We start from the raw sequence: 288358 nt of genomic DNA, 5'->3' as shown, positions 1-288358 counted from the left end.
AAGAACTAATTTTTTTCTGAAAGAAACAAAAGCAACAAAAACACTCATTTGTGCCATTGTGGTCAGCACAATGGCACACCTTTAAGTTGCCACATTTAAAACTCTTTCTAGGGCCCCGAGGAGTGAGGTGATTATGTTTAATATAACCTTCTGGGTTTGGGTTTCATGCAGACCAACAAAGACTATGGAAACATGTAATTCCATACTGTAGCCCGAAGTACAGCTACGGTTCCAGCCTCAATCAAAATGTTTGTTTACTTATCTGTTAATCTCATTATTTTTCTCAATTCACTCTCAGTAAGTGAGAGTTCAGAATCTGAAGTTCAGCCATTTCTGAAATATGACCAAAATGCAAAGTCGGAGAGAGACACTATTCAACTGGGGAAAAGAAATGCATAAATCCCCCAATGAATAACTTGGAGTGTCCGTTAATTTTCTCCTAACAGAAAACCATTTTCTATGGAGAAGGTATGTGGACAAAGGAGTGACTTTTTAGAAATTTACCAGTGATTTTATCGTGGTAAATTGAGCCACAATCCCAATTTGAGTCCGTGCTATTATTGCTAAAAATGCATGGAGCCTGTATTTATTTTCAGAGGGGATTTGGTATCATTTTTATTAGTTGCTCTTCACAAAAAGCAAAACAGAAACCACCCAAACCTCTGAGAGGTAGATCAGATTTTATCTCTTTTATTTTTTTCTTTCCAAATGAGGAAACCACACAGAGTGATTTGCCCTGGGGTCAGCCAACCCATCGGTGGCTGGACTGGGGTTAGATGTTCTGGTCTCTAGATTCCCAACCTGCCAAATTGTCTGTCTCCCAGGGGGACACACCACCGGGGGCTGTGCAACCAGTAACTATGCCGACTGACCAGTCTTCTTCCTAAATACTCTCCAAAGTCTCACCATCCCACAGTGCCTCGGGCTCAGGACCTCCTCAGAGGAGCCCTTCCCTCTGAGGCATTGCTTCTGGTTCCTTTGTAACTAATACCATCTGGATGGCGTCCAAGATCCTCCTTATTCTGAATTCTCTTCTATAGCAACGAAGTCATATTATTGTTACTATGATCTGGCCATGACCCTCGGCTGTTCTGAAGACCCTGCTGGCTGTCTTCCCTGAGGCAGAGTGTTACTCAGACAGAGTGGGTTCCAGGTGTGCCTGTACAGGTGTGGTGGAGGGCTGGGGAGAGTGCTTCCCAAGCCTGGCACAGGGTTGCCAAGTGGGCTGAGCTCCCTCCTGCTCTCAGGAGGGCTAGAGGAGAGTCATCGTCAAGGTGGGCCAACTTCTGCCTGCAGGCCGGTCAAGACCAGCACATGCATTGTTCTAAGGCTCCTCTTCAGGGAAGGGGAGGCTGGGGTAGGGGGGAGCGGGGAGGGGTCTTGGCTTCTAGGGGACAATGCAAGATTAAGGAAACTTCATAGATTCGTGGAATGAGAGCCTGGGCTCTGCACTCAAGTTTCAAAGTTAGCACATTAGCCACATTTCCAGTGACTGGCACCGCAGTGTTTCCCCAAGAGTGTTCTGAGGAACACCAGCTTCAGGAGGCACTTTGCAGAAACAGGGTCCCATTGTCAAATACATGTGAGGAAGACCAGAGGTTATATCTCCCTTTTGTCGAGTCATATTCCCATTGCAAAGGCTGTGAGAAGTCCCACAATGACGAACCCAGTGCTGCGGAAACTCAACTAGTGGGAGAGCTTCCTTTAATGAATGACACTGACTAACGTCCCACAGAACACACTCGGGAGATGGGCGGCAAGGCCATGGGGTCCCAGCCTAAAGTCATTTCTCACCTCCCAGGACTCTCCCTCCTGAAAGCTGGGCTTCTGCTCCCGGTGGCACCAATCCAGGCACTCTCCTTGGCTTTGCCAGTCTTGACCTCAGGTGTCTTCTGTCTTTTTACCATGTTGTTTCATTAGAAAATGCTTCCCAGCTGATATTGAAAGGGAGTGACCAGTGGAAGATTTCTATCACTGCAGATTTCCCCTGGACCTCCTGCCCAGGGAAGTGGAGAGACCATTCTTCCCTGGCTGGCAGACTCCGGAAGCTGTCACCTGCTTGTGCTGATGTGGGCCTGGGTTTGTCCCAACTCAGAGAAGCTCCTGATTCTTCTCTCTCTTTTCCCTCAAAAGGATTTTTTCTCCAATTTCTATTTTAAAGGTCCAGGACTTGTCTAATACAATGGGGGTCCTCAGGAATCCAAAAGGTGCATCTTGAACCAGGTTCTAGTTAAGACACAGGTCTTCTGGTTTCTTCCTTGTGCTCAGCCCTCCACACCTGCGCAACAGGACCTTGTCCCCTTCCCTTCTCTCCTGGCTCCACCTGACCACTAACCAAGGGCTTCTGAAATACTTTACTCAGCCCTCTCCGATCATGTTTAATTGTCCCCCTCTTCCTTGAATATTCACACACACATACACATGCACATACAGAAACATACATGCACACACCTACATGCACACACACGGACACACCTACAGAAACACACACACACACACACACACACACACACCGTCCCCCATCATTCCAATCTGTGACACCGTCCTCCTTCCAACCTTCATCTAGGTGCAGACAGCTTGGCACGGTCTCAGTAGGAAAGCGGGTGAAAAAGGTAGGGATTTCTTTATCTGTCTGTCAGCGCCTCTTCATTACGGACGAGCTCATTTAAAATGGGGGACTTTGCCTCCCACCGGCCGTACCCCAGGAAGATCTTTATTCCCTGCAGATGCTCATGTACTTGCCCACATCACGGTGACAAGAGGCCGTCCCTCCCAGCTGGGCACAGATGGGAAAGTGCCTGGCGGTGCCCTGTGCATCAGGAGTGAGGATGAGAGGTGGAGAAGCAGAGGAGGCCCAGGGCCCCACGAGGAGCCAGAAGCCCCGACAGGGAAAAGACACTGTGAGGATAAAGGAACTCAGACCGAGGAAGACGTGGGTTCTTCCCCATCCCAGGTGAAGAGTGGTTTCCAGGAATCCTTTCACAGGTTCACGGTGAACTCTCCCTTATCAACACTCTCCCTTGACCGTTTCGTTCTCTTTAGTCTTGGCATCATGCACAGCAGGTAAACGGCTGACACTTATTGTCTCTGTCACAAAACACAGCTTCGAATTATTGGTGAGCAACTGGTGGTGCCACAGGAGGGGGAGAGGAAGCCAGAGGAGATCCACTGTGGCGGTTGTGGGGGTTAGGGATTAGATATGGATGGCAGAGCGGGGGTGAGGGGTGGGGAGGGGGTCAGCCTGGGGACCCACCATTCTTGACCACATCTGTTTAAATTCAGTGACGGTAAAACATGAGCCCATGGGAAGACGGTGACCTTCCCTCCCCCTCCCCCCAGCTCCAGGCCCAGCCCAGAACAGGAATCAGATCCATGGAGACAGGAGCCAGAACCAGGCAGTCAGGGTCTCTGGCTGGCTCCCCTGTGCCCCCTGGGTGAGAAGTGGGAGCAGTGTGAGTGCAATGTTTACTGCACACCTGCATCCCCCCATGAGGCTTGATCCAAAGCACTGTGTGGTCACCATAGCCTTTATTCCCTTTGCAGCTTCAATACCCTTGGCTGTGCCACAGGACCGGTCTGAGCCCATTCTGTTAGAAACTTGGAGCTTCGCCGAGCCGCCTCCCCTTGATGTCCGGGGACAGGGAGATGACGATGGGCTCGGGCCCCAAAGTCCCCCTTGCCCTGCTGGCAGAGAGCCGGGCTGTAGGTCCCTCACACCTGAGCCCAGAGGAGCAAAGATCAAGGAACAAAGGGCCATCTGAGCTGGTCATTCCTCTCCACACAGTCCTGGGGCAGTGCCAGCGGTACCCCAGGCAGGGACCCAGAGGAGGAGTGGCCTTGGTGGGAGGGCCGTGCCCGGCCGTCTGGCTCTCCTGGCCTCAGGATCTGGCTGCATTGCAACACGGGCTGCAGCAGCATTGGGTCCAACAAGCCCGGGGCTGAAGTTTGTGCAAACTGCGGGTGGCACCTCCCATACTCCCCTCACCCGTCTTCCCTCTCCTGCTTTCTCTCCGGGTCTCACTCTTTTGTGGGTTGTTTGCCTCTCCTAGTCTTTGACTTTTCCCTTGAGCATTGGTGCCTATCAGTGCAATCGCAGCTGTGGCTTATCCTGCCTTTGTGTTTTAAAAGCCCCCCTGCTGTGGATGGTCCATGGGACACGCAGTTCCTCCCGAGCAAGACTGAAGCACCAGAGGGCCCCCATCGCCCAAGAGTGCGTGGCTGAATTAGCTAATAATCAGGTAAAACCGCGCATTTTCTATCTTCGCTGCCTCCGTGAAGTCTTGCACCTGCTCAGACAGACGGCTGTGATGGGGATGCAGCAAATGAGCAGCCATCGCCTGGGAGGCTGTGCAGATGGTGTGGGAGCACAGGGTGCTGGCCCAGTTCATCAAAGGGAAGGCGACTCGCTCTCCGCTCTGTGGCAGCATGAGGGCCCGATTGGCTGGCGAGCAGCTGGGTGTGAGTTTGGGGATGCAGCTGCCAAAGAGAATGTCCTTCTTGGGCAAGCAGAAGGCTTCGTGATTCCGCTGGCCACGCCGCAGCGCCCAAGTCACTGTTTGCCACATGGCTCAGCTCATCAGCTCATCCCACGTGAGGCCTGAGATCTGGCCCCCGCAGGCACCCAGCCCTGGGCCACAGTGCACAGCAGCCCCGGGCACATCCTGAGGTGGGAAAAGGAGCAGGAGGCCGAGGCAAACACCAGGCCGGAGCTTGAAGGAGGGAAAGGAATATCTCCCGCCACTCTCCCCAACCCCCAAAACCCCACACCCAGCTAAGACCAACTTGAAAACTGAAAACAGGGGCTGGAGGGGAGATGTGGAGAGAACAGCCCTCAAGGAAAGTCGTTTTTGACCAGAGGGGTGGGAAAAGGTCCTCTCTTCCCTCAGTTGGCAAAGTGGTTGATTGTGCAACCTGTGAGCCCAGTGCGGCACCTCTTATCTGCGCCTTCTCGTCCGTTAAACTGACAAAGGGGAACTGTCCCCACATGGGGCCCACAGTTAGCTCCGACTCATGCTGGGGCAGGTCTGGGGTTGGCCCCTTCCAGGTGCTGGCTCTTTGCTCACCAGGGACACCTTCCCGCCCAGCTTTGCTCCCCGAGAGACTGCACAACAGGAGGCCACATGCGTGGAGTGAGGGTGGCATTCAGTCTTGGCTTCCCAGAGAGAATCAAAGCCGGGTTAGTAAGTTAACCATTTACAGGCCACCTGGGACCCTTGAATGATAAGGAGAGCCTTACCCTGGTGAAAACATTGTTCGGGGTCAGAAGTCTCTGGGGAGATGTCTTTGAGTCCTGAGGTGGGAGCAGCCAGGCCCTCCGGGAAGGAGGCACCAGGGCAGGTCTCGAGCATGCACTGGGCCTTGGCGGGCTGTGGTCACATGCGCGGGGGACACCGGCCATGCAGGCTGGCCCTGGACCCTTCTCCTGGGTCTGGGTCCCTCTCAGCCCTGCCTCAAGCCCTGGTTCTTCCCTTACTTTGCCCAGTTTCCTGTGAGCATTGGAGAGATTGTGGTGTCTGCCATCATGCTCCAAATGATTCCAAACCATCAGTTTACAAATTTCGGAGTTCTAATATTCTCATCATTAATAGTAACGCTGCTTCTCCTCCTCATTCTTTTCTTCTTCAAGCATGAAATGATTTCAAAACATTTATTTTATTTGGTGTCTCGAGGATGGGCTTAACTTTGAGTCAGTTCCATTCTGGCTCTTGGCAAACAGTGTCCAGTTGGGACATGTGCCTCTCAGCCACGGGGGCCCCATCCACCCACCAGGACAAATTTACCAGTCCAGTGACGCCCCTGGTCCTGGAACTGCAGCGATGGGCGCCCCTGGTCTCCTTAGATTGAACTCGAGCCAGAAACCGCCAGACCCAGGTACCATTCTAGGCTTCAAACTGACTACAGCATCGCCAAAGTCCTTTCCAACTACTGCAGTCTATGCCTTCGCCACGCAGCCCTTTCATGGTGGCACCTCCATCACCCCTGCCTCCTGCTTCGTTTTTATCTAGAAAGCAGTAAGAGTAGAGAGTGAGAGAAGGCTGAGTAGCAATTCACTCGTGAAATCAGGGGTTCAGATCAAGTTGGGGGCGGGGTGAGCATGATGCCCAGACCTGACATGCTGACCGCTGGGTGAATTATTTTCACTTCTGAAAAAGGCCTCTCATGTTGCTTTGCCCAAAGCCTGCCGCATCTTAAAACCACCGGTGTCACGAGCTGTCTTATGGAAAGTGGAAATGGGCAGGATGTGGTTTGAACTGACAAAAAAAAAAAAAAAAGAAACAAAAAGAAAAAAAGGAGGCAGCTCATTTCTCTTTAGGGAGTTCGAAGTGATGGCAAGGGTCAGAACAGAAACTGACATGGAGCCAACAGGCCAATCAGGTCTGGATCAGCCAAACCAGTTGCCGACCAGACAAAGGTGGTAAAGCAACAACAGAACACATATGCACACAACAACCAAAACACAAAAACAAATCAACTGAACATATTTCTGGTTTCCAGGAGTAAAACTTTGGAATTATATAGCAACTTGCACATGGCAAGAAACACTCGCCTACACCGATGCTCGAGACAGCCGACAGAGAATGCAGAGCTGGGCCGCTGTTCCTGCTTCTGGAGAAGAGCGCTGAAGTCAGGTGTGGTTATGAGGAGGCGAGTTACAAAGAGGGTGCGGGGATCCAGGACTCCTGAGGCCCAATCCAGAGGTATGTTTGGTTCTCCTGAATCCATGTAAACAGAGACCCTTTTCAGAGGAAGAAGCAGGTCCCCAAGGTAGAGACCCCTTGAGTCACCATGCTGCCTTGGCCAGGGAGCCACGTCCCAGCCTGACCGTGCACCCTGGTGCCTGTCACCTTACCGGCCCATTGAGACACTCAGTAAAAAGTCTGTTAACAATTGATTATAAATAATGAAAGCACCCAGAGGCCACTAATTTCCAAAGGTTTAGATTCAGAATTCTCTGAGCTACCAAATGATCTTGTGGTGAGTGTTCCATGCTGCCCTCCTGAATTGGGGAGACAAAGGAAAAGCCCTTCTTAGCTTTCCTGGGAAGGAGAAGAGTGGATATGAAAACAGCAGGAGTGGATGAGTACCTAGAAACCGAAGGTGGCCCATGTTTCTCAGAAAGAGAGAATCACCTGGCTCCATCACTTTCTATCCCAGGTCCATTTCCATCAGACAAGTCCCACCTGCGGGACCTTTCTCCACGTGTCTGTTAACACATGTGTCTTTGATGTGGGGAACTGTGTGGAAGAAGGTAATTATCCCAGCATCTTTGTTGATTGGCTGGTGTAGGTTGTTGTCCTTCTAAATGACTTTGGGGGAAGTGACATGATGTCTCTGGGTGTTCGTTTCCTCATCTCTAAAATCTGGGTGATGATAACAGCACCCACATTGTGGGTGGTCATGAGGATGTAGTGATGTCATCCGTGGAAATGCTCAGAACAGTGCCAGGCATGGAGTGAGCGCCCAGGACATGGCAGGGACTGTCCCCCGCAGGGTGCCCAGGACATGGCAGGGACTGTCCCCCGCAGGGTGCTTGACACAGGGTAATCGTTTTTAAATTATAAAACCTCAGCCTGCATTTTTTTTTTTCCTGCACAGACATTATCCAGAGCAGCAGAGCTGTTTAATGTTGCCCTGGCTTCCTTCCCTCTCTTCTGGGGAGGAAGGGGGGAGGACAGAGGGAAAAGGAAGGACACGCACGTGTGGCAAACACCATCCTGCACACACCTCTGAGACATTCATGCACTCACACACACCGAAATCACACTTTATTTTTAGCACACAAAAGTGCTTAATACATGATAAAGGTTACACTTCACATCCGTGAGGAAAGAAAGGAGGGCTCAATAAACGAAGCTGGAACAATTACTCCTAATTATTTAGGAAAATGAGTCTATTTTTATTCTTTAACCACACACCAATTTTACAGATGGATCAGAAATTAATGCCCTCCCCAAACCAAAGTCAAATTGATGCATTTCAGAATGAAGGATGCCTTACTAAGCATAAAGGGGACAGAACAAGAGGAAAAAAGTACAGATGTGATCACATAAAACACCAAGCCTGTGGAAATCACAAAAGTAATAAAATCAAAGGGGAAATGTCACACCAGATGAAAATAGTTGTCATATATGTGAGAGCCCATTATTCCATTGGGTGACTTATTTTTTTTATTCACCTTTAAGAGCTCTTTGTTTATTAAGGAAGTCAGCACTTGTGTCTCATACGTGTCATGTGCCATTATCCACATGTTTGTGGTAGTGCCTGTCTCCTGAGAATATTTAACCCCTATGCTGTTAAATTTGTAATTCTAACAGAAATTAATTATAAGCTGACTTCATATATATATGTATGGCCACCTCTGATGCCACCTGAGATATGAATTGCCAAGAATAACAGAAGCAGAGCGATAGAACTGTTCGTTGTTAGAGCTTTAGTTGAGAGGGAATACACTGAATTTTAGATCTAGGCTCTTCTGCTGCCTTAAAAAAAATCCCTGGTAACTATTTTTGTTGGAATTTTGACATAAAGCTGCCATTCTTAAAGCCTTAGAGCCCTGTCTGTTTTCAATCCATGCCCTCATTTCTTTGTCTGAAACACCAGCCAAGTCACCAACTTTCACTGAATGTTTTTAGAGGCAGAAGCCAGGAAAATTATCACACCCACGAGTGACTGGCTCTATGTTGAGTGGCAGGCACTGGACGTTCTGTGATGTTATTCTTCATACCTTTCAAAGTCTCCTTGATCTGTGTAGGCTACATAATAATATGCCCAATTCCTTGACTGCTTTCCATTTTATTTTCAAGCTGGGCATGTGGTATTTCCAAACAAGATCTAGAACAGGTAGGCATGAAATCCAACCCTCATGATTTCATTAGGTGTCTTTAAATCTCCATGAAGTTTTTATTAGTTCTGGTAACCAAGAAAGGAAGAAAAACAAAACAAAACAAAAACACAGCAAGTCATTTGTTAAAGTCATAAAGCTGAACTAAATGGATAAGGTCCTCTAATTGACCTCGAGGAAGCTCAGGGACACTGTAGATCAGCTGCTAAATGACTTGTGATGTCTCGATTTAGAGTAGATGTCTGGCTCCCTAGCAGATTTGTCTGCCCATAAATTTCTTGATTAGGCTAAAGGCCTCTGCCAACATAGCCAGATCTTCAATTCAGTATGTCCTTCATTTGAGCTAATATCATGACTGAAAGCACATTCGCTCTGGGTGACACAATATTTAAATTTAAAATTGTGTTCACAGTTCATTTCTAAGACATCAATTTATTAATGTAGGTGGGAGATGGAAACCACCAAGGTTGTAGCTATGATGCTCTAGGAGGTTTATTAATTGAAACTGCTGGCTAAAGGCAGAAGCTCTGTCTGACTTCATACTGCCTGCCAAAGATGCCTGGTTTTCAGTGCATTAGTGCCCCTTGTGGGAAATACTGTTCAACATTTATTTATTTTTTATGGTTCGGTTCAGGCTCCACAAGACATCACTGAAATGTCCAAAGAACATTATACTAATGTTCTTAGTATAAGTCACTGGCATTGAACATAAGCCAAGAGCTTCTTGCTATATCTCACTTGCCTGTTCAAAAGAGAACAACTGGTTAAAGAAGCTGCATGGAATTTTGGACTGATTTACCAACTTTTCTACTTGTCAACTATTGGAAGAAGAGATATATGGGCAACATATTCCATTTTAAATGGTTACATTTTCTCTTTGTTGTCGTTGTTAGCTCCTAATACTCTTTCATATGAAGAAAAACAGGCTAATAATAGGAATGTGAAAATACTGCTTAGGAATGCTAATAAAACAACAACACACACACACCTTAATTTTGGTTTTCTGGAACTTTCTTTTCCCAAGCAAGCAGCCCATTTTCTTGTGGGTAGAAAGTTTCCTCCTAACACATAAAAGTAAAGAGGTCTCTCAAGCAGGAAGAGTCAGGAAGGATAAAAAAAGAATAGGTAAAACTATGGATAATGCCAAACCAGATTGCGTTTGGATAAATTACTTCTTCCGCTGATGGAAACCACCTTAACAACGGTAAAGCAAAGCCATTGACATTGGATTAAATATCCCAAGAATTAATTGAACATTAAAGAAATGAGGCTACTTGTGTTCTACTTTTGTTTTTAAGCAGGAAATGGAATATTCAGACTCTCTCTTCCAGCTTCCTGTGGAACAGAGTTACTCCCAGGGTGGGTGGTGGAAGTAGTGTTCCTAGGTAGCCTACAATTTGCACATCAGTTGATATTTTTATCTTCTTATCTTCTTATTCATTTTCTTCCTATTCCTTGTCCTACCATCAACTTTACAATTCCCTAAATACCAGAAACAAAGGAAAGGCTGGGGCCTCTAGCAGCCAACTCATAGAAGATCTAGAATTTCCTTTCTGAGGGGCAAGCACACCCTATTTCTGCATAGAAAGAGCCAGGACATAGTGGTTCATCTCTCAGGGGTTCTCCCCTGGTATAAATGGGGGAAATCCTTTAAAATCCCCTGAGGTATAGCGATTACTTGTGTAGTGTATATGACACTCATTCCACAAACTCAGATATGTCATAAATAACATATCTTTATTTTATTTAAATCAAATTAAATAAGACTCTAAACCTGCCTTCCACTGGGCTGGTAGAAGATTTAATTTCATTCTTGATTGGCAAGTGGAATTCCCCCTTTTCCTAGGACAGAAGAGTCTAGAGGTCCTTGCCTGAGAATGGAGGGGAACCAAGACTCCAGTTTATCTTGGCCAACACTTCTGTGAGGTCCCAGAGCCAAGGTGATCTCCTGAAGGCAGGTAAACCTATTGCTTTGGGGTCAAGCTTGAGCAGGGATCTCTGACAAGTCTGGGAGCCCCATGGTCCAACACTGAGCCTCATCAGGTAACCCACAAGCCATCTCTTCAGAAGTTCTTCCCCAGCACCAGGCACTGCCAGGGAGCAAGGATTGAGATCTATTTCTCTCTCTCTTGGAGGAGGTTGCCATATTGCCCACATAAGACACACTAAGCTTCCTTCCCTATTTTGGAGTTGCATCCCTCTCCCCACAACTCTCTCTGCATTTCCCATATGGTCTGTCTTTTCAGCATCTCTCCAATCATATCCATCTGGGGATACCTCATAGTTGGGTAGTATTACCTGCTTATGCTCTCCAAAGAAGCAGATCCCCAACGTCCCTCGCCCCCCCCCCCCCCCCCCCCGCAAAAACAACAACAACTGGTCTTTAACTCAGGCCCTTCTAGAAACTCTGGTTTCTCTGAACACTTAGGGTCTGAAGGCAACTTCTGCTTTCCCTTTACACTTGAAATCTCTTAGACAAGGCCTAGTCATTGTTGATGGTCTTTTGTTTCTTCTTTATATTTTAATGCACATTTATTTACTTAAACACATTAAGCACACCAATTTCACATTTGGTCTCTAATCGTTGTATTACCTGCTGTCTTTGTGACTCTTATTCTGTGGTTGTGGTTTCTGTTGACTCTCACTTATGGTGACTTGTTTCCTAGTGTGTTTGCTGATTTCTGTTGGGACTTCATGTTCCCTGGAACTTTACCTGTGGTACATCTGGGTTTGAAGTATGCTCCCTCAGCGTGGTTTCCTGTTTGCTCCTGCCTGCCACCTGGGACACTACCAGCCTGGAACCTTCTTACAAAATTATGGGCTTAGGATTTGGGGGGGCCTCTTGAGAACTATGAATCCTGGCCACAGACCACATGAGTGTAGACTTGTGGTTAGGAACTTTCATGGGAGACATTTTGGGGAGTCTTTTCATGGGAGACTTTGGTTTTTGTTTTTCACTATGCCCAGAGCCAAGATTTAGATAAACAAGTGTTCTTACTGCTCCTGTCTGGTGTTTTTTCTAGTTCGAAAGTGGCACTCATTAACAGGCTGCCTCTGGATAGGTAGCTGTGGTCTGACAGCCCCGCCTGAGTGGCTGTAGGCTCTCTCCACTGCCCCCAGGGACGTGGCTCCTTAGAGCCCAAGGTCTAGGCCACCAATGGAGAATGCCTGTGGGTTGAATGGTGGCTTTGGTCTTCTCTCTCATCATTTCAAGGCTTTAATGATTTCCCTTTCTTTCTCTTTACCTTAGCCAAACATTTGTAAAGTTATATAAGGACTGTTTCTCCAAAGACCTAGGCTGCCATATTGTCCAACATAATTTCCTACCACAGTTTCTCTTTTTCTGTTCTTACGGTAGTTTCTCTCCCCACCCCACCCCTACCTCTTTCTCTTGTTCCTTTAGTCCTTTCAACATTTCTATAACCAAATTTCTGTATTAAATTATCTCTTTTAGAAAAACTTAGTATGATTCTTGACTGGACCTCTGGTAGAGACACAATCCCTCAGTCTGATTCAGCTACCAGCCCTGACCGTCAGGGACCATCCAGCCAAACCTTCTACTGAGCAGATCAGCCTGGCTGAAATGAAAGTCAAATGGGGGTGTGGCTAAAATTACAAAGCTAAAATGAACCTGAGTAACTCACACACATCAATTAATGCAATTACATAAATTTGTATATAGAGGAAAAAAGAGTTTGGGAATCAGTACAGGGTTCAAATTTTTTCTGTACCTGCAAGCAGTGTTACCTTTAGGCAAGAGACTTTGCTTATGTGTTATGGAATGCGTTTTGTTCCCCTAAAGATATGCTGAAGATCTAACCCCCAGTACATCAGAATGTGACCTTATTTGGAAAAAGGGTCATTGAGATGTAATTAGTTATGTTGAGAAAAGGTCTTACTAGAGTAGGGTGGGACCTTAATCCAATGTAACTGGTGTTCTTACAAACAAAGGAGAAGGTCAGACACCAAGACACAGAGAAGGGAGGGTGCCATGGGAGGACAGAGGCAGAGATGGGACTGATGGAGCTGTAAACTAAAGGTCCCGAAGGGTGGACAGCCACCTGATGAGCAGGAAGAGGCAAGGAAGGATCCCTCCAGATTCTCAGAGGGATCATGGGCTGCTGTCACGTTGAATTCAGAACACTCACTTCCAGGACTGTGAGAGAATAAATTTCTGCTGTTTTAAGCCATTATGGCATCCCCTGCAAACGAATACATTAGCTGAGTCTCAGTGTCTTCATCTATAAAAGTGGGGTAGTAGCACTTGATAGACTTGCTTTGAAGATTAAACTAAGGCCCTGTAAGCAAACCATTTGGCTCTTAGAAGACAACCACGACATAGTAACTGTTATCATGATTTTGCAATAGTGAGCTAGCTGGCTGCCAGTATAGTGCCTTTCCTGTCAACAGGGCCGACCTACCCAAACACACACACACACACACACACACACACACACACACACTGTTCTATGTGTAACCTAGTGCTGTTATATAGCCAAGTCTGACGTGCTTTTGCCCCTTTTAAAACTTCCAGGACTTTCATTTCAGCTAGGCTGATCTGTGTAGTAGAAGGTTTGGCTGGATGTGAAGAGATCCGAATCCAGCGATGGCCCTGGAGATAGGACAGCTGGAGAACATCATGTTCTTAGCTCGGCTCCTGCCCCACCTGGAAACATTGCTCCCTGTGACTTTCACATTTGTGGCCTGAACTTACAACCACAAAGAGCTGCCAGTTGTAAACAGCTGAACGGAAAGTGCTTTTGTTTTACATGTGCCAAGGTGTTTGCCCATGATTAATAAAAATGACCACAACTTCTGTTCTTTTGATGTGCCTTCTTTCAAAAAAAAGTTGATTGCTGGTGACACCCCAAAGTCAGATAGAGGGAGACAGCGCAGGTTTGATGTGAATCTATGTGGGGGTCCTAGGAAGAGGGGGGCCTGCAGCACCCCATTCCTTCCCGGGTTCTCAAGGGAGCTGTCTATCATTCTTACTACTATGTAGGGACACTCATAAACAATTTTTCCAAATAAACCAGTCTGAGAAAGACAAGTATCACATGATCTCACTCATATGTGGAATCTAATGAACAAAATAAGCTGATGAACAAAATAGATCCAGAGACATAGAAGCATGGAATGGACTGCAGAATCTTGAGGGAAGGCAGGGAGGGTGGGTAGATGGGAAAAAATCAACCAAAGAATTGTATGCATATATGCATAACCCATGGACACAGACAGTAGGATGATAAAGGCCTGGGGTGGGGGTGGGAAGTAGGGGGCTGAGTGGGTGGGAGTCAGGGGTTGGCTAGAAGAGGCCTATGGGGGGGGGGGGTGAAGGGGGACATATGTAATACTTTCAACAATCAAGATTTAAAAAATAATAATTTTCCAAGGCAGTAGGTAACTTTCCAAAACGTCCACAGTGTGAGTGAGAAACAGCCAGGCTGCAGCCTCCCACGCATGTGCAAGGAGAACCCAGCTGCCAAGAGAACACGGGTGTGCCTGCCTGGGGCGTCCCCTTGCTTCTGGCTACCAGCTGCTCAGAGCTGAAATTGGAGCAGCCACAGACCAAAGTTGCTGCCTGCAAACATGTGCCCTTGACCACTGACAGTGCCAGCGCTGCTCCTCTCCAACTGCTGCACCAATCAGGACTCCAGAAACAAGCCGAACTCAGGACTAACCTGCTCCCAGTCTGAGTCCTCTCACCTTTGAGCCACAGCTGCGCGGGGCGTCAGAGCCATTCCTGGTGCCCCTCTCCCAGGACACAGGACTGCCTGAGGAGAAACTGTCCCTGGGAACTCTAAATAGCAATTAGGCAAATCCTAAATTACAGAGTTCTCACTCCGCAGAGACATGCAAATGATAATTTTGCCTCCTCCAAAAGCCCACAGCCTGATTTTGCTCTCCATCTGCAAACTGCTGCCATCCTGCAAAGCAGGCCCCCAGTGGGGCTTTCCTGGACAAGCCACCAAAAGGGCTCACTCCAGGCTGGGTCAGTGCTCCTCCTGCTGAGATGCAGGAAAGGACAGGAGGGAGGGAGGGAGGGAGAGAGAGAGAGAGAGAGAGAGAGAGAGAGAGAGAGAGAGAGAACCCCTTTGCATTGTTTTTACCAACCACAGATATGTGTTGGGCACTGACTCTGTGCTAAGTATTGTTGGGGATAAAACAAAATATGAGATATAACCCTTATGGCTCAAGTAGTTTCCAATGTAGTCAGAAGTGGGGAAAAACCCACACGACAATTTCTTTAAGCACTTAATTCTATACCAAGGTAACTTACGGCTGTAGGAATTCAGAGAAGGGGGGTGGTGCTGGAAACTGGAGGAGAAAATGCTTCATGCGGGAGATGGAGCCTGGGGTAGACCCTGAAAGATCAGGAGGGACCGGAGAAGAACCAGCCCAGGGCGGAGCGACAGCAAAGTCCCACCTGTGGCCGCCCTCCTCCCTGGACCTGGAGCAGCCCTCTTCAATTCACCGTCATCTCCTGTGTTCCTAAGGATGGTTCGGTGGGCTCTCGCTGTGGGTGGCCACATCAGGAGCCAGAGACCTGTCAGCAGGGAAGCCGACCCTGCCCTGTTCCTCTGTTCCTCTGAGGTGGGGAGGTTCCCTGCCGATTGGATTGTTGGCCCCTGCCTCTTCAGTCCCATCGCAGCTGTTTCTGCAGAATTGGCTCCAGGACCAGTGAGCCCTCTACCGAGCAGGATCTGGGGTTTCCTTCCCCACTCTGCAGGATTTGGAGACACCCCTATGACGTGACTGTGGCTCCACAGAGCCCGGGGGTAACGGTGGGGCGCTGGCTCCTCCTCCAGGTCCCCCCCCCCCCAGGGCCAAGGCCTCAGGGAGCCTGCTCTTCCCCCTCAGGGCTCCCCTCACCTGTTCCTAATGTTCTGGATCCCAGGACTCCCGGGCTGTGGCCTGTGTGGGCCTGCTGCTCTCCACCCAGCCTCTGTCCGGGAGAGGGGCTCCCTGGGCAGCACATCTGAGCTGGGCCTGCTGAGCGAGAACCCCAGCAGGAGCCCTGGGCAGGGAAGGAGGGCCAGGCAGGAGGGTATTGGGAGTTTTCTGGAATGTGTGCATGCAGGGCCTGCTGGGGGAGCGGCAGGTAGGGGTCAATGCGTGGAGGGCCTTGAGCACAGCGTTGAGGATTCTCCCTGTGGGAACAAGGGGCCTTTAATGTTTTCAGCAGAGAAGACACATGGTTAGGCCTGTGTTTGGGAAAGATAACCCCTAGCTTTGATATTTTTAGCTATAAAAGGTTGCCTGGGTTAATGAATCACTTTTTTACAGGTCTTGTCTCATATGGCCTCATCCATCAATACCCATCTCTAATTCATTATCCAGACACAACACCAGGCACTCAGATTTATGGGGATGTGGGAGATAGTGGAGTGAACAGTGGGAGTGGGGGGAGAATTCCGAGCAGGGGCCATGCAGTTCCCTCTGACCCGAGTGAGCCATCACCCCACATCCCGGGTGAAGTCTAATTCCTCTGCAGGTCATTTGGATTTTTAAGATCTCTCCGTTTCATAACAGAGCAGAACTAGGATGCTGTGGACTTGTTCCAACAGGAGAGGATGTGTGTAAGTCATTTGATTACGTTATTGCTGGGTAAATCAAGAGCATCCGCGTGGGTGAGAGCGTCTGGGGTCTGATGCTGGCGATTTGCAGCACTAATAACAATATCTGCACTTGGGCAGCATCACAGAGCCAGGAGGCTTCTACCAGCTTCTGCTCGAGTCCTGTGACCACCAGGGCGTGGGCTCCAGGGTCACACTGCCTGGAGAGACCCCAGCCCTGCCATTTACATGCTGTGCAACCTCGGGTAAAACAGCCTCTCTGTGCTTCAGTGGCCTCATTTATAAAATAGAAATGACAACCGAATCTGCATAATGGGGATGTTGGAAGGACTGGATGAATCAATACATGCAAAGCGTTTAGTTTAGTGTCAGGCACGATGGGAGCAGATTTTAATAGAATATTACCTATTCTCCTTACTATCTCCCTGGCTACTGAGACATGGCCAGAATTGGACTTAAGCTTGTCACTTTCCCATGGTCTCACCATTCATCCTTGACCCTTCCATGTCCAAGGAAAGAGTCCCTAGTGTTCCAGCATCTGTGAAGTTCCCAGAATGCTTGCTCCTTGAAGTGTATCAATCCCCAATCTAATTAGTAATTAACATATGTGTAGGGATTTAGGGTTGGGTACCTGGCAGTGAATTACTCTACATAATTGTCTGGTGTGAATTAAACCAGGGGCATTTGTATTCCAAGTTTCCAGAATATTCTAGGCAATAATGTTTGGTAGGTGAATAAGTGCCATGAAGGGCAACAATAGAAGGAACCATCTGGGCCAGTGTCGATTCATTATTCCATCGTGTACATCACACACTGAGTCAGCCCAGTGCTGTGAGTAGTTATAAAATGATCTCATTTAATTTACTAAGTGTGAGCCTTAAATCATAAAGCTGAACACCTCATGAAATCACATCAATTACTTCTGGTCAACTGACCGGATCCTTTGCTACTTGATAAACTTTAGAAAGCAGTGTTTATTGATTTAGATGAACCCTGATTTAAGAAAACAAAATGTACAGACTTACAAAATTGGCAAATTAGAGATTATGAGACTTCCAAAAGCATTTTTCAACTTTATAGAAAAAGACCCTTTGGAAGGACCTATAAATTTCAAGAGCCCCAGGAGTGTTAAAAATATAATTCTACTTACTGAAAATTTATTTTCTCAGGAATACAGTGAATGTATAAATAAATCCAGCTTTAGGATAGTGCTATTTAATTAAATCAAATGGTCCAAGAGCAGATGTTGGTGCTAATGAGTATATAGAACTTATAAAAGACTAAACTGTAGAAATGTATTAAAGATGAAAAATGGGACAAAGAACCAAGGATGACTAGGAAAGGAAAGGAGGAAGGGGAAGAAGAATGTTAGGAAGGTCTAAAGCCCCAAAGAAATCAAGGCTTGTGGGATATCCCAAAGACAACAAAAAGACTTTGTTTTCGTCCCTCCTTTAGAAGAACAAAGAAAGGCTAGACCTTGCTGGGCAGAAGCACAGTAGTAGAGGTAACAGAGAGAAAGAAACAATCTTCTTAACTCTCCACTGTCAGGAACAGGACCACTGTCTATTCGGGCAGGACATTGATGCTAAAAGGTGAAGCCAGATGCCACAGGACTTTGACTCAAAACCCAGCTGCCACCGCTCATGACATCAACTATCTGTCCTGACCTCAATGCTTGGGCTCTCCTGGATCTTAGCTGGTAAATTGGCTCAACCTTTGATTTTATCTTTGTCTCTCATTTACCTAATATTTTGGCAACTTCAAGATCTGGGGTGTCACGTCTCTGAAGGCTCCCAGACAACACGCACCGTCTTTACTCTTCACCCCTTTGGCTCAGCTCTTAACTTGCTCTCCTCATTTCCTCCTTTGACAGGGCTAACCGATGGCAAGAACAGAAGCATGCTGTGGGCAGAGTGCATCTTGATCATAGTGGAGCCCTTGCTCGAACCTCTCACTTGAATCTCAGTAGAAACGACAGGAAGCTTGCACGCTGCATGATAATAAAATGAAGCCAGCAGTGTTTCCCAAAAGCGTTTTATGGAATTCCACACTCAGACACACAGAACAGAGGGTTCCATGCTCTTCACGATTCACTTAGCACAATAACAGAGACTCTGAGAACATTTTCTTTTAAAGTAAATCTTATCTATATTTAGAGAAACCATTCCTCTACCAGCCACATCCTAAAAAGCCCTGCACTTGGGCTGATTCCCAGTGGGTTGAAGAACTGGACTTAAAGACCACTGTTCAGTGCCCATTTGTGTAGAGATTTCTAGGCCAGATCAAAGCTGTGGGTCTGGTCCTGGTCAGCACTACTTTTTTTTTTTTTTTTAAATCAATGACTTGATGTAAAGATAAAATTCATACCTCTCAATTGGTGGTGGGAAGACAGTTAATATAATGGAAGGCAGGGTCAAAAATCCAAATAATCTAAACAATGACTTTTCATCGTTCCTTTTTTACTTAAACCCTATCCCATCCGCATTTATGTGGAAAGAATCAAGGGCACAAGCATCTCAGGGGAGAGCTGGCTCAGCAACAATTTACATGTGGCCACAGCACACGTAAATCTGGCAACACAGTCATGCTGATACAATCCAAAGCCACATTACTAGAAGCTTATTGTCCAGAAGTTCCTGTCTGGAGTATGCATTCCATTCTAGGAGGGCCACTTGAGGCTAAATAATGTGTGGAAGAGGTTGGATAGGGCAGACAAGTCCTTTATGTTCATGGCTCCAACTGTATCGTAGAATAAGAGGAAACTCTAAGAGGGTGGAACATTGATTTGTTTTCAACATAGAAAGGATTATCGAAAAAAAAAAAGACACTTAGGGAAGAACCAAGATGGCGACATAGGTTAACACCGGAGTTTGCTGCTTTGAACAACTACTTCAAAAGTGAAACCAAAAAACGGAAAGGACATCACCCAGAACCACAGGAACGCTGGCTGAGTGGAAGTCCTACAACTAGGAGGAAAGAGAAATGCATACGGACACTCAGAGGAGGCGCAGTGCTGAAGTCAAATTCTGAGGTGCGGAGTGCGCGCGCGGAGCGGGCTGGCGGCGGAGGGCGCGGTTGGCATTTTCAATCGGGAGGGAGTCGCAGACTCTGAGCTCCAGATACAGGCGAGTCTTTAGGGACCCAGACTCAAATGGGAGAAGCGGGACTGTCTGGCTTCGGTCAGAGCGAGTGCAGCTTTCTCTCCGAGGTTTGCAGCCATTGCTGGGACTCAGAGAGGCGGAGCCCCTGGGGACAGGACTGAGAGCGGCCATAACTGCTCTCTCCGGCCCACCCTGTTGATCCTGTGCGACCTGCCCCGCCCAAGCCCTGCACAGAGGCATTTGCCGGATAGCCTCAGGCAAACGCCAGATTAGCACCTCCCTAGAGGACAGAAGTTCTCTCACTGCTGACACAGCTGATTCTCATAGCCACTTGGCCTGGAGGTCAAACCCTCCCTGGAATTAGGTACAACAATCAAGATTTAACTATAAGACTGCGCACAAAGACCACTAGGGGGTGCACCAAGGAAGCATAACAAAATGCGGAGACAAAGAAACAGGACAAAACTGTCAATGGAGGATATTGAGTTCAGAACCACACTTTTAAGAAATCTAATGAGACCCTCGATGTTATGATAAAGAACCAACTAGAAATTAAGCATACACGGACTGAAATAACGAATACTATACAGACTCCCAACAGCAGACCAGAGGAGCGCAAGAATCAAGGCAAAGATTTGAAATGCGAAGAAGCAAAAAACACCCAACCAGAAAAGCAAATGAAAAAAGAATCTGAAAATACGAAGATAGTGTAAGGAGCCTCTGGGACAGCTTCAAGCGTACCAACATCAGAATTATAGGGGTGCCAGAAGATGAGAGAGAGCAAGATATTGAAAACCTATTTGAAGAAATAATGACAGGAAGCTTCCCCCACCTGGTGAAAGAAATGGACTTACAGGTCCAAGAAGCGCGGAGAACCCCAAACAAAAGGAATCCAAAGAGGACCACACCAAGACACATCATCATTAAAATGCCAAGAGCAAAAGATAAAGAGAGAATCTTAAAAACAGCAAGAGAAAGAAACTCAGTGACCTACAAGGGAATACCCATACGACTGTCAGCTGATTTCTCAACAGAAACTTTGCAGGCCAGAAGGGAGTGGCAAGAAATATTCAAAGTGATGAATACCAAGAACCTACAACCAAGATTACTTTATCCAGCAAAGCTATCGTTCAGAATTGAAGGTCAGATAAAGAGCTTCACAGATAAGGAAAAGCTAAAGGAGTTCATCACCACCAAACCAGGATTATATGAAATGCTGAAAGGTATCCTTTAAGAAGAGGAAGAGGAAGAAAAAGGTAAAGATACAAATTATGAACAACAAATATGCATCTATCAACAAGTGAATCTAAGAATCAAGTGAATAAATAATCTGATGAACAGAATGAACTGTTGATTATAATAGAATCAGGGACATAGAAAGGGAATGGACTGACTATTCTTGTGGGGGAAAGGGGTGTGGGACATGCGGGAAGAGACTGGACAAAAATCGTGCACCTATGGATGAGGACAGTGTGTGGGGAGTGAAGGCGGAGGGTGGGTCGGGAACTGGGAGGAGGGGAGTTATGGGGGGGGAAAAAAGAGGAACAAATGTAATAATCTGAACAATAAAGATTTAATTAAAAAAATAAATAAATAAAGACACTTAAAGAAGACAAAAAAAAAAAAAAAAAAAGAAAGGATTATCGCCTGTATGTTGTGTAAAACTTGCTCTGCGTGTCCAAAGTCTAGAAAGTGAACCAAAGGGTGTAAGTCGGATTTCACTTCAACATAAGACCTTTGTATATTTCATGATGGAATATATTGTCCTTAAAGCAGTAAGTGTCCTGCCATGGGGAGTGTTCAAACAGGTGCTGAATGCCCAAGGATCCAGGCTCAAAGAGGAGGGGTGACATCAAAGGACACTTTCATCTCATATTCTCAGATTTTTCTGGTCAATTTAAATATTGAACTACCTCATTGAGGGGGTAACAATCGCTGGGATAACCTAGCCTGTCCTCTCCACATTTCATAGAATCCTGTCCAAGGCCTCATAGTCTATACAGTGGTTCTCAACCTTCTGGCCCTTTAAATACAGTTCCTCATGTTGTGACCCAACCATAAAATTATTTTCGTTGCTACCTCATAACTGTAATGTTGCTACTGTTATGAATCATAATGTAAATATCTGATATGCAGGATGGTCTTAGGCGACCCCTGTGAAAGGGTTGTTCCACCGCCAAAGGGGTCGCGACCCACAGGTTGAGAACCGCTGCTCTATGACATTTCTGCCTTTCATTCTCAGTTCAGTCTGAAAATGAGAACATTAGGAGTTTAGCCACTGAGGCCCGGAGCTGCCCGGCACTGGCTCCTGGCCGTCCTAAGGCTTGTATCCTGCTCGTCCTTTAATGCTGCAACATGCCTCCATAGCTTTCCAACAAATTCCTCTCTTTTTTCAACCTGGCATGAGTTGATTTCTATTCCTGGAAAATTGAAGAACTTAAACTATGACCCCAGTCTAATACCTTTTACAACATTATCTCAACAGAGGATAGTTCAAGTCCATTTAAGTAAGAATTTTTGTCATAATTTGATAATATAGATATTCCCCACCCCTACACTTTGGGCATTGAACTCCATAAACATTAGAGCAATAGAACAGAGAATCCAATATGCGTCTCATAGTAATTCACCCTCAAGTGGATATGGAATTTCGAAGAACCCAAAGAAAGTGTCTGTGAACAGATTGATTGACATTTTAATTCTTAAAAACTTCATGTCCTGCAATGCACATGTTATTTGGAAAGCAGCTCTTCATTATGCATATACCAATCTCCCTCTGAAATGTCTCACTAATGGTGTAAGTTTTATACTTATCGTTTCTGGCCTGGAACCAAGAAAATGGCATGGCCACTAAAAGTTCACTTGTTACCCAGCTGGCCTGACAGTTAATTAATGGGCTTTATTAGGCTGGAGGGCGGGAGGCCTCCCTGAGCCAAGTTTAGGACCCAGCTGGGTCTCAAAGGTCGGCGAGCCTCGAGTGAAGCTCGAACGTCACGCTGTGAAGTCCCCGAGCTCTTGGCAGAGCACAGCTTTCTGTTCTGAAAGTAATGGCCTCATGTCTCTCGTGAACAAGTCCTGTTAGAGATCAAAGCAACCTTTCAGAACCTGGTTTTGATGAGTTAAGGGAAAATGAACCAGAAACATGAGGATTAAATGTCCCTTAAAACTCCCCTTGGGATGTAAATGCTGAGAAAAATGTGCTGGGCCATACCGGGCATGGGATTTGAGCAGACCCCAACCATGTGGGGAAACAGAGTGAGGCTTCTGACAAATTGACGCCCATCTGGCTCTGCCTCTACCTAATTGGTCTGTATTATGGTCCTTAAGGGGGTCTCATAAAGGAAAGGGCACCTGTGCTCTCCTGGGGGCCTACTCCCACCTATGGGGCTTAATCTCTTCAAATGGACCAATAGTAACCATCCACAGTTTAGGTTGTTACTTTTGCTTTAAATCACTCACTACATGAAGTGATTCTGCACAGGTATAGGTGTCTTCTAGGGCAGTGATGGCGAACCTATGACACGCGTGTCAGAGGTGACACGTGAACTCATTTTTTTGGTTGCTTTTTCTTTGTTAAATGGCATTTAAATATATAAAATAAATATCAAAAATATGTCTTTGTTTTACTATGGTTGCAAATATCAAAAAATTTCTATATGTGACACGGTACCAGAGTTAAGTTAGGGTTTTTCAAAATGCTGACACGCCAAGCTCAAAAGGTTCGCCATCATTGTTCTAGGGCGTCAGATGTACAAGAGAAAATGGTTTTGTTAATTTCTCACTAAAAACATAGCTCTCTCAAAGGGGTTTCTATGACATCAAAGAGGAGTGCTAAGTCAATCTATCTCTTAAATGTGCAACGAATGAATGGAAGACTCTAGAAGGTTCCATTTGTTTGTTTTTATTGAGGTGACATTCACATAACAGAAAATTAACCATTTTAGTAAATAATTCATTGGCATTTAGTACATTCACAGTGTTGTGCAACTAACTCTGCCTATTTGCACATTTTCATTACCCCAAAAGAAAACCCAAACCCATTAAGCAGTTGCTCCTTAATCTTTCCTCTCCTCTCCTCATGGCAACCACAAATCTGGTTTCTGTTTCTGTGGACTTACCTATTCTGGATATGTCATATCAGTGGCACACAACAAATAACCTTTTGTGTCTAGCTTCTTTCACTTAGCATAATATGTTTGAGGTTCATCCACATTGCAACAGTATCAATACTTCATTTCTTTTTATAGCTGAACTAGACCTGGTGCACAAAATTCATGCTGGGGGCAGGGGGGTCCCTCAGCCCAGCCTGCACCCTCTTCAGTCCGGGACCCCACAGGGATCGCGCCTAAACCGGCAGTCGGACATCCCTCTCACAATCTGGGACTGCTGGCTCCTAACCCCTCACCTGCCTGCCTGCCTGATCACCCCTAACTGCCCTGCCCTGCCAGCCTGATCACCCTTAACTGCCCTCCCCTGCTGGCCTGATTGCCCCTAACTGATCTCCCCTGCTGGCCTGATTGTCCCTAACTGCTCTCCCCTGTCAGCCTGATCGCCCCTAACTGCTCTCCCCTGCTGGCCTGATCACCTTTAACTGCTCTCCCCTGCCCCTGCCACCGTGGCTTTGTCTGGAAGGATGTCTGGTCTAATTAGCATATTAATCTTTTATTAATATGTATAGATAATATTCCATTATATGTCCATACCTCATTTATTTACCCATTCACCTATTGATAGAAATTTGGGCTGTTTCCACATTTTGACTATTGTAAATAGTGTAGCTATGAATATGTGTGTACATATGTGTGTGTGTGTGTGTTGTGTGTGTGTGTGTATATTTATCTGAACACCTGTTTTCCATTCTTTGGGGCATAAACATAGGAGAGGAATTGTTAGAAGAGTCATTTGATGCTGGAAAGAGCTTGTACATTTTTCCCAACACCATCATGCACAGGAGTAACAATACTCATAGATTCTCTTGCTTTCCCACCAGTGAACTCATCACCAGTTGCCCTGACTGGAATTAAAACTGCTACTTGGCATTCCAATGTCCTGAGGCCATGAAGGGAATAAGAAAAAGGGAGATCACAGTGATGGCTGGAGGGTTGGTGCTGACTGTCAGGAGAGCTAGGAAACTACTAGTCCATGGGAGCCAGAACAGTGTCCATGGAAGCTGGGGCTTACCCTTGAGGGTGTCTGTTTATACCTCCTGCCCCATAGTCAAGGTTACAAAGGACTACATCAACTCCACATGGGCAGAATCACCAAGGATTCACACTCTTCGAGACTAAAAGTTTGGGTCACCTGATCAAGAAAAAATTCTCAACCAACTGAGACAAGAGAAATGTGGGGTAGTTTGGGTAGTTATTCAACCACCCTTAATCTCATGACCAGCTGCAGAAAACCAGACTGAGATCTCCACCAGTATTTCCCTGTATGTTGCTAGTGTATAACAATTTCCTCCCTTTTTAGTGTTTAAGTAGAAGCTACACCCCTCAGTACATGCCCCCCAAAATGAAAACATATGTCTATAAAACCCTATATGCTTATGTTCATAGCAGCATTGCTCATAATAGCCAAAAATGGAAACAGCCCAAGTATCCTCTACTGATAATTAGATAAATAAACTGTGGCTATCCATACACCAGAATATTATTCAGCAATCAAAATGAATGAAGTACATTAGCAATAGAAAAATACGCTGTATCCCAGATGCTATATAAATGAATAAAATCAATCATAAGGGAACTGCTGCATGATTTTATGTCAATAAATTTTGAAATATAGATGAAATTTCGACTTTTATTGGAAAAATTATAACTTTCTGAAACGGACTGAAGAGGATATAGAAAAGCTGAATAAAACAATTTTAGCACAAAAAAAATTGATTTGACAATCAAATGTCAACATCTCCCAGAAAAGACATTAGTCTTAGATGATTTTAGCAGTGAATTTTACCAAACCTTCAAAGGAAAGATCATCTCTATCTTCTATGAATTTGTAGATAATAGAAAAGAACAGCAGGCCTCTTACTTTGTAAAGCTACTACAGTCTTGATACAAACATGAAATAAGGACTGTATGAGAGGAAAAAAAAACTATAGCATAATCTCACTTATAAATGAAGGATTTTTACTTAAATCAGATGAAGGATTTTTAGCAAAAACCTAGAGCAATCATATCACTTACTTCTGGAATATTCCCATTAAAAGCAGGAACAAGGCAAGGAGGCAACTATTGTGGCCACAATTCAGCATTACACAGGAAATGCTAGCAAATGCATTTAAAAAAAGAAATGGAGAGAAAGAAAAAAATGTGTGAGGTTTGGAAAGAAAATGAAAAAATGTTCTAGGCATAGAAAATGCAGCAATATCAATAGGATTCATCAAGGTTGCTGATTACAAACTCAACACATAAAATTCAATGTATCTGCTTATATGTCAAAAAAAACAATTTAGGAAATAAAAAAGAAAAAATTTAGCCAATTCACAATAGCAGCAAAATCTGTAAAGAACCTAAGAAATACACATCACATAAAAACATTTAAGAGCTTTATGGAAAAATTATAAAACCTTATTAAAGAACATAAACGAAGATCTGATTAATAGGTAAGAAGACTCAAAAGCATACTAATGTCAATTCTGCTTAAATTATCTGTAAGTTTAACTAAATTCCAAACAAAATCCTCACAGAATTTTTTGGGGTTTTAGATATTTGCAGGATCTATAACAAAGAATTTGGTAAATATATGTCTTATCAGATAATTTATATTTAATGGAGAAAGAACATAAATCAATCAATAAACAAATAAAAGAATGGATGCACCCTGATAGAAAAGTGGGGGGAAATGAAAACAGGTAATTTTCAAAAGTAGAAATTCAAATGAATACAGGGATGGGCAAAAGCAGTTTATATTTGTGTGTGCTCAAAACAGAGCAGCATAGCAAGTAGACTATGGGAATGTGTAAAAAGTGAAGACGGCAATTTGAACACTTATGAAATTGTACTTAAGTGCAATTAATAAAGCTATTGTAATAATCATAAACTGCATGTCTTTTCCTATGCAAACTGCAAACCTACTTTGCCTACCCCTGTAGATATATATGTGATATATATATATATATGTGTGTGTATATATATATATATATATATATATATATATACATATATATATGTTTAATTACATAAATAGAATTATGGTATTCTTAGTCTACAAATTTTTTCACTCAAGGTGAGTATTTATGAGAGTCCGATTGCCTCTTGAGTGCAAAAATTAATAGAATATTAACAGCATAATTATATTTTTATATAACATTTCTAAATAAGATAAGTTAATACTATCTATAATAATAAAATCATAATATGTTAATTAGACCAGATGTCCTTCCAGACGTCCTTCCTTCTGGACAAAGCTGCAGCAGGCGGGGGCCCGAGGCAGAGGCAGCAGAGGCCCCCAGCCACGGTGGTGCCAGGAGGGGGTGGGGCCAAGGACCTTGCACGAATTTCATGCATCGGGCCTCTAGTGTTATTCATAAAGATATTAAAAATGAAAATAAAGAGCTAAAAAGCTGAAAACTTTCACAAGAAGCTATCACAGTGATGTCCTTCAAGGTTAGAGAGAAAGGCAAAGAGTACCAAAGATTTAGTTGCATTGTAGAGTTGGCCCTGGCCAGGTGGCTCAGTTGGTTGGAGTGTCGTTCTGAACATAAAAAGTGGTGGGTTCAATTCCCAGTCAGGGTGCCTATGGGAGGTAACCAATTGAGATTTCTCTCTTCTCTCTCTCTTTCTCTCTCCCTCTTTCTCTAAAAATCAATAAAAACATATCCTCAGGGATCTGTGCATTTTTTAATTAAAAAAAAAAAGATTAAAGCCCTAGCTGGCTTGGCTCAGTGGATAGAGCATCAGCCTGTGGACTGAAGGGTCCCAGGTTCGGTTCCGGCCAAGGGCACATGCCTGGGTTGCGGGCTCTATCCCCAGTGTGGGGCGTGCTGGAGGCAGCCGATCAATGATTCTCTCTCATTATTGATGTTTCTATCTCTTTCTCTCCTTCTCCCTTCCTCTCTGAAATCAATAAAGAAATATATTTTAGAAAAAAAGATTAAAGGTTGGCAGCTGTTAATGGTTTGTTATGGATTCTTCTACTCCATTTCCCACACTTCCATAAGAATTACAATTTTAAAATGTTCCCCTCATTTCTCTCTTTCTCTTTTATAAAATATGAGAAAGACAAAACTCACCATTTAATCTATACCTTATGGGATAACATTGTGAGAGAAATAATGGCATTGTCTCTGTATAAAAATACAGAGGGGAAACACCATATTGGATCCCACAAAAATAACTTCCTGCAACTTTATGTTCAACTCACTTGTAAAGGCTACATACACTTCATTAAAAGGACCATGCGGATTCACTGATAATAATTTTAGGTCTTAAAAATATAACGAGTGGTTGCATTTTCGGCTCGCATTGCCACATTCTCCCAACGGTTCTGTGTCTCTGTGTCGCATTGACTCCCAGCACCCCCAGACCATAGTTGTGACACACACCTGTCATTCACAGGCCAAGCCACCGGATGCCACTATTGCATTTGTGCTATAACTGAGTTTACTTGAGCTGAGGTGAATGAAGAAATTAAAAAAACAACAGAAAATCTCTCTTCTATAAACAGAGGCATGACAAGTATTTAAGGTTTATCTTTAATAACCTTAAAACCTTATCTTTCAAGTTCTGACTACTTTTAAAAATCCCTTTAAATTGGATTCTAAACATTGTGTAATGAAGTTATCTGAGTCTTTAATTAATTACATTCCAGAATCAAACCAAAACAAATTATTTAGAACAGTTAAAAAAAATGTGAGCACCCACTAATGCTTAGAACAAAGCCCTCTGACAGTTAAATTCTCAAAAGTGGTTTTGATGCCAGACTCATGGGATCTGGAATGTATTATTGCTATAACTGACAAGTAATATATTCACCAGTATTTAAACCTATTTAAATTTGTTTTTTAATGGGGCCAATGTAGTTTTGAAATCAAAGTGGTGGGTAAATCAAATTATGGTTTTCCTTTGACTTACCCAAAAATACTTTATTTGCATTTCTGATTGAATCACAACTGATAGTTACACTTGGCTCTTTGAAAGTTCTTTCTGACCTTGTCCCAGACTCAAGCAAGGTTTATAAATTAACAGTTACAGGTCCAGAGAAGCTGACTTAAAGGGAAGCATCCCTTATGTGTCATGAGTAAATAAAATGTACAGAAAGGTGTTCCAAAATAGAATATGTCCTATTTAAAGTGACTATAGTTATGAACATCTGGACTATGCATGTAGGAAATAAACTGTAGTCTCTCAAAGACACTGTGGTCGAATTAGGGACACACGACACATCCATGTAAAAGACCAATGCCATTAAGAATATGAAGTGTCAACACATTTTCAAGTGCCCAGTTCAGAAGGGAAGAGCCCCTGAGGACTGGAGCAGCTGGGAAAGGCTTTGGAGGAGGTGAGTCTGCAGGCACAATGTCACCCCCTAGAGAGTTTCACCTGCCCTCTACTTGACCCAGCCCGGCAAGTCCCTTTCCTTGCCAACTCAGTTAGTCCCTGTCTTCTGAAGAATTCCCTAACTCTTGGAACATGTGTTTAGTTATATCTCTCACATATTGCTCATTTACTTATTTGAACAAATACTAGGCACAAAGAATGCAACCAACATGGTCCCTATCCCTGGAACTTATGTTCTAATTGCATTGCAACTATTTGCTCGCTCATCTCTGTCTTCTATGGGACTGTGAGATATGCAGTGTCCCCAGCATGGAGGACAAGATGAATACGTGTTGGCTGAATGAATGGCACACCAGGATGAGGTAGAAGCAGGAAGATCAGAAGTAAGCACAGTTGTCCAGCGAAAGGGTGCTGGGAGCTCCGATCAGAGTGATAGCAAAGCAGGGACAGTTAACGAAGAAGATGGAAGAGCAAAAGGATTTAGTGTTTCCACAAGCAGTGAAGGAGGGGACAAAGCCAAAACCTATCCCAAGGATGGCTTTAGGAGGTAGGTTTGTTTGTCTGCTTGTTTTCTTCACTAACCCTTCACACTGGCTGCCCTCCCATGTCACTGAATTAACCATGGGCCAGCCCAATTATTGTGAATGAAGCTGCCCTGTCCTGCAGTGAGTTTCAATCCTACAATAAAGGGCAGACTCCTTGAAAGATCAGTGTGGAGTGTCCCAGGTCCATTCTCTTTGGAGGATTCAGCAAAATCACTCTGAGCATATGAGTCTGAGCAGGTTACTCTGGGCATATGAGTCATGGTGCATTTGTAACAGCTCTTCACATGCACCCGAGCCACAGGTCTCAGTTAATTTAGAGTTAGAGGCAACTCTTAGGGGGTCAGCATGACTCAGAGGAGTAGGATAAGAGCAAAGCAATGGGCTGAGTGGTTGTAAGGTAATAAATTTTTAAACTTAACTAAAATAGCCCAAGTCTGAATTCAGAATACTGGTTGCCTCAGCAACAGAGAGGTTAAAGCAGCAATAAATTATGGCTGGTCTTATCAAATTTAGCCATTATCATTTTACATGGCACCAGTGCCCTTGATGTGATACTGCCACACACAATTCAGCATGCAAAAATTATCAGCAGGTCCATATCAAAGGAAAACAGAAGACCACGACCAAAGTCAAGGTCCAAGCAGGCTTGTGTCCTCCTCTCAGACAGTTAATCATATCATGTGACCTGTTCCGTGGCTCACCTTGCCTCTGGCGACCTCAGATCACCCTCCTAAAAGGAGAGATGTAAGGCTCCAGGAAACTGAAGTTCATAAAACACTCTAAAAACAGCCCAAGTCTGTAGGAAAATTCTCTGGGGAAAAAAAAAGGTATCTCTTAAAAACTAAAAAAAAATAAAAAATAAAGAGCAACAATAAAACTGTAGTATTTTAATAAGAAATACCTGTCAGCCAGCAATTAGATGTGTGAGGTTACCTGAACAAAAGACCTCGCATCTTCAACAACTGTAAAATATCATTTTATGTTAATGCTCATCCTTGACCTTCAGAGAGCTGGTGTTCTAGGTTAGGTTAGATGTTTTTGGCCAGGTCCTAGGTGGAGACTCACAGTAACATAAGTCCATATAGGCTGCTCTGACTCCTTTTTTTCTCAGAGGCATAGCAAGTCCCGAGTATGGAAGTGGGGATCTTATGTTTTTGCCTGCCCAATATATTTCTCCTTCTTCCAGCAACAGCACTTCAATTTATTTTTGAGAAAGCACCCCTCCCCACCAGAATATGCAATTGACTGAGCTCCTGACCTAAGTTGGAAGCCAATCTGAAGCAATAAAAGTCAGTGCCTGGGATTCCCCTCTGGGATTCTGTCTGCTGCGCTTTATCTTACTCTGCTAGACTCCATACTTAGTGGGATCATCTTACACAGAGAGCATCTGACTAAGAATGAAGCCAGCTCAGTGGGCAATACAGCCACAAGAGATCAAAAGAGACCAAGTCTTCTGTGCAATCGGCCATGCCTGAAGCTAGCTCCACAATTATGTGAGCCATTAAGCTCTTGTCAGCCTATTTCAATTGGGTCCAACAACTTCTGCCCTTCCCAAACCAGGGGTATTTGTCTTCTTTCCCTCACAGCTTCTACTTGTGCTTCTCACTTCCAGCACAAACCCCTCAAAAGAACACAAGCTGGGAAGGGGCTGCATTGAAGGAATTGCCACTTTACCAGCTGCCATGCTGGCTCCTACTTGGAATAGGATGAAGAAAAGTCACAGTGATGATAAACACTAATTAATATCTCAGTATTTCAAACCACCTCATAGATCTCTCCTGCCTCCTTATTATTGATAAATTTTCTCTCTTCCCTTCCAGATCCATTTACTCCTCTTCCCCAACAGTCTCGTTTTTCAGCCAACTTAATGCACAAATCACGTATTCTGGGCCCAATACTGTTCAGAATCATAAAACATGGTCTCTTCCCTGGGAGGGCTCAGACATAATGGAAGAGAATTTGAAGGTAGAAGGGAGGAAGTGAGGGAGCCTGGATTCAGAGGACAACGGGCAAGAAAAGTCAACATTTTGAATTTGAAGAAATTGATAATGTTACTCAGGGAAGAGGAGGGTCAGGTCAACCCATAGGAGGGGTTTAGATGCTGGTGGGTCAATCAGAGGAGAGACCTTTAAGCATCATTCTGAAGGATGAGATTTAAGAGTCCACTAAATTATAGAATGTTTCATTAAATAGGGCCTGAAAGATGAACTGGGCTCCAGCATCCAAAACTTGCGTGGTACATAAGAGAAATAGAGCGCCATTCTGAGCATAATTGTTTCCTCCTGCTCTGATTTGAAGGCTTTCACCTTTAAAACAGTAAAAGGAGCTTGATAGTTTTCAAATGGAAGTAGTCACAGCAGCCAGGGGCCATTATCAAACATCTCCAATGTTGGTCTTGACTCTGACCAGCCTTAACCTGTCTTCATCTTCTGAGACAGGGCCGGTCTCGGTTTAGATGGAGAAATCGCAAGACTGAGCAGCATATTTGTCCATAAAGACACAATTAGGATTCTAATTTCCAAGGCGGGCTCATTCACTCTGGCACCTAAAGTTGCTTAGCTGGTTTGTTAGCATTGCAGCATTAAATTCATGCCCAGGTATGAATCAAACCATCAAGCATTCTTTATCTGTACTGCCAGGACCAAAAGTGAGGACCCAGCCCAGGTGAGTTCCTTGGAATATAATCCATGCTATAAGGAAACCGCAGCCTGCTTTACCTCGTTCGCTGGATAGCATATTCTTTTAATTCCATATAAGATTCCTTTGCTGAGCCATTTGAAAGTAAGTTTTAGACATCATGACACTCACCCTAAGTACTGGGCAAGCATCTAACACCATCTGCCCCTCTGACTCAACCACAACACCATTATCTCACTAAAGCAGTGGTTCTCAACCTTCCTAATGCTGCGACCCTTCAATACAGTTCCTCATGTTGTGGTGACCCCCAATTTCATTGTTACAAATTGAACACAATTAAAGCATAGTGATTAATCACAAAAACAATATGTAATTATATATGTGTTTTCCGATGGTCTTAGGCGACCCCTGTGAAAGGGTCGTTCGACCCCCAAAGGGGTCGCGACCCACAGGTTGAGAATCACTGCACTAAAGCAAATTAGCATTAATAATATCTAATGTAGAGTTCATAACTCAAATTCCACAAGAGACTTTAAATGGCATTTGTAGTTTTAAAATTTTTCATCAGACACTGCCTATGGCTTCCTGTTTCTCTTATTAACTTAGAAGAGTCCCTGCCTTTTTCTAAGTCCACACCAAAGGTCTTGTCAACTCTCCTGCATCCTAGATTGTCTGGTGATTAGCTTCAGATTAACCTTTTGGGCAGAATGCTGTACAACTCATTACATCTTATCAGAAAGCAGGCAATGTTAGGCTGTCTTGATGCCAAGTGTGATCACTTTATTTTAAAAAATAAAGTTAATAACCTGCACAGTGAACAAACTACGTTTTCTAATTGCCTCTGTGTGCCATGCAAACCCGCTGTGTCTTACAAAACAATCTTCATGAGCAGCAGCTTTGTGATTTTTTAATTCCACCATAAGAGACAAGCCTTCTCCGTCACTGGGGTGTTTCAATACCTGTGCACTAATATTAGTTCCCTTTTATAGAATCTGGAATTCCTTCTATCAAGACCAAAACCAAACCAAACCCAGCAATATCATGCAAGCAGGAAAGCCCAAGCTTCACAGGCTGTGAGTTAGTAAGCCGAATTCCAAACAGAGACAGTTTACTAAGGACAGGGAGCAGCAGATGTGGCCTCTGTCCCTTCCGGGATGGATGATCACTGGTTACCTGGCCCAGGCTGCGCAGATTTGGGAAGTCACAGTAACAAACGTCACTCCCCCAGCTGAGGAACGGGCAGCTCTGCCCCAAAGCCAGCGGTGGGCTGGCACGGAGTTTCACTTGCCTAGGCATTCCCGGAGCAGGGCAAATCACCTGGCACAGCTCCAGGGCTTGAGAAGAATTTGTTGTGACTCCTCAATCACCCCAACTTGACCCTTGTCGCTGGTGTGATTTCTGGGGCTGGAAATGGCTCTACAGATCTTTCCTGCCACTGAAATTGCAGAAAACTCTGATTTTGTGCTCCCTCTTCATTGAGAGCCCTGTGACAACGTGGGTGCCCCTGAAAAGCCTTTTACCTGATGCGCTAGGTTATCAGAGCAGCATGTGAGGGCCTTGAGTGGGACTTGGGGCCGTAAGTTTCACGTTGGGCACCCTTCTTGATAGCATCTCCCAGGCTGTTTTGTGGCCCTTGAGCCATCTCCAAGGGCAAGTTAAGCACCTACTATATGCTAGGCACCCTGCTAACCCCAGCACCCTCATATCTGCCAGCAGGAAAGACTGACTGGGCAGGGTATCCTCAGCAGCACCTCTAGGTCCAGTGGCTAGGGACCAGGGCAGGAGCTGTGGTGGCCAGTGTGGTTGGCGTGCACACACTGGGCTGCAGGGCCAGCTGTAGGCACAATGGCAGCTATGAGGGCCCTATCTGTCAGCGTGCCCTCCTGTGGCTGCCACAGGTGTGTGCACAGCAGTGGAGGCTGGTGCTGGCAGCCAGGCCAGAGTGGTGCAGGTACACCGCTGGAGGGTCCAGCCATGCAGACCAGTGATAGAACACAGGTTTGAGCTGGCCCACCAACAGCTGCGGGGACACTGCCTGTTGGCATGTATGCCTGTGGCTGCAGGGTCTTCCCCACGGTGCATGATGGTGGATGCCAGTGACAGGGGTTGGACGAGGGGCATGCAAATGCACAGCTGGGGGGGCTAGCTGCTGGTGAGTCAGTGGTGCAGGCCAGTGACAGGAGACAGGGACAGATCAGGGCCCCCAAGAAGTTGTGGGGACTCTGATGCCATCCTGTGGCTACAGGGTCTTCACACAGTATGTGCAGGGCAGTGGAGGCCAGTGATGGGGCGGCATGGTGCGGTGCAGTGCACAGCTAGAGGGTACACATTATGGTGGGGGCCACACTATGGTGGGGGCCAGCCGCTGGGTCAAGGCTGGTGTCTTGCACACATGCAGCACAGAGGCCCGGGCTGGCTGCTGATGCTGATCCCAAGCTCAGGCAGGGCAAGGTGGGAAGGGGGCAGGGAGGGACTCAGGTATCTGCAAATGCAAATACCTGTGGGACCAAAAGGAGTGACATCTGCAGAGGGTCCTCCATAACTATGTACACATGGTTTCTTCGGTGAAAAAATCTATGGGTCCCTTGATCCTTGCCGTCTCTGTAGTCAGCTCTGCTGGTTCCTGGGTGGCAGAAACTGAAGCAGAACATATATATGCAGTTCCTTGGATGGCGGGGGAGCCTGGTCCCTCACCCACTCCCCCAGCCCCAGCGAGGGGACTCTTTCCAGTGGGGAGTTTCCTCTGGCTCAGAGCACTGGCGGCCCCCGGGGATGGATGACTCAGGCACCAGGAAGAGGTTCTCCCTCCCATCTTGTGTGGTTACTCACTTGCTGAAGTTTCTGAAGTAGAGCCCTGAGCTCCCCCAGACTTGTCCTTGTCCCTGGGGAGGTGTCCTATTGATTATATTTGCGCAGGACAGAGGCTGAGGTCTCCTACCTCACCATCTTGGTCTTGCTGGGGTTTCATCTTTGTATTAGAAAGAATTGGGGGTTAGGGAGGAAAGGAGATTTCAAAAATATACTTTTAAATGACTAGCATCCTTTCCTTGCTGACATTTCAGACTTAAAACACACACAACGATTTTCAGGAAGAGCAGTAATTGTCTTATGATCTGGGGTTTGATCGGAGTTTATCATGATTGACTAGATAGAGGAGATGTTCTCTGTTTGGGCAGCCGTGCCCAGCCTCCCAGCATCTTTTTCTAAACGCAGACCAGTCATGCCACATGTCATGGATATTCCAGTCCACACGGCTTCTGATCGACCCTTCTCATTTGGGGGACATGCTCTGCTGATAGGAAATGGGCTGAACATTCCATCAATAATAGTTACATAGATATTCTCAGGTTGCATAAATAAAACTGCTCTTAAGTGACTATATTTCCAGCTTCTGGCAGCAGCAACTTCAGCAAAAGCTCTTTTGGGAAATGCCCTCAATAAATATATACTTGAAAAGAGTTTGGTGAACTCGGCCAAGAAGTCACAGAAGACAGACCTTATTTAAAACCTGCTTTCAGCTGTCACATCCCTTTTCAAGGTATTAAACTGTCCTAGTCCTCGAACTTGAGATTCATCCTTCAATGGTGAATCAAGTTGCAGAACCAAAGGACAGGATGGGAAAAGGGAAACGTTGAATGGTCATGTTGAAAGTCGGCCGTACTTGGTTCTGTCATTTGTGGGCAAAGGCGCTTCCCATCCTTTGTAGAGAATACACAGGTCTCAGAGTCTCCGGATTGTGGCTAGAGAGGAGGACAGAGGAGACAGGGGGGAGGGGTGGAGGCTGATTATTTTTTAACTGTTTCCCATTTTCTTATACCACATGAGAAAGTGGTCTTCACGTGACAGAATGAATTGAAGAGGCCCAAGTTTATCCCCCTCAGCACTGATGGAGGGAAACTGAATGGAGTGGAGAGAAGTAACTCTCCAATGGGAATCGCCATGCTTTGTTCTACCTCAGGAGTGGCTTGTTGAGTCGACTTCAGATTTACTGAGACAGATGGCAGCCCTGTGTGTAAATCACTTTCTAAACCAGGCAGTTTTTGGCCATTTCTTTAGGTCTCTAGGGTACAGTTGAATACACTAAAGCAATAATTTACTATTCAGTGGGATCCATGGGGTGACGTGTTCCTGGGGAATGGTCTCCTCACTGGGAGATGCCTTCATGATGCGGTGATGAACAAGCTTCCTTATTTTCTGTCTGTTCTTGTCACTTTCTGTTCCAAGTCCAAAAGGGGATGTTCAGGCTCCAGGTTTGGGAGGCAGAGTCGGGACTTGTGTTTCTGGTATGAGGAAGCATTATCCATTCGAGGGACGCCATCTGACTGGACACTGGATCCTCAGGATTTGCCCCATGAAAGCATCCGGGCTTCATTTGTCAATTCCCCCAAGGGCCAGACTAGAACCTGAGCACTCAGGGTCATTATGACGTTGTGAACATCAAACATCATCTCTTGAAGGCCTTTGATTGGCATTTAGGATGTGGCTGTATTTTAAATGTTTTAAATCTTATTTCTGATGTGCAAAAAGAATAATAACCGATTGGTCATTTAACCCTCAACTTCGAAAACAAAGAAATAGAACTGGGGAGGGTAACAGTCACATATTTATAAAGTTGTACATTGAAATGAAGAAGACCCATTTAAGAGTTGGTGGCTTTCGTTTCCTTAAGATGGAATTACTTTCGGCCTTTGTGATTTTGTTGCTCTTTCTGGACCAAGACAAGAATTCCACAAACAATGCCAGTCAGTGGGGCCTAGTATTCAGGAGGGGACTGGATGGTTTAGGATGAAACTGAATCACATGCTCAGGAGATGGCATTGTAAGCCAGCTCTGGGCTGCAGGTCGGACTGTCCAGTTTCTAGCTTCCTTCTGCAGCACCGGTAGCCAGGGTGTCGTTGCCACTCTGGTGACCAATCCCCTGAAAGCTCAGCTCTGTAATGCTCCCCCACCTACGTCTTTCTATTTCATTCTTAAATCAATGGGATTAAGACAACCTTGCCTTTCTCCTGTGCCCTTTTCTCTTCTCATGGCTCTACTATTTTACTTTGGAAATTTAATTTCTCCTTTTCTAACTCACATACACATAGATATTCTATCTTAGGAAGAACTAAATGTAGTTTACATTTAAAACGAAGCATGGAATAACTCTAGACCTATCACTCATGTGCCTGGTAATCTTTTAGATGAGACAGCGGTCTGGGCAGGAAGGCGCCTGCCAGCCCCAGAGCCCTGGTCTCCGGGTGCTGCGAAGAGCCACCGGGTGTTAAGGGCAGTGCAACCCCACTGGGCTCAGACGCAGACCTCCCATCTGACTTTCCTCCCCTCAGTTCTTGGGAGACATGAGAAGATGCTATGACAAAAGTTTGTCCAAAAGCCAGCGAAGCACTGAAAAAGCCCAACCTTGGTGGCTTCTCACAAACGCCGTTGCCTTTAGTATTGCTGTCCCCGGCTCACAGGCTGTAGCAACCACATGGATATGCCTGAAGCCCAAGATGACAATCTCACATGATGGAAATCCTGCCAGGGTTTAGGAAACACAGATGTGGAAGATCAGGAAGTTCCCAACAGCCCTCAGAAGGTCTTCAGCATCTGGGCGATGTGTGAAGGTCAAACCCCACTGCTGGACTCTTCCCCGCAGAGGCACGCTCTTCATATAAGCCCTCATGGATATGCTTGGGGTGCTCCAAATAATCCCAGAAGCGAGTCGATTATATTTCCTTCTGGCTCCGCATGGGTGTGGAACCAGCACCAACAGGGCTTCCGCAGGCTGGACACGCGGTGACATCATTCATCGGTGTCAGCAGAGACTTTAGCTGGAGTCTGCTGGTGTCGCTGCAAATAGAACAGGACTTTCCGACCCAGGGTGAACAGATCCGTGGAAGTCTGAATTGCTTTTAAAGCTTTGCAATAGTGATCGAAAGCCTGGGATTTTTCAAATACCTAATAATACAGTAGTACTTTACATAATTGCCTTCCCTAACATTCGTAGAAAACTATAAATAGTCCTCTTAATATGCACAGAAGTACTTCTACTCCAGATGTTCCCATGGTGAAGGCACCGAGCTGTAATTTCCACCTATTTCAGAAGCGCTGAGACACAGAAACTTGACAAGCACGTTCTTTTTTTCTGCCGCCTACAGATTCCTCATGCCTCCCGCAGCCCCACCTTCAAGACAACCTGGTCGCCTTTGCTGACTCCTGGACAATTCCTGGGCCTTCTTACTGCCTCAGAAATAAACCTCAGGCAAAACCTTTCTGGGGGAAGTGCCCTAACCTTCCCTCTAGGAAAGATGTGTGTGTTGTGGGTCCTTTTTCTCCTTGTTTCTGTTTTTAAAGATGGTTGGAGGGGGACTGAGCCAATGTTACTTCATTGGGGCTCACTTTTCTTGATTAATGAGTTTTCCTGTCTAGTTACAGAACCACTGACTGTGAATCAAGCAAAGAGATTTCCCCCACAATTTGAATTAGAACCTTGACCAGTAATTATTTTGATCTTTTTAAAGGCTGAACAAAATTTGCAGTACTATTTCAGTAGACGCATTGTCTTTTAGATCAGAAGCTACTTGAAATCGTTTGGCTCCAACTTGCGGCCCTCGGTGCATTCTAGTCTGGTCTTCAAAGGCATCACAAACCTGATTGTTCCCAGCCCCGACATGTGGTTGGAGAGGATGCAGGGCCAGAGCCTGGGCCTCATCCAGGAGCATAGTAGGGTGACAGGAGCATAGTAGGATGATAGATGGGCCACTGTCTAATTTTCTGGATGATGTCAGGAACTCTGGTAGGCAGATAAGTATGGGAAAGACTCCCGAGAAAGTTAGGGGCCTGGGATGTACTTCCGTTCACCCAAGTCTTCCTACCATCCCTGGAAGTCTCTGCAGCACTAGACATTTCAGACCTCAGCAAACACAAATATATTCCCAGGTCCCTAACTTCCTCTGGAAGTTGGCTGGCACTGATCTGCCCGGGCACTGATCTGCCCTGGAACTCCTTGCCCTCTGTCATTTACAGAAGAAAAGTGAGCATCCAAGGGTGCCCCTGAATGTAAACCGGAGTGCCAAGCCAAGGGTAATCAGACACACTCGTATTTCATCAGGCATCCTACACTAGTTGTCTCCACATATTTCTTTAAGGGGGAGCATAGCTTCAGAGCTGGGGTTGTTAGCCAAGTTCGCTGTTCAGACTATTTTAACCATCTCTCTCTCTTTTATTCTCTAACTGCTGACAGAGCTCTGGCTTGAGGAGGGAACTTGGGCGGGGGCAGAGGGAGTGTTAGTGGGGGTGGGTTGGGAGGTGCAAAAACCTGGCGGCTTCTTCCCATTGCTCCCTGAGAAGTGAGATGTCCTCCTGGAGACACATCTCAACTTACTCATTTGAATTGAAAAAAGAAGACGGATTCTTTCTAACAGAAAGCCAATTGATTGGATAAATCTGAGGACTGATTTTGTCAGTTCATTTTCTATACATTAGATGTGCTAAATGGTTGCTATGATGTCTTGGATAAAATAGATTGAAAGCCCTTGATAAGGTGAAAGCATTTTATCAAAAACATTCTATTAGGAAGGCATATTGAAATGAACAGTTATTAGAATTTCCTAAATCTTTCTGGCAATATAGGATGACATAAAATGCCAAAGGGATAGATTTTATGTACTTAATTACAATTTGCCAAATCTTAGAGTTCGTTTGGTTATATTTTCCCCCAAATTAAGAAACTAAATGATTCTGGTGACTGAATAACAAATCTTTTTGTAAAGCAAATGGCCCCCCCTCCCCCACTTTTTTGGCTTTTAATATAATTGAAGGAGGACCTAATTGTTAGTCAGCTGACAGATTAATAAAAATAATTTTTGAAGATGGATTAGTATGTGATTTTTGAAATATCCCTTGGAAGGAGTTCAAAGAACTGAGTGCCATTACTGTAACAAATGCCTGCTATTTATTTCTGGGACCAGAGCTTGTGGAGCTTACACACATGTGAATGAGAACTAGGAAGAGAAGCAGAACCCTGTGTTCCTCTAGCAGTCAGCACCGCTCACCTATGATGAATCCATCTCTTTAAGAGAGGCATTCCCAATGACATTTTACTTGCATGTGCAATCACTATATATCAACATTTGAAATATATGTATGTTGATTTGATCAGTTGCAAACAAGTAATAATTGTAGCAATAACTCAATCTGGATTAAAAAGGAATGCTTAGGGTCTTATGGTCACTGAAAATATAAACAATTTTAAAATTTGAATTTCTGTGAGAAACAAATTTCCATTGTTTATAAGCCAAAGTTTGTTTTTTTAAATTTCTATGCACAAATATGTGGCAGGAGGCAGGGTGGTGATAGTTATTATTTTTGAGCATAAAGATATAGCATTAGAATACAATTCTGTGGGAAAAGCAGAATGGAAGTGGGTGTTCAGGAAGAAAAAGGAATGATTTAAATGTTCTGAGAGTTCAACAAGAGTGGTTCCCATCTTTTAAGTGAATAATGGTCATTTCCAACTCTCGTGGTATTTAGACTTCATTATATATATTTCAAAGAATTCTGTAACTGTTTTTTAAATGCTAGTATTTACAGCACATTGGAACATATAATTTTTGTGACTATTGTGACTGACAATGAAAAATTTAAATGTCAACTAAAGAAATGTATGCGGGGGTATCCAGGTTTGTTTTCATTATTATATAAGTTACAACAATAATTTTGAAATCATTGCCCCAGCAAAATCAGGCTTCTGGATATCACACAGGACAGTTTTCCTCTCTCCTTCCCTGTGCTTCTGCGAATGAGCCACGGGGTTGATGAAACACCCCCTTTTCTGCTACCTGGGTGTGTGTAAGTTCGAGCTACTTGGAAACCTTTAAAAGGGAAAATGTTGTGTGGATCCCCATTGCTGGCTTAAATTATTTCTATAGTAATTTTACTTCCAAATTCAAAACTCCATATTTAAACCATATTTATGTTTATAGTCCTTATCATTGAATTATAAAAACAAGTTGACAATTAAAAATAAACCACAAAACCAACATAATTAAAATTTTAGCACAACTACTGGCATTGTTTGCTACAGCTAAATGGCTGCTGTTGTTTGGCAGGATTTGGGGCGCACTGTTTTGTTTCATGTTGACATTCCCATGTTCCCAGGCCACAGAACAACTCACTGACTGGGACAGTCAGCACGGGTGACGTCGCTGGGTGCTGTCACGGTGCTTCACCTGGTGAGAACCCTTCTTGACCACATTCCACTGTTCTTGTCTCAATAGCTCAGGATGATATATGCTCCTCAGTGGCAAAAAAAAGATTGTAAATATGGACACAGTCACCTCACTCACAGAGTGGATTTAATTTTAAAGTGCTTATTAGGTGACCCGGAATTCACTTCCATTAAGGTTTTTAAAAGTTAACAACAAATGAAAATAGGAAATTCTGAACATGTCTACTATAGAAAACCTACAGTGCCCCGGCGCATCTTCTGGCCCTTGGAGTTCATAGATTCCAGCTTGCGACCCCAACACCACAGTCTCAGCTACTACCTACAACTGGAGTGGGCGCAGATCTTACCAGTGTGGGCAAGTTCAAGAAGACACGTTGGAAAGAGATCACGGAAATTTCTTTCCCTTGAATCCACTATAAGAAACTCAGAGCCAAAGCATCTCTGAGTGGCTCGCTGTGCCTGGCACAGTGCCCGGCACTTGTGGTAAGCACGTGATCATTTATTTAAGTGACTTGGATAAAGGATCCAAGTTTTTTTTAAGTCACCCAGGGTGGGCCTCTGATGATGGCCTTTGTTTCTAAATACCCCAAGAACAGGCTACCTGGGCTTATGGTCTTTGTCAATTCCAACTGGATGCTCTACAAGCAGATTGCTTTGGTTCCCAGGTGCCTCCTAGGTATCTATATATGAAAATAAATATAAAATAATAGGAATAGTATATATGAGTTATACAGAACATATGTTACATATTATGCAGTATATAAAGTTATATTAAATATAACTGTAAATATAAAATTAAAATATAGAGAAACATTGGGGAGGGGTGGGGCTCTGGTAAGCTCATTGTGAAGGCTCTAAGCTAGCAGGCACACTTAGATTGTGGTCTGGTTTTGTTTTTTTTAGATTGTGGGTTTCTGTAGTGTGGTTTCAAGAGACCCAGTGGAGATCTGAGCCACCATTCCTAATCCCGGTGGGATTCCAAGCCTTTGGATGTTTTGCACATTATTCCTGCAAGTAACACAGCAGCCATGACCAGGTTTTCCATGGAGAAAGGTGAACCTCTCAGGCCCTTCTCCATCTTTACCCCAAGCCTTTGATTAATATACATTTTTCTTGTTAACTGAGGATTTTCTCTTAGAGATGTATGATGCCATCTAATTGAAGGTAAAATCTAATCAGCACCTTTTTAAGTAAAGTCATGTCTGCCCTACAATTTTTCAGCCCTTAGTAGATTTTAAACCATCAATATTCCAACGCCCTTATTCTTCCAGCTACATTATCAAACTCTAGGTCATGTGCATTAGCAACAAGCTTTCTTCTCTGCCACATGGTCTAAGGATAAACACACGGACCTTAGAACTACATTACCTGGGTTCAAACTCACCCTTGCAACTTATTTACTCTCTGGTTTCCTTGGGAAGGTCACCTAACCTTTCTGAGCCTTAGCCTTCTCTTTTTAAAAATGGTTGTTCAAGGGATTGAGTGAGCTATTGTGTAAGATTTAGCACAATGCCTTGCATAAAAGCAGCACACAATGAATAAGAGTTATATTTTCTACTATAACATAAATTCACTCATGGCTTTGAATGGGATTTCCAAAGCCTTTATACGATGTAATCCCCTTTCTGTAACTTCTTCCTGAGTGCTTCCAGAAGGCAGCATGGTATTACAAACCCACGTGCATAGTCTCCTGAAAGCAGAGTAGCAGGCTCCCCATGCTATATTAATTCACCAAGCAGTCACAGTGGCCCTCAGCTCTGCTCTTAAAAAATAAGAGATGGACACATCACATAATAAGACAGAACATTGTGTTGGATTCAAGAGCTATCCTAGCTCATTAGGGCCTCAGGACTTTCTGATATGCAAAATCTTGAATTCTTTCATGCTTGATTAGTTCTTTTTTCACTTTTAAGTACAGACTTCTAAAAGACTCTGAACTGAAATCTCTGAACCCAGTAGGGACAATAGGGCTATCTTATAGGAAGGAGCAACAAACTCAGGAAACATAAGTGCCTGACTCAACACTGCACTGCCTGGCTATGTCACCATGGGCAGCCCACTGTCCCACTCTGGGACTCAGTTTCCTCTTATATCAAGTGAGAAGAAGGATCTCATAAACCCCAAGGTTTTAAGTTCCCATTCATTCTAAAAGTAATAGGCAAAGTCTACTCATAACTCCCAGGATAAAGTAAGTTGTTAATACAGTTCTACAGTTTACAAAGCTCCATTGGTTCCCATGACATTGTGATGAGGTATTATCACTAGTCCCATTTTACAAATGAGACTTTTGTAATATTGAGAAATAAAGTTAAAACCAAGGCTATGCAGTTACTGAGCTAAGAGACAATCCAGGAATCTTCTGTCTGGGATGTTGGATTTCTAAATTTTCTCTAAACTTGTTGCAATTTGATGAGAGGAGAAATTACTTTATACTTTAAATCAAAAAAAAAATGCTCTTTGTCCTCATGACTACTTTTCTATTCACATGGCTGTGAATTCTACAGGTTATATTGTTCATCCATTCATTAACTCATCTAAGCAGGGTTGATTGCCCAGATCAATACAGCATTATTTAACATGCTATGTGGGATATAAGAGAACACGAGTGTAGTAGTTCACTTATACTTTTCACTACACTGGCATGAACTCTCCAGGTTCCTTTATTCACTGCTACTGGTCCAAGAATTAGAACAGTGTGTGGAGCATGGCATGAAGCAGGGGGTCCCTCGGGGGTGAGGACGATGGGGCCCCAACGCGCTAGGGCGTCTGCATGCACAACTCCGGAGACCAGGTTCGGTGACGCAGATCTGTTTTATTGTGGAACTACACAGGTATATATAGCATGAGGGGACCAATCAGAGGGAGACACGCTGCTACAGGCGACCAATGGCTGAAAGGCTGGGGTACTGTGCATGTGGCTCTAGGAGTTCCTTCAGGCGGGCCGTTGCTACTTCCTGGTGTGCCGAGGAAGCATGTCATGGTGGAGCGTGCTCACACCATTGCATCAGCCGCAGTGTTGAGACATACTTCCCGAGCTCTACGTACAATGGCAGATGAGTGAACAAATGAATGAAACAGGTGGGTTCAAGTCTGGCCTCCCATAAGTGTAACCAACCTCTTCCAGGAAGGTTTCCATCTGATATACCACTCAAGACTCAGAGCATCTTCTGCCTCACACCAGGCCTGTAGCATTTACCACAGTGTGCTTGTTTTCCTTTAGTTTTAATTTTTTATCAAAGTCATAGATACATAGAGTTAAAAATCAAATAGTGCCCAAAGGCTGGTAATAAATCAAGCAGTCCTTGCCCCCTCCCCTACACTCGAGTTTTAATACTTGGAGGCAATCACTTTGAACTCTGAGCTATTGCTTCTAACAACGGCCTTCACATTGCTATGTGATGTGCTTATCTGGCCAGTTCCTGATTTATCTGTTTTCGATGGTATCTAGTATCTGTTATGATGGATCACTATTTTAAATTAAATCATGTAAGTATGACTATGTGAGTATGACTTATTTTGTTTCCAATGCTCCATCAGATCTGCCATGCATCTGTTTTTTATCTTGCCCTAGTGACCTGCCTTCTCTATTCTAGGTATTCCCCCTTTTTTCCAAAACCTTCTCTCACTGGGACCTCTGTCCTCCTGCTCCAGGTCAGCCCCAGGCTCTTCTGTCTCTCTGAAACATCTCTTCACCCATTTCTTGGAACATCACTCTTTCCAGGATCCCAAGTTCTCTCTCTTTCTTGATTTATGCCTTCATCTTTCCAGAGCATAAACTCCACTCGCCTCTTCTGACAATGAATAGAAAGTAGAGATTCTGAGTCCTAGCATGTCTGAAATCGATTTTGCCTCACATTGGAGTGAGCTTATCAGAGAGCTAAGTTCTAGGTTGAAATCATTTTTCTCAGGATTTAGAAGACACTGCTTCCCCATCTTCTGCATCCAATGTTGAGCAGTTGTATGACAAACTTTTTTCCTCTCCTCTGAAAGCTTCTAGGGATAAATTCCATTATGTCTGTTGCCCGCAGCAGTGTAGATAATTTCCTGTTGTTGTGCTGGCTATTTGGGTCCACTGTTCCAATGTGGAGTCCTAGAAAAGGCTCAATGATTTTTTTCTGTCCATTTTTTCTTTTCTCATTTTTGAAACTCCTATTAGTCAGACGTTGGACCTTTAGGGCTAACTTTCCATGTCTCTTTTCTTTTCTTTCATATTTTACATCTTTTTGTCATTTGTATTAATTTATTCAACTTTACTAACCCCCGTGTTAATTTTTTAAAAATTTTGGCTGTTGTGTATGTTTTAAATTATTCTTAATTCCTAATTCCTACCACTTTATAGCACTTTAAAGCTGCAAAGTTTTCTTGCTTTTATTATATTATTTGGGGTTATTTAAACAATTTCTCTCATCCCTGATTAGTTCCATTTCTTCCCGTTTCCTTTTTGCAGCTCTTTACTCAGGGCTTCTTCGTGTTAGAGGTTCTCCTCATGTGTCTGAGGATCCTTGGTTATTCAGTATGAAGAGCCCTGAAAAAGCTGATTGGAACCTCTGTGTACAAGGATGGGATTTGTTGATGGTTCCTCAAAAGAAACAACCCTGCAAGGCCTTGACCTTGAATGCCTAGCCTCAAGAACTGTGAGATAAGAATTTCTGTTGCTTTAAGCCACTCAGTTTGTGATACATTATAAAAACATCCCAAGGAAAATAATATAGTGACTATACATTTTAATTTTAAATATGAATATTCTATTATATAAAATATTCAGAATAAGCAATCCAAGAAGTAGGCTTATATCATAGTCCAGATCCTTTGAATGACCTCATAGCTGACCTTTCTGACCCTTCCCTAAGCTCCTGTTTATTCACTCATTAATGAATACTTCCAGCAGCTTTCTTAAACAATTAATCACAGATATCTGTTGAGCACAAACTATGTGTCAGAAATTGCCTGGCCATGGGATTTAGCTGTGACCAAGAAAGATAGGTTCTTCCCTCTCAAGGGCCTTGGAAAGAGTCACAAATGATTATGTCTAAAAGGCTTCAGTGACTAGATTGTTAAACACATAAGACCATAACTCTGGGTGAAAACAGACATATTCCCTAGGTGTGGTCAACCAGAGCAGCTCATTAAATGTATGATTTTGTGACATTTATTCAGAGATAACTGGCAATCATCGGGGACAAATCCATCTCTGAGTCGCTGTGCTACTAGTGCAAGATGGGAAGCATAGTGGAGCAGAAAGGTCATGAGCTCTGGAGTTCAAAGGACCCAGGGAGAATGGAGGGGCTGACCAATCCCTGGGCCGTGGTCTGTCGCCTAACTTATCTGGGCCTGAGGGTGCTCACTGGTAAAAGGGTGGGAGCAACCCTACCTCCCAGAGAGCCAGGAGGCTCGTGAGGGGCCACTTTCACATGCCATTTTTCTGGGCCACTATTCTTAAGCCAGATATGGGATAAATCCCTGTTATTCAATATTCTATTAGATTTCCTTGATAAAGCTTATTGAAGTCTGAAACCTGTGCTAAGGTTTTAAAAACACAGTCTTGAGAAATGATTTGTCTCATTCCCTTTTTCCATGGAAAACGGTTTCCCACTTACCCTGTGTGTAGCCAGGCCTTGATGACCAAGGTCTGTGCTGTAGTCCCATGAACAACCAGGAGGCTTCCACAAAACTGCTGTCAGTGGCTAGGGGCTTTGTGGTCTAGGCCATGGGTCTCTCACACAGATTATCTAGTACTTGGTATCTTAGAATCATGCATAACTTGCTTACCTTGGGTAAATGGTCTACTTGGATCTAGGTCAAGTTTTATGTTGAGGTGCCACTAATTAGAACTGAGCTGAAGATGGCATGAATGACACCCACTGCTTGTAATGTTGCAGCGAGGTCCTGACCTCTACCCAAGGTCTCCTCCTGCTCCCTCGGCCCTGACAAGCAGCAACAAGAGGAGAGATGCCCAGGGTGGCAGTCACACCAGTGACTGTCATACTTTAGTAAAAAGCTTACACACTTTCTGGGATAGTCAGAACAACCTTCCTTCCTTCCTTCCTTCCTTCCTTCCTTCCTTCCTTCCTTCCTTCCTTCCTTCTTTCCTTCCTTCCTTCTTTCTCTCTCTTTCTCTCTATCTCTTTCTCTCTCTCTCTTTCTCTCTCTCTCTCTTCCTCTCTCTCTTTCTCTTTCTCTCTCTCTCTCTCTCTCTCTCTCTCTCTCTCTCTCTCTCTCTCTCTTTCTTTCTTTGTTTCTACTTGGTTCCAGGTATTTGGGGACAGGTTGTACATACTAATATTTGCCAGGTTGTACATATATGTGCATAAATATCTTTTCCCCTCCAAATGTGAGCTCAAATATTAAAGCTGACAACCCATATTATTGTTAGAAACTGTAAGTTAAAAAAAAACCTCATTTTGTGTACTCAAGCAAAATGACTTAATCAGTTTCTCCTTGACTTACACAAAGGGAATTTGAAGTTAAAGTTCATGCTTTAGAAGGCATTACAGAGGAGACTTTTTTCTCCCATAGTGCACATCAAACTGACTTTTGATTCAACCATGGATGATATTGGGATAACGAAGATAAGCCTCTGAAACATTGCAGAAAGACAAACAGAAATTCCACTTACATAGTTAAAAGAGAAGTTGTTACAGTGTTTATTGTCAATGAATGCATTATGCAATTGCATGTCATCATGTGGTAAATTATTGGTAGACATTATGCCTACATAGCACTTTTCACCCATTTCCCATAATAGAGAGGAAATTGGCTTATCAAAACAGAACAAAACAAAAAAAACAGACGACAGGGGAAAAAAAGGGAGCTTAACTGTGGGTGTTCTCTTTTAGAATTGATGTCCTTTTAGTTGCAACTTATAGTTGTTTTTATGCTTTTTTTTCCTGCTTCTTTAAGGATTATTTCAGGTTTTGACTTGGTTGAATATTAGCTTCACTATATGTGCGTGGCACGGGAAGGATCAGGGAGTTGGGGAGTGAGTGCTGAAAAAAAGATAGCTCAGAGGGCAGAACAGATTCTGTCTAAAAAGACGGTGACATCAGCGTGTAGGATGACAATGTCTTAAGGCTTTGGCTGCTCAAATTTGGACCAGCACATCAACAGCACTTAGGGGGTGCCACCCAGACATACTGAGTCAGAGTCTTCATTTTTATGAAATCCCTGTTAATTTGTGAGAATCACTGCTTTATGGGATATTTGAGATCAGCTCATTTAAGCATTTCATGGGAGAACTTATCCAAAGTCACTGATTCGCAACATGACCACTCACTTGCTTACATCCTCTGGTTATCTGTTGAACCTCTGCAGCAGCTGTACTTAGAATTCCCTTTTAAGTTCCCATTGCTGTTCATTTGTGTTTCTTTTATTTATTTATTTTTTCCCTTATTTAATATTGCTAGATTTTTTCCCCCAGAAGCAAAGCAAAACAAAACAAAACTTTTTGGCTTTATCAATCCTCTTTAATATTTATTTTCTGTTTCACTAATTTCTGCTTTTTCTTTGATTACTTTTCTTCTTTCTTTGGACTTATGCTGCTATTTGTTTTATATTTCTTAAGTTGGCTCTTTAGCTTATGTATTTTTAGATTTAAACACCTAAATCTAAAATTGTTATCTAAGTACCCCTTTAGCTGACAAATTTTGCTACATAATTTTTAGTTACTATTTAGTTTTGAATATTTTCTCATTTTGATTGTGATTTTGTTTTAATATGTGAATAAATTTTAAATGTTTTATATATGTTTCCAAATGCATGGGGTTTTTTAGTTTTCTTTTTTATTTCTAATTTAATTCAATTATGATTAAAGATTATGGTCTATATAATATCAATCTTTTGAAATAGTTACCAAAATAGGTACATTAAAATTTCTCAGGGATGTGGTGAATTTGGCAGTTTCTCCTGTAGAGCTGTCAATTTTCGTTTTATGTATGTTTGAGGTTCTATTATTAGTTGTATTCAAATTTAGAACCATTATATATTTCTGGAAAATTAGACCTTTTAAAATTCATTAAGTCATGACCTTTATCTTTAGTAATGCTTTTTATCTTAAAGTTTACTTAGGCTAATGTTAATATTCCTACTTGATTTCTCTTTTAGTTAGTATTTCCTTAGCATATAATTTTTTCATCCTTTGACTTTTAATCTTATTGTAATCTAATGTTTAAGAAGTATCTCTTTTATGCCCTAGACAGTTTGGTCCAGTGGATAGAGCATCAGCCTGCAGACTAAAGGGTCTTGGGTTCAATTCCAATCAAGGGCACATGTCTGGGTTGCGAGCTCAATCCCCAGTAGGGGGCATACAGGAAGCAGCCGATCAATGATTCTCTCTCATCATTGATGTTTCGATCTCTCTTTCCCTCTCCCTTCCTCTCTGAAATCAATAAAAATATATATATATATATTTATTTTTTTTAATATATTTTATTGATTTTTTTACAGAGAGGAATGGAGAGAGATAGAGAGTTGGAAACATCGATGAGAGAGAAACATCAATCAGCTGCCTCCTGCACATCTCCCACTGGGGATGTGCCCGCAACCCAGGTACATGCCCTTGACCGGAATCGAACCCGGGACCTTTCAGTCCGCAGGCCGACGCTCTATCCACTGAGCCAAACCGGTTTCGGCAAAAATATATATTTTTTTTAAAAAGAAAGAAATGGCAATGATTCTTCAAAAAAAAAAAGTATCCCTTTTAAACAGCATATATTTGGGCCTTATTATATTTTATCCAGTCTGACAATCTTTGTCATTTCATTGAAGTGTTTAGTCCTTTTACATTTATAATAATTACTGATATATTTGGATCATAATATATGCTTTTTATTTTTTCTACTATTTTCTTTTTTGTTGTTATTGTTCTTTCTCTCTTTAAAATGTTTTCTTTTCTTTTCTGTTTTTGGTAATTTCATTTCTCCCCCCTCCACTCATTTGGAAATTATGTGCAATACCCTCTTTTCTTTGTTCAGTGGTTTTTCTAGTGCTGGCATACTTGCTTAACAAAACTCAATCACTTTATGCTCCTGTTGAGAACCTTAGAAAGCTTCAACTCCAGTTATGCCCTTCCCTACTGTGTGCTACGAGGTCTATTATTTAATCCTAATCTTTCCCCCACAAATTAGATGTTACTGTTACTATCAATCACGTGGAATCATTTACCTATGGGTGGGTGGGGATGGGGAGGAGAGAGGGGCAAATGAAGAAACTTGATAGAAAATAGAGATGAAGACCAGTTGAGACTTAAGGGCTTTGGACTTTACCTTAAAATTAGGGAAGCCTGAAGGTTTGCCATTGTTCATGTAGTCACATTTGATTCCAAGAAAGCTTACTCTGGCTGGAATATGAAGAACTGAAAGTGAAGAACTGAAGAAAGTAAACTAAAGTGTTGCTGTCACCTCTGGGATGAGTTAGAGGTCATGGTGACATCTGGGTGGAGAGAAGTGACAGCTTCCAGAAACCCCTGGCTGACAAATCGGTTGGATTTGATGAGTGTCAGGCTCTGGTGGGTGAATGGAAGGGGAATGCAAGGATGGCACGAGATATCTTATTCAAGTGGAGTCATGAACTATGGTGGGAAGATGAAGAGTTAACTGATAATCACCTAATACGTAGAAACTTGTGTGAAGCCCTTTAAAAAATAGTAGCTTCCTTCTGAAGACCTGTACATTCAGAATCCTAAGCCTGAAAGCAAAGCTATGGCTCCTTGCTCAGAGATCCCTTTGCCTTCAAGGTGAGGATCAAGCAGAGCTGGACTCGGGGTTCTGTGTTTACTCCAAGCCGCAGCTTCTGCACACTCTGACCATTGCACGTTTTTCTGTGACTCAGGGCTTTTCCAGAGAAATCGAACACAGCTGGTGGGGCTGTGCCTCCTGCTGTCTGCTCAAGCACTGGGCAGCACTCCAGCCTTGGAGGTGGGGGCTGAGCTGGCCTGGACCAAGGAGCAGGGACAGTGTGCATGGCCTTCCTGCCCCTCCTCAGCCCCCTACACAGCCCCTCCCACCGCACCCTGGCCCTCAGAGCTGCCATGGCACGGTCTGCCAGTGCAATTTTTGTTCATCTTTCTTATGAAAACCCACATCTAGGAAGGAGATGAGACAGTAACAGAACTGAGTTTTATAGAAAAGGTTGCCCTTAGAAGTTTTTAAATACACTGGAAACTCCAAGTACCAGGATATTCATTGAATGGAATTGTCAACATGAAAAGCTTGAAGTAATTCTCAATATCAAATGATAGGGGAATGTGAGAAAGATACGGGCACTACAATGACAACATGATGAGTTGTTTTCAACTCTATTGTGCACAACACCACTTCTGTATAGTAATAAACATTTTGTACTAACCCCCTTTTTATCCCAAAGTTAAATTTATAGATAATATATCTACCCAAGTGCATAATTTTTAAAATTGAGGCATAATTGACACATAACATTAAATTAGTTTCAGGTGTACAACATAATGACCTGATATTTGCATATATTGAGGATGATCACTACAATAAGCCTAGCTAACTATCACCACGCATAGTTACAAAAATTTTTTTCTTGTGATGAGAACTTTTACGATCTACTCCCTTAGCAACTTTCAAATATGTGATACTATACAGCCAATCATTGAATAAAGTACTTTCCTTCAATACCATTGTGCTATATCATTGATGAGATGCCGTAGACACTTATCTCTTGTTTATATCAATTAGCCTGTGGGAAAACTGACTTCATTATACTTCGTTTCACCAAAGTTCCATGAACCTATAGATCAGGGGTCCTCAAACTTTTTAAACAGGGGGCCAGTTCACTGTCCCTCAGACCGTTGGAGGGCCGGGCTATAGTTTAAAAAAAAACTATGAGCAAATTCCTATGCACACTGCACATATCTTATTTTGAAGTAAAAAAACAAAACGGGAACAAATATAATATTTGTATTTGCATGTGGCCCACGGGCCGTAGTTTGAGGACCCCTGCTATAGATGATGTAAAGTGGGAACTTACTATATTATTAACTACTAGTGGCCCGGTGCAAAAAATTCATGCACATTAAAAGGGAATTAGAGGAAATATTTTAATATTGCTATTTGCCCTTTCTCTATAATAGAAGTGTCAGAGATGAAAGAAAATTAGTAAAATGTATATGAAAATCTTCCTCCTGTCAGAGTCTGGGGCACACCGCAGGATCCAGAGTCAAGTTCCTGCCCAGCCATGTGCACCTCGAAATCGCGTGAGACCCAGACCTGGCTGGCCCCACCCCCATTGGGCGAGATCCAGATACAGTCAGCCCCACCCCCGTCAAGCCCCGCTGGGTGGGGGGCACAACCTCAGGTCCCCCGGCGCACCCTCAGGTCCCCTGCCCAGCACTGGGGTGGGGGGTGCGGCCTGAGGTCCTCCGTCAAGTCCTGCCAGGTGGGGGGGGGAGCATGGTGTGAAGTCCCCCAACAAGCCCCACTGGGGGTGGGGGAGGCACAGCCTCAGGTCCCCTGCCCCGACCAGCGCCACGCAGCCTCAGATCCCTGCTGATCGTTCATTATGGCTCATTATGGGAACCCCGCCTCTGCTGTGGACGCAGCCATCTTGTGTTACGGGAACCCTGTCTTCATTGTGGGTGCAGCCATCTTGCGATGGTGTGGTGGTGTGAGGGTCAATTTGCATATTACCTCTTTATTATATAGGATAGTCACTTTGCTGTACATTACATTCCCATGACATATATTTTATAACCAGACGTTTGTACCTTTTGACCCTCCAAATACATATTTTTTTAAAAGGATATAATGCCTTGACTATATAAACAAGTCCAATAGAACAAAATTCTAGCATTTTTTAAAATCCATTCCTTCCTAATCAGGAAAACAAACCACTCTAGGTGTTTCAAACAAAGGTAAGTTAATCTCAGGAATTGGTTAAAAAGGTCTGGGAAGGGCTGAATTAGTAAAAACAGGGAAGCAACAACCTCTAATGTCCAGGCTTCTGCCAATGCCTCCACTCACACCTCACACTGTACACATCACACACTGTGCACACCTCACACTGCACACCTCACACTGTGCATACCTTATACTGTGCCCACGACGCACTGTGCACACCTCACTCTTTGCACCCAACACAACCCAAAGCCAGCAGGAAATGCTGTCTCCCTGACCTCTTCCAACCTCCCCAGGGCCTCCCATTGGCAAACCCTCTGGGAAGTCAAACGGGAAGAAATCTGGAAGCTGTAACTTGGAGGTTTCCAGCCCCAAAGGTGGAGAGCAGGGCTTAGAAGAGGTGTACATAGCTGAGAGATAAGTTTCAATTTGCATATTTGTAGGCACAACTACATTTGAGGAAATACTAAAGAAGCCAGATGCTTGAATCTACTTTTAAATAAATTTGGACTTAATACAAGTAAGACAGTGTTTCACTAAAGGTCTGTAGACACTTTCTGTCTCTGACATTTGGAAACAAACACGTTCCCACGTATGTGCTGTGAGCGCCAAGGCTCCGGCACAGACCATCCAGGTGGCTGGGAGCGGCTGTGCCGTGGCTGAGGAGATTTTCCAAATGGTTGAGCTGACAATTCATAGTCGAGAGTGTAAACAATACAAAACTCATTAGTTGCATTGTTATAAAACTCAGTGTATACTAAAACCATGCCAAAAAGCTTTGTGTTTATGTGTAAAGCCGAGTTGGGTTTTGGGCTAAAATCATTCTAAACAGGTTTTTTTCACTTCCATGAATATCCATCAGGACATTCAAAATCTGAGCTAGACTAAACATTGCAGAACACCTAACTTCCTGGTCCCTTGCCTTTAAATGTCACTTGCTCGCTCCCACCCAGCCTGCCCCACGCCCTGCACCTGACAACCAGAAGCACCTCCGAACCCTTCTGTCTCTCCTGAGCAGCAGCCCCGCTCCCTGAGGCCACTGGGGTGAATGTCCGTTTCTGACCTGGAAATGTTAGGAGATATTGGATGACAAGCAGGTGATAGAATGGCATTCAAGAATGACGGTCTTTCACTATTTAGAAAGTATTTACACATACATATGAGAGAAGGTTCAGTGGTCTATAAACCAAAGCAGTAACAGTGGCTACCTCTGATATTGAGTTTTGAGAAATAACTTTTTTGTTTTGTTTTATTTGTATTTTTAAACGTTTCCACTCAGGAAATTATTTTTTAAGCTTTATTATTTCATTATAGTTTCAGGTGTAAGGACTGCAGATAGATATTCATATAGGTTACAAAGTGTTCCCTCCGATCCACTCAAGAAATGTTTAAAATGCAGTCAAGGAATTCGGAAACAAACAAACAATAGGTCAGCCAGGTAAGCACATAGCAAGGATCCTTCGTGGCTCAAATCAGTTGATAGCGGCCCACCGCTCGGCACAAGAGCCCAATACAAGCATTTGCTCAAATTCTGGATGTACCAGAAATGCCACCGTCCTTCATGCGCACAGACCACTCAGTGGTGCTCACTGCTCCTTGGGGTGGCGGGCAGTGTTCTCTCATCCTTGGGTAGATGCCACTGGTCCAGATGGGTCATGTGGTACTTCCAACACAGCGTTTTCTCTAAGAATAGGAGCCTCCTCTGAGTTAAGCATTTGGTGATGTAGAAATAATACACCCTCATATCTGCACTATAAACCTCAGGTATAAATCCCCAAACTTGGAGACCCAGTCCCAGGTGTGGACAACCATTTCCACTCGAGTGCCAAGCCAAGTGGAGGCATCAGCGAGACGCAGTGACATGCTCGGCTGGATTCTCGAGGCAGGCCTGGCATGGGGGGGAGGCGGGGGGGGGGGGGGGCTGGATGCTCGAGGCAGGCCAGGCACGGGGGCCCTGCTGAGAAACCCAAGGAAGGACCATAGGCAGGGACACAGATGTGCCGTGGTTAGGATCTCACCCACACACTGTCTCCTCACCAGGCCACCAGCCCCAAGACCTCTGCCCCGCACAGGGCCTTGTGTGGGATGGCCAGGCGGGGTGTGGCTGTACCTGACGCACACACATCTCCTGAGCCTGAACGCCTGGGCCAAGACCAGGGATCGTTTCCAGATGTGGGCCTCACATCTGGGCCAGCCATCGGGAGGCTGCTTATTTGAACAAAGACTGCAAGCACTCAAAGAGCCCCAAGGTCCAGAGAAGGCTGCCAAGACCTGGCGAGCAGATGAGTGCAAAACAGACGTAATTTATGCTTCCAGGAGAGGAAGAGAGCCACGCTCTGTGGACCACGTGATCGTGTGGAGGGAGGCATGTCACTCTCACACGAGGCAACGGCTTCGTTCGCAGGACTAAGGTGAGGGCCTTCAACTTCAGGATAAGCAGGGTTCGGGACTGAGGTCTGGCTTCCGTTTCCGTCACCCCATCTCTTGACCCTCCCCCCTTTCCACATCATCTCATAACTTGTATTTCCTGGACATACTTTTGAAATACAGAATTTCACAGCTTTATAGCTCGGCGGGCCCTTTCAGCCCGTCAGCCCCAGCAGACACACACCATCTTTTGCACATGACCACGTGGCTACAGAGTTTTTCCCCACTTGGTAGGAGACGCTGACCTGAACAGGCCCATGGGCAGTCACCTTCACAAGAGGTCAAGGACATGGCTGTGAGTTGGAGGGAAAGCTTATACTCCCAGGTCTGAGGAGACACGTGCTCCTCTGGCTGCGTTGCTGTGGGCTGAACTGTGTCCCGCCCGAATCTATATTTGAAATCCTAACCCCGGTACCTCAGAATAGGACGATATTTGGAAACGGGGTCTCTAAAGAGGAGGTCAAGTTAAAATGAGGTGATTGGGATGGGCCCTGATCTAATCTGACGAGGGTCCTCATAGGAAGAGATCAGGACATGGGCCAAGAAGGAGAGCATGTGGGGCACAGAGAGAAGACGCTGCTGCTGGCCAAGGAGAGGGGCCTTGGGATGGCACTGGCTGTGCTGGCGTCTTGACCCCCGACTTCCAGTCTCTAGGAACATAACAGTCACGTTCCATTTTTGAAGCCACCCAGTCTGCGATGATGTGTTAGGGCAGCTGAGCAAACCGAGTTTGGGGGTTTGGGGTGGGGGGCCTGGAGACTCGGAAGAACTGTTTGACATTTTTTCTCATCTTCCCTTTAAATCATATTTTATCTTCACTAGGTTTAGGTTTGAGGCCTCTCTGTGTACTGGTTAGGAGCAGGTGTCCTGGGTTCAAATCCCTACTCTACCACTTACAAGGGGGTGGTCTCAGGCAAGTTTGTTAAACTCTGTCTGTCTGCTTTCCAGCTGTGAGAAGGGGTGACAGCAGTGTCTACCTGGCGGGTGGTTGGGAGGTAAGTGAGGTGACACATGGCAAGTGCTTGGAGCAGAGCCTGGAACCCAAATGCTGGGGGTGGGCATGCCCTTGTTCACACTCCAGGGCTGAGAGAGCTACCTGAGAGGGAGGCTCTAACGCTAGCATTCAACCTTGCTGAACTCTTAGGACCCTTTTTGCATGTTAATTACAGCCCAGGACTCTTCTGGAAAGTTGCATCAGTGGCGGGGAAAACGGCAAAGATACATGGGAACCGAGCTGCCTGCAGGCCTTTCCTCAGACAGCAATGTCGGAGCATCTCAGCCTCTGCTGGACGTGGTTATAAATGCCGGGGGGCTGGGCGTCATCAGTGCAGTCTGAACACACGGGGAGAGTGCCCCTCTGGCCTCACACCTAATCTAAGCACATCTCTCGCTTAGTGGGGCCGCCCAAGGCACCCACCAGGGGAAACTGGGGGAGACATGCAGAGGCCTGCCTGAACCTCGACCCCCTGACATAGCTCGCTTCTCATTCTGTGCCCTCTGCTCTCTCTAAATGGATCTGGGAGACACTGCTGGCGCTCCTGTGCCCATGAACTGAGGCTAAGGAAAAAGGCAGCCAGCCTGCCATAACCCAAGGAGCTGCCCCGCTCACCTGCGGCTGGGGGCAGGCCGCGGGGTCCTACGGAATGGGGCTCCTCCAGGCCTAGGGTCTGCTCTCTCCTCAACAGTGTCCCTACTCCCACACTTTTGAGCCAATAACTCAAAATCCAGAGGCATAAAAGATGAGACGAGTATATTTTTAAAACCTTTTGCACGGGAAGGAAAAACAACCACCATAGGCTAAGTTTTTAAAAGTGACAAATGGAAAAAAGTGGTTTTGCTATCCATATGACAAAATGGCCTAAATCTTTCTAATTATAAAGAGCTCCTAGAAAGAGAAAATAAAAGAGGGAGGGGGAGAAAAGGAGAGAGGGTAGCATTGTTATTTTACAGATGAAGCACCTAACTGAACCCCTTGCAAATAATGAGTGCTCGAGCTGTTAGAGACCTTTTAAAATGCCAGGCACCTAAAATAAAGTTGTAGACCATAGACATGAACAAAAGAAGAGAAAGAATGAGGTCATTAAAGCCAGTCAGTGGGAGGGGGCAGATCACCCACGCGGGGGCCCTCAAGGCTAAATTGCAGTGTGTTGTGCCCTGGCATTCTCCCTGTCCCTCCAGAAAGCTTTTTATCCCACTTATTTAAGGAGTGGCACAGGGGTGCTTCCAACTCCTCTCTAGCTCTTTTTATAGTACTCAACCCGGGGCAAATACCAGTCCTGCACAAGTGCATCCTCTTCTGTATCAGAGCTCCGCCAGAGGTCAGGCATCCTGGCGACCTGCTCCTTCGGCCGGTGTTCCCAGCACAGGCCTACCTGCCAGGCGATCTGCCAGCAAAGCCACCAGCAAAGCCAGTGGATGAACTGCACACTTGGGCGTGCTTAGGTTCTGTCACGTGATCACGGCGAAAGACTCTAGGCTGCCACAAGCCCTCCCAATGTTTTCGAGAGAACTGGGAGCTGGAGGCTGGGTTCATTTAGAAAATGCCAGTGAGCCACAGGAAGTTCAAAGGGACCTCTGACCTCTGAGGAAGGCAGCCAGTCATGGTCCTGAGTTTGTTGGGGTCTTTTAATTTTCACTCCCCCGCCCCCCAAAAAAGTGCATTCTCCCAAAGGCATTGAATGAAGGTGTTACGGCAGGTGCTGACTGAGCCCTGCCCACATCCTTGTCTTCCCCCTTAGCTGACAGGCTCAGATGCCCACTGCCAGCACCTCATTCCAAGGACATTCTCTTGACCTGAAGCCCCTCTGCCATCTGGACAGCAGGCCAAGGTGCCAGGGACTTGAGCACCTCCCGGCAATGGTGGGCAGGGTTGGTGTGCAAAGACCCCAGCTCCCTGATCCCTTGGGCAGGATAACTCTGAGATGTGTCTTCTACACTCTGTTTTCCAGACAGAGCTAAACTTCGGCTTCCCACAGTGGTAGCTAGCTTGATACCACCGATGCCCCTGCCAGCATCTCCTACGATCATTTCCCAACTCAACTACGCTACCTGGATTCTTTGTCAGAGAGAACCCAAGCAAAGACCAACAGACGCTGTTGCAAGGGAGCAGTTACTGGACACCTGGAAGCTTCCCTCACAGAACTGCAAAGTGTGGCCACCTCTTTTTGTTGTCGTCGTTAATCCTCACCCAAAGATATTTTTTTCCATTGATTTTTAGAGACAGTAGAAGGGGGTGAAGGGTTGGGGGGGGGGAGAGGAAAAGAGAGAGGGAGGAATATCGATGTGAAAGAAACATATCGATTGGTTGCCTCCCCCATGCGCCCTGACCAGGGCTGGGGATTGAGTCTGCAACCAAGGTACATGGCCTTGACCGGGAATGAAACCCACCACTCTTCAGTGCACTGGCTGACACTCTATCCACTGAACCACGCCGGTGTGTGGCCATTTCTATAGCCTAAGCTATGGTATACAGTTTGGGGCGCCCCTGATGAGCTTTGGTGGGGGGTCCCTCTGGCCACCATCTCCTGTTGCAGGAGTGGTAAGCTGATAGGGAAGCCCAGCCAGGGCATTCAGGACACCTGTGTGGGTGGACAGAGATTCATGCAATATCGGACCGTGTTGGAATGGAAGGACCCACTATGTTCTCCCACCATCACTGTCTATGGGCGTCCTCCTCACTGGCCCCTCCTGACTGTGAGGTGGGAGGTGAGAGGCAGCAGAGAGGGGACTCAGAATAGAGAAGATGGACAGGAAAGGCGGTCTCCCTGCACCCCACTCATTCCCTTTAGGTTCAACTTCTTTTCCACCCTCTGATATATATGTTTAAATATTTTTTCCATGAAGGGTCAGCCAGGGGTAAGCTCTTCCTAGTCACTTGACTGAAGCTGCCTTTGCTTTGCCTCGTCCTTGAATGACAGTTTAGCTAGGTCTGAAGTCGACGTTGGAAATCCTCCTCTGTCGGCATGAGCATTGTCTTCTGTTTTCTCTTGTTGAGACTGAGAGGCTTCTGTGGGTCAGCTGCTGCTGTTGTGCAGGTAACCTGTTGTCTGTTGTTGTTTTAATCTCTGGTTTCTTCATCCAGGGGTGTTTAATCCCCTCCCCCTCTCTGGTGGTCTGCAGCCCTATTTTCATCTGTCTTGGTGTGCTTCTATTTTTATTTATATTGCTCGGGATTCCCTGCACCTTGAATCTGAAGAATCATGTCTTCTATTAACTGAAAAAAAAAAAATCTCAACCGTTATCTCTTTGAAGACCATCACCCTCTTATTCTTTCTATTCTCACCTGAAAGCCATTTTTAGTTTGTGCTATACGTTTTCTCTTTTGACTCGAGCGTTTTGTGGTGGGGGAAAGAGGAATTGCCATGGGTCTTAGTGGCTCCAAATAGCTGTCTTCCCCTGCCCCCTAGTGGCCTCATGGCAAATTGTCAGAATCCCATTTCTCCATTTTCCTTGGTGCTTCCACTCTTGCAGTTTTTATTATTATTCATGAAAAAAGATGTTCTTAAACTTGTCACAACCTTAAAGTTCCCCATACTAAAAATGAATAAAGCATACTTTTACTAGAAAATATGTGTGCAGTCAGTGGCATCATCCTACACAAAGAGAAGCTAGAATTTAGGAAGTGAATGCCTCTTTCTCCTATAGGCGCCATCGTGGTCATCCACCCTCTGTGCAGACACTTCCTGGGACAGCCGTCCATCACCTGGGACCCCTTGCTTGACAGCTCCCTCTGACTCAACATGGGAAATGGTCACTGCCTCCCCCGCTGCATTCTGCCACCTAGAGCTTCCCAAATCGGACCTAGGCCTGCCTTCATGTGGCCTGGCCATCCAGTTCCCGGTCTCCTGACCAGACCTGGAACAGCCCCTCCCTCCTATGCCACGGCTCCTAGCCCCCTCCTGAACCTGAGCTCTCGACACAACACAGGTGTGATGGACCCGAGAGAACTGGATCCTAGACTTGAACGTGGTGCTCAGTGTGGTCTGAGACCATGCAAACCACGTCTCTATTTCTGCCACTAAGTCTGCGTCAGTTCCCTCATCAAACACATGGTCGGACTGGCTCCTGCCGAGTTTGCTGCCTCCGGGCACTCCCGGTCATCTTCACGCCTGCAGTGGCCGAGCCAGGTCTCTCTCGTTCAGTCCTCACGGCAGTGGTTTCTTTTCTCGTTAGAGTCATGGGCACTTTATTTCCATCCCTGCTTTTTGCCAGGAGACTGGATCACAATTTGACCGTAAAGAGAAATTCCAACCTGAAGGGCTTTACCACAGAGGAGAGAACTTCCTGGCAGCAAAGAGTAAGGGGCCAACCATCAACAGTCATGACCTTCCCTGGTGCCAGGCTCCTCATCGTGCTGTGGAATTGAGGATTAAAGGAGGGGAAGGGCCCTCCAGGGAGGAGGAAGCCTCCTCTATAACCTTGTAACCTGAGTGGACAACTGAAGGATACTATTCAACGTTAGAAACTTCCTGGAAACCACACTGACCTGCAGGCAGTCAGCTCTCCTGTCACTAGCTAATGGGCACTTCGGTTCACAAATTCTGGTGTGTAAGGAACATTGCATGTGTTACTTTTGTTGTTGTTGCTAATCCTCACCCGAGGATATTTTTCCATTAATTTTTAGGGAGAGTGGAAGAGAAAGAGAATGACAGAGAAATATCGATGTGAGAGAAACACTTCAATTGGTTGCCTCCTGCACAAGCCCCGACCAGGCCCCAGGCCAAGAAGGAGCCTGCAACCAAGGTGTGTGCCCTTGACCAGAATCGAACACGGTACCCTTTGGTCAGCAGGCTGACGCTCTATCCACTGAGCCAAACCGGCTAGGGGCATGTGTTACTTTTAAAAGTCTTACTACTCCTGATCATTTTTCAGGAGAACTTCCACATAGTTCACATCATTTATTTTCCTTCGTTTATTTTTAAGGCTCACACTACCAGTTAGCTACAGGGGATCATCTGACATAAAACTTACCATTTTAACCATTTGTATCCAGTTCAGTGACATTAAGTACATTCTCATTGTTATGCACCCATCAGCATCATCCCCAGAACTTTTTGCATCTTCCCCAACTGAAATCCTGTCACCACTAAAAACTAACTTCCCATTCCCCTCCTCCAGGCCCTAGCGACCTGCATTCTACTTAAGGTTTAATTCTAAGATTTAAAACAAAGTGAATCTCAGTGAGTTAACTTTTTTGGTACCTATTCGTACGCGCTAGCGTTCCTTTGCAGGAATATTTATCATTTTCTATGGGAATTCCAAGAGGGATAATCTGTGCTAATCCTGCTGTGGGTGGGTAGAGTGGGCACCCGTCCCAAAGGGGCATCGTTGCTCCTTCATTTCTGTGGCCAGACGATGGTGGTGTTCAGGGGTATGACACAGCGGAGTGTGGAGATCTGAGGTGAGGGGGTGAGTCGCTCTGCACTGATGAATGGCAAGTGGCAGGGCACAGTTGTGCCTGTAGCCGGGGCATTCATTCGTTGCCTAATTTCCATGGGACTGTTTCCCCAAGAGATATCTCTGCCCAGAGATCTCAAGTCCAAAATATACTGAACACAGACGTCTCTTCCATCAGTGATGCTCGGCTGGGTGAGTGCTGGTTGGAGCTTTTTGTGACTCTGTGCCCTTCCTCCCTGCAAAGATCCATGAGCAGCCACTGAGGACATCACCCTTGGTTAGAGCCCCTGGTGGGAGAGCCGTGCCCCTCAGCATGGTGGGACCACGTGGGTGTTCCCAGTCACTTCCAGAATGCATAGGCATGTGGCTAACCCACGCTCCAGAAGGATTAGCACCCCAGTAAGCCTGCGAGTGGTATCCATGGAACCCACAGATGGACACCCCTCCCGCCAAGGAATTCCCCTGTTGTCCTGGCCAGGACGTGGACTAGGAATGTCTGGCTCCATTCCCAAATGAAGGAATTGGGCTGGAGCAGGGCTGGGTTCCTGCTCCCTGCTGGCACTCCTGACAAGATCTCTGCTGGGTGTGAGCCTTCCGGAACGACGGGACAGTATTGCTCATTCCAAGATGCTAAGTTCAAGACTATTAAACAAAGAATCTGTAGGTTGCCAACATTGTTATTGTCCTACATGTATTTTTCAAAATACTTTATCTCCCCTCATGACATCTTTGGTACTAACTTCTAGGCAAACGACTCTGAAGGGCTACAGAGAGGGCTTCTCACACTCTCACGGGATGTGGAGCGATTGGGGATGTTGTTAAAATGCAGGTTCTGGTTTAGAGGGTGCAGAGCAGGGCCTGAGATTCTGCAGGCAGGACCAGCTACCAATTTACAAGGCTCCGTACAAAATGAAAATGCAAGGCCCCTTGTTTAAACATGATTAAGAATTCTGAGCTGACAAGAGTAGAGCATTGAGACGGTGGGTGATCTTATAAGTACAGAGTCCTGAGCACAGGGACCCGTAGGACTGCTCAGGTCACAGGCCCTCAGAGCTGGCATGGCTCCCAGGTGACACTGGCGCTACCAAGGGGCAAGGCGAGGTGAGACGATAAGTGTGACAGGCCTTGGTAAACCTCAGGGCGGTGCATAAACGTTAGCACCTCTGTCAGGCATCCTGGACGTCCAACGTGGTGAGAGGAACAAGCGTGAATAAGCACACCGGCGCCTTCCTGCTGTCGGTCTCTACATTCAGGCCGGTCCGCCCTTGCAGAGAGCTGACGTTTAACTTAAGGGAACACAAAATCGTGCCTGAAGGGAAGAGCGCAGACAGAAAGGAACCAGCGGGCGAGGAGACCGTGATGAGGGGCCTCGGTGCTTCTTGGAGGCACTGGGATGCAAAAGCCTTGGAGGGGACTAGTATCTTCCCACCCTGAGGCTGAGAGGTGAATGTTTGCCCTGGAAGTAGGAGCCAGGCCTAGGCCTGAGGAGTGCTGGCAGGATGCTCCACCTTCTTACCTCTGAGCAAGAGATGAATAGGGGATCTCTCTTCGTGGGGGTCGATGGGGGTCAGCCCCGCACAGGGCAGAGCTTGGAGAAAGGCTCCTGTTAGACTGCTCACCACATCCTCTGCCTTCACCTCTACGTCACCCCCAAGGGCCCACCCAAGGCATCTCTGTGATGTCCTGCCAGGGCACCTCTGGACCCTGCCCCGGGGCCAATCTGTCCTCCTGCTGGTGACGTGGCTGGGCCACTCTGGGCTGCTATCCTTCCTGCCTGTGGCTCTGACAGACACTCTGAGTCCAGCAACCCGGTCACCAGTGACGTGGCCTCGCCTCCAGGCCAGCTGGCTCAGTGACAGGTGGCCGAGCCAGGACATCCTCTCTCCACAGGAGCTTCCAGAGGTGAACCAACCTGTGGGAACTTGTTCAGTGAGTCGCGAGTGCTCTGGTTTTCAGTTTAGAGTCAAACAGGGAACTTGGGCCCTTCCTCACCCAGAGATGGAAAAAGAATTCCCGGTTTTCTCCTCTTGGCCTTCAACAGCTAGGATTGTCTACCCCGGCTGCACAATAGACCCGCCTAATGTATGCCCACCGAATTCATATGCTCAAGTCCTCACCCTCAGTACTTCAGAATGTGAGCTTACATGGAAGTGGGGTCATTGCAGAGGTAAGTAATTAAGATGAGATCATAGTGAATTAGATGGGTTCTAAATCCAATAGGGCAGGTGTCCTTATAAAAAGAGGGATATTTGGACTCACGGACACAGGCACACAGGGATCGTGCCCTGTGACAGCAGAGGCAGGGAGAGGAGTGATGTGGCTGCAAGGAATGCCACGACTTGCCAGGAGCCGCAGAAGCTAGAAGAGGCAGAAGGGATTCTCCCTTACAGTTTTCACAGAGAGTGTGGCCCTGCCCACATCTGATTTCAGACTTGTAGGCTCCAGAACTATGAGAGAACAAATTCTGTTTCAAGCCGGTTGGTGGTGCTTTGCTATGGCAGCCCTAGGAAAGTGTGAGTGTGAGAGACAGTTTAATAAGCCTTTGGTTGAGTACTATGGACTTTTCCCCTCGAACAGTAATTCTTTAATTCTTTTTCTGATTTATTTCTTGAGCATTGTCACCAAGATCTGTCCAGGGAGGAAGGTAGCTGGAGTCAGAGCATTCCTCAATGTTATTTTACCACAGAGCCATAAAATGGCATATTCCCATGAGGGCAGACACCTGATTTCCCAGCCTTGTGCATGGGTGCCATTGGAGAGAGAACCACAGACTCTTGCTTGAGTTCCCCGCTGGGTACAAAAGGCTCAGACTCCTGGATGCTTAGCTCAAGTCCTATGGGCATGTGCTAAATGATGCCTTTGCAACCCAAGAGTGTGCTGTTTTGAACAGTTACATGTCTATAGGAAATAATAAAGTGATTCATTGTTATGTTGAAAACTTCAATATTCAACAGACAGTCCATCAATATTGCCTTTGGTCCCCAGCTCCTGCCTCTAACGTTTAATTGTAATGTATTGTAGTCGCAACCAGTTGAATCAATTGAGATTGAAAAATGAAATGTTAAAAAAAAAGTGGAGAAACATATCCTTTGTGGTCAATATTAATCTTGCAAAGGAGTTTTGTTTCTTCTTTAAGGAAGCCTGCCAAGAGCGAAGAAGACAATGAGGATAGAAAGTGATTCACTGAATCAGCAGCTTCAGAAAGGTCAGAAGAGACAGACTGGCCCCTGAGAAGAGAGTCAAGAGGTTGGCTGGAGGCCCCTGGAAATGCATCCTGTGTGACCACAGGGTGGTCAGGAGGATGGGGTTGGGCGCCATGCTGCTTAGGGAGTAGCTTCTTATCCCGGACATAACAGTCAAGGTTCCCTTTAAGCCAATAACCTCTCTGAAACCTGACTGTCCTTGACCTTCTATGCTTCTGCTGGGGTTGTCCCAAAGTGACCTCTGTCAGAGCCAGGAAGACGGTGTGGAGCCTCTTCAGCAAGAAGCCTGGATCTTTGGGATCACTCACCTGGGACCCCGGCACTCAGTTCCCCACACTGAGAAAGCTGAGTCTGGAAGATGTTGCCAAACACCATCTCCACACACTTGCTCAGTCACATCCTGGAATTATCCCAAGTGACCATAATTCTCTCCTGCCACCGCTCCCTGACCTTCAAAAAAATCTCAGTAAAGGAGCAGGACGTCATTTATGTATCATTTGACACTTGCTTTTGTCACATGCCTGCTGTAGGCCTGGTCCTATTGGTCATATCAGGGACACTTCATGAAGACAGACAGATTTCTACTCTGACAAAGCTGAAACCTAATGAGGGAATGGCAAACAGAGAAATAAATCAGATCATTTCAGATACTGACAAAGGACATGAAGAAATTAAACTGCAGGGATGTAGTCCCTGGGACTTTGAAGAGCCACTTTAGCTTGGGTGGGCAAGAAGTCCCTTCTGAGGAGGTGACATCTGAGCAGAGACAGAACAGAGAAGGAGGCAGACAAGACATCACCTAAGAAAGTGCATTATGTGGGGCAACAGCTGCTGCAATGGGTCTAAATCAGGATGCACGGGGCTTGCTCTGTGGGAAGGAAGCCAGTGTGATGGGACTAGTGAGTCTCAGTAGTGGTGCATTTGCCCCCTGGGGGGTACTTGGCAATGTCTGGAGACACGTTTGTTGCCCAGGTGTGGGAGGGTGCTAGTGGCAACTAGTGGGTATGGTTAGAGATGACTCTACACGTCCTACAATGTAGAGAACAGCTGCCCATAAGAAAGAATTCTCTGGACCAAAATGTCACAGGTGCTGAGGTTGAGAAGTCTGAACTAGAGGGTGTGCGTGTGGGTGGGAATGGAGAGGCTTTGGGTCAGACCAAACTGGGGAGGTACCCTAAGAAGCTCCCACGGGAGACTTCTCCCAGGAGCCTGGCGGGTCCTCTACATTTTGAAATAACGGTTTTGATGGGAAGCTGATGGGCGGTACCACAGTGGAACCTTGCCAGAAGCCCAACTGAAGGATAATGGTCACCTGGCCAAGCAGGGGAGATGGACTAAGTGATGGTTGGGGCATGTGTTCAGGATGAAGGAGACAGAACAGTTGATGAACTGGCTGTGTGGAGTGGTGAGGGGAAGAGGGATCAAGGATGACTCCTGGCATTTTGGCTGGAGCATTTGGAGGGTCTCTTGTGACATTATGTCATGAGAAAGACTGAGAGATTAGGATTCATTCTGGTAGGAAACCAGAAGTTCTGCTGTGGATGGGATGAGTTTGTCACACATAACAAATACTTACATATAGATACACAGCAGACAGCAGGCTGTCACAGTAGAGATGGTACTTAAAGTAGATGAGAGACACTAAAACCCACCAACAATGTGCCTGTTTATATCAGAGGACTCACACAGCACCAAATTGAACACCATTCTGTTTGCATAGAAAAGGCTGGTTACGCTGAGCTGGCGTGGCTCAGTGGTTGAGCGTGGACCTGTGAGCCAGGAGGTCATGGTTTGATTCCCAGTCAGGGCACATGCCCTGGTTGTGGGCTCAATCCCCAGTGTGGGGTGTGCAGGAGGCAGCCGATCAATGATTCTCTCTCATCATTGTTGTTTCTATCTCTCTCTCCCTCTCTTCCTTCTTCTCTGAAATCTAACAGCTGGTTATGCTCTAATGATCCATGATTTCTAGAAGATCCATTTCTAGAAGATTAATTTCAAAGAGGTAAGGGAACAATTGATCTAAGGAGATATGGACAAATAGAGAACGCTGCAGCAGAAGCAGGGAGTGCCAGAGCTCAGAGAACTTGAACTTCTTGCTGGTGCTCCAACATGACACAGGCGAAGCAATGGCTCCCCTGGCAGGGAGGCTGTTACCCCACTTTTCCATGGGCCAAGCATCCCCTAAGGACCACTGCAGAAAGCACCCCCTGTGACGTCGTCTTTTCTCCTGACCTGGTGGCTGCCCTTTTCTGTGCATTTGAGACCCTTGAAGTTAAGCCCTTCTCACCAGCTAGAGCCTGACGTCACCAAATCCTCTTGTTGAATCTTATGACTGTGGACTGTGAACCCCCCTTTTCAGACCAAGTGACTAACGCACTGGGCGATTAAATTGCCAAGGTCACCCCGCTGATCAGAGGCAGAGCCAGGATCTGAACTCAGGGCTGTCTGCACCGGAACTCCTGCTCCTATTCTTCTTTCAATCACTTTCTCCTCCACTAGCCTGTGAAGACCTTGCGGGACAAGATATGCCAGGCTGGTGAGCGCCACGTGTCGTGGGTTTGTTTGCAGAGCACCACACATCTGGAACTAGTCTTGACATGTAAAAGCTGACCAGGAACTCACAGGTGCTGGATTTCAGTCTCTAGGAATTCAAAACACATGCCGTTGAAATCTGCTGTCAACTGCTAGCCACTTAAAGGAATATTTTGCAGAGAGGAAAAATAAAATCTTCATTTCCTTTCTCAAAGTTGAGATGTTTAACTGTTTAAGAATCAGCCCAAAGTGCTATTAGAATGTTTTCTTTACTGAACTTCTTTTCTTTTTCCAGAAAGAAACAAAACAACAACAGGGTCCTTTTCCCTGTTGTGGCTGAGGCTTTGGGCTTTGACCCTGCCACTCTCCCTCAGGTAGCATGGCCCACCAGGGACCCTTCACCATTGTTACCGGCTGCTTCCTTTTGAAATATTGATTTCAGAGAGGAAAGAAGAGGGAAAGAGAGTTAGAAACATCAATGATGAGAGAGAATCATTGATCATCTGCCTCCTGCACACTTCCTACTAGGAATCGAGCCCACAACCCAGGCATGTGCCCTTGACTGAAATCAAACCCAGGACCCTTCAGTCCGCAGGTTGACGCCCTGTCCACTGAGCCAAACCAGCTAGGGCACCAGCTGCTTCTGCTCAACTTCTGGGAACCAAGGACACACCCTCCCCCATCAATTAGCTCCCTACCTCTTGCTCCAACTGTTCATAAATTTTAATCAATGTATTGATTAAATTAATGTTTGCAATTATGTAATCAATGGTAGCAAAGAATTTCACTGCAGTGTTATTTGCAATAGCAAACAGCTAGAAACCATACCAATGGCAACCATTATTGATCTATTTTTATCACATTATGGTACATTCTCCTGACAGAATATTACCATCTTTTAAAAATGTTTACTAAGAATTTTTAGTAACCAGGGAAGATGCTCAAAACATAATGGGGAAAATGATATTGAATATAGCATAATCCCAATTATGTATTAAAAAGGGTGCTTAGAAAAAAGACTGGAAGGGACTGTTAATGTGTCAATGAGATCATGGGTCATCTTTTTGCTTCATTAATGTTTCTTTGTTTTCCAACTTTTGTGTGTGCATTATTTTATAGTCAGAAAAACAATACTGAGTGTATTTTAGAAAGTGTCGTGGCTTCCGGAGTAAGAGGAGGCTTTCTTCCAGGTCTAGCACCTTTGTGAAGATGGTCAGTCATGTCTAGCGCTAAGTAAGAATGGTACCAACTAAAAAGCCAACAGGATCATGGTGCTTACAAAGTTGGTGCATTCTATAATCTAAAAAATAGGTTGGAAGCTTATCATGTGCCAGGCTCAGGGCTAGCCCCTGAGATGCAACATCACTAAGGCAAAGTCTCTGCTTCAAGGAGCTTACCGAATGAGAGGTGCCCATTTAAAATCTTGAAATAATTCCCTTTACTCCACATCCTCACCAACACTTGTGGTTTGTTGATTTATTGATGATAGCCATTCTGACAGGTGAGAGGTAGTATCTCATTGTGGTTTTAATTTGCATTTCTCTGATGATTAGTGACATTGAGCATCTTTTCATATGTCTTTTGGCCACCATATGTCCTCTTTGGAGAATTGTCTATTCAGGTCTTTTGTCCTTTTTTTTTTTTTTTTAACTGGGTTGTTTGTTTGTTTGGTGTTGAGTTTTATAAGTTCTTTATAAATTTTGGATATTAACCCCTTATCTGATGGATCATTGGCAAATATGTTCTCCCATTCAATGGGTTGTTTTTTCATTTTGTTGATGATTTCCTTTGCTGTGCAAAAACTCTTTAGTTCAATGTAGTCCCATTTGTTTATTTTTTATTTTGTTTTCCTTGCCTGAGGAAATATGTCAGAAAAAATACTGCTATGAGAAATGCCCGAGATTTTGCTGCCAATGTTTGCTTCTAGGATTTTTATGGTTTCCAGTCTAACATTTAAGACTTTAATCCATTTTGAGTTCATTGTTGTCTGCAGTATAAAAAGGTGGTCTTGTTTCATTTTTTTTGCACATGTCTGTCCAATTTTCCCAACACCATTTATTGAATAGACTATCTTTAGTCCATTGTATGTTTTGCTTCCTTTGTCAAATATTAATTTATTATAAAGGCATGGATTTATTTCTGGGCTCTCTATTCTGTTCCATCGATCTATGTGGAATTTAATGAACAAACTGAACTACCAAGCAAAATAGGAACAGATTCATAGACAGAGAGCAGGCAGACAGCTCTGGTGGGGGTTGGGGTGGGGGGATTGAGTAAAAAAGAAAAAAAGAGAGAGAACTCATGGACATGGACAACAGTGTGTTGATTACAGGGGGGTGGAAGGTGGGTGGAGGTTGTATTAACATTTAATATTATAAGATATGACAAAGCTGTGTTATATAGAATAATTCAATCTTACTCTCATTAATCCACTGTTAAAAAATAACTGTAAGGTCTACTTGTGGTTAAAAAATAAAAATTTAAAAACCTAAAAAAATTTTAAAAAATCAAAATCTTGAAATGAGAAAATAATGTGTAAACAAGGGTGGGCCCACACCCTTAAAGATGAATACTTCCCTCTTACCACCATTTTAAATCTTTCTCAGGATTAAACAATCAGCCGATTATAGAAGAGTAAGAACCTAAGTGGGTCCCAACTTTTTGGCAAAGCTGTCCCCTACCTCGGAAGGTCTGGATGCAATCCCCCGTTCCCTCCACGGAAGGTCAGGGAATATGCCAGGACTTTCCCCAAATGGCTTGTGCTGGAGGCTTACCTCGGAGTTAGATTTAACTCCTGTAAAGAAAAGCAGCTCCCTATCCACAGATTGCATGGTATTGGACAGGTCTTTCTCTGCAGCCAGGAGGCCTCCACAGGGCGCTGTAGTCTGATTGTGACACCCAGGCTCCTCCCCAAGTACAGACCGACCCCTACACACTTGTGGTCCTGGGAGGCTCCCCGTCCCTGGACTTCACAGGGGCAGTGAGGCCACAGTCCTGTCACCAGCTCTAGATCCACAGATGCCAAAACAACAGCCACAGAATCCCAAATTGCATCCATCTAGAATGAAAAGGTCCCAAACTCTCTGAAGTGCTGACTTAATCCCTGCAGCACCCTGTGCTGGTGACACAGGCACTTAGATGCCAACTCACCCTAAACTCAAGCTCTGTCTGAGTGGGGATTAGTCAGGGGGGTTATCTCCTACCACGGGGGTGTGCTGAAAGCATGAGAGCTGGAACCTACCCAGGGTCGCTAATTCCTAGGGCTCAAGGGACCCTCAGAGGGCAGGGGACTGGCATTGACCTGCTCCTGTTCTCAGGGAGGGCTCTGTCCCAGGGTCTCAAACCTCTATCCTCAGTGAAAAACAAAGCTGGGATCTGTAGTGTGTGTGCGTGCGTGCGTGCGTGTGTGTGTGTGTGTGTGTGGTGTGTGAATTAATGCATTACACACGTGTTCCACATGTGAAGATTTGAAGATTGTCATCACAGAATGATTAATAAAGGGTGAAAGGGACCTGGAGCCACCCATCTGGGCTCAAATCCCTGCTCTGGCACGCCTGGCAGTGACCTTGGGCTGATCATTGGAACCCTCTGAGCCTCAGCTTTTTCTTGTGTGAATCAGGATGATAAGTCTTTAGCTCCAAGCTACTGTTAAGATTAAGGGACTCACTGCTAGAGGTGAGCATTCAGGGCCTCGTCTGACACTCACTCAAAGCAGTGCGCATATAAATGCTAACTCTTAGAACTTTCAGAATGCAGACAAAAGTAAAGGGAAGTCTGGTGTCCTCCTTCCACGCCCTATGGCTCCTGTGGTGTGGCCTATGGGCTGAACACAGGACCCCAGGAGACCACAGCATTCTCCACTCCTCCCCAGCCAGCAGGGGCCAGCACGGGCCTCCACGTGAGGCTCTGTGAGGTGGCGCCAGCTTTGTCCACTCACCTTCCCCTGGGGTCCTGCAGCAGGTCTTTGTAGAAATTCATGCCATCAGGACACGTCCATTTCATTTGCTGAGAAGAGTCCTCCTGGCAGAGAAAACCCCTGTTCCAATTTGTCTTTGGCTCCGTGACGAATAAGATGAAAGCAGCGAGCTCCCAGAGCCTGGCCACAACAGAGACAACGGCGCAGATTCAGTCAAAGCATAAATCAGCTACTTATCTGGACCGCATTTTCCACCTGTTGGATATTTCTGGGGAGGTTCAGAATGAGTCACCCACAATGTACCTTGTGCTGTGCAGATGATTTTGAGTTAAAGGCAATGGAGACCTCATGGGCTCAAAAGAAACCACCCCCAACCCCCACACAACTACCTAGAAGAACTTGAATTAGGGGTCTTACCTATAATAAGAATCATCAGAGATAACCTTTTTGGACTTAACTCTATGGCAGGGCAAAGTTTTACTTACTAAGCACCTGCTATCATCGTGTGTAACTGAATTTGGCTATAGTCTCTTGTCAATCGGTCTCCTGCAGATGTGATGATGAGACCAGCCAAAGGCACTTTGAAGGTAGAGAAAGGTCTCTTCCTCCCCCACATGAACTTGATACTCATTGATCATGGAGTCCATGAAATGACGGCCTGTCCTGGGGCCCATACCCAATTTTCAAAAAATATGTATTTTTATTGATTTCAGAGAAGAAGAGAGAGAGAACTATCAATGATGAGAAGAAATCATTGATCAGCTGCCTCCTGCACGCCTCACACTGAGGATCAAGACCGCATCCAGGCATGTGCCCTGACTGGGAATCGAACTGTGACCTCCTAGTTCATAGGTCAAGGCTCAACCACTGAGCCATGCCGGCTGGGCCGCATACACGATTTGAAAGAGGGATGCCTGAAGTGCCTAACCACAGTCAAAGTCATTCACAGTCATTAGCATATCCTGGAGTACAAGGTGGGCTAGTTTAATAGGACATTTTCCACAGCTCCAAATAACTACGTTTATTAAGTTGAGGCAGAGGAAATTGTGAATATGCAACCAATTTTTAGTCTACCTAAACAACTGGAAATGACTCAGTCTCCTACCTGTTCCCATGTTGTATGGCGTTCAACAGCAGGACTCAAACAGCAAGGGAAGGTAATTTGTACACAGAGGCAAGGTCGTCTCTGCAGACATATGACACCATAGTTCTCCATGCTGTCTTTCAGCCGCTGCCAATAACTGAATTACAACAAGTCCTATTAATCACTCCAGGGAGGAAAATGATATTTTGTTGAATATGAGACATTTGAAAACGAATAGCTCTGGTTATTACTCTGTCAGAGAGAACTGCACATCAGTTAGCACATGGCTGCCTTAAATTTCTTGTCCTAATCTCGCTGGGAAAACCACTGCAAAATGGAAAGAGGAGAAGGAAATAAATAAATGAGTTCACATGTCAAAAGACTCCCTGAGGAAGCCTTGATTTCAGTCCTGTCTTAAAAACCTTTTTCCCTTGTCCATGTCAGGAAGTGGAAGATGCACACACCTCATAGGATGAGCTGACAATGACTGACACAGGGCATGGCCAATCCATGGTTAGTCTCTTGGAAGGTGTCAATGATAATCTTACCCAGTAAGAACCACTTCCCACCCCTGCTGACAGTCCTTAGTCTTAGGAGCTTGGGGGAGAGTGACTACCTGTACACTAAACACAGGAGTCCATATGCTGCTCAAAAGTCACCTAGCCAGTCCTACCTCAGGCACAGACAATTCCTCCAATCTCTGTCACAGTCATAAACTCCGAATAAAAAAACCTGGACACCAAGTTTGACAAGTGTGAAAGGACTTACGGAGACAGGGTTTCCAAATATTTGAAATCGGGCTGGATTGGTGTTTGCATACATTGTTGGGTAGATATTCATGGTGCATTTATTGTATGATTACAATCAGCCCCACCTCTCACCCCCCAAATGAATGAACAGGACACAGATATCATGGTGAGAGCCACAGAGCTGTGTGTTCAGGGGCTAGGGGACTCAGAGGGGAGAGGAAACATGAAAAACCATTTAGTAAGCACCTGCCTTGCCCCAGCCTGTGCCAGCTGGCCTTGGTCTACATCTGTGGCATCATGTCACACCCTCTTGTCTGGGGTCACTGAGCTCTCACCACACAGACCTCCATGAGCTGGCCAGGCTTGCAGCGGGAGGATCTCCTTCCAGCTGTGGACCCGCCCCGGGGAGAAAAAAGATACACTTGCATAGCCTTGCACCTCCCCTTTCTCTCAGAAACCCATTTTCAGCTGCACCTTCAGGGAGTGCTCTCTGTTCCAGAGCAAGGAGGTCTACCTCAGGCGCTTGCTGCAGGGCGAGTCTGGCTGATGATGGGGTTCAATAATCGGAAGCCCACTTACCATTCTCCACTGTCAGCTTTAAGTAATAAAGGTGACCTTTCGGCCCCTGCTGCTAGTCTCTGTCTTATTTCCTCATTGGCTCAGAGCCGGGGCAAGAGGAGGGATGTCCCCCTCTCCCCCTCCCCCCTCCCCCAAATCCCCTCCCTTGGAGGGGCTGTGCGCTTGCAGGTCCTCTGCTTGAGATTCTCTTCCTCTAGAGCAGGGGTGGGCAAACTTTTTGACTCGAGGGCAACAATGGGTTCTTAAACTGGACCGGAGGGCCGGAACAAAAGCATGGATGGAGTGTTTGTGTGAACTAATATAAATTCAAAGTAAACATCATTACATAAAAGGGTACGGTCTTTTTTTTTTTTTAGTTTTATTCATTTCAAACGGGCTGGATCCGGCCTGCGGGGCCATAGTTTGCCCACGGCTGCTCTAGGGTCTGTCTTCTTAAATATCACTCTTGATCCCATAACCCTCCTTCTATTTTCTGAAGTAATCATGTTCATCTAAAAAATGTTTATTCATTGTCTCTCTCCTCCATTAGGAAGGTTCAGGAAGGAGAACTGACAGGACTTGGTGACAGATGACAGGTTCTGCCAGCGTCAGGCTTGCAGGAGTTCTGGGAGGGAGGTGTCCAGGAGGCAGCGGGGAGTGGTCAACATGGGAGGTGGGAAGCCAGTCTTCATTGGAGGTGGGAAGCCGGTGTTGTCCCTCAGGAAGTCATAGACAGACAAATTTGAAGGCCACTGGGTGACAGGAAGAACTTCACACAACACTGATTCTCAATGACCACACACAGGGCTGGGAGAGAATTCTGAACTTGGGGTTGGCCCATTGGCCATCTCAGGCTGGGTGCAAGTCTACATCCTGAGCCTTCCCCCAGCCCCCTGCATTCTTAGTTATATGTGTCTCCATGGTGGATTGTCATATGTTTTTTTATTCATCTCACTGCACTCCGCCCACCCCAGCACTTCTGCACAGAGTGGATACTCAACTTGTTCATGCAGGTGCTGGGCGGTTTATGAAGGAAGTTAAGGAGCCTCTATTTTTGGAGCTCCAGGAGGAAGAAACAAAAAACCACTCAGCAGAGCGACACAGCTTGGATTCCATAGAAGCAGGCACTCGGTAACCTCTCGAGGTCATTTCCACCCTCTGATGCTCAGCCTAGATTGAGGGGGCAGCAAAGGCAGAGTGCTCCGGTGACACAGGTAGGTTCACTGTTCCGCCCGTTGCCCTCTCTCCCGACACACACCAGCTCATCCCTTCGAGTGATGGAGAAAGCATAGGACAAAACCCAATACAATGCAATTCAAGTAATATCCTAGAGTGTTTGAAGAGTGGAGTCGTCATAGAATGTTGACATAAAAATTATATGCAAATGATATGCAGGCAGCATTGTAATGCATGCCTAATAAAGTTTCTAGGAAAAAACATCCTAATGGGTTTACCTGTGAGAGATGGTGGTTTCAGTGTCTCTGCTCCTGAGGAAAAGGCATGGCTGGTTGTGCTTAGGGAGGCAGGAACGTGACACACATTCCAATGAGCTCTTTTTTACCCACTGACATGTTCTAGGAAAAGGAATATTCAAGTAGTTCTTAAAAAATGTATTATAGATCATAAAACAAAGTATTTCGTGTGCATGATCTATCCCTGGCTTGCAGGGCAATTTCTACTGATTTAAGAACTTCCATATGCTAATTGTGGAACAGTTTTCTTAAGACTCAGAAAAGCAAATGACCTCCAAGTGAGCGCAAGAAAAGTCAACATCTGGAGGTGCAACATTTGGAAAATTTACCTTAGTTGCTATCTCAATGCTTTCAATAGATAAGATTAGTAATTAGGGTAAAGTACAAGTCCATTAGACTAAGATCTAAGAAATCATAATGAGTAGAAAGTACTTGAATTTTCAGTTTGAAACGTTTTACTGCCACGTCTTTAGAGAAAGAGAGGTATGATAATGGAGGAGTTATAGTCATCAGCAGATGGGAGAAAATTCTCCAAGTGTTTTGCTGTTCCCCCCTTTGAACAGGATAGAACATTGTGTTTCTAGTCTGGAATAAAAGGAAGGCACTAATGAACCAGAGCCCAACAAAAGCAGTGTTTGTTTTGGGCACTTCAATTCAGGGCAGGGAAACGGCATTATTTCCTACTTTATGACACAGCCCAGAAGATGGAAGGCAGTCTCGGTGATCCATTGCCCATCTACTCCTGTCAAGGGTTCAACCTTAGTTTTCTAGAAGGCAGGGGACAATATGTAGGGTTCTTCCCCGTCCCCATCACCCTCAAGACCTTTCATTAAGTGATCAGGCAATGTCCTTTCCAAATTAAGGCCTTGGTTGCAACTTTGGTATTTTGGTGGTGGGGAATAAAAAAACTTTAAAGTCATCTTTCAAATGAATGACAATAGTGAAATAGAACAAAGTTCTCAGAGATCCATTTGCACAAAAGCTATGTTGGGGCTGAATTGAAAAATAAAACTCAATGGCAAGAAATGAGAAAAAGCTATTTTCTCTATTATTACTGTATCTCTCTCGCTCATAAGAATTCAATAGCTATTTCTCTAAGAGTTTTTAATTTAAAAAGGTACTTTTGTTGTGTTCCCAGTTATTTTCTTTCTAGCCATCCTTAATGCTTCACTTACAACAATGACAAAAATACTTTCACTTAAGTAAGGCTTTGTTATCCACAGATTACCTCCAAGGCATGACCTGGTTTATCACTGGGGAGGTAGGTAGGGTAGATACCACAACCCCCACACTTCACAAGAATTCTATCTCCTGATGGTTGGGAATAATTCACAATGCCTCCTATGAATGTCTGCATTGGAGTCACATGACCAAATGGGAAATGGTCATTGGGCAGTGCCAGGACATTACAGATTTTTATGTATTTCTCACCCTGGGGCATGGGGAATTGGATGAATGTTGGGGATACTGACTCCCAGGTCAATGCTATGATGCCAGTTACACCTCTTTACATGTTTGCATGTCAATTTCCCATGGGAAAACAGTGTGCATCACAGGAAACAGTGGTCATCCATTGTCCCGCCTAACAAAGCAGACTTCCACAGGTGCAAAAACAATAGTTTAATTGTAATTTTCTACCTCCTGAATAGTGCTGGATTTGCTTTCATGTGTCTAGGAAAGTAAGTAACATAAATGTTTCTTCTGGAAGCCTGGAGGATGAAGAAGGAACAAGCATTAAGGCCATTTCCATCCACAGTCTAACCTCACCAGCAGGTGGTGCTGTGACAAAAGCAATTGAGAGAAACCAGGGGATTGAAGACCAGACTATGGACTTCAGACAGGTTGGGAGTCCTGGCTCCCAGACTGATCCTAGTGCCCTCTTCAAAGTTACAATTCTGTGCACACACGTGGTTGATGTGACACCTAACAACTTCTAGGTTCTTCAATTGGGGCTGAGTCTAGTAGCAAAGCTGCCAACCTCAGAGCTTCTAAAAGCTTCTGCTCCAACCACTTCCTTCTCCCAGCAGGCAGAGATGCCCTTCTGCCTCATATTCACTCTGGAGATTCCTTGGCTTTGGGGACCTTTAAGTAGTAAGCACTTCCCAGTTTATATATATTATCAGATGCCACCGTGATGAGAATTGAAAAGAAACTCTTTGTTAGAAAATGTCTGGGAGGCTCCCAGGCAAGAGCAAGGAGACTATTAGTATGGCTCTGCCTCTTTGGCCATTTAACAGGCTCCTGTGGTCTCTTCATCCACATGCCTATTTACTCCAAGCCCCAAAGGGCAAAGTTTTCCTTTACTCCACAGTACATTACATGTAGTTGTGCTTACTGTGACTTAATAAACAGAAGCAAGCACCGACTGAGCTGGTGCGCTGTGGGAAAAACCAGCACAAGCTGTGCCCAGTCGTCCATGTCAGCCCAGAAGGTAGGAAATGAGGGAGGTCTCCACAGGACACCTGATGGTCGCATTTGCTGCTGCCTCAGTTGAGCACAATCAGGGCAGCAAATGCTGACCCCTCTGGAAGGGGTCACCTAAGGCAACAATGAACCTGGCCCAAGGGGGTTTCAGAACTGTGGATCTCAGACACCAGCCCAGGTCTTCACTGGTATGAAACTCAGCGCCTCCCAAGCCTGCTCCTACCCACCTGGAGCAGGGCAAAGACCGAGGAAGGCAAGGGGCAGGTAACGGCCAGCCTAAGACGGTTTGGCTGACAGTCTAGAGCAAAGAGCTCAGCCTGGGCCTGAACTGTTTACAGTCTAGTCCATTGGTCACTGTCCCTTACTGGGATGAAATTACCTTCTTTCATGGCCTTAGCAGTTTTCAAAGAGCATGACATGCACGTATCCTGACACATAATAAAGTATGGACAGTACCAAGACACGACCAGGTCACAGATCTGACCACCAAGCAAAGGGATAGACAGCCCACCACCAAGTCCACAAGTTGAGAAATACAAATTGTCCTGTTACTAAACTATCCAGGTTTCACTTAAAGGCAGACCTGAAGAAGGAAGAGGAGACAGTCCTCTGGGAAGCTGGTTCACGTGAGACAGAGAAGACCAACACGTGGTCCACAAGGTGCAGGGTCGGGGGCTACAGTCTGTAAATGGGGCCAGTGGTCAGCTAGGAATACTGGATTTCCCACTGGACTCTACTGCACTCAGGTGATTTGTCCTAGTGCTAGAGAGTGAGCCCACCAGCTTCTGATTTTCACTATTCAAATAAAGGTATATTAACCTGTTCTTGTGATTAAGGGCCCCTGAAAGAATTGAAAATGGGTGTGGCTTTGTGGGAGGTTTTCCAGGGATCTCCTCTATGCAACCTCGATCTACTTCCTTTATAACACCTAGCCTTCGTAATAACAAGAAATAGAAGGGCTGCAAGATCAACTATTTCTGTTGTTAGTCACAAGGTCCATGTCCCGTTGGGTGTTTTTCCCTTCCAAAAAACAAACAAAACCCCAAAGGCAGAAATATCTGGTAACTCCAAATCCAAGCTATTATGACTGTCTGCAAGACACATCTGGCTGCTGAGACAAAAGCAGATGAGTGCAATACTTGTAAATTTTGCATTTATTGTAACAAAAATTATGACATGTTCATCTGTGCATTCGGCTTTAATGTAACTGCTGGTATGTCAATGGTCTAACTGGACTCTACAATCATGCTGACTGTGGCAGCAGAAAGGAACACAATTAGAAAGTGCCTGCAAAGTGAAGAGGCTGGGTAGGCAAGAGAGGACGGGAAAGGCTCAGAGGCCCCTGGGTGCAGGCTCCTTTCCAGTGGCCTAAGAGGCACCTTGTTTGAATGGAAATGCTCTTCGTTGCTCAGCCTCATCATCGAATGAACTAATGTGGATTAGGAGGTGAGTGTGGGCGGGAAGGCTCCTCAGAAGGGGAGGGAGGGAAAAGTCAGTTGTTTAGGCTGTGTCCTTATGCCAAAACTACAAAACATCTGAAGCATCACTATACAACACGGAGCTATTTACAATAGAAATTTCTCAATCAACTGTTCTCTCAGAGAAAATTAGTGAATCCCAGTGACTTAAGTCACCTGACAGAGTAAAGCAACTCCTAGGAGTTAGTCTCCATATTCTACAAATGTCTATCATTTTCAAGACAAAAAAAAAAGCCTTTCCCCCCAGAATTACAATATTATTAAATCATTGAGCACTGGCAACCTGCCCTGCCTTCTAAACAAACAAAACAATAAAAAGCCATTTTAAAAAATATTACATTATCATTAACTGTTTCTCTGTAATATATTAAACCTTTTGTTCTTTGTCTTTACACATCTGATATGTTAGGAAAAGAAGTTAACAAATTTAAATCATATTGGTAAAGCATCACTAGAAGAAAAGTGGTAATTATTTTAAAAATCACCAACAGGAAGAACCTACAGACTAGCTGCAAAGACAGGTTGGGAGAGAGTCTGGGAGAAGGGCGTGGAGTAAACCCCTGGTTTAATGCGAGCCTGGGAGACTCTTGCAACTCCGTCTTTCTTGGTTAGTTTATTAAGCGCGCCGGCGGGTCATAGCGGTGTGTCGCAGTAGTCCGGCAGCGGGTCGGCCGGGCACTGCCGCGGCGGCTGCAGGGGGAGCTGCGCGGGCGGCTGCTGCTGCTGGTGGTGCTTCATGATCTCCTTGACCTCCTCCTCCAGCTCGGGCGGTATGATGAACTGATCCTCGGGATCTGGCTGGGCCGGGGCCGCAAAGTAGCCTCCAGGCTTGCGGAGAGGCGCTTCCGTGGCCACTTCGATCACGTTGTGGCTCCTTTCCTGGGGCGCCACGGAGCCGTTAGCCCTCCGGCGCCCAATGGTCCCCATGCTGGCCAAGTCCGCCTTCCTGGGCAGCCCAGGCTCGTCCTCGTTGGCGCTGATGACGATGCCCTCGTCACTGGCCTCGGCTGGCACCTGCAGCAGGTGCTGCTGCTTGTCCCTGTCCTTGGCGCGACCGCAGTGGATGTCCACCTCCACCTCCACCCGGCTGCCGTTGCTGAAGACGCCCTCGATGGGCTCTTCGTCGTCGCTGTCCAGACCATTGTCAGAGAAGGCGCTGGAGAAGGTGGCGCTGGACAGTTGGCGCTGGAAGGCGCTGGACAGGCAGGCGGGGTGCAGCAGGCAGCGCTGCTCGCCGGGGTAGGCGGGGCCGCTCTCGCTCAAGGCCCCAGGCGGGGGCTCGTCCGAGGCTGTGGAGCCCACCTCGCTGCTCATCTCGGAGGTGGACAGCTCACTGCTGATCTCGGAGGCCATGCCGCTGCTGGACGATGGCACGCCCAGCCCGTCCGACGGCCGGTCCTTGATCACCATGCTGACGGAGGGCGGGAAGATGCCCGGGCTGGGCGGTGGGCCGGCTCCGCCCGCGCCCAGGTCGCAGCAGCAGAAGCTGTCCTCGGTGACGCTGAGCTGCACCACCACGGCGCTGAGGCTGTCGCGGCAGCCGTAGCTCTGGGCCAGGGTGCACAGCTTCTTGGCGGCAGCCAGGGCATCGGGCACGTTGCGCACGGCGCCCACGGCCTCCTCGATGGACAGGCTGTCCCACAGCCCCTTGCTGCCCAGGATGAAGAACTCGTCCTGGGGCGTCAGGGCCACGGACTGCACATGGGGCCGCGGCACCACGCTGGGGTGGAGGAAGGTGTAGCCCAGGATGCGCGTGGACTCGGTCACTCCGTTCACCTTGCCGTCCTGGAAGAAGGGTTTCCAAGCAGACATTAACACGGAGCCCATGTGGCAGCTTCCCTGGGTCTCCTGCCTGGAGACCCCAGAGAGAGCACTGTGTGTGCCCAAGGGAAGGACTGCTCTCCCTATGATGAGTGGCCAGTATCCATCTCTCATCAGAAAGCAGGGCAGTGGCCTGGGCAGGGCAGAAACAGGAGGGGCAAGAGGGACCACGTTCACACTGGGTTCTAGCAAACCGCGATCTAGCCTGTCACAGCACCTGTCACGGCACCTTGGGATGCTTCTGTAGCCACAGGAAAGGGCTTTCTGAAACAAGCCAGTCCTGAGCAGACACAGCAAGTCTGGTCAAAATAATGCCCCATGCCTTACATTGCTCTCCAGCAGTCCAGCAACCACAGGGCCCCAGGAGACACTGCTTTACACTTACGAAGGTAAAAGAATAACTGGGGGGAGAATCTCGGTGTGCCTCACTAGGTCAGAGTGCCCACACCGCAGAGAGGCAGATGCCGAGAGAAGGGCCAGTTCCCATCGCTTCCGAGAACTCACTTTGCTGATGGCAAAGGGAGAAGACAAAGTCCCTCGGCTTCAGATCACTTGGGTTCATGCCATTTCAATCATGAGCCAAAGTTTCAGACCATTTGCCGGTTAAAGACCTTTACTCTGAAACTAGAGGGGAGGAAGGGGTGACCCCGGTGCACAACTTAGTTCTTTATTAACGTTTGAGGGTCTCAGGTCCACAACGTGCCTCTCCATGACCCTATTTTTAACTTTGCCAGGGAAGCTTCAGGATGACAAATACAACTTTCAGCTGTGTGTGTGTGTCTAGGACGAGGTAACAGAGATGGTCCCCTAAAGCTGCTGTTTCTTCCAAAGAATGGCCGTTTCCTTCCCAACCCTACCTCCTTCCTTTGTGTGGGATTTTGTGAGGTGTTTGATTGGTGTTCTTGGGGTGCCTTCTGCGACTCCACACAATCCCACCACGATACTCTCATGAGCAGGCAGAGTTCTTAGAAGGAAAATTACCAAAATGAGGCTTCAAGCACAATTTTCAGCTCCCTCGACTCTATTGATATAATTCTTTGCTCCCTGAAGTGTGGAATTGGCCAGAAATTACCCTTGCTGTTCTGCCCAATCCTTTAGATCAGGGGTCCTCAAACTACGGCCCGCAGGCCACATGCAAATACAAATATTGTATTTGTTTCCGTTCTGTTTTTTTTTTTACTTCAAAATAAGATATGTGCAGTGTGCACAGGAATTTGTTCATAGTTTTTTTTTAAACTATAGTCCGGCCCTCCAATGGTCTGAGGGACAGTGAACTGGCCCCCTGTTTAAAAAGTTTGAGGACCCCTGCTTTAGATCTTGCCCCCATCAGGACCAGTCGTCTTGTGTCTGTGTGCACCTGTGTGTGCATGTGTGTGTTTGGTGAGTGTGCCTCAAGGTAGAGAAGTAACAAAATCAGCAATGCAGACAAAAGTGAGGAGGAAATAGGGTGGTGAAGACCCGGGGGTTGGGGGGTGAGTAGGGGCTGGGAGGAGAAGGGTGGGAAAATGGGAGGCATCTGTAATACTATCAACAATAAAAAAATATATGTATCTTTTTTAAAAAGTGAGAAGAGGCAGGGAAACTAAGAGAAAAGTTCTGAAGCACAAACTGCGAGGCATTTATGCAGCAGAAATTGTTAATCTTTGCATGGTGTAATGTTGAGTGTTTAATTCAATTACATCTGTCCCATCTTAGACTGTCTCTGCTGCCTGAGAGTGTGTCTATGATCTACTTTAATTCTCTCTGCTCCCAGACAGGCAGACAGGGAACTAAAACCAACCCACAGACTCATTTCTAGAGTCTCACAGTGGATCCCAAATCTTTTCTATCTTCCTCATGGTTCTTATCAGAGCCTGTCCGGACCCAACAGACTCATCTCTACTAAATTGTCTACCCGGTTAAACGAGGCCTGTGGGTTTTTCAACAATACAGACTGGACACCTTCTGTGGCAGATGGGTATCTGCAGGGTCACGTCTGTATCCCCGTCATATGTCAGGCCCACCAGGTGATAATACTGTTATGATGAGTGGGTGAGTGGGGCTGGGCTGCTAATGCCCATGTGGAAGTTGTGCTGTAACAAATCTTGCTATAATGCAGACTGACTTATGCCAACTTTTCTCAACAGGGGCACTACTGACATGTTGGGCCAAGCAATTCTTTGTTGCAGTGCTGCCCTGTATACTGTAGGATGTTTAGCAGCATCCCTGCCTCTACTTGCCCTAAGCACTCTCTGACTCAGTTGTGACAACAAAAATGTGTCTAGGCATTGCGAAATGTCCCATTGGGAAAAAAAGGTCCCTGGCTGAAAAGCACTCACTGCCTTCCTCAGATGGAACAGGAGGTATGACCCAAAGTACCAGTGAGTTCATTTCCACAGATATAGTAGCCTACAGGACAGATATACTACTGTTCCCACTTTACAGATGAGGAAACTGAGGCTTTGATGAAGGTTTGAAGGTCACCGCCACCAGCCCCAAAGCGAGGACAGGGATACCAACAGTGTGATCTTAGAGGTGGAGCCCTCACCACCAAGCAAACCAGTACCTCCCATGAGGACCAGATGGGACAGCGCCACGGAGCACCTGGCACAGCCCGACACAGAGGCCGACAATAAACGGTTTATTATTCTATACAGGATAATGTCTTCACACAGATCCTACAAAAGAACCTGCTATGTGACACCAGGGTTTCGGAATTGGCTTCTGCAGACCCCGGCCCTGTCTTCCCACCACCCGAGGCAAGTGGCTCTCTCCTCACCTCCGTGATAATGGCCTTGTGCTGCTTAATCCTCCTCAGCTCTTCCTCACAGCTCATGACATATGACCTGGACAGAGGCAGCGGCTTCCCGTTCCGACAGAGGACCGTCTGGCACTTGCCCACATTGGCAGAGGTCAAGGTGAAGGACCCTCCTGGGTCCACAGGGTCATGCTTGATGTGACAAAGGACAGCAGCACCTCCAAGTTTCTGGCCAGCAGTTCCAAGTTTCCTGGAATCCAAAAAGAGGGCGTCAAAACCCAACACAGCCTGTCTGTGTCAATCTTGCTAATTCAGCAGGGCAAGGAGGAAACAGAAGCTGGGGGCTCAAGTCAGGCTCTCACCAAAGCAGGCGCCGCCCAACTCCTCAGAGGAAAAGAGCCTGTGGAATCGACATACACACCCACACAGAGGGGTCTGCTCACAACCGGGGCAAAGCGCCCCTTTGCACTAAAGCCCCAGAGCTAACGTGCAAGTAAAGGGCCCTGGTGTGGCTGTGTCCAGCCTGCTACCCCCATGTCAGCACACTCCAGAGATAGCGGCCAATGACCACTGAAAGCCCTCCCACCCCTCTCTAAACCCCCTCTGCTCACAGGAGGGGAACTCTGCAGGGACCACTTCAATAGGAGCAGGTGCAAACACCACACCCACTGACACAAAAACCTCAAAAGCACCTGACCACCTTCTCCCCCTGCAATACAGATGTTTACTTGGAGGAGCTCTGACATATTGGGCCGTCCATGTTCTTGCCCTAGATGGTGTGGACTTGCTGCCAATTCTAGAACATTCACAGAAAGTACTTTCTAGTAATTAGGCTCCACAGCGCTTTTATTCTTGACCATCAATCCACTGACTTATGCAAAGCATCAAGTCCCAACAATCAAGGGGTCTTGAACTCCTGTTTCGAGCCCCATAGATGGCGGTGCCAACCAGGCCCCACTGATGCTGAGTGTGCAGAAGCACAAGGTGAAGACAAACAGATGCCTGTTTACAAGGGCAGATCCTCAGGTACTACCAACTCCTTCTCCTCTGGGTTAGCAAGTGGCAACACTAGCCACAGAAGCCAGGGCTGCCTACAAGCACGCACTAGCATGTTACACACAAAGAACAACAATTCTCCCAAGAACTGAAAAGGTCACACAGCCCAAATCCTATTAACAAACAGGGAAAATAAGAGGCCTACGAATGACCCTAAAGATGGGCCAGTGGTTTGGGTCTCAAACCCCAAGTCCTGGATATCCATGGCAGATTTGGCACTAGGCCCTGCCAATGCAGCACTACTTTCATACTTTCAAAGGCACATGATTGATCTGAGCAAGGCCAGAAATAGGGTGGCATCTGTGGGAAGTACAGCTGGTAACCCAAGTTCAAGGTTCTTACATTTTTAATTCTTATTCAGTGCTGGAGGGTCTATAACAAGCAGACTCTAAGGGGTGTGCGAACAGTATGTGTGTGTGTGTGTGGGGGGGGGGGTGTTGGTGTGCATGTATGTCTATGTTATCTATTTGCTTTTTTGCAAGAACAAGCTGGGGTAAAAACAGAAAAGTAGATATATGTCCCTGGTAGTTAGAACATTCTCTAGAGTCTTACTGCCCGAGGTTGAATTCTGGCTGCACCCTCTACTAGCTTTTAGAGCAATGCGCTTCACCTCTCTTCCCCTAAGTTCCAGACAGTAAAATAAGAACAGTAATACTACCTATCCCACTGGGTACAATTTATGGCACTGAGGTATTTGGAATAATGACTAGTACAAAGAAAGACTCATTGGTATTAGCTATGAGCAGAATTTAACTGTACATGTCCAATGAAAAATCTGAGAGACAGAGGTGAGTGTAGCAGCAAAGAGCCTCCCTGGGCTACCCCTGCTGAGTTCCTCAAGAGGAAACAATTATTCACGACTTAGGGAAACTCTACAGCCTTCTCCAACCCACTATTCCTCAGCAGATACTTTTTCTACCCCTGTTACAAAGATGCTTCCTCTGGCAGATTACCAAGGGAGAGAAATAATAATCATTGTTCCCATGACCTTTAGAGCACTCTTCACTTCCTGGTCCCACATAGGCAAGTGTTTGAGTACAATAATAATAGATAGGCAATGTCTTTACAATGTACAAAGCCAGTAAAGAATGAGCAATCCTTTGAATGAAGGAATTCTTATACCATTCAACCCTAAGAGTTACAATTATTCTAAAATTTCTATGGTGACCATAAGCTACAGAGTAGGATTCTGCTAGTTAACACTGACTTAAACATTTAATAAGAGGGAAAAACAACATATGAAGAATGATTTAACTTCCGGCCTAAATTTCGAACATCTCATTTACAAAGGACTGCACCGTCTCGAACCAGTCGTAGTATTTCATAAAGGTGAACAACCTGAGACAGGAACAGTCCCTTTCAAAGAGAAGTCCACACATCAAAAGGTCTAAGGAGCCTCTGGAGCTCACGTGACTTGGGGAAAGTGGGAAATGTGTCGTAAGCAAGTGTGAAAACCTGGAATCATGGCATGCCTGTGAGGTCATTCTAAGAGAAACTAAATTCCTGTCATTGATGTGACCTCTTACAAAGTTGTTGAAACATCCGTATGTCTCAGGGGGAGCACAGTCCATTGCTGATGCTTGGGCAAAACCAAAATGCCTGAATGCATCTTTTTAAATATATAGTTTTATTGATTTCAAAGAGGAAGGGAGAGGGAGAAAGAGAAATATCAATGATGAGAGAGAATCATTGATTGGCTGCCTCTTGCACGCCCCCCACAGGGGATTGAGCCTGCAACCCAGGCATGTGCCCTGACTGGGAATCAAACCATGGCCTCCTGGTTTATAGGTCAATGCTCAACCACTGAGAAACACTGGTCGGGCACCTGAATGCATCTTGTACTCCCATATTCAACATCAGTGCTTTGAGGTTACTGGACATGTTTTTTCTAACCTGAGGCTAAACACTCAAAGAACAAGAAAACATACAGTAGAGACTCTTAATTTTACCTTTGCATGACAACGAATGTATTGACCATGTACTCTTCTTCATTTTTTGTTTTCTGCAGCTCTTCCGCCAAAATGTCACTCATAGTACATTGGAGAAGGTAGGGCACCTCCACATTCCGGTCTCCATCAAATACACCATACAGAGCCTCCCGGTTGTCACAGAAGTTATTCACCGACAGGGCTGCCACACACAACCTGCAAGGCAAGAATGCTTTTGTGCTAAGTCCAATCTTTCCTTCTCCATGCCCAACCCGACTCTATAACAAGCAGACTTGTCTATCCCAGTCTCTTTCTTCATGACTCCATACAGATTAAGAATAGGTCAATGAACCCCAGCTAATTTTTATCAACTAATGTCTGTAAGCAAAGAAGAATCATTGATATATGCTCATGCTTCACACATGGCTTCCTGGACCCTTATCTCCTGATGAATTATTTTAAATGGTAGTGAAAAGAGAATAAGAGACATGGGAAAGAACATGATTACAAATCCATATGACCATATTCATTCACATAAAGTTATTAAGAGAAATTCCACATCAGGCAAAAATGGAGTAACAACAAAACACTGAAGAAATAAGAACATAGGAAAAGTACATAAAAATATATGAATGGTCTCAAATTCTGAGACCTTCACTATGAAACTCAGGCCATCCTGACATCAACCATATGAGCACAGGTAGTATTTTTAGTGCCATTTTACAGGTGAGGAAATTAAGCCAAAAAGAGGTTGAGTAACTGCCCAAGGTCATACAGCAAATAAGCACAGAGCCCCGATGCAGGGACTGTAGCCCGACTCTTATCTCAGCACTGTCCGACTCCTGCCTTCATTTATTCAGAAGAGTAAGTCATTCCAAGTAATATGGCAATTGAGGCAAAGTAAAACTCAATAATATATTAAATCATCTTCTAATTCTGTCTTTCCTCTATAAGCTCTCCTTGCTAGTCAAAATGGGGGGGGGGGCAATGAAAACGATGTTTTTAAAAAAGTACAGTAATTTTTCTTTTCTGAAGTTTCCCATTTGTTGTTTAGTTTGAGGAAGAACCTAACTTATCCAACTGAAGCTCCCAGCTTGGGTTTCCTGGAGGATCTGCAGTGACCCAGTAGGGAGAGACAACCACAGTTCTCACCTCTCCTCAAGATAGCAAGCAGCAAGCTCCTTGTTCACATAACCCTCTATCTACAAATCTAAAACAAAACACTTGAGAAGCTTCCACTGGCAAAACCAAAGGTAAAAAGGTGAAGGGACATAAGTGAGGGCCGGGCGACGCGGAACTTCTGAGGTGCTGGTGACCGTCCAGTTGTTGGTCGAGGTGGTCATTTGCAGGTGGGTTCACTTTAGGATGATTCCTAGAGCTGTACACTTATCACTTTTGTACTTTTCTGTACCTACTCTAGTTACACTTTAACATAAAAATTTTCAAAAAAGTAATTGTGGAAGGAGAGATTATGTAAAAAGGAGATTAACTGATCATTGCTTTATTAATATATATGAATGGATAATACATTTTAATATCTAGAGATGTTTAAAAACCAATCTTGGATTTCACATTGGTGTTTGTGAATTCAAAAGCAGTTTCACATATTTGTGTTTGCAAGCAAGACGTAAAGTCTTTTAATCTAAAAAGAAAGATCTCTAAGAAGGAACTTCAAGTGCTCCACAGAATGTATAATTTCTTCCCCTCTTCCCCAAACACAATGACATAAGTGCAAAGCACACAGAAACAATGCACCAGAGCCCAGGCACCACTGTGGGCACATGGAACAGGGTGCTGGAGTCAGAACCCCCTCCTTTTGCCAGCACAATGCCAAAGCACATTCTTAAAGAGGAAAGGACCGTATGTCAGACCCAGAACGTGAGCTGATTCTGTTTTCCATCCCAAAGAAAAGCAGTCAGTAACAACCACAATTCCACCTTTTATTTTCCACAGAAGGTATTCAGCTATATATAATGGTTATCAAACCTGGGTACACATTAGGATCACCTGGGAAATTTTCAAGCATTCTGATTTAATAGGCTGTTGGTTGGAGACTTTTTTTAAAGTTTGTCATCTGACTGATTCTCATGTGCAGCCAGGGTTGACTATTAATGTTAGCTACTATTGGATCATCCTCTACTTCTTTCTTCCAATACTCTCAATATGCTATGTCCTTATACCTCAGCTAATTAAATTGTGACTATTCTAATTTATAGGATTCTTTACTTTTCTAGTACTAGTTATTATATTAGCGCCTCTTAATAAAAAGCAAGCAAACCTGAAGAGCTAGATTACAATTCTCAGGAAAATCAACATTTACATACAAAACAGGGAAGGTTGGTGAGAATAAGGAAGAAAAAGAAATTCAGATGGGCACGTCCTGATAGCAAGATAAGAAGTTGACATTATAGAAAACAGACATCAAACTCCTGCCAAGCTCATTTCAAAGGTAGAAATAGCTCAACAGAACCACTCACTGGTCAATAACATAAATGTTATCAAATGTGGACAATCAAGGGTACTTCTTTAACATGATCCATTGTGCTGGAAAAACAGGCTTCAGAGAAAGAGAAAGGGGATTTTAAAATGCGCAAAGATGCATTTCAATACTTATGCCTTCTCGAAACACTGGAGTCTCACGTAGATATAATGTGTCAGTTACACTGTATCCCAGCAACATCTCTCACAAAGAGAAAGTATGTGATGCTGAGTAGGGCTTAGCTTAATGTTCAAATGTAAGTCAGGAGATGCTCTCCCGCTGGGGAAACATGTTCAGAGAAACCTCACGTGAGGCCAGTGTGTGATGGCACTGGATTTCTTTCTACCGCATGAAAGAAGGAAGGGGAGCAGGAGGGTTTCATTCCTAAGCTTCACCCACTCACTTGTTTTTTACTCCTGAAGCTTCGGTGTAGCCATGGCTCCACACAGCTGGGGCTCCAGATGCATCTCCTGCCGAGGGCTGATCAATCTTGAAACAGCGGATATTACTAACAAGAGAAACAGAAGGGACAGGAACCAGTAAAACCAAACATGTGCTTGTTGCTCCCTTTCTGGAAGAAATGAAAAACACTTGCTAAGCACTCCATACTTACCACTTCTCACTGTGTTTAAAGTGTGTGAAATATATTTTTAAATATTTTATTTATTGATTTTTTTTTTAGATAGAGTGAGAGAGCAAGAGTGAGAGATTGGTTGTTCCTCAGATCTGTATGCTTTCATTGGTTGACTCTTGTATGCGGCCTGAGTGGGGATCAAGTCTGCAATCTTGGCATATCGGAAAGGTGCTCTAAGCAACTGAGCTACCTGGCCAGGGCCTAAAGTGTCTCAAATATTTATCAGCAACAAGAACTAGCTACTATTCATAATAAAAACAAAGGGTTAAATATCCAGAGCATGAAAATTAGTTTTTATCAGCATTTTATGTCAATTATTAGAGAATGTTGCATACACTGCACTAAGTGGCTGTTCCCTCCTGGGAATAAAAAGAACAGCTCTGAACCTTCGCGCGAGAAAAGGAAATTAAACTATCATATTAAACATGAACACCCAGATTTGAAAAGATGGAAACCCAAGTCACAATTATATTGTGTTTGGATGATGTGAGAGAATTCTGCAACATTCATCCTCAACACCAATTTCTGCTCACATCATGCCTTAAAATATTTCACAAAGATTATTGAGGACTTGCCATACCCTGAAACTTCCAATTCTTTCCTCACTAGCACAGCCATCCATACTAAGACTAATATAATAAAACGAGTGGCCCGGCACACGAAATCTGTACACATTAAAAGGGAATTAGAGGAAATATTTTAATATTGCTATTTGCCCTTTCTTTATATAAAATAAAAGTGTCAGAGATGAAAGAAAATTAGTAAAATGTATATGAAAATCTCCCTCCTGTCAGAGTTTGGGGCATGCTGCAGGACTCAGAGTCAAGTCCCTGCCCACCACCCGCATGCACTTCAAAAACGCAGAAGACCCAGACCCGGCCAGTGCCACCCCCATTGGGTGAGACCCAGACCCGGCCAACCCCATCTTGTCAAGCCCCTCTAGGCAGGGGGGTGCAGCCTCAAGTCCCCTGGCCCAGCACCAGGTGGGGATGCAGCCTCAGGTCCCCTGGCCTGGCGCCAGGGTGGAGGGTACAGCCTGAGGTTCCCTGTCAAGCCCTGCCAGGCAGAGCCCGCGGCCTAAGATCCCCCGTCAAGTTCCACCAGGGGAGGGGCACGGCCTGAGATCTCTATCAAGCTCCACTGGGCGGGCTTGTGTGTGGCCTGAGATCCCCCGTCAAACCTTGCTGGGTGAGGGGCGCAGCCTGAGGACCTCCAGCCTGGTGCTGGGGCGGGGGTGCAGCCTGAGGTTCCCCTCAAGCCCTGCCAGGCAGGGGGCACAGCCTGAGGTCCCTCGGCGCCCAGTCCCAGCTAATTTGCATATTCCTCTATTGTTAGTTTAGATTACAAAGTAAATGAGGAGTATTTCAATAAATTAGATGTTAACTACATAATATTTAAATGGGAGACAAGCTGTTCCCTCACCTCCACTCTAATAGGCCATAATTGGTTCAACAGGACTCACACAGAAATACTAAAACTCTCAAGTGGGGTTTATTAATAACCAGCCTACTGAAAGCAGTCAGTGCCCCCAAACAGGAAGTCACACAGATGTGAAGCAGGTTTTTGAAAAGCTGGTTGCCACATGGCAAAATAAATCCTTCCTACTTGTAAATTACCCATCCCCCCTTACTTAAACAGTATGTATAATCTCTTAACTTAAATAGCACCTAAACACTTGACTCCAAAATTTTTAGTTATCTGTTGGCTCTCACTACACCTCTGCTACTTTTCTGAATTCTAGAGGAAAACTGAAGGCTCATTTCTAAAGACATTGTACTTTTTACAGATGGAATACAGAGCTTTCAAAGAAATAATTCCATTTCCTAGCCTGATTATTAAAGAATACATAATCCTTAAACTCCCCCATAATCCTTTCCCGGGGAGCAGTGATTTCTCATTCTCCACCTAGCTGAGCACAGTGTGGCTGAGCAGCTGTCTGAAGTGACCTGAATGTTGACAATCGTAGATCTTTAAGTGAGCGTGAGACTACAGACTAGGAGCTCGAGTGCAGTCATACAGGAGAGTCACCAGAGGCACACTCTGGCTCATGTAGAACAAACACACCAACCCACTAAAAGTGCAAGTAATACATTAGTTATGGAGACTCTCCTAAGTTACTAAAAGGCCACCATCTTCTAGCTGTTAGAGAAGGTAACGTTTTTACATAAGAGTATTATGATTTCATTGTTATTTACTTAATACTAGTGGCCCGGTGCACGAAATTCGTGCACAAGGGGGGGGGCGGGTTCCCTCAGCCCAGCCTGCACCCTTTCCAATTAGGGACCCCTTAGGGAATGTCCGACTGCCAGTTTAGGGATCGGACCTAAACCAGCAGTTGGACATCCCTCTTACAATCTGGGACCACTGGCTCCTAACCGCTCACCTGCCTGCCGGCCTGATCTTCCTAACTGCTCTCCCCTGCCAGCCTGATCATCCTAACTGCTCTCCCCTGCTGGCCTGATCACCCCTAACTGCTCTCCTCTGCTGGCCTGATCACCCCTAACCACCTCTGCCTCAGCCCCGCCACCATGGCTTTGTCCAAAAGGACATCCGGAAAGTTGTCCGGAAGTTGTTCGGTCTAATTAGCATATTACCCTTTTATTAGTATAGATTTTTAAAAGATTATTATTTTGCTTTAACTTAGATGTTTAGAATATTTTAAAAATATATTTTTATTTATTTTGGAGAGGAAGGGAGAGGGAAAAATAGAAACATCAATGATGAGAGAATCATTGATCTGTTGCCTCCTGCACACTCCCCACCAGGGATTGAGCACACAGCCCTGGCATGTGCCCTGACCGGGAATCGAACTGTGACCTACTGGTTCTTAGGTTGACGCTCAACCACTGAGCCATACGGGTCAGGCCCATATTTTATTATTTCTTTATTTTAATATTTTTAAATCTTATAGAGCACACATGTGCTTCCCTACATGGCCCCTCCAGTGACATGCTCATTGTAGAGAACTTTAACAAGTAGGTTTTCTCTCATCCTAATATGTAAAAAGCCAGGGGCCGTCATGACCGAAACAACTGGATGGACAACAGGCTGTGTGGGGTGAAAGGCTGGCTCGGGGTTAGTGAGGGACAACCAAGTGACTGAACAGCAGGCTGTGTGGGGCGACCAGGCCGGCAGGCGGGTTAGTGAGAGATGACTAAATGACTAAACAGCAGGCTGCATGGGGCAACCAGGCCGGCAGGATGGGTGTTGGGGGTGACCAGGCTGATAGTGGTGGGGCAGTGAGGGGCGACCAGGCTGGCAAGCGGGGGCAGTTGGGGATGACCAGGCCGGCCCAGGGGGGCATTTGGGGGCAACTAGGTTGGCAAAGGGGGACAGTTGGGGGCAACCAGGCAGGTGAGCAGTTAGGAGCCAGTGGTCCAGGATTGTGAGAGGGATGTTTGACTGCCAGTTTAGGCCTGATTCCCCCCACCCCCCAAACCAGCAGTCAGACATCCCCTAAGGGGTCCCGGATTGGAGAGGGTGCAGGCTGGGCTGAGGGGGACCCTCTGTCCCCCGTGCACAAATTTCGTGCACCGAGCCTCTAGTCTATATGTATATATAAGCCTAAGTGACTTTTAGGACCAGACGACCGGCCAGTAGCTATGATGCACACTGACCACCAGGGGGCAGAAGCTCAATGCAGGAGCTGCCTCCTGGTGATCAGTGCACTCCCATGGCCAACCTCCCATGGTCCCTCCCTGCAGTCAGCCAGGTGGTTATTGTGCTTCCACAGCCAACCTCCCGCAGCTGGCCAACCTCCTGTGGTCCCGCCCCCTGACCAGCCAGCCAGCCCCTATTGGCCCGATTGGGACTAGGCGAGATGCCCCAATCGACCCCAATCACCAGCCAGGCTGAGGGACCCCACCCGTGCACGAATTCGTGCACCAGACCTCTAGTGTATATATAATAGCATGTCATCTATCTGTCTACCTATCTACCTACCTACCTACCTACCTACATTCCTACCTATCTATAGCTTTGCATCTTTTTTTCTGATTAAATCATGGACATTTTTCATTATTTTACATTGATGATAAATATAATTAGAAATATCTTGATGACTATTCTGCACCCAAAAATAAACCCATTTCTGATTATTTGTTAGAATAATTTTTTTTCCAGATAAAACCTTGGTCTCAGTATGGGAATATTTTGAGAAGCTTGATACACAGGGCCAGTAGATTTTAGGAAAAGTTATATCCATTTATAGTCACAATGAAGCACCAATTAGAGGGAGAAAATCATTATCCTTTAAATATTTAATATTTCCTTGATGTACTAGTAATGTTGAACATGATCTTTTCATGTAACTGTCTGTATTTCTTTTGTTAAACGTTTATGTCCTTCACTTATTTTTTTTAGTGCTTTTCTTACTGACTTATAAGAACATTTTCTATTAAATATTAATTCTTTGCCAATGTCCTTAGTTTGTCATTCCTTTTAGATTTAATCACGATAGCTTTTAGGATAGACATTTAAACCTTTTATGCATAGAAAGTATTATATATAAACTAGAGGCCCAGTGTACGAAAATTCATGCACGGGAGTAGGGGGGAATCCCTCAGCCCGGCCTGCACCCTCTCACAGTCCTGGAGTCCTCAGGGGATGTCCTACTGATGGCAGTCCGGCCTCCCTCTGCGGGAGGCGACCGGGCCTATCGATTAGGAGACGGCACTGCCCCCATCACCCTGCCGCTGTCGCCCAGCCTCCCTCTGCGGGAGGCAACTGGACGGGCCAATCAGGGGATGGTACCAGACCCCCATTGCCCCTCCACTGCTGCTGCTGGTCGCTGCCACCCCACATCGCCGATCCCTCCCTCTGCCAGCTGGCATGCGCCTTGGCTGGCCTGGCGCTGCCTGCTCGCCGGCCCCGCCCCCTGCAGACTGGTTGTTCTGCTGTTTGGTTGATTTGCATATTACGCTTTTATTATATAGGATATACATAACATAAACATAAAATCCAATCTACATATATTATAGATTTCTCTTCCTGTGGTCCCCCTCTCCCCCCTTTTTGGCTAAAAAGTCCTTTTCTGGCTTGTGAATATATTCATATAATTTCTTCTTACTTTAAAAAATTATTTTATTTTATAGGTTTAATTTAGCTGGAATTTATTTTGGTATGAGATAAGAATTCAACTTTTATTTTTCTCCAAACAGCTAGTTGCAGTTATTAGCAAATTTTGATGCAATTATTTTTAATACAAAATACCATATTATACGGACTCTCATCCTGAGACGTCCTTGGAGAGCATGTCGGCCATCCTCCCCCTCCGAGAGGGGAACAGTAAGGTCTGGACAGACGGGGGGTTTGGGCCAAGGCCTCCCATACCGTCTGGTGAACAGCAGAGAGCCGAGGTCTCCGCGGCTTCCTGGGGACCCTACTGAGGCCGTAGTCGTCAATTATATATTGAAATCAATGTGCTCATTCAGGACTTAAAATATCAACAAAGCGGCACTGATTAGGCCAATGCATCTAGGAATCACCTTAAATGCTTTTCAAATTTTAGTTTGCACTAAAGGTTAGGATAGATTAATGGACCAAAATTCTACTTTCAAAATTCTACCCTTTTTTTTTGTTTTTTCCTAAGATAACAGAGGATGACTTTCAGCAACAGATGTTACAACAGGGTTTAAGCATATAAGGCATACATAATGACTGATAGCTGTCACTGTCTAAGACTGTTATTTTAAGATACATAGCAAAAAAGTCCAAAGATTCAGAAAAGTTTAAAGAAGAAAATTAAGACCACCCATAATCCTATTATCCCAAGAATAACACTATTTTAACATTTTTTTCTACCCTTTGAGGCATTTTTCTAGGTGTGCCTGAGCACACACATGACCACCCAATGCACAGAGATTTATTTTTACAAAAAGTGGAATTATATTATACAAACTTCTTCTTTAACTTTCTTTTCCCTTAACATTATACTGTGGAGACCTCGCAAATTAGTAATATAACTGCACATAATTTTCAATGGCTGTATAATATTTAACTGTGGAGCATAATTCATTTAATTCTATTGATATTTAGAGCTCTGAGATAACATTCCTATAAAGACATCTTTTCTAATGAGGTTACCTTTTTAGTATTTTACATAGCAAGCTTGAACCTATGATTCTCCATCAACTTCAAGAATGAGACAGTAGCTATGAACTCTTTCCCAAAACACGAATAGAACGTCACAGGATCTAATTATCCCACACTCCCAGTTTTGTTTAAATAATCTAAATTGTAATTTTTCCACATGATTCCTTTCTCAAAATCCTACAGAAACATCTGCACTACACATCACCCATGTTGTCAGTAACCAAGATGGAAGTTCATGTCTTGGTCATTTGTTGTTCTCACCTTTGTCTTTATTTACCATTTTCTTCTTTGTATTCAGTGTTCTTGTTCCTTTTTGTTTGGGGTGGGATTTGTTTGTTTTTAAATTTCTGGAAGGACACTTGTGTATCCAACTATTAGAATTTTTTGGCCCTCCATTTTGGTGAACTACAGACTTTCAAATGACTTCAAATGAGTGAAGATACCACTAGGATGTGAGTAGATGCTAGACTGATGTTCTTACTCGGGTATAAGCCTGTTGTCAGTGTTTCATGAAACACTTACTTCAGCAGTTCCAGGGTTTTGTGATCGAGAGCCAGCCGGGGGTTTCCAGTCAGGTCTAGTTCTTGCAATTTTGGAGGCAGATTTTCTGGTAAAGTGACTTCGCTTAGCTCGTTACAGCTCAGGTCCACACACTGAAGAAATAAGTGGGAACAAGGAGAGGGTCAGGTGGTTCGGAGCTCCTGTGCCTCCCAGCGGAATCAGCCTAACCATTTGCTACACTCGCAGCTCAAATGCAGAAAAGTTTGGTGGCCACTCTGCCACAGACATTGGAAACAGGTTTTGTTAAATGCAGTTTAAATTTTTACTCTCTTTGAATAATGCAAAAAAATCCATGCTCTTTCTTCTCCCCATCTTTATCCTTCAAAGTTTTCTGTACATTTAAAAATTAAGAGTTAACTGAAATATCCTCAGGATACTTTTTCTTATTGCTGACAAAAATCTCTGCACCTGTTGTGAACATGAGGTAGTTACAACATCAAAATGGAACTTCTTAAAACAAACAAAAACCATGCAAATGGGGAAAAAGCAGGGAACAAATACTCAGAATGATAAGATCTTCAAAAGAAGCTAAGTAAGATATCAGTAAAAGACAGACTAGCACATGGGCCTGTCTACTATATGCAATAGAAAAGGGCAGGAATTAAATATGGATCCTGCCCTTCGGGCACTGAACACCTGGACCCTCCCAGCAACTCCCGCCTAATCTCATCAGAAAACAAGCAGAAGGATCAGCATATTGATTAGAGTAGAAATTCTGTGTTATCTGTGAATGGGAATAAGGCCTCCTTTCTCATAAAGTCAGTGGAAGGCTTAAATGAGGTGAGCCCTAACACCAGGGGGAGCAGAGAACCAGGGCAGAAGGCTCACATGCACAGGCCAGAATGAGAGTAACTGGTAAGTTTTCTGGATAAGAGAATGTGGACCCCAAATTCAGCAGGATGAAGTGGAAAGCATTCAGTTATCTGGCTTGAGCTGGCACCTGACAATAATTTTATTTTTATTTTTAAGTCTTTATTTTAGAAAGTATTACATATGTACCCCATTTCCCCCCATTGACTCCTTCTAGCCGGCCCCCACCCCACGCCTTCCCCACACTATTGTTTTCCTGTGTCCATGGGTTATGCATATATAGTATATCCATACGAGTTCTTTGGTTGATCTCTTCCCAGCCACAACCCACACCTACCTTTTCTCTGAGATTTGTAAGTCTGTTCCATGCTTCTATGTCTCTAGACCTATTTTGTTTATCAGTTTATTTTGTCCATTAGGTTACACATATAAGTGAAATCATGGCATTTGTCTTTCTCTGACAGGATTATTTTGCTTAGCATAATACTCTCCAGGTCCCTCCATGTTATCTTAAAGAGTAAGAGATCCTTCTTTTTCACTGCTGCATAATATTCCCTGGTGTAAATGTACCTCAGCCTATTAAAAAACCTTGATAGTTTGAAAGCAAATTGTATTCAATAATTTTGGAATCCTCAAAAGTGGACAAAATCATCGTTATTTGGAAAAATTCTTAAAAGAACTTAAATCTATAATGGATTGGGGAGAGCTATAGACTAGGTAAAATGAGAACCTATATTTTTGAAAAAATGTGTTTTTAACTGATAATACAATGTTTCACACAAATTGTTTCATACTCTTGCTCCCAAACTGCAGCAATGCTATAAAATTATATTATAATCTTAAGTAATTACTTTTTAATACAAGAGCTTTATGACCCCATTACAAAAGGCTGGACAAACAGAAAAGCTTAGAAAACTTGCCCTTAAATTTACCACCTTAACACTACCAGTGTTAGCATTCTATCTTTTTTCTTATTGGCTTATTATTAATATAAAAAACTTTAAAATATCATAAATGTAGGTATCATTTCATTACATTTCAATTATTCCATATTTTCACTCCCAACACCTTTAACAGCCTTAATAATTTCAGTTAAGTACAATATTTCACATAATCAAAACATTCATAATAGAAAAAATGGTCATCTCCTTTTTGTTTTATTTTCCAACTAGGGGCCCGGTGCACGAAATTCGTGCACTGGGTGTGTGTGGGGGGGGGGGGGGGAGTGTCCCTCAGCCCAGCCTGCCCCCTCTCACATACTGGGAGCCCTCAGGCGTTGACCCCCATCACCCTCCAATCGCAGGATCGGCCCCTTGCCCAGGCCTGACGCCTCTGACAGAGGTGTCAGGCCTGGGCAGGGGACCCTCATTTCCGCCCATCACTGGTTCTGCCCCCAGCCCATGCCTGATGCCTCTGGCCCAGGCGTCAGGCCTGGGCAGGGGACCCCCAGACCCCTCCGATTGCTGGCTCTGCCCCTTGCCCAGGCCTGATGCCTCGGCCAGAGGCGTAGACCCCCATCACCCTCCGATCGCCTGATCGGCCCCTTGCCCAGGCTTCACGCCTCCGCCAGAGGTGTCAGGCTTGGACAGGGGACCCCCATCTCCCCCCGATCACTGGCTCTGGTCCCCGCCCAGGCCTGAGGCCTCTGGCCCAGGAATCGTGCCTGGGCAGGGGACCCCCATCTCCCTTTGATCGCTTGCTCCACCCCCCGCCCAAGCCTGACGCCTCTGACCCAGGCTTCAGGCCTGGGCAGGGGACCCCCAGCCCCCCGCCCAGGCCTGATGCCTCGGCCAGAGGAGTTGACCCTCATCACCCTCCGATCACCAATCACCGGATCGGCCCCTTGACCAGGCCTGAGGCCTCCGGCAGAAGTGTCAGGCCTGGGCAGGGGACCCCCAGCTCCCTGCGGTTGCAGGCTCCGCCCCTGCCCAGGCCTAACGCCTCTGGCCTAGGCGTCTGGCCCGGGCAGCGGGGACCCGCAGTGGCAGCGGCCCCGCAATCGTGGGCTTCGCTTTAGGCCCAGGCAAGGGACCCCTAGCTCCTGGGACTGCCAGCTTCGACCGTGCCCAGCTCCCATCGCTGGCTCCAGCCCTACTTCCTGCTATCACTGGCCAGGGCGGCAAAGGCGCCTGATTCTCCGATCATGGCCGGGGGGCAGGGCAAAGGCGGCCCCAGGGCCGCCTTTGCCCTGCCCCCCAGCTCTTAGCTCCCCCCTGGGTTTCCGATCACTGTCAGTGGCAGGGGGCTTCTTCCTGCTTTCCCTTTGTCCTCCCTGCATTGTGCCTACATATGCAAATTAACCGCCATCTTGCTGGCAGTTAACTGCCAATCTTAGTTGGCAGTTAACTGCCAATCTTAGTTGGCAGTTAACTGCCAATCTTAGTTGGCAGTTAATTTGCATATAGCCCTGATTAGCCAATGAAAAGGGTAGCGCCGTACGCCAATTACCATTTTTCTCTTTTATTAGTGTAGATTATAAATAATGGTTGCATGAATAGTCAACTGGACTTTAATGAAAAATTTATAATACTGGTTAATAATGGTTTATTCTGCCAGTAGAGTCGGAATACATCACAGATAAGACAACAAATGGTATAAATATAATCTGCTGGGTAATTTCGAAACCTGAGCTTAAGGGCTGGCAGGTGTGGGTAGCTCACAACATATGTGGTTGACAGAAATAAATTCAGAGGTCAGGGCATGGATTATGGGAAAAGATTCCCATAATCTAAAAAGGCATTTTAGAACATTACAAATTTTACAAAATTGGTTAGCAATGTTTTATAATGTGATCTAAGGTTTTAAACTTTCAGAGTTCTGTCAATGTAAGATTGCTCATTCTTATATTACCAAATTATAAAATGAGTTCACTAGAGTATTTATTTACAAAGATGATAACTGGCTGTGGAAAGCAGACCTTCTTAGAGATGTTACTTATATAACCCCGCCCAGGCCCATTTGGTCACCAAGTCTTTAATTCACTGCAGCCAGTTCCCTTCTGAGTCCTTCATTATCCTGTCCATCACATTCCCCTGGAGGATTTTGACCCTCCCTAGCTTTGCCTTCAGTTTCCCTTCCCTCTGACCCTCCCCACAATGCTGTCATCAGGGTGATACTCTGATGACATTTATTCCATCTGGTCACACTCCAGTTTCACACTCCTCCTGCCCTTCAATCTGCCACCAAACTCCTCAGGATGTCAAAGAAGGCACACGTCAACCAGGTAAATGTATAAAAACCACTGTCGTAAAAAAATTATGCATGTTATTTATAGTATCTTCAAATGTCTGTTATATCAAGTTTATATTGGGAAGTGCCTGAAAAGTGAGGAATGGCTAAGTAGGACAGCTTTTGTTCCTTATTAGGAGACTAGAACATGCTCCAAAGTCTATAACCACTGAGTTATTTTTTATTAAGCATAAAACTGAGGATAAGCAGAAATTCTAAGATGCAAATGAAAAGCTACATTTTATATCTATAAGGAATTCCTACTTTTGCACCAACGCACATACAAACACATACACACACACACACACACACACACACACACACACAAAAACCTGTTAGATGACTCATCCCAGTGAACAGATTTCACCCCATTAAGTCTACCTGACTCAGGAATCACACCAATTGCTGCCTTCATTTATATATATCAGTTCCTGTTTCAGCACCTCAGTTTCCTAACCTATCAAATGGGAATATCTGTTCTATCCCATTTCATTAAACTGAAATGAATATTTGGTGACCTATTCAGGGAATGATTATGAGTTGGGTGCTGTGGTGGTGAATGCTACTTAATTAGGGGAGTTGGTGGGGAGGGGTACACTGGCACCATTAAGTTTCTCAGACTGCTATCACACCCCATTCAGTCTCTGAGCCTGGAAGTAAGTAGGAAAATAGATTAGGCAGATGGGAAACCTTCAGTGGCTATGTGGCTAGCCTCATGCCATGCAGTTGGTAAGGGCTGGAATACAATTTCCCAATCCCAGTCTAGCGGTTTGGTTTCTGCTTATTTTTCCCTTCTGCTGACTCAATAGTTTAGCTCAGTGGTTAGAAAGGATGGGGCAAAGACAACTGAGTCTCCATGCTGAGGAAGTCAATGGTGCAAATGCCCGAATGAGTGAATGAGAGACACAATTCTCTCTTTGGACACCACAGTAGATGGGCTGAAACCACACACCTTGATTTCTGGGAGCTGCATAACTTCGGGAAAGACCTCGATGCAGTTGGAGTGGGCGATCACGGTGTGCATGCGCCGGCAGTTTGTGATGGTTGTTGGGATGGCTTTCAGTTTGTTCCCACTGATATCAACTTCTTCAAGTTCCTCCAGTTTCGCCATTTTACTAAAACAAGAAAAAATCCATGTACAGGGAGTCATAATTATAGGGCAAGCTAAAAAGAAAATAATACATAATGAAAATCAAAGGTGGAATTTACTATGACTTTAAAGATTCTTTAAAGATTCACTTGTAATAGTCATTTTAACAAATAAGACTATCTTTTCACTATTGTTTTTTGAGTATCAAATTATTTTAACATCTCCTTTCCTACTATAAAACAAAACTACTAACTTAAACTCTTCAAATTAGCAACAAGAAGGAAAATAGATATTCTTTTCCTCTGAAAACTGTGTGTGAATTAAGTTATCCTGACAACAATCACCTTGCTATGCAGTTTAGTCTAAAAGCTAATGAAAATCCTGCTCAAATAGGTCAAAAGTTAGCATTAATCCCATATCAGTACTTTCAAAGAGCGTAGTTGGAGAGTCTGATTTCCTTTGTATCGGCACTGAAAATGCAAGGGGTGCAAGGAAAAAGAGGATTATAACTCCTATGAAAGTATGTTTTCTCCTAAAACCAAACTCCCCAATTCCCGACATCACCCTGAGGACAGGTGCTGGTGAGGTGTGGGTGGGGGGTGGGGGATGCTGAAAGGTCATCTGCATCATCTCTCCACTTGCTGGCAGGACCCAAACTTAAACTGTGCCCCAAAGAAATTTCTCTCAATTCCTCCCAAACACTCACAAAGAAGAACTCTCTCTGATCTTACCTTAATAACGTGTCCTAATGTAATCTAACACTTTTGTTTAACTATATCTTTTATTGTTCAATCTTGATCTATAATTAATCTTAATATTAATCAATAATTACAGTAGCCAAAATAAAGAAAAATTTCTGAGTTTGTAGGTCCTGCATTTTCTGTAAATGAGGAGGAAAAACCCCTCCACCTCCACAGTCTTATGATACACAGGCCACCTGACACTCAGCCATTCCTCCCCTTTTCTACCACTGGTGATGCTGGTTTCCAAGAAGCTCAGGATTCCCAGTGAGTGGAACTCAAATCTGTAATGTGAATCATTTAGTTTACAGCTATTGGTATCTTCTCTGCTTGCTGTGGTTTTATTTGTCACAATAAACCTTTAAAAATTTTAGCAAGAAACCCATTATTACTTTTCTTTCTGTCATCTCTCACATATAAAAATTATCTTATCTGCTTACCTTGAAAAAAAAATACATGCCTAAGATACATAAGAACTAAGTTTTTGTCTACTGAAACCCAATCTTTCAATCTCATCAATACCCAACTGGATATGCTACAAACAACATTACAGATGCAGACTGCGAAGTAATCCATTTACATTAGCCCAAATTTGGAAGACTATTATTTGGATATGCTATCATCATATTTTGAAAAGCAATGTGGAGAAATCAATGGGTAACGGGCATGAAAAATGACTCAAAAGTTAGCAATTGGGCCCAAGAAAGGAGAAGTTACAGAAGTTAACATGGAAAGAAGGTGGTCATGAACGCCTTGACCATGGAGTACGTTCTTCAATTCAGCATCCATCCGTGGAGTCTACCCTAGGCCAGACCTCGTGTGAGACAGGAGGCTCAAGGAGACAAGTAAGTCCCAGTCCTGTCTTGTAGAGCAGCTGCTGTGCCACATCACAAGCCCCAGGGAGACAGAAAGGATGCCAAGGTGCGTTTTGATGGAATGCATAAAAAACTCTCTGTACTCTGGCTGATTACAACTGACATGGTTCCCTGGGGAACACCCGCAGAATCTGAGTTTGATAATCATTTCTCAGGCAGGGCTTGGATATTCACCAACTGAAATAGGACGATAAGCCCTTTCAGATGTATTATCTTATGTGATTACTATGTTTTCATCCCAAAATATCATCTCCTCATTCCACAGTAAAGTACAGAGAAGTTAAAAAAAAATTGAATCATTAACATCAAGTGAAGGTAAAAACTACAGAAATAAATATATACTACAAAAGCAAAACACAGAGCAATACTTAAAGTCCATGCCTATTTGGGCCTTCCTCCTTCAGTAGGGTTTACACAAACAGGTAATCCTGAGGGCAGCAGAGGGAAGTTGTGCCAGTATTTTGCTTTGGCACAGGCTCAGTGGCAGTTAGCAGAATACCAGAGCGGTTAATGTTGGCTCCTTTGATGTGTGGGTATGTGTTCTAAGTCTCAACTTGTGTGATGGATGGATGCCAATGAAGTGGACATGGACGGGGAGTGAATCCCTCAGGGCAGGCTCAGCGTGTGGATTCCCGCAGAGCTAGACACAATGCCATTGCTCATAAAACAGAAATCAACACCAAAATATTAGAAACGGAATCTTCTGAGGGCCAGAGATCCTTCGTAATCTCCCACAGTTTCTATGGTTGCACAAGCCACTACGGCTACCTATACCATAAGCAAAAACACAAAAACTGGTAGCTAATTGATGTCCGAATTACAAACCACCATATTAGGTTAAGTTTTCCAAGATTTGGTTAAAAAGAAGCTAAAGAAAAAAATACATATGCTAAATAACATATCTTATTTCAAAACCATAAGAATGTTCTAGTGATTGGGTCTGTGGATATATTCATATTAGAAAAACCGACACATTTCTCTTTAGGAGAATGCTGATCGTGGCTTATATAAAAGACAACGGTGAAGATGAATCAGGGAGAAACAAGCTTTACGTCATCTGGGAAATGACTGCTTTCGCCTTTCCATCTGTGACTTGATTTTCAGAAACACAGTGAAAAGCATCCCTCGTTGGGCGTCTCTTACCTTGCTGGGAAGCTCTGAAGGCGGTTGTAGGCCATGTGCAGGATCTTCAGGTGGGGGTGTCCTGTTAACAAGGGCACACACTTGTCTGTGAGGTTGTTGTTTGTCAAATACAACTCCTGTAAGATGCTGCTCGTCTCTTCGGAAAACGTGGCTGCAGGAAGGGTTTCCAGTTTGTTGGCAGATGCATTCAGGAATCTCAGGCTACAAGGACAAAATGCAACAAAATCCCAATGATAAGCCAGAGTTCTAGTCTGGAATCCTCAAAAAGCCCAATTTTCTGATGGATACCTCGCATATTAGAAACTGGGTTTAGAAATGGGAATTTAAAGACAGGACCTGGAATTCGCAGGCATCTGGATACCTGACTCCCTGTCTACGATGAACACAACATCCATCTATGTGTCTTAAATACAAAGAGAGAGAAATTGATTCTTATGGGAGCACAAAAGGTGACCGAAGTGACTAATTTTATAGCTGATTGGGGAGTGGGAGAGTGATAAATATTTTGTCTTTAGGAAGAGAAAAATAATTGCCTTTTTAAAAAAGAGTTCTTATAGTAAAAAACAATTGGATATTAGATCACAACCCAACTAAAGCACATAGTGACTAAGCCCTGTCAGTATGTTGTCAAAATCACATTTTACTGACAGGTAGGTTCACAACTGCAGGAGCTGATTTGCTCTGATGAAGGGACACTATAAAGCTGGAGAAATGAAGAACTACAACTTCATGATCAACAGGACAAATCTCGCAAAAGTAATGTGGAGTGAAAGAAGCCAGAGAACAGAGGATACACCGTGCGAGTCCCGAACAACAGGCAGGTATCAGAAGTCAGGGAAAAGGAAGCAGTGTCTAGGAGAAGACTGGTTTTTCCAACAGGATGACGTCTGGTTCTCGATCGGGGTGCTGGTTACAGGAGTGCACTCACTTTGATAAAATTCATCATGTGGTACACTTATGATCTGTCCTCTTTTCTGTAATTATCTTATTATTCAAAAATTTTTACATTAAGAACAAATAAATAATATCTAAATATGCAACTGGTTATCCAAATAACAGAGTGAACAATGGTTACAATATGAAGAATGTTTTTATACCTAAGATAACTAATATTGTCAAACAGTAACCCTAAAGTTATTGTGAGACACAGATAAATGCAAAATGCAAAGCTGCAGAACTGAGACAGAATCCTTGCTGTGACAAGGTTCCAAACCATTTGGCAGGGAAGGGAAGGACAGAGCAGGAAGTATGTGCAGCTCACGAGTCAGACAAACCCTTGCTTCACTTCATAATGGATCTCCATGATGTATGCTCCATGGTGAAGCTGCAGCCACCGGAACATGGAGCGTGTTCAGCCCACAGGACTCACCTGCTATAGTGCAAGGTCAAAGCTGCCCTGCCTCCACGTAGAACTACTGTGTTAGTGAACCTCCATTTTCTCATTTCAAAATCACTTGGGTGTGAAACAGTCAGCACTCAATACAGGACTATTCTACCATATCTTTGGAAAAAAGAATAAAATCTTCCTTAAAATAAAAAAAAGAAAAGAAAAGAAAAATGGAATACCAGGTACAGTTATTTTTAATCTTGGATAAAAAGAAGGCTTTGCATTCAGGAGTCATCACCAGGATTGTCATTCCAAACTCTCAACCCACTAATTTAATACTCCCCAATTTTGCAACCCCCACATGCTTACACACACACACACACACACACACACACACACACACACACAACTCCACTACTTATCTGAGGAAAAGCAGCTTCCCCCAAATAGAACATTTTCCATTAAAGAAACACGTATTCTGTTGACTTTTTTTTTTAAAGGGAAGTTAGAAAAGGGCTGTAGAGACCATAAATAGTCATGGGAAATTATAGTCATGTGTGCTGCAGAGAGGAAAATAAAGGTCATTCATGCCGCTTCTGAAATGGTTTTGAACTAGGAAGGAAACCAGTGTCAGCACCATAGTTCTTTAAAGCATCTATGAGTATCTCTTTTTTATTTTATTTAGTTATTTTTTTAGTATCTCCTTAGGTCCCATTTGTATCACCTGACTTAAATGCCCCGTTAGTAATTTCTTCAGTGCAGAATTAGGAAAAATTAAAATGCACTGCTCTAAAATAACATGGACTGAGGTTGGCCAGGAAACTATCTGACAATCTCACTAAAACACAATTCTCCAGGAAATATGTAGTTATAGATGCAGGCAAAGAAAAGAGAGAAATTAATTCATAAAAATGTTTGCACACATTTAGACCAAAAGAAGAGGGAACATCGTTTGAAAGGAAAAAAATTGACAAGTGAATGCTCATTTAGAAAGCTGCAGAGGGGACTTGGGAAACTGTTCGCGCCATCTGAAAGAAGGCGAGACAGTGATTTCCAAAAACGTGTTCTCTCATCTTGCTGAAATCCGCCTGTACTGAAGGAGCTATATACTCTTTACGGGAAATTAAGGGGGGAGGGAATTAAATCCCACACCCTACCCCTCCAGGAAATAAAACTAAGTTGAAACTACACTGGCCGGTTCCAAAGAATTTCATTTGTGTGAATAAAGCCAGACTGAGTCACCTTGTTAGTCAATGGGCAGAGAGCAAACAATTGGATTAAAAAGATGTCTTATTATAATGGTCTCAGTAAATTAAATTCAGTACCCACCCTCTTAAATATAAAAAACTTGTCCCACAACCTCACAACGTTTTAGGATACAAATTAAATTGGTTTAATGTAGGTGTTGTATTTCCACCAGAATGAGCAACTACTTTAATTTTGCAAAATTTAACAGTTTTACTCAGTAAAGATGGTATATAACCCCACCCCCTGCTTTCTGCTAAATTCCTAAAGCACTGAGTTTGGCCTCAACCTCAATAGGATGTGACAACCTCATCAAGCTTCTTCCTTATAGATTTCTGCATAAGATATTGTTTAATGTGCCAACAGATGTTTCACCCATTCAACCTTCTTTACTATGCAACCCTCCTCTACTAATTAGAAAAAAAGCAGTAACATCACTGCTTTCTTTTCATTTGTAAGGTGCTTTGTAGAGACTACAGCTGGTTCCTATTTTCTATTTCATTCGATTCTCCCATCATCGTAGAGATGCCCCCCTCATATTTCACAGAAGACAGAAACTGAAGCTGAGAAAAGTCAAATTACTTGGCAATGGTTAAACAGTAATTAGTGGCAGAGCCAGAAATAAAACACAGATCTCGTCAATCTTAAGAGTCCACTATTCCCTAACAGATCTCTCTAAATTTCAAAACAAAAATAATAATAATAAAACATTTTTCCTGAGGACATTTTCATAGGCCCTTCTCTCCCAAAAAAGCTGGAGGTCAAGCCGGGCACCTGCTGGGCAGCAGGAAGACCACATGTACACAGCACTTTAAACTGAATGCTTAAAATAACTCAATAACTAGCACAGTACTCAAAAACTTTCCTTAGCAGAAATGCAAAAGTTGTAGGAAAAAGACACCATGTATGGCCCCTACCCTAAAGTATTTGGAAAGCTGCCCACAACAGCAGTGAAATGAGTCCACTTCCTGCTTCTTGAGCAATTGCTATGTTCTTCTTTGGCACATTCTGTCCATCTTTCTGGCTCATCTAATTTTTGCTTTGTTTTGTTTTAAATTGCTTTTCAGTATTTTCCAGCGTACCCTTAAACATTACAGCCAAGCTGTTCTTGAGATAAAGCACAGGATTTGGAATCACAACAGATTTACCTATTTGTAGGCATACCAGACAGTCTGCATTTAAATATTTTTCCTGGATATCAGTACTGGGACTTGTAGTCTAATAAAAATGCAAAAGGTTAAGACTCTAAGCCCAGCAAACCTCTCCTACTTTTAGACAACCCCCTGACTTTTGGCCCCAAAATGTTCCAAAAGTGTTAAACAAAACAATCTATATTCCTTGTCATCTTTACAACACAGTACTTTTGACTATTTCATACATCTTCATAAGGCTGGTAGCTCATAAAGGAAGGGCTTTCAAATTTTTTATGATGGTGACCAAGCGTACAAAATACATTTTACATGACCATCCAGCACAGTACACATGCAAAATACATATGTGTAACTGAAACAAAAGTTTCATGAAGCCATATTTAATCTTACTTTTACACTAATATTTTCTATCCTATTTAATTTTTAAGTGCTGATAGAAATTCACTAAATCAATGTTATACCCCGCTAATCAGTTTGAAAAAAAAAACAACCGCACAATTATTAATTGCCTAGCAACATCACCTAATAGTGGGGATTGCAAGTGAAGGAAAAGTGCATACAAGGCCAATGGAATTCACACACTTATTTTGGAAGGTCTGAAAATCTGCCTGGCTTGGGTAATAAAGATCATAAGCCTCTAACATAAAGGAACAAAAGTTATATAGATATAAAAATTGTTAAAGAACTCGAAACGATTTTTAAAAATTAAATATAATTAATTACTTCACACTGATGCAATACTTTAAATTAATGTACAGACCTTATCCTAATTTCATTAATGATCCCACTGATGTGCTCTATCTGGACCGGGATCCAATCCAGAATCCCACTTGCATTTCATTATCATGCCCTCTTAGTCCCCTCCTCTAATCAACCTTATCTGTCTCAAATGACCTTGACATTTTTGAAGAGTATCAGACAATTATTTTGTAGAATATCTTTCCATTTAGGTTTCTCTTCATTAGTATACAGCGATGCACTTTGGCAAAAGCACACAGAAGTTATATTGTGCCCTCCTATCAGAAGGTACATGATTCTCAACTTCAGACCCCAGATATTCTTAAGTAGGTTAGAGGAAGGCCTCGAAATCTACAGAATTAAAAATTCTGATGAGTGGCCAGTTGAGTCCGTGGAACTGAGATAAGGGCCAGGAACCTGCATGTTTAATAAGTACTTAAGGGGATTCTAAAGACACACTTTGAGAAATACTGTTTTATTTCACTATGGCTCTTAAAACAGAACTTCACAAGACAGTTCTCCTCACTTAAAAAAAAAAGTGTAGGCAACCTAGCTCTTCAAAATGCCAGAAGTATCAGTCTTTGCCAAAAGGCACCAGTTGTCATGGTCAATCGATAGGCCCCTTGATATTTACACATGTTCTGTCTGAGTCACTAAAACTTATGGTCTGTAATGTGACTAATACTCTGGAGATATTTATTAATTACCATGTTCTTCATTTGTACATACACTCCCCCCATTCCTACCCCCGAAAATGCCTTATACTGTTCTAACCAGGGATACAAACAGACCCTAATGTCCACCCACAACAGGAATCTATAACTTGCCTTTAAAGGGTCCATTGTGGCTTTGTTAATTTGAGTGATCTCATCAGGAGCAGCTCTCTGGCTATTAAATGAGTGTGCAGATTCAAGATGGACAGGAAGCCAGGCATGGCAAGATTTCAGGAAGAACAGAAGGATGGCAATACCTCATCCATCCACTCTAGTGACCTATGGGGAGTATCAACCCTCACTTTTGCCCATCTGTTGATGAAAACTATTAGTAATTCTTTCGGGGGTTTCCATCAAGAAAATCCTCAACTCTAAGCAAAAAGAGGTAAGAAGAGAGCTTTACGCCAGTAAAATCCAGATTAGAATATTTACCAGTTCACCCATAAAACTAAAGCCCGATCTATCCTAAGATCAAAATCACCATCAATTTTTGAACAACATATGGTCCATCATATTTCCAATCTATCTATAGTTTTTAAGCTGCCAGTGAAAAGCAAATAAAAATAAACAAAACTCAAAAATGAACATGGAGAGAAAACGTATAAACTGAATTCCTGATTTAATTCATAGGAATTTAAATAAAATTGGTCTAAAGTTTTTGGAGGAGCTAGAGATGTGAGTAAATGTCATCTAATTTAGAGTAGAGTCCCCTTTCTTATTTGGTTACCAAACACCTTCCTGCTACCAGGTAAAGCGCATTAACATACTAGTGTGCCATTCTAAACGTGTAGTATTCAACAAACATGCCATGGAATTAAACCAATATATTAGTGTTAGCAGCCAAGATTTGGAGTAAAGAAAAACTTCCAAGAGTCTTTTGCTGTGTCCAACAATGCATGTTTCTCTGACACTTCTCTTGAGATTTCCAAACATAACTTCTACTTAGAACACAAACGAAAAGACTTGTATTTGGGTCCTTTCTTCAGTTACATAACCCAACAAAATTGGTAATGCTAATTTAGTACCACAAGAAATATATAAAGGTTGCCAATACATTTTAAAGATTAGTATTATGAAGCAAAAGGAATGGAAGAATTGAAGCAGTTGCATTATTGCCTGAAGCTATTTACCAAGCACACAGCTATGCATGATACAAGAAAGTGCTGGTCTTCACACCAGGAGCCAAATTAAAACCACTTGTATCATTCCTTCTCTTTAACCCTCTCAAACCCATCTTGTATTATGGTTTATTGTGTAGTTATTTTAAATTCTATATTAGATTGTAAGCTCCTAGAGGGTAATGCCTATGTTAGTCATTTCAACCCCTACATCACTCAGCACAGTGACTTAAACATACTTGGTCAGTAAGATGCTGGCTGCCCTGAACTCTGTGAACAAAACAAATCATAGCTGAAACCACCTGCAAGAAACTGGCTACAGAGATTCTCTCCTGAAAAATCCTCTTCAATATTTTACACTTCATGGTTCTGGGTGGACCTGCTCCTACAACTGTCAGTACTAGTTTATTCCTTCCCCTAAATTCATCAAACCAAATATACAGCATCTCTACATTTTCCACAATGCAAATTTTTTTTCTCTCTCTCTCTCTCACACTCCATATATATATATATATATATATATATATATATATATATAGAGAGAGAGAGAGAGAGAGAGAGAGAGAGAGAGAGAAACATGCATACTGACCACACCTCTGCTATGCCCAAGCCATGCCCACCAGCCAATCAGAGCGACTATATGCAAATTAGCCCAACCAAGATGGCGGTCAGCAGCCACGGAGCTGGAGCAAGCAGGAGGCTTGGTTGCCCCGGCTATGGAGGAAGCCAAGCTTCCCGCCTGCCCTGGCCGGCTGTGGCCTCCGCTCAAGGCAACAAAATTTCAATTACAGAAGATAAATAAATCTCAGATACCTGCTTCCAGCTGGCTTCCACTGGGAGCTTGGGTGGTTGGGGGCCGTGGCCAGCCTGCAAACAGCCATCAGCCTCTCACCCAGGATGGCCACACCCTCATGGGGTGAGGGTCCCCACTGGGGGGCTTGACCAGCCTGCAAAGAGCCATCAGCCCCTCACCCAGGCTGGCCAGGCACCCCAGCAGGACCCCCCTCCCTGTAGGGGGTGTGGCCATCCTGAAAACGGCCCTCAGCCCTTCACCCAGACTGGCCAGGCACCCCAGTGGGGACCCCCACACTGAAGGGGGTGTGGCCAGTCTGAAAACGGCCCTCAGCCCCTCACCCAGGCTGGCCAGGCACCCCAGTGGGACCCCCACCCTGATCCAGGACACCATTCAGGGCAAACCAGCCAGCCCCCACCCATGCAACAGGCCTCTATCCTATATAATAAAAGGATAATATACAAATTGACCCTAACAGCAGAACGACTGGGAATGACTGGTCACTATGTCACACACTGACCACCAGGGGGCAGATGCTCAATGCAGGAGCTGCCCCCTGGTGGTCAGTGCACTCCCACAGGGGGAGCTCTGCTCAGCCACAAGCCAGGCTGACGGCTGCCAGTACATGGTGGTGGTGGGAGCCTCTCCCGCCTCCTAAGCAGCGCTAAGGATGTCACCTGCAGCTTAGGCCTGCTCCCTGCTGGCAAGTGGAATCCCCCGAGGGCTCCTGGGCTGCCAGAGGGATGTCTAACTGCCAGCTTAGGCCCAATCCCCTGGGGAGCGGGCCTAAGCCCGCAGGTGGTCATCCCCCAAGGGGTCACAGACTGCAAGAGGTCACAAGCCGGGCTGAGGGACCCCCCAGGGTGCACAAATTTTTGTGCAGCGGGCCTCTAGTGTGTACACACACACTAGAGGCCCGGTGCACGAAATTCATGAGGAGGGGGTCCTCTCAGCCCAGCCTGCACCCTCTCCAATCCGGGACCCCTCGGGGACATCCCTCTCACAATCCGGGACCACTGGCTCCTAACTGCTCACCTGCCTGCCTGCGTGATCACCCCTAACTGCCCCCACTGATGGCCTGATTTCCCCTAACTGCCCCTCCTGCCGGCCTGGTCCCCCCACACAGCCTGCTGTTCAGTCGTTTGGTCATCTCTCACTAACACCCCTGCTGGGCTGGTCGCCCCACACAACTCGCTGCTCAGTTGTTTGGTCGTCCCTCACTAACCACCCTGCTGGGCTGGTCACCCCATGCAGCCCACTGCTCAGTCGTTTGGTTGTTCCTCACTAACCCCCCTGCCAGCCTGGTCAACCCACGCAGCCTGCTGTTCAATTGTTTGGTCGCCCCTCACTGCCCCCCCCCCCCCCGCTGGCCTGGTTGCCCCACGTAGCCTGCTGCTCAGTCATTTGGTCGGCCCTCACTAACCTCCCTGCCGGTCTGGATGACCTATGCAGCCTGTTCGGTTGTTTTGGTTGCGACGGTTGCTTAGGCTTTTATATATATACTAGAGGCCCGCTGCACAAAAATTTGTGCTCTCGGGGAGGAGGGGGGTTCCCTCAGACCGGCCTGTGCCCTCTCGCAGTCTGGGACTCCTCGGGAGATAACGCCCTACTGGCTTAGGCCTGCTCCCGGGTGGCAGAGGGCAGGCCCAATCCCTAGGTGCAGCCCCTGGTCGGGCTCAGAGCAGGGCCGATTGGGGAGTTAGGGCACCAACCCCTGTCATGCACAGAGCAGGGCGGATCGGGAGGTTGCGATGCCACCCTCAGTCACACTCAGGGTAGGGCCGATTGGGGGGTTGGGGCACTGCCTCCTGTCACACTCAAGGCAGGGTCGATGGGGAGGTTGCGGCGCCATCCCCTGTCATGCACAGAGCAGGGCCAATCAGGGGTTGTGGCCCCGCCCCCTGTCACACACAGAGCCGCAGGGCGATCAGGGGGTTTGGGCGCTGCCCCCTGTCACACTGATCCCGGTGCCGGGAGGCCTCGCAGCTCCGCTGAAACCGGTGCTGGGAGGCATATTACCCTTTTACTATATAGGATAGAGGCCTGGTGCACGGGTGGGGGCCGGCTGGTTTGCCCTGAAGGGTGTCCTGGATCAGGGTGGGGGTCCCCACTGGGGTGCCTGGCCAGTCTGGATGAGGGGCTGAGGGCTGTTTTCAGGCTGGTGGGTGACTGAAGCTCCCAACTGCTCCTTTTTTTTTCTTTTTTATTCTGGGCCAGCTTTAGCTCTGAGGCTTGGCTCCAGCTCTTAGGCCTCCGCTGCTGAAAGCAGGTATCTGGTTTGTTTGGGTTCTATAATAGAAACACTGTTTCAACTCCAGCTCTGAGATCCCGGGTGGCTGAAAGCAGGTTTCTGGGGTTTTGTTTAGCTTCTATATTTGTAACAATGTTTCAAACTGCAAGCTCAGAGGCCGGCAGCGGCAGGCAGGGAACGTTGGAGTCCTCCGTCACTGAAGCAAGCAAGCCTCATGTTCGCTTCAAGCTGCCTGGCTGCCGGCCGCCATCTTGGCTGGCAGTTAATTTGCATATCGCCCTGATTAGCCAATGGGAAGGGTAGCGGAGGTATGGCTAATTACCATGTTTCTCTTTTATTAGAAAGGATATAGATATTTAGGTAGATAAAATCTCAGTTACTTAGGTTTTGAAAAGGGGATAAGTAGAAGAAGTATTAACCCTTTAAGAAGCCATGAACAGTTTGGTGAGAATCATTATAAAATGTTGTTTATAAAAAGAGCTAATCAGTTTATCCCACCCTCTTCATACCCTATCTGCCTGTTAAGAGAAGCAACCTCTTTAACTTTTCTGAGTCCTGACTGATAAGATCAATTGCTACACTGGGATGGAGATGAGGCTATTATATTGGTTGGAAAGTAAATGCACCACAATGTCTCCTTGAAAAAGTTCCTATTTCAGCCTTTTTTGGGGGGGCGGTGGAGGGGGGTGGGGAGGTGGGCAGGGAAGTCATTTGCTTTATTCTCATAAAATAAAAGCAGGAGGATGCTTGCTTTCTCTAATTACAGACCCCTTACTCCAGAACCTTCTGTACTAGAGAGGCACTTAGCACAGCCAGCCCTCTTCCCAAGACCAACAGAGGCCAGCTAGTTCCCCCCCATTAGCACCTATTTCCAAAACACAGCTGGCTCTGGATAGGCCTGACTATCTAGACTGTGGGAATGTCTGCCTAAATACCTTTAGCTTACACTGCAGCTTAGCTCTTCTGTTCCCCATGACAGCAATGGTCCTCTTCCAGTGGCCAATTCAGGCCCTGGATTTTCCATGTTGCAGTACTAGGACTATTCCAGTTCACACAACCCCCCCTTTGCCAACTTATAGATTCCATTTGGGAACTATGAAATAGGCAATGTGGGAAAACCGAGACTCAGAGTGGCCTACACAGGGTCACAAGTCAGTTCACACAATGGTTTTAAGACCTGGGGAGTCAAAATCACCTGTAGAACAATGTAAATTAGTGTTGCTCCACTCAGTGCCTTGTTTAAACACATCAAACACGAAAACGGTCTCCTTGACTACACTGAGAGCCCTCAAGGTCGTGTTTTCAGACCCGCCCTGGCACTCAAGGCTGCTTACTGACTGCTGCTATAGAATAAAAAATACATAGCATTGTCCTTTTCCAAACAAATCCTCATAAATAAAGACGATTAATATTTATTGGAGAGTTTCAGTGCTGTGTACCTACTCTATTAGCCATGAACTTAGCAGACTTAGCCAGATTCAGAAATGATATTCTCTCACTCAAAGAAACCTAAAACTTGAATCCATTACCTACTTGCTTCTACAGATTGAGTGTATTTTCATTAAGCTGCACCCAAAGTTTGCCTAAGTTAAAGTTAAGAAAATACAAGGTGAGAACGTAATTTAGATTTCTGCACAGGGAAGACATCAAATCCTACAGTATTCATAACAACAAAAAGCTCATGTCTAGAGCTACCTGCACATTGTACTTGATATAAATGCAAAAGCAGGAACAATTCGCTAAATGATCTTGAAACACTGTTCTTTTTGTCAGAGAAATGATATACCACTGGTCAATTACCATATAAAAATCCCACTTTCTCACAATTCCATTATTTCTCTATAATTATTCCAGCAAAAATCATTATAACTTATTAAGTGCAGAGAATAAATGCTTTTAAAAGTGAGAAAGGGGAAGAAAAGGGAAAGGAGTATCAGAAATGTTCTCCATCCTGACCAGGGTGGTGGTGACAGGGCATTTAGAATATGTGTAAAAATTCATTCAGCAGTATGCTTAGGAGTTGTACACTCCCCCACTCCCCGAAAATGGTCTCAGATCATGAGACAAGAATGCTAAGGAGGGGGCATTTTACAACTCAGATGAATAACCGAAACAATCACGCCGTGTTACCTGTCGGCCTTCATCAGCAGGTTGGGTGGCAGCTCCAGGAGCTGGTTGTGCTGCACATCTAAGACCTCCACTGAGGTTCTTTCTAGCCGTTCAGGTAGACTCGTCAGCTGGTTGTGTCCCGCCAGCAGCTTCCGGAGACTGCTGTTACAGAATAAGCTGTGCAACAAGGGACAGAGACAGAAGGAAACTTACTTAGAGCTAACGTGGGATAAATACGAAAAAGTGAACAGGAGTGGGAGAATACTTAAAACGATCTCTCCAAAAAACAAATTCACTCAGAGCAACTGTAAATTCACTTTAACAGAAGCTCAAACTTGGAGCTGTTAATATTTCTTTATTTTCCATACTTTCAAAAAAAGAGGGGGGCAAAAACTATGAAAAGCAATTTTAACAAAGAAGCTCTATTTAGTGAAAGAGAAAGACACATTTCATAGAAGATTCGGAAGAGAGCAGTCTAATCTTCCTAGGTTCATAAGGCAAGCTTAAAAGGTGCAGGATTCTCAAGGTAGGGCTTGCGTCTTATACACACGGAACTCGGACTGTGTTACCCACAACAGATTCTAAATAAATGCAGTCAAACAATTTTACCTATAGGATCAACATTCAATAAATGATCCGTCTATCCAATTAATCTTTTACAAATGCCAACTGGGAAAATGTAACATTTTTCCTCAGTTGCATTTCACAATCATAATTATTTCTCCCTTTCCTCACTTCCCTAAGTGTGTATATTTTTGTTTTCTCTTTGTTTTAACCCTAGACCAAAGTAGACACTCCCTCCTATAGAAAACAGAATGCCTTAATCCATTATTTTCTGCTGTGCCCTAAAGAGCTCTTTGGAAACTTGGTTTTGTGTTTCTTCTGTGGATTATCAAAACTGCAATAAATGATGAATACTTAATCTAAAAAGTACACTCTATGCCAGACATCAACAGTTGTAGAGAATAAAACAAACCATGGGTTCCAATACAGAAATCTGGGGCCTGTGGGAAAGTAAGGCTATGATATGCATCAGGATCACTTCAGAGAGAGAATTCATTTACACTGCTGTCAAAGAATGAGGCTTCCTGACCCACAGACCATTTCCCACCATTGTGACCTCACTCACTGACATCTGCTGTTAAAACCACTCTGTTACAGCCATAACTTTATTTACTTTAAATATTAAAACCAGATTCTTCACTCACAAAGATACCAGAAACTGTTCCAATGCTGTGACAACACAGGTCAACATTAATGACATCGAACATGCCTCACTTGGCAGGTTTAGATATCAATGTGACAAGACAGATTATCTAGGACTGTCAGTCACAGTTAACACAGGGTCTCTGTCATGGTCACTCAACCCAATAATTCAGGATCTGCTTCACCAATTTTACTGCCTTGCAGTGGAATTTAGAATTGGGTTGTTTATTATTTACACACACACACACACACACACACACACACACACTTTATCCTTAAATAGATGGATAATTTGGTGACAAAATCTTTATCCTGATTTTTCCAAATAAAAAAGTAGATTTGATAACTAAAATGAGTATTAAATGCTAATTACTGGATTTAGTTCAATTCTTTTGGATACTAAACACTAAAATACCTCCTTTTCTTTTTAGTACATTTCCACTTCTAAATATTAATTTCTGTTTTGTCAAACCCTTCATACACTTAGATAAACAGGGCTTGAATAGTAAGTCAACTTATAATGAATCACTATCTTGTCTAAAATGTTAGATCAATGATGGGCTAATCCAAAGTTTGCAACTAAACGTCACCATAAATGAGAAAACAATACATACTGTGTTTGTCTCATGGGTTAAAAACAGAAACACACAAAAACACTGTTTAAATTCCCTGACAATAGAGCATTTGGGATTTGCTTTGAATAAACATTTGTTTCATTCCCCCAAAAGGCCTGTACTAATGTAGAACAAATCAAAGGAAACTCTGGGGGATAATCTGATAAAATATCTGTTATCTTGAATTTATTTAATTGTTGTTTTATGTATATCTTTGTTGTAGCCGACAGTGAAACAAAGGCCTCAGATTCCAATATGCTATATCTGCTGGATTGGGGTGGTTGGAATGGGGAACAAAACAGAAAAAATAGAAAAGAAGATTAGAAAAGATTTTTTAACAAATTTTTCCCCCCTATTTAGTAGTAGCATGTTTTCATCTTTGCTATTTGTCTTCTAAAAGCACCCCCTGCCCCGCGCACACACTCACATACACAATGCTGTCCACAGGGCACATCACCAAACCTTCTGCTGATAATGGTGATGAGCTGCACTGAGTCACCTAAATGCTCAGTCAACATAAAACTCTAAGGCAGAAAGCATGTTCAAGTGGATTGACTTTATGGGTATTATGTATGGATGAAAAAGTAAAATGAACTAAGTTTTCCGGGGATTGAAAATGTAAACCATGATTTTCTTTATGAGAACTATATTCTAACACAGTGTTATCCAACAGAAACATAAGGCAAGCCACATACATAATTTAAAATTAAAGATGAAAAGATTTAGGTAAGTTAATTCTTATAGTACTTTTTATTTGACTCAACATATCCAAAATATTATTTTAAAATGTAATTAATATACAACATTATTGATATATGTGTATATTTTCTAATTCAGCACTTCTCAATTAGGAATAGTCACATTTCAATTGCTCACCTGACCCTTGGCTAATGGTAGTGACTACATATTAAACAGCTGAACTCTTAATGCCTTTACTAGGCTTACCAAGCATGTATAGGTCATCATCTTTGTTCTTTATAAGAGACTATAGGAATACCACTCACATACCTTTAAAGATCATGCACCTAAAGAAAACTTAAATCCAAAATAGTGACATATTTTTAGAGTATTTTCATTGATATTTTTTGACTATACATAGTTAGAAACAACTGACTTCCTTTGTTCAGTGATTGACTGAGAATGGTGCAAATAGCTAGATCTGAGCTGTAGCAGCCACTAGTCACAAATGGCTATTTAAATTTAAATTAATTAAAATGAAATAAAATTTAAAATTCAGTTCCTCAGTCACTGTAACCACATTTCAAGTGCTCAACAGTCACATATGGTTAGTGGATAGTACACTGGATAGCACAGAGTAGACCACTTCAATCATCACAGAAAGTTCACAGGCCAGCACGAGGACAGATTGCTCGTCCAGTTATTGATTGCATGGCTAGTCACTAACAGCCCAAAAATACTTTGTACCACAATTAGTTAACTTGAAGATGTCTATGTCTATTAGACATCATCACATGGCTGTTTTTGAAATCTTGGCATTAAAGTGAAAATTATGAAATAAAAAAGAATCTAGTTTGCCCTTTTTAGGTTTAATAATCTAGTAATCTTTTCTCACCCTAAGTTATGTTCAAGGAAAACCAAACATTGTTTGTGAGTAAGGTAGACATGTCAAGTTAATGGACCGAAGGGGAGGATTCTGAAAGAGTGAAGATGAAAGAGTCACTAATCGTACTGTTTGCCACGTCTCTGAAAATTTCAGCTTATTTAAAAATCTCTACCAGGAACCACCCACTGCATTACTCTGAAAAGTCTGACGGAGAGTCAAAGCCTCACTTCACTCTTCTCGAGGGAAGTTTATAACTTGAAGACACCACATGCGGTAAAGATACTAAATATTAGGTTTAAAAAATAAGGTTTAAAAAGCTCTTTTAGAAGAAGGTGCAGGAAGATATAGGGGAGATAAATGGTGATGGGAGGAGACTTCACTTGGGGTGGTGAACATACAATACAGTGGTATTGTGTACCTGAAATCTATAATTTTCTTAACCAGGTCACCCCAATAAACTTTATAAAAAGGAAAAAATAAACACACATACAAAAAAAAACTCTTTTAGGGGTTCCTAGTAACAAGTTAAACACTGAATCAGAAATTTTTACAGCTGCTTATCTAATTTGAGATTCTCTAACTCAATCTGTCATACTTACCGTGCAGGAAGTTCACATATTTGATTATGGCCAATATCTAAAACTTCTAGCTTTCGGCTTTCACATACCCACTCAGGCACATTTTCCAAGCAGTTCCTAAATATAAGAATATACAATAGTTTTCTTTGATCGGAATGTGGCCTAAAATATAGTTTGAAACTCAAAATAATTACATAGACTAAATAAAACTTCAAATGAAATACCAAAGTACAGCGAGCATAAATCAAAGGATATGAATACTCATCTTAATCTAGAAGCAAAATTGTGATAAGGAATAAGAAGAAAAAAAAAATAGGAAAGGACATAGTTACATCATTTTTAAAGTCTTTTTTTTTTTTTTTTTTTACTTTGGCTCCCAGAATCGCTTTTCTAAAAATTCTATAAACCCACTCAAGTTTAGGAAGAGGAGGTCTTAGATTGGAAACGAACAAGCATACACTTCTAGTTAAGTTGAACAGTCAAATGGCATAAAAGTTTTATTTTCCAATTTACATTTCACCCTTAACACTGAAATAGTTCTCAACTCCATTAGGCATCATGAAAGCACAACCACAGAGAAATGGAAAGATGGCAGCAGTGCAAGTGCCCTGGCCCTTAATGCTCAGGATTATCTGAAAACATTTACTTAGGCATCAGGTGGTAATTATAACTACCAGAAACGAGTGAACTAAACTAATCATAACTTTAATTATTAAATGAATTGACCTGTTCCTACACAAATTTATTATATTTGAATGTCTCCCTAATTATAGGTGGTTAGTTAACTTTTCACTTAAAAAAAAAAAATGCAAAATGACCAGGCACAAGGAATCTAAAATGGTATGGATGTTAAGACTATTATTATTTAAAAACAGACCCACAATTCCAGAAAAATAAAATGCCTGGGACAAGGATTATATTAGAGCAAAAGTGAAAATAGTTGGGATATTGGGGTGATGGCATTATGTGAGGCTTAAAAATCATGTTCTTTATTTTTGCTATTATATCAACTTTTCAATTAATATACAAAAACATGCATTATTTTCTGCTTAGTGTCTATATGGGCACATCAGGTTCTGGCTTTGGAGCCCTAAAGACTGATATATTAATGATTTTATTTTGTAGTAATTAACCACATCTGAGTAAGACAGGAGAGTGGAAGTGCCTCTCAGTATAAGCAACCTCATCATAGCAATAAAACTCCTGCAAGTGTGGAACTATGAACTTGAGGAGCTCTAAGGGCCTAATAAACACCATTTTGGATGATGGCTCACTTCCTTCAGATAACATAAATACTCACACAAAGGGAGGAGACTGAAATACTCAGGGCTATCTGAGGGGAATCAGAGGTTTTCTAACACAAAGTCCCATGGTTTGGAAGGTGACTGAGGGAGAGCACACTACAGTGAAGATTCTGGACATGAGAGTTACAAAGAAGGGGAATAGCATTTAAGTGGGAGACTTAAGGAATAAGCATGATGTAAGAGTTTCCAATTCTGTCTCACTTAGGGGCTTCAATGGGAACCAGTTGCTAATTACCTACTAAAATAAAGGGAAAGTAGATTCACTCCATGGTCAATGCTCTTAAATAAAACTTTTCAAAATAAATCTTTTCTTGCAAACTCCACTACAGTGCTGTTCTTATTTAAAAGATGAAGATAACAACCAAAGCTAATAGGAAAAAAAAGAATAATAACCAGGTAATACTGAATTTCAAGTACTTTAAAACTATTGACATGAATTTAGTAGGCAATGCATAAAGAACTACTACTCATAAAGGATTTTATAAATTTCTAAGAAAATTGTAATAGTAATAATTCTCACAATAGCTAAATTCAAACACATTCTTATGTAACTATGATTGAGCATATCATTAACATATCCGATTTACACACTGAAATGAGTTAACAGTGGCACTTTGAGAGGACCATATCCTCCCAAATACTGTGGCTGTTCAGAAAGTATGGGGTATTTTGTTTGGAATTATGTTAAAAGTTAGTTTTCAATTTTAGTGTGTTAAGATTATTAAAGTTTAATTTGTGTAAATACATACTTTATGTTTTCAGGAAAAAGTCTTGTATAATATTTTGGGGGACTGGAGTAGTGCATCAGTATGAAAGGTGAGACGGTGAGCTTATTCACAAATAAACTGAGAAAAATGAGTAGGCGGCATGGAAATACTACTTTGGAAGCTTTGTGGCTACTTTCTAAGGGTTCTTAGCAAGGAGATATATGTACAAAATAACAAAGAGGAAGGGGAAGAAAATCAAAGAAATATAATACAATATTTTTTTAATAAAATCAACATCATTTTGGAGAAAGACATGAAGATGAGGTTAATATAATTAAAGAACTACTGGACCTTCTAACCACATGACCCGAACTCACTAATCTTCCAAACCCAAGCCCTTGGTGTGCAAATTGCCATCCCCACCAACATAATACCTTGATTCTTCTGGCTTGAACTACATACACAAATGTAGTATTTTAATGGACAGATATTTATATACATTTTCAGAGGGTAAGTAAAAACTTTTGAATTTAATTTGTATTATTTACCTTGAAAACATAAAAGGTTTGTATGTATATGCTCAGACAGAATTCTCTAAGTGATTTTCAATCCAATTCTAGAGCATTCTAAGCCTTGTCTTCTTACCTTGAAACGTCCATATAGAACAGATAATTCGGAACTGGGTAAACATCAAGCTGAACAAGTTCTAGGAGGGGGAAAGAAACACAAAAGCGTTACCATTCAAGTGACACAGAGCCTCTTTGTGTGCAGAATATCATTACTGTGCTTTTTTCTCCATTGTTTGTTTAGGCTAGGAAGTACAATATGTCCATCTGTTCTACTTTGAAACTCCAGGAAAGGACAGAGAACTTCTAATTTAATCACAAGATCTTACTCAAGGTTTAAAATGAATCACTTGTTCTACTTTCCTACCTCAATCCCATCCACTTACTGTGGTTCTCCTATTGTTAGGCATGCTAAATTTTATCTGGAAGATGAACTGTATGAATACTGTGTTGTTGTTTTTAACATTCAGTGTTCCTTCCATAAAACCAAATGAATCTTGGCTTTTGCCTTTTTCCCTTTACTGAAACAGCACTCCTGAGGACCACAAATAACGTTCTGAGAACCACAAATGACATGCTCAGATTGAGAACCCTTCCTCAAAATTATATGAAACGTGTCACCACTGTCCACGTAAGGCTTTGTTTTGGGGACACAGTAGTTTCTAATCACAGGGTCAGTTCTCACCTGATTTTCTATTCTGGCACCAGCTACATGGAAGGGTTTGTAAGTCTACTTTTACCACCTTCTCTTTTCCAGTTACCTTACTTCCACGGTTTCAGGTACCACCTCTAAGTCTCAAATCAACATTTGTAGTCCTGACTGACAATTCATATCAGCTCAGTGAAGACCACTACAATAACCTGAGCAGGAGTGGATGGTTCCACTCTTCTCCCACAAATGCACTCTGCACACTACTTTCATGTTAACAGTCCTATAGTGTCACTTCCATCACATGCCTCTTCAAAGCTTCACCAGGACTCCAAGCCATGCATCCCATAATTATTTCTTACCACTCCAAAGAGTTCAGACCCCCCTGTCTTCTCCCATCTGCCAAGCACACCACATTCAGATTCTTTCTTCTTCGACACCTACTTTGTGCCTATGACTATCCAAATCCTGTAACCCTTCAGTGGCCTGGAGCTGTTTAAGATTTGGCTTATTTCTCCAATGCGATGACAGCAAACTCATTTTTAAAAATTCCTTATCCTTTAGAACTCATATACTACACTATGCATAAAACAAGTGCTTTGTTAAACATTCTGCTTAACTTGTAGTAGTAAGTACTTGTTTTCATTCATGCTGGTAGGAACTAAAGTCTTCACATTAGCAAATATATGCCCCAATGACCATTTCTTGATCAGAATGGCCATGATTTCCAAATTCTAAAAAAGAGAGCTTGTTAAATAAGTAAGACTCTTGCTTTGTGGTGTGCTTGTGGGTATATAATTTAGGTTTTTCTCTTAAGGTGACTTCGTCAGTGGAGCACGAAATCTGAGACCCTGAATAGAATCCACAATAGATTCCTTTGCTTTCACTCTCCAGGATTAAATCAAGGTTCCAGATTTACTGTCATTAACAAGGTAGCTCAAGAAATAGTCACCCTCTCCCCACTTCCTTTCAAGCAGAGGTGCCCAATCAAAAGTGGGAGCAACTTATCTAAATATCACAATATGACAAAAACAAATTAGGAATAAAATTTTGATTCCTTTAAGTACCAAACCAGAGTTTTTCTTTTGTGATTTTTTATCTTAGCAAAATTTGACACTTATTTTACTAAAGAAATATCAAAGCAAGGCCGAGATGATGGCACTGAGAAAATTCTTGGAACCAGTTGAGAAACTTTGATGTGGTCTATGTTACATACCATTAGAAGAGGCATAGAGTGCTTTGAGGAAATAGCCACAGATGTTTAACGTCACCAGTTGATTCCTTTCACAGTGTAAAACTTCAATGTTGTTGAAAATCATGGCATCTAAATCACCAAGCTTATTGTCACGCAGATCAAGCTGAGTGACATGCTGGAGAAAGTCCACTTCATCTGCTATTAACTTCTTAATTATGTTCAGTCTTGAGAGGAAAAGGACACAAATAGAGACTATAATTAACAGCAACACTACAAATAAATAGCTACGTCCTAATACGGTGAGATAAGAAAAAGGGACTCCAGTCGCATTATATTCTAGTCCTTCAGGATTTCTTTAACCTCACCATCTAGCCTTCCTTAACCAGATTCTCTGGTTATCTTTAGCTGCAACTCCATGAGGTCTTATCTTGGCAATATATTCTGAAACACAATTTAGACCCTTAAGGCTGGAGGAAATGCATTATTTTACCTTAATTCATTTCAAGAGGAAAGAAATTCATTTATTTCCAAAGAATTTGGTTGAAAGAATACAAGAAACAAAACCCAGAACAGCCCAATAAGCACATTACAGCTGCACTGACTATAGCGAGCAGGTAGATGAGCAGTCATATATGAAAGAATTAAAGGGTGGACTTGGAAAGAAAAATAATGAATGAGAGCCACATATGCACCAGAGACTGGAATGCAAATATCTGGATTTTCGACAGGCTCAGAACCAAGAACTGATTACCAAAACTGTATCTTTAAAATATTGCTTGAAAGAGCAGACAGCAGAAAATACTAAAATTGGCATCTAGGATTCATTGAGAAATTATAAAATGAAGGACAACAGTGGAGAGCAACAAGTCCAGAATGGAGCAGGGCACAGGGAAAAGCTGGCAGAATCTCAGCCATGAGAACCAGATAGCTAATGGGCTGAAGTGGCTGGGGATGAGCTGCCAAGAAGGTAAGTACACAGGAATGGGGACTAGAAACTGATATAACAAAGACACATTTAGCTTCAAAGGGGAGAAAAACAGATGAAAATCCCAATTCCCAGCTTGCTAGGCTATGCCCAACTTCTTTACAAACAAGAACCCTCTACTGCTCTTTGTAATGAGAACAAAATACTGAGACTGTGCACTTGGGTTAGAAGAGCATTAATATTAAGGCTGGAGCTTAGAAAAAAGCCCAGCGCTCTCTGATAGAATGTCTGACCTTTCAAAATGAAAATAAAATGATGGACTAAATTATTAATAGCAATAGCATAAAGCCACTGACACACAGGATTAGTGACAGCACAGAGTGAGGATTCGTCAACCCGCAAGTACAGCATATGGCCTCTTCAAATGTCCCCAAGAGGATGTTTTTGGCTCCTTCTCTTTTTCATTCCAGGTTTTAAGATTAAAAAACTGGCCTCATCCCAGCTTTTGACTATTTCCAAATGCTGGCTAGATTCCAGAATATGCATGCAGAATAAAAAGAAAAAAACAAATCTCATTTTGGATATAAAAGACTGCAAGAACTGAAATCTATATCCCATGATCTCCCTATTCTACACTTTATATTATCTTTGTAATGTGGCATTATCATGTTCACTTGAAATAGCTACCCCCACAATTTCACTGTAGTAATACTAAAATAATTAAATGGTTGGTTTAATGAAGAGACAAAAAAGGAAGTTAACATTCCCACTGTTTGGTTTAAACTGCCAAGTCTTACCAGGATTCAAATATCAAAAGTTTTCAGGCTCACACAATAATACAACTATTTACAATAAACTTCTAAAGAGTCAAAATATGGTTAAAATTTCCTTTCAACAATCCCCTCAATTAACACAGTCATTTTATCTATTTCATAAATTCTCATTGAACATTATTTTGCAAACAGTGAAAGACTATGGTGATAATGATGACGATGACTTAAGGCTTTATGCTCATAAGAAATAAATAAAACAAGGTGTCTTTCAACAGCTTCTGAAATTTAGTAAGGAAAAATCACATATGCTTTCATATATAAAGTATAAGGACTACAAGTAAGTAATAAGTGCCATAACTGATGTATAAAATTCAGAGAATGGTCAAAAAAGATGCATGGAAGAGGAAACATCGCATCTGAATCCCAAAGGTAGGCAGAATTGAAAAAATGTAAATGGGAGAAGAAAACGGTTCCAAGGAAGCAGCAGGATGGCTTCTGAACTGAAGAGAAGGGCATGGGGTGAACATCATACATGAATAGCGCAGAGTATGTGAGGCAAGTGAGAATATGGCTATGAAAGTGGACTAGTCAATTAATACTTATCAATTAACACTGATCTGCTAAGAGCTAACTCTGGTGGATCAAGAACCAATAAGAGCAGTGTTTCCCAGTTACTATGGTGAAAGACCTATTTTCTAAACTTCTGATGTCATAGAGTCTATGACATAGACTGATATGTAGTCACTGTGTACACGACCAGCATGCAATTCACACCACAAGCAGCTCACCATGCGAGTTCACCAACATGGAAACTAGTCTGTTCCCTGTACAATGAAATGAATATACTTTTATGAGCTTACTTGGATATTGTGGCTATGCTGAATCACTGTATGTTTCTAAAATGTTGTCTCAATTTCTATACATATCTTGCTATGGAAAAGTAGCAAATAGTTGGATTGCCAGCACAGGTCAGAGGATCACACTTTGAGCAGCTCTGAGCTAGAACTTCCTCCTCAAGGGATTCACAGACTAGTAGGTAGAAACTAGATATAAGAGCTTGAATACTTTAAACTGGAGAACTGAAGGCTCTGAGCAAGATGTGCTTGCTCAGCTCGGAGACAACAGCAGCAATGAGAAGGAAAGGGAAAGGACTAGGGAGAAACTAGAAGGAAAGAACTGCTAGAAGCTGGCGGTAAACTAAAACAGAGTCAAAGCTCGGGCTGAATAACCCAGGAAGCGGTATCGCTAGGGACAACGGGAATCCAGGGGAAAGAAGTGGTTGAATAAAGAAAAGAAACTGAACTCCGTCTCACATGTATTGGGTTAAGTGTATCAGTAGGGGAAACCAAGGTGAAATTATCCAGTTGGCAGCTAAAGTGGAATTAGTTCCAAAAAGAAAAATAAGAGTTAGAGAAAGACAGGAATAATTAACAAGGAGATGAAAGGTGAATGACAAAGCCATGAGACTACAGGCAGAGAAGTAAGTTATCAAGGAGAGAGGCGTGGGTAACATCCACATTTTGAACATAGAAGAAAAGATGGAGGAATTATTAATGATGCCATAGAAGAAATACCAAACTCAAAGAACAGCAATACAAGAAAAAGAATAAGATTAAAAGAAACGTGATCACTTTTAATCTGATGTAACACTTTCATCTGAAGGAATAAAAAATGAATCAATAAAATTAGCCCTTTGCTTACAGAAACTAAGTGAAACTCCTCCTAACTCATTCCACTAGCTTCAATTTAAAATATTAAGGCAGACTTATAAGCAAATTAGACCAGATTTTCCCCTCCTCAGATCAGTGGCCTAGCGGGAAGCAGTTATCTACTCACGTTCATTCAACCTTGACAGAATGACCAAAGTCTTTTCTAAATATGAAGGTTTTTAAATCCAAGTGACTCAGAGGCAAGTAATGTTAACAATTTAGAAAGAAAGTTAAGACAAAGTGTTCAGTTCCCTCACCTGTCACATTCTCAAAGTCAATAAATTAGCCCATTTGCATTTCCTGAATTAAGAAATCTAGGTCTGCAAAACTGCTATCACTTTCCCAGGTGTGACAGGTTTGATTACTCCTTTAGTCAGAGGACAGGTTAAGCCAAGCAATAAGTTGTGGGACAGGAATGAATGGGTTTCCTAGGCCAGACCACATGAATGCAGAAGAAAGAAGAATAAAAGATGATGTTACTTTATACTGACGCAACTCGACAGGTCTGAGTGAGGGCCTGGATCATCCATAGAAAGGAAAGTAGGTAGCAAGGCCAGGAAAGAACCATCTTTGACAAATGGAGAGGTGTAAAGATGTCAAGAATGACAGCTGAGCAGGTTCTGTGAGTAGAAAAGCATCCTCAGTGAGGTGATAATAATAATACAATCACATTTGCTGGGAGAGTGAGGTTTATACCTCAATTCCTTCCAGAACTCTATGAATTGGTTTCTATTAACTGTAATTTAGAAATGCTAACAGTTGCACAGAGACACCAAATATTTCACCCAAGATTGAACATGGGGAATATATGGTCATCAACCTTTAGCTAGTGGGAGAGTTAGTTTGGTTGAAAAAGTGTCAAACTGGTCAAGTTAGTATGCAAGTCTAAGCCCCATATGCTGTTTCTGCAGTAATTCAATCCCATGACAGGCTCTTGTTTTTCCTTAAAATAGAGAGACTTAGAATAGCTTCCTCCTGTGGACTGGTTCTTTCTACATGAGAAGCGAAACTGAACCTCATGCACTGAGGGATGACTACTGAGCACTTCTGATGTAGCAAAGACTGTACGAGTGGTTTCCAGTTGAGTTTAGTGTGATTGGGATTCAAACTGCAGGTTCCCTGCTCTTGCAAGGGGTGAGAGTGGAGGTTCTAGCCAAACAAGAAATTGTGAGTTCTACATTTTTGTAAAGACCAGTAAACTAGGCAGAACCACCTGGCTGGAAAGATGGAAGAAAACCAAATTAAGAAAGGAGATATGCTCAATGATGTTAACTGTTTCAAGCCACAGAGAAGAAGGACTAAGAGAGTAAAATATCCATTTTGCTATTAGTGATATGGTTTTATTTCCCCATAAATAACTCTCCCTGGTTCAATGGCCCCTATCTACTCATGCCCTTATCTATTCATGCAAATTAAAACTGGGTTCAAACCTACAAAACAAAGCAAGACCTTCAAAACATCTGATCATTCCATTAATGAGAACATTTTAAAAGCAAGTATCAGGTATGAACAAGTCCTACCATTAATCATTATTGTTCCTTCTGGACAGAAATAGAAAAATGGGCTCTAATTATAACTATCCAGCCTGCAGCCCTTGGCAGGAAAATGTTACCAAAGGGGTTATCACCTACCCCCCAAATATAAATCGGCCACTCAAATGGGATCTTTTCTTAAAAATAGTTACCTTAGGTCCACATGTTTAATGTGCGGCATTTTTCGTAAGGCCTGCAGCCTAAGGGTCTCCATACAGTTGCCAGACATACAGAGTTTATCCACAGCAGTCAGTTTCTCCAATACCTCAGGAATGTCAGTGAATTCGTTGAAAGAAAGACCGAGATAACTAAGCTGATGCATGTTCTCCAACTCAGCAGGAAGGCTCTGCAGAAAGTTTCCATCCAACAAAAATGTCTGTAAGCTATTAGAGAAAACATAAGAATTATAAAGAGAATATGTAAATTTTACATCTTTATTATCAACATACAAGTCCCATATGTCTAGATCATATTACTAGGAAAAGAAAATGCACTTTCTTTGCAAAATATATGAAGGGAGGGCCTGAGGCAATAATACATCAGAGAGAAAAGATCAGATAAACATCTTAAACATTTATTGAAAACAAAAATTATGGTTAATTTCCCTATCCTGGATAGGCATAAATGGGAACAACGTGACTAATTGCAGTGTGAGGGCCATAGATGAAATCAGCCCAAATACCCATCTTTCATTGTTACTTTAAAAAATTAACTTCTAAGTCTTAGAATTCAGCAGAACCTAGAAAATGAGCAAGTAACCCCTCCTCCATGTTTAGACACACTCATCTATAGGGATCTTCCTTTCTAAACAGAGATATTTTAATTTTTTACAAGATACTAACAAGTATAAAAGCTAACAAATGAACTCCACATAAGAACCTAATTGGAGTCAAGACTTATATGATCAACAGAAGTTAACTAATATCATGTGCTATGGTCCTAACGTAGCCCCCTAAGGGGTTCGGAAGGACACTCCACAGGGGGTCTCAAGTACGTACTTGTGCATGACTCCCACGGCTGCTGGGACTGCTCGAAGGGCATTGCAGGACACATTCAGCTCCGTCAGGGTTGGAATATTGCAGACTGCTAATGGGAAGTCCCCTAAGTGATTATTGGAAAGGTTGAGACTCTTCAACTTGGTGAACCTATAAAACAAAACAGAAGGAAATAAAAGACAAATGTCATAGATGCACAACTTCACATAATTTTAGCACAGCGTTAGAGATAATCCAGCCCAACTCTAATTCAACTGAGGAGGAAACAGAGTCCGCAGAGGTTAAGCAAGCAGCAGAGCTGGAATGCACAGCTTCAGACTCAAAGACCAGTGTTTTATCTGAAATATAAACATCATATTAAAAAAACAAACATCACTCTACAGTTGGGGAGGTGACTTCTGCTGGGGTAAAATATTTCTTAGCTTTCCTTTAGCCAGCTTAATTCATACTCATGTGAATGATAACAGAGAGGGAGGATAAGAACGTATCTTCTGAATTTCTGGGTTATTCCACACAAGTCAAACACTTTTCTGCTTCACTTCTCTCAAATCCAAACCTGAAATAATAAAAAGCTATACTCTCTAAGGCAAGTAAGTTTGTAGTCCCAAATTTAAGCACCAATTATCATTCCTCAATCTCAATGCGGCCACTGGTATGGCTAACCAGACACCCTTGGAAAGGTCTTGTCACTTTAATGACACTTGACTCACCTAGCCTCTTCCTAGCTCTCTCCAAAACCTTTCTCCAATGTTTTTCTTCTTTATCTCCTCTTCCCCACCCCACAATTTGGTATTCCTTACAGATCTCTTGTCATTTCTTTTCTCTCCCTATGCTGTCTCCCTTGGAAATCATTTCACTGTTGTGTGAACAACTCTCTCTAACTCATCACTTGTCATCTCTTCTCTCCTGTGCTTCCAGCCCACAACCAAACTTACCATCCTCATCCCAGACCAGCACTTTCTCCTGTTCTATTTTTTAAATATATTTTTATTGATTTTAGAGAGAAAGGAAGAGGGAGAGAGAGAGAGAGAGATAGAAACATCAATGATGAGAATTATTGATCAGCTGCCTCCCGCATGCACCTTACTGGGGATCAAGCCCGCATCCCAGACATGTACCTTTGACCAGAATCGAACCTGGGACCCTTCAGTCTGCAGGCCGATGCTCTATCCACTGAGCCAAACCAGCTAGGGCTCTCCTGTTCTAGTTTTGTTAACAGCTCTTTCATTTTCTCAGTTGTCTAATAAATATTAAATTTTACTTCTCTGTGCACTCCTATATTTGGCCCATTGTCAACTTACACACTTTTTCTATTTGAGATGAGAATCAGATGAGTTATTATAGTATGCTAATTATTTTTAAAGCTGTCCAAGCCTAAATACTAGAAGTAAACATATTATATGCCCAGAACAGATATACACATATTTTAAAAATAAATCTAATTCAATCCAGTCAGCATTTTAAAAAAAACTGTCATGAGAACTATTTGCTATTGTTTTGGGGGGGAATGGAGGGAGAAGAGAGAAACATCAATTTGTTGTTCCACGTATTTATTCAATCATTGGTTATCTCTTGTATGTGTCCTGACTGGGGATCAAATCTGCAACCTTCGTGTATAGGGATGATGCTCTAACAACTGAGATAACTGGCCAGGGACAACCTATTTGTTGAGTTCTATAATAAAAAGCGTTTAGCTTTGTTGTAAGTAGTTACATATAGTTTATTCTAAACAGAAAGCTAACAATGTGCCTATTTTACAGGTTGAAAGAGTTACCTTGATTTTTTTATAATAGCTGTTTTCTTGGAAGGCGGAGTATAGACCTAATAGTATTTTAAAGATGGAAAAACTCCTTAAGAATGACTGCTAAACCTGAATAATCATTTTAAAATTTGTTTTCTATTTTACAATTTGATTCATTGGGCCTTCCTAAAACAGGAATACTTATCGTCGATTCTGATTGTCTATCATCTACACAACATAAGCTAGAATGACATGGTCTGCTATTCCTAGTGGAGGGATTCCCAAAGTATTGCTGGGAGAACCCAGAAGAGGTTCCTAAGACCTTCACAGGAGATTCCCAAGTCCAAAATCATTTTCATAACAATACTAAGATGTCATCTGCCTTGTCACTCATTTTCATCTCAATGTCCTGCAGAGATTTCCAGATGGAACCTGCCTTTGTGAGAGCACACCTGATTGGACTGGAGATTTCCAGACAGAACCTGCCTTTATGACTGCACACCTGATTGGATGCCTGCTAGATTTGGTCGAACATTTCATTAACTCACCCCTAGTGCCTTGGCAGGGCCAGACCAAATGATTTCTCGGGCTGGATGCTCCCCACCTCTGATCTAGGTTAACACACCTTTGAAATACCCATTTTTCAGACCCCTCGGAAGCACAGCCACGAGAGCACACAATCATAACTATCTTGTAATCCAATCCCCGCCTTGCTTTCTCCCACCTTCACAACCTCCTCCTTAATTCCAAATGCATAAAAGAAACTGCAACTGTCCTTCTTCAAAAAGTATCTGAGATTTTTGCTTCCTGGAACTGTCATCAATTTGGCTCAAATAAACTCTTATAAAAATTCTCCACAGGTCTGAGGTTTCTCATGTCTACAGGTACAAAGACTTTTCAGAAAGTGAAGAATGGAAGAATCACAATTCCAGTAATTACTCCAGATGGGAAATGGAAGCAATTCGATGACTTTTGGAAAAGTATCTGTCAGCAACCGGGGAGGGGGCGGGGCGGTATTCATCTATGCAAACAAATTTACTAGGATCAAACCACTCCTGAGAACAAAGGAAAACAATAGTGAGTTTTATAAGCTTAAATGGAAGAGAGAGAGAGAAAAAGCAAACTCTTAACAATTACCCTCCATTAGTTTTATGTATGTAACTTTTGTATTTTACAATGGCCACCAGCTCTAAATATAAAGAAATGCAATTATTCTTTGCATCAATTCAAGGACAAAAGCACTATCAGACCTTACTGTGAAGAGAGCTGCCCACAGTCCCAGGAGTAAGAGACCCCATGGAACAAGGAGTCTGGCACCCTTCCCTAGGTCTGCTCTGTCCAATAGGACGTGATGGGCATTATTAGGTGGCTGCTGAATACAAAAAGACTTAGTACAAAAAGAATGTAAACTCATTAATAATTTCTTAGAACTGATAATTTTGATATATTAAATTAAACCACATAGATTATTAAAATTAGTGTCACCTCTTTTTTCTTACTTTTTTGAATGTGGCTACCAGAAAATTTCAACTTACATGGTTCCCATAACATTTCCATTGAAGAAGTGTTCTCTCCATTCTAACAGTAAACAGGACCCTGGAATTCCCTACCCAAATGATACCAAATCTGTTTTCAGGGCTTGTGTGGGCCTCTTCCTTGGGCCCATCCTCCCATAATAGATCCTAGGACTGGACAGAGCTTGGAAGTGTGGGCTGTGTGGCCACCACACCCCTAGAAGGTGAAGGATGGAACTAGAGAAAAGAAGAGATCTGGACCATTGGGCCAGCTCTCTCCACGATGCCAAAGCCAGTATAGAATCCCAAGGGATCTGAGGATTTTAGATTAGAATCAATGCCTGCAGATATGGGGGTTGGGAACAAGTCACCCGAAGATGTGCCTCTGTAGTATACAGATTTGTTCTGCCCCTCCCTTAACTGCCTAGAAGAACTTGAATTAGAGGCCTTGCCCATATTAACAGAATATCAGAGGTAACATCTTTTGACCTGTCTGTAGAGCAGGACAAACTTCTATTTACTAACCATCTTTCAATGACCTTTCAAAGCCCTCAAGGTACCTTACCTCATCCCTAGCTCAGCATGTCACATATACCTATTTTCTCTTTGTTTCTGAACCTCTCGTGCACGCAGGCTTCTCATACATATTTGTGTTTCGAACTGGGTTGTTTCTCTTGCTAACCTGTCATGTTCTGTTTGAGTAGACCAGCTGTCAGAACCTTGAGGATAGAGGAAAGTTTCCTCCTCCTCCACACAAGTCATCATACATATACTTGTCAAGGTCGGAGGAGAGATTGTATTTTATTTAACAGCTTATTAGCTTGGTTATAACTTAAATATTTATATATATGGTATGGGGCCTCCATTTATACTCTTTCCCTACACCTGTATATTTTAAGGGTTAATTCTGATATATAAGTATCTTAAATTTCTCTTACTCCTTCTCACCACACTCCCCACCCCCTCCTCATATTCCTCCCTGTGCAGCCCCTCCCCCAAACTCTCCCCAGAAAAGAACATAGTGTTCAGCATACTTGTTTAGCTAACAAAGCACTGATTGTTTCTGAGAGCTCAAGTTCTTGATCAGAACACATTAAAGCTCATCTGTTTTGGAAACTCTAGCCCTTAGCCTTCTTAGAGTCCCACTTTTTCTTAATAGATATAGAAAAAAGTCAGATTACAGGCCTCTGCCAATTCAAAAACCCCTCCAGAGAAAGATAAGAGGGATAGTCTACCTAGAATCTACTTCCCTTGTCTTAAAATGGGTGAAAGAGATACCAGTAGGCAAAATTAAGAGAGAAATACGAGATGAAAAATGGGGAGTGGAAGTCTTTTCCTCCTTTTACCTTCCTTAAAAAGAATGCAGAGGGGAGAGCAAGGTGACAACACACCTATAGAACAAGACTAGAAATCTCTATGTCTCCTAAAAATAAAAACTTATAGCTCTGTCATGCTAACAGGTGAGACAGATATGTTATCAAATTTGCACAGATCCAGATTCTAAAATAAAACTGTACGCCTTTAACAGAAATATATATTTGGTGAAATACTTTAAATAATTTTATATTAAACTAATATCACAGTTTTTAAACCTTAAAAATAAATCCTTACAATGAAATTACATTATAGTACCTCAGGCTACAAGTATTTCCTCATAGCTGTTTAATGTAGGTAAGCAGAACAGAATCAGAGCATCACAAAATTTAAGGTCAATAAAAATTATTTTAATGATGATTGTAATAACTATAGTGGTCGGTTTAGCAATGACAATGGATGAGTCTTTCTGATGCTATAGAAAATAAAAGGACAAGAAACTGTGGCTTGTTTTTTAAAAACATCTGTTACACATGTATACTCACACAGCCAGTACCAAGGCTAAATAAAGAGCGGTACTTGAAATGGATAGATCTTCCTTATTCCTCAAGGTTATCAGAAGTGAGAATAAAAGGGGCTTTTGAAATCATTTTCTTTCATGTCCCAAGCTCATAAATTGAGAAAGCAGGCTCAGAGAAACCATGTGACTAGCACATTCCACTTGAATCTACTGCCTTTCATCATCAGTACTGCTTCTCATCTCACCTGCTCTTCTTTTATTACATCTTTAGTAAAGAGTTGAATGTAAACAGGTATCAATTACTAATAATTCTAAGTCACAGGTCAAAGAAGGGCCTCGGAGGAGTGTCTGGAAAGCATGCTTTTCCCTCTCTTTCCCCCTAGTGGGTGGCCTTCCCAGCAACAACGGATATGTGCAACACTAAGTACACGAATATTCAAACCCATTCAGGTACAGCCCAGGACTCCCCAAACCACCCAACACCTGAAAAGACTGACTTCACTTTCCACAGCAAGCAATATGCTTCAAGGAAACAGACAGAACTCGTGTGCATTTGTTCTATAATAGAACTCAAAGTAGGGAAAAGAAATCAAGTTAACATTTACCCAGAGTCTAATAAAGAGTAATCGTAGTTAATTCCTAAAATGAAGTTACAAGGTTCAGTATTTCAGTATTACATTAGCAAATGGTAATGGGCACTGTGTGTACTTTGAGAACTCAGGTCTGACTTAACGCAAAGTTCCAAGGCACATGTGTTTTTTAATACCAAGTGTCACAGAAAAGTACAACTGACCAAACATACTTGATAATTTACACTGACAGAAAAGTCTAATTGTGTGCGTTCACATAGAAACAATGAAGTCCCTTTCAAACTAAGTATCCTAAGGGGCACAAACAAAATGCATGATTATTTACAAAGGGTGGGCCTTGAGATGATAGAAGGTCAAAGTGGAGATAGGGAAAGATGGCAGAATAGAGCTGATAGAATCACTGCTTTGCCAAACTGACGACGTTTCTTTCATTTGCATTTCTTACTGTCTTCATATTATAAAACAAGGTTATAGTAACAATGATACTGAATCTAGACACAAACTGTGCTAAACTGTCCAGGGGTTTGATTTACTGATATTTGTACCTCTTCCTGTCTTTCTCCAATTTTACAGCCATAACTAATTAACAGCAAAGCAGGAATAGCACACACCTTAAAACTGCCATCGAGGAAACAGAGCAATCATTAGTTTTGTCCCTTAACTTCTTTTCATCTAGACAGCAGTACACCATGTTAATGTATTTTATAGTCTTCACTTAGCTTTAAATGGATTTTTTTTCTTCATCGCTAAATTTCCAGGTATAATATTCCAAACTACTCTCTTGAGGAACTTATTTAATGCTACAAAAGGAAAGAGTGCTTAACTTCTTACATTAAATCGAAAGGTTAAAATGCATCACATTGATGCATCCGATTTTCTTGCCTTTCTTTATCAGGAAGATATATAGGTGTTTAAAACAGATCAACCACAGCTCTATAAGCTTATTTCATTCTGGTTTCAAAAAAACTACTTAGACAATGGAGAGGAGCCATGTTTTCCAAGGCAGCAAAGAAAAGGCAATGGTTCTACGATATCAAACTTAAGAAAAATAAACAAATGCACAAAGACCGCCTATTCTCACACACCTCCTCCTCCTTAGCTCCTTTTATCAGGATCCTAGAAGTGCTTCATCTTTTCTCCTTTCTCAGCATTTATCCACTCATCTACCCACACTCAAAAATTTAAGTACAAAATTCTTACTCCATCTGAGCTAAAGGGAATGGCTATATATACCTGTATATATCTAGGGCACAAAGCCAAGTAAATAGCAAATTGAGTATTTGGAAACATAATACTAATTGTTTTTTAGATCCATCTAAATCTTTAGTAGTTTTCCTTTCAGGAACTAAGGATATACTAGTAAAATTTGACAGTAAAATATGGTAGAAGTAGTTCTATTTTAAAACATATTTCCAATCTGCTTAAAATGAGTGTTACACATTACACTCATGAAGAGGAAACCATACTTGTTTTATTCAATGAGTCAGAGGGGAAAAAATCAATATTATTTTCTGGAGTTATTATTCACTACAAGTGGGTCAATTAAAAAAAGATCCCCTGGGTGATTACATTTCCATTTCGTAGTAACAGTCCATGTTTTTGTCCCTGTGGGGGGACATGCTAATACACTTTGGAAATTATTAGGCTTTAGTATTAAGTAATGAAGGACCTGTTGGAGCTGTAAGCCTAGCTCTGGGCTTAGTCTACTGCTTCCCATTAATTATGAAAAGCAGGCTCCCTAATAATGGTTCGGAGTGGCCGCACCTTAGTAGAGTGTGGCCAGGCAGTCAGTGCTTTGTAATACTCACTATATTAACTTTTAAGAGAAAGATTGTATTTGATTACCAAAATATTCCATGCTCATTCTAACAGTCATACTATAGGAGCATATAAAGAAAACATTAGGCAGACACAGCTGATTCTCACAGCCAGTTGGCCTGGAGGTCAAATCCTCCTAGTATTAACTACAACAATCAAGGCTTAACTACAACAAGACTGCGCACAAAGACCACTAGGGGGTGCACCAAGAAAGCATAAAAAATGCAGAGACAAAGAAACAGGACAAAACTGTCAGTGGAGGATATTGAGTTCAGAACCACACTTTTAAGGTCTCTCAAGAACTGTCTAGAAGCCGCCGATAAATGTAGTGAGATCCTCAAGAAATCTAATGAGACCCTCGATGTTGTGATAAAGGACCAACTAGAAATTAAGCATACACTGACTGAAATAAAGAATATTATACAGACTCCCAACAGCAGACCAGAGGAGCACAAGAATCAAGTCAAAGATTTGAAATGCGAAGAAACAAAAAACACCCAACTGGAAAAGCAAAATGAAAAAAGAATCCGAAAATACTAAGATAGTGTAAGGAGCCTCTGGGACAGCTTCAAGCATACCAACATCAGAAATATGAGGGTGCCAGAAGAAGAGAGAGAGCAAGATATTGAAAACCTATTTGAAGAAATAGTGACAGAAAACTTCCCCTACCTGGTGAAAGAAATAGACTTACAAGTCCAGGAAGCGCAGAGAACCCCAAACAAAAGGAAGTCAAAGAGGACCACACCAAGACACATCATAATTAAAATGCCAAGAGCAAAAGACAAAGAGAGAATCCTAAAAGCAGCAAGAGAAAGAAAATCAGTTACCTACAAGGGAGTACCCATATGACTGTCAGCTGATTTCTCAACAGAAACTATGCAGGCCAGAAGGGAGTGGCAAGAAATATTCAAAGTGATGAATGCCAAGAACCTACAACCAAGACTACTTTATCCAGCAAAACTATCGTTAAGAATTGAAGGTCAGATAAAGAGCTTCACAGATAAGGAAAAGCTAAAGGAGTTCATCACCACCAAACCAGTATTATATGAAATGCTGAAAGGTATCCTTTAAGAAGAGGAAGAAGAAAAAGGTAAAGATACAAATTATGAACAACAAATATGCACCTATCAACAAGTGAATCTAAGAATCAAGTGAATAAATAATCTGATGAACAGAATGAACTGGTGATTAAAATAGAATCAGGGACATAGAAAGGGAATGGACTCACTATTCTTTGTGGGGAAAGGGGTGTGGGAGATGCGGGAAGAGATTGGACAAAAATTGTGCACCTAGGGATGAGGACAGTGTGGGGGGGGGGGGGGGTAAGGGCAGAGGGTGGGGTGGGAACTGGGTGGAGGGGAGCTATGGGGGGGTGGGGGGGAGAAAACATTAACAGTCTCTCCAGCTTCCTTCCAAATCCCAAGCTCCTGAGAGAACCAGTGACAAGAGTGAGGTGTACATCATTCCCAAGCTTTTCCTCCTAAGAAAATACAAACATGAATAAATAGGAGATAACCTCCCTCCCTAATTTTTTTAGTGGGATTATGCCACAAACCTTTCTTCCGGAACTTGTTTTCTCATCTAATTCAAACAGTTCTTCTGAGTCAGGACATAAAAATCTAACTCACTCTGACAGCTGCAGGATACACAGAGCACCAATGTTCACAATGCATTTCATCCTTCCACAGACTGACATTAGGAGCTCTCCAGTTTTATGCTATTAGAAAGAACTCAGCATCTCTATTTGTACAGCAATGATTTCACTTTGTAATATTTATGGGTGCCCAATGCCTTATCCATAATTTTGAAATCCAACGAGCTCTGGAAATTCAAAGATTTTTCATTGATTCATGTGGTGGCAGAAACTGACTGGGACTGATGCAAATACTCATTTTCCCTCTTTAGAAATATGAACATGTTTGCTTATGGAGTGCCATCCCAAACCCTTCTGGAGGTGTTATATAAAACATGCAGTGTAGGCACCAAAGTAATAGCTTCAATAACCTGTAAATCTCTGAATTCTGAAACACAAATGGCCTCCTGCGTTTTGGATAAGGGATTGTGAACCTACATTTCTAACAGTATAACTGATAGGTCCAAGAGCATGTGCAATTTAAATTTTAATGTGTGCTACAAGATTACCAAAAAGTTACAGAAATGTAGAAGAGTTTCTTTCCATTCTACTACCTTCACTAACATTTCATGTTAACATCCTTTCTAGCATTGCTCATGTGAAGGCCAAAAGCTGGCAGGTCTTGGTCATCTCAATTTATATTTCTCAGTGAAGTTCATCTTCTTTGAAACCCACCTTCATACACTTTGCCCATTTTTCTGCTGGGCTGCTTGTCTTGTATTTACCTGTATGCAGAATTCCCTGAATGCCGTGTGCCACACTCAGGGTCCTATGGCGCACGTGTCACCTGACACTCTCAGCTTACCATTTCCTTTTTCCCAGGATTAATGGTCATTTTTACCACACATGAATTTTTATTTGCTCAAATTTGGCAATCTTTTTCTTTATGGACTCTGTTTTTCACCTTGCTTGAGAAGCTCCTCTTATTCCACCTCAAAGTGGTACAAATGTCCTCGTATATTTCCTTCTAATATTAATGTATTTTGTTTTTTACATTTAGATCTTTATTTTACCTGACATTTATTTTTACATAGAATGTTAGGTAGAGATCTAAATTTTTTTGCTGGTAACTAATTATGCAATACCATTTATTAAATAAAGCATCCTTTTCAAAATCCATTCAATTTAAATAAATGTCACACCCTAGCGGAAGAGAGAAGGAAAAGAAAAAGCTTGGTGTTGGTCAAATAAAATAGAAATATCTGGGTAAAAAGAAGTTACATTTACTTTTTGTTTCTCTTTCCTTTTTTTCCAAGAGAATGTATAAAATCAAGTGCCTGTGTTTTTGTTCTTCCTAGGAGCAAGCCCACCTTGTGGTTTTGAGACACTAAAATGCTTGAAATGAAATGATTAGTTTGACAGAGCAACGTTTTTTATCTTTAGAAAGACAACTGTTGGGACGGGCAAAAAAGTACATTGAAAAATGTGTATTGAATGCACTTACTCTCAAGAAGCCTATTGAAGTCAATGAATGAGAGAGACATCAGTCAGTAATGTGCTTGATTTATCTTCCACGCACTCCTTAAATCCTGATTCCTTCAGTGTGGAACTTCACTGGCTCGTGAACGTAGTCCCACAGCCATGTTTCAATAGTTTTGTTCCAATTCAGGTATAAGATCGAGCAACTTGTATGTGCTATCACAGTTACGCAAGAAAACAAAACAATCTGTGCAAGACTTAAAAGGCTCTCTCATGGATGCAGAATGAAGGAAAGAATGCCTTTTGCCCTATATTGCCCTTGGACCTGTCTGTGGCTGCGGTGGCATGAGAAACATCTTAATTGCTGGGTCTGCTTCAGAGTTGCTGGGAACACCTACGCCTCAGAAGGCATGACTCAACTCCGTTCAGCTCTCACACTGCTCTCCACACCCCCACTGCCCTGGGATTGAACTCTATCGCCGACATCTCCGTTTCTTGGTGCAGCATTTTTTCCTGATGTCCCTTTACAATGTCTGAAATGAATGCACATGAACTTATGTCTGCCATTCTGTTCCAAACAATTCAGCATCTCCATTTGTGCAGCAATGATTTCACTTTGCAATCCACCAGCCTCCTTTCCAGTGAGCACCTGCCAGGGTCTTCTGGGAGGTTCAATCGCACAAATGCTAATGGGGCACATGACCAGCTTCTCAACACTCAAGCCAAAACAAACAGAAACCATCTCATCTTAAGCCTAGCCATCATAAATGACTTTCCATAAAGCAAAATAAGCATAAAACCTTCCCTTAGGACTAAGGAAACAAAAATAAACATTCATATTTTACTTGGATAAAAATGAAGATTTACAACCACAAAAAGATTTGAGCAAAATTTTCTTAATTGCTGCAGATGTTAAAAAACAGAATAAGTATACCAAAGCTACAACTGATAGACATAATTTTTCTGAAATAATAATCAAGAAAATCAAGAACACTCAGTGTTGGCAATAATTATAGTGGACATATTGCTGTAAAGGCGAATTAAAGCATTCCCTAAAGAGAGGAAATTTTATTTTAATCCCCCTTTTAAAATAATTCCAACAGGAGACACTTATTGGTTCCCTACTTTGTACCAGACCCTAGGCTAACCGAATCCTATATACATAACAGTCAATGCAGGAAAGGGGAGGGGCCGTGCAGGCGCAGGTTCCCATGAATCAAGTACATTCTATACAGAAAGTCACTCCAAATCATGAGATAGCAATCTTGTGGAAATAGCAGTCACTAGATGCAGAGTAACTCTGCACCATCTAATTAATGAAAACAATGTCATAGCAGCATAAATCTGTCATTTTCTGACTCTGATAAACTGGCAATATACTAATGATAAAAAAGACAAGAAATATGTTATCATGTTACAGTTAAACATCTCTCTTATGAAATGGATTCTTTACCAATTTATCCATGACTATATTTTTTCATTTTCTCATCAACAGATGTGCTACAGCTGGCCAATTTAGTTGCAATACTGTTCAAAGGGTGTTTCGTATTAACCACCACACTAGTAGCACAAATAACAAAAATGTAAAAAGAAAACTCCTATAAAAGGCAACAGATCACTATTTCCACTCCTCTTTTCAAAGTAAAGAAGATCCACATAGTATACTTGGATAAAATCCCAGCTGAGTCATACAGGGATATATAAAAATGAAAACCGGACATCTCTATCACGGATATTAGATTATCAAAGGAGAAAGTGAGTATAAGCTAAAGCCATGGATAAAAATCATGTCATGAAAATGTGCTTAGCTATGATAGCTTAAGCTCATATCGGAAATAGCCCAGGCATATCTGGTGATTAAACAGAAAAAAAAAGTCTAATACCCAAAACTTTACTAGGTATACAGAAGTCTGAACCTAGGACTGAACCATTCATTCACCAAACATTTTCTGAGTTCTTATTGTGCACAAAGGTGTGTGAAGCATGCAAACATGGACTGGGCATGGTTTTTACCCTCCAAGAACTTGAAGCAGTTTGGGAGCAAAGATGCCATAACATAAAGCAGAAGATGAAACTTACTGGGGGGAAAAATCATGACTGTTTCCAGAAGAGAACACTCACTTTTATCTAAGGGATCTGAACAGAGTTCAACAGGCAGATGGAGACTGGAAGAGAGAGCATTCAAAGAGAACAGGGTGGTGTGACTTTCTCAAATTTAAGCATGCACTGTTAAAAATGCAGATCTTCAGACCCCCTCACCAGAGGTTCTGATTCAGCAGGTCTAGAATGAAAACCAGGTTCCTGTTTCCTAAACCCCCCAGGTAATTAGCATGCAAGCATCTCATGAATCATACTGTCAGATACACTGATTTGGAGGGCAAAAACTCCAGGATGTATTTGGGAAACAGTAAGCAAACTATTTTGTTACGCAAAGAACTCTGTAGTTGTCAAGGACACTTAGAAACTAATCACAGAGCACCTTGAATTCTAGAGGAAGACACTGCAATTTACCTGTGAAAATTTTTGAGTAGCAGAGTGACATAATCTTTCCTACGATGCATGGATTTGTATATCACATAAATCAAATAACATCTCCTCTTCCCTGGCTGAACTTCCCACACACAGAGCCCACACACACATCACACACATCACACACACACAGCCCACACACACATCACACACACACACACACACACACATCACACACATACACAAACACACACACACACAGCCCACACACACATTCACACACACACACAAACACACACACACATCACACACACACACACACATCCTCTCTCTCTGTAGGTAAAGAGTGCATTCTGACAGAAAAATGTAAGAACTATTTGGAAACTCAGACTTTCCCTAAGTCTCTCTCGTTAATTATCTGTCCCAAAAACATCACTAGGGAGGGATGGGTGTGCCCTGCTTTCGAGAGGTCAGTCAAATATCCTGCCAGTTGGAGCATCGAAACCCTAACCACCCATGGGAAATGACCACAGGCATGTGACTCCTCCCATTCAGAACTCTATTACTATGGAGAGCATGGTGAGTGACATCAAAATTACCGGCGTTCTTAGGGAAAACAGAAACTCGTGGGTCTTTAATTTTCAGAAGTTACACATGGGGGTGCAGAAGGAGCTGTGATGAGAAAGAGGAGAAAGGGAGAAAGAGGAGCATTACTGCTTTCCATCAGTGTTCTCACTCTGGCAACCAAAGAGTTATTTCAGAAGTCATGAGTAATGATGTTAACCATGCTCCTAAGTTCCAAGCGATGGTGACACTCCCCCAGCAACAACTGCACAATAAGCATCTGCTGGCCCTCTGACTGCATGCTTATCACTCTCCCCTAAGACCCACATGGAGGGAAAAGTTGGTTATCATGCGAATACCATGTTTAACGTTAAACTCTTGCAGTCAAGTTAGAGCTGAGAGGGTCCAGACAGAGCTCAATTAAAACAAACAGAAGAATGGAATTGGCCAGAATACAATAACCTCACTGGAATTAAGCCAAGGCTTCTGAAGATCCCGCCCCACATTTTATTTAAGGGGAGAAAAAATGTTAAAGAACATCTTAAAGAATCCCCAAAAGCCAATAGTGCAAACTGTAATTTAGTACAGTCTGCCTGATAAATAAATCTTTTGTCTCTCTCTGAACTCTCCCTTCTAAATGCACTGTAGAGAGAGGAAGAAAACAGGCTATTATTGCCAGAAATGAGGTTAGGAGCCACCGAGGAGAGAACCCAAGGCTACACTATCTCAGCGCCTCAAGCACCAACTAAAGGCTTTCCTTTGATCAAAGGCTCAGGGAAGGAAAATGGAAATTGTGTGAAATGGAAAGCTTCCCAAGAGGATCAAAATTCCATCTAAAAGCAAAGCTGTATAAGAAAGGAACTTACAGTGGGGGGAGGGGTTAACTGAAAGAAGGGCATTCCATACAGTCCATGACATTCCTTAAACATGTGGCAAGCCCCCCTCCAACCCCTCAGCGGTGAAATTCCTTCCCAGGGATCTCTCTACCCCTAGCAGCACTTGGATTAAGTGTTTCTTCTTTAATACATCGGGGCTTGTGCTTGTGCTTCAGCAGTTGGCACCTCCTGTTTGCTTGTAATGTTTTTTACATGGCAGATCATCTGCAAAGAAGCTGACTTTGTTTTGTTCTAAGTACTGCAGCTTCAAGTCTGGCAAATGAGCTGCAAAAACATTTCAGCATGCTAGTCCTGCTTCCCTATGCTAATGCAGCAGCTCGATCTCCATTTAAAGTGAGTTTTCAGAAATTAATGACAAAAACAAAAATTACAATCTCTTTCTATAAAAACCTGGGAATGTGAACTCTTGGTGAGGATAAGTAATTACAAGAGTAACTCCACATGCCAGATCCCCGAAAGAACAGAGTAGGAAATAAGGTCAGGTTTTCCACTCCATGGGGACTAAAAATGTAGAAAATCACGCTTTCTAAGAAGAAAGGAAGGTACTTAATAAATTCCAGGCATAATTGTGAGGTTCTCAGTGCTCATTTCTTCAAAACCTTCATTCTACTACACCCACATACTTGGACATCCAACTCAATCTCACTCCTTTCTCCACACCCCTCCCCATCTACCTTATTCTTTTCAGCTAAAACAAATTTCACATCTAATTAGAGCTCAAGTCACTGCTTTCCTCCAAGTCTTTAATTAACTCTCTCCTTGACCCAAAGGTAATCTTTATCTTATGTTAGGTGATACTATACTCACTTTATACCAGAGCCTATAAGGCACAATATCATGCACTTACTCCTAAATTCCTTGAAACTGATCTCTGGGAGCCATAAAATATAATGCAATTGATCAACAATCATTCTGAATGTCTACTGTCCCCTTAAAATAGTAATCTCAAGCACTAAATACATGAAATGGTCCCACTGTTCAAAGCATTTTTGGATGCTCTCTTCTGAATGGGTCATATTCTTCTGATTATCATTAGTGGTGGGAAAACTAGCAATTCAATTCAACGAATATTTATTAAGGGGCCATATATAAAGTACATTGATTATGAAGAAAGCTAACAATTCAGGAAATAAATAGGTCACATGGAACTGAAATAAACAAAAGCTTCAAGAAACAAAAATCATTACAAATATGCTCTGAAGGGTGGGGAGGATTCAACAGGTGCAGCCTGGGTTTTACACATATGAAGTCAGGAGCATCGTCCTCCTTGCAGGTTGAACCTGAGATATGTTTAGAGAACGGTGAACATACCCACAGATTTTTTTCTAAAGCTACCATCTCCATTTCCAACTTGAATCTGTTCCTCTGTAATGTTTTCTGCATCATCTCACTATGCAGGCTGCCTTCTCATCTCACCTTCATCCAAAGAGAAATATAAAAAGTGATAAATTACCAGTCTCACTTCTACTAATACTTTTTGCAACTAATACTTTTTGCAAAGAAGTTGCTACTAATACTTTTTGCAAAGAAGTGGGGTGTATGTAACACAGAGCTGGAAAACGCAATTCCCACCACCATTCATACACATATGTTCATTTGCCAAGACCTGGCCACAGGTCCTTCCTCTGAGGAAAAACTGACTTCTGCCCTCTAGGAATTCAAAGCCAGGCAAAGCAGACAATAATAAATACAGAAGACAGTGAAGAAAAAAAAGGGGACAGGCTGAAGTAAACTCTTTCTTTATGGTATCTACACTGTAAGTCACCCAGGCAAACATAAATGTAACCTCAAATATTTAAAAATTGAGGCAACAGTGCTATTCCTAGGCATTATGTCCTTATTAAAACTGACAAGCAGAGAGGACCCAAGATGGCACCATAGGTAAACACCGGAAATTGCTGCCTCGCAACCACTTCAAAAATACAACTAAAAGACAAAACGGACATCATCCAGAACCACAGGAAGGCTGGCTGAGGGGAAATTCTACAACTAGAAGGAAAGAGAAAAGCACACTGAGACTCAGAGGAGGTGCAGAAGTAAAGTGCAGAGATACGGAGGCGCACGTGGAAAGGGCTGGCAACTGAGGACATGGTTGTCTTTTTCAATCGGGAGGGAGTCTTAAGCTCCCGACTGCTCTGAACACCAGTTCCAGGTGAGTCTCTGGGGACCCAAACTCATATGGGGAGAAGCTGGACTGTCTGGCATCGGTCAGAACTTGAGGGCGGCTTTCTCTCAGAGGTGCTTGAAGCTATTACCGGGACACTGAGACCTGGGGCCTCTTAGGTCAGGGCTGAGGATCAACCATAGCTGCTTGCTCCGCCCTGTTGATTCCCTGAGACCCCACCCCACCCAAGTTGTGTGCAGAGGCTTTTGCATATGAAAGGCCTGGCCCTTTGCAATCTGAAAATTACCTAACAAACTGCAGCTGGGTCAGAGAGACCCAGAACATCCCAAAGAAGGCCCAAGGCCCCACAGCAGCTTGCATTGCTTCACAGTTGGGCCTCATCTGGGCACCTCCAAACCCCAAACAAAGAAGAGGAATCTGCAGATCTCTCCATAGTTCCTGCTGGGTAGCCTCAGGCAGAGGCTAAATTAGCACCTCCTTAGAGATCCAAGAGCCAGTGTACCCAGTGGTCAGAGTGGACTATCCAGATTACAACTCCTCAGATCCATAAGGGACACACTCAGGGGGAAGGCTCAGTGAGCACCAAAGCCCCACCCACTGAAGCAAGTCTTGCCCCATAAGGGTGTCTCCAGCACAGAAGATCTCCTCCTACCATAGACACAGCTGATTCTCACAGCCAATTGGCCTGGAGGTCAATTCCTCCCAGCGATACCTACAACAATCAAGGCTTAACTACAACAAGACTGTGCACAAAGCCCACAAAGGGGTGCACCAAGAGTGTCCACCTCAGGTAATTGGGGAGGCTGAGCCACTGGACCCTATAGGACACCTAGCACACAAAGCCACTCTACCAACACAGGGAAGCAGTCAAAATGCGGAGACAAAGAAATAGGTCACAAATGACAGAAATGGATGAAAGCAAACTACTGGATATAGAGTTCAAACCACACTTATAAGGTTTTTCAAGAATTTTCTAGAAACTGCTGATAAATTTAGTGAGACCCTCAAGAAATCTAGTGAGACCCTTGAGGATATGGAAAAGGACCAACTAGAAATTAAGCATACACTGACTGAAATAAAGAATATTATACAGAGTTCCAACAGCAGACTAGAGGGCCACAGGAATCAAGTCAAAGATTTGAATTACGAAGAAGCAAAAAACACCCAACCAGAAAAACAAAAAGAAAAAAGAATCCAAAAATATGAAGATTGTGTAAGGAGCCTCTGGGACAACTTCAAGCATACCAACATCCAAATTATAGGGGTGCCAGAAGAAGAGAGAGAGCAAGATATTAAAAACCTATTTGAAGAAATAGTGACAGAAAACTTCCCCTACCTGGTGAAAGAAACAGACTTACAAGTCCAGGAAGTGCAGAGAACCCCTAACAAAAGGAATCCAAAGAGGACCACACCAAGACAAATCATAATTAAAATGCCAAGAGCAAAAGACAAAGAGAGAATCTTAAAAGCAGCAAGAGAAAGACAGTCAGTTACCTACAAGGGAGTACCCATATGACTGTCAGCTGATTTCTCAACAGAAACTATGCAGGCCAGAAGGGAGTGGCAAGAAATATTCAAAGTGATGAATACCAAGAACCTACAACCAAGATTACTTTACCCAACAAAGCTATCATTCAGAATTGAAGGTCAGATAAAGAGCTTCACAGATAAGGAAAAGCTAAAGGAATTCATCACCACCAAACCAGTATTATATGAAATGCTGAAAGGTATCCTTTAAAAAGAGGAAGAAGAAGAAAAAGGTAAAGATACAAATTATGAACAACAAATACACATCTATCAACAAGTGAATCTAAAAATCAAGTGAATAAATAATCTGATGAACAGAATAAACTGGTGAATATAATAGAATCAGGGGCATAGAAAGGGAGTGGACTGACTATTCTCAGGGGGAAAGGGGTGTTGGGGTGCGGGAAGAGAATGGACAAAAATCGTACACTTATGGATGAGGACAGTGGGGGGGGGGGTGGTAAGGGCAGAGGGTGGGGTGGGAACCGGGTAGAGGGGATCTATGGGGGAAATAAGAGGAACAACTGTAATAATCTGAACAATAAAGATTTAATTTTAAATAAATAAATAAAAGACTGAAAAAAAAAACCCTGACTATTGCATAAAATATTGTGAAACTATAAGGCACAATAGTAACAAATAATAACAAAATTCAGTATCTAAACGAGAATGTTTTAACGCTGATGGTGGTACATCTTCCTTTTTGTGTGTGTGCCTATTGAAGAATCACATATGGTAGACACACACTAATAATTCTATAGCCATACAGACACACATGACTAAGTAACTTGAAATATCAACTTCTACCTAAAGTTAGTAATCCTCCTATTAAAAAAAATAAACTCAATTCCTAGAACTTGCTGGGACCTCTAGCTGACCTAGCTTTGTTTCTCTTATCAATTCACTTACAAAGAGCAAGAGCTGGGAGGCAGATCCACCTCCTATATTAATGGATGAAAATGATAAACAACCACCAGCCATCAAACACAACTAAAACATAACCAATTTCTGATAGTAATGATTTTATAATTCCCAACACATAGAAGCAATTTAAGTGTGTGTATTTTAATTATTATCTATCAAATACTTATTAAAACATAGGCTTATCTCTAAAAGTGGTAGGAAGAAGTGATGAGTAAATTAAAATTACCTAAAATGAAGACATTTAAGTTCAACTTAAGTGGCAAACTTGACAAATACCATGGATGAAGCTGCCAGGAATGCAGATATACAAATTATTACGATCAAACATCGCTTCTGAGTTTGCTCTCTGCACTGCTGTTTGCACACATTGTGCGGGAAGAGGTCTCTGATCTAGGAAGACTTACAAACTCTAGGACCTGCGATACAATGTTACTTCTCCTGACACTTTAATGAACGATCAATGTGAAAGAGCTAGATTTGTCAGCACAGCAAAACGTCTGAACACCAATATAATTTAGTATGAATTAGTTCACACTGCTCTGATACAGTATTAAAAACAATAAAGATAAGACATGGACAGGACCCTTAAGCCAGCAAAAAGTTTCTGTCTTCATTGACTTTACAAAGAAACTTTCACTAAAAATAATTCTCAATTGCAAATAATAATCTTTGTACTAATACCAGCTGGGTCATCTAAATGGAGATATAGTTAATATATAAATACTAATAAAAGAGAGATAAATAATGCATTATAATTATTAGTGACATAATCAGGAAAGAACCCATTAAAACTACCAAAAATTACTGATTCTGCCTCTACTCTATTTTGAAAACTAACTTGAAGAGTTCCAATGCCAATAAAGGAAAAACAAACAGTGGTGGCTCCAAGAACAGCGTTTTCCCTCTGAAACCGCTGACCTGTGTGTGTACATCAGCATGCCATCTTTCCAGATTTAGAATGCTGCTGCAAATACCAGTTTAAATGTTCTGTGAAAATAGCTCATTCGTTTAAAGTGAGAATTTGCCATAGGAAGCAAAATTAAGGGGCTATGTAGTTAAGAGAAAAAGTCTCAGAATGCCTGCCTGTTAGAAATGTACTGTACCTAAAAAGTTTCTCCCTGGGCATTTGCCCTAACATTGTAATCTAAATATTCATTCCTTGAGACTTAGGTAAAACATGAAAATAAATTATCCTTTGGAAACTCTCTAACCTGTTCCCTGTGAAACGTACACTGGATTAGCACTAATTCTTTAAACATACAAATAAAAATAAGAAATTAGATAAATGGCATATTCTCAAAACTGCATACTAACTGCATGAATATAAAACTACAGGAATGTTCTTTGGAGTATAAATATGAGTTTTTAAAATTTAAGTCCCTAGCATTAAACGTATGTGTGTATGTCTGTGCATAGTCACATACATTTGCACACTTATTACTCTGAAACATAGCAAGAAACCTTTCTTGGATAATGCAGGTGGGGGCCAAAAATCTTAGAGAAGCATGTGGTGGAAAAGAAACTGGTTTAAAGCATCGGATTTCCAAAGGGCAGTGCTACAGCAGCTGCACCAGTTGCTCAGCCCCCACCTACCAAGTTCCCTCAGCATATCCCCCCCCCCCATATTAATGTTTATTGTATGTAACATTATTATATTCAAGATCATTTTTCTTGATATAAAAAAAAGCAAAAAAACAAGCAACAGAAACCTTTGCAGTAATATTCTGTCAATATAGGTACTGGTAAAATTGATCTATTCTTTTTGTAAACCCAAATTATACACTCATATTTGTGCCTTTTCTATGTTTTTCTGTTATACTTCTACAAAAAAAAAAATTCAAAAGGTTACATAAGGAGGTGTCAGACCCCATATTCTTTCCCCAATTCCAGAAGGAAACAGTTTATTCCCCAGAAGAAAGTGAACCAGAGAGTTCTGGGCTCAAAGATATTAGGATCATAGAAAACACTGCTCTGCAAACAAGGAGATCAAATAAAAATCCACATGCTAAGTCTTGAGATTCCAGTTCTCTTTCCTGTTCAGCTTCCCGAATCTTGGCATGCACTGACTGCCCAGAAAAGACCAAAGGATTCCTCTCCAGTAAAACTGGCATGCCCTAGGGAAAAGATCCACAGACACTGTCTTTGGAAGTTTCCCAATGAAATCACAGGCTTGCCCTGACAGCCCTCATAATGAAGCTGTATGGTGGAGAAGCCCCGCCCACTGTCCAAGGCACCAGATTCACTTTTCTGTGACTCACCATTAAATAGGAACAGAGAGCTAATGATCACCAAGCAGTTCACTCAAATTTCTAACAAAAAAGTCAGGCACCTATACAAACAGGGAAAAAAGAGTCAAGATAGTGCAAGAAGGAAGTAAATAAGTAAATAAACTGTCCTCAGAAAGAGAAAAAAATGCACCCATGGAAAAAATAATAGAATGCTATTAAAATGCAAACAAATTAAAACAAGAATGATCTCTTAGAAAACAAAGACAGCAGAAATTCAGATAGGTTAAAACAAAATAGAAAAAACCTGTCAAGAAGTAGAAAAGGCATTAAGACAGAGATAGGAAAATTAGAGAATTAGAGGACAAACAACGAGGTCCTACGTAACTAAAAGGAATTCAAAGGAAGAAAGGAGAAAACCAAGGGGGAGAAAATCACCAAAAAACATAATGAGAAAGTTCCAGAACTGAAGGACATAATTTTTCAGATCAAGTGTTCATCATAGAGGCTGAAATAAGGAGTGTCATGAAAAGAAGATCCTAAAATCCTTTGGGGGTTGTTAATTTTAAAAAAGAGAACAAAAGATGGATCACTTACAACACTTTTTAACAGGAACTGTAGAAGCTAGAAAACAATGGCTTACTGGCTTCAACATTCTGAGGAAACATGTTTTCCTCTCTAGAAGTCAGCCAAATCATCAATCAAGGGTGAAAGAAAAACCATTTTCAGTTATACAGTGTCTAATAAATTTGCCCCCACATCCCCTTTCTCAGGAAGATCCTAGAAGACATTCCATTAAAAAGAGGGAGTAAACCAAGAAAAAAATCATAAGACATAGGAAAACTAGGGATCCCACAAAGGAGAGACAGCAGGGAATTCCCAGGAAAATGGCAAAGGTATTCCCAGGACAACAGCTATGCAAGGACTGACTAGCTCCAGCTCGCAGAGGGAAGCCTGTCCCTGAAGAGGTGCGAAGGAGAGGGGCATAATGCTGCCAGAAAGCTCAGGACACTGGAGGAAAAGGAAAGCACACCAGTGAAAAGGAGGAGCAGCACACAACAAAGGAAATGGAATCACTGCATTTAAGTGCCTTAGCTGTGAATCATGGTTCCATGTTCAAAAGAATGTCAACCCTCCAATGCCAAGTCAACTAAAAATTAATACCTATACACAGCATGGGGAAGCAGCAGTTTCTGCATGGGGGGCAGGGGGGGGGTGAGACATATGTAAGAGAGTTGAAGTCTCACCTTCCATTGTAATATGTCAGCATGTAATGTCCAATAATGAAAAAATTTTAAAGAGCAGTATATACATAATATTTCAGAAGATGGAGGAAAAGAGCAAAAAGACTCAAAGGTGGTTGCCTGGGGAGCAGGACTTAGGCGAAAGGATAGGCTGGAGTTCTATGCACCTATTCTTACTATGGGTCTTATTGCTTGTTAAAAAAAATTTTTTTAATCTGTATAGGCTATTAGTTTGATGAGGAAAATGTTTAAATTTTTAAAAATTCAGAACAGTAGGTAAGAAAAGTAGAGAGAATGAACTGCAGTGGGAAAATGACAGCAAGATAACCAGTCTCCAGGCTCCTGCAGAACTCTAGGTGAGAGCAGGGAAGTGCTTCCTCTGATAGCTGGTGGACAGGGGCTTGCTGAGGGGTGGGGAGCACAGGAGACAGGGGGATGGGTTTGAAAGATATTTATTTACTTGGGGGGAGGGGTTAGAAAGATATTTATAGGTGGAGAATCAAAGATAATGGGAGACAATCAGGAGACTGAAAGAACAGGCAAGGCGATGGCACAAATATCTTCTACCCTCTAGGTATTTACTTAATTAGTCCACAAATGCTGGCTCCTTGGGAGCATCATATCCTTTCCCTCCTCCCCAAGAATACAGAAGCATTCTGATTTGCCTTTTGTTTAGGTTAAAATTTTTGGTAATTATGAAATATACAAATAGAAAAATACAGAAAATAGGAATGATCATCCAAGTACCAACTTTTCAGCTTTTTCAAATATTAATATTTTGTCATATTTGCCGTTAATGTCTGTCATATTTACCACTAATTTTTTTAAAGAAAGAAACATTATGGACATAGCTGAAACTCTCTTCAAACCATTCCCTAATCCCATCACCAATCTGCCTCCCATAAGATGACCACTAACCTGAATTTGGCATTTAAAATCTCCATCTACCTCATGCCTAAAATAAGAGCACTGGTTTGCATGAATTCTAACACCGTTCTCTATTCTGAGACACCAGGATTCAATAGTATGAGACAAAGTTCTTGATGTTCTGTAATGAAGTGCAAAAACCTATATATACTGCTGTAAAACACACAAAAATATTTCAAAATAATTTCCAAACTCAAAGCAGACCAAATCATAATGTGACCCTTTGGCAAAACAATCATAGTAACTTTATTATAGTAGTGTCAGTAAATATTATAATCAATGCATAGGGCATACGAAAACCTACGTTCAGGATTTTGCTGTGCTTTCCTTTCATCATACCTTTCTGCTCCAAGGAAGAATAAGGAAGTGCTGGAACATAATATTCTTACTGCAGTTCTGACTGCCTGTGTAATTAATTCAATGTAGCGCCAAACTGTCCCAGCTGTCATTGACTTCTTCTCTAGCAGGTGATCACAGCAAAAAGATTTTTAAAAATTTCTAATGCCAGTGTTACTTAAAATTGTCCTTGATGCAAGGAAGTTATTTGTATTACATCTCAACCTGTGAGTCGATAACTTTATTTTCTGGGTGATAACATGGGAAGTACATACTTCTGTATACTAGAGCATGAAGGTCATCTCAAGGAGAACACTTGTACGATTATTCAAGCTGTGAGCCAAACAAGCCACTATGTTTATGGAATACCACTTTTACTTGAAAGAATAACTGACAAACTCATTATTTAGACTTGGGTATCTGGCAGACACTTCCTCTACAATGAAGGGAAAAGGTCAATTCAGGAAAAATAACTGACAGTATTTGCTGCCAAGGGACAGCTTTACACTTTCAATTGAAAATTAAAATTTTGGAAAACTTGTTTCCACCGTGAGCTTGACAACATTCCAACACAAATATTTTTCTGATGAGATGTGTGGTAATATTAACAACTGTGATTTCTTAAAACTGCAAAATGAAATGTGTTAACATTTGGAATATCTGTATTACCTAACGAACCAGTATTTTTCAAATGACCAATACATAATGCAGTAAATGATGCATGGGCAAAGACTTATTCAAAGTGCGAGAAAAACCAATAGAGCCTAATGTAAAACAATTTTAAAAGTTCACTAATAGGGTCTTAGATTGTACATTGGAACTAACATTTAAGAAATGATTGCTTGTCAAGTTTTGGGATAGTATTAAAAGAATATTCACAATTATAAAAAATGACCATTAAAATACTCTTCCCTTTTCCTACATATCTGCCCAAACTTTGTAATAAGCATTTATTGAATTACTAGAGGCCTGGTGCATGAAATTCATGCACGGGGGGAGGGGGTCCCCTTAGCCCAGCCTGCACCCTCTCCAATCCAGGACACGTAGGGGGACATCCCTCTCACAATCCTGGACCGCTGGCTCCTAATCGCTCACCGGCCTGCCTGCCTGATCGCCCCTCACTGCCTCTGAGTGCTGGCCTGATTGCCTCCAACTGCCCCCCCCGCCCCCGCCAGCCTGGTTGTCCCCAACTACCCCCCCATTGGTCTAGTCACTCCTCACTGACCCCCCTGCCAGCTTAATCACCCCCAAATGCCCTGCCACAAGTGTGGTCACCCCCAACTGCACCCCTCTGCCGGCCTGGTCGTTTGTAACTGCCCCCTCACCCCACGTCGACCTGGTCACCTCTTACTGCCCCCTCTGCCAGCCTGGTCGCCTTTAACTGCCCCCCCCCCCCCGCGTCTGGTCGCCCCCAACTGCCTCCCCTGCTGGCCTGGTCGCCCACTCAGCCTGCTATTCAGTCATTTGGTCATCCCTCACTAAACCCCCTGCCAGCCTGGTCACCCCATGCAGCCTGCTTGTTCAGTCGTTTGGTCATCCCTCACTAACCCCGCTGCTGGCCTGGTCATAGGCAGCCATCTTGTGAGGGCATGAGAGTTAATTTCCATATTACCTCTTTATTATATAGGATTCTTCCTGGAATTAAAAATCATAAACACATAATCACAATGACTAATTATCATAGTTTAATCTCTGAGCACTATCGGTCATTTAAGAACAAGTGAACCATTCACTATTTAAGTTACATCCTTCTGCAATTATAGTCTCATGTATTTACAACAAATATATATGTATCAAAGACTTCATTTACTACAGAATCAAGACTGGTCATTACTCCAAAAAAGGAAAAGGAAATGAATATGGTAAATTCTTAAATCTATTTTAAATACATACAAATAAAGTGCCTTTTCTCTAGTAACAAAGGACCAGACCCTATTCATTTAACACTGACTCTTGACATCTACACACTACACCTAGGATGACCTAGATGGTATTAATGGATTTAAACCTTAGTTCTTAAATTCCTAAGGAAATATCTTCTCATGGAAAAACCCTGACCTTTCGTGAATTTCAAAAGAAATAATTCAATCTGATCAAACCCCTGTAGTTCAGCAGTAAAGTACCAAACAGCATTAACTTTTCACTGACCCATTTGTATATGGGTTAAGAAATAAAAGTGATTTAAAGAGAAATGTTCTGATACAAATCTATCCTGTTAGTGAATATCATAAAGCATTCATTTCAAAGGCAAGAACCTTGAAACTAATTTCAGAATAAGAATTGATAATGTCTTTACTAATAAAGTCCTATTACCCTGCCCTCTGAAAGTTAAACACCATAGCTTTTTAAGTCAGAATATTCAAGAAACAACCAGAAGCTGACACCCCTCCCCTTTTGAATGACCCATTTCTGCATGTTCACCTTTGCAGTTCACTGAGGCCCCTGGCAGTGGGTGGACTGGGATTTTGCCTTAGAAAGTTTTGTTTTAAGTTGAGATGAGTGAGGTCTTGGCTGTAAAAGAGGTTGGCAGGCAGGTGCTCCAGGCTACAACAGGAGAGGTCCACTGAGCTAATACGCTGTGATGCAACCTAGAAGGGACAGAAACACAATTCCATTATAACTCCATCCATTTATCAGATAACTGCTTTCTATGCATAGAGATAAGGTAAGTCCATTTGGGAACCCAGACATACGATGCAAGTAGCACTATTAGTTCAAATATAAATGGGGCTGGCGAGCAGGCAGTGCCAGGCCAGCCAGGACAGGTGCCTGCAGGGGCTCCCCCCCCCCCCATCACCCCACCAGGTGCCCCGCAGATCGGCCCTGATCACCGGCCAGGCCTAGGGACCCTACCTGTGCATGAATTTCATGCACTGGGCCCCTAGTATACTATAAAAGCAGAAAACAGTGTCCCTGGCTGGAAGGAACTTACAGTAACCTAAAACATCCATTGTGAGAGAATTCAGAGCTAAATAATATAAGACTTTAGAGTAAATAACAGGTTGGGAGATAGATATGAAGATCTAGACTGAACCTATGAAAGTCCTTGTATATTTTGATTTAAAACAGTGTAAATAAAGAAAAGTACCATTAGTGGTCTTATACATATCTTCTATATATATATAAAAAGCCAGCATAATGCCAGAACAACCGAACGACCAATCGCACACTGACCACCAGGGGGTAGACACTCAATGCAGGAGCTGCCGCCTGGTAGTCAGTCCACTCCCACAGCGGGAGAGCCACTCAAGCCAGAAGCCGGTGCATGAGCCTCTCCCGCCTCTGGCAGGCGCAATCCCCAGCAAACAGACTGCAGTCCTAATGCCTGGGTGGTGGGGGTGTAGCCGGAATGACCACGGATCAGCCTTCACTGGCCCCTGGTCGCCCCACGTTCCCTTCAGACCCTGCAGCTGCACAACATCCCTTACCTATTGCCCTCTGGGTCTCCGGATTCAGGCTTGGGAAAAACCCACAGAGGGGCTTCACAAATGTACTCCCTGGGCCGGCCCCCATCTCAAGAGTAAGTGCTGGCCTGGCGACATCCAGCCCAATGACCAACACCCAGGCATGTCCGTGGGTGAGCCCTTTGCAACTTCCATCTACCACCCAGCCCCAGCCCCATCTCCTGGAAAGGTCTTCAACCTGGCACCAAATACCTGCTCCTGGATCCCTGCAGAGCGCTGTCAGCTCCGGTGGGTGGAGGGGCAGCAGCAGTTGCTGGACTGACTGGTTGTTTGGTTCAGGCAGCCCCACACTTGGGCCAGGAGTTGTGTGGAAAAATCACCCCCTATACTCTGCTGGTACAATCTACTGTGAACAAATACAGCATGGAATGTGTGTGTGACTGGGACAACCTTGATACTGATGCTGGCTCCCTGGAACTTCCCCTCAGGCAACAGGGCCATGTGGAACTGAAATATTAAGAACACGCCTTACCTAGGACCTCGATCTGTCTCTCCCTCCTTCCTTCCTACCACCCGCAGCTGCCATCGCACCCTTCCCGGGCCTGGCCTACATCCGGGCTCCCTTGTTCCCCTCATATCCCTGGTGGCTCCTGCCGATGGGAGCTCTTGTGGATGGATACACCCGCCCCCCGCGGTACTCACCCCAGGGATGCCCACAGTTCAGCCAGAACTTGCTGCGAGGCACATACCCTATAAGCCTACAGGTACAATCTCCAGGGAACGAATGAAGCACGGACACTCAGAGTAACCAGAATGAGCCTGATATCACTGCCATGCTCCTGGAACTCTGCCTGGGGCATAGAGATAAAATCTCATCCCTTACCTATTGCCCCAGAGCTACAGAGGAAGGCAGCAACATAAAAATGGCCACAAGGTGGCGACTGACAATCGGTGTAAAAGTCAGAGAGATGGATCTGAAGGGTGTGGATGTGGGAGACATAGCACCGCCTCCCTCTAAGATCCCCAACTTTGTATTATTCACCTCCGAGCATCTCTTATCCGGCTCTGAGCAGTGGAAAGCATTCAGCATGCCCCAAGGTGTTCATTGGAGACCTCCCGGCTGGCAAGGAGCAACCCTAGCCGCAGAAGGGATGTTTGGAAATATTTTTTCAGGAAGCTGCAGGGAGGACATACTCCCCATGCGACTTCCCAGTGGCTCAGGGAACATGGAAACTCCCTGGGTGCGGGCTCCCGATTTCCTTTCAATGTGCACAAATCTGTGCACCAGGCCACTAGTCTTTAATAATAATGGCAGCATATAATCAGATTCCATTGCTTGCCTGCTATAAACTTCTTGATTGCCTCTCCCACAGTTTCAGGGAGATGCTTAAAAATTCACAGTGCTTTGCTTCATTTAGGTATTCGAAGTAAAATGTATTTTGTCTAAATGTTTATCCACATACTCCAAGCCTTCCTGGTTAGATGACACCTCCCATGGCCAGAATCCCAGGGCTAAAGACCAAATGGCACACTGGAGACAGTAAAGCATTGGGCAACCTGTATTTCTCAAATGCTCTCTCAATATTCCAGGTAATGTGGTGCCAGCTCAGGCCACAGTGTGTGGCTTCAGCCCCTTGTACACACACCTTGGTGCCTTCTCTCCTGAGAGAAGCCATGGGAATAATGCTCAAAGATCTGGTTGATCCTCCCTCAAGCTCTTTATCTTCACCAAAGCTTTATATGTGATCAAATCTGAGGTCCTTTTTCTATTACCAAACCCAGGATTTCTGTTTCTCAATTAGAGAAGGCAGAGAGCATGGTCTGAGGAGTGTGACTCTAGTCAGTGTGTGGACCACATCCCAGCTTCCACTTAGGAGTGGACAGGACTTGAGCAGATTACGGGGCTCTCCAAGCTCCAGTGTTCTCATCTGCACAATGGACATAAAGATGACACCTGTATCCACATGCCTGGCACAGAAAAAGCGTTCAATAAATGGTGATTGCTATTATTAGCACAACTACTTCCAAACAGAATGGTTCGAATCTTACATACATTTAATCCAAATTCTACCAATGCTAAGAAGGTACTGAGAATTAAATTTGCATAAAACATATTCAGCTGATGACATGTTTGAGGTTAGAAAGAAATTACTGTGCACACATGAAAGCTAAGGGGATAATAGGGTTTAATGGGCCTGGCAGGGTCCAACTCAAAAGATTTTACAACGGAAGTTAGAGTTTGCATTGTAACAATTTTATCTTCCCTTGAATTTTCACTATTAAATACGAAAATCCCAAACAGAGCCAAATCATCCAAATAAACCAAAAGATGTAAAAAGAGCCAGAATTTAATGGGCCTTAAACACAGGTATACTCATGCCACAGTCACACAGGGTTTCCTGGCAGGAACCTGTTCACAGGAAGCGAGGTTGAAAGTTACAACTGGTGAAATCTCATTCATTCAAAAATATGTGTTAAGCATGCAATGTTGTGCCACACCTTCTATTTCCTGAGGTACAGCAGTTCAAGATAGACACAGTCTCTGCTCCGAATGAGTACACCCCATGAGGAGAGGGGCAGTTTGATATGGTGCATGATAATGGCTGCCAGGAGCATGACCTAAGGAGTCAGGAAGGGGTCCCAGAAGATTTCATGTCAAAGCTCTAGTTTGAAACGAGTGGAAATATGTGTTTTTTATTTGCCCCAAATGCTTTCTCCACTTCTTTTTTCTTGTAACAATCCTTCAAACGCATGTGATTATGGTGAGAGCTGCAAATAAAGTAAGATGACCCTCTAGCTATAGGCATAGGCATGTATTCCAGGCTTGAGCAATCAGAGTATCCCATCTGCTTAACCCACAGAGTGACCTAAGTTAAGCTTATCGAAGGCCTTCTCTGGGATGTATATAGTCTGAAGTCAGGAGAGAGAGAGCTGCAGTTAAAATGAGTAAGCTAGATTCATCGATTGATCTGACTGATAATAAAGCAAGTATACAGTTATACAGTATAATGCCATATGAAAACATTTTAACACAAGCACAAAAAACTCCACATGTTATGTATGAACTAGAGGCCTGATGCACGAAATTCATGCAAGAGTAGGCCTTCCTTCCCCCGGCTGCTGGCACCAGCTTCCCTCTGGCACCAGAGACCCGGGCTTCCCTCTAGTCGCTGGCAGACACCTGGGACCTGGCTTCCCTCACAACCCCAGCTTTGTCTGGAAGGTCGTCCAGAAGGACGTCTGGTTTAGTTAGCATATTATGCATTTATTATTATAGATAGTTATATGGGCATAAAACTATAAACCATGTTGGTTGTATATCAAATTAATGATAATGATTGCCTCTAGATAGGCAGGAAGGGAAATGGAAACAGGAATGGGAAGATAGGAGAGCTGGAGTTTATCTCTAATGTTTATTTCCATATAAGAAAAATAGAAGATATGAAAGAACTATGTCAATGTATTGACAACCAGGAGGTGGTACATTGAAAGTGTAATATCCTGTGTGTTTGTATATGTGTGTTTAATTAGAAAAAACTAGAGGCCCAGTGCACGAAATTCATGCAGCAGGGGGTCCCTTAGCCCAGCCTGCACACTCTCCAATCTGGGACCCCTTGGGGGATGTCCGACTGCTGGTTTAGGCCCGATCCCAGGAATTGGGCCTAAACTGGAAGTCAGACATCCCTCTCACAATCCTGGACTGCTGGCTCCTAACCGCTTGCCTGCCTTCCTGGTCACCCCTTACTGCCCGCCCCCTGCTGGCCTGGTCACCCCCAACTGCTCCCCCCGCCCCGCCGGCCTGGTCATCCCTCGTGGTCCCCTTGCCGGCCTGGTTGCCCCACGCAGCCTGCTGTTCAGTCATTTGGTCGTCCCTCACTAACCTCCTGCCGACCTGGTCATAGGCAGCCAAATTGTGAGGGTGTGAGGGTTAATTTGCATATCACCTCTTTATTATATAGGATAATGTAATTGCAATAAAAATGTCAGTAAGAAAAAGGAAACTATATGACAAACAGCAATAGAAAGGTTAAGGTACGGGCAGTGACCTGTAATGAGGTCAGAAAGGTAAGGCTGGGGTGAGCAGCAGATCCCACAGAGCCCTTTAGGTTATTGTAAAGACTGGCTTTTTGTGTGAGCAAATGAGAAGTCTGGGAAGGTTGTGAGAAGAGTCCCTGTCTCTAGATCAAAAGCTACACAGTGCAGGATTTCTGCCTATTTGTTCACTGAAATACCCTATATTCAGCACTTGGTACAGCCCTCAGAAGTATTGGCTGGAAAGATGGCCGCTGCCCTACTTTATGATACCTCCCTTCTCACCAATGTGCACCCAACCCATCCCGTATGTTCTTTCAGCTGGAGATTACTTAGAAGAGGACAATTCTATTTCCACTGAAGCATCACACTAAATACTCCCTTTGGACAACTTTGGAAAGATAATGACTAAATGTCAAGTTGTATTTGATTCCCTTCCTCGTTCTGGACCACAAGCTGTTCCTGCTAGAAACCAGGGAGAAGAAACCACAGTAACAGAGCTACAAGCAAGAGCAGTCTGTGGGAGGCGTGGCAGCACCAGGAACAACCACGGCGAGAACAGAATTAAATGGCCCTGATGGCAGTGGGGCAGTGAGCTGCCAAGGTGACCACAAAAGCGACCTCTGCCCAGTCCTGTCCCTGCAACAAGGGGAGGCTAAAGCGTTCCTGTACAGACCTGCCTGGGCACACAGGGCTCCACCACAAAGAAGACTGGCTTGTCCTAGTGGAAACACTACCAGCCAGGTGACCTACAAACCACCTATTAAAACTAAGATCCTTCCCCAAATAAGAAAGACCTACACAAGTAATAAAATATATCAGAAAGCTACTTTATACACTTCACAGCAAGTAGCAGTAATAACAGCAATAAAAGCTAACTTCTAGTGGATGCTGCAGTTGTGATAGGCACACTTCTAAGTGCCTTAGACATAATATTTAGTTTAATCTCACAATGACTCAGTGAAGTAAGGACTTCTCATTTCAAAAATGCAGGTTGAACTGGAGTCACACAGGGTTCCCAACATCACATAAAACCAGCAGCAGAACTCAAATGTGAACCAGAGCCTGTGCTCTTAATGCCATGCCATCCAGTCAGGGCCTGGACACAGTTCAGATCTCACGCAAAGGGATGCTCCTCTAACTTCCACGATAAAATAAGAACATAACCCTTCCGACTAGAGCAAAGACAATGAGATGGTATCCTTTAGGATTAGCTGCAGCCTCAGGTATGAAGATGGGGAGTAAATATGGCAATGATGAACAGGAGTCCTCCTAGACGAAGCAGAGACCATCTGCTGACCACATATAGACGTCAGGCAATGAATGGGTGCGGTCCCTTGGGTGGGAAGGGGAGAGGGGCACCATTTCTTGACATTATAGGCTGGACCCACTCCTACCTCACACAACGTGTCCACCCGGGCAGTGATGATGCTACCTAGTAGCACCTAATTAAATTTTAAAAGGTTACAGGAAAATTTTAAAAGGAGGCTACCGAAATTTGGCAAGAAAATTAAAGAAACAGGCACAGGTAGGAATCCCCTCAAATATTGGTTATGGAAAGGAACTTCTAAAGGAACTCAAAATAGAATATAAAGTCCTTATGGCAAAAGCTACTATACTTCTATTACACCCCCAAACAGCAAAAGAATGGAAGACAAAGTTGAGGCCCAAGAAGCTGGATATACAGGAGAAAGGGCACAGGTATAACAAAACGCAGGGCATGTAGAGTTGATTCTACCTCTTCTTAGCCATGTGGCCCTGGATAAGTCCCTTCACCTATCTGTCTTCCAGTGTTTCCTTCTCTAAAGTGGGACAGACAGTACCTGCCCTGACCAGCTATACAAGCTGCTGTAAAGAAAATGTTCTCATTTAGAAATTCAGAAGAGCCCCTGCAGACCAAGGATCCCTAGACCAACGCCCATAGCCGCAGGCCACAGACATCCACAAGACAAGAAAAGACCACAGCACACACAGGCCACTGCTCCTGCCACTGACCAGTCACACAGATAAAGCTCACTCGGACCAAGGCAGAACTACACTACACACTACATGCAGCCCATAGACCATCAGTGAGCTACACACGAAGGAATTAATTCCAAAGTAACTGTAGCTTGGGGAAATAAATCAGTGCTAGTCTGCATTAACAACAAAACATTTTTTAAGGCTGGTAATTTTGAGTTAGTAAATTAAATGGAATTTTATTTATTTATTTTTTTTGTCCCCATGATCCTACCTACATTGGGAGATACATTAAAATGAACATAAATCCCAACCACCTGCTCAGGCTGTCTTCTTTTCCAAATGACTTGTAAACATGTATGAAAAAAGTTCATTGGGCCCTCAAAATATTTCCTCCAAGGAACATCTGAGGGTAAAAATAGAAATGATAATATGAACAATGAACTTTTCAGGTTACCTATGGGGCATCCATACATTTCTAACATGCTCCTCAGCGCAGCACTTTTCCTCAGTGGTTTCTTTGCCAATCTTTAGGACATTTACGTTAAAAAATATCTGTTATGACTCTAGCTGAGTTGCATTTCTAACCCCGTATATCTATCCTATCCCTAACTATCCCCACTATGCTTTCAAAATTAACGCCCCCTCCTCCCCCACCCCCACCCCATGCAACAGGACTGTACCTGCATCACTCCCATCATTCTTCATGTTCAGCGAGCGGACACTCATCTTTCACAGGCAAGGAAGAGTTCAGAATAATATTCATGTGATTTTCTGTCCCCACTATACTTTAGTAAAGTGGTATTTATCCTTGTTATGTGTATGGCATGTTCAAATTAAGCAAAACGACTCTGAAAGGCTTGGTCAAAGCAGCTGAAATAGCACAAATAATTCTGCTTGTATAAAGTAAAGGACTGTCATAAACTGGCATTATGAGTCATTAATTGCTCTGGCCTGGCCTTCCGTGGCTTGGGAAATTATGCCCTGGCTACAGGGGTAGTCTCTGGGGAGTTTACTAGACTTCTGTAAAAAATTATTGACCTTAACTGACCTAGTTTTCATCCTCACCTCCCCACCCAAATGCTTTGGGAAAGCAAGAGGTAGGCAAATATAAATTTAGAATATTTATTAATATTCTAAACTAGAGGCCCGGTGCACAATATTCATGCACGGGTAGGGTCCCTAGGCCTGGCCGACAATCAGGGCCGATCAGAGCCTTCTGGTTGCTGGCTGGGGCCTTAATTCCGGCTGCCGGCCAGGGCCTTCCTTCCCCCAGCTGCCAGCCAGGCCTTCCTTCCACCGGCTGCCAGCTGCCGGCAGGGGCCTTTCTTCGTTCTGTGCCACCCCCTGGTGGTCAGCACACGTCATAGCGAGTGGTTGAACTCCCAGTCAGTCGAACTCCCGAGAGGACAATTTGCATATTAGCCTTTTATTATATAGGAGAATAGCAAGTTTATTAATCTCTATTAGCTGAGAATTCTAACACCTTTATTTTCCATTTCATCCTCCAGAAAGTTTTATATCAAACAAAAATTTCTAATTTTAATAAAATTTAAATTCTCACTGCTCCATAACATGCAATAATTTATTTTAAAAAAATTCTACAAATGTAAGAAATGCTTAACTTGACCCCCAGACCTTTTCATAATGACATCTCATTTCTTGATCCTTTACTAATTAGCTTTTTAGAAAATCTGTTTAACAACAAATACAGAAAACATTCCTATAAAATTATATACATTAATAATGTCCTAACAGGAACATATCAAGCAGCCAATTTTGGGCTCAGTAAATCCTAGCTGAAATTCTAGCATCTTTCCATTTCTTTGCCTTAAATTATATGGAAAAAAAAAAACCATCAAGAAATAAGGTATACAAATTTACACTATTCCAAACCACTAGGGGTAATGAAATGGCAAACTGATGAAAGACAATGGGAAGATCTGAAGAGGCTATCACTAGCAGGCAGAAATGAGAGGTGGGAGTTGAGGAGAGCAAAGGCATCCGGGTAGGAAAGGGACTATGATTAAGATTAGAAGGGACCCAGTAATACTAGTAAAAGCGTATGGAGAGAGCAACAGGCTAGAGAAGAAAACACACAAACCCCTGGCTCACTGTTAAAGCACCAGCCAAAACAATATGGACAAACCAATACTGAGAGCCCCTCCTAGGCGTCCCGCCATCTCTTTGCCAGGGAAGTGGAAGGGATGGGATGAGTGACTCTTTCGACATATATTTAGCATTTGCCTTTATGAACCAGGCACTGTACTTGGTACTAGAGAGATACACTCCTTGTCTTCAAACTCTTGGTCTCCTGAGGACACAGACACTCAACAACTGTAATTTAAGAGCCTGTGTGCAGTGGTTCAATAAGAGCACACAGAGCAGAAAACAAACCTCAGAGCTCCCATTGACAATTTCAGCCCTGACAGTCACCTTGATTGACAAGATGGGCAGGCATTCCCAGGCACTGGTACAGGGGCCTGCCTGCTCGTCACCCCTAGAGCAGGCAGTGCTGTAGTATTTGTCCAGTGAGCTCGCTGCGCAGCCTAATCTGGAAATACAGGCCTGGCACTCACTCCCTCTGAGTCAGAGCAACTGTAAAAGGCTCTGAGAAGATGGCACCAACAGTTGCCTTGCAGAATCATTAACTGTGTCACCCTGACAGTTATCTCCCCTCCACATACACAAACCCTATTGTGTTTCTCAGTAACAACAGAAAAATAGATCTCGCCTTGGGTGGAGATCAAATCTGAACTCAGAGTTCCTTCCTCATTTCCTTTTTGGCAAAATGTGTATAAACAACCTCTTTAGAAAGTGGCCACCTGAGAGTGTCTCTGAGGTCCATCACGCAGCATTCCCCAAAGGTGCACCTTGACAAAGGAGAGGGGGAAAGATAACTAACCACGAAAAGCCTATATTCTAACTTTTGATTAAAAGAAATAATATAAATACATACTTAAATTATTCCATCATTAGAAATAGGCCACTTATTTTGTATCTAAAATACAAAAACCTCAGTGCTAAAGTTCCAAGTCTAACATACAAGATCAGCAAGTTTATCATAGAGAACTCATTGATAAAATTTCAATTATTCCATCACTCCATCCTTTATAAAATTATAAGTAAGATAAGTGCATGGAAGAATTTAACTCGAGTAGTTGTAGAAAATTCCATACTTTGGGTTACAAATATAGGGATCTTCCAAGATAAGTAAATACTGTATATCATGAAAACTAAACCCTTAAGGAAGATAAAACATAACCAGGTATAAACATCTGGTTAGTGGCATATGCTAAGTTCCTGATATAGAATACCTCACCAGTTTTATTTATTTATTTACTTATTTATTTTAATTGATTTTTAGAGAGAGTGGAAGGGAGAGGGAGAGGAAGAGGGAGACATTGATTTTAAGGTTAAACTAAAAACAGCAAAATATCGATTGGCTGCCTAACGCATGCCCCCTACCAGGGATTGAGCCCGCAACCCAGGCATGTGTCCTGACCAGGAATCGAACTGGCAGCCTTTCAGTGTACGGGACAATGCCCAACCAACTGAGCCACATCTGCCAGGGCTTGACCAGTTTTTAAAGAATTAGACACAGTAATCCCCTCAACACTGAAACTAATCTAATCTGCCTTGGATGCCTCAAAAGACATCTCAATTTCTTAAATACTTCTTGGTCATCATTTAAGAAGATCAGTGGTCGATGCACAGTGGGCCATGCTCAAATGTCCTTAGCAGCATACACCATTCAACAGATTGCCTGAATAAAACCACCTTTCATCCTACTACTGAGCTGCCTGGATTCTGCTGATAACTGCATATATAAGCACCTCCCTGGCATTTTCAGTAAATCTCAGTTGTTTTTTTGAATACTGGGGTTTTTTGCCCCTTTAGGCCACTATAAACATTAGAAGTACAAGTAAAAAAAAAAAGAGCAAGGCAGTAGAACTCTCTGTATAGAGAAGTGCTGGATACTTTATACCTTAGTTTCCTCATCTGCAAAGCGGAGATTATAATATCTCCTCACGAGTTATCTTTAATTGTAAAAACCAGACCAGAGTTGTTATGAGGATCTACTTCATTGGTACCATCAAGAACAGTGCTTGGTGCATAGAAAAAGTAACTAAAATGTTAGTTATTACTATTTGCACTTTTGCTGTTCCTAATGGATCAATTCTGCAGGTGAAATGACTTTTATCATTAATAAAATAAATCAATTAGTTAAGGGGGGAAGAAACAAAACAAAAAGTATTTTTATTTTGATGTTTACCTCATGGATGAGTAACCTGTTCTTTAGAACTGAATAAGGAAAGATTTTGTAACATGAATTTTTATCTAACAGATCTATTAATATATTGGAAAGTTATAATATTTGGTAACTTATAGTCAAATTTCCACAAGAAAATGAAACAGAACTAGCAGGAAATAGTCTAGAATGGCCAGCACTTTTTTTACTTTACCTAGCTCAGTGATGGTGAATCTTTTGACCTCGGCGTGTCAGCATTTTGAAATATCCTAACTTAACTCTGGTGCTGTGTCATATATAGAAATTTTTTGATATTTGCAACCATAGTAAAACACTTATATTTTTGATATTTATTTTATACTAGAGGCCCGGTGCACAAAAATTTGTGCACTCGGGAGTGGGGGGTCCCTCAGCCCAGCCTGTGCCCTCTTGCAGTCTGGGACCCCTCAGGGGATGACCACCTGCTTGCTTAGGCCTGCTCCCCGGGGGATTGGGCCTAAGATGGCAATCAGACATTCCTCTGGCAGCCCGGCAGCCCTCGGGGGATGTCCTCTTGCCAGCAGGGAGCAGACCTAAGCTGCAGTCGGACATCCTTAGTGTTGCTGAGGAGGCAGGAGAGGATCCCACCACCACCGCTGTACTGGCAGCCGTAAGCCTGGCTTGTGGCTGAGCAGAGCTCCCCCATGTGGGAGCGCACTGACCACCAGAGGGCAGCTCCTGCATTGAGCATCTGCCCCCTGGTGGTCAGTGTGTGTCATAGTGACCAGTCATTCCCAGTCTTTCTGCTGTTAGGGTCAGTTTGCATATTACCCTGTTACTATATAGGATAGAGGCCTGGTGCACAGGTGGGGGCCAGCTGGTTTGCCCTGAAGGGTGTCCCGGATCAGGGTGGGGGTCCCGCTGGGGTGCCTGGCCAGTCTGGGTGAGGGGCTGAGGGCTGTTTTCAGGCTGGCCAGCAACTGAAGCTCCCAGCCTCTCCTTTTGTTTTTTTTTTTATTCTGGGATTTATTTACCTTCTATAATTGAAACATCATTACTGTCACTGGCGCTCTTAGCTCTGAGGCCACGGCTGGCTGAAAGCAAGTATCTGGGGTTTGTTTAGCTTCTATAATTGAAACATTGTTGCTTTCGGGCTCAGAGCCAGGCCGCAGCAGGCAGGGAACCTTGGCTTCCTCCAACACTGGAGCAAGCAAGCCTCATGTTCGCTTCAGCTGCGTGGCTGCCAGCAGCCATCTATGTTGGCAGCTAATTTGCATGCCGGCCTGATTAGCCAATGGGAAGCGTAGTGGAGGTACAGTTAATTACCCTTTTTGTCTTTTATTAGATAGGATATTTAAATGCCATTTAACAAAGAAAAATCAACCAAAAAAATGAGTTCGCGTGTCACCTCTGACACGCATGTCATAGGTTCGCCATCACTGACCTAGCTTCTAGTTTTTTCTGTTTTCCACACTTCTCAGACATCTGTGATAATACATTTTTACATCTTACATAGCAATGCCTTTGTATACATTTGACCGCTCCTTGAAACATCCTTTCCCCTCTTGTCTTACAGGTGAATCCTATTCAGCCTTTAAGGCTCAGCTTGCCCTTTACTTCCTTAAAGTCCTCCTGTACCCAAATATCTCATATACTGAATTTTCTCACAGGTTCACTACAGAATTGGTGCAAGAGCAATTTTCTCAGGATGAGGTGACATATTCACAGTTTTCAGGGTTAGGGCATGCACATCAGTTGTGAAACATTATACTGCTTACCACAGGCTAACTTAAAAAAATAAGAACTTGAGAAATATGTTATAATAACTAATTTAAAATAAAATACAATTTTCTTTATTCCTGACAACTTCCCCTCAGTTTAAATACTTAGAGCACGAAGTGCAATTATATTTATTTTGAGGTGATTATTTTTAAACTGAAAAATTAATAATAAATTTTTAAAATACAAATACATCAACAAATTTATCACAAAACATTTTAAAAACTAAAATCCATTTCACTCAGACCTTCAGTTCTATCTCATATTCTACCAGAGACTTGCTAGATTGTTCTTGGTCAAATGGCCCTTGATTCTTTATCAAAAAAATGGGTATGAAATGTGAAGTGAGGATTTTCCCCCAAAAGGCCAGTGACAAAAAGCAGCACACTCCCTAGATTACACTTCAGATTAAGAGGTAAAACATGTGTAAAAGATGACTAACTCAAAGGGTTCCTTGCAACTATAGTTAATGACACAAATCTACATGTTAAAAACCTCAATCCTATTACATCAGAATGATCTGACAAAAGGGGTTAGTGTAGTATTCTTGAGTAAAATCTGAACAATAAAATGCTTATTTTTAAGCACATGGAACCAAAAGTTCAATTGTGATTCACCATATATCTTATTTAAAGGGTGATGTTTACTCATCATTTCAGGTGGTCTCTAATTCAGCATGAAATGTGGCCCTGATTTGCCTACATTATGTGTTTTAAGAATTAACCCAATATATCATGGCGTCCGAAAGTCCACTGCAGTGACTTAAAAAAAAAGGCCTACGCTGAAACGGGTTTGGCTCAGTGGATAGAGCGTTGGTCTGTGGACTGAAAGGTCCCAGGTTTGATTCCGGTCAAGGGCATGTACCTGGGTTGCGGGCACATCCCCAGTAGGAGATGTGCAGGAGGCAGCTGATCGATGTTTCCCTCTCATCGATGTTTCTATCTCTCTCCCTTCCTCTCTGTAAAAAATCAGTAAAATATATTAAAAAAAAAAAAAAGGCCTAAAGTTAAAATACTATGGTTAATACTGAAAGACCTCAGGAAGATAACTACTGTGATAACCACAGTCACCAGCAACTGCCAGCATGACAGCCACCAATGAACAAGGAGACACACAGACAAGGTAAGTGGCCTTATGAAGCATGCATTTGTAACATTGGGCCATAAAACATATATATGGCTACCATCCTCAGCCTCCTCATACATCATTGCCCCTCCAACCACTTTGAAAACATGCTGGATACTTGTATCCGTGTTGTGCAAACAGAGTCATTTTTGACACTGCATTTAATAGGATATTTACTGAATTTTTAAAGCATGCCGTGCATAAATATTTTAGGGATGATTTTATAATCAATATTGTAATCCTCCCAAAGGAGCTATTCCCACAGTATCTACCACTAACACCCAGCCAAAATAAAAACTCTAAAGGAATTGCCTTAGGTATTATCTTGGCAAGCTAAGATTAAGTTTAAAAAATAAGTACACAAGAACCCATTTTGATAGAAAATATCTCATTAATAATCTTTTAAAAAGCTTCCCAAAACCAAATGAAACAAATTAGACCAAAGATGAACACTTCTCTTGTAGCTAAGATCCAGAAGCATAAACTGAAAATAATAAAGTTTCCTTTTAAATTAATACTAGTGACCAGGTGCACGAAATTCGTGCACATTATAAGGGGAGTAATTAGAGGAAATATTTTAATATTGCTATTTGCCCTTTCTCTATAATAGAAGTGTCAGAGATGAAAGAAAATTAGTAAAATGTATATGAAAATCTTCCTCCTGTCAGAGTCTGAGGTGCACCACGGGACCCAGAGTCAAGTCCCCACCCACCCACCCACGTGTGCCTCAAAATCACGCGAAACCCAGACCCAGCCAGCCCCCCCTCATTGGGTTAGATCTAGATATGTCCCGTCCCACCCTTGTCAAGCCCCGCCAAACAGGGGGCATGGCCTGAGGTCCCCCGGCCCAGCACCAGGGCAGGGGGTGCACCTTGAGGTCCCCTATCAAGTCCCACTGGGTGGGAGGCATGGCCTCAGGTCCCCTGGCCTGGCGCTGGGGTGGGGGGCACAGCCTCAGGTCCCCTGGCCCGGTGCCGGGGCGGGGGGCATGGCCTGAGGTCCCCTGTCAAGCCCTGCCGGGTGTGGAGCACAGCCTGAGGTCCCCCAACCTGGCGCCAGGGCGGGGGCGTGGCCTGAGGTCCCCCGTTAAGCTGCGCTGGTGGGAGTCATGGCCTGAGGTCCCCTGTCAAGCCCCACGGGGGTGGGGGGCGCAGCCTCAGGTCCCTGCTGATTGCTCCTTAAGGCTCGTTATGGGAACTCGGCCTCAGCTGTGGGTGCAGCCATCTTTGCGGCGGAGTGACGGTGAATTTGCATATTCCCTCTTTATTATATAGGACTAGAGGCCCAGTGCATGAAATTCGTGCATGGGGGCGTAGAAGGGGAAGGGTTCCTCAGCCTGGCCTGCACCCTCTTGCAATCTGGACCCCTCGGGGGATGTCCGACTGCTGGTTTAGCCCCGATCCCGACTGGGCCTAAACCGGCAGTCAGACATATCCTCTCGCAATCCAAGACCTCTGGCTCCTAGCCGCTTGCCTGCCTGCCTACCTGATCGCCTCTAACCACTCGCCCGCCTGCCTGATCGCCCCTAACCACTCTGCCTGCCTGCCTGATCACCCCTAACGCCTCTGCCTGCCTGCCTGATGCCCCTAACTGCTCGCCTGCCTGCCTGATCACCCCTAACCACTCTGCCTGCATGCCTGATCACCCCTAACTGCTTGCCTTCCTGGCTGATCGCCCATAACCGCCTCTGCCTCGGCCCCCACAGTTTCATCTGGAAAGGCATCTGTAATGACATCCAGAAGGTCATCCAGAAGGTCATTTGGCTGTCTGGTCTAATTAGCATATTATGTTTTTATTATTACAGATTCTAATTCATTTTAATTTTAAAAACACTGGACTGACTGGGGTGGAGATGGTCATTAAAAATCAGAAACCCAGATATTTCTGTTGTTGGGTTTGTTATCCTTTTAGATCCTTATCAAAATGAATGACTCTTCATTTAAATATCAGGATGTAAAGACAATCCATTCCGTGCAGTTTCGTTTCTTAATCAGAAGAAAAAGAAACAATTTCCATAGTAACTCCCGAGTGTGACTAAACTTGATACCCCCATATGAGGAAGAACAGAGGACAATGGAAAGGGGAAGTTGGAAGAAGAAGTGGCTTAGACAAGTCAGGCATTGCCACCCCAAATTTCCCATCAGCACATACTCCCAGATGGAGCGAGGTTCTCATCATTTTTCCAGCAGCCCCAACCTACTCTCCCAGGATGCTGGATTTAAAAAAAAGATACTCTCTTAGGACTATCAACAAAATACAAAGTTTAAAGGAGCATGTGACCATATTTTATGTAGGATTCATATCCAAATAGGGCATTCTCACTTATTTCCTCAATAATATCTAACCTCTTTAATCAACCCTTTACGACTCATTTCCCCTTTAATTCACTAACCATAACAACTTATAAAATTTTTGTGTACCTGGTTTTTAAGATTGGAGAAAGGGAAGATCCTGTATCTAACATCTGCTAATTACTAAGATGTTCTGTCCTTAGTCCTCCATTCCTGACTTTTCAGGAAGAAATTTTTCTTCCCAATGTCTGCCATTCTTAATGACTTATAAGTATGAAGTGTAAGCTGTAATCTTGTGTATGCCTACGTGTGTGAATTGTCTTTTGCAAATAGCTATATTACATTTCAGCACATACATATCAAACCCTTCTAATGGCAATAATCAGTGAAATGGGAAAATCACACCAACATTCCCCTCCCCTTTCTTACCACCGTCATGTTCTCCGGCCTCACAGTTCCCCCCCATCATCTACCTTCCTATTGAGAGGTTTGGATAATCACAGAGTGAGAGCCTTATTGCAGACTAAAGGCCTGGTGCACAAAAATCAGCACTGTGGGGAGGGGGGTTCCTCAGCTCAGCCTGGGCCCTCTCGCAATCCGGGACCTCTCAGGAGATGTCCGCCTGCTGGCTTAGGCCCGTCACCCCTGGGGATAGGGCCTAAGCAAGCAGTCAGACATCCCTTTCGCAGTCTGGGGCTCTTGCAGTCCAGGAGCCCTTGCTCCTTACCACCCAATACAGTGGAGGAAGGACAGGCTCCTGCCACTATGCTCACCAGCCGTGAGCCCAGCTTCTGGCTGAGCAGTGCTCCCCCTGTGGGAGCGTCTGTCCCCTGGTGGTCATTTCATGTCATAGCGATCCGTCGTTCTGCCATTTGGTCGATTTGCATATTAGGTTTTTATTATATAGGATGCACTATCCTATTAGACCAGTGATCGGCAAACTGCGGCTCATGAGCCACATGAGGCTCTTTGGCCCCTTGAGTGTGGCTCTTCCACAAAATATCACATGCAGGCACGCATGTACACTGCAACTGAAACTACATGGCCCATGTGCAGAAGTCGGTATTCTGTGGAAGAACCACACTCAAGGGGCCAAAGAGCCCCATGTGGCTCACAAGTCACAGTTTGCCGACCTCTGTATTAGACCATGGAGATGGCATTTTGGCCAACCAGCAACAGAAACAAGCATTAACCCAGATTGTAAATAAGACATTTACAATCACCAGCAACAATTCAGAAATCAACATTTTCCACATCCTTTTAAGAGATATTTCATATCCTACCTCTTGTGCTTCACCTCTCTGCTGACTCTCCAGAAAGCCCTCTGAAGGTAAGAACTGCATTTTGCTACAGTATTAAAGGTGCAAATATAAAAAGTCTGATTATGCTATGATTTTTGCCTGATGCTACAATTTATCCAGTAATTCAAAGATCCCAGAAACCACTCTTTATTTCTCCATTTTCCTCACGCTCCTTATGTAATTCATCAGTAATCCTGTCGCTCAGTTTCCAAAACAAATCTATCGAAGTCTCTCCATTTCTACCCTCGCCTCCTGCCTCGTATACACCAAAAGAGCCTTTCATCGGTCAGGCCTCCCTGCTTCCATCCTTGCACCCTACACATCTCTTTTGCAAACAATAGCCAATGTCAGGTCGGTAACTTTCTGAAAGAAAATTCTTTAATGACCTGCCATTATGCCAATAATAAAATTCAGCCTTTTTACCCTGGTCTATAATATAAGACTCCTGGCCTTTCGGTCCCTCCTTCCAGTTTTAGAGTTTTCAACAGGATCTTCTCCCAAAGCTCCTTCCAGCAGATCTTCAATAATCAGATTCTTTTTTTTCATGGAAGTTTCCATTTAAAGTCCCCTCCTCAGAAGAGCTATTCCTCCTCTGTCATTCTTTGTCATATGACCTTGTAGTACAAAACTTCGATGATTTGATATTTTTTCTTTTGTCTGTTTACTTATTTATTGCCTGTCTCCCAATGTAAGCCCATCCAAGAGAGGGGAATTTATTTGTTCTTTGCTGTATCCCAATGCATAAAACACATACCTGACATATAGAATAAATACTTGCTGGCTTCTGAACAGTGACTTATCATTTGTGTGGATGTTTAATATACACACTATTAAACTCAATACCTATTAATCTTTTTGTTATTATTATTTAAATCAAAACAATCTGTCTTTCATAAGGTTGATAATTTACATATACTTTTATTTACATCCTTATTCATGTTTAAGAAATTATGCCTCTGATTTGTTCCAAAAAGAATGTGAAGCAGCTGCCTATTACACTGCATTTAGTGTGAAAGATCAAACTACCTCTATGTAGGACATTCTATAAAATACCTGACCAGTACTCCTCAAAACCATCAAAGTCATGAAAACACAAAGACTGAAAAACTGTCCCAGACCAGGGAGACAAAGGAGACATGACAACCAAATGCCATGTGGTACCCTGGGTTAGATGCTGGGACAAGAGAAGAATGGAAAAACTAGTGAAATCTAAATACATTCCAGAGTTTAGTTAAGAGAAATGGACTCATGTTGCTTTCTCAGATTTGATAAATGCACTGTATGTTTGCGAAACTGGGTGAAAGGTATGTGGAAACTCTCTGTACTATCTTTGAGGCTTTTCTGTAAACAGAAATTTATTCCAAAATAAAAAGTTTATATTAAAAAATCGACAACTCCACGTACAAAAAAATATACTGTACTTTGACCATAATTTTGCATAGTCAAAACTATGGTCAAAAGCAGAGTGTGGGCCATTGACTTACTGCCTATACAAGCACTTAAATATAAAAGCACAATATTATTTAACTCTTATTCACATTTGCCACCACAAGAGTAATTTCAAAACAATCAGACAGATGTGCTTTTTGCCTCTAATATCACCTTAGTCCTACATGCAGATCGGAAGAAGACATGCCATCCTTCCCCTCTTCTCTAATGTGGGTGCTACCCTGTCATTTAGAACTTCCATCTGCCTACCAGGTTGTCAGACTCTTCCAAGTCCTATCAACCTAAACTCTGCCCACTGCTTCTTCTCTAAAAGGAGCAGAAACCACTATTTCTAAGGGTATCACATCATCAGAGAATGTCTTAAATTGATCATTCAAATGCAACTAGTATTTCAAAAAGACTTCCTAAACATTATTCTCTAATTTTCTGTTAAGCATTTTACAAAGTTATTCCCTATTCATTCACTTGACAAATAATTACCATCAAACTGCAGTCTGAATCATACTGAACTTGGATAACAAATTAGATTATAAATTCAAAACTATGAAAGCAAATTCCATGGTCATGCTTTTGTACCCTAGAGAGGTTTCATCATTTCATAAATACACCCAAAACCAAGAGCCAAAGCACTATATTTCATCCATTTTACACATAATTCGATAAATGTGATATAAAAACATCCTCACACACAGTACCTTATAATCCTAGCATTTATTTACCTTATTTATCATGCTATTCTGGTTTCCATTTCACACAAAGTATATTGTTTCATGGGTCATGGTAATCTTTTTTTAGGGGACTACCAGTATATAAAATCGTCAATTAATATGAGGAAAAAAAATTAAACCATTCAAAAGGCAGAAGTTGAAAAAGGGAGATGATATAAGATTAGACTCTTACAAGAAAAAATAGTCAGAGGACGAGGGGAAATTTGTGACAATTTTCTGCGTATTTTGTGGTTTTGCAGCTGTCTTCCCTGGGCCAGTCTTTTAAATAGTCTCAACCTCATGTTTCTCATCTATGACATTAATATAGTGATGCCAACCTACCCACTAAATTCTTTTTAAAAGTATAAACAAAACCTGGCAAACAGAACACACTTTTTAAAAGCTACTTTTCAGCCCAAATGAGCTTTTAAAAAATGAAAAATTGCCAATTACTAGAAGTATATGAAAAAAAAAATTAATGTATTTTGGAGCTGGTTAAAGCTGAAAGAAAGCAACTCTTTCATCAAAGAGAAGCTGAACAGAAGAATTCTTGGGTAAGTGCTTACCTTAGAGACTTGTCGAAGCCACCTTAAATACTCTGTGAATGTATCAAAACAAATGTAGTAAGTCTGGCTTTGGGGTCCAGAGGAGCTAAATGCTAAGCAGTGCTGGTGCTTTTTCACTTCTTCTACCTATAAAAACAAAGAAACAAAAACAAGTAAGAAAGCAGGATCATCTACATTTCTTTAACTATGCCTTAATAAGCGAGCCTGCACAAATTTGTATCTTCCCCTCTATATATATATATTTCTCCTATTATTTTAACCTGTGTCTGATAAACCAATTTGAGTAACAAGTAAACCAAAAAAGGGGACTTTTATCTCCATTAGATTTCCCCACAATAGTGACATTCTTTTTCCTGTTTAAAACTGGAATAGACTCCCTCTTTCTTATCTTTCTATATTCTCACAATAGGATGTTGGGGTTCTTAGTTCCTCTTGGAAGGATTTTTACTTAAGAATTTTTACTTTGGGTGGATTTTTACTTAAAGAACTTTTATATTACTCTGAATTACAACCTTTTTACTCTGAATTACAACCTTTTGTATTACCCTGAATTATAACTTTTCAGGCATGTTAAGTTTTTTTTTTATTTAATGTGAAATTCACCTAAAATAAAACCTTACCGTGACAAACTTTCAAATTCCTAATAATGCAGTGATATAGTCAAATCAAATTTCCAATCAAGTTTCTGAAACAATTTTTAGAAAAATATGTTTTACCACCACTAAATTATGCATATTTTTTAAATTATTTTTTTTATTTAAGTACAGTTCATATGCAATCTTACATTAGTTACATTCATTTCAGATGTACGATATAGTGATTGGAATTTTTATACCTTACAATGTGATCACCCCACTAATGCTAGTAACAATCTGTCACCATGTAAACTTAAAATTTTTTAAACCTCTCAAAATACCAGGTTTTATGGTTGAGTTCTACCAAAGTTATAAGAAACAGATCATTCCCAACTTGTGCAAACTCATCCACCAAACAAAAAATGAAGAAACCCCAACCTATTCTAATAAGGCCACTATAACAAAAAACAGATCAGGACATAAAAGAAGGGAAAATTGCAAGCCAATCTCAGTCATGAACACTTATCTCGAACAAAATATTGCATCAGAATTCAGTAATAAAGAAAAAAAATCAAGAACAAGTTAGAATTAGCTCAGGAAAGGAAAGATGTTTCAGCATTATTATTGGAACTATAGAATTATTAATCACATGAATAGATTAAAGAAGAACATCCTATGATTATGCCCACAGTTGCAGAAAAAAAAGCATGTGATAACATTCACTAACCAGTCATCATTCATAATAAAAACTCTTAGCAAACTAAGAACACAAATAATTCCCTTGAGCTGACAAAGGGTATTTATTTAAGTCCTATTACCCTAAACTCTGTCCTAAACATCTAAGGCAAACTTCAATGTTAATATCAATCTCTTTAAAATCATTGATTAGACAAGTATCTACTGCTTCTTTTCAATACCACACTAGAGTTTTGGCCATTACAATAAGACAAAGAAATGTATTAAGGAAGAAATAAAATTGTCATTATTTAGATATGCCATTACTAGCTACATAGTAAACTCCAAAGAATCTATAAACATCATATTAGAACAAATAAGAAAATGTAGCAAGGTGGCTGGATATAAGACAACACTAAAAAACAAACTATATTTCTAAACACTACAGAAAAAAAAATTTTTTTATAACATTTAAACTAATCCTTATTGACAGAAATCAGGCCAGTGGTTCTTGGGGATGGGGAGAAGTGAGAGGAAAAAGGTGGAAGGGAAGGGGTGCAAAGGAACACAAGAAAACTTGTGGAGGTGATATGATCACTATCTTGATTGTGGTGACGGTTGTACATAGCTATCAAATTGCAATCATGGGAATATACAATTATAAAATGGTTATCAAAATGTGCATTTATTGTATGTTAATTATACCTCAGTGAAGTTTGGTGAAGCTATAGAGAAACGAGAACACTTGTACAATGATGTGAGTGTAAAATGGCACAATAACTATGAAAAATAATTTGCCATCACTTTGTAAAAGTAAATATACATATGCTCTATATCCCAATAACTGCACTAAGTATGTGTCCAAGAGCAATATTTCTCAAGAAAGGAGGTCAAAATTCCAATAGTAACCAGCTTATTTTTTAGTTTTGTCTTACATCCAGTCACTTTGCTAAATTATAGTAACCTATAAGAATTATGGATTGAGCAGTTCTTCATTGTACATTGTGAGGGACTAATACTTTGCCTGACATTTTACTCTCTAAGTCCCTGCCCTGTATGTGCCAATAGAGTACCCTGATAGCTAAGATATTGATATTAACCATATACTCATCTATTTCTCCATTTCCCAGACCCTTTGCAATTAAGGTGGAGTCATGTGACTAGTTCTGGCAAATGAGATGTGGACAGAAGTGGCATGTGTCACTTTTGCAGCCAAATACACATGAGCTGGTTAATGACCCTTCAGTTACCCCTTTCCCTGCCTAAGCAACAAAGGAAAGCCTCATGTTCTAAATGTTATAAGAGAGCAGAGCCTCCATCAGGCTGGGTCCCTATACAATTATGTAAAAAAAAAAGAAATCCCCACCAATCCACAATGGACATATGGTGTGAGTGAGAAATAACTGCTATGATAAGTCCCTGAGATGTGGGGGGTTTTGTTACCAGCACATAGCTTAGCTTACATCCTTGATAAGGCTGACTGTTTAATCATTTGACAATTAAAACACACGCACATATTACCAAATGTCCCCTTCAAGCACAGTAATCTACTTGGGAACTACTGCCCTAGAAACACTACTTGCATACTAGGAGGCATATAAACATAAGACTATTTCAGCAGCATTATTTATAATAATGAAAAACTAGAAGCAACCCAAATGTCCATCAACAGAAAAATTTATTCAGAAATTATGGTAATTTAGAACATTTACAGTGTGGAATATTGTACCGAAATAAAAACCACATATAGCAAGCAACATAGACTCTCATTATAAAACTTAATACTGAGTGAAAAAACTTCACTCACAGAAGACCACACACAGTACAATTCCATTCTTATTCAGAGCAAAACCTAGCACAACATAGTTACATGATAAAACTTATTTAAGAAAATGATGAATACATAGGCTAGGACAGTGGATACCTGATGTGGAGACAATGGAACAGATGTAAAGAGAAACAAGTAGATGGGATTAGCCAAAGAATATATATGCATAACCCATATAAACAGACAACACAACAGTGTGGTAATGGCCAGAGGAAAATGGGGGGAGGGGTAGAGGGACTGGGTGGAGGTAGGCAAAAGGGGGAAAAATGGGGACATCTGTAATAGTATCCTATCTAATAACAGACAAACATGGTAATTGACTGTACCTTCGCTATGCCTCCCAATGGCTAATCAGTGTGATATGCAAATTAACCACCAGAAAATGGCGGATAATTTGCATATTGCAGGCAGGGCAGGACAATGCGAGCCACCAGCGCGAGTCGCCATCCAGGCCCCCGTGTGCGACCCCAGAAGCTCCAGAAGCTACCTGATATGGCAGTAACTCTATCAGTAAGCACTCTGAAAGTCAGTGGCATAAATGCACCAATTAAAAGACAGATTATGAGGATGAATCAAAAACAAAACCCACTTTAAATATAAAGACACATATAGATTAAAAGTAAATGAATTAAGCTGCAGCCTGTTTTGCTCAGTGGATAGAGCATTAGCCTGTGGACTGAAGGGTCCCAGGTTCGATTCCAGTCAAGGGCATGTACCTCAGTTGCTGGCTTGATCCCCAGTCCCTATCAGTGCATGTGCAGGAGGCAACCAATCAATGTGTCTCTCCCTTTCCCTTCACTCTCTCTAAAATTCAATGGAAAAATATCCTTGGGTGAAGATTAACAAAAACAAAGTAAATGGATTAAGTAACTAACATTAAAGAGATTATAAGAAAAATATATTCCAAATTTTGTTAGTAGTATAATGGTTATGTTTAAATTATTAACACCTAAGAAATTGGGTGAAGAGTATATATAATATGCTGTAGTATTTTATAGGTTTTTTTTACATGTATGAGATTATTTCAAATTAAAATATTAAAAAATTAAAAAGTAATAAATTAATTGAAATGTAGCTGCATTGCATGAAAAATCTCCTAAGTGCTTCTAGCATAATTTATTAAATTGTGCTAAAATTTACAAGGGTTCAATTAAAAAATATCTTAATTCTAAATGATATAATAGAAAATATGTAATAGTGCAGTTATAAGCACTTATCTGAAAACAAAAATTTAAAGAAGTGAATTTAAAGAAGGGATTAGCCAAAGAAAATATATGCACAACCCACGGACACAGACAACAGTATGGTGATGACCAGAGAGAAGTAGGGGGGGGGGGGGGCAAGAGCTGGGTAGAGGGGGCAAAAGGGGGGAAATAGGGACATCCTATATAATAATAATAAAAGGCTAATATGCAAATTGATTGAACAGCAGAATGACCGGTTGCTATGATGCGCACTGGCCACTAGGGGGCAGACGCTCAATGCAGGAGCTGCCCCCTGGTGGTCAGTGCACTTCCACATGGGGAGTGACACTCAGCCAGAAGCTGGCTCATGGCTGGCCAACGCAGAGGTGGTGGCAGGAACCTCTCCCACCTCCGTGGCAGCACTAAGAATGTCCAACTAATGGTTTAGACCAGATCCCTTGGGGGCCTAAGCTTTTAGTCGGACAGGTGGATATCCTCCAAGGGCTCCTAGACTACAAATGGGCGCAGGCTGGGCTGAGGGACCCGCCCCAAGTGCACAAATTTTTGTGTACTGGGCCTCTAGTAAACAATAAAATAAACTCTAGCCCTGCCCAGTGTTGTTCAGTGGTAAAAAGGATCATGGATTTGATTTCCTGTCAAGGGCACATACCTCGATTGCATGCTTCACCCTTAGCCCATGTCAGGGTGCGTGTGAGAGGCAACCAATCGATGTTTCTATCTCTCTCTCTCTCTCTCTCTCCCTCCCTCCCTCCCTCCCTCCCTCTTCCCACCCTCCTCCCTCCCTCCCACTCTCTCTAAAAATCAATGGAAGAATATCCTTGGGTGAGGGTAAATAAATAAATAAATAATAAAGTAAAAAAAAAACGAGAACACAGTAGAAACACTGGTATTGATTCTGCTACTTTTCGTGAGTAGTAAGTTAACAAGTATTCAATTTATTATCCATAATTTAGCAAATATTAAATAAAATGCATATAAAAATATATTAAATTCCTAAGAACAAATTAAATATAACATAGTTGTTCAAGGAATAAAAACTTCTCTACTACACAAATACTCTTTTTCATCAATTAAATTCAGAGAGCTTCATTTTACTTCACATTTGGAATTCTAATTGAAAATGCAAACAATCATGCTCAAGTGTATGCCAAATTTGATTATTACAACAATTATGTCTAGGTTATGGCCAATGTATGTAACACTCATTACAAGCTATCCTATCTAATAAAAGAGAAACGTGGTAATTAGCCATATGTCCGCTACCCTTCCCATTGGCTAATCAGGGCAATATGCAAATTAACTGCCAGCCAAGATGGCGGCCGGCAGCCAGGCAGCTTGAAGCAAACATGAGGCTGGATTGCTTCAGTGATGGAGGACTCCAACGTTCCCCGCCTGCCACTGCCCGGCCTCTGAGCTTGCAGTTTGAAACACTGTTACAAATATAGAATCTAAACAAACCCCAAAAACCTGCTTTCAGCCAGCTGGGATCTCAGAGCTGGAGTTGAAACAGTCTTTTGATTATAGAACCCAAACAAACCAGATACCTGCTTTCAGCAGCCGAAGCCTCAGAGCTGGAGCCAAGCCTCAGAGCTAAAGCTGGCCCAGAATTAAAAAAGAAAAAGAAAAAAAGGAGCGGTTGGGAGCTTCAGTCACCCGCCAGCCTGAAAACAGCCCTCAGCCCCTCACCCAGACAGGCCAGGCACCCCAGTGGGGACCCTGAAGGGGGTGTGACCAGCTGCAAACAGCCATCAGCCCCTCACCCAGGCTGGCCAGGCACCCAAGCGGGACCCCCACCCTGATCCAGGACACCCTTCAGGGCAAACCAGCCGGCCCCCACCCGTGCACCAGGCCTCTATCCTATATAGTAAAAGGGTAATATGCCTCCCAGCACAGGGATCAGTGGAGTCGCGAGGCCTCCTGGCACCGGGATCAGCGAGACAGGGGGCAGTGCCCAAACCCCCTGATCGCCCTGCGGCTCTGTGTGTGACAGGGGGCGGGGCCACAACCTCCCTATCCGCCCTGCTCTGTTCGTGACAGGGGAAGGCACTCCAACCCCTGATCAGCCCTGCTCTGTGCTTGATAGGGGGGAGCTCCCCAACCCCCTGATCGCCCTGCGGCTCTGTGTGTGACAGGGTGCGGCACCCCAACACCCCCCCCCCCAACGGGCCCTGCTCTGTGTGTGACGGGGTAGAGCCATAACCTCCCCATCGGCCTTGCCCTGAGTGTGACAGGGTGCGGCGCCCCAACCCCCTGATCCGCCCTGCTGTGTGTTACAGGGGGCGGTGCCCCAACTCCCCTATTGGCCCTACTCTGTGACAGTGGGAGCTCCTCAACCCCCTGATGGGCCCTACTCTGTGAGTTACAGGGGGGTGCTCCCCAACCCCCTGATCAACCCTGCTCTGTGCGTGACAGGGTATGGAGCCCCAACCCCCCTGATGGGCCCTGCTCTGTGAGTGACAGGGTATGGAGCCCCAACCCTCCTGATGGGCCCTGCTCTGTGAGTGACAGGTGGGAGTGCCCCAACACCCTGACTGGCCCTGCTCTGTGAGTGACGGGGTGGCGCCGCAACCTCCCCATCGACCCTGCCTTGAGTGTGACGGGGCAGGGCCCCAACCCCCCAATCGGCCCTACCCTGAGCGTGACTGAGGGTGGCATTGCAACCTCCCCATCCGCCCTGCTCTGTGCATGACAGGGGGCGGTGCCCCAACTCCCCAATCGGCCCTGCTCTGAGCCCGACCAGGGGCTGCACCTAGGGATTGGGCCTGCCCTCTGCTACCCGGGAACAGGCCTAAGCCAGCAGGTCGTTATCTCCCAAGGGGTCCCAGACTGCAAGAGGGCACAGGCCGGGCTGAGGGACCCCCCTCCCCGCTCGAGTGCACAAATTTTTGTGCACCGGGCCTCTAGTCCTACTTAATAAAACCCTAATATGCAAATCAATCAGAGCAATTAACGGCAGAATGACCAGTTACTATGATGCACACTTACCACCAGGGGGCAGACGCTCACCACAGTTGCTGCTCCTGAGTTGAGTGTCTACCCTCACCCCCCCCCCCCCCAAGAGGGAGGCAACCAATGGCGGCAATTAGAGGGAGGCCAGCCAGCCAGGGGAGCCAGCAGGGGCCCTCTGATCACCCCGCCTGCCAGTCGCCCCACAGATCGGTCCTGATTGTTGGCCAGGCCTAGGGACCCTACCCTATATATTGGGAACAGTCTCTTAGATTTAAAAATTAAAACCTGACAAGGCTACTCTAACACTGAAAATACAGGATGATGCAGCGATGACATGCATGGACTCTGGCTTGTAAATTTTATGGTCAGCCCTGATTCTGACACTTATAACTGTGTGACAAAGCCAATTACTTCTCTTTGCTTCAGTTTTCCACCCATAAGATGGGAGAAATGGTACTACTGCCTCAGAAAGATCATGTTATATACTACTTTTTATAATCAGGGCAAGAAAATGTAGCTGCCCATACAATAGCAAGATGCCTTTCACCTGCATGAAAAGTATGGTCACTGGTGCATGCAGCGGCAGTCGGACATCCCCCGAGGGTGCAGGCCAGCTGAAGGACCCTCCCCGACCATGCACGAATTTCATGCACCGGGTCTCTAGTCTTTATATAAATTTTAAAAATTAAATTAAAAAACCTTTCCATTTACTCTTTGTTTTTCCTTTAAGAACACCACTGAATAAAAAAAGGAAGAGGGTATTATTTTTCATAACTTGGTCATTGGGTTTTAAAAGACTTAAGTTTTTCAACATACTCAATTATTTTTAAAGGCATAGTGCAAAACAGGTTTTACAAGGTTTGTCTGTGAGAAAAAAAAAGCTATTAACTTTCAATTCACTCAATGGTAGAAGTACATCCAATAACAGGTCTGGGAAACAGGACAAGAGTCTAGCTCTGAATGAAAATGCTAATTATAATTGAATCTTCTGACCTTATCTGAACATTCCACTGCTTTCCTGACTCTGCTTCTCTGAGCACAATAATCTTTATGACCATCTCCTTCATATGTCAATAGATTTTTTTACTCTTCAAGTTCATTCATAATGGCTACCTCCTTCACCACAAAATTCCGATTCCCCACACAAAATGCAGTATTCCTACCACTAATCTTCCATACTACTTTTTCACCTCTCCTAGAGCAGATATTGTTATGTCATCCTCATCTCTGGGGAGTAAACTATAAGCTATTCAAAGCAGGGATGGTAACTTATACATCTTGGTATTTCTGGGACACCAATCAAAGTGGCTTCCCTACAGAGTATCTACACTAATAAAAGAGAAACATGCAAATTGGTCATCACTCCACTACACCCACCAGTCAATCAGGATGAGTATGCAAATTAACCCAACAAAGATGGTGATGCCCATAGCAGCCAGGCGGTGCTTGGGGCTGCTGGGGGGCGGATGGGAGACACAAACACACAGGGAGGCCAGCATCCAGCAGCCCCAAGGCCCGCCACCACGGTGATGAGGCTGCTAGGGGCCAGATCGGAGACACAAACTTGCAGGGGAGCCCGGCACCCAGCAGCCCCAAGCCCTGCCATCGCAGGGCTGGGGCTGTTGGGGGGATCAGAGACACAAACCCGCAGGACTGGCACCCAGTAGCCCCGCACCCAGCAGACCCAAGGCCAGCCACTGCGGGGCTGGGGCTGCTGGGGGCCGGATCAGAGACACAAACCCGCAAGGGGGCCCTGCAACCAGCAGCACCAAGGCCAGCCACCACGGTGCTGGGGCTGCTGGGGGGATCAGAAATACAAACCCGCAGGACTGGCACTCAGCAGCCCCAAGCCCCTCTGCTGCAGTGCTGGGGCTGCTGGGGCCAGATCAGAGACACAAACCCACAGGGGCGCCCTGCCATCTCGGTGTTGGGGATGCTGGGGGCTGGATCAGAGACACAAACCCACAGGGGGGCCCCCGCCACCTCGGTGCTAGGGTTGCTGGGGGCCAAATCAGAGACACAAACCCACAGGGGCCAGGCAGAGGTGGTTAGAGGCAATCAGGCAATCAGGGGAGAGCAGTTAAAGGGATCAGGCCGGCAGGCAGGTGAGCGGTTAGGAGCCAGAGGTCCTGAGGGGTCCCAGATTGGAGAGGGTGCAGGCCAAGCTGAGTGGACCCCCTTCCCATGCACAAATTTCGTGCACCAGGCCTCTAGTCCTATCTAGTAACGAGGGAATATGCTAACTGACCCTCACACCGTCACAAAGATGGCAGCGCCCACAGCCAATAAGGAGGGAATATGCTAATTGACTGCCACACCCTCAAAGATGGCGGCACCCACAGCCACAAGATGGCAGCGCCCAGTCCCCTCAGCCTCACCAGGGTGGCAGCCCCACTCTGCGCACCTGCCTCCGGAGTCCCCCAGTTCCTTCAGCCCCCCAGCCACACAGGGCCAGGCCAAGGCGTAGGCAAGCCTCAGATGGTGGCTGCCCAGCCGCCCAGGGCCACCCAAAGCTTAGGTAACCAGGGCCGGCCAAGGCTTGTGCTGCCGGCAGTGGCAGCAGCAGAGGTGTGATGGGGCAATGCCTTCCCCTGATCGCCGGGTCACCTCCCACCCCTGAGGGCTCCTGGACTGTGAGAGGGGGCAGGCCAGGCTGAGAGACACCCCCCCTCCAGTGCATGAATTTTCATGCACCGGGCCTCTAGTATTTAATAAATAATTACATTAAATTTGCCTATACAAATCCTTAACATCATACAGAAGAGACTGTTGACCTAACGGGGTATCAAGCATTAAATATGCATTTTTAATGATGACCTATGGGAGTAATAACATTGACTAAATTTTCAGTAATTCATCCAAAGGACAAAATCTTCAGCAATAAAATATCACTAATTCTTCAATGTTTAGACAAAAGTTAAGACGCAATGGTTTCAAATAGATGACTGAAATATATCTTGCAGCCTGGCCAAATTTTATTTTTTTAAATGATCAAGTACTATTCGTCTTCTTAGGACTAGAATGTATAATAGCAGAGGGGGATAAAAACTGACATGGGCTATATACTCATAAAGAAAAACTAGTATAAACTTATTAATGAAAAATTAACTTGCTACATAGCAGGGGAACAGCAAACCATTTATTACTGCACACATCCAGTTTTACCTGCTTCATTTCTAATCCCTGGAACTAGCAGATCAAATCTGCCAAACAAAAAAAGTTCACTTTGACAAAAGTTGGTTTCTTATTTTTCCTCTATATTCTCCACACGTCACCTTCTTTCCCATGCCCATTTTTGGGGGGGGGGGGGATGGTAAAGAAAATATTTCTTTAATATGCCCCCAATTTCCAAAAATCCATTTCTTCATCCAAATTTGCCTTCCCATCTACTAACAGATTATCATATCATTTAAAAATCAGGAAATACATAGAATTTGGTAACGATATCCCTACCAACACTTGTAGTTTATGAATAAATCTGGCAAAAAAAAGAATGTAACATTTCCCCAAGCAATCTAGTTATTTTTATTTTACAAAACATATGAATAAAATAGTTAACATACCCAAAGAAAAGCAGCCCGTAAGTGTTAGAAATATCTATCAGCTGTATTACAGGTTTTCTCCAAAATGATTAACATTTCAAGTTCAGAAATGTGGCTACCTATGGTGATAAACTAAAAATGTTAATCCCACTGGTCTCTAAACACGAAGGGTATGGCACAGTGGGATTAAAGATTCCACCTAGAGTCTAACCTTCATTAAGCATGGACATAAAGGGTCACTTGTGATATACTACAAAACACATGCTCAAGATATCAAAAGCTGTTTCCTTATAAGTAATAACTTTTCATCTACACCCTACTATAGCACTGAAATTCCAGTTTCTCTATTTTCTGTCCTGTAGGTAAGATGCATTACTACTGAAGCAAGGACCCACAGCCTCATTTGAGGTAATGGCTTCGTTATTTTCCGCAACTCCACCGGCCAACAATGCCCACTGATGGAGTACAACAGGAACTGAATAAGACCTTAGATGAGTCAAAAACCATCCACCCATTATTACAGAAATGGCTTAAAGTAAGCTCCTTCATGTCGCTGGGAAACCTGCTAGTTTTCTGTTTGTTTTAAACTTACTTTGCCACCAATCAGTGGTAGAACATGCATCTTTCCAGTCAAGCTGTCTTTCACAGATGATACTATTAGACAGGTCCCACACAGGATGACTTGGCGTCTGGTCCATCGGTTCACTGGCAATTGCATTTTGCCTTTCCGGACATTATACATTCCTGAGAGCTGAATCCGTTCAGAGCTACAGGTGCTGTGAGGTTTTCCTGGAACAAGTGCAAACAAACAGTTTAGTCTTAAAAAAAAATAAGCCTTCTTCTATTCATAAATTACTTGGACAACATAGAATAATTATAGGGGGGAAATCTAATTTGTAAGTGAGAGAATCTGAAACCTGAAGTTAGGCAATTATGTAAGAACTACCACATCTCCTCAACATGTACATGTCAATATTAGGTGAAGAAGAGCTCTTTCCTTAAAAGCTTAGGGAAAGAATCCCCTGTAGTAACCCAAGTTTTATTTTCTTCTATATTCTTCACAGTTTAATTTTACATTAAAAAAGGAGGTGACTTCATATTTTTATGAATGGCTAGAGTTAAAATATTACAGGCTGAAGATAGGAAAATAACATTCAACATCTAGCATTAAATGAAATAATTAGTTTTAATGAAATTAACTTCTGATATTCTTCCTTCTACAATTAATGTATACAGGGTGGGGCAAAAGTAGGTTTACAGTTGTTCCTGTGGAAAATCTACACTAATAAAAGAGAAAAATGGTAATTGGCGTACGGCGATACCTTTTTCATTGGCTAATCAGGGCTATATGCAAATTAACTGCCAACAAGATGGTGGATATGTAGGCACAATGCAGGGAGGCGAAAGGGAAAGCAGGAAGAAGCCCCCTGCCACTGACAGTGATCGGAAACCCAGGGGGGAGCTAAGAGCTGGGGGGCAGGGCAAAGGCGGCCCTGGGGTCGCCTTTGCCCTGCCCCCCAGCCATGATGGGAGAATCAGGCGCCTTTGCCGCCCTGGCCAATGATAGCAGGAAGTAGGGGTGGAGCCAGCGATGGGAGCTGGGCACGGTCGAAGCTGGCAGTCCTAGGAGCTAGGGGTCCCTTGCCTGGGCCTAAAGCGAAGCCCACGATCGCGGCGCCCCCCGCTGCCACTGCAGGTCCCCGCTGCCTGGGCCGGACGCCTAGGCCAGAGGCGTTAGGCCTGGGCAGGGCCGGAGCCTGCAACCGCGGGGAGCTGGGGGTCCCCTGCCCAGGAGGCCTCAGGCCTGGTCAAGGGGCCGATCCGGTGATTGGTGATCGGAGGGTGATGAGGGTCAACTCCTCTGGCTGAGGCATCAGGCCTGGGTGGGGGGCGGAGCCGGGGATTGGGGGGATATGATGGTCCCCTTGCCCAGGCCTGAAGCCTGGGTCAGAGGCGTCAGGCTTGGGCGGGGGGTGGAGCAAGCGATCAGAGGGAGATGGGGGTCCCCTGCCCAGGCATGATTCCTGGGCCAGAGGCCTCAGGCCTGGGCGGGGGCCAGAGCGGGGGCCAGAGCCAGTGATCGGGGGGAGATGGGGGTCCCCTGTCCAAGCCTGACACCTCTGGCGGAGGCGTGAGGCCTGGGCAAGGGGCCGATCAGGCAATCGGAGGGTGATGGGGGTCAATGCCTGAGGGCTCCCAGTATGTGAGAGGGGGCAGGCTGGGCTGAGGGACACTCCCCCCCCCCCCCACAGCCAGTGCACGAATTTCGTGCACCGGGCCCCTAGTAATAAATAATAATCTATAATAATAAAAGCATAAGATGCTAACTAGACCGAATGACCTTCAGGACAAAGCCAGGGCTGCAAGGGAAGCCCGGGTCCTGGGTGCCAGAGGGAAGCCAGTGCCAGCAGCCGGGAGAAAGAAGGCCTACTCTTGCATGAATTTCATGCATTGGGCCTCTAGTGGATATATAATATCTAAGAGTACTGAAAGGCATGCTAAGAAATAAACAAGGGACAAGTGTCCACAATCAGGACCCAAGCCAGAAATGTTATATTTATTTGGAGGTTTGCCTAGTTGCCAAGGGCTAGCAGAAGACACAAATTCAGGAGAAATTATATTCTTATGAATATTAAAATTAACATAAATACCAAGCATTTTTGATAGATGTCTAATAGCTACTGGAGAAGGAAGCAGGAAGAGCAGCAGCATCAAAAATAGTTATTGAGATGGTCCAAAAGAGTAAACCCTCCCAACACATACCTCTGGGCAGAAATGTTATTAGCAAACAAAACCAGCAGGTCTGAATTTCGCTTTTACTTTCTCCCAGTATATCAGAATGTCTTATAAAATGAGTATTGCTCACTATATAATTTTGCTGGAGCTGAGCCAGAGTGGAGTGTAACAGTGGTCCACCTACTTGAACCTGGTGCCCAGCAACAACCACACAACTAGCACTCTGGTGGACCTGAGAGTTCCTGGGAGTTGTTAGTCCACCAAATGCTAATGCTCCCATAAAGCGGCAGGAAGCCCAGGAGACTTCAAAATAGGTGTTAACTGCCAAAGGCTGCCAGTGAAGGATCAGACCACAGCCACTTGTCCCATTTACACCCAGAGAGGAAGATGCCCAGGTTCCTATCTAAGGACTCCTCCCTATGTGACAGATGCTCTTCCCGTGGGGAAGAGGGGGAGAAAAGAGACTGGGAGGAAAAGTGAAAGGTAAGTGCAAGACTCAGCACAATGGACAATGGGCAACTGGATTTCCAAATTCCAATTTCCATGATTAACATTCTCTAACCAAGGGATCTGATCTAAATTACACACATACACACACACACACACACACACACACACACACACACATGCAAAACAGCCAGCCATTTTATTTAGACACATCAAAGAGCAGCTTGTTAAATTGTCACATTGTGAGTAATTAGAGACTAAAGCAAAAGACGAAAGAAATGCGTAAGGAACAGCCCTTCAGTTCTCCAACTCCATAAAAATCCTAGAGAAAGCCCCAAAACAAAACCCCAGATAGAGTGGACTGAGGCTGGAAGGAATGTATAAAAGGAAAGTAGAGAGACACCAACAGAGACAGGCTTTTTATTCCCCACTTAGAAAAATTCCCAAGAGGCCTGAATAGTCCTGAAGCCTAACGGTAGGATCAGTCTGTCCTTGGAAAGCCCTAAACATCCCAGTCTGAATCAAATCACTCTGGTTTGCTCTGACTGAATTTCAATATCCTTGTTGTCTGTTGACACCCTGGGTGTTCCAGACAGACACACTCTCAGAACTCTGAGGCTGTGTGTAGCAACTGGGCTCTGGGGAACATGGAAATGAATGAGCAATATTTACCTGTGCAGTCACCCAGGTGCACCCTTCTTTGGGTCAGACTTCCTTACTCTATGACATAGGAATTACTTAAGCTCTTTCTGCAAATTCTCAAAGTTCTCAATTCAAAACAATTCCAATTGTCCTATGCTCTCATAAATACTGACGATACCAAAGTGACCAATGCTTGTCAATGTGAAGTTGGATCAGTTGTTGCAACTTGTATTTTAGAAATGTTAACTCTAATTCCCCACAAATTTAAGGCATTTCTTACATGATCCCGGAGCAAAGACAGACAACAAAGACAAGTATGTCAAACTGAGATAGAGACCTGACCACAACAGAAGGTGATTTAAAACATATACATTCTCTTTTTTACTCAGTTGGCACATGGTAATTTGATTAGACTGGACATAGATACCCATAAAACCATTGCCAATAGTTTCCTTGTGCCCACTGTGACTTCTCCCTCCCCCTCCATCCCCACTGAGAGCCTCCCATGCTCAGGCAACCACTGATCTGCTTTCTGCTATTTTTGTCCACATTGTTCAGTATACCAGGAGTTCCTTCTTTTTATGTTTATTTTTTGCTGAATAGCATTCCATTATATGAATATACAATTTTGTTTAACTATTCAGCTGCTGATGGACATTTGGAGTGTTTCCTCTTTTATGGCCATTTTTGACAGAACATTGGTGTACAAGTTCTTGTGTGGGCATATGCTTTTATTTCTCTTGGGTAAACACGAAGGATGGGGATGGCTGGGTTGTACCATTTTACATCCCCATCACTGGGGCAGGAGAGTTCCAGTTGCTTTGACTCTTTGTCAACACTTATAAAGCAACACTTAGAGTGGTGGTATCTCATTATAGATTTAACTTGCCTTTCCCTAATCACTAATGATGCTGATCATCTTCTCAAAAGCTTATCTGAGACCTATATGCCTTCTTTGCTGAAGTGACTAATTCAAATCTTTTGTCCAGTTTTAATTGGATTGAGTCCCTCATATATTCTGAATACAAGTCCTTTGTCAGATATTTTTCCCAGTCTGGCTTGCTTTTTCATTTTTTTAACAGTACTTTGAGAAAGCAAAATTTCAATGTAATGAAGTCCATTGATTTACCTTTTATAATTAATGTTTTTTGTGTTGTATTTAAGAACTCTTTGAGAAACTCAAGGTCACTAAGACTTTCTCCTGTGTTTTCTTCTAGAATTTTATAGTTTTAATTCTAATATTTAGGTCTATGCTTAATTTTATGTTATTTTTATACATAGCAAGAAATAAGTATACTAGAAGGTTCAATTGTCTTTTGTTTGTTTTTTGACAAGAGGCTATCTAAATTTGTTGAAAAAAATCGTGATTCCTATTGAAGTGCTTCGGCACCTGTATCAAAACTGTACTGACCACAGTTGGTTGGGTCAAGTTCTTGATTATTTCTCTTCCACGCATCTATTTGTCTCTCTTCACCTAATATTACATTAACTTGATTACTGCATCTTTATAGTCTTGAAATCAGGTGGCATGAGTCCTCCTCTGTGAAGAACGGCTGTTTTACTTCTTCCATTGCAATCTGTGTGTCTTTTATTCCTTTTCTTGCTTCACTGCACTAGCTAGAACATTCCTTCCATACAATATTGAACAAAAGTAGTGAAAGCAGACATCCTTTCCTTTTTCTAATTGTAATGGGGTAGCGTTCAGTTTTTCACCACTAAAAATACTATTACCTGTATGTTTTCCATAGGTGCCTTTTATCAAACTGAGGAAGTCCCTTCTATTCCTAATTTGATAAATTATTTTCTTTCTTAATCAGAAAGGGTTGCTGAAATTATTCAAGTGCTACTTCTGCCATCTATTGAAGTGATAGTGATCAACTTAATTGCCTCTTAAATGTTGAATAAGTCTTGCTTTTCTGGGATAAAATGCATTTAGCCATGACATATTATCATTTTTACATATGTTGGATTCAATTTCCTAAAACTTTAAAAATTATTACATTTATGTTCATGATAGATTTCAGATTATACTTTTTTCATGTATTTTTCTGGCTTTGGTGTCAGAATTAAGTATTCTTTTCTCTTTACTTTTCTGAAAGAGTTTGAATAAAATTAATATTATTTCTTCCTTAAACATAAAGATACGCCGAAACCGGTTTGGCTCAGTGGATAGAGTGTCGGCCTGTGGACTGAAAGGTCCCAGGTTCGATTCCGGTCAAGGGCATGTACCTGGGTTGCGGGCACATCCCCAGTGGGAAATGTGCAGGAGGCAGCTGATCGATGTTTCTCTCTCATCGATGTTTCTAACTATCTCTCTCCCTTCCTCTCTGTAAAAAATCAATAAAATATATTTTAAAAAAAAACATAAAGATACATCAATAAAGCCCTTTGGACCTGGAGTTTTTTGTTTGTTTTTTAAAATATATTTCTTTATTGATTTCAGAGAGGAAGGGAGGAGAGAGAGATAGAAACATCAATGATTAGAGGGAATCATTGATTGGCTGCCTCCCGCACACCCCCTACTGGGGAACGAGCCCGCAACCCAGGCATGTGCCCTCAGCCGGAATCGAACCTGGGGCCCTTCAGTCCACAGGCTGACGCTCTATCCACTGAGCCAAGCTGGCTAGGGCTGGACCTGGAGTTTTGTTATTGGGAGAGGGGGAGAGAGAGAGAGAGAGAGAGAGAGAGAGAGAGAGAGAGAGAGAGAGAGAGAGAGGTTTTAACTATAATTTACATTTCTTTACTAGAGTTAGGGCTATTCCATTATCTATTTCTTCTTGAGAAAGCTTTGGTAGTTTGACTTTCAAGAAGTTTATCTACTTCACTTAAGATGCCACATAGTTGGCATGAACTTGTTTACAATATTTCCTTATTATCCTTTTCATATCTATAGAATCTATAGTGATGTCACCTCTATCACTCCTGATATTGGTAACCCAATTCTTCTATCTTTTCTTGGTCAGTCTGGTTAGAGCAGCGGTTCTCAACCTGTGGGTCGCGACCCCTTTGGCGGTCGAACAACCCTTTCACAGGGGTTGCCTAAGACCATGCTGCATATCAGATATTCACATTATGATTCATAACAGTAGCAACATTACAGTTATGAAGTAGCACCGAAAATAATTTTATGGTTGCGTCACAACATGAGGAACTGTATTTAAAGGGCCAGAAGGTTGAGAACCACTGGGTTAGAGGATTACCAATTTTATTAAGCTTCTCAAAAAAACAATTTTTGGTTGCATTCTCTATTGTTTCTCTGTTCATAGTTTCATTTATTTCTGTTCTTATCCTTATTCCTTCTTTTACTAATTTGGGGATTTACGTGTATTTTTTCTAGTTTCTTAAGGTATAAACTAAGGTCACCAATTTGAGGCTTTCCTTTTTTGCTAATATAGGCATTTAAGGGCCATATAAACTTCCTTCTAAGCACTGCTTTAGCTGTATTCAAAAAATTCTGATAAATTGTGGTTTCAGGTTCACTAAACTTTGCAGTGTGGAATCTACTGTTAATTCCACCCAGTGTACTTTTCATCTCGACAAGTTCAATTGGGATCTATATGTGTCATACACATACACTCATATACATACAACAAAACATAATTATAATAGTTATTTACATGTCCTTGTCAACTAATTCTATCATTGGTATCATTTCTGTGTCAGTTTCATTTCTTTGAGTTTTGTCCTCATTATAGGTCCTATTTTCCTGATTCTTTGCACACCTGGTAACTTTTCTTAGATGCCTTTTATCTCGTTTAGTGCTGGCTATTTTTATATTTCTATAAATATTATGGAGTTTTGTTCTGGGACACAGTTAAGTTAGTTGGAAATAATTCAGTTCTTACAAGGTTTGCTTTCTAAGACTGGTCATGTGAGACCAGAGCAACCTTAATTCTAGAGCTAACAGTCATATTAGCAAGTCCCCTGACACCCTGTAAATCAGGAGTCACCAACCGGTGGTCCGCGCACCACTAGTGGTCCGTGAGGTCCGAAAGGTTGGCGACCGCTAGTTTAAGAAAACCTTTGAAGCAGCAGTCGCCAATTGGTGGTCCATGGACTGCTGCTGTAAATGATAACACTTCCTTCTGCGGCTGGTGGGAACATGAACTATTCCAGGCCCTGAGCTTCAAGGTTTGTCTGCTCTGCTCATTTTCAGTGGTTTTCTTCCTCCCCCAGCCTTGGGAAGTTGCCACCTTGGGCAGTTCACACACACACACACACACACACACACACACACACACACGATCATGACTCAGCTGGAGGCTCACTGAGGACCCCTTACCCACTCCAGGACCCTGTCTCTGAGCAGGTCTTCCCTCCCTAGCACACTAGTCTGTAAACTCAAGCTGCTTAGCCTCCATGGACTCCAGGCTCTGTCTGCGTTCTCTCATCCGTTAGTTGGTGCTGCCTGATGCCCAGAGTCCAAAAGCTATTACACATGTTTCATCTGATTTTAATAGTTTCGGGTGAAAGAGTATATGCAGTTCCTGTTACACCATCTTGGATGGCATAAGATGCTATTATTTTTAATTTAACTCAGTTTCTAATACCTACTGTTCATTTATTTTTTTCTTTCAAAGTGCTAAATACCAATACATTACTATATTCAAAAATTCAGAGAAGCTCCATAGGGCCAGTGGACTGGAAGAACTATTAGCCATTGTCCAGAAATGGCTCTAAACTATAGCATTCACATAGTTCTTCTTTTCCAATTATTGACTCTACTGAGTATATAAGCAACTTCTAATCTGCTGCCTTACTTTACATTCAATCCTGAAATTAGCTCTCTACCCTTTTTCAAATTAAAGACAGAACTTTGTGGTAAGTCTTTCTCTCTACTCAGAGGTCCTTCTTGACTTCCATATTACAATCTAAATAGTTAAGGCTTCTGAACAAGTCACTTCTGATCAAGTGTCACTGTACCACCTTTCAAAAAAAAATGTAAATAGAACAATAGTTCTGAGTTCATATATCTCTCTACCCTGCCACAAATAGGAGAACTTCATCCTGAATAGACATAACTAAGATAACTGGATTGGGCTACTCTGATGGAAAAATCCTGACTGACAATTCTAAATAAAATAGCCTTCTTTGTCAACTCAAGTGGGAGCAGGGCAGATTATTATAATAATTGCTTCTGACACGGTGGTTCTAAAAGTGTGGTCCTAGGACCAGAGTTGCCTAGAAACTTATTAGAAATGGAAATTCTCAGGCCCCCACCCCAGAGCTATTGACTCTGCCTCTCTGGAGGTGCAGCCAGCAATCTGTTTTAACAAGCCCTATATAAACAGGGGTCTGGATCAAAGAACAGAGAGTTCATTGTGAGGCTTAGACAAATTCCTCCATCTTTTCAAATAAGAGCCTGGGTTTTGTTCTTTTCTTTTTTCTTTACCTTTCTTCTCTTCTGTGGCTTAAAGTCCTACATTTAACTATCATTCCACAAGATGAGAGAATTTTAACTTCTGAGGGGGGAAAAAAATATAGTCAAGAAAACCACTAATTTGGATATCACTAACTTAGAATTCTGAACAGAAGCTTTTGGGTTTTGTTTTGTTTTTTTTGTTTGTTTGTTTTAATATATCTTATTGATTCTTTTACAGAGAGGAAGGGAGAGGGATAGAGTTAGAAATATCGATGAGAGAGAAACATCAATCAGCTGCCTCCTGCACACCTCACACTGGGGATGTGCCCACAACCAAGGTACATGCCCTTGACCAGAATCAAACCTGGGTCCCTTCAGTGTGCACGCCATACTCTATCCACTGAGCCAAACCGGCTAGGGCAACCAGAAGCTTTTGAAACTGAAGTCTACCTCTGTCTTATCTATCAGCAGGAAATATTACTAAATAAATTAATAAATATGACTAGAAGAAGTGTTTATTTATGTAAGGGAAACTACAATGTGTTTCATTAACACAATTAGCTCATATATGATGTAAACAGAAGATGATATCAGTATCATATGTCTATGTGTTGGTTCACAAGTATTGACTGAGGCAAGGGAAGCCAGAATAATGGAAATAGAATGGTAACTTTCAAAAACAAAGGAAATATCACACAATAAATGCACTGTCTCAGTGCCCTAAAGCCAGCATTTCCACTCCTCTTTTATTGGACACTTTTAATATTCCCTAAGGCAACTCAACTTCCAGCCACACTGCCTGCCTAGGTTGTCTAAGTGATCTCCTGAGGTGCCCTATTATTTTTGTTAGTATTCTGGTTATACAGATGCATGGAGTTAGAATCCGGCCCTTCCCCAACTCCATTTTCTCATAAACCTTTTTCAGAATTTTCAGCAACATACATACATTAGCAGAAACACCTATTTTAACTAAAGGACCATTGAAAAAACAAATAAGTACTAATTTAGTTGCTGCCAATTGCATGTCTTTGCTAAATATATCCTAGTGCAGTGATGGCGAACCTATGACACGAGTGTCAGAGGTGACATGCAAACTCATTTTTTTGGTTGATTTTTCTTTGTTAAATGGCATTTAAATATATAAAATAAATATCAAAAATATAAGTCTTTGTTTTACTATGGTTGCAAATATCAAAAAATTTCTATATGTGACACGGCACCAGAGTTAAGTTAGGGTTTTTCAAAATGCTGACATGCCGAGCTCAGAAGGTTCGCCATCACTGGCCTAGTGTCTACTATTGGAGCAGTTTAAAAACAGGTCCACAAGTTTCTTCAAATTCTTCCCTTCAGAAGGTGGACCCTAATGTGACTCCCTGGCCTGTGGACTGTAGTGAGGGACTTGCTTCTAACAAGCACAATGTGGCAGACTGGAAGGCTGCCTGGGACTTCGGAGGCCAGGTAGGAAAGGGCACATATACAGCTTCCTCTTTGCTCTCTCTAGGACCAGTCCCTCTGGGGAAGCCAGCTTCCATGTGATCAGGACATTCTGGGAACCCTAAGAAAAGGCCAACAAGGTGAGGAACTAAATCTGAAAACAGCCAGCAAGGAACTGAGCCCTCTTTTAGCAGCCACGTGAGCAAGCCATACTAGTATACGATGTAGATCCTCCAACCCTTGCCAAGTCCAGAGAGCGTGGCTCCCAGGACTTCATGACAGTCTCCAACCAGAACTACCCAGCTAAGCCTACACCTGAATTCCTGACTTAGAGAAACTATAAGATAATAAATGTGTGGTGTTTTAAGCCACAAAGGTTTGATGCAATAACTAATACAACTTTACTATATTGATTTCACTCAGTTCTACTTATCTGAACATATTAAAATAATATGTCCCTAAAATAATCTGTAAAAGTATTTACAAGGCTTTATATAAACTGGTGAAGGTCTACTATAATACAAAATAGTCAAAAATATAAACAGCACATTAAGCAATCATAATTTCCAAAACTTTAAAGAATGAAAATATTCATGATATGGCACCAAAAACTAAGAAAGCTCGATCACTACATAAACATTAACGAAAGAATTTACCAGGTCCCTGGAGCTGAAAATTGACAGGAATGAGTGAAAGTACTCAACTCTCACCTCACCTTACCAGCTTAGGCTGATAAAACTCTAAAGCATGTTTCTTATTGCATATAAATCCTTAAATCCTTCTTGACTACCTCCAGTGACAGACTGAATTAAATGACTTGCCGAGGGTCATTTGAAGAGCTGGCAGAAGGATTTAAATGGCCCCATAACAAGGTCTACAGACCTGAGCACTGAACTGGCACCTGGGAATCTTGTCTGGGAGCTGAGAGGCTGAATGAGCTCAGCAAGGCGTGCTGGCAGGAGCTTGGAAACAGATTTCAGACTAGTCACTTTTAGCTAATGGAAATGACAGCCAGCTGCTAAATAGATTTGGAGAGGGTTAATTTATGCGTCAGATCAAAAAATATATAGTCAACTGCCCAGTAAATCTTGCTTCTTATTGACAGCTACTCAATTTGATCAGGTTTATTTATATCTCCCAAATTACTGTAGACTCTCAAATTACTGTACGCCTGAGAAATGTCATGCCCTGAACCTTTCTCTAATCTCTAAATTCTTGAATACATACCACTAGAGCTTATAATGTTAATTAAAACAGTACCTGGAAAATGTGAGCTATCCCTTCATGCTCTTACAGATTCTGTAAACAGAGGCCAAAGTAATTTAAAAGGGGGGAAAAAATCAACCAAAGCAATATACTATCACTAATAGTTTTAGCAAGAAAACTATTACTAATATAACTAATACAAACTACAGTAAAATTAGCCATGAACTCAACAAATCTGAAAAATCACAGTAGTGAAGATTACCATGGCTGGACATTGTGTGTTACTACGTAGCAAACCATAATAAATTAAAATGCTTAAGGGAAATGCAGAATGAAGATAAGTTACAGCAGATGGCCTCAAACTTTAGCATGCACCAAAATCACCTGGAAGGCTTGCTAAAGACACACTGCAGGCTCCACTCCCCACTCCTCCCGAAGTTTCTGATTCAGTAATTCTGGGAAGGGGCATGAGATTCTGCTGATGCTGCAGGTCTGAGGAGCATTTGATACCCACTCAGTTACAGTATTAGATTAACATGTCTTTTTGACCTGATGGACTAGCAGCATTTGGTTTATTAACCTTGACTAAAGAAGCAAGTGAATCAAGTTGGGGAGAAGATGAGACAACTGGGAATGAACTTGAGAGCAAGCAGGTGCTACCTTTTTTTATTCCTTCCTTCCCTTATCCCCTGACCTCATAAGAAACTAGATTCACTTCTCAGATATCTTTAAAGATCCACCCCACACACACACACACTCCATCATCAAAGTAAGTTTTTAGTTGTCTATCTGGTGCTCACATCTCTTCTTGGGGTGTGTATTTAGAGAAGCTATTTTTTTCAAATGTGGGTTTCATTATAATTTTGCATTCATGGACACCGTAACTCTCTGCTTTATGAGATCCTTCAGGTCAGTTCTAGGAGCAATATATAGTTAGCTGGTGTGGCCTCCCCTTCTTAACTTCATATTTGGTAACGAAAACACACTTGAAAAATTTCATGAAGTCCTTCGCTGGTCAATTCACTGTTTTTGTCATCTGTGATATCCCAGAAATGATAGTCTTGTTTCTCCTGTGCATAACTTCAGACCATACTATAAGAGTAATTTCGACACAGCCAGTTGGCCTGGAGGTCAAATCCCCCCAGTATTAACTACAACAATCAAGGCTTAACTACAACAAGACTGCGCACAAAGACCACTAGGGGGTGCACCAAGAAAGCATAAAAAAAATGCGGAGACAAAGAAACAGGACAAAATTGTCAATGGAAGATATAGAGCTCAGAACCACACTTTTAAGGTCTCTCAAGAACTGTCTAGAAGCCGCCGATAAACTTAATGAGATCTACAAGAAATCTAATGAGACCCTCGATGTTATGATAAAGAACCAACTAGAAATTAAGCATACACTGACTGAAATAAAGAATACTATAGAGACTCCCAACAGCAGACCAGAGGAGCGCAAGAATCAAGGCAAAGATTTGAAATGCGAAGAAGCAAAAAACACCCAACCAGAAAAGCAAAATAAAAAAAGAATCCGAAAATGCGAAGATAGTGTAAGGAGCCTCTGGGACAGCTTCAAGCGTACCAACATCAGAATTATAGGGGTGCCAGAAGATGAGAGAGACCAAGATATTGAAAACCTATTTGAAGAAATAATGACAGAAAACTTCCCCTACCTGGTGAAAGAAATAGACTTACAACTCCAGGAAGCGCAGAGAACCCCAAACAAAAGGAATCCAAAGAGGACCACACCAAGACACATCATAATTAAAATGCCAAGAGCAAAAGATAAAGAGAGAATCTTAAAAGCAGCAAGAGAAAGAAAATCAGTTACCTACAAGGGGGTACCCATACGACTGTCAGCTGATTTCTCAACAGAAATTTTGCAGGCCAGAAGGGAGTGGCAAGAAATATTCAAAGTGATGAATACCAAGAACCTACAACCAAGATTACTTTATCCAGCAAAGCTATCATTCAGAATTGAAGGTCAGATAAAGAGCTTCACAGATAAGAAAAAGCTAAAGGAGTTCATCACCACCAAACCAGGATTATATGAAATGCTGAAAGGTATCCTTTAAGAAGAGGAAGAAGAAGAAAAAGGTAAAGATACAAATTATGAACAACAAATATGCATCTATCGACAAGTGAATCTAAGAATCAAGTGAATAAATAATCTGATGAACAGAATGAACTGTTGATTATAATAGAATCAGGGACATAGAAAGGGAATGGACTGACTATTCTTCGGGGGGAAAGGGGTGTGGGAGATGCGGGAAGAGACTAGACAAAAATCGTGCACCTATGGATGAGGTCAGTGGGTGGGGAGTGAGGGCGGAGGGTGGGGTGGGAACTGGAAGGAGGGGAGTTATGGGGGGAAAAAAGAGGAACAAATGTAATAATCTGAACAATAAAGATTTAATTTAAAAAATAAATAAAAATGTCATCTAAAAAAAAAAAAAAGAACATTCAAAAAAAAAAAAGAGTAATTTCACCATTCTCTTGAATTTTCTTTCTCATTTGATGAGCAAATATTTCCTTGGCTAGAAAAATCAATGAAAGAGTTTCACTAATTTTTTGTTGTCATTTCTGTTATAATGGATGGTAGACTTCTTCAGATCCATATGTTTGTTAAACTTCTGCCTTATTCAACATTCTTAAATTACCTACAACTTCTATTTTCTGGCTAAAACCATCACTTTGGTGGACTTCAGAATTTTCAACACCTGCTTGCCCAGGTGGCTTTATTTTGTGGCACTTCTCCACAAAGAATACTGTTAAAGGCACAAGCATTAAAGCGCACAACACCAGGAATGAGGGGTAATAGCTGAACTTTGCTGAAATAATGACGCTGGGCCGCAGGCCTCAGGAATGACAAAATCTTAAATCTGAGAATGCCTAAGGTCCAGTGTACCCCTATTTACTCTGACTGCTCTCAAAATAACATAAGCACTACCTCCTATAGATGAAAATTGTGACTTGTGTCAGAGGTGATGCATACCGCTGTGGGTGTGGAAATCAGGATGATGAAACTAGACAGCTTCAAAGCTCCAGCTGGGTCAAGTTTTCACTGTGAGATGCTTTCATTAGGAGTATTGTGATTTCCAGCCAGGTGCACACACCATCATAAATAGCAAAATTAAAATTCTAAAGTCAAGCAGAATGAATTTTGGATAATTCACATTATCTCTTTATCCTAAGACATAATAAAACAAACAAATAAAAACAAAACAACAGACAACTACATTTCATTTTCCTTTGCTGTGAAGAACACTTCAGCCAAGATGACTTGAAAAAGTGACAATGTCCACACAATTACACAGGACACAATCTGATTCAAACTTCTTTTCCACTGTAGTTCTCCCTTTAAGACAGGGCTAGAGTTTACTTACCCCTTTAGAATACATACCGATAATGTTTAAGTTTGACTTTTACAAAACAAGAACAAAGATTTCAAGAGCAAAACAATTTCCTAAAAACATTATTTTCCTCTTGTCTCTACTGCATTGGATAATATTCCATTGACAACCCTGCTCTCTATGAAGCTGATTCCATTAAGAAGGGTTGAGTCGAGATTCAAAATTCTAGAACTGACCTAAAGAACTATCTTGTATAACCATCACCTCAGAAACGTCTACAATTCACCCATTCCAAACGGATGCTATCTCTCAATTTATTAGGAATCTCTAAAACATTACAGAATCTCCCATTATTAACACATTCTTATGATGTACCTATAGGAAACTTCAGGATCTTCATTTCAAACCTTCTCAGAAGCACACACAAAATCCTTAAATTATTTTCAATTATTTTAAATAATAATTATTATTCAAAGATTAAAGGGAAAAGGAATAAACAACAAAATAACTATAAACCTGCTTTTTTGGTAGTATTATACACATTTTGATGAATTTTTTCAATTTACAAATAATTTACATGTTGTAATCATAACACGCACACCATTTTATATCCTGCTTTATCCTCTCCAAATTACATCATACACATTTTTCCAAGCTGTCAGTCTTTTAAGCTTAAAGATTTGGAAAATACTACATAAGTTATCATTTGTTTATCCATTTCCCCACTATTGACAATTATTTCTGAATTCTCATTCTATAAATTGCTAAACCAAAGTGCATGACTTTTTTTTAACAACTCCTAATCCCTTTAATATCATCAATTCTTTCTAGTAGTTCTAAATCAGCTATAAATTAAAATAAGCCAAAATAAGCATGCTTCTACTACTGAATATTTTCCCCAGAATAAAAGACTAACATTTCCAGACATCCTAAGAACATATGTGTGCAGAGTGGCTACAGTGTTTGGACAGGGCAAAGTCCTCTCATTGCCACGTGCAAGTCCCAGCTTGGAGGGCAGAGCCCTCCCAGCACAATTACAGTCAACAGTTATAGTTGTAAGCTTGAACCTATGGTCCGAACATGGCCCCACATGTCTGAGTGATGTGGGTTAGATCGAGTTCAGGTACATGTAATTGAGTAGAATCGAAACCCACGAGAATGTTGTAAACATCTTGACCACGCCCTTACTTTGCCTTGTGGAATCTGGCTATAAAATAAAGACAGGGCTTGTAGTCCATGGCGCTGTCTCTCCATCAGAGAGGGCAGCGTCCCACCCAGCCTCAGCTTTATTCTGTTGTCTGTCTTTTCTAATCCTTCACCGCCCCCACTCAGGTTCACCTTTGGCTGTGCTGGTGCAGCACACATATGAAAGAAGAAAATAGCACAATAAGCTATATTAGTAATAAAAATTAACCCACATCCTCAACCCATGATGAAAATAGATTTCATATTGTTGATACCAGTATGTGTTTGAATAAGATGTGTGAAATCACTACTTTTTAAAGACTGATTAAAAGAAAATAGACTAAAAAAGTAAAAGAGGAAAAAAAAACTATAATTTTTCTGGTGAAAACCTTTGTATTAGTGCATAGATTACTGCACATTCTAATTTTAGCGAGTATTCTATAGTTTTTCCTCTCTGCTCCCCCTCAAAAAAAAAAAAAGAAAAAAAAAAGGATCATTAGTCCCTGATTGTAACTATACGGAGTAGCAAAACACTTAGCAATGGATTTTTTTAAAAATTCTAGAACCCGCCCTAACTGGTTTAGCTCAGTGGAGAGAGCGTCGGCCTGCGGACTCAAGGGTCCCAGGTTCAATTCCGGTCAAGGGCATGTACCTTGGTTGCGGGCACATCCCCAGTGGGGAGTGTGCAGGAGGCAGCTGATTGATGTTTCTCTCGCATCTATGTTTCTGACTCTCTCTATCCCTCTCCCTTTCTCTCTGTAAAAAAATCAATAAAATATATTAAAATATAAAAAAAAAACAAAACACTCCAGAACACCCTTCCATGCACAATTTTCGTGCACCAGGCCTCTAGTAAAAACATACTTAATTAGTCTTTTAGATCTAGGATACTGACTTAAGTCCTTGGTGACCTGATGCTAGAGCATTTCTAACAGATACCACACAGGCAGCCAGTTCTCAAGAAGACTGATTCTGAGCAGAAGCTGGAAAAGCAGAGTGGCTCTGAGAGTAGCATATGATCCATCTTTTACTGAAAATTAGTCTTAGAATCCTAAACTATCTGTGTTAGCTGCCTATGTCTGCCAAACTACCCCAAATTGGATAGTTTAATGCAACAGAAATTTATTTGCTCACAGTTCTGGAGTGTAGAAGTCTGAAATCAAGATGTCAGTAAGCTGGTTCCTTCTGGAGGTTCTGAGGAGAGGCACACTGTCCCAAGCCTCTCCCCTAACTTTTGGTGGTTGTAGGCAATCCTTCATACTCCCTGGCTTGTGGCAGCATGCTGACAATCTTTGCCTGTCTTCACTTTGCCTTCTTCTCTATGTGTATCTCTTCGTATCTTATAAGGATCTGATCTTAACTAATTACATCTGCAAAGACCCTAAGTTCACATTCTGAGGTTCTAGGTGGACAAGAATTTTGGGACGACAACCTACCACACTATTAATCTCTGATCTAAACAAATCTAACTTTATTTAATAATTAAATATTTACAGTACTACCTTTCTTTAGTATTGTCATAATGTATGTTCAATACAATGCAGTGAGTATATTAAGTTTACAATAAAAGTTACTAGTACTTAATCATGAAATATCACCGTAACAAGATCAAGCAATTATTGCTAGCACAGCTCTACAAAGATTGCTAGGTACAATACGACATTTTGACTTTTAAATGTTAAAGGCCAATGCCCTGGCAGATAAAAGTATCATGTCTCCAAGCACTATATCTGAAAATTCAAACTACTAAAGATACATGAAGCATTCTGTGATTTTTGTTGGTAGTAGGGTGATGACTTGGCTCAAATCCCATGATTGGAATATTAGTAGACTAACCCATATTAGCACTTCACTTCTAAGTTAAACAAACCTCAGTGTTTACTTAACTGTCTTCAAGAGAAGCTCTTAACACTTGAAGAGGACTGAAAAACTATGAAGATTAACCCTGCAGACTATCACAGTATTAAATATTTTTCTAGACAATTTTATATATTTTTCCTACCTACTCACAACTCCAAATAAAGCCAGCATCCATCTTTTAAATAAACCAGTGGATGAAGAATCAAAATGCCAACACATGTACAAACAATTTTAATAATATTTGTAAAACACTAAATAGAACATACTTATTTAGCATACAGATTCACTAGTATTAACCTTTCCGTCTTTTGTTAGTTCAAAAATCATGCCATTCTTCTTCATATTCTCAGAGGATCTAGAGACCAATGACAAACACACAGCAGGCATTCAATAAAGTCTAAACAAATTAACTGAAATAACTGGAGATAAGAAAATATAAACTACTTGCAGGGATAAGAAAATTTCAATTTATATATGGCATTTTCTACTAATAAGCTGGATATTTTTAAAACGTCCTCAATAACCTAAGATAAAAAGGCAATATAACCTGAAGAAGAACAGTTTAGCTAGTAGACTTTTTAGAAATAAGTATGGATGTATAATCAAATCTATTACATAACTTGTCATCATACACACAAAATATTAAATTTAAAACTTTTTGTATTTTTAGTAGCACAGGAAAACTAGTTATGAATTCAAATTATATACTACAGTGATCAAAGACAAGCATAAAACTTTCTAAGAGACTACAAATACACAAAATCCATCCATTTCTCTTTTTTTCCCATCACTTTCTTATGATACCATAAACCTTTCATTCTCTACATTTTTCACTATTAATGATGACTAACTCCTTTAGGAAGGCATTCTTAACTTTTTCATTCACTCAGCTCCTGTTTATCAGCCTCTGCTTATCTGCATCTGGGCTTGCAGGTTAAACTGGAGAGGAGACTTCTCCAGCACTGACCAGAGGACAAAATGTTGCTCACCTCTGAAAGTGAATGCCCGCTGGAGCCGTCCTAGAGCATTACCTCACACATGGGACTCTCTCTTCCTCCCACAGAGCAGAAATAGAATTCTGGAATACACTGCTGAATCAATGATTTCTAAATGCTCACCTCAGAATAATCCACAGATACAAATGTCTTAATCCTATTTTAGTTTATAAACTATGTGGTACAACCATGGCATCTTCTTGTTTATGCTTCTACCCCAGAAATCACAAGCCTTACAACAAAAGCTTAATACATACAACTGATATTGACTTAAAATTTTAACCTTATCCCTTAATTTTATGTCCTCGAGTTTTAGAGTAAATAGAATAATCAGTGGGAAATATAATTTCCTAGACAAACTAAGATTGATTATAATTAATAAGGACATTCCTTGACCATCACTATCTCTTATGTTTTGCCAATTACTGTTACAAAGATTTCCTTTTCATATGATAACAAAGAAAATAATTTTTTGGTTGCATACTATAATAATTCCTAAAGATTATTAACTTGAAGAATACCTGATTAATATACTCATCTTGCACTAAACCAGAAGATTTCATTATGAAAGAAAGGAAAATTTTATTATGAAAAAAGGACTTTAAACTAAAAGCTAATAACTTTTGGGTAAATAGCATACTGATTTAAACTAATTCCTGATGAAATGAGTGTTCATGTCAAGGTTTTTATTACTTGGAGTTTCCTCATAGAGCTTCTATCTTTGTCTTATCTCCTGTAGACAACACTTCAGCTCACATAATCCCAAACAAATTTATAGGGAAAATAAAACTATACTTAAGAGCTTTAGAGTTAAAGAACATAATCTCATACTAAGATCTGAAGGCAAAGCTCTGTTTAGATAAATAAGAAATTATAAATTTCAAAACAGATGTTAAGCTAATCCTCATAGATATCATTTCAACATTACAAACAACATTTAGATAGTCCAACTGCAGACAGAAGTAGTAAATACACAATACACTGACAAATACTTATCTTTTTAACGCCCTACAAAATATCTGCCTTGGAAATATCTATCTTTTGGAAGAAAGGAGTTTTCTCAAAATTATACTACCAATACAAATGACCCCTTCCCCCAAAGAATCAACTAACCAAATTAAGAGGCTATTCTGAAAGTATAATATATTTTCACCAGTCCCACTGCTAAAACCATTTTTATACCTTACAAGAGGCCCGGCGATCAGGGCTGATCTGTGGCGTGACTAGCGGGGCAATCAGGGGGGTTCCCCTGCTGGCACCCATCTTGGCCAGCCTGGCGCCGCCTGCTTGCCGGCCCCGCCCCCCACCACCGCTGCTGGTCTCCTCCCTTGGGCGCTGTCCTCTGTGAGGTGACCAGAGGGGCAATTGGGGGGCCCCAGCTGGCACCCGCCTTGACTGGCCTGGGACCTACAGGTGGAGGGCAGCTCTTGCATTGAGCGTCTACCCCCTGGTGGTCAGTGCACATCATAGCAATTGGCCGTTCGGTCGATTTGCATATTAGGCTTTTATTATATAGGACTAGAGGCCCGGTGCACAAAAACTTGTGCACTCGGGGGGGAAGGGGAGGGTCCCTCAGCCTGGCCTGTGCCCTCTCGCAGTCTGGGGCCCCTCAGGAGATAATGCCCTGCTGGCTTAGGCCTGCTCCCGGGTGGCAGAGGGCAGGCCCAATCCCTAGGTGCAGCCCCTGGTCGGGCTCAGAGCAGGGCCGATTGAGGAGTTGGGGTGCCGCCCCCTGTCATGCACAGAGCAGGGCGGATCAGGAGGTTGTGATGCCACCCTCAGTCACGCTCAGGGTAGGGCCGATTGGGGGGTTGGGGCACCGCCCCCTGTCACACTCAAGGAAGGGTCGATGGGGAGGTTGCGGCGCCACCCCCTGTCACGCACAGAGCAGGGCCAATCAGGGGGTTGAGGCGCTGCCCCCTGTCACTCACAGAGCAGGGCCCATCAGGGGGTTGAGGAGCTCCCCCCTGTCACTCACAGAGTAGGGCCGATAGGGGAGTTGGGGCACTGCCACTCTCACACTCAGGGCAGGGCCGATGGGGAGGCTATGGCTCTACCCCATCACACACAGAGCAGGGCCCTTGCGGGGGGGGGGGGGGGGATGGGGCACCGCCCTCTATCACCCACAGAGCAGGGCTGATCAGGGGGTTGGGGCGCCGCCACTCTCACACTCAGGGCAGGGCCGATGGGGAGGTTATGGCTCTACCCTGTCACACACAGAGCAGGGCCCATGGTAGGTGGGTTGGGGTGCCGCACCCTGTCACACACAGAGCCGCAGGGCGATCAGGGGGTTGGGGAGCTCCCCCCGTATCAGGCACAGAGCAGGGCGGATAGGGGGGTTGTGGCCCCGCCCCCTGTCACACACAGAGCCACAGGGCGATCAGGGGGTTTGGGTGCTGCCCCCTGACACACTGATCCCGGTGCCGGGAGGCCTCTGGGCTCCGCTGATCCCGGTGCTGGGAGGCATATTACCCTTTTACTATATAGGATAGAGGCCTGGTGCATGGGTGGGGCTGGCTGGTTTGCCCTGAAGGGTGTCCTGGATCAGGGTGGGGGTCCCCACTGGGGTGCCTGGCCAGCCTGGGTGAGGGGATGATGGCTGTTTGCAGCTGGTCACACACCCTTCAGGGTGGGGGTCCCCACTGGGGTGCCTGGCCAGACTGGATGAGGGGATGATGGCTGTTTGCAGCTGGTCACACACACTTCAGGGTGGGGGTCCCCACTGGGGTGCCTGGCCAGTCTGGGTGAGGGGCTGAGGGCTGTTTTCAGGCTGGCGGGTGACTGAAGCTCCCAACTGCTCCTTTTTTTCTTTTTTTTTTTTATTCTGGGCCAGCTTTAGCTCTAGCTCCAGCTCTGAGATCCTGGCTCGGTGAAAGCAGGTTTCTGGGGTTTTGTTTAGCTTCTATATTTGTAACTATATTTCAAACTGCAGGCTCAGAGGCCAGCAAGGCAGGCGTGGAACGTTGGTTTCCTCTGTCACTGAAGCAAGCAAGCCTCATGTTAGTTTCAGGCTGCCTGGCTGCCGGCCGCCATCTTGGTTGGCGGTTAATTTGCATATTGCCCTGATTAGCCAATGGGAAGGGTAGCGGTTGTACGCTAATTACCATGTTTCTCTTTTATTAGACAGGATACCTAAAAATGGGGAAAGCAGGAAAAATGAAAAAAAGTATCTATAGTAATAAAAGGGTAACATGCTAACTAGACCAGATGTCATTGTGGATGTCCTTCCTGATGATTTCTGGATGTCCTTCCCAAGGGAAGCCAGCCCGGATCTTGGATGCCTGCGAGCAGCCCGAGGGAAGCCAGCCTGGGTCCCAGGTGCCTGCCGGCAGCCAGAGGAAGGAAACAACCTGGGTCCTGGGTGCCGGAGGGAAGCCAGAGCCGACAGCCAGGGGGAAGGAAAGGCTACTTTTGCACGAATTTTCATGCATCAGGCCTCCAGTAAATAATAATACCAGAAAGAAATAACACAGAAGGAATAACTTTCTTTCTGAGTCTATCAATAAATCTTGTTTGGAATCACTATGAGAAACCAGTCTAAAAGGAAGAAATAGGAAGGAGTCAGGTAATAGAAATTACTGCTTTTCCTGATAGACGTAAGTAAATTTTATCTACCAATTCTCCATTCTTCCAAGCATGGATAATCAGACTCAAGGATGACCTCAAAGGTTGAGGATATTTCTTGTGTTTAACAAAAAGACATGACTACTGAGGGGAAAGACACTATGTGAAACTCTTGAGCTTAAGTTTGTGTATTGTTTTCTCTACAGATGCATGAAAAGAACAGGATGGGCAAGCAGAAAAACCAGTTTGTTGGCAACTTAGGATACTATAAACTAGCAGAAATAGACCAATCATTATTCTATTAAGAAAGACTTTAAAGTCATTATTTGCAGGAAAGACTGAAGTAGATAAAACTTTTTTAAAAAAGCAATTCTGGCTATACATATGAATGGAGGAGGGCGAAGGAATTTTAACCTCTACCTCGCACCATAAGTAGACATTAACATTGGAGAATATCTCTATGACCTTAACACAGGCAAAGATTTCTTACATAGGACAAAAAGGAGTCATCGTAAGAAAAAGGTGGACATATTAAAATGCATCCAAACTCAGAATGTCTGCCATCAAAAGACACCATTAAGAAAGTGAAAAAAGCACCCCTGGCCAGTGTGGTTATGATTCGAGTGTCAGCCCATGCACCAATGGTTCAAGGGTTCGATTCCAGATCAAGGGAATACACCTGGATTGCAGGTTCTATCCCCAGCCTCATTCTGGACAAATGAGGGAGGCACCAATAGATGTGTTGCTCTCACACTGATGTTTCTTTCTTTCTCCCTCCTTTCCCCTCACTCCCTTCTATTCTCTCCAGAAATCAATAGAAAATATATCCTCTGGTGAGGATTAACAAAACAAAAAAACAAAAAAGAAAAAAGAAAAAAAAAAGAGAGAAAGAAAAGCAAAACACAGAATAAAAAAAACAACTACACTGTAACATATCTAACTAACTAAGGGCTTATATTCACAATACATAAAAGGGACTTCTATAAATTACTAAAATATTTTTTTAGAAGACAACCAAATAAATAAAATGACACACCCCCACCTTCCTCTCTCATACACACAAATATCTTCTGAGCCAATCAACATTTGAAAAGTGCTCAATCTTAGTTCCTGGGAAATACAAATTAAAATCACAATGAGATCACACAGTGATGGCGAACCTATGACACATGTGTCAGAGGTGACACGCAAACTCATTTTTTTGGTTGATTTTTCTTTGTTATATGGCATTTAAATATATAAAATAAATAACAAAAATATAAGTCTTTGTTTTACTATGGTTGCAAATATCAAAAAATTTCTATATGTGACACGGCACCAGAGTTAAGTCAGGGTTTTTCAAAATGCTGACATGCCGAGCTCAAAAGGTTCACCATCACTGCCCTATACACTAACCAGAATGGCTGAACTTAAGACCAATAACAAGTGTTGGCAAAGATGTGGAACAACACAAATTCTTTTACATTGCTAGTAGAAATATAAACTGGAACAGCCTCTATGAAATTGTTGGCAAGATCTACTATAGTTGAAATATGAATACACCAGGACTCGCCCATTCCATTCCTTGAGATTTACCCAATAAAAATATACATGGAAATGCACTAAAAGATGCACAAAAATGTTCATAGCGGCATTAACTGTAATTAGAAGAAAATGGAAACAACACAACTTGATTTAGAAAACTAATGATGAGCAAATTTTTAAATGAAAATTTCTAGTATACAAAGTGTTAACAGCAATATGAATCCTTAGTATATCCAGAGAGCATAATCTTCCAGATGGAAACATTTTGACAATATTTTAAATCATTTTGGAGAGTTTTAAAGCATAAAACAAATCAATAAAATATTATAAGTGTTTAAGGCACAGGCAGTATGCATTCTCCGTTCTCCAGCCTATTCTGCAAATTCATCTTCTGCCACTCACCTTGTATCCAATCCTCACTGCGCTTCTCCACACTTAGATCCTTTCCACGCTTGCCCTACCTTCAATCCCTGCCTGAAATGGCTTTTCAGAATTCCTATTACAATCCAGTTTTTCACTTGGATTCTACAGAACTGGACTCTCCCTGACCCAAAAGGCATAATTAGTAGGTTTCCGCATAGTTCATACTCTTTAAACAACTTTAGAAGTTCTCATTTGTCTGCCTAAGTTCCCCCTACAGGGGGCATTGTCTCAGATATTCATTTATACATTCCCATGCAATGGCACACACTAGCAAGGTGGGTGAAAATATTCACATGTGCATCTTTTTTAAAGTTACAGAACGAGACCAAATTACTTTCAATTAAACCAGCATTTCAGTACTAATTTTATCCAAGATATTGAGCCCTAATTAGAACATTAAAAATAGTTACTTGAATTCAGCTGCATTTTGTAATCCATGTTTTTGCTACTCTCGCCACCTATTTAAGTCAGCTGTATGATGTTCTAGAGCAGTGGTTCTCAACCTTGGCTGCACATTAGAATCACCTGGGAATCTTTTTAAAATCCTGATTTCTGGGCCTCATCCTCCGGAAATTCTGTTTCTTTGTTACTAATGTTGTGGCCCCACCCCATAACAAAGAAACAGAATTTCTGGAGGATGAGGCCCAGAAATCAGGATTTTAAAAAGATTCCCAGGTGATTCTAATGTGCAGACAAGGTTGAGAACCACTGTTCTAGAGCCATAAATACTGTAACTGCAATGCTAAGAACAGTTTCAATCACCCAAATTAGTAAAGGCCAATCCTATTTGGAAGCCAGTTAATTCCCACTTGCTCAGGCTCCACTCTTGCCTTCTATGTGATTTAACCCCCAATGTGCCCGTCCAAGGGGACTTGGGGTCTGCTTTCATTTGCTTTCTGGGTGAGCTCAGCTGCAATCCAGCTGCTGAGATTCAGCTCCACAGTCCAGCAGACCCACCACTCTCAGTCTCTGGGCATGAAGTCCACCCCCCTCCCCTAGCCAGTAGTGAGTTTGCTATACTTTTCTCTGGGCCTCTCTTCTCATCAACAACTGGAGGAACAGGTAGCCCACATCCTTGCCTCCTGCTCAATCCCCCAGCTCTTCCTTGCCTCTAAATGCTAGCCCCCACTCCGGCAAAGAAGGAAGGGGAATGAGGGAAAGGGAAGGTGAAAAGGAAAAGAAGGGAAGGAGGGAGTGAGAGGAAATAAAAATATAAAGAGCACAAACATAAAGCAAAACAACGCACAAAATAGTGTTCCTGGGGACTAGGAATGATAGCCTCAGTATACATGAATGTGAGTGTGAAAGGTAAACAGAAAAGATGGAATATGGGAAAAGTCAAGAAATAGGTGTTAAAATGCTGAAAGAAGGTAAATGCCTAAAACTTGGTAAAAAAGAATGGAAAATATAGACATAAAAATGAAGAGAATAATCCCATAGCTTAGTGGTAAAGAGTGTGGGCTATGGGGTCAAGACTGACCAAATCTCGGCTCTGTCCTTAGGAACTGTGCAACCCTGAGCAGGTTCCTCCACAAGTCTCTACCAATAGAATTTTTATTGTTCTGCTTTGTTTTAATGTTTTTGTCAATGATGAATTCATGGCACCTAAACCAATGGCTGGCACATACTATTAACTCAAAACTGCATAAAATGAATGCAGTTTATTTACCTCTCTGGGACTCAATTTCCTTAACTATAAAAGGAAGATTACATCAAACCAAATTGTAGTGAGGATGAAATGGAACACATGTAAAGCATTTAGAACAATGTCGGGCAGCCCAGAAAACATTTGATAAAGTGAGCTTTTTATTAGCAAACTACAGTCAAACCTTGTTTCTCAAACATCTCCCATTTCGAACAATTCGGTTCTCAACCAAGTTGTTCACAGACAAAAATGTCTCCATTGTCAACCAAAACTTCAGTTTTTGACCTGACAACCCTTTCATGCTGAGGTATCAAAAAGCTTCTGGAAGGCAACAAGCAAAAAAGAGAATGCTTTTGTTGCTCGTGATTAGCACAATTTTTAAACATAAAGAGGTCATTAAGAGTGCTAATGTTGCAAAGGGTGTGAAAGTGCTCACAAAACAGCAATCACAGACAACTGAATAGGTAGAGAAACTGTTGATGATTGGACAAAGGTAAAGGAATTAGCCAGTGATAGCACATCAGAGGCAGTGATATATGGAAAATTCCTTCAAGGTTAGTAGGGGGTGGTTCAATAAATTCAAGAATATAAGTATTTATTTATAAATTAAACAGTACATTAGACATGTACAGCATATAAGAAAGGTTGAAATCATTTGGGGATCTGGGATGGATTAATTCAATTTACATTATATCTAATGGGAAAAAATGATTCAGTTTTCAAACAAATTGCTTCTCTAACAGTCTTCTGGAATGAATTAAGTTCCAGAAATGAGGTTCCCCAAAATTTTTAAGTAATTTATTTTTAAGGTATAGTGCTATCAATTTTTAAAATCAGGATATAAAACTTACATAACTATTTTGATCACCATTGATACAAACAGTAGAACTTCATTTCACTAATTGTTTAAAAAAAATAAGAACTTAGGCTCATTCAGCAGTTTTACAACAGTCTGCACAAGTCAGCTGACTCGAGAGACCTGGGATCCCATTTTTACAATAAACATTGGCACACTCACCCAAGTAGCTGATCCCAAATACTAACCTATCCAAGTACTATATAATTACTTTTTGACACATCTGTCTCACTTGTCCAAATGAGTAATTTTGGTAGTGAAACTATATGCTATATAAAAACAGTTTTTGTTCGATGCATCTCTTTGGCTCCAAACCAAACCAACCATGTAAAACATGTCACAATGGCAAAGCTACAGCTAAGATTAATTGCTCCGGATAATTATATTAGAAATCAGCTTTAATTCAACTCTCTTTAATTCAGCTTACTGTGCACAAATACCAAGAAGGGAAATTTTTGGTTAAGTAAGAATAGACAATAAAAATACTTCACAAAATAAGCACCCACTGAATTTCTCCTCTCTGTTATACATCTACTACCACCAGCGACGAATGTTATTAGTGTTTACAAAGACTCACTACTAAGTTAGGCAAAGAACGCAGCTAGAGAAAACAGCTCATACCCAATACCTTCAAGATACTCTAGAAAATAAGGCCCTATATCTCAATACATTATTATTAGGATCATAAGGAAATAAGACAAATTCTCTAAACAATAAAACAAATAACTGGAAGAAAGACAAATATTAAAAAAGAGAGAGGGTCTTTCCCAACAGAGATCTTTCCCTCTTTTTATAGGCTTCTCTGAAGGAATGCCTCATTCTTCAGTCACCCTCACTTCACTTCCCCCATGAGAATAATTTTAACTGCATGTAATGAAAGATGATATAATGAAAGATGTGAGAATTTGCATGCACTACATGTGATCAGTCTAGAGGCAAAACATCAAGGCCACTACTGTACAGTTATCTAATATTTATACCTTTAGAGCAAGTTCTGAAACATGAAAACTGTACTTGCTAAAAATAATCAAAGCACAAAAACTATAGAGTTGGCCCAAATAAATTATATTTATGCAACACAAACTCTAAAGCCTTAATTTATCTGCTCTGATTGTGGTGGCAGAGAGTGGGTAGTAGAGGATACTTCAAAATTCTACCATGCATGCTAAATACGCTATCACAGACTATAACTGGGGAAGTCAGATGGGGATGCAGATTAATCATGGTCTATCTACAAGATGGAGAGTGGTAATAAAAGAATAAGAGGTGACAAGTATTACAGTTAATTAGCCACTTGGTTTCTTTCCTCCATCCCCTCAGGTCTTTGCTCAAATCTGGAAGGAGGCCTGCCTGGACCACCCTATTGTGATACCACTACCTGTCTTCTCCCGATGTGTTGCCACCTCTCATCTTATCCTACTTTTTCTTTTTCCACAGCACCTATTGCTTATTATAGTATACTAGAGGCCCAGTGCACAAAGTTCATACAAGGGGCTCAGCCCCCACTGCCATGGTGGCTGCCTCTAACTCGGCAGCCACCTCTGCCTCGGCCCTCATAGCCCCAGCTCATCCAGAAGGTTGTCTGGAAGGATGTCTGGTCTAATTAGCATATTACACTTTTATTATATAGGATGTAATACTTCTGTACTGGGCTTATTATCTCTCCACCCACAGGAATATTAACTTTATGGGGACACAGACCTTTGTTTTGTCCTTGGCTGTATCCTGAGCACCTACAATACTGTCTGCTGCAGAGAAATTCAATGCCTGACACATGGTGACCTCAAGAAAAAAGTCATACAATGAATGGCTGGGTAAACTTGAAGATAGGTTTTATTATAATGAATGTGTTTCAGTTACACAAAAATAATCTATTAACCAAACAGGTTGGAAAGTAAGAATTGCATTTATGCCAAAACCGGTTTGGCTCAGTGGATGGAGCGTCAGCCTGCGGACTGAGGGGTCCCGGGTTCGATTCCGGTCAAGGGCATGTACCTGGGTTGTGGGCGCATCCCCAGTGGGAGATGTGCAGGAGGCAGCTGGTCGATGTTTCTCTCTCGTCGATGTTTCTGGCTCTCTGTCTCTCTCCCTTCCTCTCTGTGAAAAATCAATAAAATAAAAAAAAAATAAAAAGAATTGCATTTATTAGCTTTCTTTACTTTGTGTTGCAGGATTTAACTGAAACAAATGGGTGAAGATCAAAGTTAACTACTGTTCAATATGACCTGTATGCCACTTGGTCAACATTCACAGGTCACCTGCCTATATAAAGAATTCTAAGAAATGGCTATTTGAGTTTGGATTAGAAAATAATCTGAAAACAGAATTTTTCTTCCCGAGCAAATAACAATCTAGATGGCAATGTGCAATCCATAAACAAACAGTAATCAACAGTTTTCTGTCAATTCTTAACAAGTTCATTTCTATCTTCCAGCAGATGGCTGACCAAAACAGGGCTTTGTTGGTGTTTTACACAAATTTTCACAATGACTAATCATGTTCAAACGCTTTCTCTTCTCCTTGCTTATGATAGAGTCCCTTGGCACATTCTACCCAAAGGCACCCGACTGTGCTCCAAAAAAGAGCTGTACTTTTTCTGTTCTGATAACCTTCAACTCTTCCCTACTTCAAACATTCAAATACTTCCATCTATAAAGTTCAGCCAAGTTCACAAACTATCTGGCAAAACATCAAAATTCAAAGAGACCTGGGACCTTGCCAGGGGAAGGAATGAAGGTTAAAGTTATGTTTGAATGATTCCTTCCTTTTCTCTACTAGATTCAAAGTCTTGCTTTTAACTGTTATTCAGTGTGGAAGCAATATAGCACAATGGTTCAAAAACACGCATTCTGGAGCCAGGCAGCCCAGGTTTAAACCCTAACTGCCACTCAATTTCTCTACTGACATCTCAGTCTTAGCGTCCTCCCTGTAAAATGGTGAAAACAGTACCTTCCATAATAGTGTGTTATGAGGGCAAGGAGGCTGATATATTTGTAAAGCACAGTGATTGACACTTTGCATTTACCATTATTATCAGGGTCTCTGAATATTTTACAAACTTCAAGTGTACTTTTAACAATGTACTTTAATAAAATCCATTATGACCAAGAATTTTAGGTTTGTCACAAAAGTAATTACAAGCTATATGCTGCTTTATAAACTGTGGGTGGGATACTGGGGCAGGGAACCAAGTTGATAAATGAGAGTCTCCCCTTCCCTTCAGAGTCACATACTGGCCCCCACTATTCCAAAACAGGCTCACTCTTGAACCACTCTCCCAGCTCCACCCAATCCCATTCCAATTTTCTGTAACATTCCTCTGGTTTTCTTCTACTTCTCCAGACTCTTTTCATTCTTCTTTATGAAATCCCTTCTTGTGGAAGCCCCCATCATCAAGTTCTGTAAAAATGGCAAGGGGCGAGGGGCTCCAGGTCTGGCTTCTCAGGCTCCTCTGTTATCTCAGCTACTCACTTCCATGAATTCACTTATAGCTTCCATAACTCAAGATCAACCCAGATATCTCCTGAACCATAAACAAGTACCCAACAGGCCTCTGAATCTCTCTACTGCAAAGACACACTGGGAAGACACACAAGCACATGAAATCCAAATTAAACTCACCATCTTCTCACCTCCTAAAAGTTGCTGCTCCTCATATGTTTTCTCTCTGGCTTCCACATTTGTTACGCAGATCTAAAGCCGATAGTTATCTGAACACTTCGGTTTTTCCATATCAAATTAACCACCTGCTAAATGTGTATTCTCAATCTCTCTAATCCATCTTTTTCTCCCTCTACTCCCCCTGCAACTGCTTTAGTGAATCCCTCAATTTGTCTTACCTAAATGACTACTGCAGTAATGTGCTTGTCCATCCCACTTAATCCAGTATGTCTCATCCCTCCACCCTGCTTGCTAGAAAATTTTCTAAAATGCTAATGTCATCCATTATTCTCCTGTCTAATACCTTTTAATGACTGCCCCACAGCCTTCAGAGCAGTAATAATTACATCACCACCAACAATAATAGGAACTAACATTTATTGGGCACTCACTCTCAGGTGTTGATCTAATTTAATCATTATAACATTCCTATGAGGTAGGTACAATTACTAGCTACGATTTATTGATGAGGTAACAGAGAGTCATCCCAGGCACAGAGCAAGTCAGGAGCACAGACAAAGCCAGGATCCAACCCAGAGCCATGCTCTCAACCATGGGCCAAAACTGCCTTGCCTAAACTCCTAGCACAGCATAGGAAGTTCTTCAGGACCCTATCCCTGCTGACCTTTACAGTCTCATCTTTCTGCATATTCTATTTTATCTTTCCACCCCTCTAGTCACACTGGACCCATTTGCAGGACTCCAAACATACCAATATGCTCTCATGTCTCACTGATGTCCCCTGTTTGGAATGTTCTTCCTTACCTCCTTCCCCAGGTTAACTATTCTTCTCATTAGCCGGGTCATGTGCTTGAGATGCTCTCTAGGGCAGAAATACTGCCTCATTTCTGCATCCACTGTACTTAGTAAACAAATGTGATTTACTATCAATGCTGTACTGTAGGCAGATGCTAAAATCTCCATGTTACAGAGGAAAAACTTTAAAGTGTATCTAGTTCATTGCATGTACTAATTACTGTTAGTAAGTCCCTTCAAAGTATCTGAAAGCATAATTCTTAGTATGCAAAATCTCATCCAATTAGTTTCTCATTAAATAACTTTTCAGAACCTATTTTTCTATACAAAAATCTACCTTTCAGGTCATAGCAGTACCCCTTGCAATCTCAGCTTTTCTAATGGAACTATGCTCTCATCTAAGTTAGAAGTGAGAAGAGAGCAAAAGCAAGTCACTTAGAAAAGTGTAGCAAACTGGAATTTAGTTTCCCCAAGGAAAAAAAAGTGATGTGATCTGAAAAAATCATGAAAAATCACTTATACTAAAAGAACATCAGCAATAAAATCAACTGTTTCACATCAGTGTCCATGGAGCACAAATGCAATAGTAAATTACAGTTTTACTCTAGAAAATAATCATTAAAGATGCAGCAAGTTACGCCTGAGAAAATACTTCTTTTCTAAACTGCCTTCAGGCTCCAGCACTTTGAAAGATGGGAAACTCTCCAATTCCAGAAAGAAAGCTTAGCCAGGACTGTACACTCCCCTTGAGTTTAGTTTCCTGTTTCTGCAGCATTCACTGGAAATAAGGTTGCAGCATAGAAAGACGGGTCTGATTTAATCACTCTGATTACAAAAACGTATGCTTAAGTTTATAATAACAAAATCTTCCCCTTGACTATAGGAATCCAAACTGATTATATCCAGACTGGCAGAGGGGGCGGGGGGGAGTTATTTTTATAATTTCTTTACCTAGACAGAAAATGTCTCACTCCGGGTGCTCATTAATTAGCAGGGTAGTAATTTCTTTTTCACTGTTGACAGTATTACAGATGCCGCCCATTTCAAGTCACCTAAGGTTCGACTTCCCTTACATCCACCAATTTAACCATTTGGACTCTTAAACTTTAAATGACAGCATCTGCAATTATTCATTAGCCCTTTCAATAAAAAGCACCATTTTCTATAAAAACAGAAGTCCTAACCTGTCACTTCAGACATTCCTTTTTACCCTATTGCAAATCCAGCCATGAAACTGTTCCATTAATATGAGCTGCACTATCTTGCTTTCCTAAGATCATTTCATAATGCCCTGATAATTTAGATTTGACTAAAGATCATGAAAATAGCAGCAAGAACATTCAATGATGTACCAAAAGAGCTGTCATATTGCTGGCAGGAAATGAGATTTCCCTTTGCAGCTCCAAGTCAGGAGCAAAGCATACCTACACAGAACCAAGAAGAGCCGAGCAAAAACACAAGACATACACAGTAGGAACCTCTTCATTTTGGATTGACGGCAAGCATTAATAGTTTTAAAAACTATATTAAAATAAACATCATGGAGTAGCATAGAGATTTTACATGCATTTCAAGAGAAAACATGAGATTTTACAGTGATGTCAGGCTAGCATGCCTGCCTTGGCTTCTGTTCCCACTCTCCAAGTGCATAAATAAGCAGGTCTAATTACTGACGTTTTACTTTTAAGTAAGAACTATGTATCTGTACAAAGTCTAGGAAATTCCAGTAAAAATTCAGTCTTTTATAAAATCTGAGATGTACTTATGTGTTTGTGTCTTCAAAAACAAAGGCACTGTGTTTGCTTTCACTCAAAAACAACTAATTTATTATTTGATCAATAGAGAGACAGACAGATACACACATACACACACCCATGTCAGCCTTTTCAAGCAATGATTCTCTTAGGACAGCAAGGCTACCTACTAATATAGAACTGTTCACTGCTGTCTGTTTCTGTAAAAACAAATAACAAAGAGGCTTACATATGTTCACTAATGCTCAATGAAAATTATATAGCATAGCTCAGACTCCTAACGTATTTTAGTTACTCTTCCTCTCCCACAGGACCACGTGTGCTCATCTGACACACATCCCAGAAGCCCTCCTGGCTGGTTTATGACCCTGACACAGCCTTAATGTGGCCTTGTTTAATTTAGCTTTATGGGCTTCCCTGCTACAACATCAACCTTTCAGAGATGGGAAATAACGCCAGCCATCTCCAAGCAAGTTAAAGTAGGTTCTGTGCTCTCTCCATAATTGCTACCACCAAGATGGAAGGGCCTGGAAGAACTGGTTCCCTCCGCACAATACAGAAAAAGACATAAAAATACAGGAAGAAAAAAGTAAGGTAAGATATAAAAAGTTTCTGCATACAATCAATCAAACATGCTAACAGAAGGAAAGAATGGTATGTAAAACTTCGGACAGTCCAAGAAAATTACTTTTTAATGCACTGTGATTTTTCTGAAGCTCCAGCCAAATTTAATATTAGTTTGCACTTTATGAACATACATAATATCTAATGACTACAAGAGGAAAGAGTGTGTGGGAGGAGAGGAGGGCTGCCCAAAATATTCTGGAAGTTTCTACTTGCCTAATATTCTATATAAAGATATCTGGAATTAACCATATTCAAAAATTAAGAGCAACTTGCTAAGCAAAAACAAAAACAGAGAATGAAAGAGAAAGGAGAGGAAGAAAAGGGGGGGAGGAGAGGAGAGGAGAGGGGAAGGGAGGGTAGGAAAGGAGGCATCTTGAGTAAACCATCTTTTCTCTGGAATCCAAATTACTCTTTTCACATAAATATTTTAGGTTTATGCATCTTGTATCAAAAACAGAAGCTATGCCTTATCAAAGCTTGGCATGGTAATTTTAAACTCAAGACTGATGTTTTTAAACACATAAGATGTAACATAAGTTTTAATTACAATTTATGGGGACATACCACAGTTGACTGAGCAAGAACGGCCCCTAGGTTAAAAAAAAATAAAAAACAAAACCACCTCTTACTACTACCCATCTATTTTTGAAGACTCACTGGAATCACATAAAATTATGCTCTGTTATAAATAGCATGCAAAAGGAAAAAGCTTTTACCTTTTGCCAGGAGGCACAATTCCAATATAAAGTGAGAAGGGGTGGGTTGGTTTCATGTTAGGCTGGCTGAGGTAATTACAGTGGGATTACACACCCGCTGCGGGTCCTGTCTAGTCCTGGCCGTCTCTGTCAACAGTCATCTCTCCCTCTTTCCACTTTTCCTGTTCCTGCTTTACCACCTCGGCTTCCTGCACTCCCAGTAAGTATCCAGCTCACCCAGAAAAATACAAGTATGCCAACTACACAGCACGGACCAGTGAAAGACAATCCATCTCCCAGGGATGCAGCCCAGAGTTCTTGGTAACAGCCCATTCAAATGAAGGAATTTAAAAGAAAACATAAAAGGGCCTCTCAGCTGACCTCAGGAGAAAATGCTACTAGCATAACTTCTTCATTGACAAATTACTGAAAAATATTAAATAACATAAAACAGAACAAATGTTTGTCACAGGAGGTGCTGAATGAATACTAAACCACTGAAGTTTAATAAAATCAGAAACAGTCTCCCAAAGGCAGGAGATTTGATAAAGAATGAACAAAGAAAACGCTCTTTACCAACTTTCAATTAACTAAGCCACCAAATTAACCACATATCTCGATTCCTTCAGTAAAACACACCAGTGACACCCAGGGCACTGTGAGGTCTCCCACCAGTATCATAGTACATCTCTCACTCCACCTGCTGAGAGCTGGGTTCAAATAGTAATTAAACATTACAACAGTAATGCCAACTCTACTTGTTGAAATTATATTACCTTTTATATAGACAAGGAAATCTGAACACAAAAAGTTACTCCTGTGAAAATGAAACTGAGTACTCAAGAAGTGAATAAAGTAAATATTAAAACAGGTTTGTGTAAAAATTTTAAACGGGGAGAGGAACACGGATAAAAATCTAGTAACCTGGTTCTGAGACAAGTACTCCAGTAACTGCTTTTTGTGATTTAATCGGCCTCGGAATATTACACTAGAAACTGCTGCCCTTTGCTCCTCTCAGATCCTTTCTTTGAAATGATGGTTTCCTAGTCCTCTCCCTCCCTCCCTCTATGCAAAGTCCAAAATGAGGAAAGCATTAAAAATTACCTTAAAACATTGCATGCTTTGCTTTAATAAACTTTTTCAATTAACTGACCAAATGCTAGTTCCCATTCTGTAAAATAAGAGGTTTTATAATAAGTAACCTTAACACAAACCATCCAACGGCACAAAGACAAATGTATTACTGGTTTGACACAGTCGGCAGCTGTGGAAATTTCAGAGGAAGCTGTTCAGAGGGAAAAAGTCAGTGTAGACTGTAAATGGAAAGGCCACCAGCATCATTTTTCCAAATTATTTCTTCCCAATGTGGCTACTATTAAGGGCAACAACAGTTTCAGACATTCTTTAAGTGTGAATGTGGGAGAAGTCAACACGTTATTCCTCGGCCTTGTAATAACATTCTTAAATTACAAAGTACTTTTTTTTCATAATATTGATCAAGAAAATAATAGGTCTAAATGAAAAGTTTGAGGCAAAAAAAGAAGACAGTAAAGCTTATGGGAACAGTTACTCTTTTTAATTGCGGAAAAATAACCAAATTTACCATGTTGGCCATTTTTAAGTGTACTGCTCTGCGGCATTGAGCAACCATTACCACCACTCATCTGCAAAACTTTATTCACTCCAAACTAAAAACTCTGTACCCATTAAATACTAACTCCCCATTCTCTCCTCCTCCAGCCCCCTAGAATCACCATTCTACTTTCTGTTTTTATGAGTTTGACTACTCTGGGTACTTCATACAAATGGAATCATACAGCATCTGTCCTTTCATAACTGGCTTATTTCATTAAGCATAATGTCCTTAAGGTTCATCCATATTGTAGCATGTGCCAGAACTTCCTTCTTTTTTAAGGCTGAATAATATTGTTGTATATATGTATGACATTTTGTTTATCCATTCATCTTTTGACAGACATTGCTTCCACCTTTTGGCTATTATGAATAATGCTGCTATGAACATGGGTATACAACTATCTCTTTGAGACCCTGCTTTGAATTTTTTGAGGTACATACCCAGAAGTGAAATGCTAGGTCATATAGTAATTTTATTTAAAATTTTTTGAGTAACTGCCATTTTGCATTCCTACCAACATTGCACATGGGTTTCAATTTTTCCCACATCCTTGTTAACAGTTTTTAGAATAGCCATCCTAATGACTGTGAGGTAGTATCTTATTGTGTCTTGATTTTCATTTCCCTAGTGATTAGTGATACTGCACATCTTTATGTGTTTATTGGCCATTTGTATACCTTCTTTGGATAAATGTATATTCAAGTCCTTTGCGCATTTTTAATTGAGTTTATTTTTACTTGTTTAATAACTCTGAATTTTAAGCTTCCAAGCATTTCCCTCTTCTTTTTCCAAAAAAGAGACAGCTTCACCTGTAGCAGGTGCTTGTTCTTCTCCTCATGGCACATACCTGGTTTACCAGGCAAGCCAGTACACCCACTACACAACGCACAGCCCCAGCACAGACAGCACCTGTGACCAGAACCCCAAAGGACTGTGCAGTATACAGTGGGCATGTCACCTGTATGCAATGGCCCTGCTTTCTCCATTCCTGGCCTAAATTGTAAATCCATGCTTTTGGATTTACTACCCCCCTGGTAGTGGGGGCTCACCACGACCACGCACTCAGTGGACACAAATGCTAACTTCTCTTCATCTTATCTCTCAGTGTATCAATAACTTCCTTTTTTTAACATCTGCTCCTTCAAAAAAAAAAAATTCAAGTTTGTAGACTAAAACAGATCATTCTACACTTCTTTAGAATTTTTCTATAACTAAGACTCAGTTATGGAGTTACAGAGATGAGGAGTAACAGCCCTTGTCATTAGAATTCCTAAGTGCCACAGGTACAGAATAACATAAAAAAGAGGCCTGCTCTGGAATGCTCCAGACTTGGGATGAAATCCCAGCTCTGCTATTTACTACATATAAATGGAGTAACACCTGGGAACCTTAGTCTCCTCACCCATATAATGTGGGTACTACTATTTAAATTACAACATGAAGAGTAAGTACAAGCCCACTGTGCTTTAGATTTTGTTCTGCTATACTGGTATTCCGGTTCTTTCTCTCTGTGTCTCTGTTTCTCCTGGTCTCTGTCTCTCCCTCTCAAATTGATGATCTGAGCTGAGGTGGAGGCAGAAAGCCAGAGAAAAGAGGGTGATAAAAGAGATACCTAGGAAGCAGAAGTCTCCCTATACAAGTATTTATCCATTATTATGTATAAACTAGAAGCCCAGCGTGCGAAATTGTGCGGCGCTGCCCACCCACCTGCAGCCCTGCCTTGACACCCGAACCTGTCCAGGCAGAGCTCCAGCGGGCCTGGCCCAGCCTCCAAACCCTCTGGCCTTCTCTGGCCACTTCAAGCCCCGCCCTCAGCCCCGAGTCACCTCGGGCTGGTACCCCCTTCTCCCGGCACCTTCCCACTTGCCCCCGTCTCCAGAGCAACGCGGCGGCTCCGCCCCGTCATGGCGCAGGAGGAGAGTGTGGAAGTCTCCCGCCTGCTGCGCTGTGCTCCTTCCCCTGGCAGGTGGGCCACGGGTCACTCGGAGTGTGAGGGGTGGGTGGCAAAAGACTGGTGAGGGAGGCGCTATGGGTTCTCACCCCTGCCCTCCCCGGCACGGGATAGCCCCGCCTACTCCAGATGCCTCCCTGCTTCCACCCGTCTCTGAAGCACCTCCCCAGCTAATATGCTAATAATCCGGTAGTTACCCATTACGGCATCCTGACTATTAGCATATTAGCTCTTTATTAGTATAGATTATTATAATTACTGAGCTAAGCACTTACAGATCAGGCCCTAAACTATGGACTGAAAATATGAAGAAAAATTCAAGGATTAACTTCCCCAGTTCTCCACCCATTTCACTCACTACCCTTTCCTCTACACTGCCTGCTCCTGCTATGCCAAATGACAGCAAGGTTTCCTCCTCTCTAAAACATAAGTGTTAGACAGCATACTCCCTTCTAATGTAAGCTCCAAATCCAGCACAAGTGGTAAAAAAACAGGAAAAAGACATGCCAGAGTCTTGGCAAAACAGCACAGTGCACAGCTGATGAAAGCCTTTGGCATTTGGAAAATTAGTTCTAAGTTAGGTTCTTCCTTCCTGTAAGGGGTCTTTTTCTTTTTCACACAATAAGTCTATTGTCATTCTCCTCTCCCCAAAGAGATGTTACTTATCTATAAACAGTATTAAAATTTACAGTCTAGGTAGGTCAATCCTGCCCAATACCACCATCTCTAATGGCCACATTACCAAGTTAAAAACCAACACTGTTCTCTCTATCTCGTTCCCAAAGTACTGCTTTGAGTTTCTGCTTCTGCTTAAACAAACAGGGCTTTGCTCCCTATAAACAGTACTCATTCTTTTCCTGGATAATGCTAAATATAAAAGTAAATAAATGTTGAGATTATTATTTAAGCAACAAAACAGAGGAACACCATAAGAATCTTTATATATATATATATATTTTAATTGATTTTTTACAGAGAGGAAGGGAGAGAGATAGAGTTAGAAACATTGATGAGAGAGAAACATCGATCAGCTGCCTCCTGCACATCTCCTACTGGGGATATGCCCGCAACCCAGGTACATGCCCTTGACCGGAATCGAACCTGGGTCCTTTTAGTCCACAGGCCGACGCTCTATCCACTGAGCCAAACCGGTTTCGGCACCATAAGAATCTTAATACTGCTTCAGATTTTGTACAAATTCTCTCTGACCTTCTAATGGTAGTTATAAAGAGTCTTAGATGGCTCTTTATCTGCTGAGTGTGACATCACCGTTGGCAACCGCTACACTGTAATTGTTTCAGGGAGAAGCATTGCACATCTCTAAGCTGTTATCACATGCATTCTCTACTCCCTCCCTATCATTCCAAACACTGTATTTAGTGAGCGATATAAACAATGCATCAATTAGAGTCCTTTAAAATTGAGAGTCAAATGGGAAAACATACCAATTATATGGTTTTCTATGTTTCACAACAACATAATTTTGGAACTATGATTAATTTGCCTCAAGTTATAAATAATGAGTTTTCAAATTATTCTCCCCTCCTCTAGTGCTTATGTCATATTAATCTTTTTCCACAAATATCTATATATTTTCTGACTTCATGATTCATTTTGCCCTGAACAAGCCATGCTTTAATTTCTTGATTAGGGCAACTACGTCAAAAAAGAAACCACAATTACTAAATTCTAAAAAAAGATCCCTATAATCTTCTGTTGATTTAAATGTCAGTGAAAGTAGATCTGTGCTCTGTTCCAGCTCACCCTGAGAAAGTCAAATTAAGACTGCATGAAAGACAGTCAAGTGTAGGTCCAAAAACGTGCCACATACCGAACCAGGCTATATACCATTTTGTAAACCAAATGGGGTTATTTGGTGACAATTCCCTCATTTTTTGAGCACACAGACAAATTTGTGGCTTTAGTTGTCTCTGAATCTGTATCACTCACTTAAATGCAAGATGACCTGAACTGGAACTAACGTAGCCCATAAATTTCACTTCTTTCTAAAGGACTTGTGTTTGAGGCCACAAAACCTATGTCATGACTTACCATAGCATGCCGTTTCTATTACACTCATTCTAAGGCAGGAGCTAAAACTGGAATTCTGTGCCTGCTTTCTTTCCTAGAACTATCTTTCAGGGTGAGCATATCACTGTAGAAGCCTTCCTCACTGGGAGATAATGCTTTAGCAGTAGGTTTCTCAGCCATGAAACTACAGTATTGACATTCTGGGCTAGAAAATTCTTTATGGAGATGCAGTTCTGTGTACAGTAGGATGTTTTGCTATCCACTGACAATAGATGCCGGGAGCAATCCCTCTGGTGTGACAACCACAAATGTCTCCAGATGTTACCATATGTCCCCTGGACACTGCCCCAAATGAGAACCACTGCGTTAGAGATATCCCACTGTTGTCTGCTTCTATATAAAGTCTAGGATAAGGAAATACAAACAAAGAATGGGAATAACTTCAAGATTCTTCCCAAAATCTCACATTTTAAAACTTAAAAATACTGAAAACCATGAACCTGGCCCTGGAGTTACTAGTACACCCATTGCTCAGGCTAACCAGCAGGCAGACGGGAGGCCCCTCCTCACTGTGGCCATCTTTCTTCTTATTCTCAGGACCTTGAATAAGAGGTCACACCTAAATTTTGAGAAGTATGAGTTTCCTAAAAGACAAATATAAATATTCGCTTTTTCTTTCCAGGCCTATAGTCACTCATTTCCCCCTTTGTGAAAGACAATTTACAATTTAATTTGGTTAAGACAATCTATTAAACTGTATTCTAAAACTCAAATTGGTAGCTGTTCTAAGAGAAAAAAAATGCATCAAGAAGAAAGGACTAAAGAGAAGCTTTTCAAGGCTTCAAGTGTCCCCTTGATAATGGTAGTATTCATGGATTAGAAAAGATATTATTCATTTCATGAGTGCAGCATAATAGCTTCTTGTTGCAATAACCATTACAATACAGCACTTACCTAAAGGTTTATAGGGAGTAGTATCAAAATATAGTAACTAGATGACTCACCTTACCTTTATTTTTTATTTCAACTCTTAAAACAAATATTCTAACTCATCAAGTTTTAGCATGAATCATTGATAGGTACTATTGCCATACCATTTCCAACCTCTGGCAAGAATAATGTTTTATTGGTCCCTAAACTATTTAAGAGATTCTCATAAACTTTCACCAAAGGTACTATATATGAAAGCTAAAACCACCCAAACCATGTAAGTGTTCAATATGTTATAAAAGCAAATAAATTCATGTTTCTCCAGTACAGATGTCAAAAAGCATACCACTGGAAGTCAAAAAACAAATAGCACTTTGCTCCCAAAACATCTGATTTTCATCTCTCAAAAATCCACTACCTTCCTCTTTGCTATACCATCTTTAACATCACAAAGTCTTTATCCCTGTTACTTCTACTCTCAATTGCATCTTAGACAAGGATCGATATTAAAGTCAGTGAAGAACAGGAAATATATCACATATTATGCAAGTTGTCCTTGTAAATTCTTTCATTTGTAAATTCTTTGGCATATGCAACATTTATAGTGTATACAAAAGATAGAGAGCACAGAGTTGAGTCCATGTAAATTAAATTGCATATATGTCTGTACTATAACAAAAGTTTTAAGCAACAATATGTAAATGGCAGAGAGAGCTCCATTATGTATTATTCAATCCTTCATGCTAAGTCATATTGTTTAGGCAATAATACTGTGTGCCCACACTGAATTATTCTACCAGTATTTAAATATCCTAAGTCAATCAAGTAAAACAACTACATCTCGCTCCTTACATCTATCATATGGTTTTCATGATTCCGTGAATACATGGTAGAATATCTCTGGTTCTCTGTGAGTCTCACTTGGACCAGTGCATGAGATTGTCACATGCTTGCAAATGCAAGCAAAAATCATGCTTAGGGACAACTGTTCAGTCAGACTCATATGTATTGCTGAGACAATCCTCACCACCCACACGCACAACTGACCCACAGGAGAATCGGTACATTGAAAAGGAAATAGGAAGCAAAGTGTTTGTATAAACATGTAACGAAGACAAACCTCTTCTGTTTCTGAAAAGCATGAAACCATAAATGTGGCTGAAAATACGTCTTTACAATAGGCCCCAGGACAACAGAGAAGTCATAGTCATATCCAGAAAACGGATGTAAAACAACAATGAAAAGTCATTGAATCCACCAACACTGACACCAGGCATAATCTGTGATGGGAGCAACTGGCACTTTCTCACAAAACACTTGTCAGTAGCCAAAACAGTTTCTTAGAGGATCTCCATTTAATGGCAAAATTCATAGTTGAAAATTTCCCAAATGTATTCCAGACTAATTAAAATCTGATGGATGTAGGTACTTTTTAAGAGGATACAAAGTAAATCAAAGTTATTTTCATTGGGCTATGTGTCTAATAAACATCCAGTATGAAAAGTAGAGCTTAAAGGGCACACGAAAAGTTTCTTCTTTAAATTTAATAAAATTAAAATCACACACATTTGAAAAGCATTTAAAGATTAGAATCGTTAATATTGTGACCAAGAAAATCAGCCTAATCCAGCTGGGAGATGGGGCTACATGCCTCTAAATACATTGGTTTTCATGTGGAGCCAGAAAAAGGAGCATAAATCACCCCAGAATATAGTGAGAATTAGAGTCAGAGAAACAGGCTGCAACAGGTTCAAGCAGGAAGGGCCTGCTACAGGCACCAGAAGCCAGAGCTAAGTGCCCAGGGATACAGAGCCAGGTTAGACAGGGACAAGATAGCATTTCCAAACAAAAGAAGTGGGATCTGTGTATACACAGCAGACAACTAACTGCCTACTGCCCATGGCTAGGCTGCTGCACGCAGATTTGACTGACATGACCTTTTACAAAACCACTAGCTACTGAGTACCTACGAAGTACTTTAGGTACCTAACCTAATTTGATTAGGTCCTCACAATAGTCCTATGAGGCGGATATTATTCATCCCATTTTAGAAATAAGGAAACTAAGATTCAGAAAAATTATAAAATTTCCCCCAACTCAAAATAGCCAATAACTGGTGGAGCTAACCTCTGAGCCAAAATCTTACTAATTCTAAAGCCGGTGTTGTCAAACTGACAAGAATAAATTGCCCATCACCTCTAAATGCATGATTTTCCCATTTAAACAAAATCCAAAAGGTTAAGTTATTGTCAGCATGCTGTGGCTAAGGGTTCCAGCGGAATTTAACTACTATGTTTCACACATACCGGGAGGCTGGAAAGGATGTAAGATGTATGTAATACCAGGAAACCCAATGATTACACGGTAAAGAGCAGGAAGGGCCTGGCACTGCTGAGATGCATCACATTACAATAAGGAGGGTTCTAGAATGCTCTGGATCAAGATATTACCAGCAAGTACAAATAAAGAACTTGACAAACTACAGCAATGGTTCTCAAAGTGGGGGTCTCAGACCAGCAGCAGCAGCATCACCTGGGAACTTATTAGAAATGCAAGTTCTCAGGCCCAGTCCCAGACCTGCTGAATCAGAAACTTGAGATGGAGCAGCAATCTGCGTTTTAACACATCCTAGAAGCAATTTTGATGCCCGTGCTAAAGTTTGAGGTGCAGTGAAGTACAGATACAGAGTGGGTGAGATATACTGTATTCTATGGTATTTCGCAAAACCGATGTGTCTCTAATGTCAATGAAGACTTTTATGAACTCTAGGTACAACTGATATGCTAAGTAAAACACATGAAGCCAAGTCAATTACAAAATTCTTAAATGATTTTGAAATAAGAGAAAGACTGGGATCCCTGAAACAGTGATAAGGCCAAAATTAGTATCCTGTGATAAACCTTTAATATCCACTTAAATAATACCGTCAATTTAAAAATCAATGCCTCCAATGTACAATATCTTACAACAACCAATACCAAAAAACAATCCAAGTGAAACAAATCAGACCACTTCTGAATCTTTCAGATGTTTTAATGTGCCACTAAATTAAACAAATTTGACTTTCTATTCTTGCAAAAACTTGATACCTAGACAACTATAGTGTATCACATACCCACCAATACTACCTATAAAAACTCCCAGAAGTGAAAAAATGGCTGGTTCATGCCTGGGATTACATAATTATACACTGTTAAAAGAGGATAGTCATTTAAGATCATTTCATTCAACCCTATTATTTTATAAGTTAGGGAACTGAGGGCCAAAAGACTAATGTGGATAGCTGGCTACTGGCAGAAACTAAAACCAGAGCCTGGCCTCCTGACCTCCAGTCCAGAATGCTCTCAGTCTACCACCCTGCCTAAGCCATGTAATAAAAAAACAGAACACATGATCTAATGACATTTAGCAATTTCCAAAAAGCAGCTAAAATATAAATTTAAAAATAGGAAACTATTATTCAGCTATCTCTCTGGAAGAACTGAAAAAAAAACACAAACCCATGACCTGACAAATTAAATAAAAGATAGGATCTTGTATCTGCATACCAGCCACAGCCACAAGAGACAGTATCTGTTTCTACCATAATTGAATTCTGTACTATGTAATGAAAAGATCAATTACTGAGTAAACAATCATAGGAATTAGTACCTGTTTAGTCACATGTTGTTTTTTACTTATCACTTTATTTTGGAGAGGATGATAATAAGGATTACATTTATCCCTCTGAACACTTACAAAGCACCTGCTACCTGTCTCTATGCACAGGGTTACAGCAGCCAATGAACCAAACAGCTAAACCAGGCTCTCCTGAGGATTACTGACCAATTAGAGGGAAGGTGACGAGTATTACGAAGACAATAAGAATAGTGGAATCCAATATGGTGACTGGGGAGGAGGAGACAAGTAAAGACCTCTCTGAGGGATGACATTTGATCTGAGACCTGAAAAAGGCATTTGAAAGTCCAAAGGAAGTCGATTACAGACAGAGGTGACTCTGAGTACAAAGGCCAGAGGAGGAAATGAACTTGCATGCTCAGAGGGCATAGCACTGAAGTCAGTCTAATGAGGTGAAGAGGGATAGAAGATAAGGCTGGAAGGCAAGCAAGAGCCTGTGGGCCTGGTAGGGTGTTTGGATCTCATTCTGGAGTGCAATGGGAAACTCCTGGAAGGTTTTTAATAGGAGCACAACAGGATCTGATTCCTCATAAATAGAACAGAGCTATTACAAATTCTAAACACGCTTTTGAGTTTAACACCCCCAGCAACTCTCATTCTCTGAACTAAAAATGTATAAACCCACAATTACCTCATGGGACTATAAGAGTCAGAAGGTTTCATTTAAAATACAGTGCAACCTTGGTTCTCGAACTTAATTCCAGAAGGCTGTTCAAAAACTGAATCATTATTTCCCATTAGAAATAATATAAATTCTAATAATGTAATTAGAATTAATCAGTTCCAGATCCCCAAATGATTCCATTTTAACCTTTCTTGTATACAGTACATGTCTAATGTACTGTTTAATCTATACGTAACACTTTAAAAACAAAAGGACTTGAAAATTTAATAAAAGCAAATAAAATATACAGTAAAAATATGAAAATTCATTAATAATAAGCAACAACAAAAGAAAAAAAACATGAAAATATTCACAGCACACTTTCTTGGGATATTAACAATGCGGTGTTTAGTGGTAAACTGACTCATACTCTCGAATTCTCTCCTTTGTTTGTCTCCCGAGAAACCAAAGACTGATCACACAGGTATCAGAATGAAAGGGTTGTTGGGTTGGGAGGCGAATTATTCGATATGGGAGACGTTCCAGAATCAAGATTTGACTGTATTTCCAAAACAGTTTGAACAAACTTGCTAAGAAGTGACTCAAAATCTATACCATATCATAAAGCTCTAAACATTAAGTCGATACACTAACACATAGTTATTCCGCATGGGCAAATTATTCTATCGCCTGGATACTTAGCCAGTGTATATCTAGAATAGCAGTCATAAAATAATTTTATGAGATGCCTTTTAGGACTCTAATGCTACCTCCATTAAAAAAAAAATCCTCCCAAGGACAACTCAATTTGAACATATGCTTCTATATCTCTAAAAATATGTAATCTTGCTGTTTAGAAATCTATTTCTAAAACCAAAACAGTTAGGCCCTAATAGAAGAGCCATGGTATAAAATATGTCAAAGAAAATGAAGAATGATACTCATCATTCTCTTCTCTTCAACACATCTTCACTGCCAATTCAATAAAAGTTACTGCCCAATTAAACTGAAGGCTATATTTAGTCTTCCAGATTATTCTCTTTAAATTAGGGCCTCTAAATGTAAAACTACAAGATTTTTTAAAAATAATATAGCATCCAAAAATTCCTGGCTGCCTATACTTCTCTTCCATCACTGTTTTTTCTAATTATATCCTTAAAAAAAAAAAAAAGTATGAAAATCTTTCATGTCACATTAGTCTGTGTTAAGTGTTAGGGAGAACATCAAAGGCAATGTATTAAAAAGTTTAGTCTAATAAAAAATAATAACAGAATGTGATAAATTAGTAACAAAAGTCACGCCTACATCCTCCACGTCCAAACTCCTTTACATAGAAAGATGACTGATTCGCCATATTCTCTAACATGGAACATCAGGTGACATCAGCTAGACTTATTCTGGGGAAATGGATAGTTCTTGAGGATTTTCAGCAAAGAGGAACATGAACAGATTGAGATTTAGAGTAACAACTTGTGGCATTATATAACTGGATTGGATAAGAAAGATACCATATACAGGACATCAATGAGAAGGAAAATTTAAAGTGAAGGTCAAAGACAAGGAAGGCTTAAACACAGACAAAAGAATTTTAAAAAGAAAGAGTCCTTCCTCCAAGGGGGAGGAGAAATACTGAAGCAGAGATTTACAACACACGATATCTAATTATGAAGAGTTTAAGATCATAAGAACAAAAACTGAGGTTTCCCAGAGAAGAAGGAATTCTGCCTAAAGACTGCAATACAGAAATCCTGCCTGAATTTCCAGCCTGCCTGCAGATTTTAGACTCAAGACTATAATATCAACTCCTGAATTTCCAGCCTGCCCTACAGACTTCAAACTCAAGACTGCAACGTCAACTCTACTGTGACGTTGTTTCCAGCCTGCCAGCCTGCCCTAAAAATTTTGGACTTGACAGCCAATCTTATCTAATAATAGACAAACATGTAAATTGACCATACTTTTGCTGTGCTAACCAGCCAATCAGGAGAGTATGCAAATTAACCCAACAAACATGGCAGTTAATTTGCATATGTAGGCTCCAAGCGCAGAGTGAAGCCTGACAGCCCTGGGGCTGGAGCAGCGAAGCCTGATGGCTCCGGGGTCAGCTCCATCCGGAGCCCGGCCAGAGCAAAGGCCTGGGTCCCGGGCCAGAGGCAAAGCGGTGCCAGCAGCCAAGGGAAGGGAAGGCCTAATGCACGAATCTGTTCGTGCAACAGGCCTCTAGTTCTTTAAAATAAATATCTTTATATAGCTATAGATATATATAGCACTAGTTCTCTTTCTCTGGAGAACCCTGAATGATACAGCTCATGAATCCATTTATAGAAAAATACAGAAAATGCAAACCAATCTATAGACTGAAAGTAGTCTACTGGTTCCCTAGGGCCAAGGATAGAGAGGAAGGATGAATTGACTGCCAAGTGCTGTGGGAAAACTTTTCAGGGTGATGGAAATGTTTTGGATCTTGCCTATGGTGATGGTTTCATAGGTGTTTATATGTGAAGATAGGTTATATACTTTAAATGGGTATAGTTTACTTAAATCATACCTCAATAAAGTATACCTCAACTGGGCAACTGGATGAATGTAAGTGCCATTAGCTGAGATCAAGACTATAAGAAGTACATGCTAAAGTGGATTTAGCTATAATCATGTTAAGCTATGGTTCTGCTGGGATGTTCTGTGGTCATGCAAAGAAAAAAAAAGTCAATGAATATGAGTTTAGGCTTCTCAAGATAAATCTGAGCTGAATACAGTTGTGGGAATTATCTGCACAAAAGCAATAAGAATGACTCGGGAAAGACTGACTAGGGACAGACTGGAGAACAAGATAGCAGTGAAGAAAAAGAATGCCTCATGGTGTCCAGTCAAATATGCTACTGGTGTTTTCTGACCTTAGTTTAGAGAGAACAATTTCAATAGAGTAGTAGAGAGAAAGTTGAATTAAGTCAGTTTTGGAAAGGAAAGGAAAAATGTTTAAGTGACACTAGTACTATGAGTTATTTTATCAAGAAGCTACCTCTAAAAATAAAAAAAATTAAATTAAAAAAAGAAGCTACCTCTATTTTTTTAAAGAGGTTGATAAATAGGTTTAATTTTCTTGAGGAGGTATTTTTACTTTGTTTGAATTTTCCTTTTGCTATTCCTTTGAACTGGCATATTATTTTGTTTTGCTTGTACACAGAAAAACAATTTGAATGCTTTTATAGTCTGAATTAGCCCACAATGTACGCAGATTGGTGACACAAACGAGAAAGGCAAGGTTTCTAAATGAGAGATCAACAAAGGGGAAATGTTACCTTAAATAATCATCTTAAGGGGGACCACACATTCTCAAGACAACTTTCAAATCTACTGCAATTTTAAGTAAGTAAGTGTGTGTGTGTGTGTGTGTGTGTGTGTGTGTGTTGCCTCTTAAAAGAAGTGATAGGGATCATTATGACATGAGCTCAGTCAAGCTAAAGGAAGAGAGAATTTATTAAGTGACCTTTATGTCAAAGGCTTTCAGATCTATTGGCATGTAAATATCACAACTTTGCAATCCATTTATAGATGAATGAAAGACTCAGAGGAGTCAACTGACTTACCCAAGGTAAAATAATCTAGTTGGCAGCAGGGTAAGGTTCAAAATGAAGTTGCTCTGACTCCAATCCCCTTACATTTCCCCATGTCATGCTATGTGCCTAATAATGTGGAAGTATCATAGGAACAAGACCTGTTGATTCAGCTGCAGTGAATATGTAGCAAGAGATCAAGAATATAAGAAGTATGCTGAAGAGGGAAAAGATTGCTGGAACCACACCTTATAAGACCTGGAATCTAGCCAACCTAATCAGATTTTGGACAATAGGCAGAATCAGCCAATGAATTAACACAGATTTTACAAGAAGGCTATGACATTTTCTACCAAATTCCAGCAGCCTCAGTAAGACTTTTCATTACTTTGAGCTTCCTTAAAGTTAAAATACTCTAAATTTTGGTTAAGAACAAGCAAATAGAAGACCCACATCCTCCTCAAATATGGCAATTTGTAGTGATAAAAGAGTATAAATAAAGAGGACACACGAACTAACAACAAGGAAACTTTACATATAGCCAAGTTCTTACCAACACTGGTCTCTGAAATTTACTTTACCATAGAAAGACAATAAAGGCAAATTAAATCAAGGCAGATGGGAAACACACACACACACACACACACACACACACACACACACACAACACCACCACCACCACCACAACAACAAAAAACCAATTTGCTGATGTACAAAGCTCCAGGTCTGGAAGGGCTCTGACAATGTCCCACCTTGTACCTAACTCTGAGGCTTGGACTAAGCTAACACATATGTTCCATTGTATTTCCTGAAGTTTCCCAGCAGTTCAAACCTCTGACACATATACAAAAGTGGGATGGGGTATTTTAAGAGTAAATCCCATTCAGCAAACAGTACCACAGAAACTAAAACTGAAAAGGTACTCTCAAAACCCAAGTGCCCAAAGTGCCTTTCTAGCTCGTGTACTTTCCAGCATCCATCCCTTCTTTTCTACTTCCATAAAACATCGCACACTTACCATCTCCATTGGCCCTTGTCATACCATCATGGTACACTGTACCCAATTTTAGTTTTTAAGTTTCTTTTTCAAGAAGTTCTAACTATATGTAAGGACTATATTTCTGATTTATTCTTGCTAAGAGGTATTCTGAAAAACAAAGAAAAACTCTACTTATTATTATAATAATTATTAGTATTAATCCTCACCCTAGGATATTCTCCATTGATTTTAGAGAGAAGAAAGGGGAGAGAAGGAGAGAGAGTGGGAGACATCGATGTGCAAGAGAATCATCGATCAGCTGCCTCCCACACACACACTGAGCAGGGATGAAACTACCAACCTCGAATTAAACCCGCAGCCTTTTTGGTGCATGGGTCAATGCTCAACCACTGAACCACATCAGCCGGCCTTATTATTTTTAAAAACAGAATAAAATTCCTTGTATCTCACAATTACAAAATGGGTCCAATGGACCATTTTGTAAATCTGAGGTACATTATGGGATCTTAATGATATTACTTTTCCTGTATCTTGAAACACATTGCTATTTGTAAGGTGTTTCACCCTTACAAATCACCCTAAGATTATTTTATTAATAGTAATAAGTTATTCCCAACTGTGCTTTTAAAAAATACTAAAATAAGAAAGGAGAAGAATGGTGGCATCACCTAGAGCAGCGGTTCTCAACCTGTGGGTCGCGACCCCTTTGGCGGTCGAACAACCCTTTCACAGGGGTCGCCTAAGACCATCCTGCATATCAGATATTTACATTACGATTCATAACAGTAGCAACATTACAGTTATGAAGTAGCAGCGAAAATAATTTTATGGTTGGGTCACAACATGAGGAACTGTATTTAAAGGGCCAGAAGGTTGAGAACCACTGACCTAGAGAAAGGTGAAACAATAATTAAATAAATTGTCACTATTGTATCATCCTTCAGTTTTCTCATTGCATTGCCTAAGTATTACATCATCTTTCCAGAAAGTTTTAGACTGAAGACACCAACTTTGCCTACTTTTAGCACTTATAGAACACAGTTGAGAATTCAGAATTTTTCAATTTCTGCCCACAATGGCAAAGAGAAGAAAGCTGACAAATAAAGATATGTCACTTTACATAAATCAGATGAATGCAAAGAAACAGATGACAGCACTCTAGACTCTAGTGATGATGAAATTAATTATATAAGCAAAATCTCAGGCTATGAGTCTTCAAATTAAGAAAGCCTAGATGGATTTTTCTCAAATTCAAGAACTGATGCATAAACAATACATTGCTAAGTACAAAAAGTATGTTATTCTCACCCAATAAGCCATTCAACAGGAAGGACTGCATCATGCAATATTATCTGGCAAAAATGTGCACCACACCATTATACTAAAAGAGCCTGTGACAGTATTCGTTCATCTATTATGATGTGTGTCAAAATACACTTCATATGATTCATTAGTAGACTGCAAATTGACATGTTGAAGACAGGGTAATGAAAGGATATACATGATACAGAAATGAAAAATATTAATTAGAGTGACCATGCTATCACACACAAACCCAGAAATAAAAATGTCTTGTAATTATGGGGCAAAGATGATGGCCTTCTTCTCTTCAATGGAACTATGAACTGTCCAAGATTTTAAAAATTCTTCGAGCATGACATGTGATGATACCAGGGCAAGAAGAGTAATGATAAGCTATTAGATATATATTTGAAACCTGGATATTTCCAGACTCATGCATATCAGGTGATGAGCAATATACTCAGAGAATGTTGCCCCTTTGGGATGTATATACCTTAAAAACGTACAACACATGGAATAAGAATTTGGATCTACTATTTTAAATTCTTCTTAAAAAGTCCTAATAAAGCTATTTCTCACTAACCCTTTATTGTTCTGCAAATTATTTGTAAACTGACTTAAAAGCACACAAAAAAATGTTTAAGGAGCCATTGAACCCAGATAGTAAAAGATAAATGGATTAAACATTTCTATGAAAGTTCAGAAGATGCTTTTTGGAAAGACAGAATACATACTTTTGAATCCTGGCATGATTAAACAAGAGTTTGTTAGTTTAAAACTATGGTTGTTGATCCTCTCTCCCCACAGCAATCAGATAATTATTCTGCTCATTTTATAATCAGAAATCATTTTTTTCAATGCATTAATAATTTTTACCTTTAACATGATGGGTTTTTAAATAAAAATAAAACAGCCTGGCAGGGACCAGGGATTAGCTGAAATCCTGGTTAAGCCCTTCCTACCCTTACACTTCTGATGCTAAAATACTAAAAATTGTAGTCAAGATTTACATCCAACAATCCATTAAAATGTATTTCTAATCTACAACTTCAAATCACACTTGACTACTTTGTTTCTTTCAGTTAAATAATCATCTCTGTATATAGAACGCTAAGTGAATGAGCAGTTCTTAATTTTCTGCACATCAAAGTTATCCTTTTAAGGACTCAGTCTTTATCATTATCCTATTAGCAATCGTTTTATCCATGATGCATTAAACTTTCAAAAGTTTTTCTCCTATTCAGCCCTGATGATGAATGACTGTATCAAACATCACTGACAGTCATTCTCCCCCGACAACCCAACTAGAAAAGCCAGAATATAAACCGTTGTCTTGACGTCTATAAAAAAACTTAATTGTAGTTCTAATCCCTAAAGGCTTATTAGATATAAATTGTTTGCTTTTATCCTAACTAGAACACAGCTGAGATTTTAAATCCTTGATTCACTTTCTATAATTTTTACTTTTTCATCTCCTTTTTCATTGTTAATAATATAATTTTTTATCTCCACCCACATACTTGCTTGATACTGTCACTGTGATTGCCTATAGCAACCTCCTTCCCAACTGCATATTTCTAATATAACCACATAACCAAGCCTAGCAGAATCGTATTTCAATACAATGAAACCTGAGCCAGGAACGGTTTAATGACATCAATTTGGGATATTCAGAAAATTTTTCTGCCTATTTTCTTATTTTTCCCTGTATTCCAGATAGAAGAGGATGATACAGAGCCTTTAGTTGTTGTGCTGTCTCTGTTGTTTACAGAGCAATGTAATTATTAAACTCATATTCCAAAGAGTTGTAAAATAACCTCCTCCATCCCCAGTCAATGATATCATTGTTGAGCTTGTTTTCAACAGAGGCTTTGGCCGTACTTCCTGCCTTACAGGTGAGTCCGGCTCAGCTTTCAGACTTTACCATTGTATTCCATCTCTTTGGTTCTCAAGGTGCCTACTCAGAGATTTGAGGCATAAAGCACAGGAGAAAATGTTTTGTTTGTTTTTGTAATATCTTTTCATTTTTGCTTTTCTTGAATCACGGAAGCTGAATTTTTTTCATCCAAGTTGTGGTTTCTTTACTACTATAATGTAAATTTTTACTTCTGTAGATAATTTATTTCTAAAATAGAAATTAAATAAACCTACAAAACAGGGCTTCCCAGCAACACTCCTTTTCCCAGATACAGAGGTACTAATGAGTTCTCCTCCCTCTCCTGGACCCCTAAGATGACTTGGACTTCACATCACCTCTCTTTCTACTTTCTATGTGGTTAACTAGTGCTAATCAAATATGCACCTTAGCATCTTTCCTTCTAAACCACGTTGTGAGAGGGCAGATTAAATGGATCACTCCCTGAACTGATTAGTTTTTTGCTACTGTATTTCATTAAACCAGATTGGGGGAGGGGGCTCAATTTGTCTAACATAAAAGCAGTACACTCTATCTTCTCTTCCATACCCACAAACATGTGCTACCACAAGATTCAAGCAGCTGTTACCTACTTAACTACTTAGAAATGCAATTAAATATAAACATTTTCAGAGAATGAAGTTTCTAAGTTCTAAAACTCAGTGGCAGCAGCAAATCTCATGAGTCATTATTTAGGATTTCATGCCTATGCCACAGGTATGACTCACCTGTTCTCCAAACCATTAAATCACTTCAATTAAAACTCTCAAAAACTGAATTGGGTTTTGCCATGTATGGGCTATATTTTTCATATATGGAGGAAAGGATCAAACCCAACAAAAACCTGCAAATAATTGTTTCTAGTTTTATATAGTATAAAGGATGTATACTCCCAAATTCTAGGACTTTCTCGATTAAGAGTAGAAACTGGTTTTGCTCTCATAATCCAACGCAAGCACATTTCCCACAGTTCATTAACTTTAGGGCCAAATAGCATGATGGTAACTTTAGGGCCAAATACCATGATGGTAATGTTAAAAAGCTGAGGCTAGTGCCCTCCTTTTAAATTAACTCTCCCCATTCCTATTGGAAAATTAAATCTCTTGTTCTGGTATTTCCTCATTCCCATACACTTGATATCATAATATTATCATTTAGAGCCTGATACCCAGGTTACATTCAAAGTGAGATCTTTTTCATTTGCTATTTTGACTCCCTGCCTTTCCCTCCCCCACCCCCCCTACCCCCTCTGCCCGCCCCCACTTCCCAGGAAATTCAAGGATTTGGCAGGGAGTGGCTGGCAGGGGCTAGGATTTAATCTCTGGATGGCAGTTAATTATAAAAGTAACAGGTTCCAGCTTATTTTTACTTTTCACTCCCAAGAATATTTATAAATCTATACATTTATAGACAGTTTATTTTTCAAATACTTCATGCTATATATTTTATCCTCATATAACAACGCTCAAAGTTAGTGATTAGTAACTTGATTTCAGAGATGGAGATTTTGGTGTTGAGGTGGAAGATTCAGTACATCCCTATTCCCACCCCTCAGCTTTAGAACCAGTGAGAGACACACAGGGAAACCAGACAGATGGAAATAAAATATCAGCTTTATTACTAATAAAGCCTAAGTTAGAAAAGAGATCTTAAGTCGGTTAGCCAAGTGGTCTTGCTAACACAGGTACAGCTCCAACAGCCACAGGCCTTCCAGCAGAGGCTGACCTATGAAACTTACAGGGTGAATGGGCAGGGCAGAATGCAGGCTCTCCACAGGAAATAGTGAACGGAACTAGACATGCCCAATTCCTTTTTCCAAACTCCAGAATGATGAGTCATTTCTCCTGCCCTAGGAAAGAGTAAATGAAGGTTCCTAGAGCCGAGGAGAACCTTAATAAATACCCATACCATATAAGCAAACTTGAAACCAGAAGAAAGGAGATTCTCACCCAACATGCAGTACCAAAGGGACCTCAAGCTGCCTCCAAACCCAGAGGATATTCCCAAATTCCCACACATTGTTCTAACACCTTTCCTCTTCCCTATCTAAGTCCTATTCATCTTGCATTATGAATACTGTCTTCAATCTTCTTTTGTGCAGGAACCTTTATAAGTCATTTATCCGTTTTGAGAACATTTTGCTTATTAAAAACTAAGTGGCATGCTCTATAAATTCCCCTCAGCAGATACATGTAAACTGTGATAGATCACAATATGCTGAAAAGCAACAAGCAATGAAGTGCCGGGAGCCGGTCCCTGCTTGCTGTTTCAAGGGACCTGGCATATATGGCATACTGTTCTTAATATGTTTGCTCCTCTTAGCGCTGTGTGTTTTAACCAAGGTCACCTCTCCGAGAAAGGTTGTTTCCCCAGGTAGGAATTTTTCCCTGAAGTCAGGGAGGGGATGCCTCTCCTAGAAAGGTTGTTTCCCCAGGTAGGAATTTTTCCCTGAAGTCAGGGAGGGAATAAAACCCCTCAACTAAGTGCCAGGCGGGTAATTAATCACTTTAACTACGAACAATCATGCTTAAGCTACATAATCTTTACTCCCTGGAATGGAGATAAGAAACGCCCTAACCTTTGTAATAGAGATTGATAGGATTGAATCAACTGGTATAAATACGGATGTAACGAGACAGAGAGAGACACAGAAATTGGCACAGAACCTACACAGAACGTTCTCTAGAGACAGAAGAACTTCGCTGGAGAGAACATGGCAAAAGATCCTGGACAGAAACTGGCCTCAGAACCTAGAGACAGAACCTAGCGAGAGAACATGGCAAAAGATCCTGGACTGAACCTGACTACAGAAATTGGCAAGAGAACCTGACTAGAACCTGGTGACTGAACCTGGCTGGAGAACCTGGACAGAACCTGGCTGGAGATCCTAAGCAGAACCTCTCTAGAGATCGAGACCAGAACTTGGCTGGAGATCCTGGCTAGGCTGCTGATCAACTGAACGCTGTCACTGTGTCCTTCCTTCTTCGCCGACTCCGTCCACACCTTTGGGGACCCCTGGACCTGCTGGGGTTGGACCCCGGCAATGAAGGGGCTGTTAACCCATATTGCATTCTTTCCCTGGGATATTTCAAGGTATATGGTCAAATGATTTCTAGATCAAGGATGGTATCAATGCACACCTCAAATATCAGTAAAGCTTAATTTAAGCATAAATATGAGTTTTCATATTTTCTCCCCACATCCAAATGTATCTAAAGGCATACTCTCTATGATACAAGCACCCCTCTTTAGAGACCAGCACTTCAAGCCAGGGGCGTGATCACCACTTCAAGCCAGAGCTGAGCTTTAAGAACAGTAACTCTTGGGAAAAGTTGAAAGACCCAAGACCTAAAATAGGACATGATAATAAACATGACAAGACTATGCATGCAATGACAGAAGTGCAACAATCAACAGGATTTGGGGAAAAGTTAGATTTGGGGACAGTCTGTAGAAAGGACGTGAAGGAGAAAACAAAATTTTAGAAGAATCCTATATAATAAAAGGCTAATATGCAAATCAACCGAACAGCGGAACGACCGGTTGCTATGACATGCACTGACCACCAGAGGGCAGATGCTCAATGCAGGTGCTGTCCCCTGGTGGTCAGTGCACTCCCATAGGGGGAGCGCCGCTCAGCCAGAAACCAGGCTCATGGCTGGCGAGCGCAGCAGCAGCGGTGGCAGGAGCCTCTCCCACCTCCACAGCAGCGCTAGGGATGTCCAACTGACAGCTTAGGCCCGCTCCCCCTGAGCAGGCCTAAGCTGTCACTCAGACATCCCCCGAGGGCTCCCGGACTGCAAGAGAGTGCAGGCCGGGCTGAGGGACCCTGCCCCCCTGAGTGCACAAATTTCATGCACCAGACCTCTAATTTCAAAATAAAAATACTGAAAGACTCAAAGAATGTAAGAGCATTAACAAAAAAACAAAAACAAAACACTAACAGCAATTTGAGGGAAGGACACTTAAATGATTGAGAGATCCTTAAGAAATAGTTATTTTTTAAAAATATACTTCTTTATTAATTTCAGAGAGGAAGGGAGAGTGAGCGAGAAATAGAAACATCGATGATGAGAATCATTGATCAGCTGCCTCCTGCATGCCCCCCACTAGGGATCAAGCCCACAACCTGGGCATGTGCCCTTGACCGGAATCAAACTCAGGACCCTTCAGTGGGCAGCCCGATGTTCTATCCACTGAGCCAAACCAGCTAGGGAGAGAAATATTTACATTTAAAGGACAAATAGAATAGCAACTAATGAAGGAGCAAAACTGATCAATGCCACTGGAAAGGAACAAGGACAGTAGTGTGTCATAGCAGCCAAGGGAAGGAGAAGCTCTTTAAAAGGATGAGATGATCTGTGTCGAACACTGTCACCAGTTAAAGGAGACCAGGGACGAAGACAGAAGCAGATGCGGCAAATAACAGTGATGAGAGCTAACACCTCCTGAGTGCTCACCAAGTGCCAGCACATCGCTCCAAGAGCTGTACAAGCTTTCACTCATCTCATCCCTCCCGTTTTATAAGGTAAGCATTATTACCATCTCATTTTGTTGATCATTAAGAAATTACTTCCACAATAAGGTATAGGCAAAACTCAGATTGGATGGGGTTGAGAACAAATGAGAGTTAAGAAAGAAAAATTTAAAAAAAAAAAAAAAGATTTGCTTGTAAAAGGACACTGGGATAAAGACAGAACAGTAGGTGGGTGTGAAATTATTTTTGTTTGGGGCTTTTTAAAAAAAAACAAAACATCGATTTCTTTTTTTGCTTATTTATACATTCATTGGTTGATTTTTATATGTTCCCTGACTGGGAATCAAACCCACAACTTTGGTATATTGGGATGATGCTCTAACCAACATAGCTACCCAGCCAGGGCTGCTTGGGGCTTTTTTAAAATTTATAAGATGGAAGCTATTTGAATCTTTAAATGTTTATCAACTGAAGAGAGAGAAGCTAGGCCTGCCCAATGGGGAAAATATCCTAGTGCCACTGGGAAAATCACAGTAGAGAGGACAGTGGCATGCTACCAAGAGTCCATGTGGCAGGTAGGAAAGGACACAGTAGAGAATGCACAGCACTACCAAACAACAGTGCCGCAGTGCCATTGACTGGCTGACTCTGCAAACAAAGAAACCAAAAAGAAAAGACTGAGAAACAATAAGATCTGAGAGGGGATGGGACAGAAATGGCAGTTATGTGGTAGGTAGTCTGTCTTCCATGTGATGTGTATACCCAACCACAGGACAGAAACCGGGCTGAGGACAGTAGTTTGTGTCCAGGAAGGGCCCTACTTATAACCTACATGGAAATCACTCTTGATCTTCCTCCTCTCTTTGATAGCACCTGCTTCCTCCTGAACTCCAGGGAAGATCAGAGAGCATGGTTACAGGCTATAAAACCCTAAGTGACCAGTCAACCATTTGACCGATCGACCGTTTGACAGGTTGCTATATGCGCACTGACCACCGGGGGCAGACGCTCAATGCAGGAGTTGCCCCCTTTTGGTCAGTGCACTGCCACAGCGGGAGTGCTGCTCAGTGAGCTTACTGAGCAGCTGCGGTGGCAGGCTCAGTGGGGCTGGGATAAGCAAGAGCAGCACAGTGCCCGGCCTGGGCGTAGGCTCCTCCCTGGCCACCTGCCGCTTTGCATACTACGACATCCCCCAAGGGGTTCTGGATTGTGAGAGGATGCAGGCCAAGCTGAGGGACCCCACCAGTGCACAAATCTGTGCATTGGGCCTCTAGTACACTATAATTATTTAAGAAGCAAGAGTTACAGAGAGAAAAGAACACTCAGAGCACAGAGGGTGGCAAACAAGTTACTGCAACCACTTTAGTAAAACAGTTTGGCTACACCATCCAGCACTTCCCTAAGTAGCTGGGAGCTCATGCAAATCCTGGAGGCGGGGATTATACTCATTACACACAGGAGCAATCTGGAGCTTAGGGAGGTGATGAAAAACTGGTCCAAAGACACCCAGCTAAGTAAATGGTAAAAGTTGGATTCAAAGCCTGGCTCCCAAAATCATTTTTTTTTTCACCAGTTCACAAGTCACAGTAAGCACAGAATAAGCAGCAATCAAGGTAGAAAACTCAATGCCATAAAATGGGGATGCACCTATAGTTAAAATTCTTCTGGAGTGGGACCACAAGCTGAAAATGCCTGGAATTCAATGGAATTGGGGAATAGGAGACTATGTGCATCATTTCAAGAAAGCTGCTTCAGCCCACCTGGCATGGCTCAGTGGTTGAGTGTCAACCTATGAACCAGGAGGTCATGGTTTGATTCCTGGTCAGGGCACATGCCCGGGTCGGGTTGGGGGATTGATCCCCTGTGTGGGGCGTGCAGGAAGCAGCCAATCAATGATTCTCTCTCATCATTGATGTTTCTGTTTTTCTCTCCCTCTCCCTTCCTCTCTGAAATCAATAAAAATATATATATTTTTAAAAGTTACTTCATGCACAGGTGTTGCCAGACTTTCTGCTTCTTTCTGAGACAGTGGAAATAATCTCATTTAAAAAAAAAAATACTGACAACTAATTTTTAAAAATTAAATACTATACTGCTCAAACAATATAAATCTGTGGACCACTAGCATCCAGCCCCTGGAACTGCCAGATTGCACTACTATCTGGAGGTGTTACTATCGTTTCTAATAGAAGTAAAAATAGACTATATGGAACCCAAAGGGCAAAGAGGCACAGGTCTCAGAACAGCTGCAAGACTATAATGTTAGTTGGATTACTGCATCTGTTTAATCTAGGCTGAAATTTATTAGCAATATGTTCCATTCTCCATATTTTGGCTTTCAATTTCCCACCGTTAAAGAGAGCAAAAAAAAAGGGGGGGGGGGCGCGGGGAGGAGAACAGACAAACTATTCAGTAATGATTTTAATGCCCAGGCAAAACCTACTCTTAAATGAGTCCATTAAGCCACCTGCTTTGACACTCAATAATATCACCAATTCTGACTCAGTTAACATTAATTTCAGTAGCAATTGGCAATCCCAGACTCAATATTGCCTTCTCAGTAAGTTTCTAATATGTTTCAGAATTACACTGACATTCCTGAAAAAATACATACAAATACATACACAATATAGCTGAAGCTCCAACAAAGATGGTAAAGGAAGATAAAGATGAAATATCCAGCCCTGACTGGTTTGGCTCAGTGGATGGAGCGTCAGCCTGCGGACTGAAGGATCCCGGGTTCGATTCCAGTCAAGGGCATGTACCTTGGTCACAGGCACATCCCCAGTAGGGGGTGTGCAGGAGGCGGCAGATATATGTCTCTCTCATCGATGTTTCTAACTCTCTATCCCCCTCCCTTCCTCTCTGTAAAAAAAATCAATAAAAATATATATTTAAAAAAAAAGATAAAATATCCAATATGGGGAAATTTTTATTTTATAATTTACATTTAGATATTGGGGAGGCTAAAATACTGATAGCCTAAATAAATAAACTAGAAAGATAGAAACATTAAAAGGGTAGAGAAAATTTTAACAATTAAATTTATGTATTTCCCAATTATTTCACTAGTTTGAAGGCTGTTCACTTTGAACACATGTATCTGAAGTGGTTCATTTTTTAAAACCATAATGGGAAAAATCGCTAGACTCAACCCATCCTTCCTGTAGACCCCAAACGGACACGTGTAGCTAAAATTCACTCCGGGGTTTATAACAAATTAAGAGAGCAAAAGACCCCATAACCAAACCAACAATTACAGTGGGGTCTACACATAAGGATAAAAGAAACTCATCTCCAAAACCAATACACTACAGTATATTATGGCTTTGCCAACCAAGTGCAGTATTAGTCATATTTGACCAGTTCTTGATCTTAGCTGACCAAGCCTAGCCAAGGCAAGTAAGCACATCAGTGTGTTACATTTCAAGCAAGATCTTGATATTAAAACAGAACTTTTCATATGCTCAAGAGATTTTAACAAATATTAAGACCAGGGGTCCTCAAACTACGACACACATGCAAATACAAATATTGTATTTGTTCCCATTTTGTTTTTTTACTTCAAAATAAGATATGTGCAGTGTGCATAAGAATTTGTTCATAGTTTTTTTTAAACTATAGTCCAGCCTTCCAACGGTCTGAGGGACAGTGAACTGGCCTGGCCCCCTGTTTAAAAAGTTTGAGGACCCCTGATTAAGAAAAAGATAAAAATGAGAATATACCCAGTATAACTAACTCTTCTTCCCATCTCTCCATGTATTCTCAATCTATTGCATCTTCAAATAAATATGTTTGTGAATAAATTAAAAACATTCTCGTAGCAAACACAACAGAATCTCAGAAAGTAGGAAGTGGCTTAAGAGTGAAAAGTGTTTTCATTTTGACAGGTGAATGGCAATTTTTTTAAGCTTTCAAAGAAAACATTTTTTCAGACTTTATTTGTGGTCTCAAGACAATTCTTTTTACCTGTGCTTCTATGGCAATCCTCTCTCATTGAACCACATGGCCACCTGGCATACTCTACACCATCACAAGCACTCAGACTCTTGATGTGGGTAGGCCCTACCACATTTACTAAATCACTTTCAACTAAATCATTTTCTAACCTATTTATGTGATTATTTTTAAAAGTAGCTCTAAGTTATTTTAAGGACTGTTCTCTCCCTCTATTTCCCCCAAAGTAGACTCACAAATTTAATCAGTAAGCATTTCCATATAAATCCTGTTTTTAATTCACAAACATCATAGTTCTATAAACACTACATAGGTATCAAACACAAAATTTCCCCTTTTTCTTCGGTTAGAAAAATTTGGATTCAATGAGAGCCTCCATTCTGTATCAGGACTTCACCTTACAATCCTCCCATCACTGAAAGCACGATGTGAAAAGACATTCATTTACATGTGGTTTCATGTAAAACAAGTAAGTTTTCTTTATCCTTAATAGGCAAGGATTTTCAGAGATGGAGAGATCTTATTTTTAAGAAACTCTTAAGAATTAGTCACTGGGCTTTTACATGCAAAATGCAAGTGTGGTCATTAACCTTAATTTTATTTTCTGCACTGGGTTTACTGAGAAAAATAATAAACTTAGCAAGATGTTTCATGTCTGTCTTATACCAAGTCACTAAATAATACCTGCAAAGTCAAGATGGCAAAGGCTCCTTACCTTAGCAAAAAGAAACTAGGCGTTTTTCCTTTGTTTGGTAATTATGGATTTCTATAAATATCCCAAAATACACTGTGGCATAAAGGTTTTGCTTTTATTTTATCTTTTTTCAACAAGTTCTAATGGTCAGTCACTAGCCTAAAAGAATAAAAATGTGGAATATATAATTCTGACCTTCCTTTCACTTTTTAAAACAAGATATAAGCTAGATAAAAAAAACAAAAACAACATCAATAAAAGAAAAGGTAAAGGAAAAGATGGGGAAAGCAATGTCTACAGCAGGGTTGTGCACAGAGGTGCATAACCTTGATCGAGTTACATCACCTCCCTGTGCCCATTTCCTCACCTTTCAGATCTCAGTTTACTGGCCCTAAATAAGGCCTTCCATTTTGTCTTTTTTTTTTTTTAAGCTATGTTATTAATTCCCAGATGCCAAGAGTATGATTTACTTTGGTAAACATTCCCTAATAGGTAAAAAACAAACAAAAGTTCACCACTATAATCAAGTAATTTTACCATCAATAGCATAATACATTTTCTTTGAATAAAGGGGAAAGGTTTCTAATTTTCTGATAATAACAACAGACTTTTACCTAAATTTGTAGAATATTTTTCAAGCACTTGAAGAAAAAGGTATTTTACACATATGGAAACCATCTCAGCAGGTTGAAATGTGAGCTGTCTCTACCATTCTGTAATCTATGAGGTTTTATTTAGAAGTGTCCATAACCTGAAACTTTCACAGATGAAAATTAATTGAACAAATTTCTTTCACACCCTAAACACACAAATGAAAAAGGCCTTGCTCATGAAAACAAATACCTTAGAGCCAAATAGGCAAGATGAAAAGGTTTCTGCGGGAAGTACTCAGGCTGATCTGCTCCTACAGGGCTGTAAGCAGGTGAAAGAGAAAGCCAGTGAGGAGGGCTGAAAGCTAACAGGCAATGCTGGGGCTCAGGGCAAGGGATAAGGCAATAGGTATTCTCTGCCAGGAGTCCTGCTAAAGAATTAGAAAGAAGGCCGAAACCGGTTTGGCTCAGTGGATAGAGCGTCGGCCTGCGGACTGAAAGGTCCCAGGTTCGATTCCGGTCAAGGGCATGTACCTGGGTTGCGGGCACATCCCCAGTAGGAGATGTGCAAGAGGTAGCTGATCGATGTTTCTCTCTCATCGATGTTTCTAACTCTCTATCTCTCTCCCTTCCTCTCTGTAAAAAATCAATAAAATATATTTAAAAAAAAAAAGAATTAGAAAGAAAAACAAAAAAGGTAAAGCTATAGGCCAGCCAGTGTGGCTCAGTGGTCGACCTATGAACCAGGAGGTCACTTGCCCCAGTGAGGGGGTGCAGGAGGCAGCTGATTGATGATTCTCTCTCATCATTGTTTCTATCTCTCCCGCTTCCTTCCTCTCTGAAATAAGTTTAAAACATTTTTTTTTAAAGGGGTAAAGCTATAAAGAGAGAAAGTATATCTCAATCAGCACACTGCCAGTTCTAGGGATTAGTACCTTTCCCGGGTACCTCTGGATAGAAGATGAAGCTCAGCTCTGTGATAACAGAAGTGAAAATGGGGCCACTCCGTACAAATGGATAGACATATCACCAGTCTAGCCTGCACCAGAGAGATAAGGAGAAAGTGGAGCATACCTTTCTAAAAACCTCAGACACACACCAAGCTGGATTTGAAGCACATCACTACAACATTACTAATGCATCTGTAATAGCAAGAAATGAAATTAAAACTAAATTCACACCAGATTTTTTTTTCTCATCCAAGCAAAAACTGAACTGTTTCAGAGATACTAGAAGCAATAGCCTATTGCTATTGCTTCAGTTAGGTTTCTGTTTGTTTAGGTAGGAGTCCTATAAACTGATGACAGATGACACATTCAGGCCTGGCCTCTCCTCTAAAGCAGTAGAACCTGGCATCTATGGCAGTGCTGTGTGCACAATGTTGACTTTTGTAATCACAATCATATTCTCTATCTGCTGAACTATCTGAAAAAGAGGTTTTAAAGTTAGGGTTACCCCTTGTCCATTCAAGTCTCCTTTTTATATACCATCTTACACCATAAGAAATGAATCTCATCACTGCCAGAGACAAAAGCTTGGCCATATGTGTACATGCTGCAAAGTATGTGGCAGACGCTTGCAGGAGGCTCATCCTACATTCACACTTTTAATTTTTTAAAAGATTTTTTTAATTAATTTTTTTCAGAGAGGAAAGAGAGAGGAGAGAGAAACATCGATGCAAGAGGGAAACACCGCACACCACCCCTACCAGGGATCGAGTCCCCAACCCAGACATCTGCCCTGACCTGGAATCAAACTGGCAACCCTTTCGTGCAGCGGTTGCCAACCTTTCAGACCTCACAGACACCAGTGGTCCATGGACCACCAGTTGGTGACCGGTGCTTTAGTGCACAGGACGATGCCCAACCAACTGAGGCACTCCATCCAGGGCCCCTGTCTTAATTTTAAGTACCCACCTTTCCTGCCTACAGCCATGTGCTTCAAGGGGAGGTCGACCCTGCTCCTCGCTCCAACAAGCAAACTGTGGTCTCTAAACCAATAGTGGTGACTGATTTAGAATAGACATGTGACAATTCTTCCCAAGAAATCTATTGGGGGCTTCTGAAAAAGGTTTCCTAAGAAAAAGTACCAGTTTCTTCTTGTGACCTTTTGTTCTACAGAACTTCCATCACTTCTGGAAGTGCTACCTGGACCTGCTAAAGTACCTTCTAAGAGGAGAGGCTGCTCGATGCTTCTCTGCCTCTGTATCTATCTTTTTGTTCATTAGGTTATAATGTTCTTTATTATCCATAAATAAGTGAGATCATGTGGTATTTTTCTTTCACTGTCTGGCTTATTTCACTTCGCATAGAACAGACGGTCAAATTACAGCACGAAGATTGGGGAGTGGGGGGGGGGGCGGGGTGTAAGAGATCAATCGAAGGACTTATATGCATGCATATAAGCATAACCAATGGACACAAGGCACTGGGGGGGGGGGGGGGGGTTAAGGGCATGTGCCAAGGGATAGGGGAGGCCAGGGGGAAGGTTAATGGGGAACAAAAAGGAGACATATATACTACTATTTGTAATACTTTAAACAAGAAAATAAAATTTAAAAAAAAGAGGAGAGGCTGCATGAAAGCAAAACTCCCGGTAAAGGAGCGCAGAGCTGATAGAAAGGGCTCCCTTGTGGTCGGGTGGGATCACGTCACTTCAGCCATGTGAGCTAACGCCCTCTCGAACACTCTCTATCCCTTTGACATGGCAACTAGCAACATTCCAGACAGTGTTTGCTCCATCAGCCTTGATCTCTCAGTAATAACGGTGTTCAGATCACCCCACATTTTATTTAAAAATAAACAAAAACAAATGGAAAAAAAACCTATGAGTTTCTAGTTAGCACAAATCAAAGGAAAAAATATTCTCAAAAATCATATTTCTGTTTGTCCTATTCAGATGTAAATAAATGGGGGAGGGGAGAATTTGCTAAGGAAAAATAAGAGAAAATTGTACCACAAGAAAGAATACCTTCTGTGAAACCCCCCAGCAGTAAATGCCCAGTTCAAGCAAACGAAAGTAGCTACAAACTATCTTACTAGCACAATGCAAAGCAATTTTCCCTCTTCATCCCCATAGGAGTCATTAGAGGGAAAGGAGTTATTTATGAAGAAGACTGGCACTGTAAGAACACAAAGGAAAAGAATGAGCCCATGGGCTGACAGATTACTGTTTTGGATTTTGGACGTTGTAGCTGGTGAGGAAGTGAAATGCTTTTCAAATTTTTCATCTCCATAAGGAATCAAAGGGTTACAATGATGATTCTCTATCTAGAGGGCAACACAAAACTGTCTAAACATCTCCTGAGCCTGCAAAATATGATGACTAGCTCACTTGACTCCATCAGCTATTCCACAATGCTGCTACGGTACATTGCATATGTCATTAAGTTATGCTTACAACAAATTAGCGGGGGAAATGGCAACGTCCCTTACCCTTTGACACAACAGTGGAGCAGCCCTGCCTTCTGACATTTGTCAGGAGGGCCTACTTTTGACACTGTCCATCCTAACCAAGTTAGACAAAGGTTTCTCAGACACCTTTTAGTCCATTCCACCATTACCCTCCTGAAGCACCATACCTCTCTCTCAACATAACTATAAAACTCAAATCAACTCATCCCTCTTCCCAGAAATTCTTCTTTGACAGCCATTGTATTATACTGACTCCTTGGCATAAAAACAGTTCTGCAAAGAACAGTATGGAGGCAACAGCCTCCATACTTCTAGGAGTGGCCAAACTTGCAGACAGGACCGTGCATATAGGACCATGCACAGACACACCCCTGTTGCTACCCCAACATCTAGACCCAATGACAACCACCGGGCCCTGGCCCAAGCACGGTCTGCCAGAGCGATGGAGAATGCCTGTTGCACAGGGATGAAAGGAATTCCACAGCAGAGCAGGAACAGCTGAGCAAGCAACTTGTGCACAACTGAGAGGCCGTATCCAAGGCACAGCACAATGGACACACTCTCCCCTGGAGAAGGTAAAAAGAGCAGCTGCAGAGGTCAGGGCAGGAGGGGTGGAACCCACAGACCGAAGGGCTAGTTATATGACTAACAAAAAGCTTCTACCACACAGCCCTCACTGGGAATCAGGAATAGGTGAGAGCTCACAGAAATTCACCCAACTCCAAAAGAGCTGACTTCAAGAAAAAGAAAAAGCCTCAATCCCACAGGATCAGAAATCACCATGATATCTCTTACTTTGGGCCATTTTTACAAAACAGTCAATTTCTCTATGCAGAGTTGCAGAGGGAGAAAAGTAAGCCAAACTTTTAAAGCCATTATATTGAGGAAACTCCTCTTTTATTTATCTAACTAGGGGCCTAGTGCACGAATCCATGCACCTTGAAAGGAACTGTGGGCCACGCGCTGCAGTAGGGACAGGAGCACGTCTTGGCCCATCCTCCGTGCTCCCGCCCAGCCCCTCCCACCACGGCCCAGTCCCCTGTCTGCCGGCAGTCCCGCTCCCACCGCTGCAGCTCCCATGCACTGATGGCACCAGCCCCGCTCACACCCACTGACGGCACGGAGCGACTGGAACTGGCGCCAGCAGCAGGTGGGAGTGGGGCTAGGGATAGTCAGTGGGTGTGAGCGGCAGCTGCTGCCCCAATTGCCCCTTAGGAGCAGGGAGAGGTGGAGAAGCCCTCAGAGGCGATCAGGGCCGGCAGCTGCTGCTCGCACTTGCTGATGGCACCGAGTGATTGGGACCAGAGCCAGGCACCGGCAGCGGGTTCGAGTGGTGGCTCCGGCGCTGGCTGTGGGTGCAAGCACCAGGCAGGACCACAGTGCAAGGGAGCAAAGAATTTTCAGTAACCACCAGAGGCTCGCCCTGACGAGAGGGACCAGCGCGCCTTGGTCTGGCGCCCCCACTCAACTGCTCCACCATCCCACCATGGCCAACACCCGCCATGTTCCACACACACCCCCTGGTGGTCAGCACGTCATAGCGACCGGTTGTTCGGTTGTTCCACCGTCCGGTCTATTTGCATATTGGCCTTTTATTATATAGGACTGTTTGGAAGGTATATAAACAACTGGCACACCATGTCATATCCTGAGAAAAGTGGTGTTCACTCAGAGGCTATAACATGGGTATGACAGATATGACAGATCCCATTTCAATTTTTAAAAATGCTGCAATCAATAACCTCACAGGGCACTTGAGTGAAGTTACACACATTTCCTGATATAGAACCAATCCAATTGTTAGTGGCAGTGAACAGAGAACTCAGACATCTGTCAGGGAACAGGACCAGACACAAACAATGCATGCCAAGTGCCTATGCAGCCTATAGGACACTGCATGGGTTCAATAAGCGATAGTTATTATAATTACTATTATTTGAACAAGTCCTCTGTTATTTTCCTCTAATCAAATGCTCCATAAATACCATATTGTAAAAATCTTCTTCAATGACTTATGTAGACTTAGTTGATTAATAATCGGGGGGAAAAGTCTATTAAAATAATAAAACGTTTAGAATAATGTGAACAAAAATACCTTAAACAATTGCATTTTAGCATAAAACATAAATGTGTATTCATTTATCAATCTTTTGATGCAGAGCCAAGTATGAACTCATGGTTCTTGCATAAACCACACTTATAATGCATTCTCTAAACATCCAGTTTCTGTTTCTTTAAAATGGGAGCTGTTCATTTGTTCAACAAATGTTGAGTGCCCACTACAAGCCAAGCACTGTTCTAGGAATTGGTAAGCACTCTGGCTTTTACTCAGAGGCAGATACCACCGAAGGGGTTTGGAAGAGTGACATGATCTGACTTTAATTCTATCAGGATCCTTCTGGCTGGGAGAGTGGAAGCAGAGGGAGAGGAAGTTAAGAGACTATTATAATAATAAACCCAGGAGAGAGATGATGTGACTTGAACTGAGGAGGTGGCAATGGAGCTAAGCCAACTCCTGGACATATAGGGTGTCCCAAAATTCACGCAAGAAGTAATTTTGACAGAAAACACAGATTTATAATTAAAAATTGTAAATTTTTTATTGATTCATAAAGTATACAGTATAGGGTTATGTATGGAATAGCACATCGGGTAAATGGCTTCCACGGCTTTGCTGGCACATATGCAAAGCTGTGGTCTTCACTGGTCTTCATTGTCCCTGCTCCTGGGCCAAAATTGGTACTTGGTAGTGCTTATCAAATTGAAGGGATTGAAATCAAAGGGCAACAGATATTAGAATCTGATTCAATAAACCAAGTAAAATTAGGCTTTTATTTTTTGTTGTTGTTGTTGTTGTTGTTAATACTCGTGCAAAATTCAAATCTTGCGTGAATTTTGGGACACCCTATATTTTGAAGATGAAGCCAATATAATATGCAACTCAACTGGTAGGGGAGGACAGTACAGGCATACCAGAAAACAGCCTCCCCACCTTGAGTATTCCCCAGGACCAGTTAAAATGATAAAATACTCTCAAGGACCAGTTAAAATGATAAAATAGTAGTCAAGTCCCTAACTATGTATTTTCTCTTCTTCTGTAAGAGAGCAACTCCAAATATACTACTGTGGTCAACAAGCTCAACATATCCAAAACGGAGCTCATTGACTCCTAAGATCTCAGTTTCTTTAAAATAAGTATACCCATCTGAACATGATATTGTTAAGGATTAAATTAAAGTGCATTTCACTGTAATTTTATTGAAAGCACCTATACCTCTTCTGTTTCAGGCATAAGGAGGCAGCATTGTGGAACACTAACTCTAGACTTTACCTCCTCACCCATGTGACTGGCGCCCCTGCAGTTGAGCAGTGCACCGCCCATCAGGACATACTCAGCAGTACCTTTTGAGAAAAGACCAGTGTTGCATTTCTACCCTGCAGCAAATCTACCTGCATGATGTTAAATAAGATTCTTGACCTTTCTGGGCTTCAGCTGTAAGTGGAAACAGGTATCTTAAACTAGACACTCCCCTCATCTTCCCATCCCCCTTACCCCCGCCACACACACACGAAAAAAAACACTCCACAGGAACTAGAATCCAATTTCAATTTTTTTTGTCTTTTCTCTTAAGTTTGCATCTTATCATCACCAATACTTGTAAGTTCTTTCTCTAAGCATCTGTGAACTTAGTCACCTTTATCTCCTTTTTCTATCCCCAATGCCTCCTCTCTCCAATGAACTTCAACAGCTAGCCTTCTAACGGGTTGGTCCCCTTGCTTCTGTCCTAAAGTAATCTTTCACTGCCCTAAAGTAATCTTTCATAAATAAATACCCACCTACAAGGTTTCCCCATGCCTACAAAATAAAGTCCACACTCTCCATAGCATGGCAGACAGGGTCCTTCATATCCTACTTTTACCAAACCGACTCTAACCTCATGCCATTTCCTCCAGTAGAATCTTCATTCCAGTCGCACAAAACTTAAGCACCTTTCCCAAAATCTACATACTCTTTCAATGCCTCAGAACCACTGTACGAGTTTTCTCCTCTACCCAAAGTGATGCTGATATCCACATCCCCCTCATCTGGCAAAATCCCACTATTTTCAAGACATCCTCTTGAAGTTTAATTCTGCATCTTTCACTTAGTTTAATTTCATCCCAGACTGGGTAATTCAGCCCTCTCTGTGCTCCCACAACATCTGGTACATAGGTCTATAACAGCACCTGCATGATGCACTGCCAGTGGGAGATTCTGAGCAGGATGTCTGTATCTGCTCCGCAGTGCCTGACAATGCCTGGAACATCATGGAAAGTAAATACATGTATGAGTAATGAAGAAAAACTGTCTCCAACTCTGCAAGTTGTTTAGCTTAATATAAGTGCCTCACATGGCACTATTTAAAAGAAAAAATGTTTCAAGTCTTGGGAATCTCGGTGATCTTCTCATAAGAGTCTCTTCCTTTAAAATTCTTAGCAGGCAGGTATATTCTATGGGATTAAATCAAAGACCTTCATTTTCACTATTTAGGCCTTTTCTAGATCAGGGCTTTTGAACTTCAGCACTATTGATATAGTAGAGCCAGATAATTCCTTGTTGTGCGGGCTGTCCAGTGCATTATGGGATGTTTGGCAGCATGCCCAGCCTCTACATCTAGATGCCAGTAGCCACCACCACCACCCCACCTCCACCCACCAAGCAGTGGCAACCAATACATCTCCAGACATTGCCAAATGTCCCCTGGGAGTCCAACTATACTCAGGTTGAGGGCCACTGTTCAAATGTTTTACATTTGAAATTGAATAATTTAATTCATTGTGATGAAAGTTACAACTTCAATGACACTTTTTATTTTTAAATCCTGGCATTAATATATAAACATTCCACTCAAAATGATAGAAGCCGTTTTCTTTCTCACTTCTATTTCTCCAAGTGCCTAGTTCACAGGTGCTTAATAATTTCAACTGAATTATATAGATATCTTTAAAAGCAACGGTTTCATGAAAAATCTTTTAGCAAGACAAGTTCAGTTTAAAGATTAAAAAAATTTTTACTTATTGCCCAGCCGGCATAGTTCAGTGGTTGAGCATTGACCTATGAACCAGGAGGTCAGGGCACATGCCCAGGTTGCAGGCTCAATCCCTAGTGTAGGGCGTGCAGGAGGCAGCCAATCAATAATTCTCTCTCATCACTGATGTTTCTATTTCTCTCTCCCTCTCCCTTCCTCTCTGAAATCAATAAAAATATTAAAACTTTTTTAAAAAATTTAAATTATTACCATTAAGTCTTAGTTTAATTTCACTAAATTTAAAACAAAGGGTGAGTGAAAATGAGTATAAGAACATCATCACCATTCCTTTGTATGGAGTGCCCATGCCAGGCATTGAGGATACAAGAGTGGAAAGTAAGGCAGAGTTTCTGGCCCATGGCCCTTCCATCTCATCAGACTGAAAATTCAACAGAAAGTGTTAGTAGTCCAGGGCCCACTCTAGATTAGTATCAGGAAAACCATACTTTATGAGGGTGTAATCTGAAACATAAGCACTGTCTTTCATACCAGCACATATCCTACAAGAAAAACATCACGCCATGAAGAGCTATAAAGGATATACATATTAGCTGAGATCTAGTTTCTCCTTAATCATAACATTTATTTGCAAATATAACTAATGATAAAGAAAAAGAACATTCAAAAAGTGGGAAACTAACTTAAATATTTTGGTTTTATCTCAGAAGTTATTTTCCCAAGGCATGAAAACCAAAATGCTTGGGAATATGAAAATATGACCTGTTTCTCTTTCACAAATTGTTTTAATACTGATTCACTAATATGCTGGACAATACCTGGAACAACATTTATTTCACATTTAACTAGAAATATTTTTGTTATCAACTTCCCATAGTGGAAAGGACTTTACCTAATATATGCTTAAATGTAATCAGAGGTTACAGCCCTGCAAGTGTGGCTCAGTGGTTGAGCATCAACCCATGAACCAGAAGGTCATGGTTCAACTCTTGGTCTGGGCACATGCCAGATTGCAATTGCAGGTTCGATCCCCAGGCGGCAGCCAATTGATGTTACCCTGACACACAGCTTCCTCTCTCTCTAAAATCAATAATAAAAACATTTTTTAAAAAATAAAAGGTTACAACACATTATCATTCCTACCTCATCAAAACCAAAACCAAAATTCTGCTTATTTCTCTCCATGAAAACTATTGAACATTCAGTTGCCTTCACCCCATTCTATTACTTGGTTTCCTATGCATCCAGTCAAGGACTCCACATGTGCCAATGACAGAAATTCTTCCTGTCATATTCCTTAAGTAGCTAGTTTTTTCTGTAATTATAATTTTTGAAAATTTATTTCACAGTACAACTACACTTTCCTTTAGTTTTTATCCAATTATTCATTCCATTCATTTTCTACTGAAAATTTTACTGAGATGAGGGGTTGTCTGATTTTATCTGTTTTTTTAACTGCATGGCCAGCTTCAAAAATTGACTGAGGCAATAAGAAATCAGAAAATTAAGATACCACATACCCCAAAGTCCTGAAAGAAACACTAAATATATTACAAGAATTGACTCAAACCTTGACCACCCCCTGATAACTTCTCCATTTCACATACCAAGATTTCTAGGCAAGCAAAATTCAACAAGATCAAACTTCCCTGGGGTTACAGACCTATCAGTAACCAGAACAAAATCCTGGCAATTCAAAACTGGTGCACTATTTATTTATTTTCCTGAGTCCACCTATATTCATCATTCCTTTTTTTTTTACCACCAGCCTCTTAAAACAAAACAAAACTCAGACCATTCTTCTTCCCTTCTTTATGGGCATACCTATAAAAAAAGTTGGAAACATAAGCAACAATTCATCTACTGGTAAAAAAGTCACACATTCGAAATCTGACCTAAAATAATAAAAACTCTGTGAAAGGAGAAGATAAGCATTCCTTCATGCCCTCTCTATACTCCCCATTTAGATTTTAAGACGTTCACTTGAACTCCTGCTTCTCTGTGTCAACTCCCAACCTGACTGCTACTGCACAACTGGAAGGACTATTCTTAACCTCCCCCACAACTCCCAAATGAGTCCTTTAAAATACATTCTGTTAAAAGAAATAAGTCCTTCGGCACACATTACCATCTATTCTTGCAATGCCTCCTATCCTCATCTGACCTGAACTGCTTTTTCTATGTGTTTTAGTACTATTTGAAATTAGATACCAGAGGCAGACACAACTTTCCTGTGATTTTCCAGGAGTTAGCAATCCACTGAGTCACTTGAGAATTTCCTTTATAGTTATCTTCTTGAGTTTGCATTTTGTTTGGGGTTTTGTCTTTAAGAAGCAGCAGGAAATGGGCTGGGGGTGGGGGGTGTCACATAGTCCTTCTCCCCACCCCACCCCAGCTTTCCCCTCCCCGCTTCACCCACCCCTAAATGAATGTGAGAACTTCCTGCAGGGAGAACGCCATGAATAGGGCCTGGCATCTAGACAGGAAAGATAGCACAGGACTGTGAATGTTCTGAATAAAGCTTCTATGCAGCCACTAAATTAAAGGAATTCAGGAGCTACACAAAGGGCCTGGCTACTTAATATATTCGGTCTTTTATTTGACAGTATAATTAGGCAGCATACAAATGAAAGCCTTTCCCAAGGAGCTGGACTGCACTAACAAGGCCAGACAACTCTCCCCTGCAGGCTCCCCATTTCTCTTTCTGCTTGTGTTGATGTTGTTCTTACTCTTAGAAAAACATTTCAGAAGGAAGTTGGCTAGATATAATAATTTAATCCACCCTTCTTAAGAAGTACAAATTATTTCTACGTAGAGGTCAAATTCTGAGGGACCTTCAAATTGTATTCCTTGATAGGTTTCCATTGAAATGTGCTGAATAAATCTTACGATAGAGATATAAAGCACAGGAACATCAGCTGGCACTCTGACCTTTATATGAATAAACATCAATTGTTAGACAGTAAAACAGCCCAAACACCAGCTTGGAGCAAAACATGTAGCAAAAAATGAGAAGTAAACTATCATGCATAAAATTTAAGTGACTCCACACAGATAAAAGTAATTTTTGTTGCTCTAAGTCAGGGCTCAAAAATCCACCATCCCTTTGGGACCAGGCAGAAAACCCACATGAGTGAATTGTTGGGGTAACTTGAAGAGGACAGGCACTGCTCATCAGGTAAGCCTGCGGGCATCAGCAGAGAAACCCAGTATGCCCAGATCGTGTGGTTTAAAAAAAGAAAAAGGAACAGAAATCTTGATTTTTATAGGAAACTTTACAATATTTAACTGACGGCAATTAATTTTAAAACATGTGGTCTGTGAGCCACGTGTGGCACCTGGGCACTAGTTTTAGACCTCTGTTCTAAGTCCTCCAAAAGATGGTCCAATTTAACTCTCTTGCTTGATCAAGATAGTGAAAGTTAAACAAAACTCCAAAGAAAAAGAAATTCCAAAAGTATATACCCAAGCTTTCAATGTACTGTTAACTCCACAGGGATATAGTCACAAAAAATCCAGACTGTGGGAAACCCTACAGAACAAAATAATCTGTTTTAGTCAACAAAGAAACTGCCAGGGAAAGAGAGGGAAGGGTGAGAGTGGAAGTGAAAAGGGGAGGGAAAGAGGGGAAGAGAAGGGGAAACCTAAAACTAAAAGAAATTTAAAAGACAGAAAAACCAATCACAAGGTATAGACCACATCTGCATCACAATTCAAACTAAAAATTTAAGACAATTGGAAATTTGAACACTGACTAGATATTTGTTGAAAAATATGAATTAGTGGGGGTTTTTTAACAAAATAATAATGTCATGATGGGTTTTTTTTTTTTAAAAAAAAGAATGCTTATGTTTTAGAGATACTTAAGTTTAGAGAAATTTATAGATGAAATGATATGTTGTCTAGGGTGTGCTTCAAAATAATCTAGGCAGAAGTGGCTCGAGATAAAACAAGCTGGGCCGTGAGCAGGTAATTGTTGATGCAGGGCAATGAGTACACATAAGTTCATGACACTATTTTGTGTACTTTTTTAAATGTTTTTGAATTTTCCATTTTAAAAAACCTAAAATAAAAACTCTTTTTATCTCTTTCCTATTTACTATCGCTTGATCTCATCAAAAGTACAAAAATGATTCAAAAATAAAGACCAAGAAGGGGAGAAGGGAGAATAGAGAGTGATCACCTCAATAATAACTATAAAGAAACTAATTAAATTGCCCTTAATTGAAAAATTGACTTTGTGTACATATAACCCTGAGACTGCTCTTGTTTATGGATAAAAAGTGTACAAAAGAAGAAATCCTAAGCAGGTATAATCTCATTGAATGCCTCCCTAACAGGGCATAAAATTGTGATGCTGCATTCCAACTTCATTAAAATGGAAATCGGTTGCTGAAGTGCCAAGAGAACACACTGAATTGGTATTTTTTTAATTTCTTCAATCTAACATGCTTGATGTTCAACACTGCTTATTATTGCTGGGGTGAGATAGGGAGAGCTGGGGTGTCCAACAGAGAATGTTTATACACTCATTCAACAAGAGGTACTATTTTTTCTTTTCTAAGAAAGGAAACATGAGTGGACTGGGATGGGGCAAAAGAGGGTAAAATAAAGCTTTCTGTAGAAATGAATGTGACGTCATTTAAAAGGCTGTGCCTTTATTATCCAACCATGGCCCGTGTAATTTGGGAGCATCTTGTGTTCTCAGTGCAGAGTGGATGTGGCTGGGTAAGGATCTAGGTGGCTAGGAAAAGCTAGAAAGATGAAGAAGGTACCCACAGGGCGTGTATACAGGAAGGACAGAAAAGTGGCTGTTCTTACTGTGTCTAGAATAGAAAGCTTAGCAAATATAGAAAAGACAAGTTACTTTTATCCCTCTGTATCCCTCCTACTGATAAGATGGAAGGAAGTTACAAAACGACAGTCATGGCACCTGGCCTTGAAAGAGACAAATCTAAATGACAATTCATCACAGACAACAGGGGGGTGAGGGCATGAGTGGGGGGATTGGGGGGGGTAATAAGGGGATAAGGACACACATGTAATACCTTAATCAATAAAGAAATTATAAAAAAACTCAATGGAATGGTTTCCTATTATTCTTTTTTTTTTTGGTTTCCTATTATTCTTAAAATCATTTTAAGAATGCCAAGACCCTAGCAGTGGTATATAAGGCCCTTGCAGCCAGACATAACCTAAAGTGCATATCCACCCATTTTGCATGTAATTTAAGGGAGGAAAAAAAACAATGATGACCAAAGCACTCTGAACATACTAGAACGTGGCCTAAGACCATGCACACCACGACTATTTCTCCAACCTAGCCTCATGATGCTCTCAGTTTCATTCACTGCACTGCACTGCACTCACAGTGGTGCCCTCCCTTAGGTCCATAAACTTGCTGGGCTCCTCACCTCAGGATCTATGCACATACTACCTCTGCAACTCAAGCACTCTCTCACTTACTCTACACCCCAAGCTCTCCAAACTCACTATTCATCCCTCAGGTCTGTTTAAAGTACAAGAATTCAGTTACTAATATATACATAGAGATAGAGGTAATGAGCATTTTTCTTAAGGGCACACATCACAATTACAATTAAGTGATTAGTTATATGTGTTTAACAAGTCTTCCCTTTCCTGCTGTGAAGTCATGAGGGACCGCATCTGTCTTGTTAAAGACTGGCACGTAGTAGGTACAAGGTGTAAGAACTCTGAGAAAAAGCAGGGAGAACTCTACCTGTACTATTTGCTCTGCTCTGTTCTCTGATCATCTGTGTCTTTCTGCAATTTGGCTTAAGGTTCTGAAAAGGCAGAAGATCTGTCTGACTCATCTTTTCCCCTAACCTTCAAAGCACCTTACATCTTGGGCCGCATGCACTCCACAACTGTTTGAACTGATTGAGTAGATGAGGGGATAAAAAAGACAGTAATACTATATAAAAACAGTTTCTGTTACAATAATCAGTGACTTTTCAACATAAACAAAATTTTGTGCCAACAACTACGAGCCCAATAAATATGAAGTTCCTAAGGAAGTAAAGCAACAACAAAAACATAAAAACTCTACTGCCATCCCACCAGTCTCCAAATCAAAAGCAACAGTCCTGCCCCTCCTACCCCCCACATATTACTGCTGTTTGGTAACTCACCACATTTGATACTAAGAGTTACTAATTATGGCTCTTCCTCAAGAGTTTCTACCCTATTCCCCAAAGCATCTCTATTAAAAATTTGCAGAAACAACTTTACAACTGGAACATAAAATAACAAGATAATCTAGATACCTCAGTAAATATTTGGGTAACTATATTCTTAAGAACAACCTAACTGCTAGTTTTTCATTTGTTTCCATGACCACAATTTAGACCACTCAGCATTTTCATTTGTTTCCATGACCACTCAGCATCTAACCCAGGATTGAGCACAAAACAGAAATTCAGTGCTTACTACAATTAACAAGAGAAAGAATGACAGGTTCAACATGGTTTCTTAACAGTATTTATTATTTAACAATAAATTGTCCCCTATACAATCTGGTTTATATCTATCTAAACTTATAATGTATCATGCCTTTACACTCACTTTAAAAACAGATTCAAGCGACAAGTCACTTTGTCAATCTAGGAATGAAAATCTATTCTTCAGAACTAGCTTTTATCTCTACAAGTATAATCAATAGGTCATGAGAAAAAAAATCAAACTATCTCAGAAGTTTTATTATCCCATAAGTGATTTTATAAACAGACAAGAAACAGAATATAATGGAAGGTAAAATCCCAGCTTTGCCATTTACTATTTGCAAGTTTTCCAAAGTTTTCCCCACCTACTCCCCCTCCCAACCCCCCAAAAAACCCAGGCACTTAAGAGATTGGGAGGAGGGAACCCAAATCGTGCTATCAAAACTATGCAAAGCATGCCCTGCCAGAGTGGCTCGGTTGGTTGAGTGTCCTCCTGTGCACCAAAAGGTTGTCAGTTCAATTCCTAGTCAAGGCACATACCTAGGTTGCGGGTTTGATCCCCGGTTGGGATACATACAGAAGCAACCCATCCATGTTACTCTCTCACATCAATGTTTCTCTCTATATCTATCTATCTATCTATCTATCTATCTATCTATCTATCTATCTTTCTCAACACATCCTTGGGTGAGGGTTTTAAAAAAAAGCCTGTGAGAAACAAACCTGCCCAATGCAAGCGTTAACAAACCTGTAAAACAGAGTTTAGCAATCATTTCTCCACCTCCAGTTTACTATCTACCCTTCTCTTCCCGTGCAGTAAGGGTTTTAAAATAATCCAAGAAAGGATCGCCTTACAGAAAATTCAGGATAGGTTGAAATCACAGTCATAAATTCCCCAAAGAGGATATAACCTAGGATTAGTTAGTTGGTTCACTCAAGAAAATGCACATTACAATCAATATTGAGACTTGGCTTTTCCTTATCTCCTAATTCACTAAGAAAATTAAGACTCGACTTAATGAACTGTCACTTAAATGAATCTTTATCTTTATCCATCCTTCCTAACAGCCTCAAAGAAATAGATGCCCCTCTTCCCATCCACAGAACACTCCTTCATGGGTGTTCATGATTTCATCTTCTCTTATTTCTTCCAGAACTTTCCCTTGTTAAGTTTTCCCTCTCCGTTCATCCGTCATCCTTAACCTCTGTCTTTCCCTTCAGGACAGAAACAATGTTTAAGGTTCTTTAGGGCCACTTCCCTTGTTTCTACAGAGGCATAACTTACAACTAGTAAAACACACAAACCATAAGGGTACATGCAAAGTTTTCATATACTAGTATATATATACCCAAGAAACTGAGACCAAGAAAAATACAAAGAACATTATCAATAACAGATGGCTCAAGCCCCTCCTCATCTTCTGAAAGGTAACAACTATTATGATCACCAAAAGTTAGTTTTGCCTGTTAATTGACCTTCATATGAATGTAGACTCTTTTATATCTGACTTATATCTGACTTCTTTCAATCATCATAATCTACCTATTACCACTTTCTAAATACAGGCATTCCTCAGAGCCCTCTCTTTACCCTACCCACTCTAGCAATTTCATTTCTTCGAAAGACCTCAGCTACTACCTAAACCTAGATGATTCCCAAGCTCTTTAGACATACCTGGTGTCCTCCAGGCACCTTCAATTTAACACATTCACCATCTCTCCCCTCCACTCCTAAATCCAGTTCCTGCTACTATATTCTGCCTGTTGGTTAATGGGTTAACAGTCAACCAAACTAGAAACCTCCAAGTCATCCTGACATACAAAATCCTGTCAATCTTCTTCACACTACATCTAACATGGAATATAGCAACACACTTTCTGATGGGGAAGACATACTCAAATTAGCTCAGGAATGAAAAATAAACCCCGAACTACTCCTTCTCTCCCAACATGTCACTATTCAATAAGACCCAGGCACTTTACATTCTAAACAACTCCCATTTGTCCCCAGTTCTTCATCTGCACTGATCTAGATCTTCCTCATCTAATCCCTAGGGGTACCCTTGGTCCCCCTGCCAAGAATGCCCTAAACCACCTACTCCTATTCCTGGTCTACTCTTTCAAATAATAAAAACCATCTCCCATCTACCCCAAGTGGAGCAGAGTTCATTAAATCCCTATTTGGTACAACAAGCACAATGTACAAACCTCAAAAGTAGTGTACTCTGTATTGCAATTATTTTTATTTCTGCTACTAGGCTGAAATTGGTGGAGGCAAGGCCATTCTTTCTTTGGAAGTCCAGCTCCTAACACAGTGCTATAAATATTTACTAAAGGCCCTGCTAGGGCAGTCTCCAAATCTCTAGTAGCTCCCTCCCTCTCCAATCCATCCTCCAGCTGGCTGCCAAAAATCTAACATGTCACTCCCCACTTTAAAATGCTCAGTAGCTCCCACTGCTTATCAAATCAAGTCCCTATCATGTAAGGTCTTTCATCAGCTGGACCCAACTTCCTTTTTAGTCTCATCTCCTGACACTTCACCACTACAGCTACTCACCATCCCCTACATATACCATGCCCTTTCATTCATGCTTTAGTTCCTGACTTGCCCATTCATGCAATACTAGTCCCCAATTCACATAGGGAATCCTTCCCAGGAAGCCTTTCCAAAGCATTCCACTTTCAGGGAAAGTCAGTTTGGTGGGCTTCTGGGTTCCCTTATCACTCTGTAAATGCCTTCATTAAGGCACTGCAAGTTTTATCATAATTGTTAATGTAAATTTCCGCCACAAACATACCAGATAGGAAAGCCTTGACATTCAGAAGGCATTCATCCTGAGAGCTTCGTAAATTTAATATAAACATTCTTTTCAGACCTCTTCACTCTGTCCATGGCCACAGCCAGCATCAGCATTTATTCTGAGTGTGGGGGGAAAAGGCTCTTATAAGAAAACCAAGTAAATAAATAATGTTTAGATCACCTTCCTGAGAGTAACCGCACATATGGTGAGTAGTAGAAAACAAAAAGGCCCACTGAGGTCTGGAAGAGGGATGGTAAACCAGTCCATTTACCAGTTAATGAATAGCTACACTCAGCTTAGCATGCATCACCATTTCAAATTCATCCTCAGTAAAACCATCCTCTGCTGCTAAATAACTGTAAACATCAAGAGCAGGAGTCATGCCTTCATTGATTCTAGTATCATCAACTCTTAAGTAATATAGTGCCTGTTCCTCAAGCTTTACTGAATTGATATCCCCTGTATAACCTCTTGCTTCCTACTTTCATGAATTCTCTCATCTCTCAAACTGTAAATTTGCCATCTTTGAGCTTCTATAGCCAAAACAGGCAATTAGCTACTGAGTCCTAGAATGATGTCTAATCTCTCCTTTCCTCCCTCCACTGCTCTAGTTCAGACCCTCTGTAATTCACTGAACCACATAAGCTCCTAATTTAAGTTTCCCTCCACCAATTCCAACTGCCCTGACTCCTGATTGTCCACTGCTAGCACTTCTTAAGCTACACTGTGTAGATTAATCACCTGGGGATTTTGTTGAAATGCTGACTATTCAGTAAGTCTGAGTGGGGCCTGAGAGTCTGCATTTCTAACATATTCCCAGGAGATGCTGACGATGCTGGTCCACAGATCCACTACAGTCAACAAGCAGAGGTCAGGTGACAGTCAATCCGGAATATAGAAGCACGGACTTCTATGCTAGGTAAGAAACTGTACTAAATGCCCGCTGGTCCCCTCCTTTGTTCAGATTCTATGCCCTTCCTGAGATATCCATGACCTGCTCACCCATTTTTCACTGGATGTCTGACAAAGCTACAACCTAACAAGTATTACTCCAATTATTACATTTAGCAGTTTCCCACAGACAAGTTTCATTTAGTCTACACTCCACTATTACAACTGTTTTTTTAAAAGATACTGTACAAGGGGACAAGGATAGTTGTCCTTATGACAGTCTATAATAATAAAAGCATAATATGCTAATTAGACCGGACGTCCTTCCAGATGACCTTCAGGACAAAGCCAAGGCGGTGGGGGCCGAACCCTTTGCACAAAGTTCGTGCATCAGGCCTCTAGTGTTAAGATAAATGAACACCACTACCTCCCTTTATCCATCTGTATTATCTGGAGGTTAAGGTCACATGGGTCAATCAGTTTCTTAGAACTAAAATAGGTGTTAACTGTTGTGTTCTGTTGTTTAATTGGGGGTGGGGATGGGGAATCTTATGCATGTCTACAGAAGCAGGAAGCAATGAATTCCATCCCAAATGTACTGTTAGATGTTTTCTACTCTCAGAAAAGGACTTTTGTGTGTTGTAGTTTCAGAATGACATTATCTTCTAAGCAACTCCAAGATTTATGTTTTCAGAACTTTTGTTAACATGTATTTATGTATCAATGAGACATTACCATTCAAATTTTGGTTAAAAAAACCAAGTCCCTCATAACCAAGACACCAGGGGGGTGAGGGGATAAGTGTGTGTGTGGCGGGGGGGGGGGGGGGGGGGTATAAAGACAAATATGTAATACCTTAATCAATGAAGAAAAAAAAAAGCATGTAAAAGAAAAAAATATCTGTACCTTTTATCTCAAGTTACAGTATTACTCTGACATTGTATATTTCAAAAGTAAAGTTAAACTGGGTTACAAGTCTATAAACATGTAACTATTATAAATATTCTACTACATCAAATAATAAATATTCTAATATTATAAACAGTTAAAAGAATAGAAATATTATAAAATAATCTACATATTATAAAATGTTTGCCTTCTGAAAATCAAATTGGGAAAAAATCTGAATAAAGAATTGGATGAGCATACCAGTTTAAAAAAAAAACAAACAAAACAAGTCCCTCTTATGAGCTGGTTATAGAGCAATGGATTTTGACTATTTTATAATCCCAAGGGCCAGTAACTATTGTCCTTATTATTAGATTGATGCTAACTTTTTTGTTAATATACCCCATGAAAATCATCTTCTCTGGTATAGATATTGCTCTAATCAGTCAACTGAAGTCTCTGTAAAATTTGTTACAGAGGGTAAAAAGGTGCTAATTAATGACTGGAAAATCCACATTGGCAGGTAATTAACCTGAATGTTGGTTAGTTTAAATTAGAAGTATTTTCATTTGAATTAAAAGCATGACTGTAATCAGTCAGGATCTGAATAACTTTTTTTTTACCATGGTGCTTGTCATAACTTAAAAACTAACATAGAAAGCAAAATGAAGATCTTTTTCCAGTGTTGCCAATCATATTACTAAATGAGACAATATTTCAGAGATACTTGCCTTCCACTTAAAACAAACAAACAAAAAATAATCATAGGCCATTACTAAATACTCAACTTACCATAGGTGTAGTACAGGTTTTACAGCCATAGATAAGAGAGTTCTTTCTGCTTATATGAACACAAGAATTATGTTTCCTCCTGATCCATACAAGATGTTTAAAAATGTCCTTCATCAACAAAGAGCCAGACAGTAAATGGGCAAAGTTAAAATTAATACTCCCTGATTGTTACCAATTGATCCACTTCCAAATTTTACATTAATGTGGTTTATATATGACACTAAACTAAAAGAAAGTACCTGCCTCCAGAAGATAAACACAGCCTTTTCCTTAAATCTCCTTTATCCAAGGAAATCAAAACTCTCACAGGTCTTAAAAAATGACATAAGAGAATGTCTTTCAATTGGACTGTAGGCCCCCCTGCCAGGATCCAGGGCAACCTGACACATATGAACACTTGCATTTTCTTTTCAAAGAAGCAAAATTATAATTTGCTTACCTAGAACTTAAACCCCCACAAACCACAACACCAAATGGAGCCCAAAGACTCAAGGGGATAAAAAGGCCTAGATGCCTAGACAGAAGGTACCTATTGAATCTAAAGCATTAAACTGGAATTAGTAATCCTAAACTCAGTCTCACTAGATTTTGAACTACTAATTTAGGGTTGCTCCTCAAACAATTCAGCTGCCAGAATTACGGCAACAGCCTACTCCTTCTGATTACCCCTTCTGGTTCTTCAAGACTTAGTTCAAAGGCCTCCTGGAGATTCACACAGTGGAGTCAGACCCCTCTCTGCTTTACAGAAATCTGTGAACAGTGTACCTCTATTAGGACACTTTCCACCTTTGTATTGTAAATACAAAGCTGTCTTGCTTGTTGGTTCCCACAAACTTGCCCTCAAATCTGTAAGTATTTCAAGGGATCCTAGAAAATTCAAGTTAGTCACCTTTAAACCAAAAGCTATTCACAGTAATTACTGGATAAAGGAATCATGAATGAATGAGTGAAAGTGGACAGTCTGCCAGTATATCCCATCTTCCCTAATGAGCCCTAATGAGCTCTAATTAACATTTGTGGCAATTTACTGTTGCTAAAAATAATAAAACCACACTACATTTGCTTAACATCTGACAGTTTACAAAGCACTTCCACATATATCACCAAATCTGAACCTCACAAAGTTCTTTGAGACAGTTAATTTTTATCACCTTTCCCCCTCCCTTTCTCTCTAACAAATGAGCCTTCAGAAGGTTAAGGACTCACATCAAGTACAGGTATATCTTGGAGGGAATGCGGGTTTGGTTCTAACCCACTACAATAAGCAGGCATCTCAATAAAGTGAGTGGGGTCTGTGTAAGGAAGAGAACAAGTCTGCTCCAATTATAGTGATTATTCTCCCCACAAGGAGAGATCCTTATTATATAAAACTGAATGCCAGCTGCCCCCAGCCACACCCCCTCTCTAAGAGAAATCAAGAGAAATGTCTCCTCGGTCTCAGCATCTGGAGTACATATTCTATATGCCAGATGCAATGTAATTTTACCCTTTGTACTTTTGCATTTAAAAACGTTCCCTTCCTCATATTAAAAATAAACAGTTGTCTCATGAAAAGATGCTCAACATCACTAATTATAAGGGAAACGCAAATCAAAACCACAATGAGATACCACCTCACATCAATCAGAATGGCTATCATCAAAAGTGCAAAACATAACATGTTGGTGAGGCTGTGGAGGAAAGGGAACCCTTGCATGCTGTTGGTGTGAATGCAAATTAGCATGGCCACTATGGAAAACGGTATGGAGATTCCTCAAAAAATCTAAGAATAGACCTACCATACAACCCAGCAATTCCACTTCTGGATATTTATCCCATGAAAACAAAAACACTAATACAAAAAGACATATGCACCCCCATATTCATTGCAGCATTATTTACAATAGCCACGATATGGAAGCAACTTAGGTTTCCATCGACAGATGGATAAAGAAGATGTGAGATATATTTGAAATCTTAACATCTGTAACAATATGGCTGGACCTAAAGAGTATTACTATGCTAAGTGAAATAAGTCAGACAGAAAAATACAAATACCATATGGTTTAACTTACATGTGGAATCTAAAAAAAAAAAGACATACACAAAAGAACAAATAAAAACAGACTCATAGAAACAGAGAAACAGACTCATAGAAACCTTTAAAGGTAGCTCAGTTGGTTAGAATGTCGTCTTGATATACCAAGGATGCGGGTTCAATCCCCAGTCAGGGCACATACAAGAATCAACCAATGAATGTATAAATAGGTGGAACAAATCAATTTCTCTCCTCCCTCTTTCTCTCTCTAAAATTAATTAATTAATTAAAAAAAAAAAAACAGATCAAACTGATGGTTACCAGAGGGGAGCAGGGTAGGGGGATGGGTGAAGAAGGTCAAGGGAAATATAATCAATAATACTGTGATAAGTTTAAGTTTGTATGGTGACAGATGACTACAAGACTTACTGTTGAATCACTACACTGTACACCTGAACATTGTATACCAAGTATACTTAAATTTAAAAAATGAATAATCTTTGAAGAATTGACTCAGTAGATAAGGGAAGCTAAAATTTCATTTAAGGTAAATGATTCAATTAAACTAAAACTTAATACAAAAAAGAATCTCTTTCACCCCTAAAAAATATTCACATATTGTCTTTTTGCTAACAGGAGCAGGATATTTCTTTCTCCCTCTCTCCCCTTTTTAGAGAGAGAACAGACATTCAAAGCAATAGCAGATTTCATGGTAAAGACTTCCAAAACCAGCAAACAAAAGCTCAAAGATTACTAAACTGAGTTGTTCTGATTTTTTACATCATACAAAAGTAGAACTGTGTATGTGTACCTGAATATGTACATTTAAATTCTTTTCCTTAAATAAAAATTGAAATAAAGAATATGATGAATACTGAATCTTTTCAATGAACATATGTCTGAATGGGAATTTTTTTCAAAATCTATTCTTAAATATTTCTCCCAAATATTTTTTAAAATGCAATTGTTTTTTCCCAACATTTCCATACTTTTAAAATATCCAACTGTTCCATTAGAAGCCGTCCTTTATAATCTGTCAAAGTGATATATAACCTCTCAAAAGTATTGATTAGAATGAAAAAAAAACAACTAGAAACACTTTGACTAGAGAAACCACAAATGTGTGAAACACACTCCTTTTTTTAAACTTTAAACTTTCATTTTGAATACTAAAATATACGGGAGGATCCAAGATAGTAAGTATAGAGGTTCAAGTGTGTGTGGGGAGGAAGGGGGGGGGGGCAGCAACAATGGATTGATAATCCAAATCCTGGCTGTTATCTTAATTCTAAGACTGACTCCATCTTGAACCCAACACTTATTCTATGGGTTTGCTTTCCTCATCTATAAAAACAGCAGATGTTAGAATCTCTATGAATCCTAAATTTTGTGATCTAGTCAAAATAATAATATAAAAATGCCATTTTCTTCAAGTTCTTTTTCTCCTACTGACTCTAGGCCCAGTAGACAAGCACACAGCTCTCTATGAATAAAAAGAAAGTTAAACTAGTAAGTTTGCACATTTGGATCCCTCAAATAGTTATTATAGTAAATTTTATAAACTGGATTATGAAAGTATCTTGCTTTATAAGTCAACATAAGAAAAGTTTCTTACTTTAACTTTTAAAAGAATGCATTTCTTGAAGTTCACCTCTACCATGCAGAAGTCCACTTTTAAGAGTAAGGGTTGGCAGGGAGAGAGTGAATCAAACATTATCTCTTCTGTCAGTCTAATCCACACCAAAAAGGTGGTCTGCTTTGGTTGACAACCTTTCTCCTGAGAAAAGGCAAGTTGGACTCTCTTAAACCCATGGACAGATATTACAAAACTTCAGAAACTACAACTTTTAGTCCTTCTTATTCAGAGATTTTCAACCAGTATGCTGTATGTAAGAGTTTTTAAAACATGCAATACCTAACTATTTAGTCAGGGGCACTGACCTCTTTTCCCTTAGATTGTCAAATAAAATAAAAAAATATGACAACAGCCAACACAACAAGGGCTGCCCAGTGTGATGAATCAAATTATACCTTTTTTAATTTTTGTCATATAGGCAACAAATATATTTTGGTGTGTTGTCGAATTTTAATTATTAGTTTACATGTGCCATGAGATGAAAAAGGTTGAAAATCGCTGCTCTAATTTGAAGAGTAGGCTATCTAATGGAGCCCCAGAACGTTTCTAGTTGCAGAGGTCTTAGATTCCTTCTACTTCATGCTCAACATTTTACTGAGGAGAAAAGCAATGCCAGGAGAAAAAATAAATGCCCAAAGTCATACCACGTTTCCCAACTCTCAGACTAGTTTTTTAAATGACAGACCATTTTCTCTCAGTCAGTGTGAGATAAAACGGTACAAATTCTTCCCCAAAGTTGTTTTGGAAGAGAACAGGTTACTTTCACCTGACCCTGGGAAACAGCAGCCAAACTCAAGAACCATAATGTAGCACTTATTCATGCACTAAGATACAGCCAGACAAGCTCTCAAAATACATGGACGGGAACAAAGACAGAATTCCTTAGGAATATATTTGTCATAATAGACAATAAAGGTAAAAAACTGGTTCTGTATATAAAATTTTGTTCTTTGAAACATGTCTTAGAAGTGGACTGATTGTAAAATCCAGATCATTATTAAATAGCCGGTGGGAATGACTACAGATCGTATTTTCTTTTGCTGTATTTAAAAACATGCCTCACATTTGAAAAGAGAGCCCAAACATTCTAACATATTATTATGAGAGGCAGATATAGGAAAAGACTCATTCTCTAACTGCTCTTTATCAGTTGTATGAGTCAGTAGAAATAGCAACAAATACAAAATTCTTCCTTCTTAAAAAGAATGGAGAGAAAAGAAAGAAAAATCAACTAACTAAAAACTTAAAATTTCTAATTAGATTTTTCACTCATTATTAAAATGGTCCAAAACCAAATTACAATTTACCCTTGAATGACACAGGGTTTTTTTTCCCAATAAATTCCGTATGTAAAATTTTATTCAGTCTTCAACTGAATGCTTTCACGTAACTAGAAATAAGACTAATTTACTTTTATAAACTTCATTTGGAAAAGCATATGACACAAAATCTGGACTTTTGTTTGATTTTGGTAAAGTATTAACATTTACAAAAAATAAAATAAAATATGTACATCCTACAAATAGAGTATATGGATCCACTTGCAATAGTACTTCTAGGTTCCAAATTCAAAGGCCACTGGACTTGTAACTCAACAACACACTTCATCATTAAATGCATTTTATAATGTATCAAGGCAATCTCAAATGTAAAAATACAACAGGAAAACAATTATTTCAGCATGAATGTGGCATTCTGGGATAATTGTGCTTTGTTTCATTTAACACACTACAAGATATACCAGGCATATATATTACACAGGATGGGGCAAAAGTAGGTTTACAGTTGTTTATATGAAATTAATATAATAATTAACAAACAATAATATAAGAATAAACTCTGTTTGGCATACTCACAACTGTAAATCTACTTTTGCCCCAGCCTGTATGTAGACATAATATGTAAGAAAACGATCCCATCTCTAAATCAAAGTGTAATAACACTTGAGTAATCCAGTAACTATCACTATGCTTAATTCCGAAGTACAGTATCACACTACTTGAAAGAGCTGCTATTTCATAGTTAACCAAATATCCGAATGTTTCTTAATAGAAGTATCATTAAAGTCTATTCATTTCAGATTCCTGAGTTTCAATTTATCAAAACCTTCCAAAGCCTAGAGTTGAAGTTTCATACAAACCCAAACACAAGCAGTCACACAGTCTTAGGTTATAAATACCTTATGTCTAAAGAATCCACATGGTCAATTTTTTGGTTTTGTTTTAATTATACTATCTTTAGAAAACCAAAGGTAAGTATAGAAAAAGGTTTGCCTTAGAAGCATAGGAACATGAGGCTAGATTCAAAACCCCTCATTACCAGTGTTGTACCAGATGCCTGGGATTAAAGGGGTGGAGTAGCTTTCAGAGGTGGGATTTTTTTTTCTAAAGGCTTCATTTTCCCAGACTGTTTGGGACATTTTGATAACATCTCTTTCTCTTTTTCAAAATGTCAGGCGTCTGTAAAGGAAAAGCGTTTCTATTGAGTGCTTCAGGATCTCTCGACTTTCACAGTACAATTAAACCCTTCTCTAGTCCAGAGAGACTGAACTGTGCTCAACCCTGGCACACAACAAAATCATTAAATCTAAGATGCCTCATTTGACAGATGCCTCATTAAATTCATCTCAAAGTTGAAGTAAGATATGCCTTTGAAAAGGGGGTGGAAGGCTGGAACACCTGTTAACCCTAAGAAAGCTTTGAGAACTGCTGTCTCAAAGTCCACATAGAGCTTCACTCACGTGAAATAGAAGATATTAATAGTATGTGGCACATCTAAAATCTCCTGCCACTAGAGAAATGCCTATGTGTATGTGTGTTTAACACTTCCCTGGTGACCCAAACAGCATGGAAGGCTGAAGAATCAGGGCACGCACCACCAGCTGCTGAACAAAATTCCACAAATTCAACTCAACAAATGTTTAAACTAAAATGCCAAGTATTATGCTAGGCTTGGATCACATACGATGTCAATGAATGTTATGTTACCGATAAATCAAATTCAGGGTTCTAAAGAGAAAGAGAATAAAAAACAACAAAAACACCTTACACTTTAAAAATAATAATCTTTGAATAACCAATCACTTAAGGAGGTTGATTTAACAATCTTATAGCAACAAAAAGATACAAATTTCAATACAGAAACTTTACAAACTCATTTACACCCATCTCCTCTCCCTACAATTATTTCAATGAGCACAAATACCCCATTTTAGGAATAACTATGAAATTCAGGGACAACAGCTAACTCTCTACCACTATATAACATATAAACTATAAAAACTGTACAACAACACAGTAATACCAATAAAGCAGTACTGATCACTAAAGTACAAATAACTCTGTTTTAAAATAGAAAAGCTTTCATAATAAGTTTTTTTTCCCAAAACTTTTTAAGTACAGCTATGATTTAAAGGAACTGTATTGTCACACCCCTAGCCTCAAGTTATCCACTTTTGAGATGAAGTGTTAATTCTCTATAGCCAATGAAGATTTATAGTCTAAAAAATGAGGCATGCATGAATAAGAAAATAGAGAATTGTTAGGTAAACTTTATTTCGTATCACCTTAAATGCAAGTATGACTATTTGCAACCAGGATATTTATTTTAGAACATTTCAGTCTCTTTCTAACCTGTCTACTTATTTGCCAGTCTTGGTTCTTTATGTTTTTAAAGGCAGCATGACAAAAATAGAACCCTCCACATTTCACAACGAACACCACTTTGGACTAGAGGACAATATCACCTCATTACCAACAAAAATAGCATATTTTCTGAATGCTTTTAACCAAGTGAAAATTCAAGTGCAAATGAAATTCAGCATCGATTCATGGAAAGTGATATGAATTGCAAAACAGAATATCAAAGCTAATCTATTCTCAGCTCTGCCAAAGACTGAAAAACCACAAGCAAGAGTGGAACCTCTCTGTGCTTCAGTTTCTCCATCTGAAAAGAGGATTGACACAGACTCCTCCTTGATAATGTCTTTGCAAGGACAAATGAGATAATTTATGTGAAAGCCCTTTAAGATTTTTGAAGAAAATAAAACCCAACATGTTAATACACGTCATCAGACCAGCTACAAAAGAAAAGATCATGCACTTTACATAAAAATGACAAATATAAAAAACAAAGTTAAACCTTTTGTTCTTAAAATTAAAAGGACTGTTCAGACACACACTGGTGTCACATGTTCATACCACGTTACTCAATACTGCTGTAATTATAGTAATAAGAGACTGCTTGTCAATATTACAGCTTAATGCCGAACCACCCCTTCTTGGTTTGCATGTAGGAAACCATGTAAGGTTTGATCATTCCCAGAAGAGAAAAAGAGAAGACATATGAGAGGGGTAAGGAGATCATTCTCAGCAATCCTAAGAAGTCACACATAAAAATATCTTGTCCAAGATTCACTAGGCACAGTGGCTGTGTTCTCCATTCCGTCAACTCCTTTCCTACCATTAAAATTTGAACTGAAATAGCTAGACTACTAAAGTATAAAAGGTGGTAGAAAGTAAAAACTATAAAAATATATAGTTTAATACTGCACTTCATCAATGACTCAAACTCCAAAACACAAGCTCGTGAGTTTTTTGAAGTCCATAAGTTATGTTGAGAAACCTAAATTCTTGAATTTTTTTAATCTCAAATTACTCTAAGGCAAAATTTAAGATAACTGATTTTGAATGGAAATTAAATGTTAATATACTTCCCATACTTAAGGCAAGTAACTTCAGAGAAAGCCATTTAAATGTTTTTATATTTTAAATCAACAACAAAAAAAAGATTGCTTGGTGGGAGCAATAACAATTTTCAAAATAAATTTTCATTAACAACCTCGTAATGAGTACTTTTTGTCCAATACCTTCTAGTTCCTTAAGGACTGTCATTTCACTTTACCCAAATAAATATTTAAATATTCAAAGCAACCACAAATGGCTTTCAAAGCCTTTTAAAAATAACTTGAGTGGGATAATAAATACTAAAATTTAATTGAAAGGTGACCCTCAAGAGAATGAAAGTTCTCGGCCAAACTAGAACTTCTCAAAAAACACAGCTGACTAAATAAACTAGATAGACAGCACATAACATGCTCAATTTAAACATAGGAAGATATTCTAAAAGTTCAAAGATAACTTCCTACTCTATCCTTAATTCCAAGTACAAGTATAAACAAAAAGATATTCAGCGACAAATTCAAGAGTAAGTTACATATTAAATTATAAACGCAAATGTGGCGTACAACACCCTCTTAGAGGGTGTCATCTAAAACAAACACTAATTCTCTTCTTCCAAAAGAATTACTACCAAAATGTAACACCTTCCAGTTGTGTGTCCTACATTCCATTGCAACACAGGAGTAATTTCTAGGAATCTCCTCCAGCGTGGTGCAAACTTTTGCTGCATGTGAAGTCCTGACAATGTTCCCACACATAATAAGTGAGACCACCTAATAACAAGGCTCTTCTGTTTATCAACTTCCTTGCAAAAGTTCAAGTGGACTCATTTTTGCTCAATTTTGTTCTTTAGCAACTGATGTTTGGAATATTAATATAGGTTTAAAATAAGGTAAACTTTGTATATTAAAAAGGCAATTAGACATCTTTATAACAACCAGGCATCTTCCTTCTAGACACCTGTACACTGGCTTCATATTCTAGAACAGGTTGGATACTGTGTGTGGCTCCCTATTATTTTTATGAGCGTATACGGAGAAGTATATATGTATTTATGGTGTGTATACAGAAATACAGTAAATAAGTTCAGAATGAAGTGACAATTACTGCTTTTCATGAATAAAACAAAAAGACCACAAAAATTCACCAGAAATATAACTTGTCACTTTTATACTTAGATGTTAAAAAAAATATTGTGTATCATTCACTTAAGAGTATTTTAGACACACCTCAAGAGACAATCTAGGGGAAATCCAAGATTAAAATTTCGTGACCATGACACCCAAAAACTTCCCATTAACATTTATCATGACCAACATATCTACTAGTAATCATGAGGAAAACAAGAGAGCAGAGCTCTTCCCATGTAAAATATGTTCAATAATGTTTAATATATTCCATATATATTAGTTTGTTTATATGGGTATTTATCATTCTCAAGTTAATAAAATATTCTCATGATAAGTGTGAGTACCATTTAATGCTTTTGTAATTTTGCATAGTAGATGAGCTATAGGAGAAAACAATATAACTGTCACTCCTACATAACAAATAAAGCCACCTATTTTCCAGGCCCCATAAACTTTAAAGGTACGTCAGGCAGTTGGGATCTTATCTTCAGAAACAGCAAATACTATTATATTGTGACATGGTTTTCTTTATAAGGCAAAAATCTACCAGAAATCCACTTAAATTACAGAAAAACCTCAATGAAACTCAGAGTAACATAACAGGAATGTTACCGGTCGTGCATATTTCAATGTGGGATAAAGATTTCTTTCTTCATTCAAACTGACTGAACTGACACAAGTTGGACCAGAAATAATTAAATAGCACAATGGCTACTGATTAGTTACAAGTCTGATTATTTTTCCACAACCTAGAATAACAAAGTTGGGGAAGATTTAACTTTCCTGATTTAATATTGTTATGCTAACTTTTTAAAATTCCTTATCACTAAGAACATAATTAATTCTTCAAACCAGAAGGAGAAAAGGATGCAAACAACTTATAAAGCTCAAATATAACAACCAGGATCTGCGGCTCCCTAATTTATTACTGGTCAAGTCTTTCACCAAAGGAGAAATATTAGTCACCCTTAGTCAAGAATGTGATATGTCAATTATATCTCAATAAAGCTGGAATAAGTAAAGAGTAGAATATTTTTAAAACATTTAACCTAGAACTGAAAAAAGAACGAGGAGGATTTTAGAGATATTAACCACTTAAAGTCTTACTCTAATCTCAATTGCAAATCACACTGCAATGGTCAGTTCTGGCTATAAAGGTTGTAAGAAAGAAATGAAGGAACTAGGAAATAGACAAAACTGTTTTTGATGCAAGAATCAAACTTGCAGAGGAAACTGTAATAAAGCATAAAAGCACTGGGGGGGAGTATCACTAAAAGGATCCCATCTGTGAAGTTTCTAAGGAGGACTAAGTGGGCACAGAAACACGGCAGAGAGCTGAACGTGCACCAGTTGACAAGTAACGAGCTCCTGGGGGGTCTATGACGCCTAAAATGGCCAACAGCGGACAATGTAGAGAGAGCGTATTCGAGCATTTCTGTTGGCCATTTTCCTCTATCGGTATTAAATGCACGTGACAGTTTACCTGAAATCCCAAACTGCCACAAAACCCAACAGGTTCATTGTTACATGTACTACCGCCCCTGTCAGGAGTCTCTGCTTGCAGCACTTCCTGGTGGCCCTGCCACCTCCTCCACAGGGCTTCCCAACCTCGGAGCCCTCAGATTGGCCAAACCCGCGCACCGAACAATTGCTCAACTGAGTATTACACAGATTAGCACCGTGAACGCTGTAAAGAAATAACAAAGAGCGCCGAGGACCAGCGTGTACTGGCCAACAGACACCGACCTGACTCCTTTTTCGGGACCTGAAAGTGTTGCCACCCCACACGTCCAAGTGCAAGTGGTTTCCTTACCTGCATAGAAGCGAATGAGGCAGCCAATCTCCGAGTCCATGCCTTCCTCCTGCACCCTCCACAACTCCCCAAATCCCAGTTGAAAGAGGTAGTCATTTTGGATCTGCAATGGCTTCTCGTCCGCCTCCAGGCGCCGGGTGGTCTCTCCGTGGAACTGCACGTAAAGGGTGGGCAGTGCAGGCGCCTTCTCAGCGATCGCCCTGGTCCCACCCGGGATCGCCTGGGGGAGGCCAGAGGCCACGGCTGCTGCCGCCTTTTCCTCCCTAGGAGGATCGCAGGTGGCCCCGTCAAGGCAGTCGACGGCTCTCGGGGCTTTTGGCTGCAGCAGAGGCGGGGAGGCCATCGGGGAAGGCGGCCGGGCATCCGCTCCGGGCCGGGTGGGTGCAGAGTGGTCCGGCGGGCAGGACTGGCCCGGAGCTCCCGCTGGGGCTGGAGCCGGGTCGGCCTCGAGCTCCTCGGACGACGACGAGGAGCCGCCGCCGCTGCTGTAGGGGTCCAGCCGGTCGGACACGCTCTCGGCGCTGGGGCTCAGGCTGAAGCTCTCCGTGTCGGAGACCGGGCCCGCGACCGCGCCGTCCAAGGGCCGCGGGGTGCTGGGCTCGCCGGGGCTGGAATCCGAGAGCGCGGGGCTGACACGGGAGGTGCAGTGCGTCCACCCCCTCGGACCGCGGGGCAGCGGCAGGTCGGCAGGAGGCGCGCGCGGCGGGGCCCCGACGGCAGCCGGCCCGCTCTTCCCCGGGGGTGGCCCCAGGTCCCGCGGCTCCGCGGGCTCGTTCCGGGGGCCGACGTCGGGGGGTCCCTTGCCCAGCACCTTGACCACGCCGCCGCCTTTGTGGCCCACCTGCAGCAGGCGGGCGGCCACCTCGCCAGCCGTGGTGTCCAGCGTGCAGAGCACGGGGCGCAGGTAGGTCGAGGCCGAGTGGCGGTCGAAGACATGCACGCAGCCCCGCTGCAGCTGCTGCCTCACCCAGTCCCGGTCCGATGGCTGCAGCTGCAGCATCTGCCGGTGCTTCAGGAGCAGCGTCTTCCTGTCCAGGCTCCGGGTGCACAGCGACGCCGAGGCCGAGCAGGAGGCGGAGAGGCCGGCGGCGCCGGGGGAGTGCGAGGCGGCGGCGGCCGAGGACGACAACGATGAGGACGAGGACGACGAGGCGGCGGCGGTCGCGGACAGATTTCTCTTTAGCCGCCCTCTCCTTAGCAGGAGGGAGTTGGCGCCGCTGCCGGCCCCGGACCCCGGGGCAGCCCCGCCAGCGTTGGGCTGGGGCGCGCCGCGCCGCCTCCGGCGACCCGTGCCTCCCGTTCTGCCCGGCAACGGCCCGGGCTGCGCCTCGCCGGGGGCCTCCTCCCGCGCCCCGCCGCTCGGGGCCGCCCGGGTCGGAGCGGGCTCCGGGCTCCGGCCGCCCCCGGCCGCCGCCAGAGCTGCCGCTGCCGCCGCCACCGCAGCCGGAGCCCGGTCCTCTCTGCTTGTCTCTGGCAGTCGCTGCGCCGTAGCCGCGGCGGCGGGCTCCATTGCAGTGGGGCTTCGCGCTTCCCCCCCAGCCCGGGAGGCAGCGGGCGGAGAGGGAGGCGGGGAGGCCAAGGTGGGAGACGGCGGCGCGGGGAGAAGGGAGAAGCCAATGGCGATCGGCGCGGCCGTTCCAGGGGATTATGTGGCAATTCGGAGCATTCCGTCGGTGTCTCGGTGTTCCATCCCGCGCGCCCGCCTCGCCGCCACCGCCCCCCCACACACGCCCTCCCCACCCGGCTCGCGGGCTCCCGCGCGCAGGACCCGCCTTCTCCCCACCTCCCGCCGACTAACCAGCAGCGAAGCTAGGCTCATTGAATATTAATCACGCGCCTGAAGCGGGAAGGCGGGAGTTGGGCCGGGCGGGCGCTCCACGTGAGCTTCATGAATATGCATCACTAGCATGACGGCATTCCCGGGAGGAGTGGGGAGAGTTGGGGAACGCAGGCGAGGCGGGGCTTCAGAGTAAACAAACCTGACGCGTGCGTACGCGGGCGGGGCAGGGGCAGTTTCCAGGGAGGTCCCAGTGCCGAGGGAGTGGCCGACGAGAGGCGTGCGTTGCATCCTGGGATTTGTAGTGCCAGTGAAGGGACGGAGGTGCCCAGCGGAAACGGACGGACTACAAGTCCCAGAGATCCTTACACTTTGCCCCTCCTTGCCGCCCGCTGCTGGCCATTGACAGTGGGTAGTGTGCCCTCTGCTGTTGAACTCTGTGCCCGGGAATGTTCTTGTTCATTAATTTGTACACAACCCTCCTGCTCCTGTTCCCGCTCCCCAGAAGACTTTCATTTTCCTACTAATTGAAAATAAGGGCTTTGAGAGACTCTAAATGGTACAAAGGTCCCGAGTGTTAGGTCCTCACCTCCACCCATTGTGTGAGATACCAGTACACAAACTAAGCCAAACTCAGGTTTTCCCCACTTTTTCAAGGCCAGGGAAGACAATGTCTGGTTATTCTAACTTGGATAATTGTTAAATGTGCTTGGTGGAAATGATGCAATCCCGAGCCAATCCTCTCCTATGCCTATACCTGAAAAGGAGAAAAGGCCTACGTCAAGAGTCTCAATTTGTTTCCCTTCCATCTTCAAGTTTGGAATAAATGACATGGAAAGCAGTGAGTGTGTCTGTATATTAACTACCATATATCTGCTTTCTAAAGTTATATTGCTTTAGCTAATATAACAAACTCAAGGAAAGTTCGTTTTAATTATAAATACTATCACCATTAGCCCAGTGTCCATGAGCATCCTAAGAAATTATAAACAATATGGAGTTTCCTCAAAAAATTAAATATGGAACTGCCTTATGACCTGGGATTCCACTTCTGGGTATATATCTGAAGAAATTCAAAACAGTAATTTTTTCTTTTTTTGAATGGGAGGGAGGGGGGAGAGAGAAACATCAATGTGAGAGAGAATGGGTTACCTCCTCGCACACACCCAGACTCCAGCCAGAATCAGGCCTGCAACCCAGGTACATGCCCTTCACAGGGAATCCGACCTGAACCCTTTGGGTCCGAGAGGCAACAGTCCAACCACTGAGCCAAACCAGCCAGGGCCAAAACACAAATTTAAAAGAATAGATGCACTCCTATGTTCATTGCAGTTATTTACAATAGCCAAGATATGGAAGCAACTCAAGTGCCCATCAATAGATGAGTGGATTTTACAAGTTGTGGTACATATATGCAATGCAATATTACTCAGCCGTAACTAAAGAATGACGTCTTCCCATTTGTGACAGCATGGAGGGACCTAGAGGGTATTATATTAAGTGAAATAAGTCAGTCAGAGAAAGACAAATACCATATGATTTCACTTTTATGTGGACTCTAAAGAAAAAAATAAATGAACAAACAAAATTGAAACATATTCATAGATACAGAGACCTGACCTGTGGTTGCCAGAGGAGTGGGGGGGGGGGGTAAAAGTGATGAAGGGATTAAGAAGTATAGATTGGTAGTTGCAAAATAGTCATGGGGATATAAAAGTACAGCATAGGGAATATAGTCAATAATATTGTAATAACTATGTATGGTGTCAGGTTGGTGCTAGAATTTCAGGGAGAACACTTTGTAAAGTATATGATTGTCTGACCACAAAAAGAAATTATAGTACTATACTTAATCTAGCTCTGGTTCTTGTCATTTAGCATTACACAGTCACCTAGCCTTTTTATCGGCCAGGAATTTTGTTCACTCTTTGAAGTTATTTATAACCAAAACACCTCCTCCAAGGGGAAAATTTTTAAAGAAAAAGCATTGCTCAGAGAATTTAGAATCCAAAATATAGGAAGGGGGCAGGGATGGTATAAGGAATTATTAAATTGGGAGGAGGAGGGGGCTAATGTAGAAACTATTGCATGCATAGTGTTCATAATCTGAAAGATGCTATATTCCCTTTTACTCAGAATAATGAAAATCGGAGTTGGGTGGAAAGAAGAGCAAGGATCCACAGTGTGACTCCTACCTTGTTCCACCTCCAAACCTTCCATAAAGTTACTCAACTTGAAGGTGAGAGGAGAGACAGAAAGAAAATGAGAGTTCATAAATAGACAGTGCCCTTAACACCAGATCAACTGGAATCTGGTAGTTGAGATAATACATTGATAGGGCCATGAAACTTGTACTTGGAGTTTACTAGTATTGTAAAATGTCATTCAGACCATCTGAGCCAGCACACACTATACTGAATAAGAAAAGGACTTCAGTACAGGATAAATATTTTCCAGACACCCATGAAATAATTCTTCTACTTTAAAGTAGAGTGGGGAATAGACCAATATCCTGAAACCACGTGACTCCTGAATGACACCCCCCCCACCCCACCTTTAAAGTGCTGCAAATGTGCAGTCATCTAATATCACATTTCTGACTAGCCACGCTTTTCAAAGAATCACCTCTTAAAATGCTAAAAGACAATCCTGAAAAGAAAAAACAGATGTAAAAGTTGCAAACCTGGATGCCAACTTGTTAAAATATTTTAACAGTTAAGTATAGAAAAAGAGAACATAATTTTCAATTTACTGCCACAGTTTATTTTATTCTGTGTGACTTATTACTGACTTGCTGTGTTTTGCATCTAGGTTAACCCTGTTTGCATCCTTAGATCCAAGATAAAAGAAACTATCTTTGGAATTTTTTTTCTAATATAAGTAGTTGGAATTTTAATGGAGGCATGAATTGATAGCTGGGATGCCTTCCGTCTGTTAAGGACTCAGCTGTGTCCAGAAATAAACTTAGAAAGATGCAATATACAATGTAATACATTTAGTTAGTACATTATGAACAGGAATCTAATTATAGTTTCACATTTTTATATCCCTTGAGCTAGTAGTGGTTTACCATGACTAAATTGCTCACTACTTACTCATTCTTTTTTTACTAGGAGGGATCCATTTAGCAAATTACTGCTCTGGTGCACAAAATGAGCCCCAGGTGGCCAAACTGATTTCATATGTTTCCTGCCCAGTGGCAGGATGAGACCTCCTGAGCTCGCTAAAGCCTTACCCCGCCCTTCTAAGAATGCTTCCAGAGCCTAGATTAACCCTTTGAGTGCCAACCAATATCCTAGGAACTATGCTAAAATTGCCAAGGCATTTTTGCTGATTTTACAGCAGTTTAGAAAAAAAAAATATATGAAAATTAGGCAGATAAATGCCAGTGGTCAATTTTAGAACTACAAACATTCGGCATCATAAGTAATCTGCACTTAGGTGCCATCTGTCACTAAAGAGTGAACTACTAGCATCTAATAGTGACACTGCTGGAGGAGCTCCATAGCGCTCCTGGGCACTTTTGGGGAAAGACAGGTGGAGTGCGATCGAGCTCCCGGGCATTCTAGAGGTTAACATTACTACCTTAGGTAGTCCATTTTATAGATACAGTTTGACAGCTTTTTAGATTTTAATGTACCCTTTTAATCCCATAATCCTTTGTTTTTTATTATTTCTCACATCCTGCCTCGTAGAAATAAACTTGTGTTGAAGGTCACGACAATGAAGTATTAGATTGCATGAAGACCATGGAATCCCAGTGCTTCTGGTAACAATGTAAATTACCTGGAACTTATGCGTCAGCATCATTTACCCCCACTAAAGAGAATGAACAAAAATGCGTGCACTAAGAAAGCTTATAGATAGGCACTGCCATTTTCTTTTCATCTTTAGTTAAAATTTACCTATTCTCTTCTTTTGTATATACAGTTCTTGTTTTAGGCAAATGGGAATTATGAAAACTTAGATATATAAATTATATTAAGGTATGAATATTTCTTCCCAGGCTATTCTTCATTCTTTCTCTTCTATCTGACTTGATCATACAATTGCTTTAAATACTGGGTTCCTAAATTATTACTACATTTAAAATACATTAATTTTTAAAAATTGATGTAT

At 42.1% G+C, this 288358-nt stretch overlaps 1 protein-coding gene across 1 annotated transcript; it reads right to left on the bottom strand.

Annotated features, from left to right (window-relative positions):
• Window positions 1–79165: 79165 nt before the first annotated feature.
• PHLPP1 (PH domain and leucine rich repeat protein phosphatase 1) lies at window positions 79166–283972 on the bottom strand (the record flags this gene model as incomplete). Its single annotated transcript, XM_081096661.1, has 17 exons — window positions 79166–81292; window positions 84087–84315; window positions 87071–87265; window positions 89932–90036; window positions 96778–96908; window positions 101807–101969; window positions 104703–104903; window positions 116169–116324; window positions 120131–120226; window positions 122766–122826; window positions 124552–124754; window positions 129622–129852; window positions 130468–130614; window positions 156672–156838; window positions 177095–177220; window positions 188461–188657; window positions 282463–283972. The coding sequence occupies 17 exons, from the start codon at window positions 283970–283972 to the stop codon at window positions 80141–80143; spliced, it is 5070 nt and encodes a 1689-aa protein (XP_080952787.1). The 3' UTR covers window positions 79166–80140.
• Window positions 283973–288358: the final 4386 nt, after the last annotated feature.

This window comes from Myotis nattereri (genome assembly GCF_964212035.1).
Source record: "Myotis nattereri genome assembly, chromosome: 8".
Taxonomy (NCBI): Eukaryota; Metazoa; Chordata; class Mammalia; order Chiroptera; family Vespertilionidae; genus Myotis; species Myotis nattereri.
The sequence above is the reverse complement of the archived record's forward strand: the minus strand, read 5'-3'. Positions and strand labels throughout refer to the sequence as shown.